General features: G+C 46.5%; 2 protein-coding genes across 9 annotated transcripts in view; one reads left to right on the top strand and one right to left on the bottom strand.

Moving 5' to 3' along the window:
- TMEM131 (transmembrane protein 131) overlaps positions 1 to 8,196 on the bottom strand; it is a 148,402-nt gene extending 140,206 nt beyond the window's left edge. Inside the window, exon 1 of one of the 2 annotated variants that reach the window (XM_084754429.1) lies at positions 7,490 to 8,196. In XM_084754429.1, the coding sequence (XP_084610555.1) occupies positions 7,490 to 7,685 (196 nt within the window). In that variant the 5' untranslated portion in view covers positions 7,686 to 8,196. The remainder of the gene's footprint in view (positions 1 to 7,489) is intronic. The other variant, XM_084754428.1, reaches the window with a different exon arrangement.
- Positions 8,197 to 85,284: 77,088 nt separating this feature from the next.
- Positions 85,285 to 270,791, top strand: VWA3B (von Willebrand factor A domain containing 3B). 7 transcript variants are annotated; one of them, XR_014773984.1, is made up of 31 exons: positions 85,289 to 85,932; positions 89,712 to 89,827; positions 90,157 to 90,266; positions 92,419 to 92,624; positions 111,311 to 111,405; positions 114,474 to 114,724; positions 116,639 to 116,801; positions 122,629 to 122,798; positions 125,517 to 125,632; positions 153,064 to 153,177; positions 171,791 to 171,981; positions 178,347 to 178,501; positions 182,859 to 182,997; positions 184,005 to 184,136; positions 192,008 to 192,106; positions 199,361 to 199,540; positions 205,664 to 205,797; positions 208,067 to 208,209; positions 216,773 to 216,883; positions 218,255 to 218,342; positions 218,431 to 218,587; positions 229,738 to 229,853; positions 235,793 to 235,843; positions 237,049 to 237,250; positions 251,830 to 251,941; positions 257,388 to 257,512; positions 258,733 to 258,870; positions 260,400 to 260,482; positions 269,582 to 269,752; positions 270,018 to 270,248; positions 270,737 to 270,790. XR_014773984.1 is itself a non-coding variant. In XM_084754603.1 (29 exons), the coding sequence occupies exons 3-29, from the start codon at positions 92,510 to 92,512 to the stop codon at positions 270,035 to 270,037; spliced, it is 3,576 nt and encodes a 1,191-aa protein (XP_084610729.1). In that variant the 5' UTR covers positions 85,288 to 85,932; positions 89,712 to 89,827; positions 92,419 to 92,509; the 3' UTR covers positions 270,038 to 270,791. The 7 variants fall into 7 exon arrangements, 2 of the variants coding, with proteins under 2 accessions (XP_084610729.1, XP_084610728.1); XR_014773982.1 differs by lacking the exon at positions 90,157 to 90,266 and having other exon boundaries at positions 85,285 to 85,932; positions 251,836 to 251,941; XR_014773985.1 differs by lacking the exon at positions 90,157 to 90,266 and having other exon boundaries at positions 85,290 to 85,932; positions 205,667 to 205,797.
- Positions 270,792 to 288,358: the final 17,567 nt, after the last annotated feature.

Below are 288,358 nucleotides of genomic sequence, written 5' to 3'. Positions count from 1 at the left end.
TATACACAAAGTTAAAAAAAAAAAAACAGGCTGGAGAGGGTAATTGTGAGGGTAGGAAGGGCAAAATACTGTACACTGTCTATCATACGTGGCATCTGACTGCACTTTTTGTGTGTGGCACAAAAGCAGAAGGGGAACTCTTAGCGGGGGAGGAGGGGCAGGAAGGACTGTGGAGGAGCAAATATTAATAAAGTACTAGCTGTGTGTGAAAATGTCACAATGAAACCTATTACTCTGTACACTAAAAGCTGATTAATAAAAAAGCAAGCTGGGTATGGCCACATACAAATATAATCCCTGCATTCATGAGGTTGAGGCAAGGAGATTGTTGGGTTCAAGTCTAGCCTGGGTTATAAAGAGCCTATCTTAAAAAAAAAAAAGCCACACATGATTGCACATGCTTAGAATTTTAGCTATTCTATTTGGGATGCTGAGACAGTAAGGTTCCCAGTTCAAGGCTTACCTAAGCTACCCAGCAAACTTAAGACCAACCTAGGCAACTTGGGAGACCTGCCATAGTCACAATAAAAGTTACAAAGAGCCAGGGGTATAGCTCAGTGACAGCATTTACCAAGCACACAATGTGTCCCTGGATTCAATCCCTAGTATTGAGGAAGGACAAGAGAAAATGTGACAGTGCAGGCCTGTGGCCCAGAACTGCAGAGCCTCAGAGAGGAGGTGCCTATGGCTGAGGCCAGCCTGGCCCACACAGGGAGAAAATGGAAATTCCAACACATGCTGCAACATAAGCTATACAGACATCATGCCAAGTAAAATAAAACAAGTCAAAAAAGACAATGCTGAGGAGTCCACTTATATAGTAAACAACTACCATCAAATTCAGACACCCTGGCTGGGGGGGGGGGTGGAGAGAAATGGGAGTTGTTTATAGGCACAGAGGTTGCAATTCTGCATGATGAAAGTTTTGGAGACCTACTGCACAGCATATGAATATGTTTAATGTAACTCAACTGTACACCTAAAATGATTAATATGGTAAGTCTTGTGGGGTTTATCACAACTTTAAAAAAACCATATAATTGGGGGTTTTATACACTTATCATGACAGAACATGCCAAGGGTCCTCTTAGACACTTTTTAGACCTTTGCCCTATGTGTTATTATTGTATGCAATAGAATGAAGCAAATCAGAGCTTTTTCAAATGTCTTTGTAAAAAAAACTAAAGCACTAGGACACTTCTTCTGAACCCCCTGGGTTCAAGCTAAGTCTAAAAGAGACTTCCCTCTCTGTCAAAAGCAAAATCTTTTGGGCACGGTGGCACTTGCCTGCAATCCCAGCACTTGGGAGGCTGACGCAGGAAAATAAAGAGTTAGAGGCCAGCCTGGGCAACATAATTAGGACTCCGTCTGTCTTAAATTAAACAATGAACAACAAAGCAAGTTCTACTCCCAGCCTTTGGATTTTCTTCAGTGCTTTTTTAGTCTAGGACAAGTTTCTAAGAATACTGCCCAGGTCTAGACCAACCTGTCACACCAACCAAGAGCCAAGCAGTATTTGCAGAATGTAGTATTGCTTAACCCAAGCAACAGAACCTAGCTAACTCAGCTGTAACAGGCAGTATCACCAATACAAATATTCAATATCCCAGACTATCCACTAATAGGAAAGTTTCCTTTTAGGAACTCTGATGATCCAGAATAGGCTATTTTAATGTTCACTACATTGACAGAATATGACTATTTAAAACCAAGAACTTAGCTGGGAGTGGTGGCACACACCTTTAATCCCTGCCCTCTGGAGGCAGAAGCAAGTGGCTCTACTGCAGTCCAAGGCCAGCCTGATCTGCATGGTTAGTTCCAGGACAGTCAGAGAGAGAGCCAGTCTTAGAAAATAAAACAATCAACCCAAGTAAGCGGTGCACTGACACGCTTGCTTTCTCCAATCCGTACTTGTGGCGACACCCTCGTGCATGAACGCGCACTGGGAACTGGGAACAGTGGCTTTCCTGGGCCCTGGCCTCCGCAGTGGGCTATCACCTGAGCACCACTACACCTGTCTCACTGGTTTGAGGATCTGAAAATCTTAAAAGTCCTAGAATCATGGCAGTGATAGTTTATTATTTATTTTTAAGATTTCTTTCCTTTTAATTATGCGCTTGCTATGCATCTGTCTGGGATAATGTGCATGTAAGTACAGGGGTGGGGGTGGGGGGTGGATCAGATCCCCCCAGAGGAGTCGGAGGCGGCTATAAGCCTCTCATGTGGGTGTTGGAAACCTAATATGGGTCCACAAGAGCAGCACACATCCTTAACCCTGAGCTCTCTCTCCAGCCCCGGCAGTGAGAGCTTTGATGGGTATACACACTCATTTTAGTTATAAACGGAAAACACTATGTAGGAAAAGAAAGATGGTGCCACCCAATATCCTACTGTAACATTTCCTAAGAACAACTACACCTAAGCTGAGGTTTGTCTGTTTATCTATATCTATGTATGTATGTATGTATGTATGTATCTATCTATCTATCTATTTACCTCTGTCTATCTATGTATCTATCTATCTACCTCCTATTTATCTAGTTTGTTTGTATTTTGGGAGGTTTGGTTTGGTTTTTCAGAGAAACAGGGATTCTTTGTGTAGCCTTGGCCTTGAACTCACATCAATCCTCCTGCCTCTGCCTCCTTGAGTGCTAGGATTAAAGGCCTGCGCCACCACGCCCGGCTCAGCCTACTCTTGACTCTAAACTCCAGTTCACCTAGGTCACAGGTTTAAAAAAAGTTGAGGGTGAGATCATTTCAGGCAAATCTTCCTTCAGAACTTCACTTATATTGTAGATGCCTCACAGAAACTCTATCTGGGTGAAAGAGACCACGGAATCGCGTAGTCACTGACTGAGGCAGCAGTGCACACCTGACTGTTGAAATGAAATGATGAATAAAGACTCCATGTGCTCAAAGTGAGCAGCAGGACTGCACAGCAATGGCAAGTGGGGAGGCAAGAGACTGTACTGGGGTGCCCTGAGCTGGATGATCAAAGCTGCAGGAAGAGCTGACCAAAGCTGGGGGTCACAGGCATTGGTACCACCTTGGAAAGCGTCAAAATGAGTCCAAAGTGCCCAGGAAATAGCATGGCACTAATAACAACTGGGAAGGGGGGGGGGTAGTATAAGCTAATCCTGCCCAGACTTCAGTGTATGCTGCTGGCCAGACACACAGATGAAGAAGACATCCAACTGGCACATGCAGAGCAGTGACAGCTGGCTAGGACACAATGGCAACCAGAAGTACAAAGTCCATTCGTCACATAAGGCCCAACCAAGCTGCTCTCAACAGACAAAAAGGAGATTTCAGACCCCTTGATTTGACAAAGCAAAAAGAGATCTCAAGCCACAAGGAGAGAGCATTTCTAAGACACTGAGCACCCAGTAGAGACATATTCACTGCGTCCCCAAAAGGACCGTTTTTTACCAAGACTCTAGAGAACAAATGAGATGCTTTTACAGCTGCTGCCGTCACCCGTCTCTTCAGGGGTGCCTATCCAGACTCACCAAAAGAAGTTAGAGAGAGCCAGGCGTGGTGGCGCACGCCTTTAATCCCAGCACTTGGGAGGCAGAGGCAGGCGGATCGCTGTGAGTTCAAGGCCAGCCTGGTCTACAAAGTGAGTCCAGGATGGCCAAGGCTACACAGAGAAACCCTGTCTTGTAAAACAAACAAACAAACAAAAAAACAAAAAGAAGTTAGAGAGGGGAGATACTGGAAAGAGGAGGAAACAAAGGGCACACTTTTTCACACTATAGGACTCCAATGTTTGTGACTACTAAACACTTTTAGAAAAAGCAAAACAAGCTCTTTAGTATGTAGCCATTCTACCCAAAGGATAAAATAACTCTCAAAAATCATTTAAAATATAACTTTACATTAGACAGAACCTGTATCTCTGATTCTATGGCTCTAAGACAAGTCACTAACAGGCTTTATTTATCTCCTCTTCTGCCTATAGTGCTAAGCACTTGGTTCTTATGCTTTGTCTAGGAAATACCAATTTCTGTATTCATGACACAAATACAGCTTAAAATAAAAATCCATGCATGAAACCATCATATATAGGCAGAAAAAAATTAAGTCTTAACACTACAAATTTGGCCTTGCCTTTAACTAGCAATTAATGAAACCACACATGGCTTTAGACTGAATTGTCACAGAATGAAGCAACATTCCAAAAATCGGCCAAGTTTTACTTACTAGATACATGAATGGTTCCCGCTCACTTACACACACCTTCCAAAACCCACTTCACAGTGAGATGAATACATAAGATGTCCTAAAAGCCTATTGCGGAGGTGAGGTGGAGATGGCTCGGCTGTTAAAGAGAACTTCCTACTCTTGCGGAGGACCCAGGTTCAGGTCTGAATACCCCATCAGACAGCTGTGACTCCAGCTCCAGGGACTCTGACCCCTTCTTTTGGTGGGTACCAGGCACTCATTCAGCACCCATACTTGCATGCAGGCGAAACATTCATACACAAAAATAAGTCTTTTTTTAAAAGGCTTCTTTACTTGCCATAATGGCTGAGTTAGGACTCAAGATTCCATCAAAAGTCTAAGTATAACATACTTATATGTATCTTCACTATGCATAGTTTTTTATTAGGACTTTATTTTTGTTTCATGTATACTAGTGTTTTGTCTGTATGCATGTCTATGTGAGGGTGTTGGACCCCCTGGAATTGGAGCTATACAGACAGTTGTGAGCTGCCATGTGGGTGCTGGGAATTGAACCAAGGTCCTTTGGAAGAGGAGCCAGTACTCTGAGCCACCTCCGCCAGCTCCCCACTACGCATATTTTAATAATTTACTCTATTACAGAGAGACAAGCTGAAATAAAGAAAAAGAGACTTTCTGTTTTCAGTATCTAAATCTTACTCTCACAAAAAAGCCTGACACTAACCAGAATAGGCTGGTTATCTGTAGTTATTATAATAACTTTACGTCTGGCAAGTTTCTTAAAGTTTTTACAAACATTCACATACAATCAAAATGGTGTCAAAGGTCTCTTTTCTCTGGACCAGAGATAACACACTTCACAGATCAGTTAAGATGTGTGTTAAGATATGAGTCCAGAGACATAATGATGTTAAGACAAGGAATGGCTCATGTTCTGTCAGGAAAATGATGGTCTAGTTCAAACATGAAGAGCTGCATTAAGCAATCCGCTTTGCCTGCAGCTTTTCTTTAGGAGACAGTGACTTTTACTGTCTCGATTTTCTAGTGAAAGTCTACTGCAATGCAGGAAAAAATACACAAGCACACAAAATACCCAAAGAACCACCACTAAATTTGCTGGCAAATCCCTTCTTGGACTGTTCACTCTATATTACTTGACACAGAAGATCAGCAGGAGTAAACAGATAGTAAACCTAGCTTTCTTTATAAGTCTGACCAAACTTGCTGGGGGGGAGGGAGCAAAACATCTCACCAGCACTCTTCTGGGGCAAATGTTATATTAGTGCCACATCAGACGCCAAAGACACTGTGTCACAATCCTGGGAGAAAATCAATTCCATTTCCCCTACTTATTCAAAATAAAAACACGGCTGGAATCTGATCTAGAAGCCTGTTTAGAGTAGAACATTTCCTGAGAGATCTTTTGGGACATTTAATTTAAACCAGACCTATAGATAAAGGACAAGGCCTATGCTTTACATTAATATAATTGCTCTTAATATCTTAAACAACTTTTTTTGTCCATACAACTTGTTCCCCGAGATACAGCACACCCACAAAGACGTCTGATTTAGCCAGGCCCAGTGGCCGATTCAATCACCTCTTTTCTGCAGGCTTTGCCTTTAAACAGATTTATGTATATTAGAGAGGTGCATGGTCGCTTGTAAATTATGCAAATGGAGAGTAAGCAAATAAATTTTAGACTAATGTCTTTCAACAAGAAATTTATTTCCTTAGCTGTACCCCCAAAATTAGTGCTTAAATGGCAACTGGAAAAATAAGCAGCTTTGAGGATAAGGCAAACTTAGACTCCATCCCTGCCCTACCAGCCGGTGAGAAGAGGCTCAGTGCCTACCATGTGGCTGCACCCTACAAGGCAATCAACAGGAAAGCAAAGCCAGTGTCCCCTAAGTCTCAATGAAGCACAAGAAGACAAGCCATTATAAAGGCACTCAACACATGTGTCCAAGTGCTGGCTACCATGGTCACCCAAAACAACACTAAACAAGCAAGGGGGGCATAAATAATATGAACTATGACAATCTCAGGCCTGACCATCTTAAAAGAGCTGTTTTATGCTTAAAATAATCTTGCCTCTGCCAAATCCTTGCTATTCTCTGATTAATGTTCCGACATTAACCAGACTGAGGCTATTTATGGAGTTAAATGAGGGAATGTAAAGTTTCTAAGGAAAATAAATAATAAACAGACACACAGTTGTACTTTAACACTATTGGTTTACCTTTGCAGCTGCCAGTCAATAACAGTAAAAACCAAGTGACTTCATAATCATATAGGAAAACAACTTCAAAGTTATAAGGCCAGAAATTATTTTCTTGTAGAGTTCCATTGGTGTGCAATGAAAAATAATCTAGTTTTCTTAGTTAAAAAACAAAAACAAAAACAAAGACCAGCATTTGCTGTTGAATGAATGAATTTTTTAAGGCCCCGTAAACTGCTCACAGTCCCTCGGGCTCACATTCAGAAACAGGTAGTCTTCAAGACTACAAAGTAATTTCTGACCCTGTCAAAGTACCCGTTTTACAGCATTACAATAATAGGGATGTTCTTCTTGTTTGTTTGTTTTAATAGGAGTGAGCCTTCAACTGTGAATTACAGGTGAAAGCTGGGAACTTGACATTTATTTCTAAAGGCTTACACATCAAAGAGAGAGACACCGAATTAAGGTGAGGATCTTAAACCATAAATGTAAACCGTCTTCCAGTAGCTTGCTAGAGGCAAATGAGAGTCTACTCAGGGCTAATAACGAAGCAATCCTCAGCACCGCAAAGGTACAGTGAAGAAGAAAGCTAAAGAAACAAGAGCCTCTTCAAAGAAATGTCCCAGCAAATACAAATTTTAGAAGCTGTGTATTGAATGAAGCCTTTCCACGGTCTCGCTTCCCGCCCCCCCCCCCCCGACTTTAAAGTGAGCTCCGTCTGCATGGCCAATTTAAAACCCGACAAAGGGGGGTAACAAGAAAAGTGTCCCGCAATTTACCTAGCAGGAGCCGCCAAAGAAGCCCAAAACGCGGGGTGCCTCCTCACATAGCGGCCCAACTGGCAAGAGCACACGAGAACTCGGGAAGTTTTGAAATGGCACTGACAGGAGACACAGGGGAAGACAAGGGGACGCGAGGGGAAGGAATCCCGGAGCAACAGAGCCACGGCGCGCGGCCGACGCGGGCGAGCTGGCTGCCGAACCGCGAGTCGCCGGCTCGGGACCAGGCTCGACCCAGCAATCTGGCGCCGGCGCCCGCCGCGGGCCTCCCCCTCCCGCCCGCCGCCCGCCGCCGGCCACCCACCTTCCTTCTCGGCCCGCGCCGCGGCCACCACGAGGGTCATCACCAGGTGCAGCGCTCCGAGGAGGCCGGCGGCCGCGCTCCGGGGACCCCCGCCTCGGCCGGCCGCGGGCTCCAGCCCGGCCCCGGAGGACGCGGAGGCGGTGGCGGCGGCGGCGGCGGCGGCGGCTGCTGCTCCTCCTCCTGCCCGCTTCCCCATCCTGGCCGGCCGGGGGCCGCCGAGCTCCAGGTCCGGCGCGACCCTTCTCCGCGAGGCGACGGCAGCGGCGCGGGAGCCGTGGTCCGGGCTGTGGTCGCGGTGCCGGCGGAGAGAGCGGTTGTGGGCCCAGGGCTCAGGCTCCCGGCGTGGGTCTGGGTCGGTGCGTGCGTGGGAGCGAGCGTGTCAGTCACAGCCTCGGCATCGCCTACGAAGAGCCGGAACGGAGAGGCCGCGGGTCAGGAACGGCGGGCGGCCATACTGGAAACGGGCAAGGGCCGCGGGCCCCGGGGCTGGCCTCTGAGGGGCGGGGCGGGGCGCAGGGTCCCGCCCCCTCCGTGCCAACACCTGGGCGGCCCGCTGGTTTGTGTGTCCGCCGCGAAGTCCGTGAGCTCCGACCCCTCGTCTTGCCCTCGGGATCCCACGGGCTTCACCAACCGGACGGGCCGGGGCGGCCAACCGCACCCTGTCGCCGCTGCCCGGCCCGGGAGGAGGAGGGAGACAGGCCCGGGCCGGCCAGGAGTTAAGATGGCGGCCCAAGCTTCACGGAGGCAGGGACGGCAGTCACGTGGGAGACGGGGGTGGCCACGCTGCGCAGTCGCGTTGGTGCGTGGGCGGGGCCCGGCCGCGCCTCCGACGCCCGGACAAACCCGCGTCTTCTGTACCGCAGTGTGGGAGCCTTCCAGCAGTCTGAGTGCGCACCCGGAGTCCAGCGCTGACAATCCCTGCCAGTGACTCCTCCGGGTCGCATCTCTACCCATCCATGGCTTTGACGTGGGGAGTGTTTCAGGTTCTGATTCAGTTCCTGCCAGTGCTTCCTTGAGAGTAGGAACCCGCTGCGTTTATGTTTGGGTCTTCCAAAGCTTCGTACCCTAGAGGGGCTTAATGGAACCCTCGTTTCTCTTGGCCACAGGAAGCCCCTTTTATGTGGTTGTTTGCTTGCTTGCTTGTTTTGGAAACTTACTGTGTGTGTAAAAAGCATCAGTTTGGTGGTGGGGGTGGGTGGATGGTGGGGCGTGACTGTTCGGCAGATTGGGCTTTCTCCCTCTTAGAATGATTTAAGATGTTTCTATGCACATAAGCCTCTCGAAGACCCAAGTCAAACGCTCTGTGTCTTAGTCTGTAAGAAGCCATCTCTTGTCTCCCAGGTTAAAAGTCGTGTGTGTGTGTGTGTGTGTGTGTGTGTGTGTGTGTGTGTGTGTGTGTTTCCCTTTTTGGGAGGGGAAAGGATGTTGTCACAGCTTGCTGCACTAGTCACTTCCCCCAGAGCCTAGCCCCAGAGTCTTTTTTGCTTTTCTTAGCTTTTGATTGAGTTAGTCGATCTATTTAAAAGGCCACATTTTCCTATTAGTGTCTTAGAGGAAACTAAAAAAGAAAATAGGACTTCAGAAAGTCTCTTAAAAAGGAACTCAAAAGTGCTCACCTCTGCAGGCGTCCTGTTTGTGAAGCAAGCATGTAAATTTTGAAGGTGACCTCACCTCTGATGGGCTTTGGTTCCCAGTCACCACCCCGCTCCCAAGACAGAGTCTCCTTCTGTAACTCAGGCTGGCCTGGAACCCACTACATTCCTTAAAATTCCGTAGAATACTGGTCTAGAAGCATGTGCCACCATCCCTGAGTGTGTTAGTGATTTTTTTTAAAACAAATCTATTTTTCTGAATACTAGCACTAAGTTTGAGTTAATTTTTTTCCCGATTCTGGGGCTCCAACCCAAGGCTTAAATTTTCTTCTTGATGTATTGAAATAGTAATAACTATTTCTAAGTTGGCTTTTGATATGTTCCTAAGGTAAGAGGTTTGTGGAAGGTTTTTGACACCGGAAGAAATTAAGCCCAAGGATACATAGATGCTTTCACTGGGCCTTAGTTTAGCCTGCAGGGTGCCGCAGTAGTAATTCCTCCACTGCCAGAGTCTAAGCAAGTCCCTCTAGCCTTGAAAACTCACGTTCTCTAAAGCAGGCATCAACCACATCCTTTAATAGCCCAAGGCTCAAAAGCCCCTTGGGAAACAACCTGCTTGTGTCTGTCATTGGAGCTTATACAGACACGTTCAGGGAAGGGTAAGGTTCTCAGGAGCCCACGGCCTCTATGGCGGGTCCGCTTTCTTACACAATTCATTCCAAAACCCTTTTACCCAATTGGGTATTTTTGAGCTGTGTTCTTATTTCTAAATGGGCTCTTACAATACTTAACAAGCTTTTACCTGACTCTTTAGAATCAGCATTTGGGTCCCCCTGTCCTCAATAACATCAATTAAAGAGACAAGTAAGTGAAAAGCAGAGAAAGTCGATGTATTCAGTGTGGCCACATTAGGAAGAGGAAAGTTAAAGTTCACCCCCCACCCCCATGTCTGTGTTAGCGGTGTAACACAGATTTGAGTTTAATTAGAGGACAAAAGGTATTCATACCTAAACGGTCCTGATCATGGCATGGCCCTCCCCATTACTGCCTGCAGTCTCCTTGCAGTGTGATCTGTGGAGCTGTCAGAATTGTGGCAAATCTCTTCCTGGGAGACAGGTTCCTCCTGAGGCTGGCACCAGGGCCTCAGCCTTTCACTTCCCCCTGCGGGAGCTTCCTGGAGAAGTTCCAATTCCCTGGGGTCCATTGTTTGAATAGTCTGATTGCCAGAGGGAGGGGCACAAGTGTCTCCTTAGATTACCTTTGCCTCTGGGGAGACAGTATATTAGGATTCACCCTACCCAAACCCTCCCCTGTGCCTGCCGGCCTTAGGCAACGTCATACCTAGAAGGAATGACTAAGAATGTTCTGCAGTAGTCAGCGCAAATGCCTTGCTGGAGGCTTGGTAACCTTTTGGCCTTTAGCAAGATCTGGACATTGCAGGTGGAGGTTAGTCGATGGTAAAAAATCGATGATAAAAATCGGAGAAAACCCTTGAACCATGGGTTCTCAACCCCAGCACCAGGCACAACTGGGAACTTGTTGCCGTTACAAATTATCTGGCACTTACTTATTTTGTCTACGTGTGTGTGTGTGTGTGTGTGTGTGTGTGTGTGTACGTGCTACAATACTGTGTGGAGGTGAGAAGACAACCTCGGACAGTTTGCTTTCTCTCATCACCTTATGGGGCCTGGGAATTGAACTCCGGTCATCAGTTTGGGTAGCAAGTGCCTTTACCTGCAGAGCCATCTCACCAGCCCCAAGGGTAATAGTTTTCAAATTTTTAATTGCATTTTCATTTTACCTACTTATTTTGGGGGTTTGTGCATACGATGATGCACACGTGGGAATCAGAACACACCTTTTGGTTCGTTTTCTCCTACCATGGCATGTCCCAGAGAGAAATGTGGTCGTCAGATAGCCAGCAGGTGCCTTTCCCTGCTGAGCTCTCTCTCTTTCTGGCCCAAATGATAGGTTTGTTTCTTATTTTAAATAAGAATTAAAATGTATATGCAAAACTTATAAAATAATATCTGGATCATGGGAGAATCACAAAAATAATTATTAATGTGTATCTAATTTTCAAAAACCAAATTAAATGTTTTTTTTTAAATCAGGGATCAATTTGCGTCCCAATATTATTACACAGAATATGTGAGGAGGCTACAGGGAGAATCCCGACCTCAAGGTCAAAGCCAAAGTACTCTACACGCTCCGGCTCACTGTGGTATTTGACGCTGTCCTTCTGCTCGTCTCTGGGCTGGGTGTCTCTCGGTCTCTGGCCACCGCCATGCTGGCAGCTCCAGGGCCTACTTCCCAGGCCCTCACTGTGCCTCAAGCACCTCCACTTCCTCAGTGCACGCCGCTGACTTCCCCTTGTGTGCGGTTGTCTAGAGTATATGGTCATACATATGTGGATATAGATATATGTATGGGGGTGTATATGTGCATTTATATATGATAGTGTTCTTGTACACACACACACACACACACACACACACACACACACACACGGACTAACATGGGAGAAGGAAGGAAGATGCCAATGGGATCCCTGGCGCTCTGTGTCCCTGGCTCCCCAGGTGATGCACATTGCTCCCTGCCACTCAACACTATCCACGTCCAGGTGCAGCCTGACATTTGTGTCACCTTAAACTGGGGTGCCCTCTAATGCGCCCCTCGCCAAGCCTGCCCCACCCACAACTATTTTTCTCTCTAGGGTAACTCCAGCCAACAAGTTGCTCAAAAAGCCCTAGGCATGGTTTTCTGTTCTTTCCCACGCTGCTCAAGGCGTCCTCTTCGGTTCTGTCGTCTCACTGGACTTCGGCTGGGGTAGACTAGATCCCCACTTGAACCTGGAAAAGGAAACTTTTCCACTTACAGCCTCAGCCTGTGCGACATCAAACTGGAATGTGGTGCTGTCATACCTGGTTCTGACTGGCTGGAGCTGATAAAGAGGTGAGAACTTGGGGTGACCCCACTCACATCCTCAGTTAACCTAACTACAGACCCGTTCCTGTCCTCGGAAGGCGGAAGGGATTTGTCTATGATATTCAGCCCTACCCAGAATGCAGTTTTTCAATCCTCAGTTAACATGACCACCAGGGACACCCCCCTACACACACCTTCCCCCTTTCTCACGCTAAAAGAAACCTTGACTTTTCCTAATTCACAAACTGCTTTCCCCAGCAAGTGTCTTAAACTCGGCTTTGATTTCTATGTCTATGTGTACACATCGTTTGGGTGGCCTTTTCTTTTATACTGACACTCCTGCAGAGGTACCATCTCAGGGTCAAAGCCGAACCACCTACAGCTCCACCCGTCCTGGCTCACCATGGTCTTTGATGACTGTTTCTGCTGCACTCCTCCGGGCTTTGTGTATCTCGGTATCTCTGGCCACTGTCGTGCTGGTGGCTCCAGGGCCTAACTTCCTAGGCTCTCCTGAAGCACCTTCACTTGCCACCACACCACTGATTCCCCGCTCCCACCCCATACACCCCACCCCACCCCACCCCCACCCTCAGTCCCACCCCATACACCCCACCCCACCCCCACCCTCAGTCCCACCCCACCCCACCCCCCACCCTACCTCTCACACCCACCCCACTCTCACCCCCACACCCATACCCACCCCACCCCACCCCTGCCCCATGTTTTCAGTTGTCTCCATGTTATTCTGTAGTATGATTAAGCCATAGCAAGTGAGTGGACGAGGGATGAGGAGCCGCGCAGCGTGTTCGCTCATCTCCATTCAGCCTACAGAGCCATCTGCTCAGAACAAGCTGCAGACTTTGTGACCTGATCCACATCTTCTAGAAACGGCAGCAGCCAGCACACCTTCCAAAGGATAAGGCACAAAGGGAGCAGATTTTCCCCCGTGGTAGGTTTTCATTGGCGCTACTCTTTTAAACAAGAGAAAAATACAATTCGTGAAGCCTAAGCCTTGTGCCTGGTTGACTATGTAAGTTACCCTAGACAAATATGCCAAGGCAGGCTGCTCCCCATGATAATGTGATCTGTCCTAAACAACAGTCATTGTTGCTGACCTGAGACAGAGTCTTGCTTAGAAACCCAGGCTAGCCCCAAACTTATGACAATTAAGTGTCAGCCTCCCAAATGCTGGGATTTGGGGCAGGAGTTCCTGTGCTGGGCTCCTATCTGAAGATCTTGTTATTTATATATTCCTCAATGAAGCTAAATTCCTTCCCAGTTTACAAATCCATATGAAGTAAGGTCTCATCAGTGACCACAATATTTCATTAATAAACACATAATTCAGAAATACTAGCAGAGAAATAAATAATACCATGACTACAAGTTAACAGAAGTTGGGAGCCAGCTGGTGTGGCAGGGCACTGGGGAAGCAAAGACAGGAGGATTGCTATAAGTTCAAGGCCATTCTAGTCTGCACAGTGAGTTTCACACCAAGGCTACATAGCAATACTCTTGTTTCAAAAATCCCAAAACAAACAAATATTCTCAACAGGAAAAATGTGAGCAAATGATCTGTGCATGTTCTTAAGAGGGATATTTTGTTTAAAAAAAATTTTTTTTTATAGTTTGGTTAAAAGGTGGCAAAAAGTCTCATAATTAATTTTAAATTAAAAAAACTCAGACCATAAGGCATACTTTCTCTCCCCCTCCTCCCGCCAAAAGTGGGGTGGAGGGAATTAGGGTATACCTTATGGTCCAATTGCTGTTTTTACTGCTTTTCTTGTTTTACTGCTCTAAAAACTGGGTGTGTCTTATGGTCAGGTGCATCTTATAGTCCAAAAAATATGGTAGCTTCCCATATTTAGTTGAGGCTGGCTTTAGTAGCATCTTGTTCACTTTGGCCATGCTATGACCAATATCCAGCCTTTCTCAATCTCAGCTCCACGCTTTCCCACTTTTAACAGTGATTCCAAGGAGATGGCTAGTGCGAACAGATGCTCATTAGTGTCAATGTTACAATCATGATTATTGCCAAAAAGGAAAATGAGGCCCAGAAATTCTAGGACTCATCCAAGATAATGGCAGAGCAGAGAGCTGCCTCCTGGGCCAGGGCATGGCTTTTGTTTCATCTTCAGGCCCATTTAACTGAAAGCTTTATGTCTCTACAGGGTTTTGTCTGGCAAAGCACTTTTATAATTATTAAAAGTGAAAGAATTAAAAATTCTCCTCCTCTACAGATATGACAGCAAAGACCAATTAAGGAATATCATCAGCCAGGTGTGGTGGTGCACACCTTTAATCCTAGCACTCGAGAGGCAGAGGCAGGCGGATCACTATGAGTTTGAGGCCAGCCTGGTCTACAAAGCGAGTCCAGGACAGCCAAGGCTAACACACAGAAACCCTGTCTTGAAAAACAAAAAACAAAAACCAACCAAACAAAAAAAGGAAAAAATAAAAACAAAAAGAAGTGAACGAGGGGCTGGAGAGTTGGCTCCAGAAGACCCAGTTCAATTTCCAGCAGCCACGTGGCGGCTTACAACTGTCTATGACTCCTGTTCCAGAGGATCTGACATCCTTACACAAACATACAAGCAAAACACCAATTCATGTTAAATAAATGAATCGTTAAAAAACAAAACAGATGGTGGCACACGCCTTTAATCCCAGCACTCAGGAGGCAGAGGCAGGTGGATCTCTGTGAGTTCCAGGCCAGCAGAGTGAGTCTAGGACAGCCAAGGCTACACAGAGAAACCCTGTCTCAGAAAAACAAAACAAAACAAAACAAAAAAACAGAAACAGAAACAAAAAGCAAGGCAAATGAAAGGGCTGCTCTATAGGATTTTCACTAAAATGCACATAGCTGTAACTTGGATGTTTCTGAAATCACCAAAGCCTAAGTATTTTATCTGAGTTGTAGTAGGTGGCACATTTTGCTTAATCGTTGTGTGTGTGTGTGTGTGTGTGTGTGTGTGTGTGTGTGTGTGAACTTAACATAAACTAAAGTTACCCAGGAAGAGGAAACATCAGTTGAAGAATTGCCCCATCAGATTGGCCAGTAGGAATGCCGCTAAGGCATTTTCTTGATTGATAGTTGATAGGGTAGACCTCACCCTACTGAAGGAGGTGCAACCCCTGCACAGGTGGCGCAAACCATGGGGAGCAAAGCATTCAGGATCATGCCTCTGTGGTCTCTGCTTCAGTTCCTGCCTCCACACCCTTGGCTTGGCTTCCCTCAGTGATGACTGTCTCCTGTAAGCCAAGTAAATCCTTCCTCCCCAAGTTGTTTTTGGTCAGTGTTTTATCATAACAACAGAAAGCAAAGTGGGCCATAAATTGGTACCAGGAGCGGGGTATTGCTGTGAGAAATTTCAGTGTCTCCTTCTCTTAATATACATTTCCCTGGGACCTTAGCTGATGGATCACCTAGGTACGACAGTGGAGAGAAGGGAGGCTTCTGGAGTATCTTCTGCCATCACTTGAGATTTCTGGCAAGAACTGACAGTTCATTACTTCCACTTTCACTCATTCTCCAGAACAAGCCATATGATCAGAGCTAACCTCAAGATGCTGGTAAAATGCGGTTCTCTCACACAGTTGGAAAAAGACGGTGAGACTATTTGTACATAGTCCTGATGACTATGGCAGCTGTTGATTTCTGTTCCTGGGAGGTGAGTGAGTTGTGTAGAATAACAAATGAAATTATGGCCTAAAGGAAGGGGGAGATTTTTAATTTCCAGGAGCCCTCAAGTAATAAATAACAGCCTTATGGTTTCATCACTTATTGCCTTGATATATTTTATTATGAATACTTTTAAAAAGGGTTGCTTCTTATTTTCAATGGTGTGTGTTGAGGGTGTGTATGGGTGCCCATGGAGACCAGAAGAAGGCATTGGATCCCTTGGAACTGGAGTTACAAGTGGTTGTGAACTGTCTGACATGGGTGCTAGGAGCCACACTTGGGTCCTCTGCAAGAAGAGTTCATGCTTTTAACCAGTAAGCAATGTCTCTAGCCCCGGGAATGCTTTCAAAAGCAGGTGGAGGAAAGTCAGTTTTTTGTTTGTTTTTGTTTTTGTTTTTTTGAGACAGGGATTCTGTGTATAGTCCTGTCTGTCATGGGATCCCTCTATAGACTGGGCTAGCCTTGAACTTACAGAGATCCACCTGCCTCTGCCTCTCAAGTGCTGGGATTAAAGGTGTGCGCCACCACCACCTGGCTAGGAGATCAATTTTTTAATTTTTGAGTTTACATCTTAATAAAAGCAATAAGAGAATATGTTAATGTTGGATCCATTTTTTTTTTTATTTAAATATGGGTTGCTATATAGCTCAGCTGAGCCTTGAACCCACGGTCCTCCTTCCCACCGTCATATAGCTCAGCTGAGCCTTGAACCCACGGTCCTCCTTCCCACCGTCTGAGTGCTACGATTACAAGCAAGTGCCTCCATACCAGCTTAGACTGACTGTACTTGTTCATTTGTTTTTTTGAGACAAGATCTAACTATGTAGGGTAAAGTAGTTTGGATACACTCTGTAACCCAGGCAGGCCTCAAACTCCTCCTGCCTCTGCCTCTGAAGTTCACAAGCAGGCACCACCTGCTATTATAGGTTTTTAAAAGGAGACTGTAAGCTGGGTGTGATGTTGCACGCCTTTAATCCCAACACTCAGGAGGCAGAGACACAGGTGGATGCTGTGAGTTCAAGGCCAACCTGGTTTACAAAGCGAGTCCAGAACAGCCAAGGCTACACAGAGAAACCCTGTCTTGAAAAAAACCAAACAAACCAGACCAAACCAAAGAAAACAAAAACCCCAAAACTAAAATAACTAAAATGTACCTTTCAGAAATACATACTGCAATAGTTATTAATGAAAGGACATAATAAGATTCATTTCAAAATAACCCATAAGGTAGAAGAAGTGAGTGGGGCTATGAATGAGCAACAGTTGGCTGCGAGTCAGGGGTCAAAGTTCAGTGAGCAGTGCTTAGAGCTTGGTTCCTTAGGCTAACGTCTCAGTATTTACATATTCTGGAGTTTCCACAATAAAAAGCGTGAAGCACACACACAGCTACCACAGTATACCCTCAGCTGCCTTACCCCCATTCTCCTCAGGTTTGCTCTCTGTCCCGATGGATGACAAGGGATCTTAGACCATTGCAGATAGCGGTGGGGCCAACCCAAAAGACCATCAAGCCTGGGAAATGCACAGCCAAGGAATTCCTGCACTTGCCAAGCATTTGAAAGCAGCAGCTTTTGCCCAACCTGGCAGCACCAACAAAGGCACTGGAGCCTTCCCAGGGCAAGATTGCTCATGTAGCTCCTGTGGCCCAGGTCCAGCTTGGCACCAGCTCTTCTCCCCCGCTTACCCTGTGACCCTGGCAGAAGCCCCAAGTCCCATTGCGCTGTAGCACGGACTGCAGAAAGACTTACGATGTCTACACAGTTTTCAGAAGTATGAGTGTGACCTGGGACGTAACATGATGCCTTAGCTTGAATGTCCTTCGTGCCTGAAAGGTCCTAAGTCTTCAGCACCGATCTCCTCTGAGCCTGACACCCTAGAGTCAAGCCACTGCATGCCTGTTCCTAATAGAAGTGCTTGCTGGGCCAGTCCCTGGGCACATCTGGCAGAGACGGTGCCCTCCTTCTGAGAGCACTGCTACCCTGCACCAACATGTATTCTTGATGACATTTACCCCTCCGCTCCCGCCTTAGTGGATTGACTATGGATTTCTATCCCAAGCTAGTTTCATCAGGCATTTGGAATTTCTTGGTAAGAGATATTGAAAACGAGTCTGAATGATACCAGTAGCAGAGCTTAAATCTGAAATCCCTACTGCAGATATTCCCAGTGCTCTGCAAGCCACCCTCCTGAGGACTCCTGCCCGGGGTCTTTATCTTCTGTTGCTATGACAGAACACTTGGGACAAAGTAACTTATGAGCAAACACATATTCTCATGGGTCTACAGGCTGGCAAATCCAACATGGCAGGCTGCTAATATCTTATGGGGCCCTTCCTGCTGTACAGTAACACGGAAGAGGGGCATCCATGGTGAAATAAAGGCAAATTCTTTCTCTGTTAGGAAAGCCGGTGAGCTCCCTGTGAGAGCCCTGACCTCATGGTCTCATCCAATCCTAACTATCTCAGAAGGTCTCAGCTAGGTGTGAATCTTGTGTAACCCAAGGTTACACTTCCAGATCATAGCACTTAGTGCAAGCAAGTATGTATACTGAACTTCCTTCCTTTGCTGTGTACCTTTATTTTTTTATGCTTATTTTAAATATAGGTGTTTTGCCTGAGGAGGTCAGAAGGGAGTGTTTGATCCTTTAGAACTGGAGTTACAGACAACTGCAGATGGTTCTCAGCTTCCATGTGTGTGCTGGGAATTGAACCCAGGTCATCTGCTGAGCCATGGCTCCAGTCCCTGTTGTGTGCCTTTAAAATTTTGGTAAGAATCCTCTAGTTCCTAATTGTCTTAGTTGTTGGTCTGTTGCTGTGAAGAGACACCATGACCAAGGCAGCCCTTATGAAAGAAAGCATTTAATTTGGGCTTGCCTAGTTTCAGAAGTGTAGTTTATTATCATCATGGCAGGGAGCATGGTAGCATGTAGACAGGAACTGGAGCAGTAGCTAGGAACTACATCCTGATAGGTGGGTGGAGGTGGGGGTATGGGGGGGGGGAGTGACTGACTCTGGGCTTGGCATGGGCTTTTGAAGCATCAACCCCCCCAACGACATACTTGATTCTACAAGGCCACACCTTCTCATCTTTTTTAATCCTTTCAAATAGTGCCACTCTGTAAAAGTAACTTTTATTCATCTGTTTTAAATGTTGTCTTGAAGGCTTACTGCCTCCATCTGCTAACGTAGGCCTAGTCCCAGAAGCTTCTAGCCTCCCTATAATATAGTCTAGGCCTAAAACAGTTTCGGCCTCTGAGAGTTGCTGCTGAATAAACTCACCTTTTCTAGCTCTTTTTGAACTCTGGCTGGCTGGTTCAACTCAGCTGTTCTAGCTCAAATTCCTCTCCAAATTGTCTGATTCGATATGGCTTCTCTCAGCTTCTCACTTTTTGCCCTGCTTAGCCTCATACTAACTCTAGCAAACTGCTCTAACCTTCTGGCTCCTTCTCATCCTCTGGCTCATCTGTCTTCACCTGTGTCTAGCTTGTTCTCTCTACAACCTGTCTCTGTAAAACTCTCGACTCCTCTCTCTCCCTCTGCACTGCTCTCTCAAGTAGCTTCTCTCTCCTCTCTCTTCTCATGAGAGTTGAGCATATCCTGTTCTGTCAAATCCTTCTCTGCTTTGTCACTTTCAAACATGGTACTTTACTTTCATTGTTTGGGACTACAGGTGTGTGCTAAGGGTGTTTCTGCACTGCAGCCAGAGTAGTCCCCTTGTTGCTGGATTAAAATCCCTCTACACCACTCCCTGGTGACTAAGAATTCAAATATTTGAGCCTGTGGAGGCTGTTCTTATTGAAACCACCATCCTAACGCACTTTTTATGTGACTCAGCCTCGGAAGGGCTGCGTTTATAGATGTGTGCCTTCCTGCCTGGCCCTGAGTGGGAGCTGAGCCTGACAGTGTTTTTACATACTGGAATATGGCTAACGGGGTGTTATTTTACTTCAACATTAGATTTCAAAATCTGTGTCACTACCCTCCTTCCTCCGCCCTTGACTTCCTTGCTCCGTCCCCCAATCTTCCTTCTCCGTCTAGAGAAGAGCCTCATCAGGACTACTGCCAGGGATCTCCAGACCACAGCCAGGGAAGCAAGAAGGCTGCCAGCCAGCAGCCAGGGTGAGCTTAGGAGCTGGATGGGGAACCTCCCTCAAAGTAACTTCACAGGGGACTGACGCTTCCTTGTCAGACTATGATTATAGCTTGCACAGATTGTCAAAATTGAATCAAAGTGAAAAATAAAAACAATAGAAGGCAGTCTCCTTCAGAGCCTAGTGCATAAGACTCCGTATAGAAATGAAGGTGGTGAAGCAAAGGGAAGTCATTTTCCCTGTGCATTTGGAACAAAGCTCTCAGAACTCCGTGCTGCATGTAACCTGCAAGCCTGGCATTCACAGGGCAGCCTGCGGTGGGCACCAAGGGGGAGAGCCATTGTCAAGCTTTTCTAGCTACCGAAGTGTGTATTTTAGGAATACAATGAATTTTTTTTTCTACAGCTGTTTTTCTTTTTAAATAAACTGGGGCTGATGCCAGTCATTCTGGCACTTGGGCGAGGCTGAGGCAGGAGGATTGCCAAGCGGTAGAGGCCTGCTTGGGCTACATAGTGAATTTCAGGCAAGCTTGAGCTATACAATGAGACCCTATTTTAAAAATCAAAATAAATAAAACCAAGCTGTTTTGTGAGGGGTACACAATGAGAAAATTGAGATTGAAGCAAATAACTGTAAAATGATTTTAAATTTGATATATCTCCCTGGTCGTTAATTAAGGAAGAAGCACAATATCACAGCATAATAGAAAATATCAACATTTGGTTAAGACCTTGACCCGCAAATCTGGCTACAGGGTTTTTACTATTATCTCTATTTAATTTTTATTTGAAATAACTATACATTTGCTTATAGCTTTAAGAAACTAAGAGAAGTCCTGGCTAATTTCACCCAATAAGGCCTCCCTACTCCAGCGATGGTCTTGCACAATTGTAATGTGCTATTAAAGCCAGGAAATCAATACCAGGTCCATCCATAGAGCTTTTTCATCATAAATCTTAATTCACTGTTTTTTTTGTTTGTTTGTTTTGTTTTTGTTTTTTTTAGATGGGGTTTCTCTTCACTGTGGTTCTCCTCCTCCTGGGGCCTGATGGCCACCAGTCCACTGAGGCCAGAGGAGCAGAAGACAAGACGCAGGACCTGGAAGGCCATAAGCAGGACAGAGATCAAACACTCCAGGAACCACTTGAGGAGATCGCTCAGCCTTACTCAGGGAGGCAAAGGCTCTATAGCCCTTGGGGGTGGGTAGGGGGCTTCCAGTATTGGTGTTCATAATTGATTGAAACCAAGCACTTTAAGGATGCTTGTTTTGCATTTGGCAGCATGCTCCTATATTATGAGCAGGAACACAGTATCTAATTACCCTAGAGGCACACGGATGGGAGAGCTAGCAGGGAGCTGCGTGGTTAAGGGCTTCTGTGTCTAACGACACTCTCCAGGTGCAGTCAGGCAGAGAGCGGGAGGCCCTGCTGGGGAGAGGGAGGCCTGCACCTAACATGAAGCTCAGAATGGCTATCTGGGAGGACTGCAACCTCAAACAGCAGGGTCCTTCCAACACTATACATCCTTGGCTGGCCTGGAACTCTCTATGTAGACCAGGTTGGCTGGCCTCAAACTCAGAGATCCACCTGCCTCCGCCTCCCCAGTACTGGTATTAAAGGTGTGAGCCACCATGCCCAATCTTAATTCATTCTTTTATGTGCATGTCTGTGTGCCTGCATGTGTGCTGGTGCACATTTGTGTACAGGTGTGTACATATATGTATAAGTTCAAGATTGAAACGGGACATCTTCCTTGCTTGTTCTTCACCTTGTTCATTGACATAGGACCTCTCATTTAAACCTGTACTTACTAGTGAGGCTAGTTTAGCTTGCTCTGGAGATCCCCTTTCTCCACCTGCTTAGTACTGGAATCACAGGAGGGCCACTGCACTCACCAAACATTTATGTAGGAGTCTGATCCCTAGTCCTCACACTTGCTAGCCATGCACTTTTACCTGCTGAGCCATCTCTCCAGTCATTAATTTATTCTTCTGTGTGTGTTTAGTCCTGTGTAATTTGTCACACACGGGTTCATGTAACCACTACCATAGTCAGCACATTAACCTGTTTCATCATCACAAAGACTACCCATGATGCTCTTCTGCAACTGTGGACATCTTTTTAACTCCTGTAACTTGAATTCCATTCTCTATCTTTAAGATTTTATTATTTCAGTACTTTTATAAATCCAACATTTAGGAGTCTGAGGCAAGGGGATGGCTACAGTGAAACAGTCTCAAAACCAACAAGAGGGTGTCACATACATGGAACAAGAAAATAGTCAGCCTTTGGAGAGTGGCTGTTTTCTCCCTTGGCATAATTTTCTTGAGTTCTGTCTTAGCTGTTGTCCTGGCCTCACTGAGCTGTGGGATCTGGGCAAGTAGCTTAACTTCTCCATCTCCGTTTCCATTCACGCCGGGGCCGGCCTGCTTCCCGGGTCTCACGGTCTCCACAGAGCCGTCTGTTTCCACATGCAGTCAGAGGGCGGTCTGCAAAGGCTACTGTCTGTTTCCTGCAGGACTTCAAAGCAGGGCTGGGAGCAAGAACTTCAGAACCTCAGCCGCTTCAGTCGATAAGGTACAAGGAGAGGTTAATCCCAGCCTTCCGGAGTCAGAAGCAGGCAGATCTTTGTGAGTTCAAGGCCAGCCTAGTCTACAGACTGAGTTCCAGGACAGCCAAGGCTACAAAGAGAAACCCTGTCTCGAAAAACAAAAAACAAACAAACAAAAATATCCACAGGGGATTGGTTCTAGGATTGGCCACAGATAATAAAATCCACAGATGTTTTAATTCTTACATAAAATAACACAGTATTTGCACCTATGCATGCCCTCCAATAACACTGAAGCATCTTTATGTAACATATGTAAATGATATGTAAATAATTGCTACAGTATCTTTTTCAGGGTCTAACAGCAAGGAAAAGAGTCTACGCGCTGAGTAAATTTCCCAGTTGTTCCCTTAGTAGTTCCAGTCCATGGAGTGTTGACCCCTAACACCTGGGACCTTAGATGCAGAAGGCTGATTGTCTTCTAGAACCATCAACTGGTTTTGATATCTAGGTTTTGTCATCGTTTTTCTTTTGCTAATTCTAATATCACATGTGTTACAGAACCACTGTTGTCAATAACAGTTCATTTCTACTGTGTGTGTGCGTGTGTGTGTGTGTGTGTGTGTGTGTGTGTGAGAGAGAGAGAGAGAGAGACAGACAGACAGACAGACAGACAGACAGACAGACAGAGACACAGAGAGATACAGAGACAGAGACACAGAGAGAGAGAGGAGTGTGTGTGTACACATGTGTATACAGACATGTAAGAGAGAGGAGTGTGTGTGCATGTGTGTATATAGACATGTGAGAGAAAGAGGAGTGTGTGTACACGTGTGTATACAGACATGTGAAAGCTAGAGGCCAACATCAGGTATCTCGGTTGCTTTCTATGTTTTGAGACCCCAGAACTCACCGTTTGGTGCTTCCCCAATGCTGCATTGCACCACATACACCAGGTTTTACATGGGTGCTGGGGATTTGAACTCAGGTCCTCATGCTTGCATGGCAAGCACTGTACCAGCTGAGCCATTTCCCCAGGCTTCTTTCTTTCTTTCCTTTTTTTTCCCTGACACCATTTTTTTTTTTTAACTTTCTCTTTCACTCATCGAGATGTATACTTCTTCGGTGCGTTTGTCTGCCTTTTGAGATCGCCTGGTTTAGCCTTACTTTGGGTCTCCTGCTGTGCCAGCTAGCAGAGCATCCGAGGCCATCATGTCTATAAAGTATTTTCAAAAGTTCATAGAGATGTCTGCTCAAAGTCAAGCTGGCACCAAAGCCTCCTTGACCACTCTAAAACAGTACCTTCCCCCTACATCTCTTCAGTACCTTCCCCAACTATTTTTATCTTCAAACTGCTTGCCATCCCTTGACACATTATATACTTACTGGTTTACTGCCCCCTGGCACCTTCAGAACACTGTCTTCAGGAGAGAAGGCGGGTGTCTGTTCCCCGCTATGTTTCTGCTACCTAAGGTGGTCTCTGATGTGTGGCGTTGATAGAACGAATGAATGACACAAAGGAGAAGGCATGAATGGGTGAGGAAGAGAGGAAGCTCAGTCTATAGTTGGAAATGTGGAAGGAGACGGCATCTCAAGCAGAAAGCTACCATATGCCAAAGATCTTCACTTGAGCCATATATAGGAAGTGCAAAGGCTTTCCAAAAGAAGGCGGCCATAACAGGTACAGATAATTAACAGCAACAACTCTGAGTAATCAGGCATCTTCCACCCCACGAAATGGGTATGTGCAGAAAACTGGCCTGCTTTCCATACCTCACTTTGATTCTGACCAAATAGGTGCATTGAACAACTTTAAGCACTTTGTCCCACCTTTACGCAGAGATGGAAGGGCAGAAGTTTATGTACGTACTCCTGTGATGGGGTAGGGTGTTTATCCATAGATGGCTGAGACAACCCTTTTCTGCTTTACGCAGGCTCGAGTCAGTGTTCCACCCGACCTCTGTCACCTCTTTCTCACACACCTATTGGGTTCAGTTATGAGGCAATCCCCCCTCGGCCATGTTCTGCTTTTTAGCCGTGCCTGTAATTTCTGTTCTCAATTCCATGGTATGTTTCAGTTCTTGATTCTCAGGCCTGATATAAGACCTTTCATCTAGTTCTTAGGACTAAAAGGTTGCTAATGGAATGGAGTAGTTTGGTTTACAGACGCCTACACTTGGCTTTCTCATCATGAATGCCATGGGGACGTTTTCTCAGTAAGATATCTCAATATACAGAGCAGTTGCTGCCCCCTGAACCAACTACCCAATTGGTGTAATAAATATACAATTCATTAAGTTAAATATAGTTCATTAACTATAATTCAACTTAAACAACGAGAATCATATGGATTGACACAATATTAGTACCCAGAAATCTTTTATTCTAAGCAAATAATTCATCTAAATTTGAATAGATAAATACTATAACCAAAGTACCAGAGTCTTGTGAAGGACAATTTCACAATATTACTTGGCAAGGTTTTCTAACAAACTTGAGGCATTAATATAATATTAAAATTAAAGGGGGAAAACCTGAACCAGTGACTATCAGTGTATGTCAGCATCATCTTCAGAACCTTCTTAAAGTTCTTAAGCATGGTCCCCACCTCCCAAAGACTCAGTCTGGAGAGTCCCCCTGTGAGGTCTGAGCATGTGTGTGCACTTGCCCACACTACAGTCCAGCTGTCACATCCTTTGTTCGTGAGGAAGCTGAAGTTCGGAAAAATAAAGCATGTCATCTGAACTTTCACCTAGGAGAAGTGGTTTCATCAAACACATTGCATCAAAAACCCTGTGTCTGAAACCAGAGGAAGGTTTCTCTCTATGAAGAAGCTCAAGACACATTACCGAGCTCAACGCTCATCACTCTGCGACTGAAAACCGTGACGAGAGTCTCAGTTCCTGCTGGAATCACCCCTGCAGTGTTCAGGTCAGTAGTTCTCAAAGGTCGTGCTTACACTTGAGCAGACTTAGTCGCTTACACAGGAGGTGTCTTCCCACCCTTTCCATGAAGAGGCTTGAGTCTGTGACGTGGGTGGAGGCCTGCAATGGGGGTGTCAGAGGTCAGAAGAAGACTGAGAGAGCAGAAAACCCCAACCCTGTCGTAAAGAGCTCAGACTAACAGGACCAGACCTGGGAGGCCCCTGATGCACAGTGAGAGCATGCTGGCTTTAGTTCACTCAGAGCATGGGGAAAGCATGTGACGCAGCGTACACCTTGGTCACTGATGTCACTTTCCAGACAGTTTAAACAGAAACTGTCCTCTCCTCTAGCCTGAGTGGTGGCACACACTTAGGCGTTACTGCTCAGGGGCCTAAACAGGAGAATCATTTGAGAAGTTCAAAGCATTCTGGGTAACAAACCAGACTCTACCTCAAAAACAAGAACAGAATAATCTTGTTTCCAAGCAGTTGCCTGTATATTCCCCAAAGTCATCAAGTTTCCCAAAAGTCCATGGCAAACTCCACCCGACCTTAACCTTACTGAACACCTGTTAGTTGTTCACTGCTGCCACGTCCTGTCACCTCCGGGAAACCTGATGTGGTCATCCATTCATACAGCTAATAGTCACCAAGTGCAGAGGGCATGTCAGGCGCTGCGCTAGACTCAGTGAGCACACACAATTGAGCCACTGTCTTGCAGAGCGCGCTGACTGGTGGGAGTACAAAGCCACGGACCCTGGTGGTTGCAGTGTAGAGGAAAGAGGTGTTGCCAAGGACTTGTGGTAGGGGCTCCATTTAGACTGTGTTGGAAGGTGGTGATCCAGAAAAGCCTCTTGGAACAGGTGGAATCTAATCTGGCATCTCAGTGGGTCGTTAAGAATTGGCCTTCAAAGGGCAAGGCAAAGTGTTCCGGGCAGAAAGGCACAGCGGGAGAAAAGGACTCAGGTGTAGGAAGCACTTGGGTACACCATCTCCAGACCCAGAGGAAGGTAGAACACAATGTTTAGAGTTGCTGAGTTTGTGGGTGAGCAGGGCTAAGTCCATGTGCATGTTTGTGCATGTGTGTGTGTATGCATACATGTGTGTGCACAAGTCCACATGTCCGTGTGAACCTGTGTATGTGCACGTATGTAGACATGTGTCTGTATGCATGCACGTGTGTGTGTACAAGTCCACGTGTCTGTAAACCAGTGTGCACATATGTGTACATGTGTCTGTATGCATGTGTGTGCGCATACAAGTGCAGAGAGACAGGAAGCCATGAGGTCATGCGAGGCCTTCCAAGCCTGGCTGAGATCTTTGGTCTTGATTCCAAAACCAAAGAGAAGCCACTGAAGGGATTTCAACAGAGAAAAAAATATAACCACATTTGTTTTTTAAGAGAATTTCTCTGTATTGGCCAGTGGCCATTAGAATAGAAACAGGAGGGACAGTCTGATGCCACTGCAGTGCTCAAGGAGAGGGATGGCAGTGATTAAGCAGGATGGTGACTTTGGAAAGAGGGGAAAAGTAGTTAGGCTCAAAATATATTTTGTGGGCCTAATGAGATGGCTTAGTAGTGAAAAGACGTGCTGTACAAGCCTGATCATCCAGAATCAATTCCTGTCACCCAAGGTGAGGGAAAGAACTATCTCCTAAAAGCTGTGTACAGATATATATGTGCACATACATGTGTATATACATGTGTATGCATTGTGCACTAAGGAAGGTATGTTTGTGTGCACACGTGTGCATGAGTCTGCACATGTGCATGAGTGCAAACGTGTGCATGCATGTGTGTATGCATATATACATGCATGTGTGCATGTCCAAGGGCATGTGTTTGCATGTGTCCAGTCACACTAGCAATAATAAAATCACATTTTTAAAAAGATACAATTTGCAAATTGATAGAATCAGATATATAGGCTGTCTGCGAGCTGTCAAGTAGCGTCTGTTTCAGCTTAAGCAATTGCATAAGCCAGCTGTCTCACTTTCCCTTGGACAATGCCTGGCTTCTTATCAGTTCCCGTCCCTGTCCCTGGCTGGAAGCTGAAGATGAGCAGGCCACCGACAAGGTAAAACACAACTTCTAAGTAACCTGCTCTGGTTCTTTTTCTTAAGAATAACTTACTATCTTGTCTCTGCTCTGGACAAGCCTCAGTTTCACGATAACACGCCTCCAGTTGCACTTATGTTCACGTATCTTAGGGATAATTCAGAGTGTCTGTTCAGTCTGAGCACTCGTCCTTCGACTCCGGTAAATTCTCCACCACGGTCTTTCAGTCCATCGCCTTTCCCCATGCTGCCCATGCTCTCCTGGGCAGGCTTGTGCCAGATCTTGGCATCCTTTTATTCCCATCACACTGATATAAATTTTGTAAATTCTATTCTATTCTTTCTCTCCCTCCCCCTCCCCCCCTGTCTCTCTCTGTCTCTGTCTCTCTTTGTCTCTCTGTCTCTGTCTTTCTCTCCCTCCCTCCCTCCCTCCCTCTCTCTCTCTCTCTCTCTCTCTCTCTCTCTCTGATTCCTTCAGATCCATCCTCTAAAGCAGAAATTCTCTTGATAGTCATTAGGCTTACCTTGTGTATTGAAATTTTGTTTTGAGACAGTGTTTCACTATGTAATCCTGGCTGGGCTGGAACTTACTATGTAGACCAGGCTGGCCTCAAACTCCCAGATAACTGCCTGCCTCTGCCTCCCAAGTGCTAGAATTAAAGGAGGGTGTGGGCCTGCCCAGCTTGAAAAAAAAATTTTTTTTTTTTGAGACAGAGCTTCTCTGTGTTAGCCTTGGCTGTCCTAGACTCACTTTGTAGACCAGGCTGGCCTCAAACTCACAGCAATCCACCTGCCTCTGCCTCGCGAGTGCTGGGATTAAAGGCGTGTGCCACCACACCTGGCTGAAATTTTTTTAATTTTAATGTTTATATATTTTATGTCCCAAACTTGTAATTACTTTCTCTCAAATTCCTCTTCCTACCTGAATTCTATTCACTCCTTTTCCCTCAGAACATCTCAGCCCTCGGGCTGTTTCACTATCGTCAGTTCTTAGATTGTACCCACCACCGGCTGTATCTCCTGGGCCTTTCTCCTCGCCATCTCCTGTGGACAGGCGCAGTGGCCTTTCCACTCCTGTAGAAGTACAGTGTAGATGTCACAAGGTTTCAGCCACAGTGCACACTGAATGTAGGGTTTAGAAAACATTGCCCTCAAGGACAGCCTCACACTTTGTAGGATCTAATTCACATGGTTTCAAAGCCCTGACCTGAAGAGATGTGTGTTTTCTATAGTAAAGATAAGAGTAAGGGAAAGGAAGAAGAAAGCACTTGCCCAAAACACTTGTCAACATGGTTTTATAGAAGCAGATTTGATAAAAAGCCTTTGTGTAAGATCTTCTAGTTCTGCACGGCCAAAGTTAGATGTTAAGGTTTTTCTAAACCTTTAGCGGTCTTTTCTGTGCTTTGTGTTGCAATTGATGGTCTTCAAGTCTTCCATCTTTTCACCCTCTGATGCTCTTCCCAGATGACAGAACAGTTTTTCCTTCCTTCCTGCGTATCCCAGAGCATAAGGAAAGAACACAGTATGGCTCACCATCTGAGAGGATGTGGGATGCTGCCCATGCCTTCCATTGCCATCCAACCTTTTAACACATTACACTGATGAGTTACAGTGTCCAGGCATCTTAAATGTTGGCAGTGTCTAACACAAACAACCATCCTGGCTGCTGGAGCTGACAACATGGCTATTGCTGTACAATCACCATTACCTTAGAAGGGGTGTTCTGATGTTCTGTGGCACCCAGATGTCTCCCAGTGGCTCTCCCCTGGGCCTTGAGTCTGAGAAGGAGTCACGGAAGGAAATGGAGCGTGTGTAGGGCTCTACTGAATCAGGCCATAGTCATTCTAAAGTTGCATATATATGGCAGTAGGGGATACAGCCGCATGGCACATCATGTGGAGCAGACAAACACTAGAAGGAAACAGTGAGGCTAAGAGTGCATCAAGACTCAGAACCAGCCTGGCCATGAGGGCTAAGCACAGGCTGGACCATGCTGGCATGCAGGGGTGGATAAGGTGTTATTAGGGAGTGAGAGTTGCCACGGGGGCTTGGTGGGGAAGGAAGATAAAGCGGAAATGTTGATAGCTGATGCTTCTATGGGAAGGTGGGGGCAGACAGATTACAAGCAGAAAGAGGTACCGGATACAGATGGCCACACTGCTCACCAATCACTTTGCATATGAAGGCTGTGTAACTAGGCTCCTCCAGTCGCCTCATTTAATCCTCACATATCCTAGGAAGTAAAGTGTGATGCTGCTGCCCTCACTCTCCAGATGAGGATTCTGAGGCTAAGGCTGGTTGGATGAATCACCCTCAGCTATAAAGACAGCAAGAGATAAAGTACAGATACATGTGAGGCCTGTCAGTCTGGTCCCAGTGCTTGGGTTCTTAATCACCACAACACACCAAACTTCTGAGGACTGTGGTGACTCACCTTCATGCCACTAAAAAGGTACCATGTATCGTCTTGTTGGCTGCTTTCCATTGGCCGTTGCCTTCTGGAGTAAGGTGTTGTTCACGCCACAGATGTTTTTGATGCCTCCAACCCTTGGCCTCATGCTGTGGCTGAGGAAATCTAGATGACTCAGACCATTCGGTGCCCTCAAGGAAGTGACAGCCCTGTAAGGAGGTCACAAGATGGAGAGCAATGTAAACATGCAATTATAGTTCAGCAGGCAACAGTGAGGCAGTGGGCACGTCTTCAGAGTTCTGGCCAATTCTAGGAGGATATGTTGGGGAAATCTTTTTTTTTAAAGGAATATTATTTTAATTATTTGTGTGTGTGTTGTGTTATATGTATGTGAAGTATATACTTGTTAATGGTGTATGTGTGTAGAGGTCAAAGGTCATGGTTGAGTGTCTTCAGATCGCTGCCTTATTTTTTGAGATGAAGTTGCTCCCTGAACCTGAATCTCATCAGTTGGGACAGGCTGGCTGTCTACTGAGCTTCAGGGATACCCCTGTCTGCCTTCTTCAGCATGCCTACCCTACCCTACCCTACCCATACTGGGCCACCTCACCCTGGCTTTCACAGGGATACTAGGTAGCCAGCTCAGGTTCTCCAGCTTGCCTAACGGCAGGCACATTCTAATCGAGCCATCTCCCCAGTCCCGACAGGGCCTATTAAGATAAGTTTTGGGAGATAAGTAAGTAATCAGCTAGATGAGAAAGTGTGAAGGGGTGCGTGCCAGAGCAGACGAACATGCTCCCGGGTGTGGAGGAAGGGAGTCCACAGAAGGTCAGGGAACGAGCAGAATTGGGGGAGATGGGAGGGGATGGGGGGTGGGGGTGGGGGACGGGGGTTGAAAATGCTAGCGTTAATCCTCAAATGTGTCCCGCAGACTAGGGTCTCTTGCGTGCTGAGTTCTCTGGCCAATGAGTGGACATGTTACGTATTACCATCCCTTCCGGAGACCCGCAGTACATTTAAACACATTAAGGTTCTAAGAGATAACACAGCAAACCAACCCGAATGCGCCTTTTAACACACGGTTTCCAATTCGATTGCCTACAGGATCCTTAAAGAAACAAGCACCTCTGAAGTAGGATGCTTTTTGCTTCAGGTATTTACATTTTACATAGTTTTCTCTATCGAGAGTCTCTACTTTTGTTGACTCACCAATGGCCACATTGTGCGTTGGCTCCTGGAGCCTATATCTAACACGTGTCTTCAAATTTGTTACTAAGTCTAGAGCCTGGTCCGTTTTCAGTGCGGCTCCAGTTGAGTGCTTTCTAGTGGGGCTTGTTACCTAGCTTCTTTGCATGTCTAGCCCTTCATCATCACCCTCCTCCTCCTCCACGGGATTTTATTAGCCTGCATTTTAGACAGCGTTTGTTATATTTTCCTGAATTATTGAGATACCATGACGATTAACTAGCAGCCAATCATTGTGAATTTATGGAGATTTACTTTTAAATTCATTAGTCCCAATACGCGGAAAGCTCAAGTTGCTTCCCCAAACCCTCACCATTCAGCAGATCTTAGCCCCAAGACACTTGACCCCGGATGGAGCCGGGCTTCGGGCTTCATGAAGGTGGGACTGGAGAGGGTGGGGAGAGAGCTGAGGTGGGAAAGTGCTTGATGCGCACCGACAGGAGCCTGAGCTTGATCCGCACACCCACATTAAAAAGCCAGCCGTGCTGGGTGCGGTGGCGCCCGCCTTTAACCTCAGCAACTGGGAGGCAGAGGCAGTCACATCTCTGCTGCGCCTCTGTCCTGTCCTCAACAACCGCTGTAATGCTGTCCTGTGCTCAACACCGCTGTAAACTGTTGTATATCAAGCTAGAGCGTTGTGTTCTGCTTTGACCCCACTTCTCCGCAGCTGGAAGACCTTTCCCAGATAGAGATGTGGGTAATTGTGATTCTCGCCGTATGGATTCCTTGTCTCAGTCGTGTGTCATGTGTTGGCTAGCACTCACAAAGATTCCATCTGTATTTCCCCCAGTGTTATGCTAGCTACAGAGGGAGAAATATTGTGAAATCACTTCCATCATCATCATCGTAATCATCATCATCATCATCATCATCATCATCAATACAAGCTCAATAGAATACTTTCAAAAGCACATGACACTAACAACATGCAAAATATACTTTGAGAGATATCCATGCAAAGTTTTGTTTTTGTATTTATTTTGTAGCCCAGGTTGGTTTTAAACTTGAGAGCCTGGGCTAGGGATCTAAGTCAGTGGTGAGACACTTGCCTGTAGGCTTCAAGTCCCGGGATGTAAAACAATAAAAACAAATAGGAAACCTCAGGATCCTCCTGCCTCGGCTTCCTGCATACTGGGATTGCAGCCATGCACAGTTCCACTTGTATCTCTCATAAGTCCTTCCCTCTCCCTCCCTCCCTCTCTCCCTCTCCTCTTCCCTCTCTCCCTTTCCCCCTCCCTCTCCCACCTTTCCTCTCTCTCAGTCTTTCAAGACAGGGTTTCTCTGTGATGCCTTGGCTGTCTTGGACTCCCTTTGTAGACCAGGCTGGCCTCGAACTCACAGCGATCCGCCTGCCTCTGCCTCCCGAGTGCTGGGATTACAGGTGTGCGCCACCACGCCCCACTTCTCATAGGTCTCTTCAACTCAGCAGTTCTTATTATTTTCCCCAAGGGCTTGTTTCAAGTCTGTGCTTTCCCCAGCCTTCCCACCTCAGCAGACGGCAGTGTTCCGGGGTTCCAGCCTCTGCAGCCTGTCTTGCTGTCCGCGCTTTGCTGGATATATAGTTCTCCTGTTCCCCACACCATCTATTGTCACATTGGCCCCCAAATATATGCAGAATCTGGTCACTTCCTTCCATTTCTACAACACCTGGGTTTCAGGCTTTCTAGGCTGGCCTCGAACTGACAGTGCTCTCAGCCTTCGAAGAGCTTGGCCTGAGCATCCCCAGCTTCTGTCTTTTTAATGTTCCCGCACTGTTCTAGATCTTTCTGTAAAACAATCAGTGTTCTTGTTTTTAGTCCGGATGGAACACCTGCACTCCTCCTATGTCCCCCCCCCCCACAACCACAAAGCACTGGACTCCCAATATGAAAGTACAGGGAGACTCCGAAGGGTGGTGCAAAGGCTCATGGCCCCAAGGCCGCCCTCCTGCAGTGAGCCCCACCTGGAAGGCCGCCCTCCTGCACTGAGCCCACCTGGAAGGCCGCCCTCCTGCACTGAGCCCCACCTGGAAGGCCGCCCTCCTGCACTGAGCCCCACCTGGAAGGCCGCCCTCCTGCACTGAGCCCCACCAGGAAGTCAGCCCTCCTGCAGTGAGCCCCACCAGGAAGTCTGCCCTCCTGCAGTGAGCCCCACCAGGAAGTCTACCCTCCTGCAGTGAGCCCCACCTGAATGTCTGCCCTCCTGCAGTGAGCCCCACCAGGAAGTCAGCCCTCCTGCAGTGAGTCTTCCTTTCTGGCCCAGGCCAACGTGACACTGAGCAGGTCCTGCCTCCACTTCCCAAGTACCAGGACCATAAACTACACTGTTTCCCAGTTTCCTTGCTTTGTACTGTCTGCGGAGCCCGGCGGTGCTTAGCTGAGCATCCCCCTTGACTTTGCCCTATGGCCCACAGGCAGGGTTGGTCGGTGACTGTGTCCTCTTGGTTATCAGGAATTAAAGTTTGTGCTGTTTGTAGACGATGAGGAAGCCTAAATTGGGACTATTCGGCTTGTTGGACTTCCACCCTGCTAATAGGCATTCATTCATAGGCAGTGTGAGTCACTATTCAATTGGTGTCCGGATGGTATCAGCAGGGCCAGCAGGGAGCTGTGTCCCCTCCCACACTCTTCTACCTGCACCTAAAACGAAGGAGTATATCGCCAAAGGCGGAGTGGGCGGGGTGGGGTGGGTGAGAGGTGGTGGATAGGATTTACAGTAAAACGTAATAATCCAAACAGTTTGGTATACAGCCGGAAAACACTCACCATGCCTCAAATCACAATGCACACATTCCAACACTGAGATGAGTCACAGGTGGGAATTACTCGGCAAAGGCTTTAAATCAGCCATCATAAAAATGCTTCAAGGGGCAGGGCCAGAGCTGGAGACACAGCGGATCTGACAAAGCCTATGTTGCTCTTGCAGAGCCTGGTTCCCAGCGCCCACGTTTTGTAGTTCACGGCTCTCGCATTAGGTGGCTCACAGCTACGGTTACCCCCAGCCCCAGGCTATCCGACACCCTCTTCAGGTTTCTGGGAACATCCCGCTCATGTGCACAAACCCATACACGTATACGCATAATTAAAAAGAAAAATTAAAAATAAAGAAGAGGTGTTGGGGCATGGTCTGATGCTTTGTATTTGTTAATTGCTTGCCTACCCCCCCCCAGCCACCCACCCCTGAGATCTTACTGTTTATGATCAGACTGTCACATATCCCAAGTATTGTATAAGCTTGCCTCCCTGTGTGACCCATAAAAGGCCTACACCTGGAGGCTGGGTGTGGCGGTGCTAGCCTTTTCCCCAGCACTGGGGAGGCAGAAGCAGGTGGAACTTCTTGAGTTGGAGGCCAGCCTGGTCTGAGAAATGAGTCCAGGACATCCAGGGCCACACAGAGAAACCCTGTCACTAAAAATTAAAAAAAAAAAAAAAAAAAAAAAGGCCTACACCTGGCAGAAGGAAAGAGCAGAGGGAAGGTTCTCAGGGTTTGGAGACAGGAGGATCTTGGGAAGGAGAAAGAGGTAGAGAAGGAAGAAGAAGAAAGAACAGAATCCTCATGGGATAGGAGAGAGCCACGTGGGCAGGAGGAGGGACCCTGAGGCTCCGCATGGAAAGCAGCGGCCCAGATGAGCAGCATAACAAGCGTTTGGGATTATGGGTGGGAAGTAGCCTAGATAGAAATGACTACAGCAGATGACACGGGGCGGGGACTGGGAGGCAATGGGAGGTGGCTTAGGGCGTTAATATCTGCCCAGCGCCAGGTAAAACGAGGCTTGTTCTAAAGTACTACAGGTGTCTGTGTCTTTTATTGATTATGATAGGTTAATACTGCCACGATAATGATCCGCTACAACAAAGAGGTTAGGCATGTTGGCCCACACCTTTAATCCCAGCCCTTCAATGACAGAGACAGGTGCTTTTCTACGTGTTGGAGGTTAGCTTAATCTACAAAGAGAGTTATAGACTAGACGGGGCTACAAAGTAAGACCTGGTTTCAGACAAAACAAAAACGCCTCAAGAAGGTCAGGAGAGATGGCTCAGTGGTTAAGGTTACTCAGAGCTCTTGCAGAGGACCTGGGTTCCATTCCTAGCAACCACATTGGGTGGCTTGAAACTGGGTGTGACTCTAGTTCCAGGGGATCCGACACCCTCTTCTGAATGCCAAGAGCACTGGTACTTCCCTGCGCATCCCTCCACACAGAACTAAAAGAAAATCTGGAAAAAAAAAAAAAGGTCCAGAAGCAACAAGGATTAATCAGAACAGAGACAGACAAAAACCCAATAATCTCAGAAAGGCAGATGATATTTATAGAATGAACCCACCAAACAAAGCATACCAGGGTCATTACATAGGCTCAAATGGTATTAGGAAACATGTAGTGGAAAAGCCAATCAATGAAGCCAAAGATAGACTAATAGTGATGCCCTAATGTGAGCCACACGGAGGAAGTAAACTGAAAAGGACGACAGAGGCCTGAGACTGCAGTGAGAGAGAAATGAACATTTCTGTCATGGGACGTTTAGAACCAGGAGAGGAGCATAACGGAACGAGAAACGTAACAGAAGCAATGATGATGGGACACACGTTCTGTTGGCAACTGAAGAGACACCAGGACCATTTAGCTGGGGCTGGCTTACAGTTTTGGAGGTTCAGTCCATGATCATCATGTGGGGGGCTGCTGGAGAAGCAGCTGAGAGCTCTACATCGGGATCCACAGGCAGCAGGGAGAGAGAGAGAGAGAGAGAGCCACTGGGCCTGGCTTGGGCTTTTGAAACCTCAAAGCCCCACCCTTTTCCAACCAGGCCACACCCACTAACCCCGCCCAAGCAGTGCCACTCCCTGCTGACTAAGCATTCAAATACATGAGCTTTTGGGGGGCCTATTCTTACTCAAAGTATCACAGAACATTTCCCAATGTTGACAAAACATTTATAAAACAGGATCCAAATGTAGGTGATGAGGACAGATTGAGGGAGGGGCAAAAATCACACATAGGACATGAAAGAAGAAACTGGGGTAGAGGGTTCAAAAGAGGAAGGTGGGAGGAAGGAGAATCTACTAAATATACTTTGTTTGGAAATGTTATAATGGGGCTGGAGAGATGGCTCAGAGGTTAAGAGCATTGGCTGTTCTTCCAAAGGTCCTGAGTTCAATTCCCAGCAACCACATGGAGGCTCATTACCACCTGTAATGAGATCTGGTGCCCTCTTCATGCAGGCAGAATACTATATAAATAATAAGTAAATCTTTAAAAAATGTTATAGTGCCGGGCGTGGTGTCACACGCCTTTAATCCCAGCACTCAGGAGGCAACGGCAGGCAGATTGCTCTGAGTTCAGAGGCCAGCCTGGTCTAGGACAGCCAATGCTACACAGACCAACTCTGTCTTGAAAAAACAAAAAACAAAAGAAAGAAAAAATAAAAATGTTATAATGATATATAGTACCTTATATTCTGATTTAAAAATAAAAATGCTTATTAAAATATAATTACATAATTTCCCACCATTCCCTTTCCTTCTTCCAATTCCTCTCATCATACGCCCTTCTCTTTAAGTTTCTGGATTTCTCTTCTTTAATTTCTATTGACATATATGTACATATACATATATGCATGTGTGTATGTATCATGTATAAATATATAAGCACAGCCTGCTTAGTCTGTTCAGTGCTGCTTGCATGTCCATGCTTGCAGGGCTGACCACGTGGTAGTGAATAACCAATTAGGAGCATCTTCCGCAGGGAAGCCTACATCTCTAGCTCTCAGAATCCCTTAGTTGCCTGTAGTTCCTTGTCTAGGGATGGGACTCCATGCAATTTCTCCTTCCACATCGGCATATCTGCTGGTGTTATCCTTGTTCAAGGCTTGCTTAGGCAGCCACATGGGAGCCAAAATGGTGGAACAAAGAATTGGTGCCCATTAATTATCCACCTGGAAAAATTATCTATCAGCAAGGAAAGGCAAATAAAGATGTTCTTATACAAAGAAAAACCAAGAGATTGTTATTGTAGAACACTAATTAGAAAGAATGGTTGAAGAACTGGGCGTGGTGGCGCACACCTTTAAGCCCTGCACTCGGGAGGCAGAGGCAGGTGGATCGCTGCGAATTCAAGGCCAATGTGGTCTACAAAGTGAGTCCAGGACAGCCAAGGCTACACAGAGAAACCCTGTCTCGAAAAACAAAAACAAAAAACAAAAATAAAAAGGTTGAAGAACATTTTTCATGGAAAAAAAATGAAATGTGAGAAAAGAATTATTACAATCGGGGAAAAATAAAAATAAAAAAGAGTGATGAGGTAAAAACAATAGACTGCCTCATTCTTTGTGAGTTTATTAAGTAATATTCAAATTATGGTAAGAAATCCAAACATTGGCCAGGCATGGTGGCGTACACCTTTAATCCCAGCCTTCAGGAGACAGAGGCAGGAAGATTTCTGTGAGTTCAAGGCCAGGCTGGTCTACAGAGTGAGTCCAGGCTGGCCAGGGTGGTTACACAGAGAAACACTGTCTCGAAAAACCAAAGAGAAAAGAAAATCCAAACATCATCTGCTATGGTGGTCAGTAAGAGGCAGAGACCGGCAGAGACAGACAGATCTCTATGAGTTAGTTCTAGGACACTCTGGTCTACAAATAGAGTTCTGGAGCAGCCAGGGCACTTATACAGAGAAACCCTGCCTTGAAAAACCAAAACAACAACAACAACAACAACTAAAGAAAAGTGGTAGACGGGCGGAAGTGTGGCATCCCCCAAGGTAAGCAGCATTGCTGACAACAGACTGTGACGTGTCTGTGTGGGTGCTGTAGCGGTTTGAGTAAGAATGCCCTCACCCCCAGGCTCACATGCTTGAGTGCTTGGTGGAACTATTTGGGAAGGATTAGGAGGTGTGGCCTTACTGGAGGAGGTGTGGCCTTACTAGAGGAGGTGTGGCCTTACTGGAGGAGGTGTGTATGGGGCTGGGCTTTGAGGTTTCAAAAGCCCCGCAACCTTTCCATTCATCTCTCTGTCTTGTGCTTGTTGATCAGATGTGAGCTCGCTCCAGTGCCATGTCTACCTGCTGCCATGTTCCCTGCCATGATGGTCACAGACTCTAACACTCTGGGACCGGGATCCCTTCCTAACACTTTCTTTATAAGTTGCCTTGGTCATGGTGTCCCATGACAATAGAAAAGAAACTAGGACAGGTGTGTAGATGTATTTGTATGTGTATTTGTGTATAGACTAATGCAGACAGGTACATAAGCAATAGAGATGTCCGTACTCCACTATTCATAGCTGATAAAAAGGGCTTAAATGAAGGTCCACAAAGACACAGCGGTTTTTCTTGTATATGAGCAAGTGTGGGTACGCATGTGAGCATGTAGACCAAAGGAGAGCATCTCCCTACTGTATTTCCTGTGACAGGGCCTCTCACTGTTATACCAAGATTGCTCAGTGTAGTACTAAGATCGTGAGACCCCCAAAAAGACCACCAGGACTCGATACTGATGCAACATGCACAGGGTCCTGTATTATGGGCTCGAGCCTCGGATCACAATCCTTCCTGACGCAGCAGGATAGGAGAGTGATCCCAGAGCTTCAAGTACAGTGGGTTCATAAAGGGAAGCGGGTGTTGTGGGTCACAGGAATGTCAACCTTTTGGCAGGTTGGGTGGAGACCAGGTCTGGAGGGGAAGGTTTTTTTGTTTTGTTTTGTTTTTTTTATCTCAGAGGAACATTGGGAGCTAATTGTATGTAATCTCTCTGGTGGAGTTTCTGGGGACTGCTGGCAGGTGTCATCCTCAGAACGTAGGGAGAAGGGTGATCTGGAGGACACGTTCTCATACAGATCATCATTAATTGTAGAATATACATTACATATAGAATAGAGCATTAATTTTGCCCTTACATCACAAGAGAGCTGGAACCTGGAGCTGTGCTGGTGGCCAACAAGGTCCAGTGATCCCTGTCCCCACTTCCCATAGCACTGGTGTTATAGTTGTATGCATGGTCATATTTGGATTTTTATGTGGATTGCTGGGGATTTGAACTTAGGTCTTCATGCTTGCATGGCAAGCACTACTGAGCCATCTCCCCAGCTCTTTCTGATACAGGGTCTCTGAAGAGCATCCAAGAAAATCTATTTAGAAAACACTGTCCAGCCAGGCGTGGTGGCGAACGCCTTTAATCCCAGCACTCGGGAGGCAGAGGCAGGTGGATTACTGTGAGTTCGATGCCAGTCTGGTCTACAAAGCGAGTCCAGTACGGCCAAGGCTAATGCAGAGACCCTGTCTCGAAAAGCCAAAAAAAAAAAAAAAAAAAAAAGAAGAAAAAGAAAGAAAGAAAGAAAAGAAAAGAAAAAGAAAACACCCCCTACAGCAAAATGATGCCACCGGTCCTCCTCCTCTCTTTCCCTTTCCTCCCCCTCCTCTTCTTCTCCTTTACTTCCTCCTCTTCTTGTTCTTTGACTTTGAGGCAGGTCTTGCCATGTAGCCCAGGTTGGCCTTCGACTTACGCCAATCCTCTTGTCTTAGCTTCTCGAGTTCTAAGATTTCAACATCACCATGCTCAGCTTGCAAATTCTTTTTGAATGCCTACGAGGCAGTCATGTTCATATCCGATCATATCCTGAAAAAAAAAAAAAAAGAAAGAAAGAAAATAGAAACCTTCAAGGCATTTTAAAGACACAAAAATCACTCAAAATAAGTTCCTGAAATGCTGCGATAGCGATGGAAAACAGAAAGCCACCAGGAGATGCTAAACACCGGGATTAAAAGGGACTTTGTAGTGATGTATGGGTTAAAGAGGGAGTCCCAGGGGCACCAATACAGGAGACGGAACGAAGTGAGACGGAGAGTGTCCACTTCTTTGGGCTGCCCCTGAGAACGGTGCTGATAGAACAAATAACACTTCCAAATCAATGAAAGTTATGCTATGTCGGTGAAAAAAGTCAAGTCTGAGACAGGAAGAGTTCTTTCAAAAAGCCACGAGACAGTGACAGACATTTCAGAATCAACTTTTTTTTTTTTAAAGAGCTCTAGAAATGAACCAAAGGCTGCCATCAATCCCAGAATATTTGCTTAATAAACAAGATGACTTTGAGCAAGCCAGTGAGTCTTCTGGAATTTCCGCCTGCCCTACATCTACCACCTGGGTTCTTTAGAGCCATTGAAAACCAGAGGCCCACAGTCAAAGACAAGACTAACCACCAGGAGGAGAAACAGGGGGACCAAAGCTCATGTTTCTTCAGAGAGATCTGGGGAGCCAGTTCCCAGGGGCATTATCTTTGTACCAGGGCATATAGGGAAATGTCATTTATCTCAGGACTGAGGAGTGAGCAGGGATGGGGAAGAGGAGAAACTGAGGGAGGACAGGAGGCGGGGTTCTACCCTCTGGTTCTATTCCACAAAACTCGTTGACCTACCAATAACATCATAGACCAAGGACCAAGCTCTTAATAATAACGTGGGCCTTTGGGCAGCATTCCAAATCTCAACTATGCAAATATACAATGCAATATTATTCAGCTATAAACAGGAATGAAGGGGCTGGAGACGTAGCTTAGAGGTAGGACGCTTGTCTAGCATGTGTGAGGCTCTGGGTTCAACCCCTGGCCCTGGGAAAAACAAAAAGGAACTAGGCATTGGTTTATGTTGGCAGGGCTGAAGAAAGCTGCCCTAATGTTCAAGAGTCTATAGGTCTGATTGACAAGAGTTGGGAGCCGGGCGGTGGTGGTGCATGCCTTTAATCCCAGCACTCGGGAGGCAGAGGCAGGCAGATGAATCGCTGTGAGTTCGAGGCCAGCCTGGTCTACAAAGTGAGTCCAGGACAGCCAAGGCTACACAGAGAAATCCTGTCTTGAAAAAAAAAAAAAAAGACAGGAGTTGGAATGTTGCTGATCCAGAACAAAAGAATCTTGAACTGTCTTTAGTCTCTTTACCACTGGCTTCCACCGATCAAAAGGCTAAGACGCCGTCAGCTAGCAAGTGAGGCCTGCAGCAGAGACCTGCCTTGTCCCACCCTGCCTGTGTGCCTCACAGTCCCATTGGTGTGTTTTGTAAATATCGTGATTTGGGACTTTTGTTCTGGGGCTGTAGAAAAGTTGATGTAATTGTTTTCATGACAGGACAGGTCCCCTGGGGGACAGTCTGAGTCTGTTCTGTTCTTGGACAGTGATTTGTCACATCGGGCCCAGAATAAACTCTTACCACCACCACCACCACCACCACCTTGAGATCCAACCTGTATTTTACACCAACAGTTTTATTATTGAAGAATGTGCAGTAATGAAAATGTGATGAGAAAAAAAACCCAATGCAGGAGTTGTTTTTCTTCTCCCACTCCCCTCTCCTCCTCCTTTTCTTCCCTTCCTTATCTCTAGTAGCCCAGGCTGGCCTCAGACTGGCAATTCTCCTGCCTCAGCCACTTGACTTTGGGCTTAGGGGCACACCTTGCTCATTCTGTTTGTGTGGTGTCTAGAACCAGCAAATCCAGAGAAACAAAGTTGATTAGTTGTGGTCAAGGACTGGGGGAAGGCTGGGTGGCAGGAGGCACGGTGAATCCCCTTTGTGGGGGGAGGGGAAGGTTGTGGGGTCAGCAGTGACCCCACTGCTCACTCTGTGAATGTACTAGAAACTACCGAATGGTGCACTCTATGGGGGTGAGTTTTATGGTGCGTGAATGATACAGCTCAGCAGGGAAACATCGGTGAAATTAGAAACAGTGAGACAAAGAAATGATCCTTCAAAACCACCAGTAACACCAAAGGCTTCTAACAAGGGATGGACAAAGAGGAAAAAATACACAGCTCAGGATGGTCAGGGTTGACATGGGGGTGGGGCACATCAGGATGGGTTGAGAAGCCCACACAAGCTCAGCCAGGGGCAGCTCCAGGCAGCTTTGTTCTCACAGATCCACAAGGCGGAAGGAAGGGACTTTCTCCTGAAAAGCAGGAGCCCCCAGAGCTTAAGGCAGACAAGCCAAATAGCTTGCAGAGCCCCAAGGCCATTAAGAAAACAAAGGTCATGAGTTTAGCCTGTTGGGGGATGTTTTGTGCTCTGTGTATTGAGATGCTGGTTTCTGTGCCCAGAGATCAGGTTGCAATCCAGAGGTGGGCATTGTCATGATTATTAAAGAGTCTCTCATCTAGTGTTGTGTAAAAATTGCTCTCAATCAGAGAGATGATTGGTTAATAAAGACCTGAACAGCCAATAGCTGGGCAGGAGAGTTGAGGAGGGACTTGACATCCCAGGAGGAGGCTTCCAGGTGAAGGAGAGAGAGGGGAAGGGAGGGGAGGGGAGAGGGAAGCGAGGGGAGGGGAGGGGAGGGGGAGGAGAGGAGAGGGGAGGGGAGGGGAGGGAGAGGGAGAGGAGAGAGGAAGTTAGGAAGAGAGTCAAGAAGAATGTTGATGAGGTGACCTGGGGAAGGCTCCATGAGGATGTGGATGGAGCAGGTGCATCCTGGAAGAGACTAGATAACAGATCATGGGACACATGGCTGGGAAGTAGGCCTCGTCGGCATAGTTGGGTTAGAATAGCTGAGAATCTGCCTAATTATCATGGTTAAAGCTTATTAAAAACCAAAAAAAAGCTTATTAATAAATTTAATAGGTCTCTGTGTCATTACCTGGGAGCTAGAGCAGATGTAGAAAAAAAAACATCCAATAATATCCAGATGTATGTGGCATCTCTAGAAGATTCTGTTAAACAATTAAGGAAGAGTCAGCATCAACTTCATACAATGTTCTCATTCTTTTTACACTGATGGATGGATTGACTGATTGCACACAAGTGCACTTGGAGGTCAGAGCACAGCTGTGGGAGTCATTTCTCTCCTTTGTAACTATATGTGTCCCAAGCCATCAAACTTGGCAGCAAGCTCCTTTACCTAATGAACCATCTCACCAGCCCTCTGTATGGTCTTTCAGGATCAGTTTTACACAATGAAAAAGAGGGAACATTTTCACTCACTTCAAAACCAGGAAAGGCTGTCCCCCTCCAGGTGTACAAAAAGAAAACCGCCCTCAGCTTCTCTCTAGAACGTTCAGGAATCCACTTACACATATATGCAAACCATGTTCAGCAGTAAGCAGACATAACAATATATCTCGGTAGGACGCGCCTTTTGTATGCAAGCCTCATTCAGATCAACCAGAGTTTGGTAACTGCAGCGCGGCATACTCAAGTATAAAAGCCTCATGGACACCCCATCCACAAAGGAGACGCTTTTGGGAAATGCATTATTCACTTTTGTTAAGAAACTTGACAGCCAGGAATTAAGAAAAGATTGTCAGCACGCTGTCTACATGAAGCCTGCTGTGAATGCTTTACATGATGGAAAACTCTGTGTGTGTGTGTGTGTGTGTGTGTGTGTGTGTGTGTGTGTGTGTGTGTAACATGAAAAGATTTCTCCAAGTTCTTTAGCAAAATAAGCTCAATTAGATTATGGTTAAATAGGCAGAAGCACCAGATGCAGAGGTGCACGCCTGTAATCCCAGCACTCAGGAGGCAGAGGCAGGTGGATCTTTGTGAGTTCAAGGCCAGCCTGGTCTACAAAGTGAATCCAAGGCTGCACAGAGAAACCCTGTCTGGAAAAACCAAAAAAGGAAAAAAAAATAAAAAGAAAAGAAAAAGAGGTGAGCCACTCAAAAACATGTTGAGTATTATTAGCTATTAAGGAAATGCAAATTAAAATCACAACAAGATACCCACCACCTACTTATCAGATTGCCTAAAGTTAAAATAGTGACATCGTATATTGGCAAAGACATGTAGAAAACAGGCTGGTTCCACCGTGTCGGTGGCCATATAAAACGGTGTAGCCCCCTTGGCATCAGTGTGGTAACCATCTAAGGAAGAGAACTAAACACGCAGTTGCCAGACATCTGCAGCTGTGCTCCTGGACATCTTCTCAATGGAATCAGTGCATAGCTGGTTTTTTCTTCTTCTTCTCATAATAGCTTAAAACTAGAGGCGACCCAGTTGTCCTTCAGTGAGTGACTATTGTAGTTTTTTTTTTTTTTTTTTTTTTTAGTATTTCAAGACAGGGTTTCTCTGTGTTATCTTGGCAGTCCTAGGCTCACTCTGTAGACCCGGCTGGCCTTGAATTCACAACGACCTGCCTGCCTCTATCTCCCGAGCGCTGGGATTAAAGGTGTGTGCCACCACTGTCAGGCTGACTGCTGAAGCACTTTAATGGTCTGGACACTTTCCAAGCCTCCCCCTCCCCCAGTGAGTGCCTGAAATCATAACAGTCTTCATACCAAGCCACATGTGCATGGTAATAGAAATCAACGACTCTGAGTAACTAAAGAGGTGCTGGGTATACACCTGGAGCTGCTGGACCACAGGTGACCCGTACCTTGAGTGGCGCTGGATGGCGTGGAATGGCGTGAGATTTCAACATGATACTCAGATTGAATATGGTTTAAAATCCATAAGTGGTTTTATTTCTGGCCTGTTGACTATGGCTGAAGTGTGGCTGAGCATAGATAACTGAAACAGTAGGAAGAGAAATTATGTCTCAGGGAAAGCCATCTTATATTCACGATGCGGACTAATACTCAACAGTAAAAGGGAACACTATTGATATGTGCAACAACTTGAATACATCAGAAAGGCTAAGTAGGAAAGACATAGCCTAAGAGAGTTACATACTATGTAAGTCTATCTATATAACATTTTTGAGATGAAATAGCTATGGTGATTGCTGGGGTCGGGAGATAGGGGTGCACACTAATGTTAAAAGTAGTGAGAGATTTCAGATTTGGTCTCGATTGTGACTCACATATTTTGGGGGATGGTCTGATGTATTTTGATGCTAATTAATAAAAAGCCATCCCACCTGGGCAGGGCAAGTGAGATAGGTGTGGCTAAGGTTCCCGGGCTTGGAGAGAGAGAGGAATCCTTGGAAGAAGAAGGAAGGGGAGAGACCCAAGAGTCCTGAGGGGAGAAAGGAGAAGAAGGCCACCATGGGTTAGATGGAAGAAGAAAAGCACGTGGCTGTAACGGATGGAGATTTGGCCCAGATGAAGAATAGGTATTCTCCGCCCCGAAACAGCCTGAAGAAACTTTAAGAGAAAGATGCCCCATAGGTGTTTGGTTGTTTTCTTGGGCTATAGATATATATTGTCGTTTAAAGGTATGGAGATTGGGGTTATAAAGAAAGAAAAGGGAGTAGAGAGATATGTAGGGATGACAAGATAAAAAGTAGATTATTGAATCTACTCCTCAACTTAAGGTCTTAATTGTTACTGACAAATAAGGTTAATTTTAATTTATTGAGATAGAATTTTGTATATTGATACAAAATAAGTTTAAATTTGATACACTGAAATAGAATTTAAATTTAGTGTTATTCTTCATACATTGTATTTCTGCTCTGCTCTGAGGTATTGTACACATATAACTCAATTAATATGTGGTTTACTTTTAATACTCTGATAGTGTTATTGTAGACTATTTAGGATAATTAAGTCAATTGTTGATCAATTCATGGTGATGTCAAGTATAGAAATATACATGCTAGGTTTAATAGATACGATTCTATAGTTAGATAAGGTCTTCAAAAACCCCAGGTACCTACAGAATATGGCATTTTAAAATGTTTTTATTAAGGATTCTTTGACAATAAGACAAGTTAACTCCTGCCTGTACCTAGCCTACCACATAGAAGATGATGAGCATCAGAGTTTTTGGTTTTTCGAGACAGAGTTTCTCTGTGAAGCCTTTGGCTGTCCTAGACATGCTTTGTAGACCAGGCTGGCCTTGAACTCACATCAATTTGCCTACTTCTGCTTCCTGAGTGCTGGAATTAAAGGCATGTGCCACCATGCCTAGCTGAAGAACCTCCTTGTAGAGATGGCTTTGAGTGTGGCAAAACAGCTACAGGACAAAAATGTCCTCTTTCTCCTACAGACAAAATTCTGCCTAAAATGGGCAAGTTTAAATGCAGGCAGAGTTGATGGCCAGACTCTGCCAAGACAGGGTAAGCAAGTCCTCAATGGTTTCTGCCCCACAAATATGTCTGTGAGACATACTGGACCAGAAGGCTGAAGATGATGCTCCAACGTTATAGGGAGCTTTGGGTGACCTGTCAGGCAGTAAACTGTCTCTGTCATTTTTTTTTTTTTCATTTTGAAAGCTGCCAACCGGAACTTCCTGTTTACTTAGGTAATTAAATTTATTCCTTCTCAAGTCTCTGATGAGGTTGAAGACCAGATAGTTAGTTTTATAATTAAATTTAATTGTTTACGAGAAGATGCTTTTAGGTCTAGACAGATACTTTTGGGTTGATGGATTTGAGCTCTGATAGATATTGATTTAGTTCAAACCTTTAGACTCACAAAGATAAAATAGATAGTATTTCTTCAAGGTTGCCAAATACCTTTTGATTAGACATTATCTATGTAAATCTTACCTATTGTTTTTTATAATTTTTCATAGTTTTTCTTAATGTATATATAAAAAGTGGCCTTTATTTAGACAGAAAAGGGGAATTGTTGGGGGATGGTTTGATGTATTTTGATGCTAATTACTGCTTGCTGTCTCTGTGACCCACTTTTTAATTAATAAAAAGCAATTCCACCTGGGCAGGGCAACTGAAATAGGTGTGGCTAAGGTCCCCTGGGCTTGGAGAGAGAGAGAGAGAGAGAGAGAGAGAGAGAGAGAGAGAGGGAGGGAGGGGGAGGGAGGGAGAGAGAGAGGGGGAGGGAGAGGGAGAAAGAGAGAGAGAGAGAGGAATTCTGGGAAGGAGAAGGCTGCCATGGGTTAGATGGAGGAGAAGCACGTGGCCGGCATGGATGGAGATTTGGCCCAGATGAAGAGCATTAGCAAGTATTTGGGATTCTGGGTGGGAGGTGGCTTGATAGAAGCTATTAGAAACAGATGGCACGGGATTGAGGCAGGGATCCCATGCCTGGGGCCTGAGGTAACAGAGTGCCACAACTCGCATCTATTCCCTCAAAGTCCTTGAGGCTGAGAGTCCAAATCAAGGCGCGGGTATGGAAATCAAGGCGCAGTAGAGAAGGCCGTGTTCTCCCTGGGCTCCACGGGGACGGACCTCTTAGCTTCGTGCTACCTGCCTTCTGAAGTGTGGTAAGAGTGGGATGTATTTTTCGATTTGTAAAAAGTGTCACTGCAATCCTCCATCTTCCCAGGGCCCCCACTTCCCTCTCTGTATATCTACTCCCCCTGTGTGCAATTTTCCTCTTGTTATAAGGCACCAGTCGTGTTCAGTCAGGGCCCAGCCAGGGAGCCTACTGTAAATGGACACTTATCTGCAGAGAGGGTGTGTCATGAAGGTCGCAGTCTGAGGCATGGGTGTGTGTGTGTGTGTTGGGGATACAACATATCTTCTGCGGGGGGTGGGGGTGGGGGGTGGAATAATTCACCTATAACTGGGTGCTGGGATTGGGGGGGTTGTTGTATGTTCTTCTGTGCTTACAGAACTGGAAGGGCCCAGCCGTGCGGCTTCCTCAACTGTCTCCATCTTTGGGCAATGGTTTGATAGGCTGGCAATCTGAAAAGTCCTAAGTCTCAAACCAGGACAAAGGGCTGAGGTGCCTATTTAACCTATCAAAGAAGACCTGGCTGCCGTGTTCTCCCATCATCCCTCAGTCCCTACCTGTTACTGGGTCCTCCTGGCTTGCATACCGGGTCCCAAAACCCTGAACTCTCCTGCCCAAGGAGCTGGGCTTCCCTTTCCTACATAATCCAGACATTTTGATTACCACAAAGGTGGAGGGACTTTATACTTTTGGCCTCCTAGCTGCTGTATTTGGTTCCTTTGCTCCCCTTTCCCCTCCCCCTTTCCCCACAAGGCTCTGGGTCCTGACCACTCTGGACTCTCCCATATGTCTGACTCTGGCTATACTTTTCCTGTGTGTGTTGTTGTTGTTGTTGTTGTTTTGAGACAGGGTCTCTCTGTGTTAGCCTTGGCTGTTCTAGAGTCGCTTTATAGACCAGGCTCGCCTCAAACTCACAACAATCCACCTGCCTCTGCCTCCCAAGCAATGGGATTAAAGATGTAGGCCACCACACCAGGCTACTTTTCCTTTTATTACACAACCTTACATCTACAATAGACTTTCTCCTCTTTTTATTAGCAGTCTTTTTATTTATTTATTTTTCACTGAAAAAGGTCTCCCAGCACCGGGCAGAGTGGCTTGCATCTGTGGTGCCATCACTCAGCAGGTTGAAGCAGGAGGAGTCTGAGTTCCAGCAGAGACTGGGCCATAGACTACAGAGTGTCCCAAACAGCAATGTCCATCCGACAAGCTTTGTCTGGTGCCCTGCTGCTGCGTCCCAGATGTCACAGGGGCGGGCTCTACCCTCTCAATAAATGAGCGTGAGGCTTAGAGAGGTCACAGATGTCCTGAGAGCTCTTTAGGTTCTCAACAGTCCTCCTTGGATCTTTCAGGAATAAAATGAAGTATAAGCCAAATTTAATAAATGCTAATTATCGGACGTAGTTTGCTGGCTTACACAGCAGCATGGGGGTAGGCTGTGAGCTCCAGAGCCCCAGTGTGGCAGTGACAGCTTCAGGATGTCGCTACTATGTGGCCCTCTTATTCCTCAACTTCCCTTAATGATGTCAGCTCACCTTATACTTCTGCCCTTCTGAGAAGCTGAGTCTGAGCCGTCACAGGATCCTTGGCTCTCCGGGTGGCCCCTCAGTTGCCTGCGGGTTCTGCCTAGGCTGAGGGCTCCTTGGCAGAAGGGACCAGGTCACCCTCATCATTACTCTCATTGGCATCGAATTTAGAACTTTGCCATAGGAATTATCCAATAGCATTTACGACGATGGCAGATAGGAGGAACAGCAAGCAGGCAGTTAGCATCTCAAAGGAAGGTTCCAGAACTGCCAGCACATGCTGCCTTTGAACGAACTGAAAGTGAACATTGAGTTTCTCCGTCCCATTCTCTACACTCAAGTACTGAACAGGGAGCTTCCAAGAGAACCCTAGTAATATGAACACAGGTATAGATCCGGACTGCCATTTCAGTCAGCACTTCTCCACAGCTCTGCTAGAAGAGCAGCCGCTGAGCCACACGCTTGGGAGGCTCAGCTTGGTTGCTACTAAGTTAGCATAGCCTGAAGTAGATTTAACCCTGTGAAACAGAGGGAAAGTCACTGGTGTATCTCTGTGTCTGCATTACGAGTGCCCTTCACCAATGAGAGGAACTTGTGTGAAATGGCACCCCCTCCCCCCACATGAAACCAGTGCTTTTGCGCGTAATCCCTCCACTTAGGTCATGCACACTAAGAGAAGTCCTGATGCCTTAGCCTGTTCTTTCTGGAAAAAGCTCAATTCGCCTTAACATGCATAAGTAAATGGTCCTCTCGTTCCCTCAGTGGTGTGGGGCTGCGCAGGACTGTCTCCTTGCTCTCATTACAACCTGTTATTACCCAGTGGAGTGAGGACTAGTAAGTGACTAATGCTTTGTTTTGTTTTCTTCCTCCTCTTCTTTTAAAATTATTTTTATTTTATATTTATGAGGTTTTTTGTTTTGTTTTGGTTTGGTTTGGTTTTGGTTTTTCAAGACAGGGTTTCTCTATGCAGCCTTGGCTGTCCTGGACTCACTTGGTAGACCAGGCTGGCCTTGAATTCACAGCAATCCATCTGTCTCTGCTTCCCAAACTCTGGGATTAAAGGCATGTGCTACCACATCCGGCTATTTATGGGTGTTTTGACCACAAACGTCTGTGCACTATATATGTGTGTGAACAATGCCCAAGGGCCCAAAGAGGGCCTAGGACCCTCTGAAACCAGAGGTAACAGGTGACTGTGACGTGGCAGACTTCACAGTCGGAGCAGTGTTGAACATGCTTATTCTTCTGTGTTTCCCAAACAGGCTCCTGGATTTTGCAACTCAGGGTGTGTCATCTGCTGTGAGGAATTTGCCTCTCTGTCTTTGCTGAGAACATCTCTGGCCTGGCCCACCCTCTTTTTACCCCCGGAGGCTGCCTTGCCAGTTACCCGCTGTGGAAGCCCTTCCTCCTCCGTTTTGATTCCGGGTTGCAGATAACTCTTCATTTCTTTGAAGAGAGTGTCTGAGTTCCTGTTCTCACTCTCCTTCTTGCTTTGGGGTGATTTCTCAGATAAAAGGGAAATTGTCCTCTTCAAATCACATTTTTAAAACCAGAAGTGCCCAGAAATGCTTTGCATACCCTCGGCTTCACTTTCAGGTCTGGTCTTTTGAGTGTCATTTTAAGTCCTAATTAGGGAACTGAATGCAGCTTTCGATTCAGTCGTTTCTGGTGTTACCAATGCAGACAATCTAATAAAAGTGAGAATTAGTCAGATGGCCGCGCTTGCATATGTGTTCGTAGGCAGTGACAGCACCACAGTGTGTTCCTCGGCCGGACATTTCATATATTTCCACAAAGCGAAGACATAGACATGTACAAAAGCAGTATAATGCCATTGTGGCTGGGCTCCAGCAGCCGGGTGTGGAACCACTGCCGAGTGGATAGTTTTAAATGTCACCTTGACACAGTCTGGAGTCTCCTGAGAGGGAGTCACAGCGAGGGACTATCTAGATTACGTTGGTTTGTGGGCAGTGAATATTCTTAATTGCGTTAACTGAGCTATGGAAGAGCCACCACGAGCCCTTTCCTAGGCTGCCCCTGCTTAGACTGAATAAAGAGGGAGCCAATTGGGAGCATGAACTCATAAATTCTCTCTCTCTCTCTCTCTCTCTCTCTCTCTCTCTCTCTCTCTCTCTCATCTGGCACTGTGAGTTGAACAAACCTTTCTCCCCTAAATTGCTTCTGTGAGAGCATCTTGTCACAGTCGCTAGGAAGGAAACCAAGACAAGAGTCAATTTTTTTCAAGGGCTGACATCTTAAGACAAACGGAGGAACCGGTCTTGACCTGTTTTCTGTTTTTATAACAAAGCTCCGAGCCTGGATATATTTTTATACAACAAAGACGTTTACTTGGCTCATAGCTTCAGAGGCTAAAGCTCCAATATTGGTTAGCCCATCTGATTGGCCTCTCATGCCAGAGGGTTGAGTGCCATGTGTAGATGAGGAAAATGCCGTTAAGAGAGGTCATGTGACAACAGCATGAGAGGAGGCAAGGAGAGCAAGGCAAACTCACTTGGTACCCAGCCATTCTCACTGTGACCAAATTGTCCCAAGAAATCAGTCCACTCTCCAGAGACCTAACTCATTCGTAAAAGCATTAGTCTGTTAAGTCACCTGCATCATGTCTGAGAAGTCATACCACAGCAGGAACTAAATAGCAAATAGCCCAGCTAGGGAGGAAGACAGTGCCTGGTGGCCTCTTACAGCCTCCTGCCCCAGCGTTATTTCATGGAGGACCCAGTTGTGACATGCTTGCTTTACATCTAAATTACTATTGTTGTTGCTGTTGTTGTTAATAGTTGGCCCACACAAAATGAACTCAACTGTGGTTTTGAAGACTCTTTGCTTCATTTTGCTTTGCTTTGGCGTTTTTGGTTTTTTTGGTTTTTTTGTTTGTTTGTTTGTTTTGTTTTTTTGCCTTATAGGTCTTTGGCTGGTTTGTTTTGATTTTCTTTTGTGTGTGTTGGGGTGTGTGTGTTGTTTTTTTTCTTTTTTTCTTTTTTCTTTTTTTCTTTCTTTTAGGAGAGAGAGAAAGCATGAAGTTGGTGGGTGTGGGAGGAGAGGATCTGGGGGTCAGAGGGAACGGGACCAAAGTATATTATATAATTTATTTTTCAATAAAATAACTTTATTATTATTATTTTATTGAAAAATAAAATCATTCATATTACATCTCATTTGCTATCTCATCCTATGCATCCTCCCATTCCTCCCTCCCTCCTGCTTTTACCCCGTTTCCCTTCCCCTTGACTGTGACTGAGGGGGACCTCCTCCCCCTGAATATGATGCTAGGGTATCAAATCTCTTGTTGGTTAAATGGAAAAAAAAAAAAGAAATAAAAGGAAGGACAGGACTGATCCTAGGTATGGTGGGGAAGGAAGTTTTGTAGATAAAAGAGAGAGCATAGCCAGAGGCAAGGACACCTGGGAGAGTCCAGAGTAGACATGACTGAACCATCTGGGGCAACAGGAGCAGCAGCCAATAGGAAAAAGGGTAAACAAACAAACAAACAAACAAAAACAAAACCAACCAACAACAACAACAGAGTATGAGTAACCAACGTGTCTGGATTATATAGGAAAGAGCCTCTAGGGGAAGGCAGCCATGCCCCTGGGCTGGAGAGTTTGGGGTTAGAGGGTGGGGTATACCAGCCATATCCTGTAACAGGTAGGGACTGAGGGCTGCTGGGAGAACCTGGCTCTGATACATTAAATAGACACCTTAGCCACTTGTTCTGGGTTTGAGACTTAGCAGTAATTGTTATTGCTGTTGTTATTGATGGAAGTGGTCAGGGAACAGCTCCTGATCCTGATGGATCTAATAATAGCTCGCAATAACTTGGCTCTGGACCTGCAACATTTCAGATCTCTATGACCAGGGAAGCTCTTGCCGGCTAGTCAGCACTGTGGGCTCTTTAACACAGGTGCGGACTTTTATTTTTCCTCTTCAGGAAGGCATCTCTTTCCAGGCAGTCCTCCTAGATAGAGGGCTGTTGACAGCAGGCTGAGGGTCTTCACCCTGTAGGCCTCTTCACAGATGGTTTCAGCCTCCTAATGACGAGGAAGCCTGTGCCCCAGGTCACCTTCTGATAAAGCTAGTGGCCATGCTGGACTAAGGGGACATACTTCTCCAGGATGAATTCTCATTCATGTCCAAATAAAGTCACATTCTACAGCAGGGGGAGTTATTAGCAGAAATCTACTAATCATTTTTGGAGGACACAGTTCGACTGGGCACTAAAGAAGGGCCCAGAGCAGGCTCTAGATTGAGTAAGGGTGCCTTGGGTCTAAAGTCCCTGCATAAACTCAGGTGGCTGTGGAGCGATGTCATCAGCTGTCAAGAAGAACTGGGCTGGCCGAGTGGATGACCCCAGACTGTTTGTGATAAGAGAACTCGATGACGCAGTGCTAAAGTGTTGTCTGTTCTCCAAGGGTTCACATGTCGCAAGCTTGGTCCCTAGTGTAGTGATGTTAAGAGGTTGGTGACATCTGTAGGAGGCCAGGCCTAGTGACCAGACCTAAATTCAACTGAGGACATCAGCTTAGAAGAGACTGTGGAGCAGAGGCCCCGTGGAGCCACATGTACTCGTTACAGCAATGGGAAAGAGACAAGCACCCAGTGAGCCGAAGCGATGAAACAGTGACAAGGAAGATGGCACATAGGGCATGCAAAGAGAAAGAAGAGTGTGTGCTTAGATCCCTAAATACTCTTAGTCGGGATCGGGAAATACTTGAAAAATTACCACTAGTTGAGATAGTCAGGCATTTTTATATGTGGTACTTAAAGGGACAGCTGTCTATAAGCATATTCTTAGAAACCTCCGTGGATGGAGAGCATGGAGAAACACTGGCCTCAGGAGGTGATCAGCCAAACCTTGTTGCTTCTGTGGTGAAGGCTAAGATGGCGGCTATGTGCCTAGCACAGAGGGGCTCTTCTGTAGTGTCTTGTTGCCTTGTCCTCCTTGAGGGCCTTCAAGCATTTGAGGTGTGCCGCCTAGCTTTAGTACCGTTCCTTTTCATAAGCCTTCTCTGTCGCCAGCACTCACATTTTGTTCCAGTCATTGATTTATTTTGAAAACATCGCTCCGCATCTTCAGGGTGACTGCTGCTGAATGACAGTCATCCGTGACTGAAGGCGGGTGCTGTCATGTGGTGACGTAGGCAGCCGTGGAGATGGCTGCTCCTGGGCTTTATAAACATCTTTCCTTGAAAACTTACATTGTTAGCCGGGCGTGGTGGTGCACGCCTTTAATCCCAGCACTCGGGAGGCAGAGGCAGGCGGATCGATGTGAGTTTGAGGCCAGCCTGGTCTACAAAGCGAGTCCAGGACAGCCAAGGCTACATAGAGAGACCCTGTCTCGAAAAACAAAAAAAAAGAAAAAAAAAAAAAAAGAAAACTTACATTGTTTATTGTTTTAGAACTCCACACCCGGTCTTTACATTGTTTCCATTCATTTCCTTATTCTAATTCCTCCCATGCCCCACTCCTTTTCAAATTTATGACCTTTCCCCCCTATAATTATATATATGCATATATGTATATATCTCACATCTACTGTGTATACATGTATACCATTCCTTGTATATATGTGTATTTAGAGATGACCACTAAAATTACTTGAGCTGAGAGAGAGAGAGAGAAGAGAGAATATATGTGTGAGTGTGTGTCTGAGAGTGAGAGAGAGAGAGAGAGAGAGAGAGAGTGTGTGTGTGTGTGTGAGAGAGAGAGTGTGTGTGTGTGTATGTGTGTGTGTGTGTGTGTGTGTGTGAGAGAGAGAGAGAGAGAGAGAGAGAGTGAGTGAGTGTGTGTATGTGTGTGTGTGTGTGTGTGTGTGTGAGAGAGAGAGAGAGAGAGAGAGTGTGTGTGTGTGTGTGTGTGTGTGTGTGAGAGAGAGAGAGAGAGAGAGAGAGAGAGAGAGAGAGAGAGAGAGAGAGAGAGAGAGAAATGTGTATGTGTATATGAGTGTGTGTCTGCAAGTGTGTGTTGGGGGCGAGGGGAGGGAGTGTTCTGGACATGTGAATGCGAACATGTGGAGGGCAGACATTGACGTTGGGGGCCTCTCACTTGAATCCGGAGCTTCTGGCTGGCCAGCTGGCTCCGTAGATGCTCCTGTGTGCCTCCTGAGTGCTGGGGACCGCAGGCAGGCTGCAACGTCCACCTGGTGTTCCCATGGGGGAAGAGAGTCTGAGCTCACCTTAGGCTCCTCTGGCACAGGCTTTCTCCACTGAGCAACTCCCAGCCTGTGTGCTGCCTTTCTTAAGGACTAACCTGCTTTGAAAACTGAACACATATCATCTTTCCACATTTTCTCTTGGTGTGTTTCTTTCCCTCCAACCTAAGCTCTCTTTCTTGTCCTTTCAATTAATGAGGGTACTAAATTCAAAGCGAAATTATTAATAATTTGTTAGTGTCAAGGCTAACTCATTCTGCACAACTTGTTTGGATTCTTTTCTAAACTTACTAAGAGAAGTTTCCAGCCAGGAGCCTCAGACTAACCAAGGAGAGGTGCCTCCTAATTTGGCAGATTTGTTCTTGAAATAGTGCTGGCTTCCTTGCTTGGGACGAACCGCCACTGAAACAGCTTTGTTTTGTTTTACTTGATTTTAAAGAGGATCATAGAAAGTATCTCAAAAAACCGAATGCAGAGAGCAAGAAGGCAGGTGCAAAAGGGTATATTTATATGCAATTTCAGTCAAGTCAAAACTAGTGTATAGTGACAGAAAGCAGATCAGTTGTGGTTTGGAGCCATGCTCGGGAAGACGGCTGTCGGCAAGGGGGGAGGGGACTTTTTAGGGTGATGGAAATGTCCTCTGCTGTGACTGTGACAGTGGTTACACAGCAGACTATATTTGTCAAATGCATCAGACTGTGCGCCTAATTATATGTAAAACTGATTTACAAGCAAGAATGTTAAGTCTGAATGGACTAGGATTCTCAACGAAGTAGTTTTTTTGTTTTTGTTTTTTTTAAATTTAATGATATTTTGCTAAGGTACTATAAACGCATCTTTTTGCTTTATGCCCAAGGGACACCTCCAGCCCTGTGTCCTTCTGCAGTCAACCCCGGGTGGGTTAAGCAAGAACTTCAAGTAGCCTGAGCTAACTCATTTGCCAGCCCTGGGCAAGAGGCTAGGTTCTGTAGCTTGGTTTTCTTTGGTGCAGCTTCATTCACAGCCCCCTCCCTCAGGCAGACTTTTCACTTGCGCTTTTTTAACTCCCTGTAGCCGCGGGCACTTTCTCTATATTCTTGCATGCGTGGAATCCGAGCTCCACGTGGACGGGCATTTGGGTGCCTTGGCTGCCTTCAGGTTACACCTGCTGCTCTCTCGGGCCCCAAGCTCAGCAGGTGGCAGGGTAGTAGGGGCCTGCTCCCCCTTCGCCCTGGCCTTGGCCCACCTACTTCCCTTCTACTCTCAGGTCACTGCTACACGGGTCTCAAGTCTGTGCAGTTTGCTCCTGCCAGTGGCCTGGATGTGGGCCCAGGAGGAGCCTGTCCTGCCTGTCCTGCCTGTCAGTCAGCTGTCGCTGGGAACCATGGCAAGAACAGAGCTGAGTCTCCCTGTAGCAGCACAAGAGAGCAGAGAGAACACGGATGGAGGCAGACATGGAGCAAACATCAGCCCTACTGTGTGTAGGAGACACATTTCATCCAAAGGGTAGACATGTGCCCCAAATAAGGGATAAGCTGATGCTCTATTCTTTTTTTTTTTTGTTTTTGTTTTTTTGTTTTTTTGTTTTTTGAGACACGGTCTCTCTGTGTAGTCTTGGCTGTCCTGGACTCACTTTGTAGACCAGGCTGGCCTCGAACTCACAGGGATCCACCTGCCTCTGCCTCCCGAGTGCTGGGATTAAAGGCGTGCGCCACCACGCCCAGCTTGATGCTCTATTCTTCAAGGCTCGAAGGTGGAGGGCTGACAGGGACAACCCGAGTTTGAACTGCCATTGCTTCTTTTCGTTTGCGATTGAACCGCTCTCCCTGTGTAGCCCCTGCTGGCCTTGGATTCTCAGTCGGTCTACTCCAGCCTCCCAGCGGCTGTGGTTACAGGTGTGCTGGCTCCTTCATGCTTTTTGTTGGAACACAAGCATAAGGCTAGAACTAACAAAGTGCCCTTAATGTCCTTTTTTGGGATTCTGCTGAAAAACCAAGAGCCATGGACTGCGTACAACAGCCTGAGCAGCTTGTGTGTGAGGAGCCTGCTCCATCGTAGTCAGCTCTTTGAGGAACTCTTTCAAGGGTTCTTAGCTGGCACGGCCCGTTCTGCTAGTCATGGGACTGAAGTGGCTTTGAGGCCGTGTGATGGGCTGGATGTCCCTTTGGTGTCCTTTCAATATTAAAGAGGAGGCTTTGATATTGAACAACGTTGAGGCTGTGTCTAATCAGCCAGCTTTCTTGTAGCCGCTGAGTCTCGTGAACATTCCTTTGGTGTATCTTAGATGTTGGGCGCAAGTGCAAAATGTGAGACTTTGTGGATGTAAAGGAAGGACAAGAGCCCTGGCAGGAGCAGAAGGCAGTAGTGGCTGCCGAAACAGGGGTGAGTGGGCACGGGGGGTACCCGAGGCAGTCAAGGGGAGGCGGCAGGAAATGGGCTACATGAGAGCCAAAGTGGCAAGCCCTGTGGCATGCTCTACTGGTCCGTCAGACTCTACTTACAGAGCACGGCTTTGAACAATTATATAGTTTAAGAAAATAAAAAATTACAAACTCTGAAATAAAACACGTATGACTTGAGTGAAGAAGCATGTACATTGCAAGGGAAGGAGCGCCGAGTCTAGGCGGCCCTCCCCCCCTGAGCCTAGGTGCTCCTCTCCCTGAGCTTGGGCACCCCTCTCCCTGAGCCTGGGCGTCCCTCCCCCCTGAGCTTGGGCACCCCTCTCCCTGAGCCTGGGCGTCCCTCCCCCCTGAGCCTGGGCGTCCCTCCCCCCTGAGCTTGGGCACCCCTCTCCCTGAGCCTGGGCTTCCCTCCCCCCTGAGCCTGGGCGCCCCTCCCCCCTGAGCCTGGGCGTCCCTCCCCCCTGAGCCTGGGCGCCCCTCCCCCCTGAGCCTGGGCGTCCCTCCCCCCTGAGCCTGGGCGCCCCTCCCCCCTGAGCCTGGGCGTCCCTCCCCCCTGAGCCTGGGCGCCCCTCCCCCCTGAGCTTGGGCACCCCTCTCCCTGAGCCTGGGCGTCCCTCCCCCCTGAGCCTGGGCGCCCCTCCCCCCTGAGCCTGGGCGTCCCTCCCCCCTGAGCCTGGGCGCCCCTCCCCCCTGAGCCTGGGCGTCCCTCCCCCCTGAGCCTGGGCGCCCCTCCCCCCTGAGCCTGGGCGTCCCTCCCCCCCAGCCTAGGCGCCCCCCCTCCCCCCCAGCAGATTGCCCTGTGTGCACGGATTTCCAGGGGTGGGACGAACAGGAGCTTCAAGGCTCTGGAAAAAAGCTGGCTTGGTGGTGGCTTCCTGACATGTCTGTGGAACTCACAGTGCTCCGAGTCTCATTGTCTCCGTTGATAGGCTGGGCACATAAGCCGCTGCTTTGTAGCTATGCCCTGTGAGGGTCAAACAGAAAGAAGCAAACCCCAGGGGCACCAAAACGTGGGTTGTTCAAGTTATATAAAACCACACAGTATTTGCATATGACCCACAAGAATCATCTGACAGACGGTACAGCTTGTCTAGGTGACAGAACGCGCCTACCACAACGCAAAAGGCTATGAAAAGAACTTGTGTTGGCTCTACCAAGCTCTTACTAGTTTAGTTCAGACATGAGGTTTTATTTCTGCTGCATAGTTTTTATTCACAGTTGAGTAAACCTGAGGACAGGGAACTCTGAGATACAGAGGACTGATTATGCATTTAAATTAATATTTTATTAATACTCCGAATTATTCATCAAACAAACAGAAGGTTCTGAAAAGTGGAAGAGGGGAAGGCAGACTGACTAGAGACTTTAGGATTTGAAGAGTGACACTGTAGTGAGCATAATATATATATATATATATATATATATATATATATATATATATATATATATATACACATATATATATTCTACTCATACATATGCATATGGAACATGGGTATACATACATATATGTCACACATACACACCTATTTGGCATTGTTCATATATTCCAGGGAAAAGCAGAAGCTGGAGATCTGGAAATGCCATGGTTCAGACAAAACCAAAGCCAAGATGGAGGGGAAGTAAAGTCCTGAGGCACTCCATGTACAGGGAGCTCTGGGCTCGCTTCCCAGCACTGCACACAACAGCGACTATGTACCTGTTCCGTCTTCCCAGAAGTCCCCTGTTGCACCTTCAGGACGTATGTTAGAAATTGTCTTTATTGGTGATCTTCCCCGAGTGGAAGCTTGCCGCTGAGGCCCCTCTCCTCAGCAGATGCAAGTGAAGGCTGAGTTTCCTTGTAATGCAGTTTAGGAAGGAGGTCACCTGTAGAGGCTCTGTGACAATAGCTCCTGTCCTTCATTGTCAGTGCGGCACAGCCTCCTGAGACCTGGAATGTCTGCCTCTACCTGGTAGTGACAAGAGCCCTTAGCCCTCGGTGACAAGGAGCCATGTGGGGAACCTGAGCCTCTCCCTTCACCTAGCAGTAATGAGGTAGCAATTCATATTTTTTTCTTACAGAACAATATTGAAAGAAGTAACTAAGATAAAATTTAAATAAGATCTTGTAGAGTGTTTCAAGGTGTATTAGAGTCAATTAAAAAAATCACCCATTCTAATAAACCTGGAAGCTCACAAACTGAGTTTTAAAACAAAGAAAAAATTCCAACCCTAAGGTGACGACAACAGTCACTAAGGTCATCTGAAGATTTTAATGCATCTACAATAAAAAAGGAAGCCTTACCGGACAGTCGTGGATAGCTTGAAACAAATGAAATCACCTTAGATTCTATTAAAGAAACGGCAACTCCAAAGACCTTTGTGGTGGGGGTGGGCAGGGGTGGGCGGGGGTGGGGGGAGGCTGGAGATGGCTGCAGGCTGCAGTGTTTGTGGACCTTACCGAGGACCTGAGAAAGAAGATTAGAAAAGATTTCATCTATGAGCAAAAACAACTTTATGAACAAGAGAGCTCTCATCAGAAAACACAGAGGCTGATGGGAAGAGGCACAAACCTTGTCAAGAGCTGAAAGAGCTCAGAATCTTTTTTTTTTTTTAAGCTCAGAATCTTTTATGCGGCATGAACAGTGTTTAAAATCAGAGGACCAAAGCATCCACAGGTAAAGGGGAAGAACTCATAACCAGCAGATGTATCCCAAACAATGACTAGAGGAAGCTCTCTACACAGAAAGGAAACAAGAGAAGGCAGGAAAAAGAAAGAACTAGGTGGTGGCGGCGGCGGTGGTGGCGCACGCCTTTAATCCCAGCACTTGAGAGGCAGAGGCAGGTGGATCTCTGTGAGTTCGAGGCCACCCTGGTCTACAAAGAGAGTCCAGGACAGCCAAGGCTACACAGAGAAACCCTGTCTTGGGAAGCCAAAAGCCAAAAGCCAAAAAAAAAAAAAAAACAAAAAAAAAAACCCAAATCAAAAAACCAAAAAAGGGTATCTAGTCGCTCCTCCCTCCTGATCTTAAGTCATTTTGAGGATAAACGCAAAAATGGCAATGCTTTCTGGTGTGATTTTAAAGGAACATCAAGAAAATAGTTGCTTGCCTCAAATGTTTAATATATTAATATGAGAGTATATATTAAAATAAAGCTATAGACAAGTCCAAATAGAAGACTGAAACACTCAAACGATACGATGGTAGACAGGAAGTCGGAAACAGAAAAGGCCTGGCAGCTCAGCTCAGGCACATAGGAAGCAGAGGCAGGAGGGTACTGAGGATGAGGCCAGGCTGGGTATGAAGGTGCCACACAGTGAATCCCAAGACTTTGCATGCTTGTCTGTAAAGTAAATAATAAAAGAAGCCTCAATAGATGCACACCTGCAAGCCTGTGGCTGTGGTTTCCTCTGTAGGAATATGCCTTAGGCATTGGACCTTAGCAACCTACTCCTATCTTAAGCACTTCCTGGTTCCCAGGGAACAGGAAGTGGAGATCTTGGAAAAGTCATCTTGGTTCTGATGATGGCATTTTGAAATGTACTGGATGTGGGTCCTCCCTCACCCTGTAGTCTTGGAGAGTAGCCCAGGTACTCCCCTAGCTTAGGATACTCCTGCCTCAACCTTCTGAGTATTGGGATTACAGCTCTGTGCCACCATGCCCGCCAGCAGAGTAGTTCCTGCCTTCTAGATTCTGATAGTCAAAACACACACACACACACACACACACATACACACACAGAGAGAGAGAGAGAGAGAGAGAGAGAGAGAGAGAGAGAGAGGGAGGGAAATGAACTTCTTAGAGAACAAAGAACATCCTGTCTTTGGAGGTGGTGTATCAAACCTACTATCAACCTGGAAGAGCATTCCTCAAACTGATACCCAGGCATACCCCTCCAAAGACCTTATTTTTTTTTTTCCCTAAGACAGGGTTTCTCCTTGTAGCCCTAGCTGTTCTGGAACTCATTCTGTAGACCAGGCTGGCCTTGAACTCAGAGCTCCACCTGCCTTTGCCTCGGTGCCTGAGTGCTGGGATGAAAGGCGTGCGCCACCACTGCCTGACACATAGAAGAAAATTTTAAGCTCATCAATGATCATCTAATAAAAGTATTAGTGGAAATACATCTGGGATCTGGAAGATGCCTGAATAGGCCCAGCCATCAGGTGCAGCATCATTTGATGCCACATAATTTTAGTAACTACAAGGCTGTGAACAAAGTACGAAGGCTGATACGCCCTAGACAAAGCACCTTTCCCAAGTGCAGGTGAGAGGAAGCCACGGTGTGAAGAAAATTTTCTAGCCTCTCAAAAGGAGGAAAGAGTGCAAGGGCGGAGCATCCCAGGGCGCAAGTGACAGAGGCCAATTCCTGCCAAATTATCATCTAGTGTGAGCAGCGGCTCAAGCCCAGCAAGCCAGTACTGTCTATCATACTGAATTAATAATGTTCATCATTAATGAATAAAAGTAATTAAACTATCATAAAACAGGGAGTGGAGAGAAAAGCCAGTGGTTAAAGTGTTTGCTGTGCAACTGGGAGGTCTGGAGTCTGGATCCTAGCATCCAGGCAACAGGGTAGGTGTCCTGTGCAAGCCTGTAAGCCTTGCTCTGCCAAAGGCAGAGGCAGGATGATCACTGGGGTTTGTTGGCTTCCAGCCAAGCTGAAAAAACAAAAAACAAACAAAACAAAAACAAAAAAATGGGAGCTCTAGGTTCAGGGAGAGACTCTGCCTCAAAGGAATAGGTGGAGAATGACAAAGGACATCCAGTGCCTTCCTTTTTTTTTTTTTTCTTTTTTCTTTCGAGACAGGGTTTCTCTGTGTAGCCTTGGCTGTCCTGGACTCACTTTGTAGATCAGGCTGGCCTCGAACTCACAGCGATCCACCTGCCTCTGCCTCCTGAGTGCTGGGATTAAAGGCGTGCACCACCACTGCCTGGCCTCTTACCCTTGTCTTGCACATATTTACATATTCTTACACGTACAGATACATACATATAAATAAACAAAACTCATGTCAGCTAAAATTTTATTATATTTTTTTAGTTTGCTTGTTTCAAAACTCTAAAATTATCTGCATAAGGGAATAAATTTAGGGTTACATATTCGAGCCATGTTTTGGTTAGAATCACTAAGAGCAATACTAGAGCAGGGCAGGAGGATCTCTTCAGTGGTTAAGAGCTCTGACTGTTCTCCCAGAGGACCTGGGTTCAATTCCCAGCACTCAAAGGGCAGCTCACAAATGTCTGTAACTACAGTTCCAGGGGCTTTAGCATCCCACACCTTTGCACATAAAACAAAGGTAAATACATTTAAGAAAATAGATCCAGGTGGACATGGTGGCACACGCCTTTAATCCCAGCACTTGGGAGGCAGAGGCAGGCAGATCGCTGTGAGTTCAAGGCCATCCTGGTCTACAAAGTGAGTCTAGGACAGTCAAGGCTAACACAGAGAAACCCTGTCTCGAAAAACCAAAACCAAACCAAAACCAAACCAAATCAAACCAAAACAACAACAACAACGACAACAACCCCACCACCACCACCACCACCACAAAAGAAAATAGATCCAACCCAGAGGCCATGGTGTGACACATGCCTGTAAACCTTAGGAGCTGGAGGCAGAAGGATGGATAGTGGGCTATAGTGAGACCCCTCTATTTCATTTCTTCTCTCTAAGGGAATAGTCCTCAAAGAAGGCTGATGAATTCTAAACTTTAGGCTCATGTTTTTGTAACTTCGAGCGGATAGTGAAATAACCACCGTAGCACTGTAATTATTGATTTGTTCAAGCTTGAAACAATACTTGTACATATAGATAAGATCCATCTGAAACATTCTCACACAACTTCTGTTTTACTCCCTCAGGGCATACAGGAAACATGGCAGGCATGCTCCCAGGGCAATAGCTGTGCAAGCCTAAGTCCTTGAGTTCTATCCTTGGGCCCATAAGGTAGGAGGAAAGCATGGACTCCCAAAAGATGTTCTTTGATCACCCATGGGTGTTTTGGCACACATGCACCAATGTTCACACAAACACACAACAATAACAACAACAACAACAACAAAACACATCAAAACATTCAAAAAAGAGTTTACTTTCTATCTTTTAGGGATGGAAATTTCTGCAAGACTTTCTAAGCATCTAAGGATAGAATCAAAAGGTCTATCAATTTAGATGAAAAAGTTATGTCATTTTTTTGGTAAACTTCAAGAATTTTGTAAATTTGCAATTGATTACTTTTGGCTTTCTTTAAGCTGAAAACCAGCATTTCCTTCCATTAGGAAATCGATCAGCCTACTGCAGGCAGGGGAGTGGCGGGGGTGGGGTGGGGTGGGGAGTGGGTGGGGGTGTGGTGGAGTGCGGGGGTGATGGCGCAGCCAATGCGGGGAGTTGCATATGCCTCCAGATGTTGTTTATATTCACTCACACTTTCAAATGGCTAGACTTTGTGTTTGATTTTATTATTTAAAGCAGTAATGAAGAAGTATACATATTGCTATAGTAAATTTGTTTTTAGCTATTTTAGGGGCCTAGAGAAATGGCTCAGCAGCTGAGAACACTCTGCTGTTCTTCCAAAGGACCTGAGTTCGGTTTCCAACATCTATGGTGGGTGGGTGGCTCATAACCATGTGTAACGTCATCTCCAGGAGATGGGATACTCTTACCTGGCCTCCATGAACACTTATATGCACATGAGCGCGTCATGCGCATGAGCATACACAGACACACAGACACACACACACACACACACACATTTTGATAATTCTATTTCAATATAATTGGTTTCCCTTGCATTTACATGTGCTTTATTTTATTAGTTTTAAAGCATAAGTTGTCAACACAAAACACAGCTCTTACCTCAGAGATAGTTTATTCTGAAGGAAAATTTGAGTTGACCATTGCCTGAGGACACAGATTCAGGTCTCCTCAAACTCCACATTCCAATGAGGCAGCAATTTCATGAGCTAACTATCATAGCAGAAGAAATAAAGCCACAAATCGTAACCCTGTTCAACTGCACTAACGGCCACATCAGGTAGGTGGGTTATAGCAAGATGGGGAGAATCTGCTACTGGCCTTGGATACTGTCTGACAGCACTCTCTGCCCTCTGATTGGTGGAAACCAGGGTTCCTACGTTCCAGAAGGATTTGATTTGTCACAAGCTGTTGGTTGGGTGCAGAGATGACCAAAGAATGGCTACTTAGTGGAGCTAATAATGGCCCAAGATAAACTGTAATTAGGCTCTGGACCTGCAACATTCCAACCTCCCTGCATGACCAGTGTTCTAATCAGCCAACCAGCCTCTGCAAACACAGCTTCTTTCCGGGAATTCCAGACCACTAAGAGTGCATGGTGCAGAGCTTAAGGAACCCTGCCCTAGACGGTTAATTGTTATAAGGAACATCCAAAAATATTTCTCACTGTTGTAATCAGAGGTGATCCAGCCAAGAGGCTTACCCTACTTAGTCCTAAATGGGATGTCTTCAGCAAACCTCTTCCCTTGGGGTCAGGGATCAGTGTGGAAGGGGATGCAGAAAGAGTGTAAGAGTCAGAAGCGGTGGGCGACTCCAAGGAAACAGCGTCTTCCAGATACAGCCGCGCTGACGCACGCATGAACTCACTGTGGCAGCGTGCAGAAGATCGACACAGGTTCAGACAGAGGGGGAGTCCCAACTCCGAGAGGGGAAGTGGACACGGGCTCCCACCTCTAACTAAGAAACTATCTGCAATGGGTACCTGTTTACAAGGGAGATTTTGTTTTCTACGGTGGAGCCTCACTGGGTAATATCAACCACACTTCAGGGCAGGCCCCATGCCCAGTGGTAGATGGCCAACACAAAATGAACTCAACGGTATTTTTGTAGACTTTCCAGCTCATTTAGCTTTGTTTAGGTATTTTTTTTTTGGTCTTATTGTTTTTTTCTTTTTTTTTTTGCCTGACTATTTTGTTTTCCATTTTTGTAGGTTTTGCTTTGCTTTGTTGTTTTTTTGGTACATTTGGTTTTTTGTTGTTTATTTTTGTTTCATTGTGTTTTAAAAGAGAAGAAAAGAACATAAAGTTTGATGGAGGGTGGTTGGGTTGCTCTGGGAAGAAAGGTTGGAGGTGAGTAAAAATATAATAAAAATATATTGTATAAAATTTTTTCAATTAAAACAGTAAAAGAAAAAGAGGAGACTAATTTGAAAAAGCAGGTTGTGAGGGTACACAAGAGAGTTTGGAGGGAGAAAAGAGAGGGGAGAAATAATGTAATTATATTATAATCTACCAAAAATGAAAATAAGAAAATTCAGGTGACCCACGGGTACAATGCTTTCCCAATCTAGGATTTGGGTCCCATGTGATTTTCACTGGCTTTTGAGTTGACTCCTCTAAAAAGACGCTGCAGTTTTAACTCCTGGGAGCTGAGACTGGTGTTTCTGGAAACCGGATCTTGAAGACATAACCAAGTTTACATGCTGTCATTCTAGAGTCGATGGATCCTACAAGCACGGTCTCAGAGGCGTAACCAAGAAAACCCAGTAGCTGGTGCCCTGTGAGAAGCCGAGACACAGATGGGAGACTTGCCCTGGCTAATGGAGGCAGAGGCTGAGGTGACACAGACACCAGCCAAGCGGTGTGGAGTGTTCCTGCTAGTGGATAAAAGTTAAAGAGCGGAAATGAAAGAGCCAGCTCAGTCACAGAAGGGAACCTGGTCCCACTGATGCTTCGATTTCAGACTTCCAGCCTCCAGATCCAGGAGAAGACACGACTGATTTTTGTTGTTGTTTGTTTGTTTGTTTGTTGTTTGTTTTTGAGACAGGGTTTCTCTATGTAGCCTTGACTAGCCTAGACTCGCTTGTTAGACTAGGCTGGCCTCGAACTCACAGCAATCCGCCTGCTTCTGCCTCCCGAGTGCTGGGATTAAAGGCGTGCGTAACCACGGCTGTCCTACGTCTGCTGCTTTGTTATTTTTTAAGATTTATTTATTTATTATGTATACAGTGTTCTGTCCATATGTATACCTGCACACCAGAAGAGGGCATTAGATCGCATTATAGATGGTTGTGAACCACCATGTAGTTGCTGGGAATTGAACTCAGGACCTTTGGAAGAACAGGCGGCAGTCTTAACCACTGAGCATCTCTCCCACGACTGGTGTTTTAAGCCATGAAAAATTTAGTACCTGCGTGGCCCTGGAGCTTCAGGGTAGAATACCCACCAAGCATGCATGCAGCCCCGGGCTTAATCTCAGAGTTCAACTAACCAAGAGGCCAGTGAGATGGCTCAGCAGGCAAAGGTGCTTGCGGCCAAGCCAGCCAGTCTTAGTTTGATCCCACTCGGTGGAAGGAGAGAACTGATTTCTGCAAGTTGTCCTCTGACCTCCACGAGTGTGCTGTGACATACACAGGGGTGGACACACACACGCACACACACACACACATACACACAGAGTGAGGGAGAGCTGGAGCAAGAGTGAGAGAATAAATGTAAAACATTTTTCTTAAAAAAATAAGTAACAGTTTGTAGTACTCTGTTTTTAGAGCTGCTAAGAATAAATCCAATGTACATATCAACTTTAGTAAACTTAAAGAGGATCAGAACCTAGCTGATGTCATAGACTTGGTCAAGTGACTTTGGGGGGGCCGCATTTTTAATAAGACTTGACCAGAATCTGGTCTGAGGTGAGGGTTGATTGTTACACGCCATCTGTTTATGAGGCTGAGGGAGTGGAAGGAAATATATAACTTCCACCCACGTTCAACTGCGAATCTCAGAGGCACCAAAAATAGCTGCCCAATTGTTGGGCCCTGAGATCAGCCCAGCTCAGGGAAAACAGGATGCCTCTCTCTCTTTCCACGTCACACTTGGTTAAGGCTGTTCCCATCCCTCAAAGACTGAGCTAGACTGTCCTTCCATTCCCTCTTATAGTCTCGTCTCTCCTGAGTCCCAGACATGACTATAGGAAAGGCCAGGTGGAGACCAAAGTCACCAGAGAAGCTGTGTGGGTGCCTGCCACTCCATGTCACTCTTTCCAAGGGTGAGCTCACTTCCAGGGGGACTTGGTATCCGTGCAGGGACACCCAGGAGTCTGCAGGACGTCCATCTTGCCTGCTTCCGGGAGTGACCAGAAAGCGATGCTTTCTCAGTAATGTAGCCTCACTACACAAGAAAGCAAGTCGTGTCTTCCTGTATTTGGATAACAAGTCAGATATGCTTAAAGACAAAACAAAATCCTTTGACCTGGCAGGCAGACGTATCCGTAGTGCTTTATATCCCCACCCACCTTGAGACAGGATCTCACCGTGTTCCTGGCTGTCTAGAGCACGCCATGTAGATCTGGCTAGCTGGGAAGTCACAGAGATCTGCCTGTCTCTGCCTCCCACCTGGTGGCATTAAAGGCAGGTGCTGGGACCCACGCTCTGACCTTCTGGTTTAGGAAGCGGTGGTGGAGGAACTGGAATCAGTGAAGACAAGGCTGTTCAGTTCCTTGGGTTTGCAGCCCAGCCCAGTCCCGCGATCCCCTTGCTCTGAAGTCCTCCTTTTGGGGAATCCTCCTGCCCCTCAGTGCCAAGCCTTCTGTTCTCACCTTAAATGTACCCTGAAGTTTACCCGGCTCTCAAGAGACTTTTATTCTTGTAACACACTAGCGCACTCTAAGAAACTACCCAATTGTCACTGGGGAGATGGCTCAGGGGACAAAATGCTTGCTGGACAAGCATGAAGACCAGCGTTTGGTTCGCCAGCACCTACATAACAATCCAGGCAGGTAGGTAGCCTGAGATCCCAGCAGCCAGGCGGTGGAGGCGGGGGAGGCCACATGAGCCATTGCTGGGTGCAACAGAGGTCAGGACCCCATAAATATACTGGGGAGCAATTGAAGAGGATAGCTGACATCAGCTTTGGTCTCCATAGACACGTAGGCACGTGCGCATGTGTACTCACATGCACACATGCACCCAAACATGTGAACATGCATAGACTTATGCAGCGCACACTACACACACATACAAAGTGAAACAACTCACAGCAACCAAAAAAACAACACTATCCAATCTTTTGGTGGTTCCTCGTTCTTAATAAATGTATTGTCATGTGATCTAATCTTTAAGTGTCAGAAAAAGATGCTTTTCAATTTTCTCCTCGATGCTAGAGATAAAGTCTTTGATGTCACATAAAATAAAAATGTTTAGTCCTTCCCTGAAATCGAGTTTCTAATGGAAGAAAAAGCCTTCTAATGGGGGGCTGGAGCGATGGCTCAGCAGTTAAGAGCACTTGCTGCTCTTGTAGAGGATATGAGTTCAGCTCCCTCATGGCAGCTCACAACCATGTGTAAGCCCAGGTTCAGGGGATCTGGTGGCTCTTCTTCCAAGGCTTCTGTAAAAATATACACACTTGGGGACACACAAATGCACATAAAACAGCATATTTAAAAAGTAAAAAACAATAATATGCAATTAAAAGTATCTACTACTGCCAGGCGGTGGTGGCGCACGCCTTTAATCCCAGCACTTGGGAGGCAGAGGCAAGCGGATCGCTGTGAGTTCGAGGCCAGCCTGGTCTACAGTGCAAGTCCAGGACAGCCAAGACTACACAGAGAAACCCTGTCTTGAAAAACAAAAAAACAAAAACAGAAACAAAAACCAAACCAAAGCAAAGCAAAACTCAGTTCCTCTGGGAGAGGAAAGTGTTCTCAAGCGCTGAGCTATCTCTCTTTTTAAAGATAGGTTCTGACCACAAATCTGAGGCCAGCCTGGAATGTATCCATCTTCTACCTGAGTGCCGGGGTTATAGTCATGCACCACCATGTGTGCTGGCTTAGACTGTTTACACAGTAGTTGTGATTTAAAAGAAGCGATTTTGTCTCAGATTGCTTGTTTGATTGTTTCTTGGTCAGTTAATTCAGTATCTTTAGTTGTATAGGTCTGTCCAGGTTTTCTCTTTCTTCTTGAGTCAATTTCAGTGGTGTGCTTTCAGGTGTGATCATCTCACTTATCTAATACCTTGTGTTGCACCTCTCATAATTTTGCTTTTGTCAGGTAGGTAATAATTTCTGTTCCTTGTCTCTTGATTTTCCTTTTTTCCTCCCTGGACAGTCACAGAGCCTCATCGATTTAAAAGACTGCACTGTTTTTCCCCCTCTGTTTCTATTGTCTGTCATTAATTTCTTTTCTAATTTGATTATTTGTTTTGTTGTTTGGTTTGTTATTTTTTTCCTCAGCGTTGAAAGAAGGAACGTCAGATTATTAATTTTAGGTGTATCTTTTAAAATATAGTAATTTGAGGCAAGAAAAACATTCCCTCTGGCCACTGTCTTGGCTGCTTCCATAAGCACGCCATCTTTGTCTCATTTTTAGTCATCTCAGAGTATTTTCTAACTTGTGAGTCCTTAGTGTTTAGTAACCATGTGTGCACATTCCCCAAATTTCTCTGGCTTGTTTATATCAGACTTCCATGCATCTACATTGACCTTATGCTTGTGTGTGTGTGTGTGTGTGTGTGTGTGTGTGTGTGTGTGTGTGTGTATAGGACTGCGCACACGGGAACACGATGCCCTAGAAGGCCAGGAGAGGACACTGTAACTCCCGGAGTAGAGTTATGGGTGGTTGTGAGGCCACCGGTGTGGGTTCTGGGAATCAAAGTCTGGTCCTCCGCAAGAGCAGCGAGAGCTTTAGCCTCTGAACCATTGCTCCAGCCTGCACATTGTCTTGTTTTTGTTTTTGTTTTTTCCAGACAGGGTTTCTCTGTATAACAGCTCTGGCTGTCCTGGAACTCCCTCTGCAGTCCATACTGGCCTCGAACTCACCTGCCTCTGCCTCCCAAGTGCTGGGATTAAAGGCATGTGCCACCACCACCTGGCCCCCTTTATTTATTTATTTATTTATTTTTTGAGACAGGCTTTCTCTGTGTAGCCCTGGATGTTCTGGAATTCACTTTGTAAACCAGGCTGGCCTTGAACTCACAGCAATCTTCCTGCCTCGGCCTCCCGGATTAAAGATGTGCACCACCACGCTGGGCAATAATCTTATGTGTGTGAGGAGGGTGGCTCTTACATATGACATCACCTAGTAGTGGAGGTCAGAGGACAATTTGTGTAGGGAGTCGCCTTCCTCCTTGATGTGGGTTCTGGAGATGGAGCTCAGGTGGCCATACTTGATGGCGAGTGTCTTCTCCTACTGAGCCACCTCACCAGCCTTTGGAATAGTTTCAGGGACACCTAGACGTAGCTTTAACGGTGCTAGGATTACAGACTGGGTTTCTCTGTGTAGTCCTGACTGTGCTGGAACTCCGCCTGCCCACTGCCTATAAACAGCATACAGTTCTCTTCACAGGGACTCACTGCTCCGCACTTCCACATGAGCTCACTTGTGTCCACTGAAGGAAATCTACCTTTCCTGCAGGGAGGAACAGCGATGAACTGTTTTATCTGAAAATGTCTTTATTTTGCCTTAGTTTTTAAAAACAAAACAAAACAAAACAACCCAGGATATTTTCTTGGATACAAGCGCCAGCATGTTGATCAATGTCTTTTCTTTCAGCACCTCCTCCCTCCTGGCCTCCCATCTCTCTGATGAAAAGTCAGCTGCTAGTCTTCCTGCGGATCTTCCCTGCCTAACAACTTAGTTGTCTCGGTTGACCTGAAGATTTTTCTTTGTCTTTGCCTTTCAGCATTTTTTTAAAAATTATGATGTATTTGACTGTGAGCTTTATTTGTGGTGCGTGTATGTGCATGTATGGGCATGTCCATATGTGTTCAGGAATGTGTCTGTGTCTGTCCTAGAGATGTGGTGCTCTAGCGATGAAAGGGAAATTTTATCAAGTCAGAAATGTCATTTTTGGCTTGCTGAATGAAGAGGAATTCCCCTGGTGGGGAATAGGAGGAACTTGAGGCAGAGAGTAAGGCCCCTGGGAAGACTGTGTGCGCATGCATAATTTCTCTTATAGGTCAAATATGAGTATTTTGTGGCTGGTTTAGTGGAGAGAACAATGAAGGTCATATTCCTTTTTTTTTCAGGAAGCTGAGACTCTATCTGGAAACACAAAATACAACCGCAGTGAAGCAGTAAGGCAGTAAAATACTCCAAGGCCCCACACTCAAGTCTGGGTGCTGCTGTAGGATGCTCAGCAGTCTAGAGACGGAGTGGTAGGGACCACCTCACCCACAGGGCAGGCAGATGGTGCCTCAGAGAGAACAGAAGCAAACCTCCAACTGTTTGCTGCTTCCCACACATTGGTCAAGGAGATGATGGGCTGGAAACCGAGACTCCTGGAGAAGCCCCACCCATCTGTTTTGGCCACTCCAGTAATAGACCAGTTACAGCCTATTTCATCTAGTCAGTTAATCACTGGGTTTCCTATACCCTCTTTTCGTTCTCTCTAGAGGAGAGAGCTGAGCATGCATGTAGTTTGTATAACAGGATTCAGTAACAGGCAGGCAGGCTGCTTTGTTAGCTGCGGCCCCCAGAGCCACCTGAGTCTGTGCTTTGGAAACGCCTGTGCTACTTGTTTGAGTGGGTTAGAAGGAAGCCTGCAGCAGGAATCAACTGAGATCCCAGGCAAAGAAAGCTTGGACTTAAATAAGAATGGCAAAGATAACTTTCAGCTAATACTGGGACATTATTAAACTTCAAGCTTTAGTCCCTTTGACTTTCACATGGGCCTCACATTCAGAGGGAAACAATGCTTGCTTAGAGGTTTTCTTCCCTTATGTATTCCTCCACACTCATTTCCTGTCTCTGGAGGTGTGAACGGCACTGCAGTCTCTCAAGTTTCCTTCTAGAGACAGCTTGTGTACAGACCGGAAATCACTAGTACACTCTGTTCCTTAAGTTTTACTTAAACTGTTTTATTGTTTGGGAATTTCATACATGCACATCACACGTTTTGATCCAGTCCCTCTCCTCCAATCCTCTAGTCTCCTATCCCAACTTCATGTGCTATTCTTAAATCCACTGAGTCCATTTTGAGATGCCTGTGTGCGCGTTGTGTTTAGGACCATCTACGGAAGCTGGCGTGGCCTCTCTGAGACCGTACCCCTGGGAAAACTGACCCTTGCTCTGCCCTCAGCCCTCAGTTGTTGACAGCTCCTCAGCCGGGGGTGGGGCTTCGTGAAGCCTTCCTCTGTCCATGCTGGGAGTTTGGCTGACTTGACCTCACATAGGTCTTGAGCTATAGTTATAGCTACTGTGAGTTCATGTGTGCACAGCACTGTCCCGTGCAGCAAGCACTGTTTTTGTGGCAAGGGACTTCGGATTTAACTCATGTACACACACACACACACACACACACACACACACACACACACACACACACAAAATAACACAGCGGGTCCTTTGAGCTAAGAGAGCAGCAGCCGCAGCAGCAGCAGCCGCGGCAGCGGTTCATTCTTCTTTTTTCCAGAGTTCCAAAGAGCCTTCTTATAGTCAGCAAAACAGGAATCCTCCTCCCAGGTGAAATCCCTCAAGAGGTGATTGCACACAGGAGGACAAGTCTCGAGGAAGGAAGGGGCACGTTCTCGGAGCAGTAAACATGACTAGCTAACCAAGATAAACACAGACATGGAAGCTGCTAGAAACAGGACATGAAACAGCAAGACAGGCAGGCAGCCCAGCCGGGCCTGGTTCCTGCGTGTTTTGTCATAGGTGTCTACTATTCCCGTCTCTCCAGCCTTCCTTCTGCATTGATGCCTCAGCTGTTTCACTGAGAGCGGAACACTCCGTGGTCTCTTATGCTCAGAACACCAACCAGTTGTGAATTTCTGTCCTGATCTCCATCTACTGTAAAAAGAAACTTCTCTGAAGAGTTGACAGATGCCCTGTCCTATGGGCACGAGAACCTATGGGACAGTTTGTTTCTATGTCCACTTAGGAGACTAATAGTATTAGATGCTCACTAACGATGTAGGCAGCTCTGCTGGCTAGTTTGTACATCACCTTGACGGAAGGAAAGAAGTTAACATAAGTCAACTGGGAAGTCAACGGAAGTCATCTGGGAAGAAGACATTTTAATGGAAAAAAAGACCACCATCAAATTAGTCTACAGATGAGGCTGTCAGGCATTTTTCTTAATTGGTAATCGATGTGGGATAGTCCAGTGCATTGTGGTTCTGTCATGCTCTAGGTGAACAGCCCCAGAGTGTATGAGCAAACAAACTGAGCAAGGCAGTCATCAGCATCCCTCCATGGCCTCTGCATCAGGCTTACCTCCAGGTTCCTGTCTTTTCTGACTTCCTTCAGTGATGGTCTGTAGTGTGGAAGTGTGAGAGAAAGAAACCGTTTCCTCCCAGGTTTTATTACAGCAATAGAAATCCTGACTAAGACAGCAGCCAGGGGTTTTGGGGCCCAGTTAACGGTCTTAGGTATGAGTCTCATTTTGTTGAAAAGACTATAAATCCAGTCAGGGCATGGCTCATTACCCCCCCCCCAATGTCCATTGTGTATGTATCTGATTGATAACTTTAGACACAGATCTTTGTTTTGTTTTATTTTTGAGACAGGGTTTCTTTCTGTTAGCTCTGCTGTCCTAGACCAGGCTGGCCTTGAACTTACGGAGCTTCAGCTGCCTCTGCCTCCTGAGTGCTGGAATTAAAGGCGTGCACTACTATCACCCAGCTAGATGCAGATCTTTATGATGGAGAATGTCTTGATTACATGCATTTCCAGAACACAATAGCCAGCTAAAAGAATTTAACTATTTTAGCTATATCTGCAATGAAAATGCACATTTTTTTTTCCAGCAAAATGAGCCACAGGTTGATTTCTGATGAGATGCTCTTTGGAAGAGAGGAGAGTCCTCTTTCATTGTAAGCTCAAGGCTCATTGGATATACTCCAAGATAGATTTGTTTTCATTTAAAGAAAAAATTGTGACTTAAAGTCCTGAAGAGAAGAGCAAAACCACTGAGAGGGCCTCAGTTTTGAGCAAACCCACTTTTTCTGCCAATCCCACTGTAATGGGACAAGAGTGCATTTTACACCACCGAGATAAACAGCTGTCAAGAACCCACCCCAGCTCAGATACACCAGATAGGAAGCTCTCTGCACGAGTGACAATAAGACATTTAGTACATCACTAAAAGTGCCTTTCTCAGAACGAGTCCCCACCCTCTAGAGAAAGTGCATTTTAAAGGATGATTGTCATTATTACTTGGTAGCCTGACGATTGTCATTATTACTTGGTAGCCTGTTTGGGCTACAGAGAAACCATTTCGCATCCCTAATGTGAGAGTCCCTGCATGGGAACAAAGAAAGGTGTTTCCAAGGCAAAGAACAAGTAAACCAGAAAGCAGCAGGTAGGGCTGGTTTAGGGGATGCTCAAGATGGCTGCTGACAGAGTCCCATGCCTGGCTGTGAAGATGCCTACCAGGATTAGGGTTTGAGTGTCCAGTTGTCGTGAGCACTTGGGCTCCTAGGGTGTGTGTGTGTGTGTGTGTGTGTGTGTGTGTGTGTGTGTGTGTGTGTGTGTGTTTGCCAGGGAAATGTGCACCACTGCCGGGGTAAGGCTGGGTTTGGCCTTGCATCTGTGGAAAGGTGTAGCCTCCCATTGTTGACTGGATACACTCACAGAGAAAGAATAGAAACCAGAATGGTCTTTCCATTCCTGGAAACTCAACTTTTGATCGTTATCTATAGAAGGAAGGCCTTGCTTGGCTCTTCCCGTCTCTAGAGGTATAATTGCACTTGTCAAATGTTTAGGATTCTTGAGACATTGTAGAGGAAGTTCATCTGTCCTTGGAGTGGAAGATACTCTTACTTCTAAGTGGCTCACGTTGTCCCTACAGCACAGCTGACCTTCAGTGGATTTAACATGGCAGTGATTACAGTCCTGCCTCATTGGGAGCAAGATACAATCAGAAAAAGCCCTAAAGTCAACTCTATAAATGCAAAGCAACTATGCTTCCACTGATCTTTAAAAAAATTTTTTTTAGCTTTTATTCATAAATAGTTACAAAGTTACAAAGGTTAGGGTGGTCTTGTACTTTCCCCTCTGTTCCCAGGGGTGACACTAAATATGACTGTGGTTCACTATGGAAACCAGGAAATCTGCATTGACGCTGGTCCTTCTCCTACTGCTTTCTTGTTATAGGAAAGTATGAACCCTACAAATTATAGGCCTGAACCCCAAGAAAAGGAGAGAGTCCATCTGCTAACACTGACAACTCCCAGCTACAAGTTCTCCGCACCTCACCCCTTGCAGCCTAGTTTGGTTTTAGAACTTCAGTTCTTTGGGTAGAAAAACGATGTCCCTGGAAGATGTACTGACACTAGCCTTCCATCCACAGAGAAGCCACCTTCCCTCCTCACCGTCGCATACAGATGACATTCCAGATGGTACTGGGCAAGGAAAAGGGATGGGGAGAAAGGTGGTGAAATGCTGCGTCTGAACATGGCATGGCTGTTGCACACATGAGCTCATATGGGTGTCTTATCTCTTGTGTTGTACTTTAATGTTTTTTTTCCCCCAAGACAGGGTCTCTCTGTGTAGCCTTGGCTGTCCTGGACTCACTTTGTAGACCAGGCTGGCCTCGAACTCACAAGGATCTGCCTGCCTCTGCCTCCTGGGATTAAAGGCATGTGCCACCATGCCCGGCTTTTAATTTTTTTTCCCTCAAAACTTAATTACATGTTCACAGGAAGTTGCAAAATTAGTACAGAGAAGCCACAAGAGTGTTCACCTCGTATCTCCCAACTATTAAATATTCAGTGCTCATTGTCCTGCATGTTATACTCAGAGCATATAATGGAGTCTTGCTTTGTTCTCACTTTATTATAAAATTTTCTCGGCTTGGATCAATGGCTCAGTGGGTAAAGTGCTTGCTATGTAAAGATGAGTGCCTGAGGTTGGAGTCACAATATCAGCATTAAAAGCCTGTGTGATGCTTACCCCTCTAATCCCAGCACTGCAAGGCTGAGACAAGGGATACTGGGAGTTCATTGACCGGTTAGCTACACCATCAGTGAGGCCAGGTCATTGAGACCCTGTCTCTGTGTTACGCAGCCAGGCTCACTGCTTCTGCCTTCCAAATGCTGGATTACAGACACCCACTACCTTGTCCAGTTTGTTCCTTAAACTGAAAAACCCCTGCCCTTCTCCTTTTCTATTTTTTACTTATTGTTTAATTTTTTTGGGGGGAGGGACGGGGGCAGGTTTCAAGACAGGGTTTCTCTGTTTAGCCTTGGTCGTGAAAAATGTGGCAATGAGAAAGTTTCTGAACTTGCATGTTCAGAAATATTTTGGCATGTAGCCAAAAATTAACATGAAAAATCAAACCTGAAATGAATCTGAGGTGTGTCCAGAAGGACTTTGCTGTTTCCCATCACATGACTTTGCTGTAGCCTTGGTTTTGAACACACATGTGCACTTGGCATTGCCACTGCAAGATTTGAGCCTGTAGTGTGTTAAGGATTTCATGTAATTTTTTAAAATTGTTTGTACAAAGTTTTCAGCTTCTATAGAGAAGTAATGGTTGAATTATGGAAAACAAAGACTTGCTAATATTTTTCTACTGGCATTCCTCAGCTTCTAAGTATCAAAGGCTTTTGGATGGCGTTGCATTAGGATGTTGAGATTCTCGCTTGAATTTTATTTTAAAAAATCATTAAATGTAGTTTGGCCTGGGACTAGGACAGAATTTCTGAAGTGATCCTAGACGTGTTTCTGCTATTTTATGCCACACACTGGTATGAAGTGGCATTCTCAGTACTGCTGGGTAGATAATCAAAGTATCAATGAATTCTGAAAACCGCTGACGATGGTTTTCTCTGAGCTAGGCATGGTAGGGCTTGCCTGCAATCCAACACTTGGGATGTGGAGGCAGGGGGACCAAGAAGTCCAAAGCCAGCCTTGATTATCTGAGACCTCCCCAGCCCCTATCTCAAAAATATCAAACCAAACTAAACCAACCAGCCAAACAAACAAAAAGATGTCCTGTCATATTAAATATTCAACCAAGATTCATGTGAAAGTAAGCATGCCCATCTCATTAGTATGCATGTTTGCCTTTGTCTTTGATAAATGCTGTAATTATATATGTATATATATATATAATGAGATAAAATGATCTTTATGATTTATTATTAGTAAATATTGGATATGTTTGCCTATTTTATATACTTATATTCCTCAGGGGTTACATAGAAATTGCTTGGTTGAAAAGGAGTCCTCAGTGGAAAATGTTTAAGAAGCCTTGTGCTAGAGATTGACTCACTTCTTCTTTGTGGAAATCCGGTCTGTGTCCATTTACACATTCAGACCATGTAGGGAGCAGAGAAAGTCCTGGGTGAGTGGAGTCCTGAGCTTGGTGCTGACACGAGCCAGCCATGCCAAAGACTCCAGAGCCTCAGACCACGGAGGAAGGGCAAAGCTTTCCTCCAGTCCAACTTCAGATATCAATAGTGCAGAAAATGCCCACCATCGCTCTCTAAACCCTGATACTCATGGCCAGAAGACGGCAGCTCCTACTGGAAGCTCCTTGTTCAGCTGTATATAACAATCCTGCCTCCATGTTTTATCTGTATGCAATAACCCGCCTCCTTGTCCAGCTCTATACAATAAACAGCTTCTGGAAGCTGAGGTATCTCTGGCAGGAAGCCCAGAGCACCCAGTTCCAGCATTCTGTCTGGGGATCTGGCTATGCATGGCTTTTCTTCCTTCCCCGGCTGCTCCAGGCAGGTTGGAGCCAGCGTGGCGGACTGGGCACATTTGAATTTCTCTGTGTTGTTTGTTGTGTTTTGACTTCTCTTTCAAAGGATTCCAACATTTGTGTGATGGATTTAATAAAATCTTCTGAGTGCCTTCACTTTTGTATCTGAAGGAGAATGATGCTTTTTCATTTTTCTAGAACTCACCTTTTGTTGGAGTCAGGAACTTTTTTTTGAGGGAGGGGTATTAGTTATTTACAGGGCTGGGGAGATGGGTCAGTAGTTGAAATCTCCTGCCACCTAGGCCTGACAGATGACCTGAGCAACACCATGGAGCCCATGGGGTGGGAGGTGGGGGGCGGAGGAAGGATGGGGGGGGAGGAACCAATTTTGATATGGTAGAGTGTTAATGTTATTTTTACAGAACAGTGTTTTGTTTTGTTTTCTCAGTTTCTCTCTTAATCTGACTACCCACAAATAATTGACATTGAGCAGTTATTAATCTATTATTTATCCTCTAAGCTAATTTGGCTTCCTCCAATTCCCCCAGCATGCACCCCAGAGGTACTTGCACTTTGTAGCTTTCTTTGCTAAGCTCTCTCTCTCTGGTCTTTCCTGGACACTTGCTCGAGGTTGAAATCCTCTACTTCTTCTTTTAACTCCTCCTCTCCTGGCTGGCAGGAAGTCTAGGCCTATTCTCTCCCCTGCTTAGTGACTGGCTGTAAGTTGCTTTACTGGCATATCAGGGGACAATTGGGGAGCAGTGTATACACAAATTGAGACAGGAGATTCTCAGAACAAGGATTACAACCAAATATGGTGGGTACAGAAATCAACATTTGAATCACACAATAACCTTATGCCCACAGTAGAGCATTTTCCCAATCTTAACACTCCAGTGGGAGGTGGGTACAGGAGAATAATCTGGAAGCTCCCTGCTTAGCTTGCCTGGAGGTCTTGGTGAAGTGGCAGAAAGACGTTGCCTTAAATAAGGTGAAGGCAAGAACCAATCCCCAGGAGTTTTCCTCAGACCCCTATACATGTGCTGTGGCAATGCCCCAAATAAATAAATAAATAATATACACATGCAAGTACTCAATGTTGAAGTTTTGTCTTAGCTTAAAAAACACCATAGTTGGAACAGGATTTGTAACTGCCGCCACCCCGACATGCACTAAGCTTAGGTCCCCAATGTAGCAAAGGGGAGCTGGGATCATGGGGTGGAATCCTCATAAATAGCTTAAAGCCATTATCCTGAGTTCTATGCCGACAGGGCGGAACTATCACGAGAGAAGTTATGAAGTGCACACGTCTTTTCTCAGCTTTCCCTTCTTTCTCATAACCTCTTTCCACCCTCATCCTGTCTTGTGATATACATGAGGCCACCTGATCTTGAGCCTTCCTGCCTCCAGACCTATGATCTAAATAAACCTCTTTCCTTTATAAATTGTTCAGTTTCAGGCATTCTGTTGTAGCAAGAGAAAATATTTGATAGTGGCCCACAACCATCTGATGTTTCCAACTCATCCAGACAAACTTTCACAGACAAGAACTTTTTCATTTTTAACATCCACACCTCCCTAATTTAAGTCACATAAATACATAAGGGGCTAGGCAGCCTGGATGGATTTGAAAGTGTTTGATATAGCGACATTCAGCCCCCTTGACTAGATCACTGTTTGTACGTTGCTGACTTGCTATTAATAGACTAGGCTGGTTGTGTTGAGGTCACTCAGTTTAAAATACTCAGTTAACCTGGGAGGATGCCAGGGGAGAAGAGGTGAGGGAGTGTGTGGAATTCTGTGCAGTCACGTTTCTTTCTTCTTCCCAGGCCCATAGCTAGACCTTACACCTCAGCCTCCGCTGCAGAGAGAGTGGCAGTGGGATTGAATGTAGCCAATGGTACATAAATGAAAGTGACAAACGAATGTCTCCTCCAAGTCTGCCGGGTGGACGCGAACCCCATCACCCTCCAGCTTCCTGTCTCCTTCTCTTTGATGGAGAGAAGAGCCTGAAAGTCACTGGTAGAGATGGGAGACCCAGAGATGAAGGCGCTCAGGTCATGTAGAGCAGTGGTTCTTGGCCTTCCTAATGCTGCGGCCCTGTAATACCTCTCCTGGCCTCACCATACCTCATGCTATGGTGACCCTCCAACCATAAAAATATTTAATTGCTACTTCATAACTGTAAGTTTGCTACCGCTGCGAATCATAATATGAATATCTGAAATGTGACACACACATACCCAGGGGTCACGACCCACAGGTTGAGAACCACTGACTCCGAGGACCAGGATTTTGAGGCTCTCTGTGAACCTGAAAGGACTTACAGCCACTGTGTTTCTGTAAGACTGTCTTCTTAGAGCCATGATTACAGTAGTTTCTGATGTAAAGGACCTTTGTATCGTCACAGCTGACCCCTGCCAGTCTTTCTACGGGCAGTGTCTCCCTAATGGCTTATCAAGAAGCAAAGGAGATGGCCACCTTCTAAAAACACCCTTTAAAAAGAAAGCAAATGGGGCTGGAGAGACAACTCTGTCGGCAAAGTGCTTGCCAAGAAAGTTTGAGGACCTGAATGTAGATTCTTAGCATCTTTATAAAACATCGGGCATGGCAGCCTTTACCTGTAGCTACAGTGCCGGCGAGGCAGAGACAGGAAGACCCAGGGGTGTGCTGGCCAGAGGAGGTGTAACTGACCTGGTGAGCTCCTGGTTCGAGACCTGTCTCAAGAAACAAAGTGCAGAGTGTGCTGTCGAGTTTTATGTTAACCTGACCCAAGCTAGAGACACTGGTGAGGAGTGGGGCCCAGTCTGTTGTGGGCGGGGCCATCCCTGAGCTGGTGGTCCTGGGTTCTGTAAGAAAGCAAGTCATGGAGAGCGTGCACTCCTCTCCAAGTTGCTTTGGTCACGGTGTTTCATGATAGCAGTGGTCACCCTCACTAAGACAGGGAGCCATTAAGGAGGACACCAGATATCAGTCAATGGCTTCCATATGAATGTGGAGACAAGCACATCTCACACATACTACATGCACAGACACAGACACACACACCGACACACACACAGACACACACAGACACACACATTGACACACAGACACACATTGACACACTGACACACACATACACACACACACACACTGACACACACACACTGCACACAGACACACTGACACACACACTGACACACACACAGACATACACAGACACACACAGACACTGACACACACAGACACACACACAGAGACACACAGACATACTGATATACACAGACACACACAGATACACACACAGAGATACACAGACATACTGATATACACAGACATACCCACATACACACACACACACACACACACACACACACACACACACACACACACAAGGCGGGGGAGAGAAAACAGCTGGATTTGGGCTCCTCTCATCATTATTCATTCCATCGTTCCAGGCCCTGCGATTGTACAGTGAGAAAAACAAAGGTCCCTGCTCACAGGAGCTCACACCCTAGAGTAGGTAACAAGCAACACCACCAAAGCCTCAGATGCTACTGATGTCACGAAGGAACGCGGAGCAGAGCCCGTGGACGAGACATTTCAGGACACACGCATGTGACTTTAGCCAAGGCCTCACAGTGCTAAGAGAACAAGTCACATGGCTAGCTGGGGCTGGGGGACATTCTAGAAGAACAGGTCAGTAAACAGGGCCTCTTTGCAACCAACTTAGACATTCTCCTCCTGGTCTTTATAATCTAACCTTTCCTCTCATCTCCCCTGTTCCCACGTGAGCAGCCCGCACAGTTCCAGCTCAGAAAGGGACATACAAGAGGACTTGAGCGTAGAAGTCATAGGGGTTCTAGCCTTTTGTCCATGTCCTGTGTCCTCATAAGGGTCACCGGGATGCCTTGCACTAGGGTTAGAGGTTCCTAAGGTAAGAAAGGGCCACGTTGTCCCTTGCTATCATCTGTAGTGTGTGTGTTTGTGTGTGTGTGTGTGTGTGTGTGTGTGTGTGCGCACGTGCTTCCCTCAGGGATATCATTCCCATGTAATCAAAAATCTCATCACAAGTGACAAGCTTTGCCAGGTGGTAGCATTGCAATGTAGTTGGAAGAATGATTTAAAATCTCAAACCTACCAAGAAGAGACTTGATACCCTATGAACATATACCAGAGGAGGAGGTCCCCCTCAGTCACAGTCATAGGGGAGGGGAGTAAGGGGAAAATGGGTGGGAGGAATGGGAGGATACAAGGGATGGGGTAACAACTGAGATGTAATATGAATAAATTAATAAAATATATTAAAAAGAATAAAATCTCAAACCTAGGGAACCTTTATGTTCATAGAAGACACCGTTGTCCAGTTCTTCCTCTGCTGTTGTGATGTGCTGTGGCTGTGCTGCTCCAGGCGGGTTTCCAGGCAGTGGGGCGGGCGTTCAGGTATTGCCGGTCAGTAAGTGACTAGAGTGGTGAAGAGGAACCAGAATTGCTTCAGGTTATTTAAGACTGAACCCAGCCTGGTCTACACAGAGAAATCCTGTCTCGAAAAGCAAGCAAGCAAACAAACAAACAAACAAAACCCAAACAAACAAAAGATTGAAGTGTAGCCAGCACTCTGGAACCCGAGGCAGGAGGATTTTGAATCTGTGGCTATTTAAATGTAGCTAGTGTAGCTAAGGCTAGCCCGAAATCCTGCCTCAAAAGAAAAACATCAACAAGGAAGAGCGCGCCGACTCTTACATCTTAGCTTATTCCTCTGTAAGATGAGCCTGTGGGGATTTTCTCAGTATTAAGTGAGGTAATGGATTTAAGGTACTTAAAAGAATAGCTACCATTCACTCATAATGCTAAGTCCTTCAAGTAGAAGCAAGCATGGTAACTGTCAAGGCTGGGTGGTGTGTGCCCATGAGTCTGAGAATAGAGCTGGCCAGGCGAGGAACCCATTCTTTCCCTTCACAATGTACATCGAACTCAACACCACAGCGCAGGTATTCCCAGACTCAGGGCGGCTTGACTTTGGAGTTTTCAACTTTCCTATGCAGCAAGTCAAGTGCATTTAGCAGGAACAGAGCTTCGCCTGGGGCTTTGGACCATTTCCTGGGTTTTCCGTTAGGTGCCAGAGTCAAGAGACAGTGAGAGCTGCAGTTCACCGCCAGCTCCCGCCATCCTAAAAGGAACCCAACAGTCAGCAGTGAGCTGTGTGGACTGTTTTCTGGTTTGCTTGGTAGATGAAATGTATTTCCAACTATGACGGTGGGTTTATTGGAAATGAACTCCCCTCCTAAGTCGAGAAGCAGGTGTACACACAAATGTCTGGACTGCACCCCTGCTGTCTCTCAAGGCCACCTCTGGTGACCAAAACACCTTCACCAAGAGTTCTAGCAAAGATTCAGCAAGCATTGTCCCTTGATGAAGTTGCTTAGTGTCCCCAACGCCCACTTCCTTTTCAGAGCTAGTGTTTCCATTTTAATTCTTTTCATATTCTTCCTCACATAATTTCCTCAAATTAATATTTTTTCCCTAGGTTTGGAAAATTGAATTTCCTCCCTTCATTTCATTTCCCAGTCTCCCTTCCCTACCAAGAATTCTAAGCAGCATCAGGGACAGACAGAAAAAAAACGAAAGCCGTTCAACTGAAAAGTAAACAGCTCAAAGGTCAAATAACAATGGAAGGGTTGTCACAGTCAGAAGGCAGTTGCCAAGAGTTTGGTACTGACGAGTCATGCTCTGAGACAGGACAGGTGGAGCTCAATTGCCAGGGCCTGGGCTTCCCAGAGAAGGCTTCTCTGCAGGACCCAATGGCCGGTTATTCCCAAGCTGGGCCAATCCATGTTAAGAGGGTGGCCCGAATGAAGGCAGAGACCTCTAAGGGTCAGTCTCTCTTGGAAGATGGGATTGGGGACAGCAGGTAAAAGGATGTGTTCAAAGTGTAATCCGGACTTTGGATGGTAAACTCCACGGGCTAGGCGTTTAATATTTTCAGGATAGAGATACTGTGACAGAGGTCAGTTGCTGGTTGAAGGCAGGCTACCAGTTATTTGCCAAAATGTGAGTTCAAAATAAATATGACAAAGTTCAGAGCAATGGTGTGACCCTGTGGTAGGAATATCCTGTCCCTAATTACTCAGTAAACAGAAGTGACACAACCCGTCTGGAGAGCCAGATTGCAGTCATCAAGGCAGTGAGTACTTCCAAATGACCTTGAACTCGACACCCTTGGCTGGCTACAGCTTAAGTGATATCTAACTTTGTTTTATTAGAAGGTGTGTTACCATCTAAGAGGCCTCCGTCAACTGCAGTGACTGTGGCAAGTGTCCCAGGAAGGGGAGCTGGCAGGGGTGGACATGAAGTGGGAGTGCTTGGTGAGACTGCTGCAAGAGTACACTGGGCTATCTGCTCTCTGCCACCTGCCTGACCCAGGACTATTGGTTTGGCGGGAGGACGGCAGGTTTGGGGTGGACGGCAGGACGGCTGTGGCTTTGGCTGCTGTGAGTTGGTTGGCTTTGACATTTTGGTTTTGGTGGTGTGAATAGAAGCTGGTATTTGGGCAGTCAGAGGCATGCACACAAATGACTCTACAGAATGATCCGTGACTGAGAATCAAACCTTTCAATACTTTTTAAATCACTGAGGCAATAGAAGAATGGAGAAAAGGAAAAAAAAAAAGAAAAAAAAGAAAAAAGAAAAAAGAATCCCTGAGGATGCAGCAGTAGACTTTTCTGTTGGAGACAGAATTCTTTCTTTTTGGTTTTCCAAGACAGGGTTTCTCTGTGTAGCCTTGGCTGTCCTGGACTCACTTTGTAGACCAGGCTGGCCTCGAACTCATAGAGATCTGCCGGCCTCTGCTTCCCTGAGTGATGGGATCACAGTGTGCATGCTCGGCAGAGACAGCATTATTTCTAGTGTTTGTTATCTTTTACTAGATCACTGACTCAAAAAACCAAGAACTGGTGTCACTGAGGGGCCAGGAGGGGAGGTGCTCGCTGTTAAACTTGACAATCTAAGTTCAACACCACCACCGCAGCCAGCGGAAGCCACCTGGGAGAGGAAGAGAGCCACTTCCTGTCCTCCGACTTCCGTACAGCCACCCCCCCACCACACAAGTGCTCACACGTGCATGCGCAAACACACACACACACACACACACACACACACACACACACACACACACGCCTTTATAGAAACCCAACAAGTGATCTCGGCAGCTCTTCAGCTTTAAAATCTAAAACATAATTTAGTATCCAAATACTAAGGCAATACTTGCTTGTGGAATCTTTTATTAACAGATTTTCATAAGCATGGTTTTTTTTTTGTTTTTTTTGTTTTTTTTTGTGCCAGTGTTTGAAGAATCAGGTGTGGTTTGGGATATGGGGCTGCTTTCAGATTGTCTGGGAGAGTTAAAACTAGCCCAAGACAAGGTAATAGCCTCTAGATCTGCAACATTCCAACCTTTCCGAAGAACTGAAATTCTAATCAGTCAATCAGTCTTTGCAAATACACTCCCACCCCTCCACCCCCACCCCACCCTCACCCCACTCCATCGCCCAGTAGTTTTCCTTCACAATCTTTTTTTGACCGTGGCAGCTCTTGACTCCGAAGCTGCTATCTGGCAAAACTATGACTACTCCTTTGACCTCTCCTAGCTGAGCACCACTTATGAGCTGCTCCAACTCCACGTTGCTTTCCCTCAATGAAGAAGAGAAAGAAAACAAAGGACGCAGGGTTGGGCAATCTGCCTGAAGTTAAGCGAGAGAACAGATTTCCTCCACCTGGCAGCGTCTCCTGCTGTCTGCCTTCTCTCCCTCAACTCCTACCTGCTCTTCTGCCCAAAAGTGTATTTGTTAATCTAATTCTTAATGTTCGCCACTGTCAGCTTTCTCAGGGTCAGGCTCAGAGGACGAGCCTTACGCCCTGTTTCTTTTCTGTGGCCCTTGACCTTCCTTGGTGGTTCACCAACACCACCATCCTATGCCTTTGCAACCCCTAGCTCCTCTTTACTTCCTCTACGCGGCGCAGAGGTAGGCGGGGCCGGAGCCCGAGCCACGCCATGATTGGCGGTTTCCTAGCAACCGCGGAGATGCAGTTGTCAACAGAGACTGGACTCTTGCCACCTTGCGCTAGGGGCGGGGACCCTTGGCCAGCTCCAGCCCCAGCCGGAGCCACAGCCTTGTCCAGCGGTGGGGGATGCTGGCCAAGCCCACCTGCTCTGGTCAGCTAGGCTCCGGAGGGTGGGAGGGTCGCTGCTGAACTCCAGCCGCTTGGCCTTGCAACTGAAGATTTCCTAGTAAGTGTGGGACACCGTGCTTCCAGGCTAGAACCTTCCAGGTTTCCACCCGCTTGTGTAGGGAAAACCAAGTTTGCAAGGTCGCTCTTCTTACAGAGAGGGCTTTCTTCACCCTCGCTCCCTGCAGAGGAAGCTTAGCTCCCTAATGCTTGTCTTTCCGCAGCCTAATGGGGATTAGAGGACGTAGCACACTCATCTGTATATTAGAAACAACGATCAAAACTAACAACCACAACCCAAAGCGATCATCTTGAGCGAAAGTGGTTTGCAGCTTTCAGTCTGGGGAAAGCCTCTGCTTGCCTCCGATTCAATTCTTCCTGAGCGTTCACCTTACTTTCTCTTTCTAATATGGACATTTAACTCCACACAGCCATTCCTTTCATCCTCTTGAGAACTAGCCAGTTCTTGTCAGCGATGACCTATCCCTCCAACTCCCCTACCCGCTAACGCTCAGACTCTTGGAGTTTCAGTTCTTGGTCCTCTTCTCTCAACAGTGGACAGTCTATCTCAGTCTCCTTAACTCTGCCCGTGTTTATCAGAGGTGACGATCTCAGTCTGGCTTTGTCTTTTAGGGCCTGAAAGATGGGGGGAGGGGAGCTGTTAAGAATTGTAACAGGATTCATCAGGGAACATCATCCCAGCTTCCTTTCTTCCCAGAAGAGAGTTAAAGACACCCACAACATAGCACCTGCATCCCACCCCACCCCCACAGATTTATTTTCTTTCCTTTTTTTTTTTTTTTTTTTAGAAACTAGCAAAGATAAAAGTTGTTGCTGATCACAAGTGTACCAAGGGGCTAACCTGAGGTAATGGAGTTTAAATTAGACTCTAATCAAGGCCACAGGCAGCCATGGGGTATCTTGTTGGTGTCTCACTATGGGCAGAAGACTAGCAGCTGGCACTGAGGGCACTTCCTTCTTTTGGTTGGAGCTTTTGGGTTTGTGGTAGCTCTGCCCCGCCCCTACCTGCAGGCTGGCTTCAAACTCACAGTCTTCCTGCCTCAGTCTCTTAAGAGTTGGGATTACAGGGCTTGGCCATCTTCATCTTTCTGTTTGCCCAGGAACGTTGCCTGTCCATGGCTTCAGCTCAGGTTTTCACTTCCTTCCTAGACTCAGGAAATCCTTTCTCTTTTCTAAGAACTCGATGGCTCATTGCACAATTCCAATTTTAAAACTGAGGACAACCAGAGGTGCTTGTAACTCCAGCACTGAGGAAGCCGCAGCAGGGCGACGCTACAAGCTCAAGGTTGGCCTGAGTTCCATAGTCAAACTGTGTCTCAAAATACCAAAATCCAAAACTAAACAAAAACCCTGCCATCACCAACCAGTCATCCCTTGCTGTAGCGCAGTGCCCACTAGTATGTATTCCCTCAGACTTCTAGGCTTCTCTGCCTCAGAAGAAACTCCCGAGTAATCACACTAAATAATTGCATAGTCACACCCAGAAAACAGGGTGTCTCTGTTGAAAAGGATAGCTGTTTCCGGATTGTAACTTTTCTAGGACCAGGTCTTTGCCTTGTTTGGAGACAGTCAGGATTTTCTCAGTTGCTGTGACTGATTTAATTCATCTCCATACTATATGGAGTGCCTGCTAATAATACAATAGTAATAATACAATAATGACTGTAATGTGCTGGTGACACTCATGTACTTTGTTCCTGTAGCTATCGAACTTTTGTTTAGTCTAGAGAGGGCAGGCTTGTGTCCGAGGCCACAGGGATGAAGCCTCAAAGCAGAACGTAGGCTTCAGGCCCTAGAGAGATGGCCCGGTGTTAACAAGAGTTGCTGTCCTTCCAGAGGACCCATTTTTGGTTCTCTGTCCATCATTCCAGCTCCAGGGTTTCCAAGGGCACCTGCACTCATATGGTGAAAAGACAGACATACAGACACACAAATACACATTTTTTAAAAAGGTAGGGTTGCTCAGGGCAGCCTTAGAGGGTTAGTGAAGGAAGGCACTCTTGACAGGGGTGCAGAAGGTTAAGACTCCACATGAGACAACAGCTGTTGGCACGGACAGGAAAGCAGGTGGGCTGTGTGTGGTGTGGGCAGTGGTTAAGTCATCCCCGCCCCGTCACCTAAAGTGGGCAGCGGTTAAGCCCCGCCCCGTGCGGTTGGCCGTGGTTAAGCCCCGCCCAGTGCGGTTGGCCGTGGCTAAGCCCCGCCCTCCGCAAGCTTCCTTGCTCTGACAGCTCTTCATGCCCTCTGCCTAGAGATATTTTTCTCTCCTTTCCTCTCCTCATAGTCTCTGGCTCAAGTTCATTTTCCAGCCCCTTTCATCCCAGGTATCCTCAGGCTATAAAAGCCCAGGACAAAGATTTGAGTCAGAATGACTCTTACAGCCTGTCTGATCTGATAAGGCCAGCCACATCTTTTTAAAATTTAACTTAAGGGGGAAAAAAAAAGTCACCCAAGCCCGAAATGGGGCTGGGGCATGCGTTGTAACAAAGTTAAAGAATTCAGTTGCTTTGTAAAGGATCCGAACACGTGTCCTTTAAAATTTAACGAAAATTCAAGCAAATTAAAGAATGTTGCTCTTCGGCTTAAAAACCAAAGGCATTGCTCTGGCTCTGCTTACCAGTCTTTAAGGCTGTAAACGGTTGTGAGAAAACCTTATTAGGGCAGTTTGTATAAAAGCACTCCCTTTAAAATCTAAGGCAGATAAGTCCCCCCACCCCCACCCCCACTGCTCCCAAGTGAGAAGAGAGGAGACGCTGGGCATGTTTCTGGGAGGAGAGAGATTATGTGGACTTAATAAAATTGCCAGGTCATTCTTCTTAGCTTCTCTTGTTTCTGTAAAAACAGCCGAGGCAAGATTTTCAGCTGCTGTCTCTGTGGACAGCTCTTTAAGAGCAGGCTCAGCCATGTTTGTCTGCCTTGGTTTCTATACTCTCGGATATAACCCGGTAGCATTGGCGAGTGGGGCTTAGAAAAATTCTTGGAGGGCTTGGGGAGGTGGCTCAGTGGAACACCTGCCGTTGTAGCATTAGCATCCAGGTTTGGCCCCCCAGCACCTATGTAAAAAGCTAGGTTCTGTGGTACCACTTGCAACCCCAGCCTTAGGAGCAGAAACAGGTAATTCCTGTAGTCCCAGGGCCAGTCAGTTTAGCCCACTGGTGAGCTCCAGGCCTAGTGAGAGACCCTGTCTCAGACAGGAAGGTGGAGAGTGATTTATGAAGACACCAACTTTGGCCTCTGGTCTCCATATACATTCACACACACACACACACACACACACACACACACGCACACACACACACACACACACTCATGCACACATGCACGCACGTCTACAGCAATACATCATGCACAAAAAAGTGCTTGGAGTAAAAGCATATCATAAAACAAAACAGTTACCGGGATAACAACTTTTAGATGCTTTATTTTTACGCTAGCTCTTTCCATACTATTAAGCGCACACAATACAGACTTGGACACGTTTGTTCTTGGCAGCAGCCTTCACTAGTGGTGTCATGTAGGTGTCCTGGTCTAGAAGGGTGGAGTCAGTTCCTATAGTAACAGGACAGCTTATGCTGAGGTTTGTGGGGACATTTTTTTATTTGTTTGACTTTTGTTTTTGAGACTTGGTCTCACTATGTATTCGTCTGGCCCCCCAATTCTTAATCCTCCTGTATCAGTCTCCTGAGCATTATAGGCACATGGCACTGCTCCTGGCCTGCACTGAACTTTGATTCTACTGTTTCCCCTGAGTCATGATGCTCTTCAAGTCACCTTGTCACAGACTCCTCAAAATGAGTCTTGTAACCTTGTTCTCACAAGGTCAGAGCTTCCCCAGCTGTATGGATGTGTAGACCTTTGCAAGTGACCCTTGATGGATAGTACAAAGTCACAGAAACATCGACTCCGGCAGCTGAGCCCCTGCTACGGGAATCAAGGTTAGTGCTCCCTGCCTGAGGACCAGCGAGCCCGGCTGGAATGCTCTGCACTCTAGTGGTAACAGAGTGGCGAAGAAATGGCTTAGAACTCTGCTCCTGTTGCTCATGGGCTATCACAGGACCTGTGGAAAAAAATCTCTTTAAAATCCCAATGGCTCAGAGGTTAAGAGCACTGACTGCTCTTCCAAAGGGCCCTAGTTCGATTCCCAGCAACCACATGGTGGCTCACAAGCATCCACAGTGTGATGTGATGTCCTCTTCTGGCCTGCAGGTATACATGCAGGCAGAACACTGTAGACATAAAAATTGTCTCGTCTTCCCGCCGGCAGGAACGACACAGACACCAGGATCCTTCTCAATCGCACTTTATTGGGAGCATCCTTTGAGGCTGAAGCGAAAGACCCTGAATGCCTGCGAGCACGCCGCTTAAATACTGTCTGTACGTGGCGTGTCAATGTCTCATTGGTTACATTTGGATACCTCATTAGCATGCCTCATTAGCATGCCCCATTAGCATACCCCTGTTCGGGAGGGGTGCATTGAGAGGGCTTATGTCTGCGTATGTGCGGGAGCTGTAACAGTTGCCGTCTCAGGTCGCCGCCATTATCGGGTGTGGCCGTGCCTTACCAAAAAAAAATCTTAAAAACAAACAAACAAACAAAAACCTCAAGGCCTCGACTCCTCAGCTACAAGCAGGGTGTTAACACTGTATAAGTGCCGTGTCTATGAGCGAACTAAGGGCTCAGCCAGAAGGCTGCTCAGCAAATGGAGGCTGCTGCCAGTATTTCCTATCATAATAGAAGTCACAGAAGACAGACTCGAGAGCTGAAGGGCCTGGGCCAGATCCTTAGTTGGCCCTCCTGGTGGCCTTAACATTGTGAGCCAGCCGTTAGCACCTCCTACCGGGTGTAAGATTGTGAGCCAGCCCATTAGCGCTCCCTGTCTCAATTTCCTCATCAGTACAATGAGAATAAGAGTGCAATGCTCTTCGAGGCCAGAAGAGGACGCCAGATTCCCCTACGGCTGAAGTTAAAGGCAGCTGTGAGCCCTCCAGTGTGGGTGCTGGGAACCGAACTCAGGTCCTCTGGAGGAACAGAACATTTTCTTAACCACTGAGCCATCACTCTATCTCATAAGGTTGTTGTGAGAATGCATACTGTACTGTGTATTTCATAGTTTGCTATTCATGCTTCTAACTTCTTTTCTCAAAACATCCCTGGCTTGGGGCCATCTGATTTTTGTGTTTGACATGTCATCACACTTTGAGGAAACAGAGCTATTTTTTATTTATATATTTTTAGAGGTTTATTTTCGTGTGTGTGTGTGTGTGTGTGTGTGTGTGTGTGTGTGTGAGAGAGAGAGAGAGAGAGAGAGAGAGAGAGAGAGAGAGAGAGAGAGAGAGAACGTGAGGATATGTGTGGGACACTCTTGGCTTGTCACAAGGGTGTTAGGATCTGAACTCTCAGCCTCATGATGTGTAACAATCACTCTTAACTGTCGAGTCCCTAAAAATCAAGTTTTAGAAATTGGAAAGGGGAGCCATTTTATAACTGAAGAGGCTTTGGGGTCCTAGGAAGTAATATTAAACAGTAATATTAAACACCAGATACACAGCAATTAGAACCTTCTCACTACCACCAGGTATTGATAGAATTGTGAACTTCGAGGTTGCATGTCCTCCCAGTCTCAGGCCCCGCCCAGCTGCAGTGAGCAGGTTAAGATTGTGTTACAGGGCCAGGTGGTGGTGGCGCACGCCTTTAATCCTAGCACTCGGGAGGCAGAGGCAGGCGGATCGCTGTGAGTTCGAGGCCAGTCTGGTCTACAAAGTGAGTCCAGGACAGCCAAGGCTACACAGAGAAACTCTGTCTCGAAGAATAAAAATAAAATAAAAGATTGTGTTACAGTTTGGGCAGTCTCTCCCTCTTGCGTACACTGGCTATATTTAGGCCAGTTGAGATGAGTTTAATATGCTGCATATTGCTTTGAGTCCAGTTGATCCCCGAACAGCTGGTTCCACCAGCCAGAAGGAAGTCCGATTTTAGAGTGAAGCCACAGAAAACAAAGCATTCAGAATACAGATTTACGAGTTCCAGTGCAGTGGAGCTGGGGTTGCTGTCACCCCCGGTTAGCTAGTCCACCTCAGGGGTTTTGCCTTCTCTGTCCTTGTTGAGTTCAAAATATTCCGTGGGAATAGAGTTCGCATGCAGATGTGCAGTGTGGCTTTCTCGGGATAGTGTTTGTTTTTCTAAAAAATGGATGAGTCCTGTATTTTTCTAATTATAAAATTAAATCCCATTTTAGAAATGTTTAAATAATGGAAAAAACCACTAGAGAAAAGGCAAAACCACACATACTTCTACTGTAGACCTGTTAGTGTTTTATATTCAGATATTTCACAGAATACACATATGTGGATACATAATTAATGGATACTGCTTGGTAGTGTGCATCTATACTGTAATTTTAATCGGTAAATAAAATTCCACTTCACCAGTATACTGTATTTTATGGTAAGTTCATCATGATGTTGATGTTCGAGCCCCACCTCACCATGTTTTCATGAGCCATGAACTTGACAATTTTCCTTGCAGGCGGTCCCTTGCGACTCAGGCCTTGACTTAGAGATGTCTTCCTGAGCATCTCGGAGCAAGACAGGAGAGACCAACCAAAACCAGGCCAGGCATGGCTGAGGAGAGCCTCATCTCATCTGAGAGATGGCTTCAGCTGCATGGCCTGAAGAGCAAGAAGCTGACCTTGAAGCAGATCCTATCGCAGATCGGATTCCCACAGTGCGAAGGTACAGTAAGTCGCGGGCAGCCTTCAGGGGGGCTGCTGCAGCCCCTCAGAAAGCCCAGGCCTCTGCGCTTGCTTGGGCTCCACATCTCTGCCAGGGGGAAATGCTTGCGCATGCTGCACCCCAATATGTACACATCATATAGAGGTACAACTGTTAACTACACAATAGTGCTTCACTTCATCTGTGTGTGTATGTGTGTGCATGAGCACATGTGTGTGCATGTGCACATGTGTATGTATGTGCACATGTGTGTGGAAGCAAGAGGAGGATGTCAGGTGTCCATGTCTATTTCAGTGTGCCTTATTTCCTCAAGACAAGGTCTCTCACTGAACCTGGTGCGCATAGCTTTCCTGGCCAGGCTGGCAACCATCAATGTCTAGCGAGCTTTTGGTCTCCTCTCTCCCACTCTCAGCACTGGGGTATAGGTGTGTGCAGACACGCCCGGCTTTTTCACCTGGATGATGGGGAGGGGTCAAAATTCAAGACCTCATCCTCGTGCAGCAAGCACTCGGACCGCTGGGCTGTCTTCCAACCCCATTAGATTCATTCTTTGTGTGTGTGTGTGTGTGTGTGTGTGTGTGTGTGTGAGAGAGAGAGAGAGAGTCGTGTGTATGTGTGCTACATGTATGTAATTTTGTGTATGTGTGTGTGTGTATGTGTGTAAGTACATATGAGGATAAGATTTCTACGTGGTGTCTTCCTAGATCACTCTCTTAGATCTAGGTGGCGAACGCCTTTAATCCCTGTAGTTGGGAGGCAGAGGCAGGTAGATCTCCCTGAGTTCAAGGCCAGCCAGCCTGGTCTACATAGAGAGCTCTAGGTCAGCATTGGTTAGATAGTGAGCCACTGTCTCAGACAAAACAAAAACAAAAAATACCCCAAAACCCCCCAAACCAAAACTATTTTTAATACATTTTATTTATTTAGCTGAGGGTAGGGTATGTGGCAGTCAGAAGAAACCTGTGGCCATCAGTTCTCTATTGTCATCATGTGTGTCCTGGGGATTGAACTCAGGTCCCCAAGCTTGGTGGTGAGGGTTTTTACCTCCAGCCCACTTTTTTCTTTTCTTTTCTTTTCTTTTCTTTTCTTTTCTTTTCTTTTCTTTTCTTTTCTTTTCTAGACTCTCCTGGAGTTCACGGATTGGGTAAGCTGGTGGTTAGTGAGCTTTGGAGAACAACCTCTTTCTTCCCAGTGATGGAATAACAAATGTTCACTGTCATTTATTTTTTCCTTTGAGACAAGGTCTCACTAGGTAGCTCTGGCTGGCCCGGAACTCTCTCTGTAGATCAGGCTAGCCTTGAACTCACAGAGGTCTGTAAAAGGAACTTTTATTTGCCTGTTTCAGCTGTTGTCTGGGAGGCTTACTGCCTCTGTCTGCTAACCTAGGCCTAGTTCTGGAAGCTTCTAGCCTCGGGACAATCTAACCTAGGCCTAGAATGTTTTCAGCCTCTGAGACTTACTGCTTAACTAGCTCACCCTTACTTGTTCTTTCTGAGCTCTGGGCGGGTGGTGCAACTCAGCTGTTTTGGCTCAAACTCCTCTCCCAGCTGACTTACTCAATCTGGCTTCTCTCTCAGCCCCTGAATTGCTCTGCTTGGCCTCAAACTAACTCCAGTAATATGCTAATCTCATTCTCCGGCTCTTTCAATCTTCATCTCAGTTCTCTCTGCAACCAGTCTCTCTATTACTGTCCTGGTAAAACTGCCTCCTCTCTCTGTCTCTCTGTCTCTGCTTCTCTCTGTGTCTCTGTGTCTCTGTCTCTGTCTCTCTCTCTCTCTCTGTCTCTGTCTCTCTCTCTCTCTCTCTCTCTCTCTCTCTCTCTCTCTGCCTCTCTCTCTCTCTCTCTCTGTCTCTCTCTCTGTCTCTCTCTCTGTCTCTCTCTCTCTCTCTCTCTCTCTCTCTCTCTCTCTCTCTCTCTCTCTCTCTCCTCTCCATTGCCCCTTAAGTAGCTCATGAGAGTTGGGCGTATCTTATGCTATCAAATCTTTCTCTGATTCGTCAGGTTTTCTGCCACTCAATTAGACATCACTTTCAAACATGGGTGCTTCCTTCTACAAACTAACTTTACCTTCGTTGTTTGGGATTAAAAGCGTATACCATCCCACCTGGACCTAAGCTTTTCTTTACTGGAAACTGGCTCTGTACCAGGCAGGCCTTGAATTCAGATCTGCTTGCCTCTGTCTCCTGGATTAAAGGCATGTTGTATTCCAGCCAGATCTCACACAGGTTTAGAACAGCTTTCCATGTGATTTGTTGCCAGAGCAGCCATGTTCTAAACTAAAATTCCTCTGTAGAGGTTTACTTGCCCCTGCTTCCCAAGTGCAGGGATTAAAGGTGTGCACCATAGTGCCCACGCCCGGCCTGGGGCTGAAGATCTTTACCAACAGAGTCGTTGTCTCAGCCCCAATATAATTCTCTGTAATGAAAAGATAGAAATTATTTTTATTTACTCACACCCCAGCAGAGGTCTTGATTGTCTTCTGGGATGAGCAACCCCTCTTTGGATTGACTGAAATAATTGCTTTATTGATTAAGACAGCAGCTGTATGCTTTAGGAAGAATGTACCTTTTCCCTTTAATGGCCCATTTATTTTTTTAGTTATAAAAGATTAATTTATGAGTTGGGCGTGGTGGTGCACGCCTTCAATCCCAGCACTAGGGAGGCAGACGCAGGCGGATCTTTGTGAGTTCAAGGCCAGCCTGGTCTACAAAGTGAGTCCAAGACAGCCAAGGCTACACAGAAAGACCTTGTCTTGAAAAACTAACCAACCAAAGAAATGAAAGTCGCCTCCCTCTCCTGTGTATGTGTACATCCATGTGAGTGTGTGAGTGTGCATGCATGGAGGTCAAAGGACAACCTGTGGGAGTTAGGTTCTTCCTTTCCCTTGTGGGTTCTGGGGATCCAACTCAGGTTGTCAGGAGTTGACAGCAAGCATGGTCACCCGCTGAGCCGTCTCACTGGCTAAATGCATGCGTTTCTAAAGGCACCGGCTACAGTGTTGGTTCTTCTCTGTCAGTAATACCCACTCACCACCCCAGGCAACATGAACATGTGTGAGAGTGTTTTTACTTTTATTTTTGGGTGCTGCAGTGACTTGAGGCATTACTGGAAGGTGGAGCTGGTGTCAGTGTGAGAGATAGGAGGTATATTCGCCAACGTGTCTGTAACATGGTATGAAACAGTGTGCCCTTAGGACAGTTCCCACTATTGGGTAGTTCTGAATCTGTCTATAAAACAAATATTTATTCAGCAGCCAGCAATTCTGAATTTTGAATCTGAAGTCATCACCGGCTCACTAGGCAGCTAGTCTTGTGGTAGTCATTTGAAGCCTAGATAGTGCAGTTGCCACAGGAGCTCCCTGAATTGCTTGCCAAGGCTGTGCCTCGCTGTGTGCTATTTACATATGCATGGACCAGGAGTGTGCCTATGATTTTCTAGTATATTAGGAAAACATCGTTGATGATACCCTATAATGGCCTTTTATTGCTTGTAGAATCTACACTGGTATCACCTTTTATTTCTGATATTTATAATTTCCATTTCTCTTTATAACGCTTCTTTGTTTTGTTTTCATTTCTTGAGAAGGTCTTGATATATAGCCCAGGCTAAGCTGGAATCTGCTCTGTGGCTCAAGCCTTGAACTCATCATCCTTAGTACTGCTCTCACCATTTTTTATTGGATTAAAAAATCTCTTTGTGCCGGGCGGTGGTGGCCCACTCCTTTAATCCCAGCACTCGGGAGGCAGAGGCAGGCAGATCACTGTGAGTCCGAGGCCAGCCTGGTCTACAAAGTGAGTCCAGGACAGCCAAGGCTATACACACACACACATACATATATATATTTGTGTGTGATCCTTTTTTTAGATACATTATTTTTCAGGATTGTGTTATTTACTTCCCACATATCTTGGGATTTTTAAATATATCTTGTTTGGGTTGATTTTCCAGTTTAACACTATTGAGGCCAGCCCACCTGTGGGCTTTAGGCTTTGGGAATGTGCTGCCTCTTGCCTTGAGCCTCACCATGTATCTTGGTGGACATTCCCCGCCCCCCCCCCATACAAAAAGCATGAGTGTTTCACAGTTGTTCAAGAATATTTGTATTATTTAGGCCAAGCGCGCTGGTAGTGTTGTCCATCTATTTAGCATTTTGTTACAATTTAGCAAATTGTTAATGGATTTGCCCCTTAGTTTTGTTCCCATATCAAACCCAGGGGCTGGTGCACACTATGTCAGTGTCCTGCCATTGAGCTGACCCTGGTTGTCCACCATGTAAAAGATGTTACTGTTGTGTCTCTCTGGTTTTTATTTCCCAAGCTGGAGGTCCAGCTGAAGGCCCTGCCCTGTCCATGTTTGTCAGACTATTCTTATATCTTTTGTTTCGGCTGAAAACTTTTTATCATTCTGTCATCAAGTTCATTCGCTCTGTTTTGCTCCTGAGCCCATACACCGAGTTTTTAATTTTGCTTATTCTATTTTTTAAATTAATTAATTTATTCACTTTACATCCTGATCATTGCCCCCTCCATCCTCTGGTCTTTCTTTCTTATTTTTTAGATGTGTTATTTATTATTATGTATACAGTGCTCTGTCTGCATGTACATCTTCAGGCCAGAGGAGGGCATCAGATCTCATTATAGAGGGTTGTGAGCCACCATGTGGTTGCTGGGAATTGAACTCATGACCTCTGGAAGAACAGTCAGTGCTCTTAACCACTGAGCCATCTCTTCAGCCCCTCTTTCTTTTTTAAAAGAACATTTAGATCCAGCAAGGGAATCTGGCTCATTTCTTCTTTTTATTTTGAAAAAACCTTCATTATTGGCATATATTAATTACACAAAATCATGGGTTTTGTGACACTTCCACACCTACGTTTAGTGCTCCCTGATCATATTCCCATGCACACCACAGCCCTGTCACACTCCCTGATCATATTCCCATGCACACCACAGCCCTCTCACACTCCCTGATCATATTCCCATGCACACAGCCCTGTCACACTCCCTGATCATATTCCCATGCACACCACAGCCCTCTCACACTCCCTGATCATATTCCCATGCACACAGCCCTCTCACACTCCCTGATCATATTCCCATGCACACCACAGCCCTCTCACACTCCCTGATCATATTCCCATGCACACCACAGCCCTCTCACACTCCCTGATCATATTCCCATGCACACAGCCCTCTCACACTCCCTGATCATATTCCCATGCACACAGCCCTCTCACACTCCCTGATCATATTCCCATGCACACCACAGCCCTCTCACACTCCCTGATCATATTCCCATGTACACAGCCCTGTCACACTCCCTGATCATATTCCCATGCACACAGCCCTCTCACACTCCCTGATCATATTCCCATGCACACCACAGCCCTCTCACACTCCCTGATCATATTCCCATGTACACAGCCCTCTCACACTCCCTGATCATATTCCCATGCACACCACAGCCCTCTCACACTCCCTGACCATATTCCCATGCACACCACAGCCCTCTCACACTCCCTGATCATATTCCCATGCACACAGCCCTCTCACACTCCCTGATCATATTCCCATGCACACAGCGCTCTCACACTCCCTGATCATATTCCCATGCACACCACAGCCCTCTCACACTCCCTGATCATATTCCCATGCACACAGCCCTCTCACACTCCCTGATCATATTCCCATGTACACAGCGCTCTCACACTCCCTGATCATATTCCCATGCACACCACAGCCCTCTCACACTCCCTGATCATATTCCCATGCACACCACAGCCCTCTCACACTCCCTGATCATATTCCCATGCACACCACAGCCCTCTCACACTCCCTGATCATATTCCCATGCACACAGCCCTCTCACACTCCCTGATCATATTCCCATGTACACAGCGCTCTCACACTCCCTGATCATATTCCCATGCACACCACAGCCCTCTCACACTCCCTGATCATATTCCCATGCACACCACAGCCCTCTCACACTCCCTGATCATATTCCCATGCACACCACAGCCCTCTCACACTCCCTGATCATATTCCCATGCACACCACAGCCCTCTCACACTCCCTGATCATATTCCCATGCACACCACAGCCCTCTCACACTCCCTGATCATATTCCCATGCACACAGCCCTCTCACACTCCCTGATCATATTCCCATGCACACAGCCCTCTCACACTCCCTGATCATATTCCCATGCACACCACAGCCCTCTCACACTCCCTGATCATATTCCCATGCACACCACAGCCCTCTCACACTCCCTGATCATATTCCCATGCACACCACAGCCCTGTCACACTCCCTGATCATATTCCCATGCACACCACAGCCCTGTCACACTCCCTGATCATATTCCCATGCACACCACAGCCCTCTCACACTCCCTGATCATATTCCCATGCACACCACAGCCCTCTCACACTCCCTGATCATATTCCCATGCACACCACAGCCCTCTCACACTCCCTGATCATATTCCCATGCACACAGCCCTCTCACACTCCCTGATCATATTCCCATGCACACAGCCCTCTCACACTCCCTGATCATATTCCCATGCACACCACAGCCCTCTCACACTCCCTGATCATATTCCCATGCACACCACAGCCCTCTCACACTCCCTGATCATATTCCCATGCACACCACAGCCCTGTCACACTCCCTGATCATATTCCCATGCACACCACAGCCCTGTCACACTCCCTGATCATATTCCCATGCACACCACAGCCCTCTCACACTCCCTGATCATATTCCCATGCACACCACAGCCCTCTCACACTCCCTGATCATATTCCCATGCACACAGCCCTCTCACACTCACTAATCATATTCCCATGTACACAGCCCTCTCACACTCCCTGATCATATTCCCATGCACACCACAGCCCTCTCACACTCCCTGATCATATTCCCATGCACACCACAGCCCTCTCACACTCCCTGATCATATTCCCATGCACACAGCCCTCTCACACTCCCTGATCATATTCCCATGCACACAGCCCTCTCACACTCCCTGATCATATTCCCATGCACACCACAGCCCTCTCACACTCCCTGATCATATTCCCATGCACACCACAGCCCTCTCACACTCCCTGATCATATTCCCATGCACACCACAGCCCTCTCACACTCCCTGATCATATTCCCATGCACACCACAGCCCTCTCACACTCCCTGATCATATTCCCATGCACACCACAGCCCTGTCACACTCCCTGATCATATTCCCATGCACACCACAGCCCTGTCACACTCCCTGATCATATTCCCATGCACACCACAGCCCTCTCACACTCCCTGATCATATTCCCATGCACACCACAGCCCTCTCACACTCCCTGATCATATTCCCATGCACACCACAGCCCTCTCACACTCCCTGATCATATTCCCATGCACACAGCCCTCTCACACTCCCTGATCATATTCCCATGTACACAGCCCTCTCACACTCCCTGATCATATTCCCATGCACACCACAGCCCTCTCACACTCCCTGATCATATTCCCATGCACACCACAGCCCTCTCACACTCCCTGATCATATTCCCATGCACACAGCCCTCTCACACTCCCTGATCATATTCCCATGCACACCACAGCCCTCTCACACTCCCTGATCATATTCCCATGCACACAGCCCTCTCACACTCCCTGATCATATTCCCATGCACACAGCCCTCTCACACTCCCTGATCATATTCCCATGTACACAGCCCTCTCACACTCCCTGATCATATTCCCATGCACACAGCCCTCTCACACTCCCTGATCATATTCCCATGCACACAGCGCTCTCACACTCCCTGATCATATTCCCATGCACACCACAGCCCTCTCACACTCCCTGATCATATTCCCATGCACACCACAGCCCTCTCACACTCCCTGATCATATTCCCATGCACACCACAGCCCTCTCACACTCCCTGATCATATTCCCATGCACACAGCGCTCTCACACTCCCTGATCATATTCCCATGCACACCACAGCCCTCTCACACTCCCTGATCATATTCCCATGCACACCACAGCCCTCTCACACTCCCTGATCATATTCCCATGCACACCACAGCCCTCTCACACTCCCTGATCATATTCCCATGCACACCACAGCCCTGTCACACTCCCTGATCATATTCCCATGCACACCACAGCCCTCTCACACTCCCTGATCATATTCCCATGCACACCACAGCCCTCTCACACTCCCTGATCATATTCCCATGCACACCACAGCCCTCTCACACTCCCTGATCATATTCCCATGCACACCACAGCCCTCTCACACTCCCTGATCATATTCCCATGCACACAGCCCTCTCACACTCCCTGATCATATTCCCATGCACACCACAGCCCTGTCACACTCCCTGATCATATTCCCATGCACACCACAGCCCTGTCACACTCCCTGATCATATTCCCATGCACACAGCCCTGTCACACTCCCTGATCATATTCCCATGCACACCACAGCCCTCTCATACTCCCTGATCATATTCCCATGCACACCACAGCCCTCTCACACTCCCTGATCATATTCCCATGCACACAGCCCTGTCACACTCCCTGATCATATTCCCATGCACACCACAGCCCTCTCACACTCCCTGATCATATTCCCATGCACACAGCCCTGTCACACTCCCTGATCATATTCCCATGCACACCACAGCCCTCTCATACTCCCTGATCATATTCCCATGCACACCACAGCCCTCTCACACTCCCTGATCATATTCCCATGCACACAGCCCTGTCACACTCCCTGATCATATTCCCATGCACACCACAGCCCTCTCACACTCCCTGATCATATTCCCATGCACACAGCCCTGTCACACTCCTGATCATATTCCCATGCACACCACAGCCCTCTCACACTCCCTGATCATATTCCCATGCACACCACAGCCCTCTCACACTCCCTGATCATATTCCCATGCACACAGCCCTCTCACACTCCCTGATCATATTCCCATGCACACCACAGCCCTCTCACACTCCCTGATCATATTCCCATGCACACAGCCCTGTCACACTCCCTGATCATATTCCCATGCACACCACAGCCCTCTCATACTCCCTGATCATATTCCCATGCACACCACAGCCCTCTCACACTCCCTGATCATATTCCCATGCACACAGCCCTGTCACACTCCCTGATCATATTCCCATGCACACCACAGCCCTCTCACACTCCCTGATCATATTCCCATGTACACAGCCCTCACACACTCCCTGATCATATTCCCATGCACACAGCCCTGTCACACTCCCTGATCATATTCCCATGCACACCACAGCCCTCTCACACTCCCTGATCATATTCCCATGTACACAGCGCTCTCACACTCCCTGATCATATTCCCATGCACACCACAGCCCTCTCACACTCCCTGATCATATTCCCATGCACACCACAGCGCTCTCACACTCCCTGATCATATTCCCATGCACACAGCCCTCTCACACTCCCTGATCATATTCCCATGCACACAGCGCTCTCACACTCCCTGATCATATTCCCATGCACACCACAGCCCTCTCACACTCCCTGATCATATTCCCATGCACACAGCCCTCTCACACTCCCTGATCATATTCCCATGCACACCACAGCCCTCTCACACTCCCTGATCATATTCCCATGCACACAGCCCTCTCACACTCCCTGATCATATTCCCATGCACACAGCCCTCTCACACTCCCTGATCATATTCCCATGCACACCACAGCCCTCTCACACTCCCTGATCATATTCCCATGCACACCACAGCCCTCTCACACTCCCTGATCATATTCCCATGCACACAGCCCTCTCACACTCCCTGATCATATTCCCATGCACACAGCGCTCTCACACTCCCTGATCATATTCCCATGCACACCACAGCCCTCTCACACTCCCTGATCATATTCCCATGCACACAGCGCTCTCACACTCACTGATCATATTCCCATGCACACAGCCCTCTCACACTCCCTGATCATATTCCCATGTACACAGCCCTCTCACACTCCCTGATCATATTCCCATGCACACAGCCCTCTCACACTCCCTGATCATATTCCCATGTACACAGCCCTCTCACACTCCCTGATCATATTCCCATGCACACCACAGCCCTCTCACACTCCCTGATCATATTCCCATGCACACAGCCCTCTCACACTCCCTGATCATATTCCCATGCACACCACAGCCCTCTCACACTCCCTGATCATATTCCCATGCACACCACAGCCCTCTCACACTCCCTGATCATATTCCCATGCACACCACAGCCCTCTCACACTCCCTGATCATATTCCCATGCACACAGCCCTCTCACACTCCCTGATCATATTCCCATGCACACAGCCCTCTCACACTCCCTGATCATATTCCCATGCACACCACAGCCCTCTCACACTCCCTGATCATATTCCCATGCACACCACAGCCCTCTCACACTCCCTGATCATATTCCCATGCACACAGCCCTCTCACACTCCCTGATCATATTCCCATGCACACAGCGCTCTCACACTCCCTGATCATATTCCCATGCACACCACAGCCCTCTCACACTCCCTGATCATATTCCCATGCACACCACAGCGCTCTCACACTCACTGATCATATTCCCATGCACACAGCGCTCTCACACTCCCTGATCATATTCCCATGCACACAGCCCTCTCACACTCCCTGATCATATTCCCATGCACACAGCCCTCTCACACTCCCTGATCATATTCCCATGCACACCACAGCCCTCTCACACTCCCTGATCATATTCCCATGCACACAGCGCTCTCACACTCCCTGATCATATTCCCATGCACACCACAGCCCTCTCACACTCCCTGATCATATTCCCATGTACACAGCCCTCTCACACTCCCTGATCATATTCCCATGCACACAGCCCTCTCACACTCCCTGATCATATTCCCATGCACACCACAGCCCTCTCACACTCCCTGATCATATTCCCATGCACACCACAGCCCTCTCACACTCCCTGATCATATTCCCATGCACACAGCCCTCTCACACTCCCTGATCATATTCCCATGCACACCACAGCCCTCTCACACTCCCTGATCATATTCCCATGCACACCACAGCCCTCTCACACTCCCTGATCATATTCCCATGCACACCACAGCCCTCTCACACTCCCTGATCATATTCCCATGCACACAGCCCTCTCACACTCCCTGATCATATTCCCATGCACACCACAGCCCTGTCACACTCCCTGATCATATTCCCATGCACACCACAGCCCTGTCACACTCCCTGATCATATTCCCATGCACACAGCCCTGTCACACTCCCTGATCATATTCCCATGCACACCACAGCCCTCTCATACTCCCTGATCATATTCCCATGCACACCACAGCCCTCTCACACTCCCTGATCATATTCCCATGCACACAGCCCTGTCACACTCCCTGATCATATTCCCATGCACACCACAGCCCTCTCACACTCCCTGATCATATTCCCATGCACACAGCCCTGTCACACTCCCTGATCATATTCCCATGCACACCACAGCCCTCTCATACTCCCTGATCATATTCCCATGCACACCACAGCCCTCTCACACTCCCTGATCATATTCCCATGCACACAGCCCTGTCACACTCCCTGATCATATTCCCATGCACACCACAGCCCTCTCACACTCCCTGATCATATTCCCATGCACACAGCCCTGTCACACTCCCTGATCATATTCCCATGCACACCACAGCCCTCTCACACTCCCTGATCATATTCCCATGCACACCACAGCCCTCTCACACTCCCTGATCATATTCCCATGCACACAGCCCTCTCACACTCCCTGATCATATTCCCATGCACACCACAGCCCTCTCACACTCCCTGATCATATTCCCATGCACACAGCCCTGTCACACTCCCTGATCATATTCCCATGCACACCACAGCCCTCTCATACTCCCTGATCATATTCCCATGCACACCACAGCCCTCTCACACTCCCTGATCATATTCCCATGCACACAGCCCTGTTACACTCCCTGATCATATTCCCATGCACACCACAGCCCTCTCACACTCCCTGATCATATTCCCATGTACACAGCCCTCTCACACTCCCTGATCATATTCCCATGCACACAGCCCTGTCACACTCCCTGATCATATTCCCATGCACACCACAGCCCTCTCACACTCCCTGATCATATTCCCATGTACACAGCGCTCTCACACTCCCTGATCATATTCCCATGCACACCACAGCCCTCTCACACTCCCTGATCATATTCCCATGCACACCACAGCGCTCTCACACTCCCTGATCATATTCCCATGCACACAGCCCTCTCACACTCCCTGATCATATTCCCATGCACACAGCGCTCTCACACTCCCTGATCATATTCCCATGCACACCACAGCCCTCTCACACTCCCTGATCATATTCCCATGCACACAGCCCTCTCACACTCCCTGATCATATTCCCATGCACACCACAGCCCTCTCACACTCCCTGATCATATTCCCATGCACACAGCCCTCTCACACTCCCTGATCATATTCCCATGCACACAGCCCTCTCACACTCCCTGATCATATTCCCATGCACACCACAGCCCTCTCACACTCCCTGATCATATTCCCATGCACACAGCGCTCTCACACTCACTGATCATATTCCCATGCACACAGCCCTCTCACACTCCCTGATCATATTCCCATGTACACAGCCCTCTCACACTCCCTGATCATATTCCCATGCACACAGCCCTCTCACACTCCCTGATCATATTCCCATGTACACAGCCCTCTCACACTCCCTGATCATATTCCCATGCACACCACAGCCCTCTCACACTCCCTGATCATATTCCCATGCACACAGCCCTCTCACACTCCCTGATCATATTCCCATGCACACCACAGCCCTCTCACACTCCCTGATCATATTCCCATGCACACCACAGCCCTCTCACACTCCCTGATCATATTCCCATGCACACCACAGCCCTCTCACACTCCCTGATCATATTCCCATGCACACAGCCCTCTCACACTCCCTGATCATATTCCCATGCACACAGCCCTCTCACACTCCCTGATCATATTCCCATGCACACCACAGCCCTCTCACACTCCCTGATCATATTCCCATGCACACCACAGCCCTCTCACACTCCCTGATCATATTCCCATGCACACAGCCCTCTCACACTCCCTGATCATATTCCCATGCACACAGCGCTCTCACACTCCCTGATCATATTCCCATGCACACCACAGCCCTCTCACACTCCCTGATCATATTCCCATGCACACCACAGCGCTCTCACACTCACTGATCATATTCCCATGCACACAGCGCTCTCACACTCCCTGATCATATTCCCATGCACACAGCCCTCTCACACTCCCTGATCATATTCCCATGCACACAGCCCTCTCACACTCCCTGATCATATTCCCATGCACACCACAGCCCTCTCACACTCCCTGATCATATTCCCATGCACACAGCGCTCTCACACTCCCTGATCATATTCCCATGCACACCACAGCCCTCTCACACTCCCTGATCATATTCCCATGTACACAGCCCTCTCACACTCCCTGATCATATTCCCATGCACACAGCCCTCTCACACTCCCTGATCATATTCCCATGCACACCACAGCCCTCTCACACTCCCTGATCATATTCCCATGCACACCACAGCCCTCTCACACTCCCTGATCATATTCCCATGCACACAGCCCTCTCACACTCCCTGATCATATTCCCATGCACACCACAGCCCTCTCACACTCCCTGATCATATTCCCATGTACACAGCCCTCTCACACTCCCTGATCATATTCCCATGCACACAGCCCTCTCACACTCCCTGATCATATTCCCATGCACACCACAGCCCTGTCACACTCCCTGATCATATTCCCATGCACACAGCCCTCCCACACTCCCTGATCATATTCCCATGCACACCACAGCCCTGTCACACTCCCTGATCATATTCCCATGCACACCACAGCCCTGTCACACTCCCTGATCATATTCCCATGCACACAGCGCTCTCACACTCCCTGATCATATTCCCATGCACACCACAGCCCTGTCACACTCCCTGATCATATTCCCATGCACACCACAGCTCTCTCACACTTCCTGATCATATTCCCATGCACACAGCCCTCTCACACTCCCTGATCATATTCCCATGCACACAGCCCTCTCACACTCCCTGATCATATTCCCATGCACACAGCTCTCTCACACTCCCTGATCATATTCCCATGCACACAGCCCTCTCACACTCCCTGATCATATTCCCATGCACACAGCCCTCTCACACTCCCTGATCATATTCCCATGCACACAGCCCTCCCACACTCCCTCTTTCTCTCCCCAATCGTCTCCATTCTTCTTGATTACTCTGCATTTGAGAGAAAATGTGATGCTCATTTTTCTGAGCCTGGCTTATGTCACTTAAAATGATGTCCTCTAATTCCACCACCAACACAATTGCCACCCTCTTTATGCTTACACCGTACGTCGCTGGGTACACACACCACATGTCCCCTGTGCACTGGTGGGCACGGCTGGCTTTGCGGCTTAGCTATTGAGAACACTATTATGGAGAATGAGCGCATGTTGGCACCTGCATGGCCGGCTGACTCTAATTCCTTCAGGCGGGTACCTAGCGGCTGAATTACATAGTAACTCTGTTCCTAGGGTTTTGATTAACCTCACTGTGATTTCTATAGTGGCTGGACTGACTTCCTCACCAGCAAGGTTCCCTTGTCCTGGAATGATTGGTTGATGTTTTCTTTCTTTCTTTCTTTCTTTCTTTCTTTCTTTCTTTCTTTCTTTCTAAAAAAAAGATTTATTTATTATGCATACAGTGCTATGCCTGCATATACACCTGTAGGCCAGAAGAAGGCATCAGATCACATTAGAGATGGTTGTGAGCCACCATGTGGGTTGCTGAGAATCGAACTCAGGACCTTTGGAAGAGCAGTCAGTGCTCTTAACCTCTGAGCCATCTCTCCAGCCCAGATCGGTGTTTTCTTAATAGTAGCTATTTAGATTGAGGTGAGACGGAATTTCAGTTTAGTTTTCATTTGCATTTCTCTGATGACTAAAGAGGCTAAACATTTTTCATACAGTTATTGACTAATTGTATTTCTTTTGAAGCATCTATTTAGCATATTTAACCATTTAGTGAATAGGTTATTTGTTCTTTGGGTATTTTTTTTAAAAACTTTGTTTATTTAGTGTATGTGTATTTGTGCATGTGTGTATGTGTGCATGCATGTGCATGGGTGCCACAGCGTATATGCAGAGACCAGAGGGCAGCTTGCAAGAGTCTGTCCTCCCCTTCTACCCTGTGGGTCCCCGGGATAGTCAGGCCTGGCAGCCCCTTTCCTGCATGAGCCATCGTGCCTTCCCATTGTTTTTCTTTTGTGTGTGTGTGTGTGTGTCTGTGTTATCTGTACAATATCTTGTATCTTACCAGAACATAATGACAAAACAAGAAATCAATAGCAGGAGAACTACAGAAATTATATAAGTACATGGAACTTGAATAATACAATTTTAAACAATTAGTGGGTCACCAAGAAATCAAGGAGGAAACCTTAAAAGCTCCCTAGAGTCAAAATGGAGACAGCAGCGCAGCCTAGCAGAACCCGCAGGACGCAGTGAAGGGGGAAATTTATAGCTGTAGGTGCTTATATTACAAGCAGAGCGGAGCTGAGGGAGCGGCTCAGCAGTTAAGAGCACTTGTCCTGGTTAAGAGCACGGCCTGCTCTTCCAAAGGACCTGGGTTCAATTCCCAGCACCCACATGGCAGCTCACAACTGTCTGTAACTCCAAGATCTGACACTTTCATACTGATGCACATAGATGAAAATTAAATAAAATATTTTTTTTAAAAAAGAGCCCTTCTTCCTCTTGCAGAGGATAGCAGTTTGATTCCCAGCCCACGTGCTGGCTCACAACCATCTGTGACTCCACTCCCAGGGAAGCTAGCTCCCTCTTCTTGCCTTTTTGGGTACCAGGCCTGCACGTAGTACACAGACACACATGCAAGTAGAACACACATGCAGGTAAAACACATGTATGAAAAGAAGAAAGAGGAGGAAAACGAGGAGGAGGAGGAGGAGCAGCAGCATTAGGAGGGACAGCGCAAATAAATAGCCAGTGCTACCCTCAAGTTCTTCAGTGGGAAAGAAAGCCATACAGAACTCATTGTGTCTAATTATTTGATTATCAATTGACAGATGGAAAGCTGTTTTTTATTCTATCTGGAAGTTAACTCAACAGATCCCAAACTCCAAATTCTCCCCCAATAAACACAAATAAGTCTCTCTAGTCAGTGCCTTCCTTTTGAGGACGGAGAGAAGGCCAGGTCCCACCTGACTGTGATTGCTCTTTAACACCCTCAGCCACCTTCTGTATTTGGTTTGGGGTTTATAATTGTGTGTGGGCTAGCCTATAAGAACTCACAAGGCATTTCCATCACCAGCCTTCCACAGCAGCCCCAGCCAGCAGGCCCTCTCTGGACCTCAGGTAGGTGTTTCTGGGAAAGCTGAGGTTGCTGACTTAAGTGCCTGAATCAGTGTGAGGTAAGAAGCTAAAATCTCAGAACTGGAGATTTCCGAGCTTCTAGGTCTGTTGGTGGGGTGATTGTTGATAGAACCCAAATTCTTTATTTTTACTGATGAGAAAGTTGGATTTAATACTTTACATCGTACCACAACCCTAATGATTTGAGACCAACCTGGCTAAGGAAGCTGTAAAATTCACCCTTGAAGCCGGGTATGGTGGTGCACCCCTTTAATCCCAGCACTCGGGAGGCAGATAAACTTTTTTTCCCTTTTCCATAAGTTGTCTTGGCCGTGGTGTTTTGCCACTGTAATAAAAAAGTAACTAATATAGGAGCCAAAGTTGGCATCCAAACTGGGCAGGAACCTGGAGGCAGGAACTGAATTGGAGACCATGGAGAGACCTGCGTACTGGTCTGCTCCTCATAGCTCGCTCAGCCTGCTTTCTTACACGTCCTAGAGCCCCCTGCTCAGGGATGGCAGCCCCCTCCACACACACAGTGGGCTGGGCCCTCCCACATCAAATCTCAGTCAAGAAAAATACCCCACAGGCTTGCCTACAGGCCAATCTGAGGGGCGCATTTTCTCTCAGATGATTCAAGCTTGTGTCAAGCTGACAAAACAAACAAACAAACAACCTAACCAAGACACCCCCTTTCTTCCTTTCTGAAGCAAACCAGACACTTTAGACTTAGATCCCCAGCACCCACGTTTAAAGCAAGGTGTAGCGGCACACACATACAACTCCAGTGGTGAGGGAAGAGCTTGCTTAGAGTCAGGAAAGGATCCTAGAATCAAGAACACCATGTCTGGGATGACGACGACAACTCTTGTGAAATCATCAGCCGACAACTCTCGTGGAAGCATCATCATTATTAAAATGTCTCTGAGAAGCCTTACCTCGTCGTCTCCCACCATGGTAGTTCACCTTGAGAGGCTCGGTACTTGCCTGGCAGTTCCATGAAGAACGAGGCATTTTAGGCAATGCTGTGCTCCCAGCCAGTGTGCGTCGTGCCTGATGCGCAGAGGATGCTAGGTGGAGTATGTGCCTAGGTGTGTGCACAGCTGAGCAGCAAATAACCCAGGAGTCCTTTGGCGCAGAACTCTGTGAATCTCACCCAGCTGCCGAGCCTTCCATAGACCTAGCCTCTCAAACCCCAGCCACATCTTGTGGTTCGGGTATCGGGTTTGGTTCTTCTGGGTCGACTATTTTGCTCACTTCATTTCACTCAGCCGAGCCAAACCTTGAGCAAGCAGTAGTACCTAACTTGAAAATTTACATACATACACACATTTATTTATTTATTATTTTTTTGGCTAATTAAAGAAACAACATTCCATTTAAAAATTTTGTTTTTTTCGAGACAGGGTTTCTCTGAGCTCTCACTGTCCTGGAACTCGCTCTGTAGTACAGGCTGGCCTCGGACTCATGCAGATCCACCTGCCTCTGCCTCCTATAAAGTCCTTATTGGTGTGTGTGTGTGTGTGTGTGTGTGTGTGTGTGTGTGTGTGTGTGTGTATATATGTGTGTGTGCCTGCGCAGTGTACATGTTTTTTGTGTGTTCAGGTGTTCTTAGATGTGTGAATGTATATGCCCTTATTTCTGGTTGAGATGGTCGTATGTGTATTTAGCCCAGGCTGACTTTGAACTCCTCACCTTCCTACTTCACCTTCTAAGAGTTAGAATTACAAGAATGAGTAACCATGCCTTGTAGTTTGTTGTTTTTTTGCAAGTTTCATAAATAAGTCCAAACCTTCAGTAAAATTTCAAGCATTAAGCACAAAATTCATGTTGTGATTTTGAACTTTGCCTTAATTGCTCTAGATAAAATAACCAGGAAATGAACACCATTCTTTCCCCCCACTCCCTCACAATTTTGAAGATTCTGCATGTCACAAGCACTTATATTTGTCATAGTTCCTGCGAAGACTTTATGACTTGGGATAGAATATAAAATACTACAAATTACTGAGAAAAAAATTGAGAATAAACGTGAGAAGCTCTGATGAGATTCTTGATTGTTTTATAAAAATATAGATTATGTAACTTCCTTGAGGAGACTCGTGGCTTCTCGGTACGCGGATGGCCTGTTCCCACAGCTCTGCACAGCAGAAGATGGCAGGCTATACAACGTAAGTGAGTTCCTTCAGTGGCCTGGTCTCATGGAAAGAGTCTGTAGCCATATTAAGGTCCTAGCGGGTAAGCGGCAGTGGTACACGCTTTTAATCCCTGCACTTGGGAGGCAGAGGCAGGTGAGTCTCTTGAGTTTGAGGGCAGTCTGGTCTACAGAGTAAGTTCTAGAACAGCCAGGGCCACACAGAGAAATCCTGCCTTGAAAAACACAAACACAACCAACCAACCAAAAAAAAAAAAAAATCCAGGGGCTATGGGGATTCTAGCGTCAGGAACTGTTTGGGCTGTGGTCGAATGGTGACGTCATGGTCGAGCAGCCAGGAGAGAAGCCCATGACCTGAAAGAGATGAGCGCAGACAGCTCTTGTTCAGAAGAAAAGCATTTACATACCAACACTTTATCTTATTTTGAAAATGAGGGTGAAAAATAGGCAACAGGACAGTAATCTCTGAAGATACCCAAAAGACAAATGGATGGTGCTCTTACCTGTGGGAGCCATGGTGGACTAGGGGTAGCATTAGCTGGTGAAGCCCTACACTCCAAGAGTTCACACACGTCAGACTAGAACCCACACCTGGAGCTCAGGGTCTTGATGGAGACACATCAAGTAGATGCTCACTTTTGTCAAGGTTCATCCAAGCACCACCAGGACTCGTTTCCTAAAGCAGTCATCCCCGGGAATCCACAGGGGGCCCTTCCAGGATCCCTGTGTTAGTCAAGGGTGCGGAGTAGAAAGTGTCTAGGACTAGTAGAAAGAATGTATCTATTAAAGGGGATTTACTACCGTGGCTCACAGCCTGTGCTCCAGCTAGTCCAACAATGACTGCCTCTGGGCGGAAAGGCCAAGAATTTCTAGTTGCTCAGTCCAGGAGATGGGATGTCTCAGCCAGAGTCCCAGAGGATGCCTAGGAGCCGCCGGTCTTCAGTTCAGTGGACTCCTGAAGAAGTAGGCTCCGATACCAGCAAAGGAACGCCTCAGCAACAGGGTAGATGAACTTGCCAGTGAGAGTAAGGACAAACAGGCAAAGAAGCTTCTTTCTTCCCTGTCCTTTGATGTGGGCTGCTGCCAGAAGATGTGGCCCGAATTTAGGGTGGGTCTTTTCATCTCCAAGGACCCAATCAAGAAAATCCCTCACAGGAGGGCCAAGTTGCTTGGGTTTCAGCAGATTCCAGATGTAGTGAAGTCGGCAACTATCATCCATCACAATCCTTGGCAGATACCCCAAATCCAGCATGCTCAATTCCGTTCTGGCATAACATGGCATTTGCATACAACCTATTCAATTCTCCTCTATACTTTAAGTTATCACTAGATGATTTATAATACCCAATACAATATAAATGCTGTGTGACTACATCTTACATCATGTTGTTTAGGGAATAATAACAATAAAAGAGCCTGTTCATAGTCAGCACCCATGCAGTTCATTTTTAAATATTTTGTATGCTAGTTTGATTGAATCTGAGAATGTTGGCTCTGTGGATAGGGAAGGCTGACTGTATTTAATAATTTAAAATTGCACATCTGAGTGTGGTGCACTAGAACCATTTTGTTGTTGTTGTTTTCTTTTTGTTTTTTGTTTTGTTTTTTTCAAGGCAGGGTTTCTCTGTGTAACAGCTCTGACTGTCCTGGAACTTGCTCTCTAGTCCACGCTGGCCTCGAATTCACGAAGATCCACCTGCCTCTGCCTCCCAAGTGCTGCAATTAAAGATGTGTACCACTACTGCCCGGCTTACTAGAGCTGTTTTTAACTGATCCATATTAAAATCACCACAGAGCCGTGGAAAAGATGTCTTTGCCCACATAAACCCACTGCCACATCCCCTGAGATCTTTCTGTGCTCTGCTTTTTCCTAGGGCGGTAGGAACAAACATTTGTTTAACCCCAGATAGAGCACCGAGATGGACCAAAGAGAGGGTCCCGTCCAAGTCTAGCTTAGTGAACCAGGAAGTTTAAGGGGTTACTCAAAGAGGCACGAGGGACTCACTGGCAACTGCATCATGGGAAAAAAGCCCACCAAGCGCAGGTGATAAAGCTGCATCCCTGCAGCTCTGTTATTAAAACCCCTCCCTCGTCCACCTTGGAGGAAGTAGCTGCACAACACAGTTCCATACTAGGGTCCCGGATGCTGGTTAGGTCTTAAGAGACGCCATGAGGTACAGCAAGGACGGGGGGGGGGGGCGGGGGGGGCGGTGGCTTGTTGAGCATGCGCCAAGTCCCGGGTTCAATCCCCAGCACCATGATGATGCAGAGACGTGGTGCTGTGCCTTGAGGAGTAAGCTCGAGAGATAGGTAGACAGGGATGCAGATGGAGCGAGTTTACCAGATCCTTTAAGCCTTGGTTTCTCATAGTACAGGCCACAACTCTTCATTCTCTCTCCGTTGTCTACCCCTTTGTATCCCCAAAGGCCTTGCAGATTGTGCCGGGTGTGCTCAAAGGCTATATAAGTAACAAGAAGTCACCCGCAAGTCTCTCTTACCATTGAGGGCATTCTTCTTAATTAAAAAAAATTAATTAATTTTTGAGGGCATTCTTGAAGGTATCAGTGGCAGCTAAGAGTAACTGGGTGACCCAGGTACAGGGGAGGAAGGTGTAGGAGAGAGAAGGCAGAGCGACAAAGGTTCCGGTCACAAGGGGTAACACTAAGCTGCTTGTCCTTGCAAGGAATTGGAGACGTTTGCAGAAATACTTTGCAGTGTCCTCTTAGAGAGGAAAACTTTTCAACGAGACTTAAAAAAAAAAAAAAAAGAAAAGAAAAGAAAAAAAAAAAAAAAGAAATCTAGCTTGGCTGCTTTTCTCTCTTTTACTCAACTTCTTAAAAGTGCCCCTGGCTGTTTTCTGATGTTCTATATATTATAAAATAAGAGACAGCCTGGAAGCTTTTTTTTTTTTTTTGAGTGTTACAGTTTGGAGAGATCACAATCTCTCTGAGAGGCTGGACTCTCCTTCCTGTGGGGTTTGAAGGCTGCCCACAGAATCCTACAGCTAAAGCTCTGTCTCTATGACTGTGGTTCCAACGGCCCAGTCTGCTACTGTTTCATTTTTTCATTCTTATTTTCATTCAGCTGACAGCGAAGTCGGAGCTGATCTACCAGTTTGTGGGTTGTTTAACACGAGCCGTGGAGAGCTATAAGCAGCGCATGGGCTGGCTCACCAGCAGGAGCCGGCAGATCTTTGGTGTCATCTTGGAGCAGAACATCACCATAGTACTGGATCTCAGTGACATTCTGACAGAGGAGCTCAATCTGTGCCGGGATGCTCTGACCATGGTCCTCCAGGAGCAGGTGGCCCTCGTCACCAAGTTCAACATCATATGGTGAGTTCCCAGTGGAAACATTTGCCTGTGACACTTCACCCCCGACTCAACACATTCAGAGTTGAGGCGCAGGCCTAAGGCACCCAGACTGATGACAAAGGAGGAGGATTATCCTAATTCCATAGAATATACAATTTCAGCAGAAAGCCCACGATGAATTTATTATTCATCTTAGGGAACCTTTATTTGCTTTTCTCAGGGTACCTTAGATTTCATGTTAAGAGTGATTTAGAAGCTTACTTTTCTGCAATCCGCTCACAGGTCAAAATATGAGATTATGAATTACATATTCATATTGTGTGTTTGTATTGAAGGTGCACATCTCGTTTCAGAGTGGAAAACAAGATTAAAGGCCACAACTTTTGCTGGTTTTTTCCCAGACTGAATTTGTGACACACATTGGCCTCTCCTATGAGTTTAAACCCCTTTAATCAGAACAACAGGTGGTTGCCTTTCTAGAATTTCACATAGTTTAGAGTTTTATGATGGATTATTTATGGATTCTTAGAGCCCCGGGAATGTGAGTTCCAAGGCTAACTTCTCAGCCCCGCCAGTGGTTGTACCTCCTTGACAAGAAACATCTGGAGAAGTGGGTGGGAGTGTGTGTGGGGGGAACATGCCTAACTGAGATTTTCTCAGTTGAACAATGCACTTTTATCTAACTAGGGGGACACCTTTGTGGGTGGTGTCCCATCCAGTCTAGAGCTTGACTTTTGCCACAAGTGTGTTACTGAAGGAATTCAGTTATGATGTGCACAAGGCCTTTACTTTCTTGGACAGTTTACTGCAGCATGTGTGCCACTCAGTCAGATCTCTCTACCCAGAGAAGCCCCACCAAGGGCACACAGTGTGGGCCAGCACTCCCTGAGGCGATGGAGCGTTAGCAACTGTCAAGCCAATTAGTTGATATTTAAACAAACTAAATTCAAATGGTTCCTCTTTTCTGAGGTGAGGGTGCCCTTCAGTCATTTCTAAAATACGTGGTTTAAACAAATGTTCTCAGGATTTTTTGCTGAACTAAAAGCAGTATTAAATTTGAGGCAGAAAGAATAGCTGGAAGGACTCTACAAGGACAATGAAGACAGTGTCACTTGGAATAAATTTTTTATTTTTTATTTTTTATTTTTCCGAGACAGAGTTTCTCTGTGTAGCCTTGGCTGTTCTGGACTCACTTTGTAGACCAGGCAGGGGAATAAATTTTAAAACAATAAGCTGCTACCAACTTGGAAACCATAATACTATAAGTTACCATAAATTTGACCTTGATAGAAGATAGTTTCATACACCCTGCCTGCTTATGAAAATCCTTTCTCCTAGCATTTGTGTGCGGGTGTAAACGATCCTGTGCATATGAGTGAATATGAAGACGTGTGGAGGCTAGAGGGGTCGTCCTCATCACACTCTGCTATATCCCTTGCCCCCTTAAGACAGTCCTTCATGGAACCTGGAGCCCTCTGATTGGCTAGACTGGATGGCTGGCAGGCCCCAGGGTTCCTCCTGTCTCTGTCTCCCCACTATTGGGATTGCAGTGTATGCTGACATATCTGCCTTTTTATGGAGGTGCTAAAGACCCCAACTTGGGTCCTCACTCTTGCACAGCAGACGTTTTACTAACTGACCATCTCCTCAACATTTTCAAAGCATCAGTTAGCACTTGTACTGTTTGCTTGGCCCCATGTAGCCCCAGTTGTGTCTCCTGGTCACTAAGTCTGTGGAGGTCATAGTGCTTTGAAACCATGCATTATGCCCAGCGTACTTTCCTGAACAAGACAATGTGTCTGGATTGGCTCACAAGTTTTCATAGTAACTCTCGGAGGACTGGCAGTTTGGTGACTTTTGGTAGACACTAAAGGCTGACACTCCCATGGTAGCATCAGTTGCTGTCTGGTGACTGCTACATATGATTCCTTTCAGGGTTTCCGAAGAGCCAGTGAAATGGCAGGAGTGTGCCACCGCAGTGACTGAGCACTCCATAGCGGCTGCCGTCAGTTGGGTTGAGAAAATGATGTTTAGGCCAATGGCTGTGAGAGAGGTTAGCTGCCTGGATGCCCTGCTGGAGGCTGGGAAAGACGGAACTGTAAGTGTGCATTCATGGCTGGCCCAGGTCACCGAGGTGGCTTCAAGCTTAGCTGTGTACATGTTGTGTCCTCGCGCTGCTGATCTGGGCCTCCTCCTGCTCGCTTCTCAGAGATGCTAGCGCTGTCGCAGAGGGTACCTGTCTTAGCGTCTGGTCTGATTGCTGTGATAACATACCCCAGTAAAAAGCAACGTGGGGGGAGTTAGGTTTATTTCTGCTCATGGTTCCAAGTTCTGGTTGTCATATGGGGGATGTCACAGCAGTAGGAGCTTGAGGGAGCCTGTCACCTTGCACCTGAAGTCAAGGGCAGAGAGGGGGGGGGGACCTACACTGGCTCTCAGCTCACCTCTTTTATACAGTCCAGGACCCAACCCCAGGAAATGATGCTGCTCACTTTTACCTGGGACTTCCCATGCCCATCAGTGCAACCAGAACAACCTTCCACAGATATGCCCCAGGCCAGCCTCATCTGGACAATTCTTCATTGAGCTGCTCTTCCCAGGGGATCCTGGATGGTGACAATTGACAAAACTAACCAGCACAATCCCCAAAGCATAATCCTGTTCATTCCTGAGCCCACTAGTCTAGAAGGTTCCAGGCTTCAGTGAGGGCTTTGGCAATGGCAGAGTTAGAGCAACCAAAATGGGACCCCCATACCCGCCCTGTGAGCCCTATCTAAGCTCCTCTGCGGGGTTACGAGGATAGAACCTTATGTGCGGGCAGACTGTACATCTCCAACACATTACTTCTATTCTCTCCTTTCTGCTGATTAGAGACGTGAATCCCCATCTCTAGGGAACAGAGAGAAGTTGGGAGACTCCTCAAAGAGTCCCGGGAACAAGGAACTAGGGTTTCCTCATCACCCATGCTCTGTATCCTAGCAGTGATGTCAGCTTTAATTGTCCACTTGACACAACATGCAACCGCCTAAGAAGAGTCTCAGTGAGCCCAACTGGATTGGGCTTGTGGATGTGTCGTGGGCGTGTCTTAGTTGATATGGGACCAGCCCACTGTGGGCAGCACCATTACCTAGGCAGGGCACCATGAATACAAGTAAGCGAGCATGTGCTTACTCATTTGTCTCTGCTCTTACTGTGGATGTCACATGACTAGCTACTTCACGGTCTGTCGCCTTCATTTCCTGGTCCGTTCCTGGACTATAACCAGGAACTGTGAGCCGAAAGAATGACTTTCTCATCTAAGTTGACCTTTTGTCAAGATATTTTATCACAGCAACAGACATGGAAGCAGAATAGCACCCAATCGGATGTACTGACATAGGGTTTTGATAGGGACCTTTGATAAAAAAAGCTTCTCCTGAGAGAAGTACATAAGCTGGTGCCTCGTGACTCCTTCAGCCACCAGATATGTTTCTCTGAATGACACTAGTGATGAATCTCCTCAAGACAGTGATTCAGTGGCAAGGGATTTCTCTGCATGGGAGGGATTCCATAGCCAACATCAACTCCTCCAGAGGGGGAGGTCTGCTTGCCTTTGAGATATAGATGCTGAACACTTGCTTCCTCTATTCTGGAAGATGGGGGACTGTAGGCTTCAATCTTTATGTAGCTGCACCCAGGAGTCCTCTCTTTACTTACTTACTAAACAAACAAACAAACAAATGCTGGCACACTCCTATTGGCCACCAGCCCATGTTTACCAGTGCTAAGGTGATGGTTTGAAATTGGGACCACATTTATTTTTCCTTGCAAAGCCAGCTGAACATGTGTTTTCCATTAAGGAAGAACCAAATACAAACCGTTTTGTTCTTTGGCTCTTCAAGTCTGCTTTGATGTCTGCAAAATTCCAAGTGTCTAGATCTTAATAGGCATTCAAAATGGAATGTTTCCCAGGCCTGGGATTTGTGTGTGTGTGTGTATGTGTGTGTGTGTGTGTGTGTGTGTGTGTGTGTGTGTGTGTGTGTATGTGTGTATGTGTGTGTGTGCAAATGTACCCACACAGAAGCATGCTCTTTCTTTGTGGACTTGGGTGTACTGATGACTGCTGACTCTGGCCATCTGATAAGCCTCCTTCTCCAGATGACCTTATTTTCCTCCTTTCTTCCCCTGGGTTCCTTCCCACCTTAGGAGATATGAACAAACCAGTGAGTGCCAGGGGGCCCTTTAGAAGAAGGACCAAAAAAGGTGCCTGCAGGAACTGGCCACCACATTCTATCTGTGGCCCAGAGCAAATTCAAAACCTACACAGACCACAGAAGTCCTTCACCGATATAGCCTCTTCCTGGGTGAACTCAAGGAAATTTCTAGTAAACACATTTTTCCTGTGCATGAGGAAATGGCAGACTCCTATGTCTTGTAAGAGTGAAAATCGGTATGCATGTGTGTGGTGGGTAGACCGGTTCCCCCGAGGGCACGCTCTTCTGCTCCATGCCCCTCATGACCACTGCAGAGAGTCTCGGTTCATTCATGTAGTCCGTTGGGAGGAGAAGAGACTGAGATGCCAGGTCACTTTTGGAATAGTGACTGTAACCATCTATCCTTTTCCTACTGATGACAACCTGTTTTGTGTTGTCTTCCTCCATCCTTGGGTCCCGAGACCCATAGGCACCAATATTCAAAACTTAACACGGAAGCCAGTGCTGTAGGAAGCCCATATGTGGGGGAAAGCATCGGCCTTATCCAGCACTGGGCTTAGTAGCCTGGAAGAATGAACAAGACTGGAGCTCTGAGCATGGACCTTGGGGTCTAAGAGGAGCCCAGGTCGGATGCGGCAGTCTGTTTAAGTCATGTCTCCAATACCAGCAATAGCAGGGCACAGTAGAAGCCTGAGCCATCACTGTATCCTGTGCCAAAGGCCGGGGTTCATGGGAAAGGCAGCCCGTGAGCTATTGGGGCAGTGCTTGGAGGTGAGGCCCGGGTTCCTCAGAGCCCAGCTGTGCTGACAGGCACAGGGTTCCCATAGCAGGCTGTGGAAACTTGGGGCCACACAGGGCAAAGGAAAGGAAGAGCTGCTGAGCCAAGTCCAGGGTCCTGGTTGTCTGTGACTGCTATCAGAGATCCACTCATGCTTTCTGAAGGCCGTTTGCCCCGCAGGCTGCCTGGCTTTCTGTTTTTGTGTACCTCAGCCTTTTTCCTCACATACCTGGTAGGCATACATTTAGATTTGGGGTTTTTAAAAATCCTATTCACAGGGAGACTAAGCGAGTGAATTAAAGATAGAATTTTCTTGTCCTTTGAGGGGCTTTGCCCTTCTGATTGCCAGACTGTCCATCTGTAAAATTGACATCTCATTTGTTGCAGTCTGGACAGATGTAAAAAAATTTTTCATTGTGACTAACCAGGGCACTGCAATTGTGTGTTGGACAGTGAAGGAACGAAAAGAAAAACTGTCCATATGATTGAGTTTGGGGGCCTAGGTATTGGCCTTGAAAGGCATAGAATGGAAGTTTGAGAAGTGGGTGGCGCTGGGTCAGGCAGGTGAGTTTGCTAAGCTTATAATGAGTCTGGTGGGAACAGTGGGTAGAACACAGACCTCAGAGCCTGGAAGGCCAGAGAGTCAGGCGTGGTCCAGGGTGTTAGGAGGGGTCCAAGAAGCCAACTAGAATTGATCCCAAAACTGACCAAAAGGAGGAGGTCATCACCTTGAAGGGAATCAGAAAGTCAAGACGGTCCAGGGCTGGTTTAAAATGCTTTCGCTATCTGAAGAGAGAGGCAGTGTCTTTGCTGGGCTTCCTCACCATGTTTTTAGGGTGCCCTCCATTTTGTTTCTTGGAGAAGGAAGATTTTATGCGTGAGGCTTTGGGATGAGAGCCGGCCTGGACAGGTGGTGGAGCGGGTAGCTGGAGTAGAAGCCGCTGCTCCTTGTCTGTCTGTCTGTCTGTCTGTCTGTCTGTCTGTCTGTTTCTTCCTTCCTTCCTGATGCCTGGAAGGGGCCAAGGTCTCTTCATCTGGGCAGAATGCAGGTTGCAATGAAACAGGACATAAAGACGCCCTGTCTGTGTGTACCTGGAGTCCGATGATTGACTGGACTATCTGTCAGCCCCAGGGGTCCCCCATTTTTTTTTTTATCTCCAGCACTGGCATTATAGGTGCTCATCACTGAGCTACTACAAGGACTGGTAAGGAAGAAGCATGGGAGGGGGCGGGGCTTCTCTGTGCCCCTTGGAGGACATAGTGGCTGCAGTAGTCTCGTTCAGGTTCTCTGCTGCAGATGTAGGCTCCTGACCAATGGGGCAACGAATCCAGAGTCAACCCCCTCTCTACCAGGGTTAAAGATAAGGGGGGACATTTATTGGCCAGCTTCAGCTCACAGGGAGTTGAAATTAAAGCATAAATAAGTCATGGGCTCGGTGCTCTGTGTTGACAAGTCCTATGTCAACTTGACACAAGCTAGAGTTATCCGAAAGGAGGAATTGAGAAAATGCCTCCATGAGACCCGGCTGTAAGACATTATCTTAATTAGTGATTGATGGGGGAGGACGCAGCCCATGGTGGGTGGTGTCATCCCTGGGCTGGTGGTCCTGGGTTCTATAAGAAAGCAGGGTGAGCAAGCCAGTAAGCAGCACCCCTCCATGGCCTCTGCATCAGCGCTTGCTTCCAGATCCCTGCCCTGCTTGAGTTCCTGTCCTGACCTCCTTCCATGATGGCCTACGATGTGGAAGTGTAAGCAGAAGAAACCCTTTCCTCCCCAACTTGCTTTTTGGTCATGGTGTTTCGTCCCAGCAATAGAAACCCTAACTGAGACAGGCCTTAAGGAAATGGTGAAGCCTGTTTCTCACCACACAGTGTAGTATGGTGCGTGTGTATAATGTATGGGGTGGCATGTGTCTATGGAGTATGGTGTGTGTTTATGGTATGGTGTGTGGATGGGGGTAGAGTGTGTGGGTATGGGTAATGCATGTCATATGGTGGCTGTGGTGTTTGTATCGGGGATGGTATGTAGTGTGTGTGTTATGTTTGGCATATGTGAGTGTGACCTGTGATATGTGGCCTGTGTGTTTGTTAGGTGTATGTGTGTGTTGTGGTGTATCTTACGTGGACCATATGCAGTGTGTGTGTGATAGTGTGGTGTGCAGTATGTGGGTGTACGAGTGTATATTGCTTTTGACATGGATTGCCCATTCCCCATTATACTCTAGCATGGCAAATGTGTGGAACACATCTTCCTGAAGTCAGGACAGCTTCACATGCTTGGTATGTGTGAGTGTGATGTGCAGTTTGTGGGCGTGCTTGTGTGTGTATTGCTTTTGATATGGACTGCCCCATTACCCATTCTACTCTGGCATGGCAGATATGTGCAACACATCTTCCTGAAGTCAGGACAGCCTCACCTCCCCAGGCCTGTGTCCCTTAGTGCAGTGACAGCAGAGGGCCAGCCAACTGGGAACACACCCTCTTTTCTGCATCCTCATTCAGATTGACACCGGATGAGTCTATGCTCTAGAATTTGGGCACCACCTCAGGAAGTGGATAATCGTATGCTTCTCGCCTGCAGTGGCTGCCTGGGCCAAGACTTCCCTTATTTCTTGACTTGAACACAGCCTTCCTCTCCTGTCTATGTACCTGTGGGCCTAGAGGCAGCTACTCTCGAAATCTGCCAACTGTATTCTTCTTTGTACAGTACCTGAGAACTGTGGCCACTGTCGAGAGACTTTCCTGAATGACTTACTTGCTGGCTTTGCCTCCCGTTGTCACCATAGAACTCTGAGCACACGTTCTCTTCTTTCTGTCTACACCCGCCCCCGCCCCCGCCCCCTCCACTCCACTCTTGTAGCGATTAGGAAAGGTGTTGCTGGTGAGTCTGGTTCGAGGCTGTAGTGTCTGCGGCGGGGCCGGAAGCCATTGCCTTTGGTGCCTCTGTCTTGCAGATCGAAGCCGTTTACTACTTTGTGGTGGGGAAAGTTCCTGAGGAGTCCCAGGAGCTTCTTCTCCAGAGGGCTTTGGAGATCCCATATCCAATCTGCACAGTGTCCTTCAACGCCAGAGGAGAAAAGACTGTAGCTTTCCTGAAAGATCTGAGTGCCAAGACCCACAGCAGGTAGGCAGAAGAGGGACAAGGGCCTGAGAGTGGGTGGCCCACTTACAGGTGAAGGTTCTTGCCCAGTATGCCACTGCGTACAGTCTCCATTGTCAGTGTACCCTTTTTGTTGTCAATCTGGCTCTTCTCTTTTGCTGTCTTGGAGTCTTGTAGCCTGGAGATGCTGCCTTTTCAGTCAGCTAATGCCTAGAGACAAGGACTAGGCTCTCACACCCAGAGCCATCATCACCACAGGGCCAGACACTGGACAACTGGAGATCTCTTTGCATCCCAGAGCTTACTGAAGTTGTACACAATAGCCAGATTTTTTTAAAAAAAATATATAGGGTTTTTTTGGAGAGGGAATTGTTAGTGATATTGAGGCCTGGACTTAGCCCTTATTGAAACTGTAAGCAAGCTGGGAATACACATTTTTACCCACCATTTTGTCTAATAGAGTTGGGGAAATGCAGTTCCTCGCCCACAGCCCCAGGAACCCTGATTTTCCACATCTGAAGAGGGTTAGGGCTCTTTGTGTGTAACGTGACCTGTGAGAGTCTGCACTCACCGCCCTAGAAGCTCTTCAAGAGAGAAAGACAGCTGGCAAGATTCTCCCTCTGGCTTGTCCTTGCCTCCCCTCTCCTAGAGAACATTTTCTAGAAGGTTCAGTGCCCAGGGAACAGCATACCGTAGGCAGCACTGATCCCGATACTGACTTTTAGCTCCTCCATGGCAGAGTGGTGGGTTTGCATAAAAAGGTCAGCTGGAGGCCGGCCTGCGCGCTCTGGGCCCTCACAGGTGAGCCCAATACACAACCCTCGGTGCTTCTGTGCGCTGCAGTGTGGGCTCAGGCACACGATGCCTTCTTCTGTTATGCTCTGGGCTGCTGGGCCCAGCTAGAGGGCAGCGAAATGCCAACTAGAAACATCACATTTTTCTGGTCTTAGCTCACAGGCTGCCTGGGCCTTGGGCTCTCCGACTGGACTGGCTGCCCCACTGTAGCGTCCAAGGCTGCTTTTGCGTGGAAGTCAGTGTGGGTGTGGGCGCTGTTGTAGAGCGGCATGCTCCAAAAAGCTTTTCTTAATGGCATTTCATCCCCTTTGAGGGAACTTCTCCCGTGTTCTCTTTTCTAATCTGGAGAACAGATATAAGAGGCTGGAAGGTTCCAGACACTCAAGGCCTTCGCACTTGGGGTTCTGGGCCTGTCAGGACAGACCTCGCCTGTCCCCTGTGCCCAAAACACTTATACCTTGCCCGGTCAGGCAGTCACTAAAGGGAGGGAGCTGGTCATTTCTGTTTTAGAAAGTGCCTACAGGAGGCAGGCACAGCAAGGTCTCAGAACAGGCCTCAGGAATGGTCTTGTCTTGTTCACTGTGCCAAGTCTCACCTGAAACTCTTTAGGGAAATGACAGGCTTTCCAGAACCCAGGAGGCCCCAGGCCGCTCCCACTATTTACTCACTTATCTGCCCACTCCAAGCGGCAAGGCAGGGTTCCCTGAGCTGAATTAGCTGACAAGGCAGAGGCGGATCTCTAAGCAGCCCTTAAGACTTCCTATGCCAATCGGAAGCTAATGTCCCATCATTAGCTTGACTTCCTGGGTTACAGTTAGGGGGTTTCGGGAGTGCAATTTCAGGGCTGGGGGTGTAGCTCAGGGTGCCTGGTCAGTGTGTGAGAGGACTCTAGCATTGCACAGAAAAGGGGAAAAGAAAGAGAAAGCAGAGAGTAGCCCATCACCTTGCCAGACGCCAGCAGCTGCAAGCGCTACCGTGCAATGAATCCTCGGGGGATCTTGTTAAAGTCCCATTCTGACTCAGCAGGTCCAGGCGGGAGCCTGGGATCACGGATCTCTCAGCAGTGCCCAGGTGACACTGCTAATGTTCTTTGGACCACACTTCAAGCTGGCAGGCCCCCAAAACGTGTCCACACAGGAATTCTTTTCATTAAACTCCAAACCCGGGGACTGTTTGCTGAGCTGCAGTTGACCAAGGCCACTCAGCAGGAAGCACATTAGTCAAGGCTGTCTGTACCACCCCCAGCTTTCAAAGCTGAGCCAGTCAATGCTAATGGCAGCTAGTGGGGTCCCTCCTTTGATGCCCGGGCCATCACAACTGTGTTGATGTGATAGAGACTTAGAGACAAAGAGACAAAATAACACAGGCTGTCACTTTCCTAAGGTCAAGAACTACCATTTGGTTGAGCCAGTTACTGTAACGAGAAACCTCATCACTGAAACTCTCAAGCCGTTCTTGTGTGTGTGCACATGCGCACGCAGTGTATGTGGAGAGGCCAGAGTCCATGCTGGGCCTTCTGTCCAGTCACCTGCCACCTTGTTTTCCGAGACAGGGCCTCTCAGTAACTTGAAGCTCACTGACTCGGTTCGGCTGGCCGGCCAGCAAGCTCCAGGGGTCTGTGTGTGTCCATTTCATCAGTGCTGGGGTCACAGATGTACGCTGCCACCCCTGGCTGTAATATAGGCACCCGAGCTCAGGTCCCCATGCTTCCCCAATAAACACGCTTCCACGCTTGGCGTTGGGTGTAGAGCCATACACCCGTCGTCCCGCTACTTGGGACATGGAGGCAGGGGGATCGCTTGAGGCCAGAACTTCCAGACTAACGGAGCAACATAGTGAGGCCCGGTTCTGAGAAAACAAAACAAATCAAGATGTGGAACACCGAAGACAGCAAATTGAGAGACTTGGTAGGCACGTGCCTAATCCAGCCCGCTTTTCGTGTTTCAGATCCCACGTCTTTGCTGAGAGAACAGACTGTCTAGAGTTCTCTGCGTTTTCCATAGAGGAGGTTGACAGCTCAATGACGTGGAATTCAAGGAAACTGAAAGGGAGAGTCCCGCCAGGTACCCGGAATCCTGAAGGAGCAATGTCGTTTATAGCCTTAGTCGTTTCAAGCAGCCTGTCATACAGTTCAGAAATAAAGGACAAAGTCGGGACCATCCATACCTTTTTCTTATTTCTGTGGCACAGGAGCACACCCACTGGAGTTTCATAGTTAATTGCTCTGCCTAAAGACCGCTTTAAACGTGTCACTCACAGAAACAGCCTAAGTGATGTGTGCTTACTGACATGGGAACCTTCTAGAGACTTGGCCCTAGCCATGCTATTCCTAGGGTTTAGTCTAAGCTAGGCAGAGCCACCCTGCAGCCTGGGTTATCTGGGAGGCTGCATGGCAGGGGGTGGGGGTACGGGGGGGGGCACGGTCCTTGTAGTTCTCAGGATAGTGGCTCTGTGCTTCTTGTGATGGAAGCAGTACTTTTGGGGTGAGCCTGCCCTTGTGAGGATCAATAGAGACTTGGATGGAGGCTGAAGGAGCCGTATTTTTCATTCAGGAATGTGGTCCAGTGAATGAGGTCACAGAATCAGAGAGGAAGGGAGCTGTGATTCAGAAAGCCAGTGATGGAAGGGTACTCAGAGCGCCAAGTGGGACTGATGAAACGGTAGAATGCTAGGCAGGGAAAATAAAACCACTGAGTAACTACAGGGAAGGGCAGACCTGTCTGATTGTTGCATGACACGGCACAGCATGACATGCAGAAACTGTGGTGGCTTGAATGTGATGTCCCCCCTATAGGCTGGGGTAACTGGATGCTTGGCCCCCAGCTGGTGACACTGGAGAGGCTTAGTAGGTGTGGCCTTGCTGTGAAGTGTGTCACTTGGTGTGAGCTTTGAAGCTTGAAAGCCTCTGTCCATCCCTCTGCTTCCTGCTTCCGGTTTAAGATATGGGCTCTCATTTTGCTGCTGCAGTCACCATGCCTACCTGCTGCCAGCAACAGGTGCCTCCGTGATGGTGATGCACTCTTTTCGCTCGGAAACCTGAAGCCCAAATAAACCCTTTCTTTAGAAGTCGCCTTGGTTATGGTGTTTTACAACAAGTGGAAGATAACCGAGAGGTTTAAGAGAGGCAGTTCCTGCCTCCACCCTTCTGCTCAGGTGCAGCTGTTAAATAGGCTTCTAGTTTTAGTGCAAGGCGAGGGCGACTCCTTCCTTAGAGGGAAGGAGTCCTTGTTTCGCTTAACAGCATTGCAGAAGCTCGTAGGAGAAGGGCGTTTGCATCATCAGCTAGGAGTATCAGGTCAGAAAGCTTGTACCCGACACGCACCTTACATATTCAAAATCTCCGTGTCCCAGAGACCGCAGACCAGGAGAGATTTCTGTAGAGTACCTCTCTAGTAACTGGCATCTTTCTCTGATCGTGAAGTGGACATGTCCAGAGAGTTTGAGGACACGATTGGTGCTCATTGTGCTGGCTAGCGTTTTTTGTCAACTTGACACAGTGAGTCATCTGGGAGGGCAGAACACCAATGGAGGAATTGCCTTCATCATACTGTCCTGTAGGCAAGTCTGTGGATATATATATATATATATATATATTTTTTTTTTTTTTAAATTAATGATTGATGTGGAAGGGTCCAGCTCACCCCTGGGCGTATGGAAGAACAGTGGCACCCCTGGGCGTGTGTGTGGTCCTGGGTTGTGTAGGAAAACAGGCTGCACAAGCCATAAGGAGCAAGCCAGTGAGCGGTGTTCCTCCATGGCCCCTGGTTCAGTTCCTGCCTGAAGTTCCTGCCCTGACTCCTCTTTATTTTTTTATTTTTATTTTTTAAAAGATTTCTTTATTTATTATGTATACAGTGTTTTGCCTGCAGGCCAGAAGAGGGCCCCAAATCTCATTATAGATGGTTATGAGGCACCATGTGGTTGCTGGGAATTGAACTCAGGACCTCTGGAAGAGCAGCAACCAGTGCTCTTAACCTCTGAGCCATCTCTCCAGCCCCCTGACTTCTCCTTATGATGAACTTTAGGCTCCAAAGATGCAATAAACCCTTCCTGCCCCAAGCTGCTTTTGGTCACGGTGTTTTTCACAGCATCAGAACTCGAACTAGTGCATGACTCTGTCAGGGTGGAGAACAGGAGCTGTCACCGGCTCCCCAAGGCTTGTCAACTGTTACAAATAGGGCTTGATTTTGACCTGTGCATTCCCGGGACTCCTAGTCTGTTTGCTGCTGTTCCACCTGGATACCTGAATAATTTACAGCCGATGGGGATGTAGCTGCCTCATGGCTCCCAAAGCTGGGAGGGAGGGTCTAAGAGCATGTGGCTGGCAGAGGAGGGGGCTTTGATGCTGCATCCTCCCAAGGAAGAAGTTGAAAGGCAAGTTGGGGAGAAGTTTGCTTTCCTATCAAACCCAAACTAACCCATTCCTATAGTAATGCCATTGACTCATTCATGACAGCAGAGTCCTCAGCAAGTCCCACATCCACTTCTGTTGCGCCAGGGAGTCACACACAAACTATAGCACCTGGCATCCGGGTGACAGGAAACATCTGCCCACAAAGCTGGTATTCCCACAGCTACTGTCTTCTCAGGCCTGGAAACAGACAACTTAAAAGTACAGACAGAAATGTTTTCTAAGAATGAGGTGTTTGGCATTTAGTAATCGTGTGTTCCAAGTTTGGGAGGGAGGTATCAGGCCCTAAAGATGTCATCTTGTTTATCCATCACAGTGCCCCAGAAATGCCATCGTTTCAAAGTCGACTTCTTCCACTCAAAAACTGGCCAGGAATCATTCGCAGATGATTCTGGCTTAGGAAATGTGTGGCTCTCAATGTTCCCCTGGCTCCAGGGGCGCAGTTCTAGGACCTCTGCTGTGCCGGCTCCCCCTCACCCCCTCCCCCAGCTGCTACAAGAACTTTATCAGGTCTCCCAAACCTCCAACAGGGTGGGTGGGGTCTGACTCCTTAGGAGATAATTTTATCTTCACTGGGTGGAAAACTGGCGCTACTTAGAGAACTCACTTGCCAGCCAGAGAAAGTTCCAGGTGTTACTGACTTTGGATTCTACGTAATGGGTTTTTAAAGTCTGGCCCTTCTCCTTTCTCTATTCCAGTACAGAAACAAAACAAAAACAAGACAAAACAACAACAACAGCCAAAACCAAAACTCTACTCTGCAGCCAAGATAAAGAATAGTTTTAAATTTGTAATATGTGTGTGTGTGTCTGTGTGTGTGTGTGTGTGTGTGTATAATGATATAACACAGAGCTAATACAGCCAGTGTATATAGTTCAGCTTTATTAAGAATATTCACTCTGTGCAGCTGTCACTGCCACTCAGCTCCTGAAATCTGTCTTTTCAAACAGAAACTGCACCTGCGAGACAATGACATCCTTGTGTCTTATTCTGTTCATGCTGCTATAACAAAACATCAGTTCTGGGAGCTGAGCAATCTAAGATCAAGGTGTCAGTAGATCCAGTGTCTTGTGAACCTCCTTGCTTCCAGGATGGTACCCTGCTGCTACATCCTCCAGAGGGAATGTGTGTTGTGTCCTGACTCGGCTAAAGAGACAGAATGGCATGAAACAGCAAGCAGAGGCCCCTTCAACCCCTTTAAAAAATATTTTATTGTATTTGTGTGTGTGTGTGTGTGTGTGTGTGTGTGTGTGTGTGTGTGTGTGTACCTGTGCCACAGGGTGCATTTGGAGGTCAAAGGACAACTTGCAGGAGTGGGTTTTCTCTTTGCACCAGGTGTGTCCTGAGTATCAAATTCAGGTCATTAGGCTTGGTGGCAAGTGTCTTTTCTTGTCACGCCAGCTCCTTTGCCCTTGTAAGAGTGCTACTCCATTTATAGGGAAAGAGCCCCTGTGACATAATTATTTCCCCAAGCTCTTACCTCCAACGCTGTCACATTTGAGTGTTAGGCCTCACCATATGAGTTTTGGACATACAGTTAAGCCACAGCATGGTATCCTTCCTGCAGCCCCTGGCAACTACCGTTCTCTATTTTTTCTTCTTGAATCTGCCTGTTATACAGACAGTGTGTATTCTATGAGTGACTTTTTTTTCACTTAGCATGATGTGTGATTTTTCTCCTTTAAAAGAACATTCTTTTTTTTTTTTTAATGACTTTTTAAAAATTGTGGGAATTTTTTTTTGACACAGAAATATCTTAGTTGGTAAAGTGCTTGCTGCATATGCCTGAAGACTCTACTCCAGCTCCCAACACCTGTGTAAAAAAGTTGAGCGGTGCTGTCCACCTGTAGTTGCTGTGCTGGGGAGTTGGGGAGTTAGGAGGGTCTCTGGTGCTTTGCTGGCTTGCCACTCTAGCCAATCAACAAGCCCCAGATCTCAAAAAATATGATGAAGAGCAACTGAGGAAAACACCCAACACTGACCTCTGGCTTACTCATGCGTACATACAGTGGTGACAGGGGTGGGGACTCGGGGAGAGAAATTAATTCCTGTGTGTGTTTGTATGTGTGGTGTTTACTCACCTCTGTGTCTGGATACAACTTATCCTATGCCAGAGTGTCTTGCTCTGACACTGTTTGCCTTATTCCCTTGAGACAGGGTCTTCCGCTGAACATGGAGCTTGCTAGTTTTTGGTAGGCTGGTAGACCAGTAAGCCCCTGAAATCCCTCCTGGCTCTAACTTCTCAATGATTGGGTTACAGGCATTCCTGTCTCCACCAGACTTTTCTGTGGGTGTTGGGGATTTGTATTCTCTTCAGTCTCCTCAGTTCTAAAGTAATGCTTGTCATTAAAAAATATGTTTTTTTTTTGTTTTTCAAGACAGGGTTTCTCTGTGTAGCCCTGGCTGTCCCGGACACACTTTGTAGACCAGGCTGGCCTCGAACTCACAGAGATCTTCCTACCTCTGCCTCCCCGAGTGCTGGGATTACAGGCGTACACCAACCACCATGCCCAGCTCATTAAAAATAATCATTTCTGCTGATCCTACGTTCCCATGACTATCCTCTATCCCCATCTCCTTTTCTGGCTAGTTCTCTTTTCTCATGACTCCTATATACACACACACACACACATATATAGTCCCTAAAAATCCAGGATCTTCAGATAAAAGAAAACATGAGTATGAGAGCTTTCACTTAATACAGTAACTCCCAGCTCTACTGGTTCATCCATTTTCCTGCAAAGGTCATGATTTCATTGGTCTCTGTGGCTGAATAAAATGTCATCATGTATATGTGTCACATCTTTATACAGTCATCTGTCTGTGGGCATTTCTTAGCTATTGTGAACACAGCAGCAATGTACATAGATGTGCAAGTATTTCTGTGGTATGTTGAGTTAGAGTCTTTGAGGTATATATACAGGTGTGATATCGCTGGGTCATATGTTAGTCCTGTTTTTAGTCTTTTGAGGAAACTCCACACAGGCTTCCATAGTGGCTACATGAGCTTATGCTTTTACCAATAGTGAATAAGTTTTCTCTTTCTCCACAGTCTTGACAGCATTTGCAAGCCTTTGTTTTCTTGGTGACAAATCATTCTGCTCAGAGGGTTTTAGTGTTACCATTGCTGTGATGAAACACCAGGATGAAAAGCAATTTGGGGAGGAAAGGGTTTATTTTACTCAAGTTCCATGTGACAGTTCATCACCAAAAAACAATAAGGGCAGAAGCCTGGAGGCAGCAGCTGATGCAGAAGCCATGGAGGGGTGCTGCTTACTGGCTTGCTCCTCCTGGCTTGCTCAGCCTGCTTTCTTTTTCTTTTTTCATTTTTGTTTTGTTTTTGAGACAGGGTTTCCCTGTGTAGCCTTGGCTATCCTGGACTCGTTTTGTAGACCAGGCTGGTCTCGAACTCACATCAATCAACCGCCTCCGCCTCCCAGAGTGCTGGGATTACAGGCATGCACCACCACACCCCGGCTGGAGGCATTTTCTTAATTGAGGCTCCCTAGCATGTTGGGGTGAGATGGAATTTCAAAGTAGTTTTAATTTTAATTAAAGGAATAGATGTAGTGGACTGTGTGTGTGTGTGTGTGTGTGTGTGTGTGTGATAGTTTGCTTATCCATCCATCAGCAATGGACACGTGGGTTGCTTTTATCTTTTGGCTATTGTAAATTACGCTGCCATGAGTTTGGGGTTTCAAATGCATTTTTGACTTCCTACTTTTCATTCTTGAATCATACGGTAATTTTACTTGTATTTCTTGAGGAACCTCCACACTATTTTAGATAGCATGGCATTGTTATACACGCCTGCCAACAGTGTGCAATTATCCCATGTCCTTGTGAGCAGTTCTTTCTGTATTTTCTCTAATAGCCATGCTAATGGGTATGAGATGGTATCTCAGTATGGTTTTGACATTCATTTCCTTGATCCTCAGTGATATTTAATATCTTCCATGTGCTTTTTTGAAAGAAATGTTATAATGCGGTATTTAAAATTCAAAATGGATACAAAGTATCCATGGTGATCGAAGTAAAGATCTGGCTCTCTTCTAGCCTGATGGAAGCTACTTCCGGGCATTGTGGGAGGATCTCTTTTTGAGCCTTAGTCACTACTCAAAGTTTCCCCTCTTGCCCCAATGCTTAGTGTCAAATTGCCATTTCAAGATATGGTTCCCCAATGAGTAAACGAGGGGATTCTGTGGACAGAGTGAGAGGCTCCTCCTCACCCACAGGCTGCAAGCCTGAGGTGGTCAGATGAGAGCACTAGGATGCAAAGGAGCGAGGAACTGCCGTGCTGTGGGGCCTCTGGGCTCAGCACCAGTTTCACAAGATGCAACAGAGGATGGTTCACCATCAGCTGACCACCTTGTCCGCCAACTGCACAGGCTCCAAAATTAGGGTATGTAGAGAGAAGCTGACCCAGTGTTGGGTTTCTTTTTTCATAAAACTTGTTTTGTTTCTTATTTTTTCCCCTTTTTTGCTTATGTTTTCTACTAGGCCCTGACATTTTTTTAAATTGAAAAATAAAATCATTCATATTACATCTCATTTGCTATCCCATCCCATGCATCCTCCCATTCCTCCCTCCCTCCAGCTTTCACCCCATTCCCCTTCCCTATGACTGTGACTGAGGGGGACCTCCTCCCCTTGAATATGATGCTAGGGTATCAAGTCTCTTCTTGGTAGTCTGTTATCCTTCCTCTGAGTGCCATCGGGCCTCCCCACCAAGGGGACATGGCCAAATATGGGGCACCAGAGTTCGTGTGAAATCTGACATTATTTTTAAAATCAGCTTAGGGATTTTTATTCCTCTTGTTTGTATGATTTTGGTTGCATTTCTTAATTGTGCACTGTTTTCTTAGCTTGGTGTGGCGTACATGCCTTCACCCCTCGGTCACCTCTTCTTGCTTCCTTCCTTTTATCCCTTTCAATGATTATTTCTATTTTTACATCCCCAAGTTTCTTTTGTTTAAAGTTGGCACACAAAGTAATGGGTTTCATGATGTCATTTTCACACGTATGTGGCGTTGTACTTTGTCCTTATCTGTCTGCCCTGACCCCTCACCTCCACCCCCTTGCTGGTCTTCTTTCCTCCAGATGGTCCCCACTCTTGCTTTCATGTCACATGGATTCCATTGCTCTCTCTTTTTACCCTCCCCCTCTTCTTCCTTTCATGGGTCCCTTTTCTGTTTTCATGTCCTACACACACACACACACACACACACACACACACACACACACATTCACACACACCACTGTGCATTTTAATACCTGTAGCAATTATCACTCTGAATCCAGCTTATTTTATTTACAATGACCTCCAGTTGTAGCTGTTGTTCTAAAAGTCATGACTGCTTTTCTTCCTCTTGAGCAGAATAAGCCAGCCCAAGGTGTACAAATGAGGGGATTCTCTGGAGAGATCAAGAATTTTCTCAGCCGCAGGCTGCAAGCCTGAGGTGGTTAGAAATGGGTGTTGAGAGGGATGGGTGGAAAGTCCCTATGGCACACACAACTCCACTGTTGTATATGTGCCGCATTGGCGTTGTCTCATATGGGTTGGATGCGTTTTCCAGCTATTGTGACTAATACAGCAGTGAACATGTGTTTTCAGGTGTCTCTGAGCGGGGCTGACCTGGAGTGCTTCAGGGATGTACTCTCAGGAGTGGCAGAGTTGGGTTGTATCCTAGTTCTTTGAGGAGCCCCCACCCTGACTTGCACAGGAGCTGCACACTTTGTGTTCCCACCAGCAGTGGGAGGCCTCCTCTTTCCCCGCTTCCTCACCAGAGTTGGAATCTCAGGTCAGGTTGACCTTACACTTTTCTTGTCTCAAAGGATGTCGGATGTGTGGAAGAATGTTTATTTGTCACGTGTGTGTCTTCCTTCGAGAACTGTCTGTTCCGTTCATCCATATGTTCACTGATTGAATTGTTTGGTTTTGTTTTTGGTATTTGAACTTTAGTATTCTTTTTGTACTTTAGTTTTTAGTCTCCTTTGAATTTGGTTGGGGATTACACTGGCTCTCTAACTGGCTATTGGTGTTATAGCCTTTTCACAATATTAATATTGCCAGTTCATGAGCACAAGAGATCTTTCTGTTGTCCATGTCTGAAAGTTTATATGGTATACATCTGTGCTGAATATTTTTATGTCAACTTGACAAAAGTTAAAGTCATCTGAGAGGAGGGGACCTCAGTTAAGAAAATGCCTCTGGCTGGGTGGTGGTGGTGCACGCCTTTAAACTCAGCACTCAGGAGGCAGAAGCAGGTGGATCCCTGTGAGTTCGAGGCCAGCCTGGTCTACAAAGTGAGTCCAGGACAGCCAAGGCTACACAGAGAAACCCTGTCTCGAAAAACCATAAATAAATAAATAAATAAATAAATAAATAAATAAATAAATAGTGTTGCTTACATGTGCACTTGTTTAGGGCTGCCCACTTGGCATGGCTAATGTATCAGGAAGCTCGTCTCTGGAGAAGACTGGTTTTCCTTCTCTTAGCAGCCATTAATTGCCTGTGTCTTAGTTAGGATTTCTATTTTTCTAAAGAGACACCATGACCACAACGACTCTTATGCAGGACATTTAATTGGGGCTGGTTTACAGTTTCAGAGGTTTAGTCCACTATTGTCATGGTGTGAAACACGGCAGCACACAGATAGACACGGTGCTGGAGAAAGAGCTGAGAGTCCTACATCTTGGTCTGCAGGCAGCAGACAGAGACTGTGAGCCACACTAGCCCTAGCTTGAGCATAAGAGACCCCAAAGCCCACCCCCCACAGTGACACACTTCCTCCAGCAAGGCCACACCTCCTAGTAGTGCCACTCCCTATGGACCAAGCATTCAAACACAAGAGTCTATGGGGGCCATTCCTATGTAAACCACCACAGCCTGTGTCCCTATAGGTTCAACACAATGCCAACCAAATTTCAAATTCCATATTTTCAAAGCTAAGGAGGAAATTCTGAACATTCATGTACAAGCATAAAAGATCCCAGGCAGACAAACTAGTCCTGAGGAAAAAAAAATAACTATGTTGGCAGTCCCATGTCTGATTCCAAGCTATGCTAAAGTGTCACAGAAGCAAAAATAGCATGGCACAGGTGCCAAACAGACACACAGACCAATGGAGGAGAATATAAACCTACAGCTACAGCTACAAGTGTTGACAAAGATGCTAGAAGTACCCAGAGGGGAGGAAGATGGGCTCTTCACCAAGAGGTCCTGGGGAAACTGGATGTGTGGGAGAGTCGCTTCAGATCCCTACCCCTCACCCTGCACAGTCATCAGTTCCCAGTAGATCAAAGGCCTTCGTGTAAGGCCCAAAATGCTGGAATCATTAGAGGAAAAAGCAAGGAAAACACTTCACGATACAGAATAGGCTAGGGACTTTCTCCAACAGATCAGGAACTAAGGTCAACCAGTGACAAACGGGGCCTCTGGAAATTGAAATGCTCCTGTACAGCAGAGAATGAAGCATTTAATCCAGTAGGAGCCAGTCCAAGAATGTAAGAGTCTCTCAGCGTTCATGGGGATTTCATCCCACCTCTGAATTATTGAGCACAATGACATACTGACCCTGTGACTGCTTAAAGCCTGGTCTCTCTTTCTCTTTTCTTCCCTCCTCCTCCCCCTCTCCTCCTCCTCCTCCTCCTGTCCTCCTCCTCTTCTCCCCTCCCCCTCCTCCCCTTTCCCCCCTCCCCCCTCCCCCTCCTCCCCCTCCCCCTCTCCTCCTTGTCTTCCTCCTCCTCCCTCCCGTCTCTCTGTCTCTCTCCCTCTGTATGTGTATATGCGTCTCCCACTATATTTATGCCCCTTTAGTCTACCCTTAGGTATTCCCAAGCATATTTCCTAAGTATCTCCTTTAAAAGTCATACCAGTCAGGTGTGGGAAGCGACAGAATGACGTCAGCGTTTTTCCCTCAGGAGTGAAACAGCCTGGACGTAATTTGTTGAGTGTGTGTGGCTGGTGTGGGTCAGAGCTGGGGGTCTGAGCCCAGGCTGTCCTCGGTGCGTCCCAGTCAGTGGAGACACTTTGAGGACTCAGGGAAGACAGGAAGTGTTCTTGCTACGGAAGGACTTTCGCTGTTAAACATCTCAGAGTCTTTCCCTTTAGTCTTCCTTAAACATTAACCAAAACATAAGCATCATATTGTTCTGTAATTTGAACATTTCATTTTCTAGTTGATGTTACGGCAAGTATTTTCTCAACCTAGTAACTTAGTATGTGTTTTATACTATAGACATTCAGATATCTAGGACTTTTTAAAGTCATGTGGTACAGTTTTGTCAACCATTGCCCGTTAGACATCTCAGGAACTTTGTAATGTTTTCAACTATTGTTTTTATATTTTATATGTTTCCTCTTACATTCTTAGAATTTAAAGGACCAGATTTCCAGCAGTGAAAACCCTGATCAACTGTAAAACTGGACCAAAGGATAACCTCTCATTTGAGTTTTTCCAAAAATGGTTTTGAGAAAATGTAATTCACACCAATAATATATGATGAATACCTATCTCAATTAGCATCAGAATGGTATTTTACTGTTTGCTCCAATTAGAATTTATTTAATGAAGATATTAATGTCAGTTGGTAGTGAACATCACTCATTTTGTACTTACCAACTTCTTCCAACTTTTTGTTGGGTGTATGACTCATGGGTAATTTACAGTAGCCACTATGTCATCTTTCATGTGGCTGTTTTTCATATGAAAAATTTAAATTTTCATAGCAATGCAGTCTATAAATCTTGTGTCTCTTAGCTCCTTTTTGATTTTCTCTTCTGGAGTGTGTGTGTGTGTGTGTGTGTGTGTGTGTGAGAGAGAGAGAGAGAGAGAGAGAGAGAGAGAGAGAGAGAGAGAGAGAGAGAGAAGAGAGAGAGAAACAGACAGACAGACAGACAGAGGGAGAGAAAGATTAAGCAAAAACAAAAATAATTTCTGACTAGCAAGCTTCATTTGGAAGTATGATGGGGTGGGGTGGTGGGAAGGGTGGACTCTCCTAGATACACACTATTCGGCTTCACACCACTCACTCTCTCTTTTTCACTCCGAAAGTGTGCATCCTCCTTTGCAGTAAATAGAGTGTCATCTGCGAGGGGCCTGCTCCTGAGCCAGCTAGCCTGCCTCATGTTCCCTTTCTGTTCCAAGACTACCCATGCATGACTTTTGACATTAATTTTCTTCCCCGCCTTGTATATTTATCTTCGATGTGGGGACAGGTTTGGTGTTCTTTAGTTTACTGTGTTTCCAGGCTGAATCTTCTAGGAGGACACAGGTAAGCCTGGCTTCTGGGCCGCTTCATTCGACCTAAGCTTATTTTCTCAGTTTCCATTGACATCCTATGCTTTTGGTAATGGACACATTTTCCTTCTCTTCTCTTGCCTCCAGTTTATCAGTATAGATGTAGTGAGTTCTTGAGCTGCAGTTTCAAAAGGTAGACAAAGGAGCGAGCATCAACGGCAGTCTCTTACTGAAGATTTGCTTGTTGTGATGGTGCAGAAGGCATCCAAATACTCGTAACAATAACATGGCACTTATAACCACTGGCAGTTACAAATATAAGACTGTGACAACATTCTCTAGATTTTTCAGAGGACTTCAGATGGCTGCACTCCACTAATAGCATCCACTTACTAGAGTGTGGATATGTTATAGATGACTATGTTGTCATTAACTTTGATTTCGTCTAATCTTTATGTTGATACTTAGGATGGTTTGAATGAGAATGTCCCCCATGGGCTCTGATGTTTAGGCAGTTAGTCCCAGTTGGTGGCGCTGTTTGTGTAGATTAGGAGGTTCAGTCTTAATGGAGGAAGTAAGCCACTGGGGGGTGGGCTTTCAGCCTTCAGCATCCTTTGCCAGTCTTAGTTGGCTCTCTCCACTTCCTGTTTGTGGTATGAGATGTGAACTCTCAGCTGTGCCTGTTACCTGGGACCATGAATCCTAGCAAGAGGGTCTCTTATCGCTCTGCAGCTGTAAGCCTCAATAACTCTTTGTCCTTTGAGTTGCCTTGGTCTTGGTGTTTTACCACAGCAACAGAAAACTAATTATATATATTTAAAGCAGATATCTAAGGAATTCATATTTCATGCAACAGGTTTTTACAGGCTATAATAATGTCACATCCAAGTGAAAATTTTTTGTGAATGATTACCACATTTCAGGTCTGGTACTTGGGGATGATTCCTTGTATCAGGCTGAGAGGAGTTGTGCCTTGTTTCCTGCCTCATGGCAAGGGCACGCAGACATATGGATCTCATGTAAAACCATGTTCTTCTTTGTTTATTTGGCTTCTTATAGATGTGTGTTAGGTCCTTGGGGGAGTTCCCCCCACCCCACCCCTCCAATTTGATTTTTCTTCCTGTTTGTTCTCCTTGGGCTGTGCTTTTCAAGTGATGAAACTTTCTCAGGCGTGTTGGCATGGGTACTGTGTGCAGCTCAGGATGGCTAACTGCTAGGTTTTAGATGTCAAATGTCCCTTCACAAAGCTCACATGTTAAAGTCTTGACCTCAGTGCACACACAAACTGATTAGATCCTGATTCTCTGACTTCATGAAAGTCTAAATCCCCAGAGGGACTCTGGCTTGATGGAATTAATAGGAGGGGATGGAAACACAGCGAGGCAAGACCTGGTTGAAGGAAGTAGCTCACCAAAGCCAGACCTTCGAAGGGAGCCTTTGTTTCCCATCCTGTCCTCTTGGTCACTCTGCGCATAGCCATGAGGTCAGTTGATTTGCCCATCATCACTGTGATGTCATCCTTCTCCCAGGTCCAGTGGCACCAAACTGACCATGGGCTGAAACCTTTAAAACCAAAAGACAAGAAACCGCTGCTTCCTGGGTTGTTTATATTGGGTACTTTATCACAGGGACAGAAAGTCTGACCAACACGTTTACTTAATGGTTCACTGCATTTTCTGTTTTTCTTTCATTATTTTCTGAGATTCTATGACCCATACTTTCGGCTAGAAAGAACTTGAAGACTGAGAACAAGAAAGGGACTGAGCTCAGAGTTACCTCCTGAGTCAGGAATTGTTCTGAGGTATGCTGCAGATACAACTCAGACATGATAGTGGTACCCAGCCCCATGGGTCTTCAAGGGAAATTTTGTATTATCCTTTACTCTGTCGCCCAGTACTGTCCAATGCCCTCTCCCCAGGACTCCCATGACCTTCTGTTTCCTGGCACTCTGTCTGGACCAAGATCCTGTTCCTCCCAGCACCATCCCGCTTTCTTTCCACAACGCAGATTTTAATTGCTGCTGCAACTGGGGGTGGAGGAAATCCTCCCTGGTTTTTGTTTGTTTGTTTTGTTTTTTTCTGTCTTTACTTTCCGGAGCCTCTCTCCATTCTTTTTAAGAGCTGAGTCCTCCCTCTACCCCTAATGATAGATTCCTTGTACTTGGGGTCACTTGAGATTCTCAGTTTATTTACCTCATTGAATCTGGAAAATTCCAGCCATTAGTATTAGTAGCAATAGTATTAGTGGCGGTGGCAGAGGTAGGGGCAGTAGTACTTTGACTCTGGAGCCTCACACATTCTAGGCTGGTGCCCTTCTACTGAGCTGTATCCCCAGGCCTCTTTCTACTTAAAAAAAAAAAAAAAGATTTTAAAATAAGATCTCTCTAAGTTGCCAGGCTGACCTTAAACCCACTCTATGACTTAGCTACTCCTCAACCTCCCAGGTACCTGGAATTACCAGTCTGTATGCCTGGTGGGCTCAGTAATTATTTATCATCATTATTGTTTTAAAAGGTCTGATAAATTTAAAAGTCTTATTTTCATTTAACCAATGCTACTCAAGGCATATTTTTATTGTGGTGAATTGCATAAAAGCCAAGGCCATTCATTCAGACACACTTAAGGCCCCTGTTCTGCCTGCTAACATCTTATTGGCCAGAGCTAATCACATGACCGTGTCCAGCACTAATGAGGTAATGAGGACTATTACCCCAGCAGTGAATACTGGATAAACAACAACGCAAGCTGCCACAGGCTTTCATGCTTGTGTGATTCTGTGTTTGATGCCAGGACACGGTGCTTTTTTTGGAAAATAAATCAACTTTGGTATCAGATCTGGATTCAAATCCTGGTTTTGCCATGAATTATGTAATGTTAACATGTTCCCAAGGCTTTATGCCTTTTCATTCATAGAACGGACATAATAATGTCTGCTTTTTGAGTGTTGGAGGTCTTTAAAGCACACGACACACACATAGAAATACACAGCACAAACAAGCTTTCAGTTAATGGCAATGGCCTGTTTCTTTCTTAGAATCCCAAATGGGCATTTCCTGTAGACACTGGCTCTAGATCGCAAAGTAATCCAGAAGAACACGACCACCTCTATCATAATGAACAAGTTAGACTCTCTACACTAACAGGCTTATTTACATTTATTTGTCCAGATTAAAGCCAAGTCCCTTTGTCAGGAGGATCCTGGGGTAAGCGCCTGTGGAGGGAGGGAAGGCCTACTGTGGAGCCCACAGCCCTCGTCTCCTGGAGGAATTTTGCTCAGTAGCCAGTAGGGCGATGGGCTGAGCTGGGCCCTTTCTGTGAGTGAGTTCATCCACTCCTTTGTAACAGTGAGCTCAGTGAGAGGTCAGAATGTGGCTCAAGAATTTGTAAAATCAGACAGTGCTAGAGTTCACATCTCAGAAGGCCCCCCACAGAGCTGACTGCTCAGCGTGTGGACAGGGTCTTCATGTTGTAGAAGGAACTTCGACTGCCGGTGAGGCTCGGGAGTGCATAGTTAGGGCCAGATGCCTGATCTTCTGCATTGTCCCTTAGGTTCTCAAAGCTGGTGCGTGGACCCAAAGTAGGGGTTTGGGGTCTCCTCAGGAAGAAGACTGTTGATATTAGGATCTGGAGCAGGCTCCATTTATGTTTTTGCTTCTGCTCTTGTTTTATCATAAAAAATAAACTGAAATTATGAATACAGATTTATAAAGTTAGATAAGAGTAAAAGTTGTCACCGGGCATCTGTCACCATTTATCATTAAAATGGAATAAGTTTGACATTGATGAAGCTAGCTTAGGCACGGGACCGGTCATCGAAGCTGATGGTGCACTTGTTTCAGATGGCCTGAGTGAGATGCCAGGCTCTTTAGGTTGGCAAATTCGAGAAGTCTACGGGTGGCATGGTCCTGTGGGCTGCAAGCCATACCCAGAGCTGTGTGATCCTGCTTCAAGCCAGAATGTCACACTGGCGTGAGCCACTGAACAACCACAGTGTGGGCTTTTAACTTTAATCTGCCACCCAAGGTCCCAACAGCTTAGAGCATCGCCATGTTCCAGGAGAGCAGCGGGAAGGGGCAGCAAGGTCCACCTTTCAGGTCTCCTTAGGCAGCTGTCAGCATCAACCCTGATTAGCTCCTCCTGCTGAGGCTGTACTGCCCTCTGGCTCTCTCAGCACGGCTGAGAGAAGAGATCTTAGTTACCAGCCCAGGTCATTGATGAGACGTCAAGTGACAGACAGGCTATGTTGTGGTCATCACCAGATCTTGGTTGCCAGATAGGAGAAGGTTATGCAGTGAACAAATAAAAAGAGACGTGCCATTGCACAAGGCAGTGATGCTTTGCTGGGTATATTTTGTTTGTATCTGGTACTTTGGACAAAATGGTACTTTAAAAAAAAAACCCTCTGGTGCCAGTAAGATGGCTCATCAGGTGGAGGTGCTTGCTGCCAAGTCTGAGGGCCCAAGTTCAAGCCCTAGGGCCCACATGGTGGGAGGAGAGAATCAATTATTGAAAGTTGACCTCTGACCTTCATGCACACGTGTGTGCTCACATGCACATATAATAAAATGCAATAAACTTTAAAGAAAAAAATAAAAGCTGTAAAAAATCGGTCGACTATGTTTGAAAACCTTTGTGTGTATGCGTCTGTGTGTATGTGTGTGTGTATGTGTGTGTGTGTGTGTGTGTGTGTGTGTGTGTGTGTATTGGCAGGGGTGGGGGAAGAATGAGTTGAAGCTATGTGTTTTAAAATTACATTTTATTTACTTGAGCATACATCAGGTTGCTATGTTTAAAGAGAGAGAGAGAGAGAGAGAAAAGAAGCAGTCCTACTCTTGGCAGACACATGTGATCTTTAATTAGACTCTGAGTCTAGTGGCCTATCACTCAGGCCTGGCATCACGCCTCTTTGTTTCCGGCCTCCAATTTAATTTAGAAGCGCTGGTTGGTGCCTGTTTGTAGCGGTTTCTATTGGCAGCAGGAGGTTCTCTCGGAATTCTCCTTCCTCTGCCTAGAATTGAGCTTAATTGAGTGGGCGTGGCCCCTCCAAAGCCGTTGCCACATTACAGTTTATCAGGCTGAGGAGGGCTGTAGGACCTTCAGGCTCCTGGGCCTCCTGCCTGTGTGGTGCCTTGAATTTCTTATCATTGCTTAAGGTTAGTCAGCAAGGATTTAATAAGCTTAAAGTCTCACTAGGGTAAAGATGAGGAAATTCAAAGAAATAGATGACGAGGCTCTGACCCAAGGGACCCCAGCCTCTCAGAGCATCCATTAGTGTTTCTGCTCGATGACTCAAATTGCTCCATCCCGCAGTACTCCAAAAGCCAGGGACACATAAGAACTACCCGCCCTCTGCCTTTGAAGATCCGAGCAGGATGGCTCTGACTCTAGCGAGGGCCCCTTAGCTGCATCTATTCGTGGCATCAGGGTGGGAGTACATCTGTCCCATGTGTCTTTGTCCTCTCTCTGCTCGGGTCTCCCCTAGCAGCTCACGGGTACCATCCGAGAGCCTGGGCACGCGCTTCTTCGTGAGGGGTGTTCCTCCGGAGAGCAGGAACCAGTTGCTTTCAGGCTTACTAAGTGAACCTAGGACAGTAAGATGGCATTGGCTTTGCAGTTTACAGTGTACTGCTTAGAAGAGGATACACAGGGGGACCAGCAGACAGGCACGCATTCACTGTCCCTCAGAGCTCAGATTGCCTGTCCTTTGTAGTTGGAACTGATTCTGAGAGAACAGAGTGGCCCGTTATAAGACATGCACATTCCCTAGCTCAAGAAAGCAAGGTTCTCTCCCAAATGGTGGGGTGTTACTCTATCTGTTCTAAATTAACTAAAGGGCGATTTCCGGGGAGTAAGATGGAGAGCAGCCATTAGGGCTGGGAGTCCACATCCAGCCAGCAGGTGTTTAACCGCTCACCAACAGCATCACGTCTTAACATGTGCCACACCACTAAGAATGTTTTCATTAAAATAAAACTACTGATTTTTACCTAAACTCTCTACTCTCTACGGATGTAGTGTGGTCCCTTTTATCAGACTTACACAGCAATTTTATGTCTCTGAATTTTTCTTTTATTTTTAAAGATTTATTTATTTGTGTACCTGTGTATATACACACTGTATTTGCATGTATGACCACATGACAGAAGACAGCATCAGACAGAAGAGAGCACCAGACAGAAGAGGGCATCAGATCTCATTATAGATGGTTGTGAGCCACCATGTGGTTGCTGGGAATTGAACTCAGGACCTCTGGAAGAGCAGCGGTGCTCTTAACTGTTGAGCCATCTCTCCAGCCTGAAATTTTCTTTTCTGTGTGTGAAATACCTCAAAACTTTACCAGGCCTAGTTAGTTCTGCCTGTATACTTGTGTGTGGAGCTGTCTCCAGCCCCCAGCAGCCTACATAGCACCCTCTGGTACTATGAGAGCTAGCCAGCTTGTAATTTTATCAAAGTATATTACTTTCTGAAAATAAAAACATTCGCTGCTTTTTTTTTCCAGTGCACACAGCCATTTCATGGTTATAATGAGGTCTTTTATTATTATTGTTGTTGTTGTTGTTGTTGTTATTGTTGTTGTTGTTGTTGTTGTTTAGATCTTCATGGCCAAATAGGGTTCAGGCCACAGCCGACTTGCCATCAGCTGGGCCAGTCTTCCACTGAGGAGTCCTAAGGGATGGGCAAAGGCCACCCAGGGACTGGGCAGGGGTTTGAGAGTTACCTGGAGTGCTTTGTGCACCACCATCTCCCAGGGCTGCGTTAAGTGTCCCTTCGACTGTGCTAGACCCACTTTCTTTCTGTTTGTTTTTCTCCTCCTGACCTGACTCGTAGCATTTCAGGTCCAGCAATCCAAGGAGGGGATGTGGGGCCCACGACAATGTAGAGCAGGTACACACTCACACACACTTGGTGGATGATGCAGGCTCCACTAAGCCCCAACCATTTACATATATGAATATATATTATGTAAGTATATACACATTCACACATTTTTCTTCCCACTGCTTACATATCGCAGCAAAATCTTTCAAGCAGTACAAAAACTGCAATGGGGTCACATTCTATTTTTCTTTAAGTGAACAATCACAATGAGTATATGTAGAAAACCACGTTCCCCATTATCCTTACACGGTCAAGTGTTTCACATATTGTGGGTAGAAAACAAATTCTTTCCAAGAACCCACATACACTCATCACTAAGCAACTTGGTATACCAGATGATTTTCTCAGCTGGTCTCTCCTACTGGCAGGCTGCAATTTGCAGTTAAAAAGAAACGATCAATTATTTTATTATTTTTCCTAATAAGTAATCTTATGAAACTCTCAAGGAGGATCATAAATCTAAACTCTTATGTTAAAAACAATTAGTCATTTCTACTTGAAATCCTCAGGATGCACATCTACTCATTAACATTTTTTTTTATTAAATCATATCAGGAAGCTGAGGGCAAAAATAGGTACAAGAAATTAATCATCACCTTGATCGCCAGCCCAGCTTTAGCAAGAGAGGCACGTCAGCCAGGGCCAGTCAGGGACCTTGTTCCCTGACCTCAGAAATCCCCACCTCAACTATTAAGAGTGTGCCTTTCTGAGCTTCGCATTGTTCCCTACGATCTTCTACATCAGAGCCACCCGCAACAACATCTTAACCCAACTTTACTAACCACCTACATCTCTTTGTCCTTCCTGCGGGTGGTGGATGAATCATTAATCTGCTCCAGCCGCAATGATTGAAAAGATCAGTCACTATCATTGTAAGTGCTGATAACACTGGCCCGCAAGAGGCTGCAAGCCTCCTCAGAGTTTTCATGCTACTCATAGATTAGGGGGGAAAGTCATGACTGCGAGGGCGACAAGCAGAGCGAAACTCCCCGACAACACAAAGTCCTCAGGACACGTAGTCCTCGGGCCTCTGCTCCCGCTATGGCAGTGCTAACCCGTGGGCAGCAATCCATGAGTACTAAAGCTGTTTTGTTGTTTCCCTTGCATGGCCCCCAACACAAGTCCAGGAGAGAGAACGCGGCAGACGGTGTCCTTGTAGCTGGCCGAATAAAAAGAAAGGAAGCATTAGACTTAGTAATGACCTGGGCTCCTGCGCTGAGCCATGCTGAGGGCACAAGGCAAGCAGATACATTGTTTTTATGCTCTGGACATTCCCAAACCCTCTTGCCAGAGGGAGCAGGGCTGGAGGCCAGGCTGGAGAGATGAGCTGCCGTGCTAGCAGCTGCCTCCTAAATATAAGCTTCTTGTTTGTGAGGGGTTGCCTTAAATTAGACTGGAGTTGAGACGATGTGTACAATAACGGCACTGGCTCACGCTTCCTTGTGTTCCTTGGAACCGAGGTTGGAGTGACAGCCAGGAATAGGCTCCGACAGTCAGTGGTGGAGCAGGTGCAGATCTGAGTCTGCAGAACAGAAACCAGGGTTTCCAGGTTCCTGTACCTCTTTGTAGCACATTGCACAAAGACACATGGGTAGTTACAGAGAAGGTGACAGCTTATTAAGGAGAGAGAGACAGAGGAGCCTGGAGGTGTGCCGTGCCTCCCTGTGGCCAGGCTCCCAGAAGTCAAGAAGAGGGATAGGGTGAGGTCTGCAGTTCCGACTCCCCAAAATTGGCATAGCCCCGGGGCCTTCCCAAGCAAGCCCCTGCCTGAAGGAAGCTCAGATAGACTAAGTTCAGCCTGGCTTCCCACTGTTGTCACCTTTCATCTAGTCATTTCCGGGATTTTTTTTTTCCTCCACTAATTTTTTATTCTCCTTCCTCAGCGGAGCAGTGAATGTGTCCTGGCAACAGACAGTTGGAGAAGTATTAGTTACTTTTCTTTGTGTTGTGACCAAATAGCTGCCAAACGTAACTTAAAGGAGAAAGGGTTTATTTTGGTTCCTGTTCGAGGGTACAGTCTGTTGTGGTGGGGGTAAGGCATGGCAGAGGGTCACATTGCATCTGTAGCTGGGGCAGAGGGTGATGGGGGCTGGTGCTCATCTCCGTTTCTTTTTATGCAATCTGGGGCCCCAATCCATGAATTGGTACTGTCCACACTTAGGGCAGGTCTCCCCAACTAATCCAGAGCTCCCTAGCATGCGGGCCCAGAGGGTTGTCCTATAGGTGATTCTAGGTCCTGTTGGCGCTCAGTGGTACCCATCGCAGCAGTGGTCGTGGCTTGTGTGTTTCATGGACACGAGGGTGGGAATGATGCAGGAAGCTCAGTTTTCTGGGTATCTGGTCAACACTTGATGGTGGTGGGGTGAGGGGTATGCCTTGGAAGCAGGGTTGGCTAACCAATTGTGGGCAAGGGGGGCCTTGGTGCCCTGATAGGGAGCATATGGGCCCCCGAGGGCTGGCAGGGTGGTGTTGTGAGTAGGGTCATAAAGGCAGGGTGTTGAAGCAGTGTTCATGGGGAACCTTGAGTTCTGGACACAGGGAGGCTCACTTGTTCGTTACTATGTTCTATCTATCATCTACCTATCTATCATCTATCTGTCTGTCTGTCCGTCTATCTATCTATCATCTATCTACCTATTATCTATCTATCATCATCTATCTATCATCTATCTATCTATCTATCTATCTATCTATCATCTATCTATTATCTATCTATCATCATCTATCTATCATCTATCTGTCTGTCTGACCATCTATCTATTATCTATCTATCTATCTATCTATCTATCTATCTATCTATCTATCATCCTTGTCTGTCCTGGAACTCACTCTGTAGACCAGGCTGGCTCCAACTCACAGAGATCCACCTGTCTCTGCCTCCCAAGTGCTGGCTTTAAAGGCATGCGCCATTATGCCTGATTTATCACTTAACCTTAGCACCCACATAGCGCAATCAACACATAGTAGACTGTCACTTCTTTGCTAAAGGCATGTATCAACTAGACTAATCCTGCAGGTGAGATGTAGAAGATTTGAAAGAGAGGTGACGCTGGGCAGCACTATCCCACTGCCACATCGGGCCTTAGTGTCCTGGGTCTCACTTTACTAGTCGAACTAGCTAGTAGGAGAAGTCAATACCAGGTGCTCGTTAACCACAGCGGCTTCATGTGATACCATTCCTGAATGAGGCTAGTGTTTCAGCATGGGCTTCCGGATTGCAGCCCAGAGGTCAGAGGTCGGAGTGAGCATGGGGCGGATTTGGTTGGAGGCTTCTTGGTCCATGAGATTTCTCCCCTTGCTTTTGTCTGAGACCGGTCTTGGATGGTTGAGTCCTCAGAGGTCAGGACACACAAGATTTCTTCATGCAGATTCATGTCCCCCGTCACAGCCTGAAGATTTCCCATATCACAGAACCCACGGAGGTTTCCCATGCCTCGTCCTCTGTCCTCTTGTGCTCCTAGTGGGCTTCTCGCTCCCTAGCCTGCAGCTCTCAGATGTCCAGAGAAGCCCCACAGAAGGAAAGAGTCCCTGATTGAATGGCAGTCCTCCTCAGTGCCTGTGTAGTAGCCTGCAATTAAATGTATACATCCCGAATCACGCCTTTATACACTCTAGGTTTTTCACCAGCTGGTTTCTGTTCCCCATTTCTTTTCCTTGTCTGCAAAGCTATTTGCAGTGTAATTGCCAGTGAGTGTGGGTGTTGATAGTATCTACAGTACAGTCACCAAGTCAGTGCAGTGACAATCCCAGTTCCTGACAGAGGGTGAGCATCTGGTCACTGCCACCCCTGAGGCATTTCCTGCCACTGGATGACAGGAGGCCACCACATCTCCTTGGAGGCATTTCCTTTGACATGGCGTTTGGTATACTATACTAAGATGCTACCATCAAGAGAGAAGCTTTGTCTCACTGGAAACTTTTAAAGAGTGGGTCCTACTACTTAGCCCCTCCCTGCTGAGGCAGGCAGCCGGACCACCTTGGTTTCGCAGAGGTCAGGAGTTCTGTGGATGTCAGGTTTGTGTTTGGACTCTTCTAGAGTCCCAGCATGGAGCTCGGCACACGTCGAGTTTCTCTCCTTGAGCTAGGAATGACGTTGAAGCTGTGCTGATCATTCAACATTGTCAGAGCTTGTCATTGGTGTCATCAGGGTGAGAGCCACCAATGCCACCTCACTCGCTCTGGTTACCTCTGGGAAAGCCAGGACCCTGGTGTCCCTTTGCTCCTTCTCTGCCCTTCTTGGCTACATTTCACAAGTCCCTCTTGATGGCTTAGTGCTAATCCTTTGGTCTGGGCAGGCAAGTCACATAGGAGCTCATAGACTGAATGATGGCCAGTCTCCATCTCTGGTTATAGAGTCCTCAGTTTCTGTCAACTATATTGTAGACAGGAATGGTCAGTGGACACGTGGGGGAGGGCTCCTGGGCCCAATCTCTAGGGAAAGCCAAGGAGCCAGCTGAGTTGCTGAGATCTATGCTGTGTCACTGGCCTCCATTTATTCAGCTGTAAACAGTGAATAGAATCTGCCTGCAGGGTTGTGGTGAGATAAAGTGGGAAAAATACTTAGAGAGTCCCAAACACAAAGACATATAAAACAGCAGCTTCACATGACGTTGCTCCCAGGTGATGCGAGCCTTTTAACATGAGTTTCAAAGTGCTACTCTGAGGTCAGAGGTTAGTGCAATGGGGGCGCTTTGGGCCAGAGGCTTCTTGAGCCCTCTGGGCCATTTCTGTGAACTTGATATACTGTTTCTGTGTGCTGCTGGCCTCTGCTGGGTTGGTCCTCAGAGGTCAAGAGCAGGGCTTACGGCTTCATTCTTTCTGATTTTGACTGGAGGATCTCCAACCCACAGAGGTTCTCTGTGCCTCATCCTGGGTCCCCTTGCCTTTCCAGTGGGCTTATCTCCTGCTCAGCTTCAGCTTCCTGATGTTTAACTAAGACCCTAAGAAGAATTCTTGATAGAAAGAGCCCATAGCAGGCACCCAGCAAAGGTGTTTATCACCCACGAGTTTGACCCCTCTGTGGCCTTTCATGCTAATATCACCAGTGGCCCCCTGAGCCAACTCTGTACATTCTTCACAACAGAAGGTGGTTTGGGGGTTCTTCTTGTGGGCTCAGTGTGAATCTCTTGTGCCTAGCAGGCTGTGGCTGAGAAGCACAGGAGCTTGCCTAGGTGGGGGCCGGGATGACAGTAGGTGACACCACCTGTCACCACCCTTCAAGAGGTCTCCAGCAATTGTTTTTCCTTTTATTCTTTTTAAACATCCCCCCCTTTTTTGGGGTGTGTGTGTGTGTGTGTGTGTGTGTGTGTGTGTGTGTACATGTTCACCTGTGTAAGCAAGCATACACATGTGTGTATCGGAGAACAACCTGAGTGTCAGTCCTTGCCCTCCAAGAGTCTCTGTTTTTTGCTACACTGTGTTCCTGGCTATCTGGTCTCCTGGCTTCTGGAGCATCCTCCTGTCTCTGTCCGTTATTTTGCCTTAGCAGCATCTGGACTACAGATGTGCACCACCACAGCTTTATATGCACTGTAGGGATTTGAAGCCTAGTTCCTGCTTGCACAGCAAGCCCTTTAGCCACCGAGGCATCTCTTTAGTGCCCCTTCCCCTTTAGTCCTTGAAGGAAATGTTATTGAGGTTTCTGACTGAAATGGGATAATAGGACTCCATCCCGCCCTCTTGAGAGCAGAGGAGAGCAGTCAGGCTGTGCGCAGGACCTGTACCTTGAAAACCATGACTTGACAGCAGAACTGGTGAGCTGTCAGCTGTTAAAGTTATTTTTGTAAAACTGTGTGTTTCTCTCTTAACCCAGCTATCACACACATAATTGAGGCTCTTTTATATTTGTCTAATAATCAGCTTCATAACACACTAAATGAGCAGTTATTACTCTATCCTTAGCCCTCTAAGCTAATCTGACTTCCAGTGTAAATCCCAGAGATACTTGTACTTTGTGGTTTTCCTGATCCAGCTCCTTCTCCTGATGTCCTCTTGGACCTCTGCCCATGGCTGAATTCCCCCACTTCCTCCTCCCTTCTCCTCCGCTGGCTGGCAGGAAGTCCAGCCCTATTCTCTTCCCTGCTCAGTGACTGGCTGTAAGTTGCTTTATTGGCATATCAGGGGACAACTGGGGAGAGTCTCAGAACAAGGGCTGCAACCAGATATGGGGGCGAGGGGTACAGAAACCAGCATTTGAATTACACAATACCCTACATCTGCAGTAGGCAGCAGAGAATGGGCAGAGAAGGGAATGCTACCACAACTTGTCAGAGTACATGTGTGTCTCAGTAGATATGACAGGAACTGTCCGTAGCCACCCAGCTCTATTTTTTTCTTCCGCAGAACAGAACTCGAGCTTTTCTTAGGGCCACAGTGAACCTTGTTTTCCACTGGGGCCAGACAATGCCCTGATTTGAGGCTCTAGCCACAGGCAGGCAGTGAGGCTCTTGTGTAGAACTTCAGGGAAAGGTGCCCGTGAGTGACTCTGTATGGGGACATTTGTCCTCCTCCGGGCTCTAATCAGGATGTGCAACTTGTCACTCTAGACGCCCCTTGCATCTAGTGTGACTCTCAGGACAGGGGACGCGCTGTGGTGGTAATGACAATTAGATAAAGTATAGATCCTGACTTCTTTTTTTGTAATTTATAAAATCTTTGTGAGAGAATTGTAGATTTACATAGTTATAAGAACCAGTACAGGTATGCGAAGTACCGTTTAGAGGGTTTCATCTCACGAGATGACAGGAGTCGCCACAGCCAGGATTTTCACTCTGATATACTTAAGATCTCGCATGTTGGGCTGGAGAGATGGCTCGGCGGTTAGGAGTACTGACTGCAGTTCTGGAGGGCCTGGGTTCCGTTCTTGCACCACACGGTGATAACAACCATCTGTAGCTCTACTCCCAGGGGACCTGGTGTCCTGTTGTGGCCTCCAAGGGCACTGTAGGCAGGAGGTGCACTAACACACAGCCAAAACCACTCAAACATAATGTTTTTAATTTTTAAAAAAATCAGCTTATGTTGTGTTTTCATTCCCACGCCCATTTCCCTCCTGCCCCTCCAGCCTCCTTGACCCCTGGGAAGCCCTCCTAGGGCCCGAGTTTTGATGACAGTGGCACGTCATCCCAGACCTGGACCACTTAACCATGGAAACACAAACATCTATATTAATCAAATCATATCACTTAAAAGATGCCACGCAGCCAAACCCCGCCCTGCACCAGGACAGCAGACGGTCAGAGAAGAAGGCCGGAAGACGGTTTCTACCGTGGTGCACAGGGAAGACTTATGAAAGTGCCTTCAGAGAGGCCGGTACCTCAGCCAAGCCAGGAAGGGTGGGGGCGCTGCTTCCACAGACACTCAATGCCACTGGCTCCTAACAGCAGCTGCGGCTTTCTTGAGGTGTTTCTGCTGTTGTTCCTTATGTCACAGGAGGATCATGTATAACATGTTAAGCTATTCTGGCTGCCACAAGTGTTTACAGGCACTGGGTACACCCCAGCATCTGCATGTGTGGTTCATGGAAGTTACACACCTCTTTGGGTGACATTTTTGCTTGGTTTAAATTATATATATATATTATTTTAAAGTATATATGCATATATATATATAAAGAAAAATATAAAGTATGTATATATAATATTTTACTAGTTCCTTAAGGATTTCATACACACATACCATATATTTTAAGCATGTTCACACTTGTTCACACTTGTCCACCAACTCCTCCTAGATCCATATTACCATCCCAGTCTCCTAACTCCTCCTTTTTTATCACCTCCCCTCTTATAACCCATGAAGTCTAATCTATGTTGCTCCTATGCTCATGTGTGTGGTGACATCTGCTGGAGTGTGCTTTACCAGGCAGAGGCTATACCCTGAAAACAAACTGACTTCCCATCCCTGAAGCCCTCAAATGCTATTAACTTCCCAGTTAGAGGTGGGGGGGGGTTCACGTGGGGGCTCAGGAGCCCCCTCCCCACTTTGAACTGGAAGGTTGGCTGGCTTCCTCTTGTGCAGATCTTGTGGAACCAACCACAGCTGCCGTGAGCTTATGAGTGCAGCAGTCCTGTCTTGTTCTGAAGACACTGCTTCGCCAGGCCATCCTTTGCTTCTGGCTCTTAACCATCTTCCCACGCCCTCTTCCTCAGTGGCTCCTGAGTCTTAAGGGAGGGTGTGATGTAGATGTTCCATTTGTGGCTGGTGACTCCATAAAAATTCATGCTCTACGCTTTGACCAGTTGTGAGTGTCCTTGCTAACTGCCAAGCAATGAACAAGAAAACTTCTCCGATGAGGTCTGGGAGCTGCACTAATCTATGGTATAAAGATGTCAACTTAGGGGGAGTTTGATACTAGGTCCACTCAGCTGTATAATGTAGTAGATTTACTCCTGGACCTGAGAGCTCCTCAGCCATGAATTCTTGGCCAGATTTACAGTAACAAGCATGTGTTTCCTTTTGTAGAGCAGACCTTAAATCCAAATAGAAAGAGATTAGTTGCTCCCATAACGTTTGTACCACTGTTGCAGCCATGGGCAGATCTTGCCATGGCTTACAGGATTCACAGTTAGATAAGTATGTTGGTGACCTGTGGCTTAAGCTGCCTTTGAACTTGAGTCAGTCCTCCTGCCTTGGCCTCCTGAGCACTGGGATTACAGATGTATGCTACCATGCCTGGCTCCCTTGGGGATTTTAGTTCTGACTCTTAGAAAGAGACTAGTGGGGGCAATACAACGGGATATTCAGAGATGTTCTCAGATGGAAGAAATGTGCCATGCCTGCTAGGACACTGCAAAGGTTCTGTGTGTGTGTATGTGTGTGTATGTGTGTGTGTGTGTGTGTGTGTGTGTGTGTGTGTGAGAGAGAGAGAGAGAGAGAGAGAGAGAGAGAGAGAGAGAGAGAGAGACGGGCAGGGTGTGTGTGTCTGTTTCAGCTGCCTGCTCATACTGTGCTTCCCTTTCCAGGCGCTGGTGTCAGAGAGGATGTGTTTCTCATTTGGAGAGAAATGGAAGAAGCCTGCAGCACCCTGGCTCAGATCCAGAGGCTGGTGGACAAGTCTACGCCTCAGGCAGATTGCAGTAGGTGCTGTTTATACATTAAAGCCTGTAGTGCCACATGGTCAGTGATATTGGTGGCTGGGGATAGAGGTGGGTGGGTTGGAGTTCTATGCTTCTAAATAGGAGAGCTCCTTAGCTCAGCTCTGAGGTGTTCTAGGGAGAGTCACTGGATCTGTGGGGTGTGTGTGTGTGTGTGTGTGTGTGTGTGTGTGTGTGTGTGTGTGTGTGCGTGCATGCGCGCGTGCACGCAGGTATGTGTACACATATATGCATGTGCTCATTCTAAAGAAGAACCAGAGCTGGACAATAATTAAAGCTCTAAAGGCAGATTTTCCAGCAACTGCATATAGCAAGAGGAGGAAACAAGGCTTGGTATAGAGCTGGCTTCAGTGCAGAACACATCACAGACATGCACACTGTTACGTAGAGCGCTGTCTGTGAATGGAAAATTACTAGGAGGAGGAGATGCGATGAATAAGGAGGCTTCTGTCTGGATGGATTCAACAGTGTTCCTGCTGAAGGCTGGGTCAGCTGTGCCAGGGGTGATGAACATGAGGAATTCCACTGAAACGTTGAATTTGATCATTTATCAATTGGGGGGTATTCTGGTTGTAGCATTTTATTAATATTTGTGCTAGCTATGCAGAGTTGACCATGAAAGCCCAAAGTTTGAGGATGTTTGACATGAAGATGAAGAGGAGCCTACCTATTAGTGTGTGTCAGGCTTGGTCAAGGGAGAAATCTTCCAAGAGGCAGGTGGGATTTTTTGTTGTTTTGTTTTCGAGACAGAGCTCACTCCATAGCTCTGGCTACCCTGAAACTCACTACGTAGACCAGGCTGGCTCCGAACTCGCAGAGATCTGCTCGCCTCTGCCTCCCAAGTGGTAGGATTAAAGGCATGCGCCACCATGACCCTAGAGAACCATGTGTTGTTTTTACAGGGACAGTGAGAGTGAAGGGATTCAGGGCTGGGTCAGCTAGACTTAGCCTTGCTTACAGACGGAATCCCACCCAAACCGCCTGTGGCCGGCCGCCAGCCGCTCACCCTCACAGAACTGCAAAGAAGGCGGCACTCACTGCTGCTGTTCTTCCTCGCTGAATACAGACACAGGCCAGGCAAGAAACCTAGAAGATGTGTTTGTGAGGGTTTGTGCTATCAGCATTAAGAAAAATTGCTAAAATGTACTTGTGTTTCTGTCTTTAGATGTTTTTTTATGCTCTAAGCAGCAATGGCAGGCATTCCATGGGTTTATAGGAGCAGGGATAACTCAAAGGCAGCTGCTTTGTTGAAGGCCCACACCAACAGTGGCTGACAGTTCATGAAAACGGGAACCCCAAGCTCTCTACTCAACTTGCAGGCAGCTCTACAGATCTGAGAAACTCCTCTAGGCGTCTTGGTTGGGATGAGGTTCTTCTCAGCAGGCCTTGCTGCATCTGTGTTTTTATAACCTTGGAGACTAAGAGGTTTTGTATATCTTGTAAGTTTTAGGGCCTTCCTAAACTTATGAATTATTTACTTTCCCAGTCTTAAAGCCCCACCCCCACCCCTACCCCTAGAGCTCCTCAAATCTTAAGGATCTCCCTCCAACACAGAATGTTCCAATCTGGAGGAAACTGCCATACATCAACAGTGACAGCAAATATGTAGTGAGCACCCATGATGTGCCAGGTGCTGCCCCAAGGGACTCAGCTTGTGCTTGGGTTATTTCATCTTAAAACAAAACAAAAACAACCCCAAAACCAAAAACCAGACATCTCTAATCTGGGCGTGGTGGTACACGCCTGTAATCCCAGCACTTGGGAGGTAGAGGCAGGCAGATCTCTGTTGAGTTCAAGGTTAGCCTGGTCTACAAAGTTAGTCCAGGACAGCCAGGGCTACACACAGAAACCCTGTCTCAACAAAACAAAACAAAACCAAAAAACCCTATAGACGAAATTACTGTTGTCACCTTCATTTGGTAGGTGATGAAACTAAGGCACAGAAGGATTATGTAAACGGCCAGTGACCACACAGCCAGCAGAGCAGGGTCTTTCCAGCCCCGTTGTCCTCTATTAAGTTAGTGGTGATGCTGTGTCCAGTGGAGCATCACTGCCCAGTTACCACCACACCTACCCTAGTCTGAAATGATGAGAGGCTGGCCTGGTGCCTAACACTTCTTTTCCACCACAGAGAAGCAAGCTCAGGGAATCTTTCCCAGTGAAGAAACAAGAAATATTTTTTCTTTCTTTTTTTTATAACCAAACCATTTTCTGTAACAAAGGGCTTAAGTTCGGTAGCAAGAAAGACCTATTTACAAATCCTTACAAGGTTAGCCTGGGCCGTGCTCCTTCAGCCCTCGTTTGTTCTTCTGTAAGATGAATACAATGTCAGTCCAGGAGGTTACTGCAGACGTTAAGTAAAAGAGCGCTTGGTCAGCACCAAGCAGGTCCTCACTGTCTCCTTTGACTTTGAGAGAACTGGTGCATCGATCCTCTGAATTCTTAAGTTAGCAGAGGATCTGGCCAGCCTTACGTGTCAGGCACCCTAGTGGGTGCCTCACGAGGATCTCCCTCTCCGGCTGTTCCTGCAGCTTCCGAGAGGCTCTGCAACCCTGCTCTGGGCTAAGTAACTTGGCCAAGGTGATGTTGCTGGTCAGTGACCAAGCCTGGATTGGAAAGCTGTCCATCCTGGAAACCACTGATGTCTCCATCCTCCTGCCCCGCATGCTGATTTGGTCCACATGCGATGGCGCTTGGGTATTTTGAGAGAGAGCCCCAGCTAAGAGCTCCTAAGGAGCAGGCTCTGAAATCCCTGAAGGCTACAGTGTACCCCCTTGTACTGTCCATGTCATAGAGGCATCATGAACATATTAAAAATATGCTGCACGCACACACACACACACACACACACACACACACACACACACACACTAAAACACAAAGAAAATGAATGAGCTGTGGGTCTGAAATTCGATAATGGTCTATAGTATCCTTTATTTCAACCTAATATATACATGTCCTGCAAAGAAAATAACTCCAAGCTGCCATTTTTAAAAAATACTCAGGACGTACCATTTATGTTTTAAAGGGGAAATTTGATCAAGACCGTTCCTCCATTGGATAGTCACCTAAGCCTTTACTTTAATTTGACCCCATCACCTACACGGAGAATGTCTGACTACCCCTTTCCCACTCAAGCCAAGGTCAGTGAGGAAGAGACCCCGAGTCTTCTCTGTAGGAAGGCAGCAGCTGGGGCCTAACAGCTGAGGGAGATGGCGGGGAGGGTGCAATAGGCTCAGCTTGTCACTCGTGTAGACTGAAGATGAGATGACAGAGGGTCTCTGGAACTAGCTGTCCTCATGTCCCTGTTGCTGACTCACCCCACACCCACCTCCCCTGGCTGTCCCTGGGGGGGGGTGTCAGTCAGCACATGTAATAATGGGGGGGCGGTGACAATGTCTGTCAGAGGTGACTCATTAGTCTGGGACAAGGCAGTAAAACTCACATTGGGGATTAACTGTTTTAATTGCAAGAGCAGGTCATAAAATTTCCTTAAGGAAAAAAAAAATAACCGACCCCCCCCTCCAAAATATACAAAACAATGAAAAGACAGTGGGCACCATCCGACAAAGGCACAGGACAGAGAAGAGGCACGCTGTTGCTCTTAGTAGTTGATGGCTCTGTGAGGCCACGGCCACGGGGCAAAGAGGAAGAAGCCACGGGAAGCTTGTCACAACTTGCTAAGTTTGGGGAGACAGAGTTGAGAGTCTGGAAAGAACAGGGCAGCTGCTGCTCACAGCTTAGCAAGCCAGAACGGGAAGAAACAGGAGCCCCAAATGACACGCAGAGGCTCCTCCTTGGCAGTTCATCTGAGCAGCTCACACGTGTAAGAAAGTTGTCTGGCAGGTGGGGGTGGGGTGGGAAGCTGCTGGAAGGAATTAAAAGAAAAAAAAAATAATGCTCGCACAGCCTCAGGAACAAGAGTCAGAGAACTGTGTAGCTTATGGGGGGGAGGGGGTGAAGACTGCCTAGGAAGGTCTTCACCTCAGCGGTGAGCAGTGGTGAGGCCTGAGTGGAACACTGCTCCCGACACTCCTCAGACGCCATCAGAGTAAGACATGGAAAGAAAAAAGCACCGAAGTGTTTGCAGGTAACACAGCTGCATCTCACAACAGAGCTCAGAGAGGTTTAGGTAGCGCAGAACCGTCCGGCGTGCACCAAGTAAGAGCCACGATGCATTCAGTCAGAGATTATAATGCAGGAAAAGAAGCAAGAAAAGGTGACCTTAAACGAGAAAAAAAAAAATCAGCCAAAATGGATGGGGGAGAGGCAGAATGACGTGGCAGCCCAGAGAGCTGGACCCCTGTGCTGGTTAGTTTTCTGTCAACTTGATACAACTTAGATATCCGTCTCCATCAGATTGGCCTGTGTGCACGCTGTGGGGCATTTCCTCGTTAATTGATATTGGAGGGTCCAGTGTACTGTGGGCAGTACTTTCCCTACGCAGGTGGACCTGGGTTGAATAAGAAGGCTAGCCAAGCATGCTAAGGAAAGTGACCCGGGAGACATCACTCCTCTGTGGCCTCTGCTTCAACTCCTGCCTCCAGGCTCCAGCCCTGAGCTCCTGCCCTGCCCTCCATTGAAAACAGACTATGGTGTAGAAATAGAAGCCAAATAAGCGCCTTCCTCCCCCAAATTGCTTTGGCCAACATTTTATCATAGCAATGGCCAAGAAAACTAGGACAGCTGGCCTTAATCCCTGTGCCTTCAATTCTAAGCAGCCCAAAGTGAGATGCCTCCCTGGTTGGTGCAGGGAGAAAGAATTAAGGCCAGGCCTTAGACTTGAAACCCAGTACAGATCTGCCACAGTGAAGCAGTGTTGGGCAGAGCTATATAATACAGCCCAGCCACCATCTGTAAAGGGGCAGCTGGAGCTGTGTTGGGCCAGGCGGCTGATCGCTTCCATCACGCCTACTTCCATCCCAGCTGCAGAGCAAGGAATAAGACTCAGCTCACCATGGGGAAGGGCCAGGTGTCGTGAGAATTATGGAATTTTGGTTTCCATAAAAAACTCAGAACTATTATAAGAATGTGGCTTTGTTTTAATCACAGGTATGGGATATGGGGCTGCTTTGCGGCTGCTGTCTATGATTGTCTCGTGCTCTAGCAGTGGCATGGCTTTGCCAGATGCAGATAAGTTTCTCCGATTCTGTGATGCTTGGAATTCTGGGAACTTTTCAGATGGTACATAAATCCTAGCACCCTGATAGGTAGGTGGTCAGTGGTTGTTGGTTGTTTATGGGGGCCGGTGGCAGTTGGTTAGTAGATATGCTCAAAGAAAAAAATGAGAAAGAAATTAGATTCAGAGATCTTTTTCTATCTCTCGCCCTTCTTTCTCTCCTATCTAATGATAGGGGGTGAAACCTGGGAAGGGGGATAACAGTTGGGAAAAAGAAAAACCCACAAAGTAGAAAAGACCAGCTACAAGCAAAAAAAGAAACAAGAAGAAAGAAATTAGATTTAGGGATCTCTCCCTCTGTCTCTCTATCCTTCTTTCTCTCCTATGTAATGATAGGGGTGAAATGGGGGTGGGAAAAAGAACCCACAAAGTAGCAAAGTCAAGCCACAGTGAGGCACAATTATTATGGGGTCAATGCTTAGAGATGGGGGTGAGAATAAAGTGTTATACCACCTGGTAGAGACTTGGGCCCAAATGGGACACACTTGAGTTTTGTATCTCTGCCAGCTGTGTGATGGGCCTCAAACACCCAAGATTGTGTGAATATTTGAATCTGTGAGACTGAGAGGTGGCTTAACTTAGCACATGCCAGGACTGCACTCACCAGCATTACCCCAACCTTGGACCTCGTAGCATGACCCAAGATCCCATGTGGGTAAGACAATTGGAATCACAAGATCTTGTCCTGGAATTGAGTGCTCAGCTGGTCAAACATAATCCTGGGCTTATCCCAATGGCCTCCATCCTAGGCCTGCCAGTGGATGAGGCCTCTGAAACAGTTGTAGTGCTAGGAGAAGGCATGCCACAGAGGGACACTAGACCTCTGTCCCACCTGGCACCACCCATGGTGGTTGCAATGCTTGTGAATCAGGGATTTAACTCATCAGCTGGCAACCCATAGCTATGTGGGCCTTGGTTGTAGCCTAGCTGTTGGGCTGGTCTTGGCAGGTTGGCTTAGGGTGTAACATAGGTTTGTGGCAAGGGTAGCCATAGTTGTGACTAGCGAGTCATAGCCTGAGGCCGGTCACTCACTGTGGTGATGTCCAGAACCAGTTAGAATCCTTCAATGTTTGACCTCAGGCCGGTGACTATGAATTGAGACACATGGGCCGTTCTAGGTCACAGGGAGAGGCTTGTGAGGGCAGCCGGTTCAGCTGATGGGCTGTCTTGGTTATTTCTGAACAACGCACCATCAGCATATTCAAGAAATCTGGGCCTGGGTTGCCCTTTGTTCTTGAAACAGTGACTGCATGCTGACAGCAGACTCATGGCTTATTTCTATCTGGGTGCCACCCAATGCTGGAAAAAAAAAGAAGTGACCACATGACTCCGTGTGTCAACATGCATCTAGCAGGTGTGTCCAACCTTTTGGCATTGACACATGATGCCGTCATCTACAAGATTCATGCTCAAGAGCTACATGATCCAGTGACAAGGTCACACACAAAAACTTCAAAGTATTTTAAAACTATGTTTATTTACACATTTATGGATGTTTTGCCTGCGTATGTGTGTGCACCCCATGCATACCCGGTGCCCAAGAAGGCCAGAGGAGAGCATTAGGTTCCCTGGCACTGGAGTTACAGATGTCTATGAACTACTGGGCCTAGGTCCTCTAGAAAAGCAGCCAGCGCTCCTAACCATTGAGCCACCTCTTCAGTCACTCACAATGTTTTAACCAAGTTTCCAGGCTTGTGCTGGATTGCATCATAGCTTTCCTAGATGGCACACCCAAAGCTTTTAGGAAGCCATGACATGATACATGGGAAATAAACAATTTACTTTTGAATAAGCAATGGATCGAGGATAAAAATCAAGACGAAAGTTAAATTTTTCCCTGGAAACAAAAGGGAGACACAGCACATCAAAGTCTACAGCATAGATAGTATAAAGATGAGAGTAGGCTGTCCCTCAGTTGAAGAATGAATAAAGAAACTGTGGTACATTTACACTATGGAATACTACTCAGCTATTAAAAACAAGAAATTCCCAAAATTTGTGGACAAATGGATTGAACTAGAAATGATCATAATGAGTGAGTTAACCCAGAAGCAGAAAGACTCAAATGGTATATACTCACTTATATCTGCACACTAGCCCAAGGGGCATGTCCCATGAAAGTCTTCACTTACCAGGAAAGTGGGACAGAGGGGAGGATATCCTATTGGGACTCTAGGTGAGAGAAGCATGGAAGAATGGGGAAATAGAAGGATCCAGAGGGTCCTAGAAACCTACAAGAAGAACATTATGATGGGCAGATCTGGGCCCAGGGATCCTGCTCAAATTATGGCACCAGCCAAGGACGATACATTCAGTAAACATTGAACCCCTACCCAAATCTAGCCAATGGACAGGACACTCTCCACAGTTGAGTGGAGAGTGGGATCTGACTTTCACACAAACTCTGGTGCCCCATATTTGACCACGTCCCCTGGATGGGGAGGCCTAATGGCAGTCAAAGGAAGGATAGCAGGCTACCAAGAAGAGACTTGATACCTTATGAGCATATATACGGCAGGGAGGTCCCCCTCAGTCACAGTCATAGGGGAAAAGCAGGAGGGAGGGAGGAATGGGAAGATACAAGGGATGGGATAACTATTGAGATGTAATATGAATAAATTAATAAGATATATTTTTTAAAAAGAAAAAAAAAGATGAGAGTGTGTAGCAACCTATGTCCCATGAGAAAAGTGCAAAGATCACTGCCCGTCACTGTCCTCCAGGAGCTAGCGATGGAAGGACCAGCCAAGCCCCATGTGAATATAAAGAACCGAGAAGAAAGCAAGTGGAGAGAACAAAGCCCATCAAAGATCTGCAATCAGGCCTGATGCTTCTAAGAGGCCTGACTTATACTAAGAAAAGGACAGGAGACACCAATAAACAAGGCCAGAGAGTGGAAGGGGGCGTTACAACAGGCAGTTCAAAAGGTCAGAGGTGACTGAGGTCACAGTGAACAACTGTACATAAACAAATGTGATAACCTGCAAGAAATGGACAGATTCCTAGACAGCAATGTACCAAGACTGAATCATGAAAAAAAAACCAGAAAATCTAAATAAGTCAATGACAAGAACATAATAATGTTGTAATATACCAACAACCAACAACACTGGCTTCTGGTCTCCACACACATGTGCATGCACACACACATACACGCAGGCAAAATACATGTTTAGAGATATGAATTTTGAGTTTATCATTAGCACGTGCTATTGATGACGTGATACTAAACCTAGCCACATGCTGTTCAACATGTACTGGTTTCCACAAGTTAAGCATGCAATTGATTGCTGTCAATTATGGCTTCATTCAGGGCTATCGATAACATTAAGGAGAGGGTATTGGCTGCCCAGAGGCTCTGGCATAGTCACCTGTGCATCCCCACTGTGAGGGGTCCAGGCAGGATTCTGAAACAGAAATCTGGCCTCCTTTGTCATAATTTTTCTAAACTCGAGTAAGCAGAACTTTTTTTTATTATTATGTTACACCTCAAACATTCTAAGATTCCTCGTTTGGGGTCCTCTCCACAACCATTTGAGACCCACTAGAGATATGCAGCCTCCATGTTCTGGGTAGCTATACTTAAATCACGAACAGCAAGAGCCCCAGAGTTTACCAACTGAGCCCACGAGCTGACTGTGAACACTGACGTGTTCTAGAATATCCATTTGATGTCACGAGGCTCGGGGCTCTTTCAAGCCCTCCAGGCAAGATGTGAGAGTGTTTATTGCACTGAATGAGAGGCAAGAGGGTTGTTTTGTTGGCACTGTGTTGAGTAACCAGCAAGATTGTGCTGTGGTTCTGAGTGGCGGTGAGATACTGAGGAACGTGGTTAGAAACTCACCAGAGCTGGCTTTGCCCATTGCTGTCTCCTGTCTCTTGGTAAGATGCTATCTGTGCGCAGCTTCTAAACAAGCAAAGTGTGCGCAGTCAAGAAAGTCAAATTTAACAAAGCAGTCGGGAAGAGGGCACGAGCTTGAGAGTGAGCACTGCTCTGGCGGAACACCTAAGTTTAGTTCCTGACATCTGTGTCGTCAGGCAGCTTTTACAACCACCTGTAGCCTCAGTTTCAGGGGATGAGATGCCTTCCTCTGGACCTCTCAGACACTCACACTTAAGTGTATGAGTGTGCATGTGTACACACACGCAAACACACACACACAATTTAAAAATATTAATTTAATCTTTAAAACAATAATTGATGCCACTTCTGGAAACTTCTCAAAAACGTACAAGAGGAAGACATATTACTTTCTAGTTCAATCCATAAGACCAATGTTACCTTCAAACCAAAGCCAAGGACTCCACAAGAAAGTAAATTTCAACATTTACTATGAAGAAAGATATAAAAATTCTGCAAAATAATGGCAAACTACATCCACCAGAAAAAAAAATTTACAACTTGATGAAATGAGAGACATTAAAGAAGTTAAGGTTGGTTCAACATCTAAAAGCCAACCAATATTATATACAATATTAACAGGATATTAGGGGGCAAACACACAGTCATCTCAACACAGACAAGATAGTCATTCGACAAAATCTAATGACCCTTCATGAAAACAAAAAACAAAAATAAAAACCCCAAGAAAATGAAATCTAAGATCACCTTTTAAAATTATTTATTTTCTTGATTTTTTTTTTACATTAAAAAATTATATATACTGGAGTTACAGATATCTAAGAGCTGCCGTGTGGGTGCTGGGAACCGACCCCAAGTCTTTGGCAAGAGCAACAAGTACCCTTCATCACCAAGCCATCGCAGGGCTCCTATTTTATTTTAAGTCATGTCTATATGTGTGTGTGCCTTTGTGTGTATATGACACATGTGTAAGGGTGTGTATAAGGCCAGATGCACTGGATTCTCTCGAGTTGGACTTATAGGTGGCTGCCAGCCAATCAGTGCCGATGCTGGGAAGCGGACTCAGGTTCTCTGCAAGAGCAGCTAGCACCCTTAGCTGCTGAGCCTTCTCTCTGGCCCCTAAAGTTTCTTTCTTAACCTCAGAAAGAGCATCTGTGAAAGATGCACAGTTGGCGTCACCAATGCAAGCCTGATAGTGTTCTTCCTGATGTCAGGGGAAGGCCAGGGTGTGTCCTCTCACTTCTGCTAAATAGAAACCAGAGTTTAGCCAGTACAGTTGGTGCCACCTCCCCCTCTCCTGAAAGGAAAGAAGGAAGGAAGGAGGGAAGGGAGAGAGGGAAGGAGGGATGAGGAAGAGGAAGAGGAAGAAGGAGAAGAAAGAGAAAGAAGAAAGAAAGAAAGAAAGAAAGAAAGAAAGAAAGAAAGAAAGAAAGAAAGAAAAAGAAAAGGTGATGACAAGGCTCTCATTTGATACTTCAGAAAGTAAAACAATATTTACAGATAAGGGTCATCCATATAGAAACTCCAATGAATCCACAAAGAAGCTGTCAGAGCTACTGAAGGGTTCGTCATGGTTGCAGCAACGGGCGTCAGTGCTGCTGGCTGTATTTCTACAGATAAGCAAGGGCATGCCAGGAGTGAGGTTTAAAAAATAATTCCATGTATCAATCCACCAAAAGTTAAAGGCCTCGGGTGAGAGCTCAGTCAGTAAAGGGCTTGACTCCCAAACAAGAGGACCTGAGTTTGATCCCTCAAACCCATATAAAATGCCAGACATGGTGGCACATGCTTATTATTGCAGTGGTGGGGAGGTGCAGAGGGGGGTTCCCTGGGACTCACTGGCCTGGCACTCTGGTCGAGGACTACAAGAGACCTTGTCTCAAAGGAAGAGATGGCATTCCTGGGAAGAGTACTTGAGATTGTTGTCTGGTACACATACACACACACACACACACACACACACACATACACACGTGTTTGCACAACCACACACATGCACCCACCCACACATGAACACACACACATACACATGCACGAACATTTAAATACTAGTAAAATTTAGTGAAGGAGGCATAGGGATTGTATCCTGAGAAAAAGATACAGATCATTGAAATTAATAAAGTTGTATGCTAAGCTTGTTAAGTTGGCCACTTCCAAACTGACTTGAGAGTCTAAGGCATTCTCCACAGACATCCCAGCTGGCTTTTGGGCAGAAAGTGACAAGCTGTTCTTAAACTCATATAGAAATGCAAAGGACGCATAGCAGCCAGAAATGCTCTTGAAAAAGAACAAAGTTAGAAGACAAGTTGCGTCTCGCCTTTAAAACTTACAACAGAACTGTAATAACGAAGGCTGTGTGAGACTGGCAAAAAAAAAAAAAAAAGGCTTCATAAAATCTGGGCGTGGTCGACCTGAGGTTACAGCCCTTTGGGAAGAAGCTGAAGCAGAAAGACAGCAACTGAGGCTCCAAAGTGAGTGTCCATTGAGCCAGGACTATACAGAACCCCCCCCCCCGAAAACACAATGCAGAGATTCATGGGATGACCCCAGAGCAAATCTATACATTTATTCTTTGTTTAACTTTGACAAGGGTGTCAAGAGATTTCAGTGTGGGAAAAATAACCTCCCAACAAATGGCATGGGAGCCACTGGATGCGCACACACACAGAGCTCCTGGACTTGTATCTTACCCGTAAACTACCATCACCTCAAATGCATTAAACGCCTCAGTGTAAAAGCTTAATTATACTACTTTGGAACAAACCTACACACAAATGCATATTGCCTTAGGCTCAGCAGTGGGTGGCTGTTGGCAAGAGCAAGAGCAGCAGAGATTAGATAAGTGGGACTGTGGTGGTTTGAATGAGAATGGCCTTCCTAGGCTCAAGTGTTTGAATGCTTGATCCCTAGCTTTTGGAACTGTTTGGGAAGGATTAGGAGGTGTGGCCTTGCTGGAGGAGGTGTGGCCTTGCTGGAGGAGGTGTGGCCTTGCTGGAGGAGGTGTGGCCTTGTTGGAGGAGGTGTGGCCTTGCTGGAGGAGGTGTGGCCTTGCTGGAGGAGGTGTGGCCTTGCTGGAGGAGGTGTGGCCTTGCTGGAGGAGGTGTGGCCTTGCTGGAGGAGGTGTGGCCTTGTTGGAGGAGGTGTGTCACTGGGGGTCTTGCTCTCCTTCTCTGCCTGTAACTTGCAGATCAAATGTGAACTCTCCTTCTCCAGCACCGTGCCTGCCTGCCTGCTGCCACATTCCTCACCATGCTATTCTAAGCAACCCTTTGAAACTGTGAGCAAGCCTCCAGTTAAATACTTTCTTTTATAAGTTGCTTTGGTCATGGTTGTCTCCTCATAGCAATAGAACAGTAGCTAAGTCAGGGACCTCAGAAACGTGTGCTGTTTCATGCTTCAGTGAACAATGTGGAGAAAAAGGAAAGACACTGAAGAATAGAAGTATTTAGAAAAAAAGATGTTCGCTGAAACTCTAGTGGTTCTAAACCTTCCAATGCTATGACCCGTTAATACAGTTCTTTATGTTGTGGTGCCCCCCCAAGCATGAAATCATTTCATTGCTACTTTATTATTGTAATTTTGGTACCGTTATGAATCATAACGTAAACATCTGATTTGCAAGATATCTGATATGCAATCTCCAAAGGGGCCGAAGACCCACAGGTTGAGACCCACTGCTCTGGATGAAGGAAATCTGAAGGATGGTTACAATTTACAAACAAACGCCTGCAACTCCACTTTCATGACATAGTGAACTCAGATCTCACACTTCCCCAAGTCTGTTAGACTTCATCTGTCCCCTTTATATCCAAATCCTGAATTGGTCTACAGATCTTGGCCACAACCTGGCTATTTAACAGGTTGGGTTTGTTGTTGTTGTTGTTATTGTTTGGATTTGTTTTTGGCTTTGACTTTGGTTTTTTGAGAGAGGGTTTCTCTGTGTAGCCTTGGCTGTCCTGGAACTCACTCTGTAGGTCAGGCTGGTCTCCACCTCACTGAGATTCACCTGCCTCTGCCTCCTTAGTGCTGGGATTAAAGATGCCACCCCCTCCTGCTATTTTTTTTTTTAACAGTTTTTAAGGAACATTTGTTTTTTAATTGTGGGCATATAGGTATCTTGTGTCTGTGCCCTATGCATATATAGTACCTCCGGAGGCCAGAAGAATGTCAGATAGTCATATATTTGCCACCACATAGGTGCTGGGAATTGAACCCAGGTCCTTTTAACTGCTGACCCATCTCTCTAGTGCTCAGTCTAGCTGTTTTCAAAGTTGCTGCTTGGCATACAGGCTGAGGTACGGCTGCCTCAGTGGTCCCCAGCTGTTTCCAGTTGCATTGGCTGTTGAGTTGCAGGCGCATCAATGCATGCTGTCTATGATTCTCCTCCTGCAGGCTGGGCTCCTGGCGATGCTTCCGGTGACCCTGCACAGGGCTGTCGCTGAACTCACTGTTGCTTCCCACTGCTGAGTTGTCTGTGGCAGGTGTCATGGATTAGAGTCACCTGAAGCTGCCCAAGCCCCGCCCCGTTAGAGCTGAGATGCTGCCCGCAACGAAAGCCATTTCCCGCTCATCCTTCAGATGATGAGACTGAGGAGAAAGTGTGGACCGGAGGGTGCGTGTTCCTCTTCCGTGCCTCTTCATTATTAGTGCTTTACTTTCTTTTTAAACCTGGCTTCTTTCCTGCCTCATTTCCTTTCTTCCACCTTCTCCACCCTCAAAGGATTATAGTAATTAGTGACCCAGGGTTTGGAATAAACAAATTGGGTTGAGCAACAGAGAGAGCCTTTTGTTGCAATGGAAACCATGATTTGATTTTTTACAGAATTAAACAAGAAGGAAGTAACAATTTTTTTAAAAATCACTTTACAGTATTCCAGGGGAGAACAGGCCTAGAACTCCCTGGGATCCCTCTCCATTCTCCCTTGAAGCTAAGGGTTACAAATTCCAACAGGCTTTACCTGACATTCCACTCAAGCCAGAGTCTAGCGCTACCTGCTTGGACTCGGGCACACATTTGACGTTAGATTTTAGGCCCCTCGGTGCTCCCATCAGGCCTCAGCACCCATATGTGGGGCCCAGGACACCACATCTTTGCAGAAAAGCAGCTCTGGAGTATTGGGGGGTTTCTGTCTTCCATCTCCATCCTCCTGGCTGGCACCCATAAGGTGTAGGGCGCATGCGCTCAACACTCGGTGCTGCAGCACGTGTGTGTTAACAGAACTTACTAGACGGGCACAGAAATGCCTGAAATTGCTCGAAGGTGGACTTCTGTCTCCTGCCAAACTGGCCTCTGCCCGGAAGTCTTCATTTTCACCTTCAGAGGAGCCACAGGTCTGCAGCTGTCCTCTGCTGAGGGGCCACCCACCCTCTGTTCCCAGCTGTCCTGCCAGTGTGTACTAGTTTCTACTCTGCAGAGCCCACCATAATGCCCTGGAGAGAAAGACTCTAGAACTAAATAGTTTCAGATTCCCAAGTGATCCTGTTTGTGGTAAGATTCCTTGCCCATGCTCTGAAAAACGTCTTAAAAAAAAGTCATCAATCAACCCCCAAGCTCTTAGGATCCCTAGCTTTTTGCCTAGGGAGCCCTCTTTCCTTCCTTCCTTCCTTCCTTCCTTCCTTCCTTTTTTCAAGACAAGGTTTCTCTGTGTAGCCTTGGCTATCCTGGACTCACTTTGTAGACCAGGCTGGCCTCGAACTCACGAAGATCCAGCTGCTGAGTAGTAGCCATTGGTGCTCAGTGTGGGCAGAGCATGTGGAGTTCACTGTAAGGATCATCCAATTGATGCTATTTCTAGAAACCGACTGCAGTCATTGATTGACAGTTCCCTTAAAAGGCACGTGAACCTAGCAGAGGAGGGATGAGGTGGCAGTTGAGTAGCTTTCAGCAGAGGACAGAGGGTGCAGTTGGGGGTTGGGCACTGAATCCTTGGTGGTGCCCCTTAAAGCTGTAACTCTGAGGGTAAGGGAGTGGGTAGTGGTAGATAAGCCACACCCAATATCATTTTGATTGTGCCCGCGGCTAAACCATGCAGGTCTTCAGAAGCATTGGTAGGTATGGCTTCATGTCTGAGAAATGTTTTGACCGGCAGGGTGGAGGGGAACAGGCAGGGGAACTCTGCAGCGTGGATGTGCTCCACCGTCCACTCCCCTTGCTCGGAACTCTGAGACTGTTTTCAGCAGCCTGTCGTGCAGATGTGGAGGGCCCTGTGATCAGCATCACCGCGAGCTCACGCTGCTGCAGTCAGTGGTGGCTCTGATGTGAGGATTCCTACAACACTCCTAATTAAAATAACTGCAGGAGAATTGGGAGAGGAGCCCTCAGTAAGGGACGCTAATGAACAGATGTCCTGCTCTGACACCTCCTCAGGCTAACGAGCCTCAGCCTCTAATTGGTGTAATTAGCAATGAATGAATATGAAAAACAAAAACCAAAACCAAAAAACCCTCACTTTCCCTTGTTCCTCCAGCTTTGGTGCGCCTGAGCTCTCTGCTCTGGTCGCTTGGCTGCCACTGGTTTCCTTCATCAAGCTCTGCCTGGAAGGGGTCTTCACCTCCTCCTGGTAGTGGGGATCCTGACTCCTGCCCATAAGTGGCTGCACCCTTGGTCCTGCATGAAACTGAAGGGTCAAGGTTCGTCTCAGGCTCTTTAAAAACCCTTACTGGCAGCTGGGCATTGGCACTCAGGAGGCAGAGGCAGGCGGATCACTGTGAGTTCAAGGCCAGCCTGGTTTACAGAGTGAGTTCCAGGGCAGCCAAGGATACACAGAGAAACCCTCTCTTGAAAAAACAAACAAACAACAACAACAACAAAACCCAAAAACCCCTTGCTGGGGTTGGCCTGTATGGCTTCCAGAAATTTCTTTTTATCATAAATTTGTACTCATACTTGATGAAGGACCTTCATCTTTTCCTAAGAAAATAAACCCCCCCAAACAAAGTGAAAGAATATGTGTTGCTATGGAAATCACTGAATGAAAAACTTATTTCCTACTCTACTGGTTGAACAGGGAAAAGGAAGAAAAGGGACCAGCTATGTAGGAGGGAATTGAGGTAACTAATCATGACTGAAGAAGGAAGGTCCTCTCAGGAGGCTGGTCTCCCACAACCCACAGCCACATCGTCCTTTAGCTGCACTCAGTGGTGCCCGGGCTCTCACGGAAGCTCAAGGGGCTGGGTGCTCTGGGAGGGGTCTGGTTCAAACTCCCAGAGATGAGTGGGAAGACACTGGTTTCTGTGAAGCCGCCCGCCGGCATCCGGGATGGTACCCACGGGGGCTTTTGAAAGCGGAAGCCAGCTTCTCTGAGCAGTTCTGGCTCTGGTAGGTTTCACAGTGAGTTCTCTCAAGATATTCTGTTAAAATTCGAGGGCATGGCTCATCTGGCACACCCATGGACAGCTTCTTAACATGTTATGGAGAGCTAGTTGGCTGCAGCCTGTTTTATTTCCCCAGGTCCTATTCTAATTATAGAACCCCTTAAATGTAATAAGCCTGCTAGTAATTTAGTCTTTTATTTAAAGATTGATTTTTTTTAAATGGTGTGTGTGTGTGTGTGTGTGTGTGTGTGTGTGTGTGTGTGTGTGTGTGTAGGTGCCCTCAGAGGCCAGAAGAGGGCGTTAGATTCTTTGGAGCTGAAGTTATAGGCAGATGTGACCTGCCTGGCATAGGTTCTGGGAACCAATTTTGTGTCCTTTGCAGGAGCAGCGCATGCTATTAATCATTGAGCCATCCCTCTAACCTTGCACTGGCTAGTTTTTGTCAACTGGATGCAAACTATAGCCATCTGGGAAAGGGGGACCTCAAATAAGGACTTGCCCCCATCAGATGGGCCTGTGGGCAAGTCTGTGGGGGCATCTTCTTGATTAATGATTGATGTGGGAGGGCCCAGCCCACTGTGGGCGCTGCCAACTCTGAGCAGATGGCCCTGGGTTGTCTAAGAAAGCAAGGCGAGTGAGCCGTGAACACAATGGTCCTCCGTGGCTTCTGCCTCAGTTCCTGCCTCGAGTCCCTGCTTTGGCATCTCTGGACGATGGGCTGTACATGGTAAGCTGAAATAAACCCTTTCAGTCAGTTCGGTGTTTCCTTACAGCAACAGAAAGCAAAGTGGGACAAGGCCTGCGAGCTACGTTTAATGACAGTCAGTGCCTTGTAGTCTCAGATTCTGAGGCTCGAATCAACTATGACTCAGAAATATTTAAGGAAAGAAAAAGCCAACTGTACCAGAACCATGCAGAATTGTTCCTTAAACAGTACAATATAGCAACTGTTTGCAAGCATTGCCCGGTGTTGGGTGTTTCAAGTGATCTAGAGATGATTTGAAGTGTACAGGAACATGTATGTGGGTTTTGTGCAAACACTACATCATGATGAGGAGTTTGAGCAGCCTCTGATTGAGCGACTCACAGTGGGGCCCTTGAGCCAATCCGTCCTGGATACTGCACACAGCGGTGCTGATGACCTTTGGAAAGCACCAGGGGAGAACATACCTAACGCTGGAGGGCAGCTGGCCTTCTGGACTAGCCTGTAACCTGGAGAGCAGAGGAGAGGAGGGGGAGGGGAGGGGGCGGGGAGGGGGAGGGGAGGGGAGGGAAGTTGTTCGAGATAAAGCTTCAGATGAGGTTTTTGAGCTCACGGAGCTGAGAGTCACACTCTGAACTGGGATTAAACTCACCAAGGGAGCAAGAGGGCTTTGTGGGCAGCAGCCTACCAACCTTCGTATGTTGACTGACCTTGCATGCCTACAGGCTGCATGGATCTACTTCTTTTAACCCCTTTCATAAATCACACTCACGAAGCTAGATTCACTGAATCACTCTGTTTGCCACAGAAACACAAAACAGAATAAAATACAACCTTTGTCTCCGTCTCAAACCTTCTGACTTTGATGCTTGTTGCTGGAGGGTTTAGAGACTGCTGATAACGAGAAGCCATATTCATTTGAGCGCCATTGCCACACTGGGGACCAAACATCTACCCCATATACTTTTGGGTCTACTTACAAACCTTTCTAAATCATATCACTAGTTTTCTGTGAATTATACCTAAGTCATGAACTGGGTTTATAGAAATTCAGACATTAGGAGTTCCACAGTGTGTCAGACAGGAAGCCCACTGTTCTCGAATACTAAATAGAATGACACATTATTTCAGTCACCTGGCAGTATATAATAAATATTCTCTAAGAAGGTCAAGCAGATACCATCTTCCATCTGCAGGTAAAGATATTTGCCTGAGCTCAGAATGGCAAAATGGGCGAATCACATTTGAGCCGCTTGCCAGGACTTGAACCCAGAGCTTCTGACCCCGTATTCCATGCTTTCTTGTCACATGGCCTTGGTCTCTCAGCCAGAGCCACCCAGGCATGAGGTTGGTCTGCACAGACAGAGGTGGAAAAGAGGTGAAAAGAAAGACTCCCACTGTAGCACATTTCCCGAAGGGAACCGCATGGGCTCTGTTGTCTGGCAGCAGCAGCGTTTCAGATGGGCACATCTGGGGGTTGGGAGTGTTGGAGGGACCGCTCACGCAATGTGACTGGCTGACAAACTATCATTTTCAGGAGCAACGCCTGCTGAGAGTGAGGACAATGTAGAAGACACCTGGAACTCTCAGGAGTGGCTCCAGAAATACGGCTTGCAGGCTCAGAAGCTGACCTTCTATGACGTCCTGGCTGACTGCTCCTTCCGCCATGCTGATGGCCTTGTTGATATAAAAGCCAAACCAGAAAATGAATCTGTACAGACTAGTGCGGTAGGTGAGAGGTGGTGGACGGTGGGCCTTCCCCTGATGTCTAAGGCAGGGAGTGAGACCTCCCTTGGATCAGAAGCCAAGGACAGGACCACAATGAAAGGTGGGCAGGAGAGGAAAGCATCTGGGGCTTTTGTGAAAGTGTCCTTTGCACCCACCTTCTCTAAATGGTACCCAGGAGAGTAGTGACAGCCTGGGCACGGTTTCTATGTGCATTAGTCTGTTCTGATTGGCTATGACAGAATCCCTGATCTCAGGTGCTTTAAGACAGAAAGCTTATACTTAGCTCACACTTTCCGAGGTCAGATATCAGGTAAGTATCGCCTGTTTGGCCCTTGATGCAGTCCCCTGGCTCCTAGGCACATCACAAAGAAGCAGAAAGAGAAACAGGCATGGGCAGAAGGGGACCAAATGCGTTGACAACTTCATCACACAGCAACCTGTTCTAACGAGCTCTCTTGCTGTAGGGCCAGCATTGCTTCCTGTCACTGGCAGTCCCCACGATCTTCCCCTAGACCCTACGTCTTAGAGCGTCTCCAGCTCTCAGCACTGCCCCACGGGGGACCTAACACAGACACTTTTGGAGACTCACTCAGAAGTTCAAGCTATCACCATAGATAGAAGGAAATCATACCCAGCCGGGCTGTGGTGGCGCACGCCTTTAATCCCAGCACTTGGGAGGCAGAGACAGGCGGATCACTGTGAGTTCGAGGCCAGCCTGGTCTACAAAGCGAGTCCAGGACAGCCAAGGCTACACAGAGAAACCCTGTCTCGAAAATCAGAAACAAAAAACAAACATACTCAAGCTACCAGCTGGCCCAGGAGAAATTCAAGTCTTATAAGCACCTGGATTGTTCAGTGTTGTCAGAGGAGAGGCTCTTTGTTCACCTGCGTTGAGTAGAAGGGAGAGACTGCCCGTGAGAATGAGAAGAAACAGGCATCTCTGCGGTCACGGAAAAGAGGGAGAGGAGGCACTGCTAGGAGGGCACACGGATGAGGGAGGCAGGGGTGGGAAAACAGAGAGGGCAGGGAGCGTGGCAGCCACAGTGTCAGGGTCTAAACTCACCTGGGAGAAAGGCCTATGAGAGAGTCTCTAGGCTGGGTTAAGCGGGCGTGGGAAAACCTACCGTAAACGCGAACAAAGCCATTGTAAACGTGCACAGCAAAGGTCCATGGACTGCGATTCTAGGCGGAGGAGAAAGCCAGCTGGGCGCCAGCTCCGGCTCCCTAACTCTGCAGATGCAGTGGGAGCAGCCGTCTGAGGCCCCTGCTTCTACCCCCGTCCCCAGATGGACTGTACCCTCAAACCGTGGGCCAACACACACCCTTCCTTCCTTCACTTGGGTTTGCTGAGTATCTTGTGACATCAAGAAGGAAAATGGCTGAGGCAGGAGGCTGACCTACTTTGTCACCGTCCATTCTTAGGGTAACGATCCCTAGTTCCGAGCCACCTCACTCACTCCCACAAACATACTTGAGTGTCTGTGAATGACCTGATTACCTTCTAAAGGCGCCGCCTGCTGGCACTGCCATGTTGGGGACTAAAGCTTCACATGGTTGGGACAAAACCACATGCAAACACCCAGGAGGGGGTGAAGGTGGTGGGCCAATGGCTGCACATTGTGAAATAGCCATGTGTATGTGCAGAGTAGGGACCACAATACTCAGTATAAGGTGTTGATGAGCACAGAGAGACTAACAATGTCACAGTGTGAAGTAGAAAATCAGTGCATGTGTGTGTGTGTGAGTGTACATGTGAGTGTGTGTATGTATGTGAGTGTACATGTGTGAGTGTGTGTGTGAGTGTATGTATATGTGAGTGTGTGTGGATGTGTGTGAGTATCCGTGTGTGTGAGTGTGTGTATGTGTGCAAGTGTACGTGTGTGTGAGTGTGTGTGTTTGTATGTGTGTGTTGTGCACCCTCATGACATGGGAGGATCAAGGTCCTGCTCAAACACTTGGTCACTTGCTATATCCGTCAAGGCCATTATTGAGTGGCTTGTAGATCCAGCGGACGGAACCCCCCACTCTCCCAGGTGCCACCACGCTGGCTGACCGCCTGCTTCTCGCCCTCCCTCCCTCCCCAGCGGGATGTTTTCTCCTAGCCAGTCAGCTGTTGAGCTTTTACCTCCTCACCCCCTGCGTGTTTACAATGGGCTGCAGGAGGAAAATATATAAATTGAGTTACAAAAATGCAGCATTGACGCAAAGCTTGCTTCCTGGCGTTTCCTAGGAGGCAGAGTAATTGCCGCCGCGCAGGGCAAATCTCATTTGTGGCTTTCCTTCCCAGCAGTTTCCTAGCTGCATAGACTTCATTCAGTCATGGTCAGGAAGTCATACATAACTACATTTTCATTTAGGAAATATTCAGTCCTGTATTAATCCTTGCCAATTTTGACAAAGCTCACTGTGAGCCTCTGGCAATATGGCCGGCCCGGGGCCAGCTCTAATGCTGAACTTTCTTTTCCTTCTTGGCAGTCTCAGTGAAAATTTGAGGGCCAGTTTGAAGAATGTGGCTTATGAACAGGGGCCTTAGCTCACATTTTTTTTTGTGCTAATAAAATAATATGGTGAAGGTTGAGAATTATGTTGTCTTACTATTTTATTTCATAGCTAGTAGAGAAAAAAAACAACAACAACACTGTTCTGTCATATTTTCAGACCATAGGTCCCAAACTGAGTTACTCCTAGGGTTATGATAAATGTATAATAGAGACATCTTGGTGGTAAAATAGGTGGATTCCTCATATGATTATCTATAAAAACACTGGTTCAGGTGTGGTACAGTTCTGCACACCTGAGATATTAAAAGCTAAAAAGATCTTGGTGTGTAGGGTTTCCAGGATGGACAAAGAGGTAGAGTTGTTCTGCCATTCGGAGCATCCTTCTTCATATCTTTGAGCTGGGCATTGTCAGGTACAAGTTGGGAAATGCCTGCCTGAGCGTAGAGCCTAACAGTTAGGAGATGCCCAGTCGATGTGGTCTTTTCTATGTCGCAGATATTGACGTCACAGGTAGAGACACAACACTGGCAGTGCTTTGTGCTCTGTGTCACCAAGGTACCTTAGCCACTTGTGCTCTATGTTTTACCCTGGAGGGAATGAAGTGGCTGGGTAGGGAATTCTCTTGTGGCCATTGTGAAAGGGATGCTCTGGGCCACCATGTTGCTATGTTCTGTCATGCTGCTGCCTGGCAGCCTGCCTCCACACAGTTTTATGGCTTGATATTGCTTCACTTGGCTGTACCTCAGACTCCTAGGGAGATGACATCATGGGGACTGAGAGTCAGGCAGGGAGGAAGCTTTTGTGTGACAGCCCCAGGGATGTGGCTGAGAAGGAGAGAAAAGGCACCATGGTAGAGAATGGTTCCCTTCATCCGTCCCTTTGGCAGCATGGCACTGGCCAACCCTGTCCTCACAGCTGACCCATGCCTGTCGACTGGCTCTGGTCCCCATGTGACCCTAGAATCCTTATCCTCTGTAGCAGGGGCTGGTCTCTCTTGGGCCTATTAGCCCGATGTGGGTGGTGGCCTTTAGTCCTCTTGCTGCTTCCTGACTATTGTCACTGTGTCATCAGACTGTCACTCACCTCCTCGGGCTGTGCTGAGCCCACCCCCTGGCCTTGAAGATGAGTTTCTTCCTTGCCACTGCTGACTCTAACCCATGTTTTCATTCTTCAGGATGTCAGCCCCATGAGGATGACCCTTACGGCACACTCTGACCTTTCACTTCTTTACCCCCTCTTCTGATGACTTCCTCCCCCCTCCCCTCCCTGCCGTAGGTGTGACCTTGTTGTTATGAAGCACCGCAAACATACTAACCATGCCACCTAGGTTACTTTCCTAGAGCATTTCCTCTGTGGCTCCGTGGCTTCACTGTCACCACACTCAGCTCACTGGGGTCTGCGGGCTATAATTCCTTTCCTCTGTCTCCGTGTGTGTGTCCCTTCCCACACATCCTCAACATTTTCCCATCTTAGATTACTGCATGTATCCAGCACAATCCCACAGCTATTTAAATCCAACTTTTGTGCTTTTTTTTTTTTTTTTTTTTTTGTGAATGGCAGTTGACTGTGCTGGAGAAGTCGGGAGGCAAACACTCAGCCATGATGCCCGGTTTCACTTTGGATTAACATTCTTGTCCCCAGGAAGAACTGACCCTGCTTCTCTCTAAAACCCTCCCTGGATGGACTTGCCTTTCACTCATTCATTCAACCCCCCCACTTTTACATTATACGCTCGATGCTGCCCTCCCTTCTAGAGCTTTCCATCAGCTTATAAGCATGCTTTTTTATGACGGGGTGTGTGTGATGTAGGCCTGTGTTGTGAGTATATGTGCATGCACGTGCGTGCATGTGCATGTGCGTGTGCGTGTGCGTGTGTGTGTGTGTGTGTGTGTGTGTGTTGTAGGTCAGAGGTCAGTGTCATGTGCTGCTCTTAATTGCTCTCCGTCTTATTTCTCTTTTTGAGAAAGAGTCTCTTACTGGACCAGAAGCTCGCGGATTTGGCCAGGCTGGCCGGCCACTGTGCCGCCGGGATCTGCCTGTCTCTGCCACCCCTCCCCCAGCCAGCACTGTGGTTGAGTGTGTGCTGAGGATCCGAACTCAGGTCCTCCCGCTTGTGTGGCAGGCACTTCACCAGCCGAGCCTGCTGTGATGGGGTGGGGGAGGGGGCGTCCTTATGGGGTTATGTGTCTTCGAGGCTCTGCTGTTCTTGGAATCCAGAGTATTTGCAGGTTTACTGGATACCTTCAGGTGCTTTTTGGGACAGTATTGGGGGATCTGGAAAGGGACATTGCATGGGTCCCTGGGGTGCTGTATGATATTTGATTACACATATGTATTTGATGGGTTTTCCCTCCTGTGCACAGATTCCCATCCCATCGGGGTGACTGCTGCTCTGCCTTGTGCCTCTTTTGCTTCATCTGTTTTTTCTTAAAAGTCCTCCAAAGAATGTGATCCGTTTTCTCTCTCCTGCTCTTCAGTTCTCTTCCTGTGTGCTCTAAAATCCCAATCGCGCAAAACCCTCACTTCTGCATGAGAGTTGGGATATATGCATTTTTAAGTTCAGGGATCAATTCTTACTCTCTAATTCCTTTCTCCCCTCCCTCCGTCTCCCCTTCCCCTCCCTTCTTTCTCTCTTCCCTCACCTATGTCCCTCCCCTCCCTTCCCTCTTCCTTCCTTCCTTCCCTCCCCTCCCCTCCCCTCCCCTCCCCTCCCCTCCCCTCCCCTTCCCTTCCCTTCCCTTCCCTTCCCTTCCCTTCCCTTTACTTCCCTTCCCTTTACTTCTCTTCTCTTCTCCTCTCTTCTCTTGCTCTTGCAGGAATCACCGGCTTCTCCTAGACAAGACAGGAGCCCTGTGTGCGCTTCTGGCCTGTTCATGACCTCTAGCACAGGGCTGTCTCTGGAGCAGGCGCCGCAGCATGTCTGTTGATAGAAGCGATTGGTCTTGCCCTGGAGATATGCGCTTAGGGCTGTATAAATAGAGCAGAGACTGGGGAGCCACCTGGCTGCTTCTCTCGCTTAGATGGTTTCTGGCTGGCCTTGTTGTTAGAGTTTTAACCCCAAAGCCCAGGCCCTAGGATCCTCACAGAGTAGGCTCGTTCATACCCCAATACCCCAGTTAGAGAGGCAACAGTGAATGACTGAGAAAGACTTCATCAGCATGGCTGCTGGTCACAATCCAAAGTACGGACAAAGGGGTTTGTTGGCCCCATTGTCTTTGGGGTACGGACTTGAGCTGTAGGCTTCAACAGAGGAAGTGTTGGACAGAAGGGAAAGGAAATGCACACTTCAGCTGTTGGGCAGGCTTGACCTGGCTCATCTCATCTCAGTTCTGGTTCTGTGAAGTTTGAAGCTGTTAACTAACATTATTGAGAGGAGTGGTTTGCCGCCCGCCCCCCCCCCCCAGCTCCCCAACCCCTCTGTGAGAAGATGGGATGGTGCATCTCATTATGGGGTTATGTGTCTTTGAGGCTCTGCTGCTCCTGGAATCCAGAGTAATTACAGGTTTACTGGACACCTTTGGGTGCCTTTTGGGGGCAGTATTGGGGGGACCTGACTGGGATATTGTACAGTAAAATGTTTCCGTTGCTCTTATCTTTATCCTCAAAGGGAGAGGCAATGGTAGGCACCATTAGGTTATACTCAGGTATTCCTCTGGAGGTCAGCATGCCAATGTGCAGCTTTTCCAGGTGATGACCTCAGAGGAGACAGACACAAAATTGAGGCAGAGATGTCTAGATTTTATTCTGTTTTTAGATATTTAGTGGGCCCCAGTGAGGAGCCATTTTTGTTTGTTTGTTTGTTTGTTTTTAGCAAAAGGAGTTTCTAAGATCCTGATGTGAGTCCTGATTTTGTCCTTTCCTTAGGACACCAATAAAAAGACAGTCCATGCCAAATACTGCAGCAGATTCATCCATGTGCCCTGGAAGGATGGGAGTTTAGTCCACGTCAACATTACCAAGGAGAAATGCAGGTGGTACAGTGAGAGAATTCACACAGCCCTGGCCAGGATCCAAGGGAGGTGGGTACATTTATGTGTGGTCACTAGTGGTCTAGTTTCTTGTGAAATGTGGGTCTGTGTGACTTCTTAGAGAAAGGTCAGCTGAGTGAAGAGGCCAAAAGACACGGTTAAGTCTAAGTTTCCACGTATAATTATTGACAATAAGGAGAGAAGCTAGCATTCAGACCTCACCGGAAACAGAGCACGGAGGTGTTACTGTGTGTACGTGCTGGGGGCATGCTTGAACATGTATGCATGCAGAAGGGGGTCAGAGGCTGATGTCCAGGTTCTTCCTCAGTTGCTCTCCATCTTAATTTTTTATTAATTTTTTAAAAACTTTTTACATATACATTTATATTATTACACATATATACGATAAACTACCTGCAGCAAGAAGAACCATGACACACCCAGGAATTATATAAATTTTACATTCTTAGTGTTTTGGCTATTTGTATTTGGCAGCCTTGAAGAAAATATCTTTCCTATCTTGGTGCATCTAAAATTCTGAATGTAAATCGATATCTATCATATCTCATCATTATCAACTTGAAACATCTATCTAGACCTAAAAACATCTTAACCCCTAAACAACTGAGCTTTATTGTAAACCGAAACCACCTTAATGGGGCTACAGTGCTCCAGAGAGCTGCCTGTCCCTGTGTCCTCAGGCCTGGAGTTACAGACCTGTACGGCTATACCTGGATTTTCTGTGCATGCTCAGGGCCCCATGCTTTTGTGACAGGCACTTTATCCATGGGGCCAGCTACTCAGCCTCTGGAGGAGCTATTTTGAAATGGTGGTTATTGGGAGACAGAGGACTGCTTCTCTCGGTGCTTTGGGGGCTCCGTGGTCCATGGGCATATTGCAGACTACTGCATCTGTACTCTCTCTTAGAGAACCATCTCATCTCAAGGCCACTCTTACGTAGATATGACTTATTGGAAAACAATCAGATGCTGTACATATTTCAGAAGACAATTAAAATACACGACTTTCGATCTCTCTCTATCCTGTTGTTTCCTTGCAATCTGCGGGTGCCCATGAGTCTGCTAGGCTGATATTGCGACCTCAGGGTTGACTTTATGTGGAAGATTTAAATTAACACCCTGAGGTTCCAGATGCCAGGCACAGTTTTAGACTATGGAGATCAAATTCATTTAGGCATATTGTCTCCGAGCTCACAGAGAACTGGGAAAATACGAAATTAAAAAAAAATATATATGAAAACCCCAGCTCTGCCACTTACTGTTTGGCCCGGGGCAAGTTACTTAATGTCTTTCTGTATCTGTTTCCTTGATTATAAAGTGGGAATGGTGATGACATTTGCACATTTTCTCTGTGGATTATGCCAGATGCTAAATCTAATGGGTTTCCATGGCAGCCTGCCACAGCCATTGAAAATGAGCATTCTCTCCGTCCGCGTGCTGTGTTTATTACAAACCATGCACAGCCTATGCCCATCTGCCCAGTCTATATGCCCGGAGCTCCAGCATCTCAAAAGCGGCGAGGTGGAGGATTGCTCACAGCAAGCTGTCCCCGTGTCTGGAGTCCCCTCCCCTCTCATTTCAGAGAGGACTGCCTATGGGACTTTGCGTTTTCAGCCTTGTGAGGACACGATGTTTACAGTGCACTCCAGCCTTTGTCCCCTGCCCTTCCAGCGTCAGGAACAAGCAGGAGTCCTTTTCCTGTTCTATTTTCTGCAGAATGGTGTGAGAGTTGGCACTGTCCTCGCTGCCTTATATATTTGGCAGAATTCACCATCGACACCATCGAAGCCTGAAGTTTTCTTTACTGTGGAAAGATTCTGTGGCCTAGAGCTTGGACAGCATTAACTTTTATGCCAAATGTCACTTCCCTTGGCTTGTTGGTAGTATTATGCTAATCATTCATATTGTTCCTGATTTTTCTCTTCAATCGTCTCATACGTTATTGAGAACACTGTTGAGATCACCGAGTCCTTTCTGCGTGATTCCCCAATGTCTATCAGCTTTTCCTTACTACTCTGAAGCTCTGTCAGTTGGTGTATATTATGTTCTGACAGTTATGATCCCTTAGTGATCAGCTCCTTTATAATAGGAAATGCTCAGCTCCACTAATGATACTGATTAGGAAATGAACTCAGTCTGATATCAGAGTATTCACTTTACCTTAGCCGGGTAGAGTCCACGGTTGATCTTTTCCTGTCCATTTCTCTTTGGCTGTCTCTGGTTGTAACTAGAGAAACAGAATGTGCACCACTGATGGCAGACAGACTGTGTACTAGTGACAGCAGACAGACTGTGTACCAGTGACAGCAGACAAAATTTGTACCAGTGACAGCAGACAGAATATGAACCAGTGTCAGCAGTCAGAATGTGTACTAGTGACAGCAGACAGACTGTGTACTAGTGACAGCAGAAAGACTGTGTACCAGTGACAGCAGAAAGACTGTGTACCAGTAATGGCAGACAGACTGTGTACCAGTGACAGCAGAAAAACTGTGTACCAGTAATGGCAGACAGACTGTGTACCAGTGACAGCAGACAGACTGTGTACTAGTGTCGGCAGACAGAACGTGCACCAGTGACGGCAGTGCTATGATGGTTTACATTTATCAGCTTGGTTAGATTTAAATCTGGGATCTTTTCATCTTTTTTCTGTTGCCCTGTCTGCTTTTTCTCTCAAATTTTAAGTTCTGTGCTTGCTTCTGATTCCTTTATGTGACTTCCTTTTGTTTGCATTGCTGTCATATTAACCCTGTTATGTTTTATCTTGATGTGTGTGTTTATTTGAAATTTACACTCTATGTAATAACCTCTCGGTCTACCTTCAAAGATCATACCAGTGTGTATAAGAACATTACACTGCCCCCCGTCTTTCCACAGCTATGCCGTACCTCATATGTGCAGCTCCCAGTTCAAAAAGTCTAATGACTTAATACAATGACCAAGAAGTAGAATAAATACATGTTGCCTTTCTTTACATTATTTCTATTATTCTCTACTCCTTTATATAAATCTGAATTTCTACTGGACGTTCTCTCATACTACCTGAAAAGCTTGCCTAGTATCGGTTGTGGTTCAAGTCTATTAACAATGAATTGTATTAGCGTGGTTAGAGTGAAACTCCTTTAATTTACCTCCAAAATCTTTTTTAAAAAGTATAGACTGTATGATGTATGATTTTTTTTTTAAAAAAAGCCTTAATTCTTAGTCTTGTTCCTCTGAGTGCGCTATGAATTTTTCTACTTTTGGCTGCTTTTAATTTCTGGGTTCCATCAAATTCATGATTTTCTGCTTTGCTGTCCTCCCCTCCCCTCCCTTGCCCTCCCCTCTCTTTTCCTCCTCCCCTCTCCTTACTTGACACTTTGCTCTGACTGCCGGGGAAATGAACTACTCCCAGGTGCATAAGCTCCAGCGAGCTCTCCTTTTCCTCCCTGGCATCTGCACTTTCCTCACACACATGCCATGGTCATCTTAGTCCGAATCCCTAGAGTCCACTGCAGACAACTGGGGTGAGACACCCCTCCCCCACCCTTCTCCACGTCCTCCGTGCTCTCTACCTTTCTGTGCAGTAAGTGACACTTGGAATTTTGCCCTAAGACTTGCTGAACTCCATTCATTACGACATTTTCTCTATCCTCCCCCGCACACCCTCACTGCAAGGCTTTAATGTCCTGGCCCTGGGGTGAGCTCCTGAGCACTGGCCGCAGCAGCCTGTGCGCACAGCCACCTAGTGCTTAGTTGTGTCAGGGTCCTGGGGTTGCTCAGCCCTGTCCACACAACCCAAGGGCTTCAGAATGAGCCACCTTCACGAGTGGCACCACACTCAGCACGGCTGAAGTCACGGCTGAGAGCCGCTGAATGGTAGTGCACTGGAAGTAATTTGTGGCTTTCTTCACATCTCTTTTTCCATTGTATTGATTTTCTTGGTTTGTTCTGCTTGAATTGATTACAGGAAGTGAAGAGACCTAAGAAGAGAGCTAGTGTATATAAAATTTTCTTTAAAAAAAAAAGATTTATTATCGTGTGTGTGTGTGTGTGTGTGTGTGTGTGTGTGTGTGTGTGTGTGCCCTCATGCACACATGTGCACATGTGAATACTATCAGAAACCAGTGTTGGGTCCCCCTTACGTGAGTTACGGGTGGTTGTGAGCTGCCTGAGTGAGTATTCTGTGGTTTGAGTCCTCTGCTAGAGCTGCAGGACAACTTAACTGCTGAGCCGCTTCTCCAGCCTCAAATGGAGGGTTTTCTACAGAAAGAAAACTCTGCAAGTAAGTAAGTAATCCATCAAAGGTCAGGTCTAAGCGGCTCAGCGGGGCCCTGGGCTCTGTGTCCCGATGAGGATGGTCTTCCTGCCCACCAACTGTATTTATGTCGACGCCTTTTCCTGTCTAGGATTAAGTGGCTACAAGATGGCAGTAAAGTCCTCTTCGGGAAAGTGCGTGGCGACTGCGTCTATGTCCTCATTGACACATCTCACTCGATGAAGAGCAAACTGGACCTGGTGAAGGACAAGATCATTCAGTTTATCCAGGTGAGGTGCGTCTGTCAGGTTCTCACGCTTGGCCTGCTGTGCCATGGATGCTTATGCGGTCGTCACTGCCTGCAGTGGCTCTGAGCAGCGGACAGGCCACACTGCGCTGAAGGGTCCCTGAGACAGCCAGTCCCTTTGCTATTCTAGAACTCTCAACACTCCCTGGCAAGCAGACCTGTCCTCTGTTGGGTCCTTTACGTCACTGTCACTCCTGGATCCCTTAAATGTGTGCCTCTACTTGCTGCTTGGAGTTGTCTCTAACATGTGGTAAACAACAGAAACCACTATTGTTTCCCAGATATTTATTAACTTGATTCTAACTCTCCTATGTCTGTTAGGGAGACTGTGTGAACTGGCCCCAAAGTTCAGATGGGAAGGCCTGGTAGGCTCATGCCGGAAGCCCCAGTTTCTGTCTCACTCACCTGGGCTGCCCCTGAATCACACTCTTGGAAGCATCTGGCTTCCTGAGTCCAGTCTGCATCCTGTATCTCACAGTATTGTCATGAGTCCATGTGCCGAGAGTAGAGAAATGTTTAAGAAATACAAAATGTAGCTCTTCGCTAGCTTCCCCAGGAGAAATGTAGGCTGACGAAAGGCAAATTAACAGGCTTGTACCCAAATAATGGCCTTTCCCAAGATATAGAGACCAAATAATGACATTTTTACTTTCTTTAAGCATTTAATATGCTTAGTCAGCATGGCATTAACATCAGTATTAAAGTTAGCATTTAATGCCAGAATACAATATTGCTTACACATACATATGTGGCGTATAATACTCTATATGTTCATAGATAACATCTGTATAGGCCAAACATCCAAATTGTACAATTTTTGACTTGAATGCCTTTTGTAGCAGAAACATTTTTTTTCAACCAAAAAATTATTTTTAGCTAGTTTCTAGAACTAAAAATGGATGTCCTGGAGATTGCCTCAAACTGAAAGTTCTCTTTGGTTTTGCTTACATTTGAGTGGTTTTATGGTTAAATAATAATTGTCTCTTACAGGAACAGCTGAGATACAAGAGCAAATTCAATTTTGTGACGTTTGATGGTCAGGCAATTGCTTGGCGGGAAAAACTTGCTGAAATCAATGAAGATAATTTGGAGAAGGCTCAGTCGTGGGTTAGAGACATTAAGGTAAATTGTCTGGTAGACTAGAGTGAGAGAAGTCTGAAAACATCCCATGTGCACTGAGCTTACTCACGGGATAGATACTGTTCAGAAATGGATTGCACTCCAAGAAGGGCAGTGTCTAAACATGGGCAGTCCTTGGCTACAAAGGTCTCATTCACCCAGTCTCATTGCTTAGTGTCTTAAAGTTTAGATGAGCATCTATTTTTAGTCACCGTCCCCCAGGATCCATGGGAGGTTGACTCCAGGACGTCCCCCTAGATCTTATAAGAGCCACAGATGCTCAAATTCCTAGTATAAAATGCTGTAAGATTTGCAGAGAGCCCCCCCCCAACCTCCCTTGTGCCCAAAATCATCTCTGCACAAGTCATAACACCCAGTGCATGTAACAGGTGTTATACTGCATTATGGGGAAGGAGCCTGTGTAGTTTCAAACAGGCACAATGTGTGTGTGTGTTTATGTATAGTGTGTATGCATATGGTGTGTGTGTTTATGTATGGTGTGTATGCATATGGTGTGTGTGTGTTTATGTATGGTGTGTATGCATATGGTGTGTGTGTGTTTATGTATGGTGTGTATGCATATGGTGTGTGTGTGTGTTTATGTATGGTATATATGCATATGGTGTGTGTGTGTTTATGTATAGTGTGTATGCATATGGTGTGTGTGTGTTTATGTATAGTGTGTATGCATATGGTGTGTGTGTTTATGTATGGTGTGTATGCATATGGTGTGTGTGTTTATGTATGGTGTGTATGCATATGGTATGTGTGTGTTTATGTATAGTGTGGATGTATATGGTGTGTGTGTGTGTGCAGATTTGTGTGTGTGAGTGCAGGCACACATGTGCCATGGAGCTCATCCGGAGACCAGAAAACAACCTTGTACGTTGGTCTCCATCTTCCATCTGGTTTTGGACAAGGTTTCTGTTCCTTTGCTGCTTCCATCCACCAGGGCAGCTGTTCTGGGAGCTTCTGAGACTTTTGGTCTCTGGCTTTCATCTCGTCATAGGGGTGCTGGGATGATAGGTGCACATGGTTGCACCCAGCTGTCACGTGAGTTCTGAGCAGTCCAGCTCAGTGTTCATCATTTGCATAGCAAGGGCCACCTCCTCAACCCCAGGCACCGTGTGTGTGTGTGTGTGTGTGTGTGTGTGTGTGTGTGTGTGTGTGTTCATTCCACAGTTGGTTGGATTTGTGAGTGTTTAACCTTGGACAAGGAGAGGTGGCTCTCTTTCCAAATCTGTCCTGGGCGCCAGTTGCAGCTTCGTGATGAAAACATTTCAGTGGATAACGTGCAGCTGTTCCTGACACTGAACTTAGCTCAGAAGCAGCAAATTCACGGAGGCAGGCAGTACAGTGTGAGCGTGTAAGGCTGAGATGGAGAGGGGAGGGGGCAGAAGGACGCAGCGGAGTCTCAACTCCTCCCTCAGGTCTGTGCTTTCTTGGCGACCTGGAAAGCTGTTGTTTCTTGTTGCACAGGCTGTTGGAAAAGATTTTCTTTTCTTAAATTTTCTCTCGCCTTGAGCCGCTCTGACTTTTGAATATACTCCAGAGCCATATGGCATTCTAGATATTTGAGAGACACTGAAAACTGAGGCAGGCCTATTAAAAAGTTGCTTAAAATAGCTATCACTGCCCGAGTCCAGCAGTGATTTGCTCAGCAACCACACCAGACACTGACTGATTAAACGGGCCTCCAGCAGACCCTGGCACGCCCCCAGGACCTTTCAGGGGTGCCTTTAAAGTGGGAAAAGAAGGAAGTGTGTTGTTTAGGAAGATAATATCTTTAAGTGACTGGCCGCCTTAGCCTGGCATGGAGGGTCAAGGTCGTACTCAATTTGCAAGCTTCTAGTCTTACCCATGCTCTCTCCTTTTTACAAAGAACCAGTGAGAAATAGGAGCTTTGCTGTCGCCCTGCAGCTCGCTGTAGATTCAGTCTTACGGGGTGAAAACGTCAGTGGGTTCCACGTGGTTCACATTGGTACTATTAACTGAACTTCCTTCCGAGCCTACCAGCTTTTCCATCAACACATTTCCAGCTGCAGTATCGCCCCAGTCTCCCCCAGCGGAGGAAGCGCCTTGCTCTTTCTTAGATACCTATGAACCTTCTTGCTTTTTTTTTTTTTTTTTTTTTTTTTTTGGATACACATGAACCTCACGCATTTGGAGAACACTGATTGGTATTTTCTAGATGTTCTTCAGATTTTGGGGTTTTTTTGTTTTTTGTTTTTGTTTTTTGGTGACGCTGAGAACTGAATCAGGGCCTTGCCCGTGGTAGGCAAGTCTCCTCCTTGAGCTCTATCCCTAGCCCTGAACTTTTTCAGGTTAGGTTAGTGTTGCTAAGTTGCCAAGCTGGTGTCGAGCTTGAAGTCTTCATGTCTCTCTTAAGTAGCTGGCATTACAGGTGTGTGCCACCAATGCTGGTTTTTTTCTAGGACAGTCTCTTGCTGCGTTGCCCAGGCTGGCCTCAAATCCAGCCTCTTATTAGCCTCCTGGAATCGCCAAACCCAGCTTGCCCTGACTTGTTTGTAAGAGCCCCCCGTTCTCAGTATTGATGTCCTGTCGGATTTTCCTGATGATGCCCTTGTTTCTCTCCCCCCTCTCACACCCCCTTCCCCCCCCCCCTGTGCACCCCCCCCCTCTCTCTCTCTCTCTCTCTTTCTTTCTTCCCACTTGCTTGGACTGGGCGTTGCTCTTCTTTTTGAAGGTTCTTCAGTTAGTAGCACAGACTGCTTTGGGAGGTGTTTCTATGGTTCCAGGGTAAGCTGCTAATGGGACAGCTTTCCCCACCAGCACTGTGAAAGCCACAGTCTATAGATTTATGGATTTTACTTAATTCCCGTAATTTCTATCAAGGTTGTTTTTTCTAGTAACTTTTAAATTTTTTACATTTTCTTTTTGTTGTTGTTGTTGAGCCATGAATTATTTAAAAACCATTATTTGATTTTTTCAAGTGTTGGGAGATTTTCAAGTTGCTGTTCTGTTATTAATTTTAACTCCCTGATGGCTGAAGGAATACTTGGCAAGATTTAAATGATTTTTAATTTTGTAAAATGTTTTTCATAACAAAATGTAAAACTTAGTAGGAATTATGGAGAATTTGGTAAAAAACACTTAAAATTATAGAATATGGCTACCACTGTGCTGGATAGTAAAGAAAATAACCATAATTGGCCATTTCTCTATTTTTATCACATTTTGCTCTGTGTGTTTTACAACCTATTGTTTGGTGAACATGTATTTAGAGTTTCTGTCTATGCACACTGAGCCTGATATCATTACCTAATGTTTCTTTTTGTCCTTAGTAATTTTCACTGCTGTGAAGTGTGTGATGAGCAAGGCCTTGTAACACATGCACATCCTAGCACTGGGGAGGCTGAGGCAGGGGGATGATGAGTTGGGAGCTTTCTTAGCTATCTAGTAAGACCTTGTCTCAAAACCAAAAAAAATTGCAAATGAACCAGCGGGGTATGTGTGTGTTTTGTTGGGATGTGTTACATTGTCTATGGATGGTTCAGAAAAGATTTAGTTGGTAAAATCTTGATTATTTGTTTTTGTTAATTTATCTCAATAGAAGCCCACTGGAACTCCAAAAAAAAAAAAATGCAAATGAGAACTAACAACCCCATCCCAAATCCTGAAGTGTACATACGAAGTGTGCTGTTAACACGGCTATTCCTGCTTGAACAAAATAAACCCGTGTTGTATCCCTTTCATCCTGTCGTCCCCAGCTTATCCAGTTGTTATATTTGAAGTGACTTTTTGTAGACATTAAGGGAGCTGGCCATGATTTTGGAAGCTCTCCGATCCCCGCGGAGTGATGGGTACTAGAAGCAGGTTTCCGCGTTACTGATACAGAAGGTCACGTCTACACTTTGGTCACCTGCTTATGGTGCGCCCTCAGTTTCCTCCTCCCGCGCTTTCTCGTGGCTCCTCCGGTCACTTTTAGTGTTCCGTTCATTTTGCTTTTTACTGCAGCGCTTTGTACGGTTTTCTGGATGCTCGTTCTAATGGCTCTCCTTATGCAAAGTGGTCGCTTTCTACAGCCCCTCATCCGATGTCTTCCGGTGTCAAGTGAACAAGGCTGATTTCAGTTTACGCCCTTTAGGTCCCATCCGCTTTAGGGGTGTTACTGAAACGGCTCTTGTATGTACGATCACTAGACGCTCCGAAACCTGCTTAAGCTGTGACACACGACGGGAGGCATTCAGGGAGCTAAGGATGGCCTTCTGTAACGGCTTCCGCATTCAGGGTTTGAGTTTCCAGCGTCGCTCCTTTTGCGCTGTAAATTTCCATTAGCCAGCCTCTAAAGGCGAGACTCCCAGCAATAGAAGCTCATAGCTCCCCGTCAGCCGCGAAGTAGGTATTTCCACCAGATGTGAGTTAACGGCTGGAGATTCATTTCTTTCAACACTTGAAACAACTTGGGCCACTTCCGTAGGTCTCTGTGGTTTCAGATGAGCAGTGGCTGCCACCCAAACTGGAATTCCTTAGTGGGTGCTGTAATGTGTTATTTCTCTTTGGCTGCTCTTAGGGATTTTTTTTTTCTCCTTAGTTTTCAGAAAAATTGCATCCAGTATATCTAGCTATGATTATCATAGATTTTTAACCTATTGGGATTGTCTCAGCTTCGTGAGTTGTAGTTTTTGTACTTTTTAGCAAACTTGAGGATTTGGAAAAACAAGATTTATTTTCATTATTTTCAATTATGTATATGTGTGTGTGTCTAAGGTAGGAATGTAAACATAAGTGCAGGTGCCCACAGATGTTGGAGGCATCACATCCCCTGGAGTTACACATGAGTGTGAGCCCCCCAGCATGTGTGCTGGGATGTAAATTTGGGTCCTCTGTAAGGACAGTAGACACTTGTAACCCCAGGGCATCTCTCTAGCCCTTGGGGATTTTAAAGAATCCATTCTTCTTGAATATTTTTTCAATTCTTTCCTCTCCTCTCTCTCTCTCTTTCTGGACTTCTTACAGCATTAATATTCTATCTCCTTTATTGCCCTAGAGATCTTGGGGGCATCAGCTGACCGCTTTTCTCAGACAAAAGAGCTATTTCTAGCTCTTTGTGTGATGGGTGATTTTTCTTTATTGTATTCTGGGCAATTTAGTTATTATGTCAGGAGATGCCCATGCCACTGAAGTCTTCTCGTTTTGCGGGAAGACACTGTATTTAGGTTTAGCCCCTTTGATCTGGCTTACCCTAGTGGGCTTTCACTCCAGCGGCAGTTTAGTTTGCAGAGCCTTCTCACACTGCTAGGTCTCCCATTCAGTTCCGGCTTGGTGCTACCACAGAGGTGGAAGGCGTATCCCTGGCCTGCCTGTTGCTGGTGGGTGACCTTCTGGGGACACAGAAACTGCTAAGTCTGAGTCTCCTTATACCACAGAGTAAAAATGCAGGAACTACATATGCTTTGCATATATGAACTATATGTACTCAGTAGATGTTTTTATTATCTCGGCACTGCCGCCACTTTTTCAACGGTTCCCTTCATGTGGGCAGCAATAAGCACTTCCCTTGTTCTCTCGCCCTTTTCCTTCACGCTGCAGCAATAAAACCACGCATCCAATTCCAAATAGAATAGGAAGCAGGGCCTCCCTCATATCCTCTGTTTGCCTGCTTATCCGTTCGTCTTTAGCAGTCCTCTGTGCCAGCCCCACGTTGAGGTGTCTTTGCCTATCTGCTCAGCTAGAGGGACCGCAGCCTATGCCAGGCACCACTGTGGCGGTGTCACCAGGCATCACTGTGGCGGGGTCACCAGGTGCCACTGTGGCAGGGTCACCATGGGGCTTGATAGCAGTCCCAGGCTTCCAGTGCTGCCACGGGAACCCTTCTCAAGACAGTTCAGTCCAGTTTGGTAAACTGTGGTCTAGTCCCAGCACAGCGCACAAAAAAGTGGGTCTTGGGTGCTTACCGAGTATCCATGGAGACTGAGTGGAGGCTGAGGAGAGAGGCCCGGGTGGGAGGAACCGCACAGGAGGAGTCACAGCTTCCCGATCTGTGACTGGGTTTGAGCCGCTTTTAATAGAAAGGGCGTTTAAGGCGCACGGTGAGGCTTGACAAGATTCGGCTGTAAACCGGATACTTGGCGTTCCTTTGGCCATCAGTCTCCATCTCCTTATCCGATTCTTATAAGGGAGCAGAGGCTGTTCACCATATGGCAGCTGGCGCTCTGGTCTCCCTTCTGCTCAGGGGTGTGAGGCCCAGGCACACAACCTCAGGATAACCTCCCTAGATCTGAACTGAGAGACAAGAGACTCCAGATGGAGCCCGCCAGTGCGAACCACAACAGTGGCATATGCAGACTGGTGACACTTCTTGGGTGGCAAAGGCAGTGGGCTGCTGGTCCATTTCATGGCTGACAGTCCCTGGTTTGCTGTGGCTAACCACAGCATCTGGTGTCCTGGTGCTGTTGAGGCGGGGCCCGGCCAGGCAGGCTTGCAAAGCAGTACTGGGGCCTTTGCTCCATGGTGTGAGGTCCCAAGCTAGGGTTTCCTGCCAGATGGCATTCCTGTGAACCATCCAGATGCCCTCGGCATAAATTTCCTCTGGCTTGGATCAGTCATGGTTGTTTTTCTTGCGGCTGAATTGATACCCCGGATCTGAGATGAGCGGGAAGGCTTCAGTAGGCTTCAAAAATCTTACAGTCCTATGTGTCTTACAGACAGAGATTACAGCTTGGCAGGGCTCAGTTTTTCATATGCTAAATAAAGTGCATTCTATCGAATATACACTTATCTGATTTCACCGCATTCTGTACTGACTCGTGAGATGTTCCTGTTATTGTTTTATGTGTTTGGTGACGTTGTTAAAAACCTATCATTATTTCACCTTGACACGCAATGTGTATATTCTTTATTTTTTATACAAAGAATTGTGGGTGATGTTATTAATGTTATATGTAAGAGAGAGAAATAAGCCATAATTTGTTTTCTTTGGCTGATTATGATTTTAATTTACGCAGTTAGCCTTTAATAGCCATGGGGAACTGGTCCTAGGATCATTCTCCTCCCCATGGCTACCAAAATTGACAGATGTTGCTTACATCAAATGGAGCAGGTTTGCGTGTGAACTATGCACATCCTTTTGTATGCTTTCGATCTCCTTCAAGTTACTTATATCTAACATGATCTAATCACTACTATGCCTATTATAGTTTAATGAATACTTACTGTGATTCCCCAAATAATAATTTGGGGAATACTAAGGTTTTTTTGATATTCAGTATCTGCGTTTTCTTCCTAAATATTTTCAACTTGGTTGACTGGATGCCAAGGATATGGAACCCACAGACAGAGGCTGCCAGCTGCGTTAGTTTGTCTATTCCCATCACACACAAAGCAGGCCGTCAGGACCCATGCAGTCACACGAGACTCAGTAATACACCCGTGCGTTCTCTACCCTCGCCTTTGTAGATTGGATTTATGCTAGAAACATTCACGTGCGCATCCTCAGACCATCAGTGAGACCACACTCACGTTTGCCAAATGCTAGGTGGCATGAATAAATCCCAAGCTAAAACAAAGTGCCGACAGCAAAGCCATCTTATCCAAGTTAGCATCTCACACAAAAACACACGGATGAACTTGCCGCAAGACTCTGTTGTCAAGACAGGGTTCCCACAGGCTTGGCCTCTAGTGGGCTTGGACCACTGGGCTATCGACTCTGATGACACTCCTGGGCTTTGGTGTCTTAGGATCACTGGTATTAAAGAATTGCCCAAAGAAATTTCAAAAACTCTCTCTCTCTCTCTCTCTCTCTCTCTCTCTCTCTCTCTCTCTCTCTCTCTCTCTCTCCCCCTCCCTCCCTCCCTCCCTCTCTCTGAGAACACATTTCACTTGCTTGTGTGATCTCTCTTTTCCCCTTGTAGGTTGGAAGTTCCACAAATACCCTGAATGCCCTGAAGATTGCGTTCGCTGATAAAGAAACAGAAGCAATCTACCTTTTGACAGATGGGAGGCCTGACCAGGTAAGCACTAGACTGGCTGTGAGGGCAGCTGAAGGATGTCCTGAGTGGTGAGGGGGGGGGGGCACGGGCGGTGAGGGGGGGCGTGGCAGGGGTGGTGGTGGTGGTGGTGGTGGTGGTGGTGGTGGTGGTGGGGAGGAGTGGGGCAGAGAAGCAGATCTTGGCTGGCTCAAAACTGTCATCCCACCTACACAGGAGGCTGAGGCAGGAGGATGGCAAGTCCACCATCTGCTTTGTTTAGAACGAATGCCAGGCCAACATAAGCGACTTAGCAAGACCCGGTCTCAAAGTTTTGTTTTGAAAAGCTTAAGAAGAGGGTTAGGGCTGAGAACCTGCCTAAGCATTCAAGGGGCTCTAGGCTCACTATTCAGAGTCCCTCTGTACCCCAAATCGGGGGTATTGAGAGCTATACTCCTGGTATAGGGACCTAGAACTGAGGCAAGAAAAGACACCAGGGGCTGGGTGTTGGTGGCGCATGCCTTTAATCCCAGCACTTGGGAGGCAGAGGCCAGCCTGGTCTACAGAGTGAGTTCCAGGACAGCCAAAGATACACAGAGAAAGCCTCTCTCAAAAAACAAAAAACAAAAACAAAAGAAGACACCAAGGAACCCCCTGTCACCTATAAGTCTGAGATACATTTATAGGCATCGTGATGGCAATGAGAAGTTTAGGCTTAGGGTGACCCATATTCCCAAACCTGGAGACCGTGCCCAGAGAAGGAGATGCCTGCCTCCCATTGCATGCTGGTTTATGTTGTATTACAAACCAGGACCGTGGAGATCGCTTGCAATTTCTTTCTTTTGAGGACTTAGTCTAAACATGTCACTGGGCAACGTCTTGGGTTCCCTCCCCAATTTTAGCTTCGCCCTCACCTAAACAAAGGCATGCCTTTCAGCTGAAATGCTCTTGGCTTTGTTTAGCCTGCCTAGAAAATATTTGAGAAGTTTTAGAAGAGCCTGTTCTGTTTCTTTCAAGCTTTGTGAATGAAAGACGAGCACTCCGGGCATTAAGTAAATAGGAGCATTTTCCAGGCCAGCACAATGTAAATTGACTGCTAAAGTGAGTTAGTATCAACATGTACCCTGCCTTGGGAGATGTTTATATGTACAGACTGCCTATTCTAAAATACCCTGTGTCAAATGGCCCGAGGATTAAATACTAAAGCCGCCGGCTTTTACCACTGCATTAGATTTATGGCAGAGACGTGGAACTTTAGCGAAATTGAATTCGGAATGCTTTTTCTGTCAACTTCTCTGTGCTTTCTATTCAGAAGCAGTGCGTGACTCTCTTGTGTATCCTGGGTGGTGTCAAGGTTTGAGGCTGCAAAAGTGATCCTCGCCTTAGGGAAATGTACCTGTAGGGAATGCGTAAGATATGTATACAGTTCATTTTGATATGATCCAGGGGCTGGGGTTGTCTGCTCTATGTCTGGCAGCACGGAGGGATGGATTCAGCTACGTGAGATGGACAGAAAGCTGGGGACGATTTTCTAGTGGAGGGAGGCCTTTCTACTGTGCCTGGAAAGGAGGAGAGAAAGCACCTTTTGAACAGAGGAGACCAAATCATCCTATGTGGTGGGTACAGAAGAGTGGGCACATGGGAGGTGGGTCATGCCCCGAAAAGGGCATGGTGGAGGTTTGTAGTGTAAGGCGAGGAGGTCCAAGTCAGGACTGTTGTTCAGGTTAAGAGGGTGAGTGTCAGAACAATGGGACTTTTCATAGGCACAGAACTTATCACCCCTCCTTAGTTTGGAAACATATCCCAATAATGTCAGGGACAAGCTGGCTGTGACAAGGCTTCTGCTGGGACCTTGACAAGGGCCCGTAAGCAGTGCCAGCTGGCAGCAGAGGGACTTGGGAGGGGACTCTCTTTAGAGCCCCTGGGCCTTAGTGCCCAGTTTGAGAGCAGGCGGTGGGGGAGAGGAGAAGGCAGGAAGGGGAGGGCAGAAAGGAGTTCGCTGCTTTCTGGCTCACCATGATCTTAGTAACTCAACTACAAGCACAATTAAGCGCAAACAGGTTTGAGGTGCTGGAGCAGGTAGCTGTCCTGAAGCCGCAAGAAATATGAGGATAACTCAGTAACTCAGGGATTCCAACATCATAGCTTTCCAAAGACCTACACACATGCATTAATATATCCAAAATACACTCATGTCATTTTCTGAAGATCAGTAGCTTTCCTGAGAGAGACTGTGGCTCATTTAAACAGGAAGCACCAAGGAGGCAGGTAACAGCTAAAGTCCAAAGAATGACAATTACCCAAAATGTAACTTATGAATGCTTAGAAGAGTTTGTTGTTTATATCTGCCTTTTCATACTTTTGCATTAGATCAGTGGACATCCATGTACTGCATGCTTCTGTGGTCAGGCCAGCATTAGATCCATGGACATCCACAGACTGCTTGGTTATGTGGTCAGGCCTGTGTTGATGACCAAATGCTAGCTGCATGCCTTGATGCTTTTAGGGACTCTTATAAACTTCCTCTTTGGGACTGAAAAGAGCTGGCACCCTCTGTGAGGAGCACAGGGAAGAGTCCCTGGGCCAAGAAACGCTTCCTCACTGTTTCACACAAGTGTGAGAGGCTCTGGCTCCTCCGCTTGCTCCACAGCCCAGAGGAACCTGTCAGATAAATATTTGTGGAGAGCCAGCGCAACCCAGGCTGCTGCAGAGAGAGGTTGATGTTGATCTGAGCCTTCCTTCTCAGTGCTCCGGGGGTGTAAACCCGCTGCAGCAACCTTCAGGAGGCAGAAGATAGGAATGGCTGTTTCACTGTGTTCCAGTCCAGGGCGCACCATTCCACTCTCCAGCTCTCTAATGCCACAGGGGGCACTGGAACACCATGTTGGTTTATCACTGTAGGGCCTGGGGCCGGGTGCAGGTGGTGGGCTTACAATGTTGCCCCGAGTGTGCCCTCCCCTCTAGCTGGATAGGGCAATAGGGATAGCTTAGAGGTGGGGACATGGTTAGAAGCTCACCCAACACCATCCATCAGAGCATCCTTGCGCAAGTGTTCTTTAACCAGAACTTCCTCATCTGTGCTTCAAGGCGAGTCCTCCTTCCTCACAGGGCTGCTCTGAGGAAATAAATGATGTGATATCTCCATAAGGGAGCTCCCTAAGTAGTGACTGAGTACCAGGGCTTCTCTTCTCAGCCTGAAGTTACAAAATAGTGAAGAAGATGGACAAAGTGCTGGCCTCCAGTGAAGCTTTTAGTGGGACGAGAGTCAGCGAGCAAGTAAATGCGTGATGTCACATAGCTAATGAAGGGGAGACACCAGCTAGGTTCCCAGCACGCTGTTGGAATGAGAGCACTGTTGTCTCCTTCGTCTCTCAGGTATCTCAGCTGTAAGTCTATACCAGAGCAGGGCCTTGCTGCCCTGGCAGCGTCTATTTGGTTAGCAGAATGTAGGTTTGCCTCTTGTCTGCTTTGTAGGGTTGAGGAGCAAAAGCTGAATGCTCCTAGTAAGAAACGAGACCCCAATATCCACCTCTCTAAGGCCTTGTAGCTGACACGAGAAGGAGGGTCAGCTCATCACGACATCCAATTGGTGTTTGCCTAGTAAACCAGCGGATGGTCAGAGGAGAGTCGAGGCTAGAGTTAAATGCAGACTGAGGATGTGTTTTGGTGATGGCTTACGCAGGCTCAGTCTCTGGGGACCATTTAGACAGCAGCCTCCCCAGGGAAGGCAGCTAGCTGAGAGTAGACTTCCCTCTCACTCGTTGCCTTTCCCCTGCGGCTTCATGAAATAGTAGACAAAGCAAGGTTAAAGGGCAAAGGGCAGGCACCACAGGTAGAAGATGGAACTGTTTGAAGGAAGCAGCCAGCTGAATGATCAGAGAGGAACTCCTAACAGTGAGGACACAGCGGAGGGCCTTGGGACAACTGGAGACAGTTTCTGAAGGCACTAGTTGTGCTGTGATGGGGAAAATGATGGCAGAGGATTCTTTCCTGGGAAGTAAGAAATAGTACCATGACTTGGTCCTCACCAAGAGGCAATGTTCATCATACACCAGGGACCAAGCCGTCTGTCTGTCTGTCTGTCTGTCTGTCTGTCTGTCTGTCTGTCTGTGTCTGTCTGTCTGTGTCTTTGTCTGTCTGTCTGTCTGTCTGTCTGTCTGTGTCTTTGTCTGTCTGTGTCTGTCTGTCTGTGTCTGTCTGTCTGTGTCTGTGTCTGTCTGTCTGTGTCTGCGTCTGTCTGTCTCTCTGTGTGTGTGTGTGTGTGTGTGTGTGTGTGTGTGTGTGTGTGTTTGTGTGTGTGTGAACTTGGTGATGTTGGGAGACCTAATCATACAGAGCCCCTAGCTCTGTGTAACTCGGAGGGAATAACTGGGGAAGGCAGAATAGCAAGCAAGTGACAGATGATTAAGAGCTATATCAGTAGGGGCGAGAAACCCAGCTGTGGCTGTCCTAGATATATAACCAGCACACATGTGTCCCAGAAGGCAGGCTTCCTCTTGGCTTCACGGTCCATCGTCTTTAAATATGTTTTCCATCCTTGTGGTCCCAGCCTGGCTGCTGCTGCTCCAGGAGAAAGATCATTTTCCAGGAATGGAGAAACACATTAGCCTCTTATGTTTGTCTTTTTTATTGAGAAAAGAAATATCTCCCTGAGAATGTCTAGGTCTCTTCAGACAGAATTCCTAACTGAGAAAGGTAACTTGTACTGCATTGTCATTGATGATTTTTCTGCTTTTTTTTTAAAGCTGAGAAGGTTATTGTCACGAAAAGAAAAGCAGTGTCTTTATAGTTGAGGGACAAGAGGAATGGATCAGCAGCCAGTCCCTCCAAAACCACCTCACTCGATGCCTGGAAGGCATCCGATGGTTGTAAGGAATAACCAGGAATTTAGGCTGTCCTAGCCAGTGTGCTGTTGCTGTAAACAGACACCATGATCACAGAAATTCTTATAAAAGAAGGCGTCTAATTGGGACTTGCTTACAGACGTCTAATCCATTATCATCATGGCAGAGAGCATGGCAGCACACAGGGCTCAGAGCACTATATCCGTATCCTAAGGCTACAGGAAGAGCAGGTGACATTGGGCCTGGCATGAGCTTCTGAACCCCCAAGCACCCCGCCCCCACCCGTGACACACCTCCACCAGCCAGGCTACTCCAAAAGTCCACACATCCTAATCCTTTCAAATAGTGCCACTCCCTATGAGCCTGTAAAGGCCATTTTCATTCAAAACACCACATAGGCCCTAACCTAAATGCCCAGTGCTTGGAAGAACTTTGAACAAATGGTTCTTTTCTTTTTCTCTCCCTCTATCTCTCAGAAACAAATTGCCTACAACATGGCAAAAAACTGAAATTATTCTTTTGTTGTTTTTGTTTTTGTTTTTGTTTTTTGAGACAGGGTTTTTCTGTTTAACCTTGGCTGTCCTGGACTCACAGTGTAGACCAGGCCAGCCTCGAACTCACAGCAGTCTGCCTGCCTCTGCCTCCTGAGTGCTGAGATTAAAGGAGTGTGCCTCCATGCCCAGCTGAAATGATTCTTTTGGTAGAGATGTTTGGAAGCTAAATTGGGAAGCCAGGGATCCACTCTGTGGGAACTCAGTGGCTAGGGGCCCAGTCTGTGGGAGCCCAGTGGCCAGGAACCCACTCTGTGGGAACTCAGTGGCCAGGAGCCCACTCTGTGGGAGCCCAGTGGCCAGGAGCCCACTCTGTGGGAGCCCAGTGGCCAGGAGCCCACTCTGTGGGAACTCAGTGGCCAGGGGCCCACACTGTGGGAACTCAGTGGCCAGGAGTCCACTCTGTGGGAACTCAGTGGCCAGGAGCCCACTCTGTGGGAACTCAGTGGCCAGGGGCCCACTCTGTGGGAACTCAGTGGCCAGGAGCCCACTCTGTGGGAGCCCAGTGGCCAGGAGCCCACTCTGTGGGAGCCCAGTGGCCAGGAGCCCACTCTGTGGGAACTCAGTGGCCAGGAGCCCACTCTGTGGGAGCCCAGTGGCCAGGAGCCCACTCTGTGGGAACTCAGTGGCCAGGAGCCCACTCTGTGGGAGCCCAGTGGCCAGGAGCCCACTCTGTGGGAGCCCAGTGGCCAGGAGCCCACTCTGTGGGAACTCAGTGGCCAGAGCCCACTCTGTGGGAGCCCAGTGGCCAGGAGCCCACTCTGTGGGAGCCCAGTGGCCAGGAGCCCACTCTGTGGGAACTCAGTGGCCAGGAGCCCACTCTGTGGGAGCCCAGTGGCCAGGAGCCCACTCTGTGGGAGCCCAGTGGCCAGGAGCCCACTCTGTGGGAGCCCAGTGGCCAGGAGCCCACTCTGTGGGAGCCCAGTGGCCAGGAGCCCACTCTGTGGGAGCCCAGTGGCCAGGAGCCCACTCTGTGGGAGCCCAGTGGCCAGGAGCCCACTCTGTGGGAGCCCAGTGGCCAGGGGCCCACTCTGTGGGAACCCAGTGGCCAGGAGCTCACTCTGTGGGAACTCAGTGGCCAGGGGCCCACTCTGTGGGAACCCAGTGGCCAGGAGCCCACTCTGTGGGAGCCCAGTGGCCAGGAGCCCACTCTGTGGGAACTCAGTGGCCAGGAGCCCACTCTGTGGGAACTCAGTGGCCAGGGGCCCACTCTGTGGGAGCCCAGTGGCCAGGGGCCCACTCTGTGGGAACTCAGTGGCCAGGAGTCCACTCTGTGGGAACTCAGTGGCCAGGGGCCCACTCTGTGGGAACTCAGTGGCCAGGGGCCCACTCTGTGGGAGCCCAGTGGCCAGGAGCCCACTCTGTGGGAGCCCAGTGGCCAGGAGCCCACTCTGTGGGAACTCAGTGGCCAGGAGCCCACTCTGTGGGAGCCCAGTGGCCAGGAGCCCACTCTGTGGGAACTCAGTGGCTAGGGGCCCAGTCTGTGGGAGCCCAGTGGCCAGGGACCCACTCTGTGGGAGCCCAGTGGCCAGGGGCCCACTCTGTGGGAGCCCAGTGGCCTGGATGCTCTTTCCTGTGTCTTCAGTACTTTACACAGTCCAGACTACAGCCCACCTAGCATGGCCTCTACACTTAGGTGTGCTTAAAGTTGAGGTGATTCTATTAGACAAAGCTTTTTTTCTACCACAACATGAGAGGGACAAGACCATGGCCTTTGGGTCTCCATGCTCTTTGGTAGGCAGTTTGCTTATTGACTTGAATTTATACACAGTCAAAAAGTCACTCAGAGTACAAGCAAGTCCTATCTCAGAACTTGACTGCCTATGGAAAAAACTGAGAAGTTTTCACACGGCACCGTTTTCTTTCTCTTTCACCCTTCCCCATTTCCCTGATTATCATTTCAGCCGCCAGAAATGGTGATGGACCACGTCAAGCTCTTTCAGAATATTCCTATCTGTGCCATCTCCTTCAATTACAATGATGAAGTGGCGAATGAGTTCTTGAAGGAGCTTGCCGCTTTGACCGGAGGGGAGTTCCGCGCATATGACTTTGGTTGCAAGGATCCCATCCTGCAGGATATTCAGGTGGGGACTCCATGTGCTGCACGAGATGGCTCATTCATTCATTCATTCGTTCATTCATTTAAGTGTTACAAGGTCCGGGAGATCAGGGACAGCACCCGAGCTGGGAGAGGTGCAGCCAGATGTAAGCCTAAGCCAATGCACTGCTGATGCTCCAGGGTTTCTCCAAACGTGGCCTGAGGATCTGAGGACTTGTGACAGTGTGGACCTTGATTGAGGTCGCAGGTACAAGCCAGGAATTCCAATAGCTAGAATGGCCCTAATATCTTAGTACATTTTGTTTTCTTCTATATTTTATAATAGGAAGTTTCAAATATACTCAAAATCCAGAAGTACATGGATCCAATTTAACCAGCACCCAACTCAACAATCAGCTCAGGGGTCTGTTTTAAAAACAAGGATCCCCAGGGATCCATATGTTAAGGGTGGGTTCTTTAAAAAAAAATACATTGTTTTACTTTAAAAAAAAAAAGATTTTATTTATTTATTTTACATACGAATGCTCTATCTGCACATGCGCCTGCAGGCCAGACGAGGGCTTCAGATTCCAGCATAGACGGTTGTGAGCCACCATGTGGTTGCTGGGAATTGAACTCAGGACCTCCAGAAGAGCAGACAGTGCTCTTAACCACTGAGCCATCTCTCCAGCTCCACTGTTTTTGTGTATATGTATTTGCCTGCATCTATGGCAGTATGCCGCAAGCATGCCTGATTCCTATGGAGGCCCCCAGAGGGCTTCAAATGCCCTGCAGTTACAGATGGTTGTGAGTCACCATGTGGCTGCTAAGAATAAAACCTGGGTCCTTTGCAGGAGCAGTCAGTGCTCTGGGACACTGAGCCGCTTCTCCAGACCACACATGTAAGGCTTTTAACTACTGCTGTGTAAACATGTGTGTGGGAAACTTTCAAAACGGTGCAGATGCCACGTAGCTACCTCCTAACTTCTCAGGGAATGTAACCGTGTGACAAAGCGATTCACTCTGATGGTTGAAGTGGGGAGTCAAGTGTCCCCTGGCCCTCTGGTCCTGGCCTGAGGGTCTGAACTCAAGGAGAGCCTCTGTAGAAATGCCGGGTTGTTGCTTTTTTCCCTTCTTGTATACCCAAGTAGAGACTTGAAACTGTATTGGGAATTATCAGGACAAATCAGAGACCACACAACACTTAGACAGAGGAGCCTACCTGAGTCTGAGAACTGAGCCAGGCGAAGGATCAGAGGGAGCTGTGCTCCGGGATCACCCAAGGCTGGGAATAGTGCTGACTGGGTCCATTTCCTGGGAATGAAACACCTTGCCCTTCTTTGGGTCCTTTGCAAGGGCATCCAGTGCTCTTTGGGTATTGTGTAGAAGACACAGAGGATGATACTTCCTTATAGACATCTTTAGGACAAGGCTTGAAAGGACGCAACTATTTCCAAGTAATTTAACTGCATGGATCATAGAACAAATCCCCCAAATAATGAGAGGGAAACAAAAATAGCTACGTGATGCCCAATCAAATATTACCAGGCCTGCAGAACAGCAGGAAAATGCCTACCTATAATGAAAAAAAAAAAGCATTGTACCTGATGTTAAGGTGTATGTGTGTGTGTGTGTGTGTAAGTGTGTGTGAGTGTGTGTGTGAGTGTATGTGCATATGTATGGGAGCTTGAGTGTGTGTGAATCTGTATATTTGTGTGAGTGTAAGTATGAGAGTGAGTGTGTATATGTGTTTGAGTGTGTGAGTAGGTGTGAGTACATGTGTGTGAGTATATATGAGTGTATATGTGTGAGTGTGAGTGTGTGTGAGTGTGCATGTAAGTGTATGTGAGTGTATGTGCATATGTGTGGGAGCCTGAGTGTGTGAATCTGTATATTTGTGTGAGTGTAAGTATGAGAGTGAGTGGTGTGTATATGTGTGTGAGTGTGAGAGTGTGTGAGTAGGTGTGTGTGTGTGTGTGTGTGTGTGTGTGTAGCTGTGCTAATGAAGACAACATGGTTTAGGGAAGAGAAGAGCTACCATGGAGCAATTGCAGGAATACCCAGGCACAACACACCTGAGCACTTTTAAACATAGGGTCAAAAACAATTCAAAGGGGGGAAGCTCTCCTTTTAAACAAATAAGTGGAACAACTAACCACTCACAAGCAAAATGATGAGCCTCCGCCTAAGTGCTGATCTTCCACACATAGACCATGCACATCAAAGTACATAGATCATGGGCATGAATACAAAACTCGAACTTACAGCAGTTCTAGAGAGAAGCTTGGCCTTGTAGCTACTCAGAAAGCTGAACCAAGGGGATCAGAAGTTCCAGACTTGCTTGGGTTGGGTTTAGTCTAAGACCGGTGTACTGGCTTTTTTAAAATGCCACCTAGACACATTCTAGAGCCATCTGGGAAGAAGAACCCATAATTGAGGGGTCGCCTCCATCAGATTGGCAGGTGAGTCTGTGAGCATCTTCCTGACGGATGGTTAGTGTGGGAGGGCCCAGCTCAGCATGGGCAGTGCCACCCCCGGCCAGGTGGTCTCGGGAGCAAGCCAATAAGGAATGTCCCTCCATGGCCTCTTCTTCAGTTCCTGCCTCCTGGTCCCTGCTCCAGTCCTTTCTCTGACTCCTCTCAATGGAGAACAGTGATGAAGATTAAATAAACAGAAAGCAAACTGGAATAGCCAGCCTGGGAGAGTTCATGAGACCCTGTCCTAAACGTAAAGAGCGACTAAGATATACAGGTTGGTGGTAGCGCGCTTGCCTAGCATGTACAATTCCTAGGGACCTAAAGACAAAAAACCAAAAGTCCCCATTTAGGAAGCCTGCAGAACACACATATGTTCTACCGAAGAGGCCCTACAGATGTGCTAAAGAGGCACAGGAAAGGAGGCGGGGTCCCACCAGCCTTAGAGGAACTCCAGGCACTGTCACTCCACGTCCTTCAGAACAGGGGGGAAACTAAGTGCTGGGGGGTTGAGGTGAACCCGGGTCACTCTTGGTTGGAGTATAAAATACAGTCAGGCTGCAAAGCAATCTGGCAATTTCCATAAAAGCAAAATATTTAATTACTGTATGATCCGGTCCTTGGTCTAGCGGGCATGCATTTCGGAGAGTGAAAGCTTATATTCATATAAAGTATAAGTCACCCTGCATCTATCAAAGAAATTGAGTCCATAGCTAAGTGGTTTCCTTGAAGGTGACTCCAGCCCCAGATGACCTCACTGCTGAATTGTACCAAATATTTAAGAAGAGAGTAATGCCAATTCACATGCAAGGATCTGGATGTGACCCTCTGTAATGGAAGAAAGATGAGTTTTGCAGATAGATTTTTCCTAAGACTTTGTGAGGAGGGAGTGCTTCCCCACACTCCTACAAGCCTGTAAGACAGCTGCTATTCTTCAGGTACAAATATACCAAAGCTGTAAACAAAATTAACAAATAAAAGTCAATACATAGAACACCTGACACCCCATAACCATTCTGGACTTGGTGCAGAAATGCGATGCTAGCTCAACATCTCAAGATCAACATGCAACTCACTGTATTGACACACTTACTTTTGCTTTTGCTGTTTTATTTTTTGTTTGTTTTTTGTTTCATTTTATGTGTATGAACATTTGGCTGGCATGTATGTCCATGGGCCACAGGCATGCCTGGTACCCATGTAGGACAGAAGAGGGTCCTCTGGAACTGGATCATGGATGTCTGTTCCTTTGGGAACGCAGCCAGTGCTCTTAACTGCTGAGCCATCTCTCCAGTCCAATACTGTTATTTTTATTTATTCTTTCAAATGTTCACACATATACGCATCCTCTATTATTCTCTCTGAACTCGCCCAGGGCCCACCAATCCATCTCCCTGATGACTTCATGTCCTTTTAAAAATTTGGCATTAATGGCTTCCTGAGTCCAGTTAGTGCTGGCTCGTGTGACTGGGTATGGGGCCATCTACTGGTCGTGGGCAGCTGTCAACTGCCAATAGTTCCTCAAGACAAAACAAAACCTCAGGCTGGAGAGATGGCTTAGTGATTAGGAGTACTTGGCTCCTCTTCCAGAGGACCCAGGTTCGGTTCTCAGCACTCCACGTGGCAACGCGACAACCACCAACTGCAGTTTCAAGGGACCACACACCCTCTTCTGGTGCCCCAGTTAGTGCTCAGAAGCATAAGGAATGAAGGGCCCCAGCAGGGAAGGAAGCCCATCGCTCTGTCCACACAGCAGCCGCAGCGCGGTGGGAAAGCTGATGGAACACACGAAGGAGTTACTGGACCTAATCGTTTACTTTAGCCAGATTATAAGTCATAAGAGTAAATGCACCCAAGCCAACTTTGTTTCTCCCTGTCACTCTGGCATTATGGGGCAGAGACGGTGGGCCCTGAGAGTTTGCTGGCCCTCAGCGTAACTGAAAGCTGAAGTCTCTGGTTCCCTGACAGCCTTGCGTTTGAGGCAGAACGTGGAAAGGGATAGGGGAAGCCACCTGATATCAATGTCCTATCCTGAGCTCTGTGTGCCTGCATCCGTGCATTCACATACACCCCTCCCCCTCCCTCCCCCTTCCTTCCCTCCCCCTCCCTCCCCCTTCCCTTCCCTCCCCCTCCCTCCCCCTCCCTCCCCTTCCCCTCCCTCCCCCTCCCTCCCCCTTCCCTTCCCTCCCCCTCCCTCCCCTTCCATTCCCTCCCCCTCCCCCTCCCTCCCCCTCCCTCCCCTTCCCTTCCCTCCCTTCTTCCCCACCCATCCTCCCCCTTCTCCCCCCCCCCTCACACACACCAGCAAACTGATCCTATGTAAAAGGCAAAGGATTTATCATTACCAAAATAACTTTTCTAAAGAATGAAGTTAAAAGAACAAAGGGCCTCCCTACGTAGCCCAGGCTGGCCCCAAACTCTTGCCTCTCTTACCTCAGGGCTGAGGTTGAAGGCGCATGCCACAAAGCCTAGATGGAAAAAAAAAATGTTCTTAGATAGGATATAAAAATTATAAACCATAGACAAATAAATTGGTCATTTGGAATAAATCAAAGTTCGAAGCTTCTCCTTGGAAAAGACTGCTACAATATTGAAAAGAAATCCTGCAAAGTAGGAGAGGAAATGTTTTCAAATTCGATGTCTACATAATGACTTATACTCAGAATATTAAAAAAAAAAAAAAAAACCAACTCAAAACCTAACAGTGAGGAAACTCAAACTATGGGCCAAAATTTTAAGCAGACACTTTATTAGAAAGAATTTAGCTGCGACCAGGTTGGGGAGTTACAGGGAGGAACACACTGAAGACGCAAAGCCGGGAGGTCCGTGAGTTCAAGGCTGACCTGGGATCTGCAACAATACTCTGTTTTAGGGAAAAACAAGATAGCAGTAAAAGGATACATGTGTGATAAATAACACAAAAGGTTGCTCATCGAGATTAGCAACAAGAAATCCACATTAAAAACTACAAGTAGACGCCATTATGCAAGTGTTAGAACGACAGAGAGTCAACTCCTATCTATGTGACGTATTTGCAGCAATAGGGAAGGCCTGGGACTCAAACCTTACTGGCAGGCTTCTAGGCTGGACAGCCGTTTTGGAGAACGGTTTTGTAGTTCCTCCCAAACAGTGACATCACCATGCACATGATCCTAGGCTCCTGTTTACCAAAACAATTAGAAGCATATGTCCACACAAATGACTCACACTTACCTGTAACAGCCCAAGCCTGGAAACAGCTCAGATGGCCTTAATCGAGTGAATGAATAGATTTTCATATGTGTTACTTAACAGTAAAATGAATGAATGGTGGATTCACACCATAATGTGAGTGAATTTCAAAACAGTTATGGGTGAAGGGAGCTCCGGAGGATTCAGGCATTTATTGTATGATTCCATTTGTAGAAAATGCAAACTAATACATAATGACAGCATACGTTGAGTGATTGCTTGGTAACCAGGGAGAGGGGTTGTAGGGAGGAGGCCAGATTTACAAATGGGGAGCGTGTGGATATGTTTACTACTTTGTTATCATGACATCACAGGTGGGAATATAAATTCCTTTTATCGTATGTGAGTAATAAACCATAAAGCTGGTTGGTGAAAGAATCCGTGAGGTTCTCTCGGTTCTCCTCAGCCTGATGCAGCGAGACATCTGTCCGGGGAGTTTGTGATCCATCCGTTTGTCATTTCAGCAGGACGAAGATCTGACCCTCTTGCTTCAGGAGATGCAGCGGGGCTACAGCGACCTGGAGAAGATGCAGGGGCTCTACTCCGAGTCCTTAGCCTTGGACTGGTGGTACAACGGGGGAAAGGAAGGGGACAGCAAGTGAGCTGCCAAAGCGCCTGTCCCCCTGTGGCTGGGCCCTCTCCCTGACTCTCCCCCCCTGCCCCCCCTCCACCCCACCCCACCCCCACTCCCACCCCCTCCCCCATCTCCACCCCCCCCCCACTCCCTCAGCTCCTCCCTCCTGCTCTCCTCTTTCTGAAGGGCCTCAGGGGATCTAGTGAGAGAGCATGTAATCTGGTCATGTTAGGGTTGGTTTGTTTGTTTGTTTGTTTTCTGGAAAGAGGGTGTCTAATAACAGTGGGCTTGAGGAGGCCCGTATGCCCTTTTTGTTCCCCGTGCAGTATAGAGAGCCCTACTTGGTAGGAGCGGTGCGGAGGTGGAGACTGGGCGGAGGGATCATGGCAAGCCTGAGGCTTGAGCTGCCTCTGTGTAACTCTGACAGACATCTTAGCTTCCTCTCTCGCCTTTCCATGGCCTGTGGCGACAGGTTGGGGAAGAAACTTCTTCTAACCCTCTCCAGCCTGAATCAAGCTTCTTATTCGTGGGTCCAGCAGCATCGCAGCTGATCCCAACCCTCGGGAAATGTATCAGGTCTTATGAAAGTGCAGACATTTGTGCCTATGCCGCCATGAAAATATCTAGACGGTAGACAGCAAGTGGAAAGACTGAAAATACATATTAACCAGGATTTTTTTTTTATTCATCTAAACAAAGTCTTCCTGTTAACAAATTGAGCATTAACACAGGTGCCAAATTAGGAAAAAGAGCTCTGTCCCATAGTGAGTTGTCTTAGAAGGAGATTTTGCAGTGTTTTCCTTTGGGAATTTGGGAACACACAAATGTGCTTTCTTCTAAATTTTGCAAATAAACTGAAAACTAAATAAGTAAACATCTCTTGAGTATAAGCTAGCTTCTCTGTTCTTTCACTCAGCACCTTAGCTATCTTCCCTGTTTAAACAAAGAAAATCTAAGCAGAATGGCAGGTTGTTTGTTACTTAGAACTTGGGTTTTATCTGTCGTCTGTAGTTATCTGACCAAGTAGCAGGTTCGATGTTGTTTTGTTTTCTCTTTTGAGGTGCTGGAGTCAGAGACACTTTACTATTGCAGGCGGCACACTTCAGGCAAGTTAATCTCCAGGAGGCTGTTTTCCCATCTGTAAGGTGGCTGAGTGTAGGAATCCACAGCAGAACTCAGACTTAACAGAGAAAAGAGCAGAAGGCAGTGCCTTGGGCTCCTGACCCCACACGTCTCAGCTTCCTTTTTAGTTAATGACATTAGCAAAATTATTTCTTCCACTTAGATATTAACAACAGACTACCAATTTGAAGTTTTCCATTACGTGTGTAAGAAAAAATAGACATAAAAAAATAAATGTAACAGTCTCCAAATCTTTTTTCTTTTAAATGAGGCAAACCCACAGGGTACACGCTATGGGTATAGTCATACAAAGGATGGAACGTGGGACGGGACCCACACACACACACACAGGTGTCCTGTGCCTGCTGTTTTCAGAGCTCATAGACAGAAATGTCTGGGAAGGGCTTTGACAATTTCTGGATCCTTCCTGGCCTTAGGGACTCTTCAGAATTGTTTGCTGCCGCCATCTTTGCAAGTGTAAGAAGTCTAAGCTTTTACAAGAGCCTGCTGGATGACACTTGGCTTAGAGAATCAGATTTCCATGTTTGTGTCACGAGGGCTCCAGGTAGTCAGTGTGTGATGAGGTTCCCTGGGCCATAGATGACAAAACTGAAGAAGCATATCCTGCGGATGGAGTGACGTCAGTGAGGTCACACGTTTTGGAAGGAACAGAGCTGTGACGGGTGCCACACAGAGCCTGACTCAGGGGTGGACATGACCACTCTTCTAGGCCTCTACACCTAGGCATCTTAATGCTTGATTGGCTAGTAGGAAGACTGCATTTTGATGAACAGGAAAATTGGATTAATACGTGTATTTTCAGCCTTCCCTTTTTGCTGTCACTCTTAGTTAAAAGGGCTTCCTCCTGAGAGGCTAGCTTGCAGATGTTCACTCATTTTAAGTCTGCAGTCGTGGGCTAGAGCACTGGCTGCTCTTCTAAAAGTCCTGAGTTCAATTCCCAGTAACTACATAGTGGCTCACAACTATCTATAATGAGATCTAGTGCCCTCTTCTGGCCTGCAAGCACACATGCAGGCAGAACACTATGCATAGTAAATAAAATCTGCAGTCTTCAATGTGAATGTATTAATATGCTTCTCTTGTTTCTTAATGGACATTTTCTTTTGCCCTCCTTTTTATTGGTCTACTTTTAAAAATATGAATCAAACAGACATCAAAAGGAAATCTCCTCGATGGTCTCAATTCCAGAGAGGTACGAAAGCTCTCAGCCTGATGATGCTGACTCAACGGCTGCTTCGCCCCCGTGGAAGCTTTTGGATGAAAAGACCCAGAGAAAGAAACCCCTCCATGCAGGTAGCTGTGCACAAGATGGCGTGACTCTTGCTGCCTTTCTTCCAGTGAGAAGGCCTAAAACCAACCCCACATGGGATTTCTTTTAAAACCCTAATTTAAGTATTATGCTTGTTTATTTTGGTACCTTGCTCATTCTTGGCAGGCCCACCACCTCCGACCTACCCTCTACCTTTTGTGCATGTTTTCTCAATGAAAGTTTTATTAAGACAATTAGGATGGTATCAGTGGCATTACTCTGTAGTTTCCTCTTACAGAGTAGTATGATGCAGAACCAGGGTACCAACACTGGTATAAACCAAAGGTTTTATTCAGATTGTCTCAGCTCTTCTGGGTTAGCTGTTGGGGTTTTTATCACGTGTGTAGGTTCCTGTAGCTTCCACTATACTCACGGTGCAGGGCATGGGGTGCGGGGCATGGGGTGCGGGGCATTCCGTGACCGCGGGGCTCCTGTAGGTCGCCCTTTTAGAGTCAGGCCATCCACCTCACATGCCTTCCCATGCCTATGTCCTCTTTCCAAAATGTTACATGTCAAAAATATTTTATGAATAGAGACACAGTGCATACCATTTCAGAATTGGCTGTTTTCTCACCCAGCATACTTTTCTGTGAATCTACACAAGATTTTACATGTGTCAACAGTCCACTCCTTTTTATTGACAAGTGATATTCTAGGTGATCTATGTACCACATGTATTTTATACACACACATACATACACACACATATATTAACTACTTATCCATTGATTATTCCAAATTATTTCTAGGCTATTATAAATAAAGCAGATTTTGAGCATTCATGTACAAATTCGATGTAGCCGTAAACTTTCATTTGTTTAGGATAAATAGCCAAGAGTGTGATTGTCAAGTCCTGTGGCACTTCCATATTTTCACTGTGAAGAAAACTACCAATTTTTCCGAAGTGACCGTGCCATTCTGCCTGAGCTAGTGACCAGTCGATGGCGTAGTGTCTTACCACTGTTTTTACCATCTTCATTTCCCTATTGGTTATGCGATAACTCACAGGGATTGTAATTTGAATCTCCATAGTTGCCAATGGCATTGACCGACTTGATGCGTTTTGTTGTTAGCGTAGCGTCCGTGTTGCCATCATCTCTAGTGAAACTTCTGTGCATGTGCCTGGTGAGTTTTCCAACGAACACTGTACGTTTCATCGGTGAGTTTTAGAGTTGCCTCATATGTTCCGGACACAATGCCTCAGTGAGAATCAGTCATTTGAACCCTTTTCTCTCAGCTCGTGACTTGTCATCCCATCCATGTATGTGTCCTTCGTCAAGCAGAGGACTTCAATGCGTCAGGTCTTCCTTTCCTCGATCTTTATTTTGGCATCAAATGTAAACACTAGCTTTAAGTCATGAAGGATTTTTTTTCTAGAAGTTTTGCGGTTTTCTTTTCTAGGCTTTATTTTGTGTAAAGTTTGAGATTCAGATCAAATATCTTTCTTCCCACCCCTCTCTTTCTCCTTCCTTCCTTCCTTCCTTCCTTCCTTCCTTCCTTCCCTTTGGGGCTATAGTTATTGCTATAGTACGATTGTTTTTATTATTATTATTATTATATTTTTTATTATTTAAAACATATTTCCCCCCAAGTCTTTTCAGATCTTCTCCCTCTTCCTACTCACACAAACTTTAAGTTCTTTCTCAATAAACAAACAAAAACCTAATTCAACAAGGCCCCCCACACTAAGCAAACAAACTAAAACCTCACCCAAAAGGAAAAACAAAACAAAACCCCACCAAACTGTAACCAAATAGAAGTGCACACACAAAAATTGTGGAGTCCAGTATACTTTGGCCAACAACTCAATTAGATGGAACCCAGTCCTGGCACTGGAAGCTTCATTTGGTGACAAGAGATGGTCATTTGGGACTCTGTCTTCCCCACTGTTTGGCAGTTTCACCTAGATTGCCTTCATATGGGTATATATTTTAAGAAGTTTCTACTGTATTAGGTTTCCATATTACTCCTCAAATGCTCCTTAATTCCTTCACTCACACACACACACACACACACACACACACACACACAGGCATGCACGCAAGCACACACACACGTAAACCAATACTTTGGGGATGGACGGACAGTTGAGTGTTGAAGAGCACTTGTTCCTGCAGAGGACCTACCTTCAGTTCCCAGCACCCACCTGGCACACAATGGTCTAACTCCAGTTCAGGGGGTCTGACATTATCTTCTGGCCTCTGACTTGGTACGCATACATACCTACAGAAAAAAAAATACTAATATGCATACAATAAAACAAATCTTTTTTAAAAAAACAAATACTCCACTTTGTTAATTTTTACACATTTGTAAGGATCAGTAAAGCACATTTATGTGCATTGAGTCTAGTTTCTGTCTCATTGATCTCTTTCTCTTCCCTTTGCCAATGGCATGCTATCTTGATTGATGGAATATCAACATCCCAGATCATGCTTTCTCTGTTTTTATTCTAAAGACTATTTTAGTTATTCTAGGATTTGATGCTTTTGTGTGAGCCTTAGAATACATTTGTCCATTTCTGTTATAAAATGCTGTGGGATTTTAGTAGTAATTTCACTGAAAGTATGATTCTGCTTGGCAGGTCACCCAACTCATGAGTTTGGAATTTCTCTCTACTCACTTGAGTCTTCTTGGTGTCTAACAGTAGCATTTGTAATTTTTAGTATAGCCCATAAAAATCCAGTAGCAGGCTTTGGTTGAATCTGTAACTGGGTACTTTGCTGAAATTAGTAGTGTGAAAGGTTTTACTTCGGGTGGATTTTTTTTGTCATTTTGTGTATGGGCACATACATGGGACATTTACATTTCTTATTTCAGGCTTTATTTCTCCTTCTTGCCTCATTCCAGTGGCTAGAATCTCTACTACTATTTGGAATAAAGATAACAGTGGCCATAACTTCCTTTTCTCCAATACTAGGGGGAAAGCGCTTACCCCAATTAAATATGATTTCAGTTGTGCAGATTTGCATATACATTTTTTTATCAAGCTTAGAATGTGCTTCACTTAGCTTTTTGGAGTGTTTTTATTTCTCATCATAAATGGGCACTGGATTTTGTTAGGTGTTTTTTCCTGTCAGTTGATATCTGCTTTTCTTCTTTGGTCTGATGATGGAGTAGATTGAAATTTCCCCCAAATACTGAAGTACCCTTGTATAATTTTCTAGTTTGCTTTCTGTTGCTGTGATTAAACAATCTAACCGGAGGAAACTTAGGATCATTTCATTTTATAGTCTATCACTAAGAGAATTCAGGATAGGAATTCTAGCAGGCACTTGAAGTAAATCCATGGAGGAACACTGCTGCTTTACCAGGCCCGTGATTAACTAGTCTTCCCATATAGCCCAGGCCCACCTGCGTAAGGCATGGCACCACCCACAGTGGGCTGGGCCCTCTTGCACCAATTAACAATCAAGACAGACCCCCCAAAAGCCAATCTGATCTGAGCAATCCTTCAGTTGAGATTCCGTCTTCAGGTGACTCTAGGCTATGTCAAGTGGTGAGTTAAAGCTAACTGAGACAACACCTTAAATAGTTCTTAAATGGCCTCAGTGCACAGTGAATATAATCCATCACTCCAGTTGCTTTGGAGGACTTCTGTGTCAAAGTTCATAAAAGTTAACAGACTGCAACTTCTTTCCTCTTAAGCACTGCTTTCAGGTTAAGCTAGCATCATCCTCATCAAATGGGTTGGGTTTTTCTCCTCTTCTATTCCTGGAAGAAAGCGATGCAATTTCTATGTGTTGGGTAAAAATTGTCATGGAACCAATTGGAGCCAAAGCCTCTGACAGGAGAGTCGCCATTCTCTCACAGTTTGATTTCTCTCATGGATTTAAGATCTCCCACTTTGTCTGGTTTTTTGGAAATTTGTGAGAGGTTTTTGAGAATTTGGCCATTTTCTTTCTATATTCTCACATATGAGACCGAGTTGATCCTCTATTCCTTCACTGACTTTCAGATGTGCAAGATCTACAGTCAAGTCCCCCATGTCTAGTCTTGACATCACAATATGTGTCTATATTCTCCTCTTGTTTTTATCTAGCCTTGTTAGGTGATTTATTGGTTTCATTTTCTCTTTGTTCATGGCCCCTAAGAGAATTATATCTATTCATCAAAGTGTTTTTATAGGTAGTCTCTTTGAAATTCTCATCAAGTAATCTTAATTTTTTATTTTCTTCATTTTTCTTTTTCTTTAATCTTCTCTCACACAATACATCCTGACGGCAACTTCCCCTCCCTCTCCTCTTCCCAGTCCCTACCACCAACACCACCCTTCCCCCAGATCCATCTTTGTTTCCCTTTAGACCAGAGCAGGCCTCCAAGGGACACCAGCCAAACCCAACATAACAAGATGCAATAATACTAGGCATAAACCCTCACATCAAGGCTGGACAAGGAAACCCTGTAGGAGGAAAAGGGTCCCATGAGCAGGTAAAAGCATCAGACACACCCCCACTACCACTGTTAGGAGTTCAACAAAAATCCCAAGCTAAAACAAACACATCAACAACAACAACAAAACAGCACATATGCAGAGGGCCTGGTACAGACCCATGCAGACTCCGTGGTTGACACTTTTCTCTCTGTGAGCCCCTATGTGCCCTGCTTAGTTGATTCTGTGGGGCGTGTTCTGTTGTCCTTACTCCCTCTGGCTCCTGCAATCCCTCCTCCCCTTCTTCTGCTGGGTTCCCCAACTCCAACTGTGGCTATGGGTCTCTGATCTGCTCCCATCAGCTTTTGGAGGAAGAAGCCTCTCTGATGATAATTGGGCACTGACCTATGAGTATAGCAGAATATCATTAGAAATCATTTCTTTGACTTTTTCTGTCAGTCAGTCATGTTTGGTTCTAACCTAGATCTCTGAGCCAGTCAGCTTGCAGTTCCTGGCCATCCAGGCAGTGTCAGGCATGGTCTCCCTCTTGTGGGATGGGCCTCAAATTAGACCAGCCATTGGTTGGCCACTCCCACAGGTTCTGTGCCACCACTCTCCCAGTGCATCTTGCAGGCAGGACAGGTTGTGAGTCAAAGGTATTGTGGCTGGGTTGGTGTTCCAGTCCCACCACTGGGAGCCTTGCCTGGTTACAGATGGCTGGTTCAGGCTCTATATCCTCCATTATTAAAAGTCACCCTGGAGGTGACACTACAGTTACTTTCATAGGTTCCAGGAGGTTTCCACTACATTAGGTTTCCACACTGTCCACTAACTGCCCCCTATTCCAGCTGCCTCTCCCCATACTCTCGCCCTCTGTCTCCCCACTACCTAATTCCTCCTGTTCCCCTCCTCACCTATGCCCAATCCACCCACAAAATCTATTCTGTTTCCCTGCTAGACCTCTCCTCTAATTTCTCTGGGTCTGTGGATTTTACTATAATTATCTTTTCCTTAACATCTGCTATCCACTTATAAGTGAGTACATATCATGTTTGTCTTTCTAGGTCTAGGTTGCCTCACTCAGGATTATTTTTTCTAGTTACATCTATTTGCCTGTAAATTTTATGATGTCATCATTTTTAATAGCTGAGTAATACTCCATTGTATAGATGTACTACATTTTCTTTTTTCTTTTTCCTTTCTTTTAAACTGCATTTTCTTTATCCATTCTTTGGTTGAGTGATATCTAGGCTGTTTCCAGTTTCTAAATAAAGCCACTATGAAAATACCTGAGCAAGTGTCCTTGTGGTATAACTGGATCTTGAGGTAGATTGAATCCCAGTTTTCTGAGGAGCTGCCATACTGATTTCCATAGTGGCCACACAAGTTTGCACTTCGACCAGCAGGGGAGGATTGATGACATTTTTTGCCTTTTGTTGTTTAAGTTGTGTTTTTCTTCTTGACAGAAAAGTGAATTTTTGAAAATATTTATTTTTAACTGTGTGTGTGCATATATGTGTGTTGTGTGTATATGTGTGGTCTATGATGTGTGTTTAGGGTGTGTGTGTGTGTTTGTATGTGTTGTGTATGTATGTGGCTGTGGTGTGTGTGTGTATGTGTGTGTGTGTGTTAGGTGTACTTTCATGAGTGCAGGGAACCACAGAGGACAGCTGAAGGTGTCAGATCCCATGGAGCTGGAGTTACAAGCTCTTGTGAGGCATCTGACATGGGTGCTGGGAACTGAACTTCTGCTCTGCAGGAGCATCATGGGCTTTGTAAACTACTGAGCCACCTCTGCCGCTCCAAGTGATGGTTTTAGGTAGCACCCTGTGTGTTCTGCTATACTGGAGACACTGGATCTATTGAAATCTTTTACCTTGGCAAATTGCCACTGTGTTTATTAGCCATGTTGCCATTGGCCTGCTTTTGTGGGCTGTGGTTTCAGTGATAGAGTCATTTTTGTGTCTCTGCTGGCACTGCCTGAGGTGGCAGCAGCAAGCTCCTCAGACCAGAATGCTAGGTGCCTCTTAGGAACAGAGTGACTTCTCCCACTGCTGTCCTTTGGGGTCTAGGCAAGAAAAGGCAGACATATCCCTTGATTCTCCTGTGTGTCTGCCTACTTGATCTTGGTGACACTGTCCAGAGGAGAAACAGGTTAGGCTCATGGGGACAAAACAGGCTTTTCCCCATCCTTGGCTACATCCTCGTGCTGTCTCCAGGGAGCCTGACTTTTGCTAGAACTGTGTTTATACTTCTGAGTGTCTTAATGACCTTGTCTCTTCCATCACACCACTTAGATTCTGGATCCCGGATATTGATAGGCAGCCTTGTACTAAATTTAATTTTGCCTTAATGTTTAATGTAGAGGGATAATGAAACGTAGTGGGTGAGTGGACAGTTTGGGGAGCAGTTACACCATGGCCAACTATGCATTTTCACTTAGCTCTCTTATGTTGTTCATCGATCTTTTCTCCTCGGGCATCCTTCCCAAGGAAATGTGCCATCTTTCTTGGCTCCTGGTTTAAGAAGCAGCCAAGGCAGGCTCCACCCTCTGGTCCATTAGAAAAGCAATGGGTGCCACATATCAAGCTCCCTCCTCCAGTCACGGGACCCACTGGGGCTATTGTTGTTATTCTGTGGAAGGAAGGAAAGAAAGAAAGGGAGAGGGAGAGGGAGAGGGAGCGAGCAAGCCACCATTTAAAGAGTTGTCTCTGGCAGTCGCGCCTACTGTCTATTGTCCTGCAAGGAAGAGCGAGTCTGTTGTTGAGACCAGAGCGCGACCATTCCCCAGTTCCTCCTTGACACTGTGGTGCTTGAGCCTTTTGACTTGTAAAGAACCCAGGACACATCGACCACCAGTATGTGTGTGTTATTGCATGTGGGAAGTGATCAAAATGTCATAGACTCTTTATTCTTTAATGCATATGAGTAAATGTCAAAATTTAATCAATGTCCTCTTCCAGTTGCAAGGACCAACAAAGGGTGTGAGATAATGCAATGTAAGCTGCCTGGCGGCAACTGTGGTAGGCAGAACATGCAAAGTGACCTAACAGAGATGGCCTGCACTCACTACACAACTCTTACGATTACGTTGTGTTAACCCAGTGGTCCCCAGCCTACCTAGCACTGTGACCCTTTAATACAGTTCTTCATGTTGTCCTGACCCCAAGCATAAAATTATTTTGTTGCTTACTTCACATCTGCAATGTTGCTACTGCCGTGGATTGTAGTGTCAATGGCTGACACTCAGGGTATCACATGTGACCCCTGCTGGGGTCAGGACCCACGGGTGGAGAACCACTGTGCTAACCTAAACACAGAGTTATCCAGGTGGGTTTAGTGTGGCCACACAAAATCCCTTAAAAACGGCAGTTTCCTCCAGCTGGTGGCAGAAGAGAAAGGCAGGGAGACCTGAGCCACCACGGTTGACCTGGAGATGGGGACACGTGGTAGGCTCCGTGTGTAGCATCTCAAGGAGCTGAGAGAGACCCCTGGCCGATAAGGAAGCACAGTCCTCTGCCATACAACTGCAGAAAGCAGCACCCCCTTCCCGCTCTTCCTCCTCCTCCTCCCTTCCTCCTCCTCCTCCTCCAACCTGAATGAGCTTGGAAGCAAATTTCTCTTCAGCAGGGGCTCAGCTTGAGTTTAATTGAAGAATGCAATTCATTATAGCAGGCCATCATCTGAGAAATGGGGGATATAACTAATGTTATATTATTTTTTAAAATGTGCGTCTGAGTTCATGCCTCTGTGTGTGTGTGTGTGTGTGTGTGTGTGTGTGTGTGTATGTGTGTGTATGTGTGTACATTCTGCATGTACTTATGGAGGAAATAGAGTATTTTTCCTTGGTTTTGTGAGACAGGGTCTTTCATTGGCTTGGATCTCTGCCACTTAGCTAGAATCAGTGAGCCCTAGGGAACTGTCCCACCCCCAGTGATAGGACTACAAGTGTGCTCTACCACTCCTGGCTATTTTTCCCCCAGGTGGTTTCTGAGGCTCAAACCCAGGTCTTCATAATTGCATAGCAAGCACCTTCCCGACTCTGCCATTAGTCTGTAGCCTAAAATTACATTAATTTAACAAAGTAGTTCCAACTGATTGAATGCATCTTTCTGTCCCCAATCCCTATTCCCACCCCCCCACCCCCACCCCCACCCCCACCCCCGTATCCATAGAATCGACCAAAACAAGCCTGCTCAGAAGCCACTTGTCCGCCTTCAGGACCTGCAGTACCAGGAAGCAGAACTCCAACCCCAGCGGCTGTTTTCCTGCTCTGAGTGACAGAGGCAAGCGCGAGAGGGTCCCACCCCAGGGGACTGCAGTCACCTCCTTTTTCCCCACTGTTCTATGCCTGAAAGACCTGGGTGGGATGCGTTCAGGAGAGAAAAAGAATGTTGCTTAAAGTGTTGCAGACCCCTTCCTCAGAGGCTCCCTTGTAAATCGGGCAAGCCTACTCTGGGGCACTGGGTTTTCTTGGGGCTAGATTTGTGCTACTTGTGTCTGAGTGTTCAACAGGCACACTCAATGGCTCACTCGGCCATGGTGTCAGTCGTAGTGCTTGCTACTGCTCTGTGCTCTGAGGCAGAAACTGTCCTAGCTTGTAATAGGTTAATTTTTAATCCTTTCATGGATGGCTGACGTCACCAGTCAGCCTCTTTCTGGCTCCAGCTGTCAGACTTTTAAGGCTAAGTGTGAGGGAGGTGCAGCTTGTCCACTCTGTGACTAATCATGAGATGATTCTTCCTAAAATAGTAAAGCGAATAAGTTGAGTCGTATAGTGTCTCCCTAGGTTTCAAATAGTTCATTACTAAGCCCCGAGCACAGTGCACAGGCCCTCTGTGAAGCAGACAGCACCTGTGTTACCTTGTCACATGTGGGTCAGACTCTGTCCTCCTCAGCGCCACGGTGTGGGAAATCTTCGCAACTTGCTTGCGTGTCCTCAGCCAGCTGCGTGCATGTTAGCTTGCAGGATCTTAATCAGCTACACGCCTTCTGCTAGTGTCCACACTCCCAGCCAGCCACGTCAGCCCACTCTTTATGGGACTTAGCACCTGCCTTAGGAGCCTGGCACGGTTTCCTAAGCACGTAAGCCACACACACCTGACTGTTTCCCTTCCAGCCGCTGCTAATTCAACGAAGGGATATTCCTTTCCATTCAGAAATTCAAGTTTATATAAGGATATACATTTAAATTTTCAAGTACTAATTTCAAAATTTTGAACTTAATTTGAACAACACTTCAACAGAATCTAACAGATTGGTTTCCCATTCTAAGCTGAGGAACCATGAAACAGTGTCTGAACTGAAAATGTTGGCCAAGTTGCTCCACTAATAGTTGAGAGGGGCCTTAATGCCGAGCCACTGCTGGTAAATCGTAGTCTTGTTAAATGTTTTTAAATGTGGGTTTTTGGAGAAGGGGACTATGTGTGCTTTCTTGGACGGGAGAGAGCCCTCCCTGCGTGGTGGGTAGGGCCTGACTGCATCACCTGTGCCTGCTACTCCAGTCAAAGCTGCTAATGTGTTATGCCTGAGAGAAAGCCTACTCTGATAGGTTAAGCTATGGCCTCTGAAGTGTGAGCCACCATTAGCCCTCGACCAGAGCAAGGGTGACCAGTCAGTGAAGCCCCTATATCCACAGCTGCCATTTCATCCCACAGAAATGAGCATCCTGCTGATTAACAAGCACCTAGCTGACAAGATGTCAGAAAGGCTCACTGGGAGCAGAAGCCAAGCCAGCGACCACAGGTGAGTACTGTAATCTAATCATTTCTGCTTTTGTTTGTGAACGACCAAGCTGCAAGAGTTTTAAACTCTACAGCCTTTGTGTTCTCAGCTCTTTGGACAAGTCCTCTGAGAACTGGCTGCAAAGCCACAGCTTGGTGGCCAAGAAACTCACCATCATGGACGCCTTGGCTGGAACCACAGTGCCGCACAGCTCCACCTATGTTCCCATCCTGAACAAGCATGTTGTCTCCAAGGTCTTTGATGAGGTAAAATGAGATTTTCTGGGTCCTCATGGTTGAGGAGTTTTGGGGTTGTTTTCTGCTTAAATAAATAAAAAAAAGCCTGCATTGATGTCTTGGGCAGTTGTAACTGAGATATATTGACAGAAATGATGTGGGAATGGGAGAGGGAGCTGTGAGGATTCTGAAGACTTCTCCTTCAAGGGCAGGGAGGCTCTGCCACAGAGGTGGGGTCTTTTCTTTTTCCTAAGCTGAATGACAGCCACCACAGGCAAGAAGGGAGGTGGGGCGGGGGAGGATTAACTTGAGGTAGTCATGTTCCCAGAGAAGAAAAGGGTCCCTCAGTATGAGAGTGTGGTCAGGTATACGTGGCCAAGGCCATGTGATCTTCGTCTACGGCCTCAACCAATCTTGGATCAAAAGTTGCATCCATACAAGCACGGTCGTTTCCTCATGACTACCTAACCGACACCATATGACAGATACTATGGAGCATTGCACTGTAGTCAGGAATAATTGGTAATTTAAGGTACATGCAGGACATGAGGGGTTAGTACAGAAAACCCCTCCGTTTTGCATGAGGGTCTCAGGCATCTGGGAACTTTGGGATTGTTAGTGGTGGTAGTACATTATAGAACAGGTACTCCCACAGTGAGGAGCGACTCTACGGAGAAGTAGCCACAGAGTTTGGGGAGCAGGGGGAGGGGGGAGAGGGGTGGGGAGGTAGGGGATGGGGGAGACTCCTTGTCTTTAGGGAGAACAGTTTCTGAGGCAGCCAAATTGTGGTGGGACGTGAAATCCAGGAGCGCTGTGAAGACAGGCTCGTGGTCGCCTGCAGAACGCAGAGCCTGGATGGTTAAGTAGCAGCGCTGGGGCTCCCAGCACTAACCTGAGTGACACCCCTAGAGGACCATGCTCATCCTCAAGTGTTTACAGAGGAGATGCTTGATGTTTGCTTTGGGGGTCTCTGGGTGGGTCAGCGGTGGGAGGGGGTAGGAAGGGATAGGAGGGGCCCGAGAAAGTCTTAAGTTTGGGAAAGACCAGCACGGAGGGCAAGGCTTGCCGTGCAACTCTTTCAGCTTTTTGCATATTTGAAATTTCCCATGAGAACATTTGGAAAATAAAAATTAAAGGCAAAGAAAGTCTTTAGAAAAATGAGTGAAAGGGGCTCTACCCAACTTTCTGTGAGCTCGCTGGGGTTGGCATACTTACAGCAGCAGATAGACCGACGGGATTCGCTTCTGTTCGTCGTTTGTCACATTTAGAACTGTAACCAGGGGAGGTCAGCGTCCCCCTGTCTGTCAGCAGGACTGTCCACCGTGGAGGTTGTGGGTGGCACTGGTTACCTTGCTCTCCTACTTTGCCTCAAGGCTCCAGAGGCAAATGAAAGAGAGCGAACCCTGACTTATCTCTTCCAGGAAGTTTGTGGTGGCATTTTCTTCATGTTCTGTGTATTTTCTTAGTAGACTTGGGGTTTGTTTGGAAGAAAAACCCGCTTGATGGCTTCTCCCTGGAAGTAGAGTTTTCTCGGGCTCACATCACCCCTCTTTGTAACTCTCCCAGAAGCTTGCGGTACATTGGAAGGGAAGTTTCTCAAAGGCAAATGGGACAGGCTAGGGAAACACAAGCATATGCTCAAAAGAAGAAACCATGAATATTTATCCCCTAACTACATCAAAACGGATCACTGCAGAAGAGGGAGTCAGAGGCGGTGGGTGACTCCCCGGAAACCGGGTTTTCTGGACAGAGCAGGGCTGTTGCACATATGAACGAACAGTGTTTGTGACAGCATGTATAAGACCTATGCAAGCTCAAGTCAGGCCACACTGGCGTGGGCGGGGGAGGGGCACAGAGTCCCACCACCATTAAAAGCTTCGGAGCGCCAGTGTTAGCTTTCTTTCACGGTAGGTAGAACATGCTCCAGCGAGTGGCCCCACATCCAAGAGTATATGGGCAACATAATTAGAGTCAGTGGGTTTACGAAAGAGTTAGGGTACAAAGATGGGCAGGTAGGAAAAGGAGGGGCCGATCTGGGAGGAATTAGAGGGCGGGCTTGCATATGATCAAAGTAAACTCTACAACATCCCCAAATAAAGATGGGGTTCCGCATAAAAGCATCTGAAGTAAAAGCAGTTATAAGAAAACGTTTGTAGCACATACAATGCAGAGAGGTCATAAGAATTACATTATTAATATGCATGTGGTTCAGCGTATGTTCAGCCTGTACACACACATGCATGCATCCTTACCAGGAAGGGATATGAGCGTAATGAATACGCCACTTGAAAATCTGAGAGAAAAGGAGGGGGGGCAAAATGACACACAAAATAATTAATTTTAGGGGTAACCAGATACATGAGGTAGGAAAAACACGATTTGGAAACTAACTAGATACCCCTCCCCCCATCAAATTGAAAAGGTTAAAAACTTACATGGGCCAGTGAGATGGCTGGGTGGATAAAAGCCTCTGACGCCAAGTCTGACTTGGCTGGGAAGGAGAAAAGCTGCTCCTGCCAGCTGTCCTCTACATATGTGTTAAGAAAAGCTTAGCCAGGCATGGTGGCACACCTGAGTGCTGAGTCCCAGCACTCAGGAGGCAGACTGGCAGGTGGATCGCTATGAATTCGAGGCCAGCCTGGGCTACATAGTGAGTCCAGGACAGCCAAAGCTACATAGAGAAGCCCTGTCTCAGAAGGAGAGAGAGAGAGAGAGAGAGAGAGAGAGAGAGAGAGAGAGAGAGAGAGAGAGGGAGGGAGGGAGGGAGGGAGGGAGGGAGGGGGAGAAGTTTTACTTTACTATTAAAGACTTTCAACTTTGTTTTGAAGAAAATGGGAGAGGATTTTTTTCCATGGGATAAAGTTAACCCCGGCATTTTGCTGCCAGGTAAAGGACAGTGCAGAGATGTGATGCTGAGAAGATGGGAAAATCAGAAGACAACTCTGGACAGCAAGGACCCCATGGCCACACAGGGTGTAGGTGGAGGCTGGAATGATGTCACGTTGATGAGACTGAATGGTTGGCAGGGTGGGGGTGGGGGCGGGGGGAGAAAGCAAGGGTCCAACGTAATTCTTAGGACTTCACCCCCACAGAGACATCAAAAGCATACAGTGAAAGAAAGATTGCTTGCTCAACAAATGGTCCTGGCAAAACTGGATATGCCTCACGGAAGAATGAAATCAGATCAACAGCTGACACCCTGGAGAAGTGGATCAATGTCTTTGTTTTAAAATGCGAAACACCAGCGGGGCGGTGGTGGCACACCCCTTTAATCCCAGCACTCAGGAGGCAGAGGCAGGTGGATGGCTGTAAATTCGAGTCTAGCCTGGTCTACAGAGTTAGTCCAGGACAGCCAAGGCTACACAGAGAAACCTTGTCTCGAAAAACCAAAAAATAAAAAATAAAAAATAAAAAATAAAAAAATGCAAAACACCAAAACTGCTAGAGGAAAACAGAGAATATGGTTTAAGTCATAGGTGCAGTCAGGGGTGTTCTGGACAAAACTCCAGCCGCACAGGAAATGGGCCCAAGAATCAACGAACGGGATGACATGAGATTAAAATGTTTCTCACAGGCAAAGAACACGATCATTGGAGCAAACACAACCCACAGGATGGGAGAAAATCGTTTTCCACTGTACTGCAGAAGGGAGGTTGACATCTACAATACATAAAGAGCTGAAAGAATTGAACACTAAAAAAATGAAACTGTCCACTGAGAATTGGGATAATGAAATGGACAGACAGCTCTCCAAGCAGGAAACAGAAATGAGCAAGAAATATTTTTAAAAGCCTTCGACATCTTTAGCAAGCAGCAAAGTGATGTTTTCATCTCGCCCCAGTCAGAATGGCTCACATCAAGGAAACAAACGACAACAAATGCCGGCCAGGAGGTGAGGAAGGAGGTCCCCTAATCCCTGCCGGAAGGAGTGGACTAGCACAGCCATTATGGAAGCGTTTCTCAAAAAAGTAAAAATAGAACTGAGATATGACCTGACTATACTACCCAGATGACTTTATATTCCACAGAGGAAAAAAAAATCTGCAGAGATGTCTGTAGGTCCGTGCTCGCTGATGTTATATTCACAATATTCAGGCAGTGGAATCAGCCTAGCTGCCATTCAGTAGATAAGTGGGTAATGAGAATGTGGCATACATAATAATGGGACATTACATAGCTGTTAAAGAAAAATGAAGTTGGGGGCTGGAGAGATGGCTCAGAGGTTAAGAGCACTGTCTGCTCTTCCAGAGGTCCTGAGTTCAATTCCTGCAACCACATGGTGGATCACAACCATATTCTGACCTGCAGGTATACATGCAGGCAGAGCACTGTATACATAATAAATAAATAAATAAATCTTTAAAAAAATAGAGAAATGAAGTCATGAAAATTTTGTGGAGATGTATGGATCTTGAAAGTATTCTATTAAGTAAAGTAACCCAGACACAGAAAGACAGAAATTATGTGCTCTCATAAGCGGGTCCTCTGTCGGTTAATCGCTCTGTTGCTGATAAAGGTCATGACCAAGGCAACTTAGGAAGAGAGAAGTTTGCCTGTGGCTCCAGAAGGATACGTGTCTCCCGTGGTGGAGAGGCACGGCAACAAGCCGCAGCCAGCCAGCCCAGCCAGAGCAGGAAGCCGAGCGCTCACATCCTTCACCACAAGCACAAAGGAGAGAACCGATCTGCAGGTGGAGCTGGGCTTTTCATCTCAGGCCCGGTTCCAATGACATAGCAAGGCCACGTCACCCAAGCATCTCCCAGCAACTAGGAACCAAGGATTTTAAAGACTATAGGGGCCGTCTCAACCAAACCACCACAGATCCTCACTTTTAATGTTTATAGTATGTGCCTGATGTGAGACCAGATACAAACGGAGCCCAAGAGGGGGGCAAGAGCTTTCAGGGAAAGGCAGGAGGGCAGGGGACACGGGAGACACCTAAAGGAGGCTATGGCGGATGGGAGAGGGTGAGAGGGTGTCGGGGAGAAGAGGGGAGGAGAAACAACAAAAACGAAATAAATTTCTTTTGAAACCCACCACAATGAAACTTTGTATGCTAATTAAAAACTAGATGCCTGCCTGGATTGTTATGAAGGAAAAATTCGGGAGGAGCAGAAGTTGGGGTCCCGATCTTTAGGAGAACATTCTGGCATGTCACCTCCAGAAAGCAAGGCCAAAGAAAAGGGAATGGACATCATCCATGGGAATTTGTGTTTGGTACCCTTGGTGGCTCCATCCAAGCTCGTCACAGACAGGATAGTGCTCTGGCCAGCAAACTCAGCTTTCCTTAATAAAGGTCAAGAATCCGATGATGATAGAGGTAGACCGTACTGAATTTCAGTCTCATCTCCAAAGCATAATTTGTCTTTAAATTTTTGACTTTTTTTTTTTTTACAAACCATAAGTCTATATATTTATAGGGAACAGTGTTATGGTTTGGTGTGTTTACAATATGACATGATGAATTCAAGCCAATTAGCATATCCATGCCTTACCTGTGATTTTTTTTTTTTAAGATTTCTTTTTTAACTGTGAGTATGCATATGTGTCTGTATGTGTGTGTGCGTGTAAGTAGAGTGCCCACAAAGGCCAGAGGAGGGCATTAGGTCCCCGGGAGATGGCGTCATAGGTGGTTGTGAGCAACCAGACGTGGCTGCTGGGAACTGAACCAGGGTCCCCTGTAGCAATAACAATTGCTCTTAACTGCTGAGCCATCTTTCTAGCCCCCAGTGTTTTTGAAATGAGAGTTCGTGACCTCGCCTATATCTACAGTCTAACAAAGCGGAACTCCTAGAATACGGTGGAGTGCCAGTTCCGGGGGCTGCAGTGGAGGGAGCAGGGAGGAAGGCAACGGGGGAGTTGTTGATAAAAGGGCACAAAGCTTTAGGCAGACTGGAAGAAAAAGGTTTTGAGACCTATTGCTCAGGAGTGACGTCAGTAGTAAATAATGTAGTATGCAAAATGACTGCAAGAGTAAAATTTAAATATCTTCATTTATTCCCTAATATTTCCTTAGACTGGAAGGGATCCTCAGATATAAATGGGAAGAGTAGAAACACAATGTGCTAGAGAGGTTTTATTTTTTATTTGGATCATTTTGTGAAGAAAAAATAGGAGGAACTGGCAAGCAGGTGGGCCTGCGTCTTATCTCCATACACTGAGGATTTTTACTGACTCGCCTCTGTTCAACGCCTGGCACCATCTGTCTGGACCATGATGCAATGTCTGGCTTTGGAAGGACTCTTTGTTTCATTCATGGTTTATTTGGGGGGGTTCTTTCTTCTTCTGAAGCACAATGCTGTTTTTGCTTTCTGCTTCCCTGGGCCAGTATCAAATCTGTCACCTTGGAAATGAAATGCTGAGCAGAAAGGTTGCCCTAGCAACGATTCATTACAAGGTATAAAATAGGCCAGATAATTTTGTCTTAGCTCTTTCAAAGAGATAAATCCATCACCAGAGCATATACAGAATAAAATTGCTTTAGCCATTTGATGAGCCTAGAATTCAGTGCTCCTTATTGATAGTTGCTTTTTTAAAAGGATATTGAGATAATTTGGGAAGATTGGCCTGCATTATTTCAGAGCTGACAGCAAACATCATCACCATCTTCTTCATCATCATCATTATTATAGTTGTCCATCATCATCATCATAACCATTATCATCACACCACCACCACCACCACCACCATCATCATCATCATCACCATCACCATCATCACCACCACCACCACCATCATCATCATCGTCATCACCATCATCACCACCGTCGTCATCATCACCACCATCATCTTCATCATCACCACCATCATCATCATCATCATGATGTCAATTATAACATCCCTTCTGCCTTGTCCTCTGGGTTCTATAAGCGGTTTGTGCCTTTGTATTTCGTCTCCATCACTTACTCCTGGAGGACTATAACAGGATCCTAGATCTATTCTATGATGACTACTTGTCATGTACCAGGCTCTGAGGAAAGCATCTTATGCCAATAAAGTATTTGCCCTAAATCCTAGAACAGCCTGTGAGGAGTCTATTCATCTCATCAATTAGCTGATAGGAACGACAGCTGCAAAGAGATCAAGAATGTTGTTTAAATCATGTATTCGTGCTTTTAAATAGAGGAGGATTTTTATATCCCCAGCATTCAGGAGGCTGAGAGAACGGCTGCAAATTTGAAGCAATCCTGGGCTACATAGTGAAGTCTAGGCCAGAAAGAGCTACATAGTGAAGTCTAGGCCAGCCTGGACTACAGTGTAAAACTCTGTCAAAAAACCAAATAAGCAAAACCGAAAATAACCCAGCAAACAAATATAGGAGATTAAACATAAGACTACTGATTAGAAAATTTAAAAATTTTTAAATGACAGTTATTACTATATATAGTCATCACCAAGAAAGATGAAACAATATAGGTAGGTGAAAAGGAAGCCGCGACGGGCCAGGCCTTTGTGATGCATGTGTGTCCTTTGTGTCCTTTGTTTTCCCTTTTAGTTTTAACCTCAGTGAAGTCAAACTGAGCATAACAGCGTTTTGTTCCTCTGTTTTCACTCAGGTGTCGGCCAACATCACTCATGGCCAGCCCAATGCTCACTTACTTTTTAAAGTTTAGATCTAAAAATGTGAACAGCAATCAATACCACAGTAAGACACTTTCAAGGGGTCTTGAGCCGTCTTCCCGACATGCCACTTTGCCAGTGAACTCTATGCCTTATCTTCTCTTGCTCTGTGAAGCTGACAGAAGCTTCCGTTTGAAGAGCACACCTGTGAGATTCAGCCTGTCCACATGGGCTCACAGGCCTCTGCGTTTGCATTAGGCACGTCCAATCAGAGCCTTTCCTTGCCTGGTTTGGCAGGGAGCGCTCAGATAATGTATTAGAAATGTCTGGAATCCATGAATGTGGTCTAGCTCAGATGATGCCATTATCATTATCAATTTCACACCGTCTACTCCGGTTCACATTGTGGGATCATGTCTAATGTCATCAGGTAAATTCTTTCTGGTTTATGTTAAAAATTAATGGCTGTACACATAATTATACGTGTTAGTTTCTCCATTTAGTGTTTGCTCTGGTCATGGTTCCACGTAATGATTTTGGATCAATTTTTACTAATTTACTAATTTACTATGGAGCTGGAGATGGGGCTCCCAGAGCTTTTCCTGGTCTTCCCAGAGCACCTGAGTTGGGTCCCAGACATTTCTGCCTCTGTAGCCTAGTATCTGTCTCTCTAATCTCTATCTCTGTCTCATCTTCCCTCCCCACACCCCCACACCCCCACCAACCACACAATTCTGTTCTTGTCTAAAGAGTGCTTATTAATACGAATTTGATGAGGTCTCTAGTTTTGCCTCAGAGAATTAAAGTTTACCAAATACTGTCCGGAAGGATTTCCCAACCTGAGTTAGAAAAACACCAAGGACGGACGCTGTGGTCACATGCCTTTATTCCCTCTCAGACTGGGTCCTCAGCTTCTTCACGAGCCCCACTTCCGTCCCCCACTTGTTCCTCTGAGACGCTGGGTGGCCATGACTGTGAGCCCCTAAGCCCTGGAATGTCCCTTGTGACACTAAACTTGACATCATAAAGAGGGTGTGGATCACCTGGCCCCTTAAGTAACCACCACCTTGTAGAAACTAAAAGACGGATATGCCTTTGTGTTCCCCTAAGCCTGCGCGCAGACAGGAAGGAGAGTGTGTATACACAGGTCAGATCTGAACAGCTGGGCTCCAGTCCAAGATGGCCACGCAAGGCGTGAGATCTAGAGGGGCCAAGGAGGGAAGTAAAATGTGCCTTTGTTTTCGGTTAAGTAGGTCAAATCAGGTTTTCTCTTTCTTTCTTTCTTCCTTCCTTTCTTTCTTTCTTTCTTTCTTTCTTTCTTTCTTTCTTTCTTTTTCCCAGACAGGGTCTCTCTGGTAAGCCTTGGCTGTCCTGGACTTGCTTTGTAGACCAGGCTGGCCTGGAACTCACAGAAATCCTCCTGTCTCAGCCTCCCGAGGGCTGGGATTAAAGGTGTGCCCCACCACGCCCGGCCAAGTCAGGATTCTGACTAAGCATTTTTTCAGTGCTGATTTAGCTTTGCGCCCTACACTGGTAAAGTAGAAGAGACATATTACAGACCTTGTACTTTCCTGAGAGGCCACAGAAAATGTAAATGGCTTTCACTTTGTTGGGGTTGATGTTTTTCCTCTCAAGTTTTTGTGACATTGCTCTATTTTGAAGGATGTTCTTTTTTTTTTTTTTTTAAACCAAACTTATGCAATCTTCCATTTCAAAGCCCAAGCATTTCACCTTTGACCCCTGTTCTGTTTCTTTCCCTTTGAAAGGAGTGCTCAGGAGCCTGTGGTTTTGTAAGTAGCTAGTTAAACTCTGAAGCTCTGAACTTCACACCTTTCTCTTCTGTTTTCTGAACCTCTGCCTATTTTGTTTGTGTAGGCCCTGATTTAAGAGTGAATATATGTAGTTTAAAAGAATTAAAAGTGTTAAAGTCTTAGCTACCTCCTGTAACTCCCAAGTTTTAGAAGCAACTATTTTTAATAGTTTCAAGCTCAATGTTATACATATTTGTTTTTGTTTCTGTTTTTTGGGGGTTTTTTTGTTTGTTTGTTTGTTTGTTTTTTGTTTTTTGGTATATTTTTAAAGATGAGATTTCTCTGTGTAACCCTGGCTATTCTGGAACTCACTCTAAACCAGGTTGGCCTGGCCTCATGTCACATTTTTTATTTTTTAACTATTTCCCTCCTGCTTTCCTCAGAGGTCATCCTATTTTTGTTTTGTTTTGTTTTGTTTTGTTTTTCAAGACAGGGTTTCTCTATATTATCTTGGCCATCCTGGACTCGTTCTGTAGACCAGGCTGGCCTCGAACTCACAGCGATCACCTGCCTCTGCCTTCTGAGTGCTGGGATTAAAGGTGTATGCCACCACACTCAACTCAGAGGTAATCCTTACCTGAAGTTTTTTGTTGTTGTTTTTGTTTTAAATATGTCTCAATACAAAAATACTAAGCCATGTTTCTAACCTAACACTATACTGTTAAAGAAAATATTCAGAATGGTGCCACCTTAATTCTGGGGAGTGAAAATGGGATTTGGGAAGCTACTGTTACATCTCACGATAGCTTAGGAGCTGCAGACTACCCCTCCCCTGTTGTGGAAGCTGACCCAGTGAGGAACATGTTGAATAGCCACGCCCTCTGCACAAGGATCCAGACCCTCCCAAGCACAGACTGACCATGCCCCACCCTTTTCTTAACAAATAGCTTAACTTCGGTCAGCACCCATCACAAGTGTTAACAAGTAGTGTCTTTCCATCCTTTTTACAGCTAAAACAAAACAAAACAAAACTAAACTAAACTATAGCTACAGCAACCCTTTGTGACGCATCTGCACAAACAGCATTGTTCTTAGTTGAACGTAAAATGATTTCCTTATTAAAAGTGATTTCTTGGGGCTGGAGAGATGACTCAGTCATTAAAAGTACTTGTTACTCTTGCAAAGGACCCAGGTTTGATTCCCAGACCCATGTGGTGATTTCTAATGACCTGTAACTTCAGTTCCAGAGCATCTGATGCCCTCTTCTGAGTGCCACAGGCGCCAGACAGGAAAGTGGTGAACATAGACACACACCAGCAAAACACTCACACATAAAGTAAAGTGAATAATGCATCTACAATAATTCCTCTCATCCACAGAATGCTTACCTCTTCCTGTAGTTGGAATAATGTACAGGTTTGAAATACCAATAGGTATAGTTTAGTATATTATTTTCCCACCAGACCTTTTCCTCTTCATTTAATATTATGTATGGAATATAAACATTTAAAGTTTTATATATTATATATGGTATGTGATATAGTATATTATATATGGGGTTCTATTTTTTATTGTCTACTCTTGCCGACTTGATAAAAGCACCTACAGCTAACACTCAGTTATGACAAAAGTGAGTTTCTTGAAACAATTTTTTTTCCTCTTGGTTTTGTTTTGTGGCGGTGATTTTTAAAATTGAAAAAAAAAAGGTTAGTAATTATGTTTCTTTTACCTTTAAGATTTACCACATTCAATGTTTCTACACTTGTAGTGTGGTTTTTTTTTATATAGTCAGAAAAGCATGTACCCCCATAAGCACACACTTGAAGGCTCCCATGAACCTATCAAATGATGCTCTCCTTTGCTCTGTAGGTATTTCCTCTAGCACATGTGTGCAATGACACCAATAAGATATTGGTCAACCCCCAGGGAATCAACCTCAATATCTACAAGCAAAACGTGGAACAGGCCATTAAATCCTATGAAAAGTGAGTATAGAGATTTTGTTTGGCTTCTTTTCTTGTGTTGTAGCTTATACTACATCTAAAATAGCAGTATTAAAATGATCCCCATATCAACTCTAGCCGCGTCATGACAGCTCGAATTTGGTTTTCTTTGGTGCTGGACATGATGCCGGGGTCCTGAAATAAGTCGCCTTCCCATCCTAAACTCTAGAAATCTTGTGTTTCCAGGAAACTGTCCATGTTTTCCCCCTGAGTGTTGGCCCTTTGAAAAGTAGCTAGCAAACCCCACAGTAGTGGCACCCACAAGGATGTGGCTGGTTCCTCAGTTCAACCACCACAGAGCGGAAATAATGGGTAAAACAAACGGTGCCCGAGCTAGAGTTAGGCAGTTTGCTCCCCTGTCACGTTTCTCCACGTACAAGACAAATGTGCACAGAGAACTTCCAGTCTTGACTATTAGGTGTGCTGACGGTGGCTGACAGTACCGGGTTTGGGGATGTCTTGATTCTATGCAAACGCAATGGTAGCTGCGGCAGGCAAGAACTGAGTGTCCACGACCCTGATGGGTCTGTAGCCAGTGAATGGGGAGTCTTGGTACCAGCCCCCCATGAGCACTATGGAGTAACTCTGTAACTATGGATTATTTGTGTGCTTTCCCATCAAGATAGTGACTAAGCTGACAGCAGTCCCTGTGCCCATGCTGGGATGGATCCTTTCCTTAGGACTGGTGACCCACTGTCACCCTTGCCCATGCCTAGTTACCTGCACAGCCGTCTAGAGTCACTCCTGAGTGTGCACACTTATGTGAACTTTGAAGGTGCCCAGCTTCTTTGGTAAGCTTATTCTAGGTCCTGGAAGCTCCACAGTTGGGTTTTAGTTATCATTGCGTGAGAAGAAGAAATGATAGATCATATAGAGGTTAGTGATGTGGCCAGGCTGCCACTGATCCATCCGGTGGAGTGGGTCCAGTGGCCAGGCTGCCACTGATCCACCTGGTGGAGTAAGCCCAGTGGCCAGGCTGCCACCAATCCATCCAGTGGAATGGGTCCAGTGGCCAGGCTGCCACTGAAACACCTGGTGGAGTGGGTCCAGTGGCCAGGCTGCCACTGATCCATCCAGTGGAGTGGGTCCAGTGGCCAGGCTGTCACTGATCCATCTGGTGGAGTGGGTCCACTGTGCATTCAGAGCCCCAACTCCTGCTCAGGGGGAGCCAAAGCCAACCCCCCAGGAAGGCCATTTTCCACCCTTGCATGGCTCTCTGGTCTCCTTCACTGCCCTCTCTTGGGAGGCCCTTCAGTGTCTTTATAGTCTTCAGCACAGGGTTGGAGTCCCTCATCCAAAGTGAACGGATGAATTTCAGGTTTCCTTCCACATCTTTGAATATTTGCAGATGCATGAAGTGAGGTGTTTAATGCATTAGAATTAAGCTCATGCCCAAGTACATTTATTTATTTTTTCACTATTTGAAACAATTTCACGCCAGAAACAAAATTTTTTGGCATGGATGGGATTTCCCACTTGTCACACTGGCACTCAAAAGGGTTAGGATTTTGTTGTTATTGTTGCTGCTGCTGATGTGGTGACTGGGGCTCTCCACCTGTTTCTCTGCATCTTTCTGCCCTCCATCTGTATGTTGGTAGCAAGATAAGGAGTTATCCTAAGCTCTCTCTTCTCCTTGGATCTAGTGCTTGCTTAAAGTCTTATGTTATTCTGCCATTCCTCAACTGGTCTTTCCTAATGACCTCTGCAGGGAGGCCTCTCCGTACCCCTCTCTACCCACTCCTACCCTGGGTACTACCCCGTTGTAGCCATTTGTCACACTCTCAGCTACTGCATGGCCTGTAGTTCGCTGACGTTCTGGTCCACTAGTTTATAGCTGGACCAGCCTTGTTTTCCCTTTCATCTGTTTGTATTAGAGGTCTGTGCATTTGACTATTTGAAATTCATTCAAATTTGTTATAATTCCAGCTTAGTTATTAAAATGTTCAAATTTGATTTGTGGATTCAAATGCAATAAAATCCCATTCAAATTCCAATGTAGTTTTGCTTGAATAATTCATCTATTTGAGTTCTGTAATCACTTGGTTATAAACATCTGGTTCCGAGCCACAGGCTAGAGCTTGGCGGTCAGACAGTGCTTGCATGGTTCATCCTTAGCCCTGATGCCGAGACATCCCTGACAGCAGGTAACTTATTCACAGAACCCGCCACAGGGGTGTTGGGAGGATGGTACAAATCACTCAGAAGAAGCACTACGTGTGGATCTCCCACACTGAATCCTTTGACCCTAAAATAACCATAACTGTGTGCAGCACAGGAGGCCGTTGGCTCTTTCTACCATGCTGACCTTTTCCTGAGGGTTTCAGACAGGAAGGAGACCCCTATTTCCAGGCCAGACAGCGTTCTCTTGAGGGAAAAGCCAAAACAGAGTCAGTGGTTTGTCCTCACAAGTATCTCTCAAGCAATCTTTGGCTAACCTGAGAAGAGTAATGTTGCCACAAATTGAACAAAAACTAAAACTTCCAACTCACATGCCCCCAAGTTTTTGGGTGCCCATAATAATGCCATACATGGTAAATTCCGTTCCAAATCTCACGTGAAAGAGCACAGTTAAAATATTGGGGCATGAACCACTAATTGTATATAAATTTACTTCTGGGCTGTGTGTATAAAGTAGATAAAATGTTAACTAAATCTTGTGTTTGGACTTGAGGTCTCATCTTTAAGATGTTTCATTATGTATGTGCAGATATATTTCAAAATCTAAGATCCCAAACATTCATGGCCCCAAAATTGTTGAATAAGAGATATTCAACTTGTACTCTCAGTAATAATAATGCTTGCACTGATGACATTAGCTTTAGTTTGATCATTGTTTAATATTTAAGTTTATTTATTTAATTGATGTTGGGTTTATTGCCTTGGTGTTTATGTTGCTTAATATTAGTTTAATAGAATTAATAAGAACAATATTATACAGAACAAAACTTCCTGAGCCTTTGAATTCAATAGTACTGAAGAATTTTGTTTATGTAAATGCCAGTTACCTTTTATTTTTTTTATTTTGTCCTTGTGCAACTTCCTCATCGTGTACAAATGATGAGTAATTGACACATACACTGTCCCACATTCACTATCATGTCTCTATGATGTTTCCCCCCAAGTAAGCCAATGTCACTTTGAAAATAAAAGGTGTTATACATCCATAGGTCCATTCAGGCTAGGATGACCGAGCAAATGGAAGTTCACAGGATATAAATGAGCTATTTTGGACAGTGTCCATGGATGGGCATCCTTCTGTTCCAGTATTTCAAGAGTCTGGGTTTTATATATCTAAATATAAGCTTGAACGTTTCTAGGGCTCTCTGAATTCAGAGGCAGTATTTTTCTTGCAGCTTATTTTGATTGCCAGAGTCAAGATCACAGCCCTCAAATCCACAGGAGATCTCAGCTCTAGTCTGGCTCTGGGGCCGTGCTTAGACGACTCTGTTTAAGGTAGTCTCTTTGCTGCTGGTCAGATTTATGATGTGCCAATAGTTACACATGGCTTTATAGACAAGTCATTTCTTGCTACAGTTAGAGCCACTGCAAGCCAGTGAATGGAAACCAGCAGCCAGAATTAAGGGGCTGGACCAGCTAGAAAAAGGCCCTTCTCATCCAGTGCCCTCCCTGTGCCCCTGAAGAGCGCTCACCACATACTCTTGGTGGCTTTGCCATGATCATTCCACCAACTCAATAAAGCACTGCAATTTTAGCAACACACGTAGACAAGAAGGGGACACAGATGTTAGGAATTTGTGTCCCTGGGAAATATTTTCTAACAGGTTGAGTTAAAATTCAATCCATGCTATCGAATTGGACCTGCATCACCAATGGTCTCTCTGTGTTTCTGGGCTCGCCCGTCTCCTGATCCACCCAGAGGAGAGGAACATCGAGGTCTTCCTGGTAACTTTATACCAATACTTTCCTCTTCAGGTGCTGTTAGCCTTGTTTCATGCCCGAGAAAGCCAAGCTGCAGAGGAGTCTGTCAAACAGGAGCACGTAGCGGCAGGGCGTGGGGTGGGGGCAGGGCTGGGTGCTGAGCTTGACCTCAGCTCTGTGTTGCCCTAAAGCTCTTTTCTACCCGCCCGGCTTCCATGCCACACTGAGTCCGCTTTCCAGTTTCAATAGAAGACAATGTTGAATGTGTTTTAAGACAAGCACAGACAACCAAACACTGTTAGAAGTAACAACTGATCATTGTTGTATGAACCAAGTGTCTAAAGAAACCCAATTTCCTAGCAGAGCCCAAAGAGCTAAACCTTCAAGCATAGACCAAACCACTAGCTGGCCCAGTTCCTCCTCCTGACTCTTTTTGTGTTTGAAATCCGTTGATTTTATTTTATAGTTATGAGTGGTATGCCTGAATATATATGCATGCCCGATGCCCTTGGAGGTAAAAAAAAAATGCATGAGAATCGATGGAAATAAGTTATGGATGTCTGTGAGCCACCACATGGATACTTGGAACTGTAGGAGCAACAAATACTCTTAACAGCCAACCCAGCTCTCCAGCCCTCAATCTTCCTGACTTTTTGCCATCACTTAAGAGACTTTGCCAGTGTCAGATATGACACATATGCAATTCACGGGCCAGCTCAGAGTCCTCATAACTACACCAGGAAGGGACACGCTCGTCATCCTGAGTTGACCCTAGCCCAAAGTCTCAGAGGAGCAAGAGAAGCTGAGGTGTCATCCTAGTCCTGTGGCTCCTCTCCCATCCGAGCCATCCTTGTCTTGCCTCCCCGGCTCCTCCAGGGGATGACGGACAAGCAGGACAGACCTGCACCTCTACTCAAACTGTGTTCTCTGGGTGCTGTCGGCTCTCTGATGCCAACTGGCCTCAGTGGCCAGAAGAGAGTGCTTTCTGTGGAAAACAATGTTCCCTACTCCGCAAGCCCAGGAGCCAGTGTTCCGCCGCCTGCTTGCTGTTCACAAAGCCCTGGGCAGTGGCGTGGCGTCACACACTGGGCTGACCCATTGAAAGAACCATCATTGGTTGGTAACAAGGAAAGGAGCCACTAATGCAATTCCCTGTCCTCTTGGGCAGATGGCTTCTCTCTGAGACTGTGGTCAGGGAGAGACTTCAAGCTCCCAGGGTGACAGCTAGCCAGATGGATGCGTGAGGGGCTTCTCCTGGCTGCCCATCTTTGTGGTGCCATTTAGAAAACAAGGTGGCTTGACTGGATGATTCATAGCATGGATCCTGAATATATGGCCTAGAGCCCCCATGAACTCCCTTTGCTCTCACAATCCAGGCAGAAGGGTGTCTGTAGAAGGCAAGATAAGAGTGGTTCAATCTGTATGAACTGAAACTTATTTTTAAAATATTTTTGAATTACAGTGTGTGTGTGTGTGTGTGTGTGTGTGTGTGTGTGTGTGTGTGTACGTGCATGCTATAATCCACAGTGCATATGTAGAAGACCACTTGAGAGAGTCAATTTTCATTTTCTATTATGTGGGTCCTGGGAAATCAAACTCATAGTCAAGCATCTTTACCAGCTGCACCATCTTGACAGCCAATGAGAAGCTTCCTTAGTGTTTGATACAACTCCTACCCAGCCACAGCTTCCTCAGAGATGCTTAGGATGGATATGTGTCAGTGACTCTTAACCTGTGGGCTGCGACCCCCTTGGGGGTCCCATATCAGATAACTACATTGCTCTTTATAACAGTAGCAAAATTACAGTTATGAAGTAGCAACCAAATAATTTTAGGTTTGGGGTCACCACAGCATGAGGAACTGTATCAAAGGGTCACACAGCATGAGGAAGGCTGAGAGCCGCGGCAAGTGGCATGGTCCAATATAGGTTGGCAGGTGGCTCGGGCTTCCCTGGCAACCCCCCTCAGAGCCTGAAGTCAACGTTTTGCTTAAAACAAATTATTGCTCCTAAATTGTTGTTACCGCTTTTTGTTTTCAACAGACGTTTAAATAAAATTGTCTGGCAAGCTCTGTCTGAAGAGGAAAAAGAGAAGTAAGTTACCCCATTCCTACCTCAGTTTTTGAAGTGCCAATGAAATTTTCATAACCAAAACCAACTCTTCCAAAGCCTCGGTCCAGTGGTATTCAGTGTGTAACACCGCCGAATAAGCATCACCCCAGAAAAGGACGACTACTCCGCCCATAAAGCAGTCATTCCCCATTGCTCTTTTCTCTAGCTTCCCCTCCCCCCTCCCAGCTCCAGGCTACACTGTTTCCATGACTCTGTTTGTCCTTGGTGCATAGCGTGAAAGAAAGCACAGGACAAGCAGCACTTCCGTTTCCCTCTTCTGTTACTTACTAGTAAAATGTAATGCTTTCACTGCTCATGCATGTCGTAGCATGATTGCACATGTGTACATGTGTGCACTCACTAAGGAAGTTCCGTCACACGCACCCCTGACTGTCTACTCCCACTGGTGGACTTTTCCATTGTTTCTGCTTTCTGCTCACTTGTGGGGGACTTTTTTGTTAAGAACATGCTTTTATTTTTTCAAGCATGTGTAGTGAGGAGTGGGTTTAGCACATAGCACTTCTATGCTTAAGCTTTTGAGAAGGCTCCAGGCTTGCTGCCAACAGCCACGCCACTTCACGTTTCCACCAGCACTGTGCGTGCATTCCTATCTCTGTGCCCTCACAAACATTGCTGATGTCCTACTTTAAAAAACAAAACAAAACAAAACAAAAAAACAAAGTCAGATGGGCATGGCATTTGCCCATAATCTTAGTGCTGGGGAGACTCATGCATTTGAGTCCAGCCTGGGCTGCATAGGGAGACTTTGTCCCAAAGCAACAGAAACACCAAGTATGATAATATGTCACTTGCCTCCAGGTAAGCATGCTGGTCAATGTGTCCTTAGGCAGCTGGTCCCCGCATGAATGTAATCCAAGATGGCTGCCTCACTCCCTGATGGAATCAAGGGACCTCCATCACACAGCAACGTGATCATGACCAAAATGGCTCTGTGCGGTGCCCAGGCTTGCTTTCCAGCCATCAAGAGCAGTTTCTAATTATAACTAGTCTTGGGAAGTGAGAGTGTTGGTGGTTGGAGAGGTGGACGTGAGAGCACAGCCAGCACTCTGTCATCTAATGTCTCTGTCAAGGTGAATCTCAGGGACTTTACTGAGAAACTGGATGAATCAGTTTCTTCTTATGTTTATTTTCTTTTCATTTTGTTGACTTCTTTCTTTGCCTCTCAGGTTGGATGCAGTCAAGCCCATACAGTACCTGGAAAACAAAGCAGTTTTAAACAAAGCCCTGGAACGGCTCAATTGGCCCATTTCGTTGAAAGAGCTGTCGCTGCTGGAAAATGAAATCTTGGTTGGGAAAATGTACATCCAGCAAGCCATGGAACTGCAGGAGGCTGCCAGGAAGAACAGCACCAGCAAGGCGCTGGAGGAGGTGGGTCCCGCAGCAGCGTTGCCCTGTCCTCAGCAGCTCTGCCTGCACCTTCCTTCTCTCTCTCCCACCTACCACGTCAAGGAAATGCTATTTGATTTTAAAATCTTATTTTTAGGATAAGGTATTTTTCAATGGAAACACAAAACCAAATAGTGGCATTTTTATCTCGGTGAGATGCCTGAACTTTAATTCAAGCATCAGATTTTATTACTTATCTTTATGTTGTCTTGGCTAGGTTTTCACATTTCTTTCAACATTTGTGTGTGTGTGTGTGTGTGTGTGTGTGTGTGTGTGTGTGTGTGTGTGTGTGTACACAACATATATACTTCTTGTATATAAAATATATAGCAAATATATCTTATATATAAATTATATATATATGTATATAATAGTATTAAAGTATGCTAAGTTGTTGTTAAATAAAAAGGGCACTTAGGTTTTTAGTATTGAAAGCCCACAAAAATGTCACTTTTAAAATTTCATTTATTCACTTTACATCCTGATCGTAGCCCCCTCCCTCATCTCCTCCTGCCCCACCCTTCCTCCCACTTCCCTCCATCCCAGTCCCCTAGTCCTCAGAAAGGGGGAGCCCTCCTCCCTCACCAACTGATCCAACTCTTCCCCTCGCTGCCTAGTCAGCACCTTTAGAGTGTTTCCTATTGGTCTTTTCTCCTCATTAAATAAATTGGGGTTTTTTCCATAGTTAGAATGTCTGTAATTATTTTATATTCTTCCTTGAATTTAGCATATTTCATAGAATTTCTGTGGGTTTTGCTGAGTCTTCTGACCAACATCATTGGTGGATACGTATATACATACATACATACACACACACATACACACACATACATACATACATACATACACACATACACATGATGTACTTAACTCTTCACTGAACTGTCTCCTTTTGCATTGCTTTCATTTGTTTTGTTTTTGTTTTCAGTTTTAGCCTCTTCCTCGTGCTTTTTTCTTTTTCTTTTTCTTTCTCTCTCTTTTTTTTTTTAATTCTTTTTTTAGTTTTTCGAGACAGGGTTTCTCTGTATCATATTGGCTGTCCTGGACTCACTTTGTAGACCAGGCTGGCCTCGAACTCACAGAGATCCTCCTGCCTCTGCCTCCCGAGTGCGGGGATTAAAGGCGTGCGCCACCATACCCAGCACTTCCTCATGCTTTTATGAGTCCCCTGGTATGTACAGTTGAGTCATTTTGCTAGCATGCCATCTCGGGAGTGGCATTCGAGGACCACGGGCATGGACCCCAGGGCTGTTAAGTAGCTGTTCCTGGATACAGCACTCCTTCCTGGCTGCACGTAGGTGCTTGTAGATGTGGGATAGTCCAGCGAGAGCCATACTAAGGCCCAAATAGTTTCCAGATAGCACCAAACAAAGGTCTGAAAACCTTTCTGAGACCACTGACCTTCAGGGCTCCTTTCTGTCAGTTTCAGCATCTGTCAGGTGAGACAGTTTCCCTGGTTTTAGCTCCACAGCCACTACCTTAGAGTCTTGTTTTTGTTTTTGATTACTCATATCCATGCGTATCTGCTGGTAGGTTTTTGCATGTGTGCGTCATGTCCGATATGTGTGCTGGGCACCGAACTCAGGTCCTCTGCAAAGCAATACACATTCTTAATTGCTGAGCCATCTCGCCAGCCCCTTGGCTTTTATTGTTTTTCCTCCACAGATTACACTTTCCTTCTCTCTTGGTGGAAGAAGCTATACTTCTTGTGCAGAATACAAAAATCTTATTACAAAGCATCAGATAGCTTTTAATGTTCAAAAAGACTTCCTGAGAATTATCCACCACTTCCTTTAAGGATTCCTCTGGGTGCCGACATTTCTCTGTTGACTGGCAGGTGCCAAAGGGAAGCTAAGAATCCAGAGGACAAAACGTGAACCACCACCTTTCCCTGAAAATATGTTCCTTCCCCGCCTCCTCCTGCCTTCTCATCCTTGTGCTTACTAATGCAAATATTTGCGAGTGCCCCTAAGGTTCCACATGGATGGTATGTACCCGCAGTACCTGGACCACAGACTAAGCCCTGCCCTTGTTTGGATGGAGAGAGAATTATTGGGCCCTGATGGATTTTCTCATTCCGACTGAGGTGCACCACTTAGGGTGTACCACTGCCTAACAGGGAAATTTGATAGCATTTTATTTATGCTTTGTATCAAGTTTTCAGTAGGAAATGTTATGAATAGAGTACAAAGAAACCTCTTATGAATTGAGGGCAAAGATAGTGTATGCTAATGAGCTTGTTTGGAAAACTGACAGCCAGAGGCTCATTGTTTATAGGCCATGAATTAATTGGACTAATTGTTCTACTTCTCCATTCCCTTTCCATAAAGTGAAGATAAAATGAATTTCAATAATTTCATAGTTCGGAGCTGCTTGTCCCTCACTGTGAGCGGGAGTGTGCTCGGCACAGGTGGTCACAGGCCTGCTTCATCCTCAGCCTTCTTGGGGGTCTCCTAAAGTGATACCATGTAACGGCAAAAATGAGGTTTAGGAAAAGATAATTCTCTCCCAGTTTGCTTAACTCTGAAGTGCTCCCAGGACACCCAGCAGAGGCAAGACAGTAACAAAATGTTGGAGGCTCAGGAGAAAGACTGGGTTGCAGACAAGTTTGGAAACATTTGTGGTACCAGGATGCAGGTAGGGGAGAGAATGAAAGAGACCAAGACAGAAAACATAGAGAAACAGGAGGCTCAAACAAAGAGCTACAGTGTGAGAGCACATGGGAGGTGGCTCAGAGGCCTGGCTGTCAGACAGACTCCACTAAGATGTTACTGTCGCCAAGCCTCTCTGAGCTTTAGAGTTTCCTTGAATTCAAAACTGAAAGATCAAAGTACCAACCTACAAAGCAACATCTAGTCCTCCAGACAGTAGGTGGCACTGTAAATATATCCAGCATGCACTAACTTTGTGCTCCTTCCATGACTAGAATTATTACCAATAGCCAGGCATGGTGGTTCATGCCATGAATCCCAGCACCCAAGGAGGCAGAGGCAGGCAGATCACTGTGAGTTCAAAGCAGCCTGGTCTACTTCATGTGTCCTAGGCAAGCCTAGGCTTGCATAGTGACACTATGGTAGTTTAAATAAGAATGCCTCCCCCCCTCCGACACACACAGTCTCATACATCTGAATGCTTAGTCACCAGGGAGTGAAACTGTTTGAGAAGATTAGAAGGATGAGTTGCTGTGGTCTTGTCTGTATAGGTGTGGCCTTGTTGGGAGGAGTGTGTCACCAGGCCCAGTGTTTCTCTCTCTTCCTTTAGCCCTGCAGATAAGGATAAAGCCCTCAGCCATGCCCCCTGCCCCATGATGATATTTGACTAAGCCTCTAATCAAAAGCCCCCAATTGAACACTTTCTTTTATAATAGTTGCATTGGTCATGGTGTCTCTTTACAGCAGTAGAACCAATAACAGAAGCCTTGTCTAAAACATGTGTTTATGTGTCTGCATGTATATCTTTATGTGTTCCCATTTAGTGAGTTTTAAAACATTGTACAGGATGGCATTTGAAGGCTGTTCAAGTTAGCAGGAAGCAGCTCATTAGTGACATCATCTAGGACAGCCATGGAAAAGCAGGAGCAAAAGTCTGGCGAAGAGACATCAAGGGAGCCAGTACAGGACATAGGAAGAGGCGTTAGTTCCCCGGTCTTTGTCAGGAAGGCAAGGGGAAATGATGGCCAGAGCTTGAGGCATAGGCAAGCGTAGGGGAAGATATTTAGTCTGCATAACATGCCATGGATTTGTGGATTCCCTGCTACTCTCTCGCAGCATTCATAACTAAGCCTTCCCCGTCATTGATTTGTCTCCACACAGGGTTACAAGGCTCGTCCTCTCTGATGGAGGCAGCCCTACATGCCCAGCACGGAACTGAATACAGGGGAGCATTTGACGTCTTCTCTCCACCTTTTTTCCTCTCATTTTTTATCATCACCTTCTGCAATGGAAAATTCTGAACATTGCTTCTTTTTTAAAAAAGATTTACTTATTTATTATATATGTATACAGTATTCTGACTGCATGTATGCCTGCCCCCCAGGAGAGGGCACCAGATCTCATTATAGATGGCTGTGAGCCACCATGTGGTTGCTGGGAATTGAACTCAGGACCTCTGGAAGTGGAAGTGCAGCCAGTGCTCTTAACTGCTGAACCATCTCTCCAGCCCCATTAAAACAATACTTATTACTACATATAATATTTATGAGGTGATTTTAATTCTATATTTTCATGTCAACTAATTCGATTTCATAGCCCACTACTAGGCCACAAGATCCAGAGTGAAAAACTTTGGTGGGAGCAAAGCTGAAGATAGCAAAGGCCAGGTTACAGGCCCATTTAAGATCCTGCAGTGAAAAAAAAAAAATCCACCACCCACACAAATCACTTTGACCTCTTCGTACATATGCATAGTCTCGCTTTAAATCTGTCAGCAAAGGGCAATGACTGGGAACAATGACTATAAGTTAGAGAAGAAGAAACCTTCAGCTCCTAAGATTCCCCAGAGTTTACTGATAATGTGTAGCCATAACAATCAAAGTTCCTTCCAATGGGATCTATGAGAAATACCCACGTGTGTTCCGAAGGCTGTGGCCACTCTGCTCGGCCCAGTCTGGTATTCGTGATCACACTTGGACACCTAAGGCTTTCCCACACCCTCTGCTGCAGCAGATTGCCCCTCACCATAGCTATCCCTTTGGCTTTTGCACTTGGGATAGCAGCTTGGCTTTTCTGATGACAAGGTAAGATGCTGTAAACACTGCATACAGGGATCCTTGGCTTGCCTTTCACCCTCGGGCTTCCAATGACGGTGTCTGGCCGGCTGCGGAAGAGAAGCATCGTTCTTAGTGCTCTGTCAGACATCCTGCACACTCTGTGCTTGAGTGCTTGAGGGTTTCCCCTGAGGCCCAGAACCCACCAGTTTTATGCTGTCTCCAGGGGTAGATGCTTGGCTCGCTGACCTTGTAAAGAAACCTCTAGTCTGAAGTTTTTGAAAACTCCCCTCATCAGCACTACCTTGTTGCCATGGCCACAGGGTTTACCCTCCCTTGCTAAGCCTGCACCCCCCCCCCTCAAAGCTGAGCTGTGAGGGGCATCAGTAAATTAGATAGTTGGTGATAATTTCTGTAGGCTCCATGGGAGCCCAGTCTATGGGGCTCAGGTGTTCACAGTTCTGAGCGTTTTCCTAAGAAGTGCAGACTGTTCCCATAGCAAAGTCTCCAGAATCCACAACTACAAAGATCCAAAGCCCTCTTTATCCCCACAGCCTTGACCGCCTTGGGTGATTTAGAGGCATGAAATCTTTTTAAAGCTGTGACAGTCTGTCATCAACAACCCTGACAGAGCCTTGGGGATCTACCCACACAGCTGGCCACATGTGTTTGCTTCTCAAAGGCATGACAAATGAGGCATCTGGAGTCCATGGATTTTACGAATGGTGAATTCGGTGTGCTACTTTATGAAAAACTTTCCAGAGTAAAGCGTTAGGAAAATTTACATGGTCGGGGTGTGTGTGGCATGAGTGAGGTTGGGTGCAACTGCAAGAGACCATTTGAATATGAGGACCTTACACTAGGCTGTGACTGGACACTGTGTGTGAAGGAATGCTGGCTAGGGAGACCTAGAAGTTAATTGTTTGAAATATATATATAATGTGTGTGTGTGTGTGTGTGTGTGTGTGTGTACACATGTATACATATATGTGCATGGTGTGTGTGGGTGTGTGTGTATAATATATACAGATCCAGATGTCACCAGAACAGACTGATATTTTCATTGTGGAGTGAGAATTGTGTCTTTGTTCCTTCACTCGAAGATAGTAATGGGATCAGTTGTTATTAATGCATTAGAGTCCATTTTGTCTACAGTTTTCAGATTCCCTTTTTGAGGATAAGAGACATCACCCTTAGCCCGGTTGGTGAGCATTTCTCATGCCACCATGAAAACATCAGTGTGCTCTGATGACATCAGGATCTGCTAGGAAGCTAGTTCCCTAGCACTATGTACATCCTTTGGTAGGGTAAGACCGCCTCGTGTGAAGATCGGAAGGTCACAAGTCTGAGCTATGCAGTGATGGCATTGTCATCTAAGAAAGAATGACACATGAAAACCAGCCACATTGTCCCCAGAGAGCACTGCAATGTGAGCTACTTTCTGGAACATGTGTAACACACACACACACACACCCCAAATACCACTGGCCAAAAGAAATACTCTGGCTGGTATCTTGTTCTGATGATCCCTAAGGAGGCAAAAGCCACAGCCACACTGTCACTTTATACTACAGCTAAAGGCTTCCTGCTTGCTGGAGAGTCTTGCTGGATTCAAACCCTCTTCCACCTCTAAGGTGCCCTGTGTGCCTAGGCAAAGATGCTGCCCAAGCACTGTAAGCAGGCTTGGGGATGGCTGTTACCCAATTGTCTGGAGGAAAAGAACTGAGTATGGAAAACACATCAGCAGAGCCCAGGCAGACAGAAATCCCACTCAGCTGGTCCAAGCAGAGGAGCATCAATGAAGGATTTATATCTGGGTGAGGGTATCCAAGTCGGTCAACAGGAAACACGGGAACACCAGAGAGCAACAACAGCAAGGATGGTGGAGGCTATAGAAACCAAGGGGAGGGGAAGGGCTTAGAACCAATGCTTGCTGTTTCAGAATTAGTGAGGGAAACGGGCCTACTCACTGCCGGGGAGATGTGTCTGACTACACAGAGCAGGGCCCTCAGGGGAGACAGCAGAGAAAATATTTAGGGGGTGAGTGGGTAGAGACAGTACCCTTGAGAACTTTGCCTAAAGACTCAGAGTTTATTTGTGCACAATAATGTTATGTGAGAAATATATAAAAAACAGGACACTAGTATTGGGCCACATGCCCGGCAGTGACACAAAAGAGACACCAGTAATACCCACGTGGCAGGTCTCTGAGCCTCAGTAACTTTCAGCATTGAGTATTTAAGATATTTTGGGTTTTTTTTTCTTTCTTTGATTTTTTTTCCCTTTAAGAAGCAAACAGGAACAGTCCTCTTTTCATGACAGCCTTTGAAGTTGCTAAAAGCACTGGGTTGGAGGTCCTGCCTTTAGCGGTTGTATCCTCCGGAGCCCAGAGCTGCCCCTGGTGTCAGGGAGGGGACAAAGGGTAACATTTCCCTGAGTGTCATAGTAGCCAAGTCACTCATCAGGGTGCACAGGAGATTCACCTTGGTTGGGAAGACAGTGAACCTACAGAGAGGCATAGGGGACCTTCATTTCTCACAGTTTCCTAAAGGTACCCCATTTCCTGAGGAGGGGCAGAGATTCCTATATCCGGAAAGACCCCCCCCCACCTCCCTCTGGTTTTCAAAGCCAGGCTAAGCACCCACAACAACTGAAAGGCAAAGGACAAAAACTCCTCCTAAGCACAAGGGCAAATTTGCTATTTAGAGAAAACTTTTGTGAGAAGACTTGGTTTTCTCTCTCCAGGACTAAGAAAATTCTGCTCAGAGCTGCTTTTTTTTTTTGGGGGGGGGGCACAATATTTACCTTCTGCTAAAACTGCAAATGCCCTGAAAGAGAATTCACACTGAAACTATCTAACACCCCACGGACAGTCAGTGGACTCCCAGAGCCTGCCAGGAGTCCACTCCTCCTCACATTTTCCTCTACATTTTTTAAATTCTCCAGAGCACATTAAAAGAGTGAAGACCTTGGATGTCTTTAGGGTTGAAGGAAGACCCTGGAAATCTGATGAGGGGAGCAGCGGGGACGCACCACACTGGCTCTGTCCTAGTCACCAAGTTGAATTATTCACAAAGACAGTTTGCAAATTTTCAGTTCTCATAATTGGGAACCCTAGAGAGAAAGATCAAAGTGCACTGGCGATCGATGCATTACCTTAATTACAGCAGTCACAGACTTCCTTGACCGAAGGGCAAAGCAGGGGCTGGTAAGCAAACGAGGCTGCTGCTGGGGCCGGGTTTAGCATTCTGTGTGGTAGAAATCAGTGATTCCAAAGAGCAAAAATGGATAGTGATCATTCGTTTTTGTTTTTTTTTTAGAAGATTTTATTTCATTATTATGTATAGTGTTCTGCCTGCATGTGCACCTGCAGGCCAGAAGAGGGCGTCAGATCACATTATAGGTGGTTGTGAGCCACCATGTGGTTGCTGGGAATTGAACTCAGGACCTCTGGAAGAGCAGCCAGTGCTCTTAACCTCTGAGCCATCTCTCCAGCATTCTTAATCCAAGTTCTGAAATGGAGACTAGAGGGATTAGGGTGCACCTTATGGTCCAATTGCTGTTTTTACTGTTTCTTTTGTTTCACTGCTTTAAAAACTGGGTGCGTCTTATGGTCAGGTGCGTCTTATAGTCCGAAAAATATGGTATATTTAGAGACGTGTCAGCCAGTGTTTCCTGGTCTCTCTGTTTCTCGATGCTCTCATCCTGTGGCTTTCTTTGTAAAAACCAGGGTTTGGTTTGTGTTCTGCCCATGCGCCTGGCTGAGGTAAAGACAAGGATGAGATTGGCTGGGGGTTCTTTGGCCTGGACCACAGAGCATCTCTAAAGGCAGTGGCTAGGGTCACAGCTGAAAGAACAGCTTGTCCAGGAGCCCTGAGGTCTGCGCTTCCATCCCTGGAGGCTCAGGCTCTGCTTGTGTGACGCAAACCATCAGTGGCACAAGCCCTTGCCACGCGCTTCGCCGCGGCTACTCAGCCATGCTGAGGTGGGACGGTACTGCCAAGGAAGCCCTGCGAGTGCCCTTCCCACAGAGTCGCGTGCTGTGGCGTAGACTAGAGGAGCTCCTCCCAGTGGGGAGAGCAGCGGTTGGAAACCTAAGCAGCAAGTGGGAGTTGCTGGTATTCCAGTGTCAGTCAGGTCCCAGAATGGTTAGAAGCGGGTGATACGTTTAGCCATTAGAGAGGCCAGCTTGGCGTTTAAAATGGAAGCCAGCAGCCTTTCTACCATTGCCTGCCCATTGTTGCCGCCCATGTGGGGGAAGGAGTGAAGAGTCAAAGGCCGGTGTACAATAGATGAGCTGGCAAGTAGTGAGGAACTACAGTGGAAAAACCTGCCTCTGCCTCCTGAGTGCTGGGATTACAGGAGTGCACCACCGCACCTGGCTTTGTGTGATCTTTGGAATAGCAGATTGCTGTCTGTCTGGAGACAGGCACACTCCCTGGAAGCCAGCTGGTCTTCAATGTGGACATGAATGTCAGGAAGCACAGAGGTTGTAAACCTTACATCAAGGCAGGGTTTTCAAGCCACCCTTTACTTAACTTGATGTGCTCTAGTCTGTCAGGGACTAGAATATTCTATGAAGATACTTAGCGTGACTTCTGCCTACAAGATGCTTTTGGTGAGAAATCTGTGGAACCCGTGTCCTCAGCTCTGGTACTGGCCATCTGAGTAACACATACGCCCCGGCACACAGGAGGCTTAACTGTCTCATGGTGTGCAGAGGCACAGCTTTCTAGACTGAAGCATGAAGCTAAAGGGTAGTAGGGAGGTCAAGAGATGTTCCCTTCACGTGGCTGGGTTGGCAGCACTTGGGGACCGCTTGCCTTTGTCCTGGTGCAGACTCATCCTCCCGAGGCTGTTCTCAACCTGCAGAAGGTCGTTCTGAATTTCCCATAAGGGCATAATTTGTTTACCCAGGTGTAAGGAAGTAGCATCCAGTGATGCCGGGCTATTCTCCCTGATAAACTGATCGGGCCAGTGAACATACAGCTTCCAAAGAAGGCATGGACATGAAAATCTGACTAGATGGGAATATCATAACAAACGAGAGGTGCTCATTGTACATTTCAGACCACGCCTTTGAAGACTACAGGAAACACAAAAGCTGAGGAAGAGATTATATCCTGCAAGCCCCTGAAGAGACCTAAACCCTTATGTCACTGGTTGCCCACTTCTGAAGATCCATCTCTGAATTTTTTTCTCACTGAAGAAGTAAACCGCATGTGTACTCCTTTTAATGAACCCCCAAAGCATCGGCAAACAGATCACAGTGATAGATGACTATCGAAGACCCACTCATATCACATTGGTCACTGTGGAGATCAGCCCACTTAACAAGCAAAACTCAAATGTACTGAATGCAAGTCATGACCCAGGAGCTGGCTGAAGCTATCTATATGCTTATGGTCAACTCCATCATAAATCACAGATCTCCCAAAGTGAGAGCTGCAGATGGACTTATAAAGAATCATGATGTGCACTTTATTTACAAAAAAAAAAATTATAGCGCAGGAAATTCATGGCTATAGTTTTATGGCTCTTACACTGCAAAACAAAACAAAAACCCACCAGCTTCAAAACGACAGTGAATAACACTTCCGATTGGTAGCCTGTGTCATGAAGAAGGGAATATTTGAAGGTCCATGAAGAGGAAAACCTGAAAAATTATTTTGATGGGCACTCTAATAATTACTATGATAATGACAAAGAAAAAGTAAAGAATATCCTAGGATAGAAGGCTCCAACCTCTATTTTTACTCCCCACCCCCCATCCCCAAAAAAGCAGATTTGTGAAAGTATAATTCACATGTCATAAAATTTCACCTATTTCATATCAGTTGTTTTCAGTAAAACTGACACAGTTTTTCTAGCTTCGTTTCCCTTGCTGTGATAAAAAATACCCCCCAACAAAAAGCAATTTCGGGTAGAAATGCTTTATTTCAGTTCACAGCTCCAGCTTACAGTCCACTGTTGAAGGAAAATCACAGTGGCAGGAACCCAAAGAGAACTAGACTCACGTCACAGCCACAGTCAGGAGCAGAGAGAAATTCATGCGTGCTCAGTTGCTCGCTCACCTGTGGCTCAGCTCCATTCTCCCAGTTTTACGCAGGTTAGAATCCAATGCCTAGGGAATGGTGCTGCCCACAGTGGGCTGGATTTTCCAAAATGAGTGAACTCGATCAGGCATGACAGCCCTCCCCTCCTCATACGTACCCACAAGCCAACTCAATGGACAGGGCCCCTCACTGAGACTCTCTTCCCAGGTTTCAGGCTGCGCCACATCAACTCAGCCAACCATTACAGTTGCCAGCGATCATCGTGAAATCTGCTCACGTCTCCAGAGTACTAATCAACTTCTATGTCTGTAAATTTGCTTTTGTGGTGTTGTTCATGTGTAAGTGGCTGTGTAAAATCTTATTGTATACAACATTATGTTTATCCCTTCCTAGTTAATGGACATTTGAATATCTTTTATCCTCATGAATAATGATGTTATAAATTCTTGCTTGTAAGTCTTCACATGGTTATATGATTCCTTTTATCTTAGTGAAACATGACTATTTATCTGTCATATAGTAAGTTTACTTTTTAAGAAAATATCAAATTATTTCCCCCAAATCAAAAATTAATTAGCCACAATTATTAACTTACTAATGATCTTTTAGTAGTGTCCCATTGATCCACATGACTCTCATTTTTAATGCAATGGTTTCTTCATTGCTGTAGTTAATAGTAGGTTTTGAAATAAGAAAAGAGGAAAACATTCAAATTATTCTTTTTCAAAACTGGTTTAGTGAGCTATCTCGGTGGTTAAGAGCACGTATTATTACTCTTGAAAAGGTCTGAATTTAATTTCTAGCACCCACACCAGGTGGCTCACAACTGCCTGTAACTTCAGCTCCAGGGGATTTGGCACCCCCTTTTGGCCTCTCTGGGTACTTACACCCACGTGCACATATACTCTTCTACACACACAGAGTCATAACTAGATGGAAAAGCTTCTTTTGATGTTTGTAACATAATGTCACTAGCATCTTCATGTAGTAGACACAGTCAAGACAGTTGTTCCAACTTTAACTCACGTGACACCATTTGGAAGTAAGAAAATGACCTTTTCCTATGTTCTTTCAGAAACTTCCCAAATGTGACTTCTGCCCAGTAAGGTTGTCACTGAGTTGGGCCAGAAAGGAGTTATCTGGTTGTTTTCTCTCTGCCCTTTGTTGGTTTGTCTTCAAGTATACTGGTCTTTCCTCTAATAGGACAGTTTTGTTATTCAGTAGACATAATGTTTGTCTGCATGTTCTACTTCTAAAATTTCTATATATAACCTGTACAATAACATTATATGTCCCTGTTTTTTTTTTAAAGTTCTTCGTTATTTAGAAGTGTTTATACTTGCCTCCAGCGCTTGGTTACATTGCTGATTTAAAGTCTGTCAATCACTGTAACATCTGGGTCATCTCAGTATTAAGACCTACTGGTAACCTTTTACCTAAAGAATTGTTCATAGTTTATCGTTTACCCATGTTTCATTTTTATTGTATAATGGACATCTTAAATATTGCATTTCAACATTTTCGCTTTAAATTCTTTGTTGAAGAATGAACATTTTTGTTTTGCTTTGGTTTTTTTTTGATTGTTTGTTTTTGTTTTTCAAGACAGGGTTTCTCTGTGTAGCCTTGACTGTCGTGGACTCACTTTGTAGACCAGGCTGGCCTCAAACTCATGGAGATCCACCTGCCTCTGCCTCCCAAGTGCTGGGATTAAAGGCGTGCCACATCATACCTGGCTGGAGACTGCACATTTTTAATAAAGCTTGCACCATTTAACTTCTGTAGGCACTCCCTTTCCTCCTCTGGACTTTTAGCAGGGCAGTGGTCCTCACATCAGTTCAGTTTCAGAAGGCTGAAGTTCCCTGCCAGCTGCCCTCACAGCACTCGAGGCGTAGACTGGTGGTCTGAGTCATGGGCAATGGTGTAATTTTTAGTTTAACTCTCAGAGCATTTGCTGTGTTTTTCTTTTCTGCATGTGTATACTTCACTTCTCTGAAACTGACTACTTAACATATAATCCTATCATATTGCTTCATTTGGCAGCAGCTGACATAGCGTAGAGACGATGCTGATGATAGTGGTCCCCCGCCTCTAAGCAGTACCCATGAAGGGTTGGATTTTAGCTCTTTGGCTCAAATCTGACTGTTCCCCTATGTCATGATTCTCCCTATTTAAGCAATGCCTTTCCTTCACTCTGTGGTAATGTTTCTGTCATCAGTCCCTTCTCCTACTTGCATTTTGCCATATTTTATTTACTCTGCTGAAGCCTGTATTCTGGATGCATCAGATTTCTCCTTTACTTCTGGCTCCACATGGTGGTCACCTGACTCCACTTGGTGGTCACCTGACTCCACTTGGTGGTCACCTGACTCCACTTGGTGGTCACCTGACTCCATATGGTGGTCACCCGACTCCACTTGGTGGTCACCCGACTCCACGTGGTGGTCACCGCTGTGCCAGAGCTTTGTCTTTCACGTCCACCATCTTAAAGCTGCCTTTTCTAAACCATGTTGGTGGGGTGCACTTCCAAAGAGTCATTATAAATTTTTTAAAATCCTTAATAGCATCTGCATTGTTATAATTATATGTCCAACACCAAGATAAGCTATAGGTTAGGAGCATGTGACTCCTTTGAAGGTCTTATAGTCAGACAATTAAAGATTGCCAAGAGTATCAAGAGAAAACAAGTTCTTTAACTTTTGTCCTTTGCTATGTAAAATTCTACAATTTAGTCTGTATTTAAATTATTATTTATATGCATTAAATTGTGTGTGTGATTTTACATATATCTGTGTGCATATATGTGTGTGTGTATGCATGTACGTGTGTATATTTAGGATTCCTATGTCCTTACCCTCCACTCCCAAAGACTTCCTACACAGCTGTGCCCTGGAGATCTCTCCTCCTGCTCCCTCAAAATCATCCCATCCCAGATGTCCTGCATTGCTTTCTTGCTTTGCTCCCTCATTTTGCTGGAAGATATTTCCCGGTAGCTTCCTATGACAGGATGAGTCGGAGGGACGCATTTGTTCTTAGAAAGATGATTTTAGGCTTATCCTGACCATTGATTTGATTAATAGTTTGCTGGGATTTAGAATCTTAGCTTGGAATTTTCTTCCAGAGCTTTGAAAGTCCTGCCCATTGCTTTCTGGTAGGCTGATTCCCAGCCAGGGGGAGTGAGGGCTGAGGAATCCTGTCACTAGCCCGTGTGATTCTTTTCTGTGATGGGGAGGGTAGAGTTTCTAAGGGTTTATCTTTGTCATAGAGGCTGGGCTAGGCCACCGTGTTCCTATAAACACCTGTGTTTTCACACTGGCCTCAGAGATGCTCACTGTGGGTTGAAGGTACAATTTCCTCTCGGTTCTAGGAAGGCAGCAGCTTGGGCCATGGTTGTGAAGTGGTGTGCTGACTGTGAGGCCACCTAGAATCTTAGCAATTCTAGTTGTAGGTATAATTTATTAAAAAGCTTCCCTTTTTTTCAATTAATTATCCAATTTTTCTTTCACTCTAACCCAATATGTGTATATATAAATACACACACACACACACACACACACACACACACACAGAGAGAGAGAGAGAGAGAGAGAGAGAGAGAGAGAGAGAGAGAGAGAGAGAGAGAGAGAGAGAGCGCTGAAGTTAACCTTATGAAAAGCATGATCTTTAATTAACACAGACAGAGGTGCCCAAACGCGCTGTGGCACACATGCGATGAGCAGAGGTGATCACAAGGCTCCCTCTGTTAGGATTTTACTCTTTGTATTACCCTTTGCTCATCACTTCTTACCGCTGGTCTTTTTCAGCAACAGAAATTACAAGCATATCCAACAAAGCAAATGAAATCAAGAAAAATAGATTACCTGAAAGGCCAGAAGGTCATTGCCAGATGTGAGGAGAACGGCTTCTATTTCCCAGGTACAACCATCAGACTCATTTGCTAAACGGCCTGACCCTGAGGAGCGAGGGCTCAGCCCTGAGCTTTCCGCAGAACACTGACGTTTCAAGGGCCACACTAAGCTACCCTGCTTCTTCAAGAGACACATTTCAGGAAAAGCAGACTAGCACAGTTGACTTGAAAGGTGTACCCCAAGGCATCCTGGGAGATGTGGTTCCTGAAGGAACCAGCCAGGTGAATTCAGAATGGAGGTGCGAAAGGGGCTTTGTGAGTAGTGAAAACAATACCTGGTGAGGGCTTGGGGTGAGAAACAACACTGTCTCAAGATGGAAAAGCAACTCTGCCTGGGACCTGGAACACAAAAGAACACGGAGAAACAATAAAGCTGTCTTAGTCAGGGTCACTATTGCTGTGATGAAACACCATGACCAAAAGCAAGTTGGGGAGGAGAGGGTTTATACAGGTTACATTTCTACATCAGTGTTCATCATTTCGGGAAGTCGGGACAGGAACTCACACAGGACAGGAACTTGGAGGCAGGAGCTGATGCAGAGGCCATGGAGGAATGCTGCTTATTGGCTTGCTCCTCATGGTTTGCTCAGCCTGCTTTCTTAAAGAGAACCCAGAACCACCAGCCCAGAGGTGGCTCCACCCACAATGGCTGGACCCTCCTACATTAATCACTATTTAAGAAAATGCCCACAAGGCTTGCCTATAGCTTTATCTTTTTTTTTGAATTTTTAAAATTAATTTATTCATATTACATCTCAATGGTTATCCCATCCCTTGTATCCTCTCATTCCTCCCTCCCTCCCATTTTCCCCTTACTCCCCTCCCCTATGACTGTGTCTGAGGGGGACCTCCTCTCCCTGTATATGCTCATAGGGTATCAAGTCTCTTCTTGGTAACCTGCTATCCTTCCTCTGAGTGCCACCAGGTCTCCCCATCCAGGGGACATGGTCAAATGTGAGGCACCAGAGTACGTGTGAAAGTCAGACCCCACTCTCAACTGTGAAGACAATTCAACAACAGAAATAACAAAAAGCCTTCACATACTATAGCTTTATCTTATGGAGGTATTTTCCCAAGTAAGGTTCCCTCCTCTCAGATGACTCTAGCTGGCACAAAAGGTTTTTTTTTTTTTCAATTTTAATTTATGTGCATTGGTGTGGGGTTGTCAGATCTTGGAGTTATAGACAGTTGTGAGCTGCCATGTGGGTGCTGGGAAATGAACCCGGGTCCTTTGGGAGAGCAGGCAGTGCTCCTAACCACTGAGCCATCTCTCCAGCCCCACAAAAGCTTTTCACGGAGGTAAGTATGGGGTCACTCACCATAGGTACTTTTAAGGAGTCTGAACTTTGTTCTCCGGGCATCGGAACGCTACATTTAAAGCTGAGAGAGGGGCTGGAGAAATGCTGCTTGTGGTATGAATAGAAAGACACGGATATGTGTGCAGGATACGAACTGTCAGGGCCTGTGAGGTGCCCAGCGGAAAGTGTTAGAGAAAACACTGGAGTCTGGAAAGCGACTCTGTGTGGAGACAGAGATTCTGGAAACACCAACACAAGGCTCGTCATCGGAACCTGGGGCCATCAGGCAAAAGATAATCCCAGGGGGGAAACCTAGAGAGGCCTGTAAGGGAGGAAAAATTGAAGTGCAGAAGCCTTGCCATTTATCAAATTGAATTAGATTATCTCTCTAGACAGTGAGAAATCACATCAGCAAAATATTTGGCTTCTAGCCAGCGTGCGTCTAGAACTATTGACTAAGATGTCTTCTTTGAAATTTGGAAAACAGGCTTGGAGTTGCTTGGATGCGAGGAAACAGGGGGCCAGGCACTTGAAATAGGTGAAGCAGGAAAGTGCTGTGCTGGGCGGTGGGCGCATAGACATGCGGACTTTCCCTTCTTGGAGCTGAGACGGGATCACGAGAGGCCACTTCTGGCGAGGCAGCTTGATTTTCTGAGTTTAAGCCATGGAGAGGATCCTATGTGAATCTGCCTTTAAGTGGGATGCGCAGAGGACTGCACTGAAGATGGATGGCTTGTGGGCTGGGGTCTGTTGCTGGCCAGATCTCCAGGGGAAAGATGGATGGCTCAGCCTTTCCCCGCATCACTGCTGTGTGTGCCCCTACTGGGGAACAGAGAGACAGGGCTAACGCCACGGGCCACCTAAAGCACCCAAGACCACGTGGTGATTTGTTCTTAAATGTGTATTCGGAGCCACTGAGTATGTTATTCCCAATAACTGCATGGGACCTGCCTAACCGAAACATTTAAATTTGCAGCTGTGATCGACTTGACTTCAAATAAGTCTACGAGGAGGAAGTAAACGTTTGAGTTTAGTTACAGAACCAGTACTTTTGACCGGCAGCTGGTCAGTAAACACTGACTCCACCAAATTAGGTGGCAGTCTGTGGCGTGGCCGGTGGGGGAACCCCTGCCACACAAGCATGAGGACCTGAGTTAGGTCCCCAGAACTGGAATTAAGCCAGACACAGTGGAGCATGTGGGTGATGCCAGCGCTCCTACAGGGAGATAGAGACAGAGAGAGGAATCCCAGAACCACTTGCAGCAGCTAGCCCGGCTCCCACAGCATCGCAGACAAGCGAGACAAGACGGTAAAGACCAACAGCTGAGGCTGGCCTCTGACTGCCACATGTGCACCAAGACATGCGCACTGCACTCACACATACAGTCACAAAGGTAAAAATTAATAAACAAACGTAGTGCACAGGAGGGCAGGATACACTTAGATTCTGTGCCTTTTCCCTCCCTTCAAAGTCAAAGAATCTTTTTTTAAATTGGAGACTGCAGTTTCCCCTGCAGAACCAGTTTTTCTTTAAAAAAAAAAAATCAAATTTGTAAAATAGTTAAAAGAAAAATAGAGAATTCTTAAATTCTCTTTACCCAGATTTACTACTTTTCAACATTTTGTCACACTTTATTATCTGTGAGTCTTTTATTTTTTTACATTTTCATTTTCCCTCCCTATACACAGACACACAGAGACACACAAATACACAGACACACATACAGACATACACACATAGACACACACACACAGACACACATAGACACAGACACACATGTAGACATACACACATAGACACACACACAGACACACATAGACACAGACACACATGTAGACATACACACATAGACACACACACAGACACACATAGACACAGACACACATACAGATAGACACACACACACATACAGACATACACACATAGACACACACACACAGACACACATAGACACAGACACACATACAGACATACACACATAGACACACACACACAGACCCATATCCACAGACACACATACAGACACACACACAGAGACACACATACAGACATACACACACACAGAGAGACATATACCCACAGTAACACACATACAAACGCCCTTTCTGAACTGTTAGAGGGGCTAGGTAGCACAACTGTATTTCTCAAAGCCCAGGTGCTCTCCTAACACAGCACAATAAAGACAGCCTTCAGGGAGTCTGACGTCACCGCCGCAGGTTTCCGGGCATCCACTTTTGTTGCTTGCCTGGCAGTGGCCCTGCACTTTTCTGTAATACAGATTCTAATCCAGAGTCACGTGCCACATTTGGTCAACACACGCCTGTAGTGCTTTTTGCTGTTTTGCTTTTATTTTTTATTTAAGCTACCGTCTCACTATGTAGCTCTGGCTGGCCTAGAACTTGCTATGTGGACTAGGCTGGCCTCAAACTCACAGAGACCCACCAGCCTCTGCCTCCCGAGTGCCAGGATGTAGGGTGTGTGCCGCTGCACAAAGCTCCTCATTATTTAATCTTTGCTGTACATGCTCATGGTGTTAGCATTAAAAACAACGGCAGTTGCTGGAATGGTCTTCCTCACTTTGGTTTAGCTTAGAGTGAGTCTGTATTCCTGCCCAGAAGACAACCTGGGTGACGTCACTCAGGTGCCATCTGTCCAGAGGCCATGGTGTCCATCTGTCCTCTGTAGGGATAGTAACTTGGGCCATGTGGCTGGTGTGAGTTTGCAATTTATCCTCTTTCTTAAAAGGTGTCAAACAGGTTTTAATAGACAATCTTACTGGTGGCTCTTCCTGGTAACTGCTGTTGAAAGCCTCCCAGTCCTTCCTCCTGAAGATGGCAGGTTTGAATACCATCCGCAGAAGGCAGCATCACAGACTGAGATGGGTCTACGCTGTGTAACCTCAGCCCGGCTGGCTGCTGCTGATACCCTGGGGTGTCACAGCTGGGACTCCCATGTAGCCACATCTATTCTAGGCATCCGTGTGGGTTGTCTAGGGAGGAAATGGCTGCTTCCTGCAAGGTGGAAGTGGCTAGCTGATAGACCGCCTTCCCTGTCCAGATGCTGGCAGGCAAGGAGATCGTTACTGTGGAAACTGGGCAGATCCATGACAAGAAGTATTTCAGACCACAAAATTCATGGTGATTTCCTCCCTGCATCATAGGTATAAGTTACAGTGGGGAGAAAAATCAGGGGCCAGGGGATGCTCCTTTAAACAGATTTCTGGCCAGTTAACCCCAAGCTTTCCTTTATCCGAATTCCCTCTTTCCTGTATTAGCTGCTTGACCGCAGCCACTCAGGATTTAAGATGACTAGACTGCTGTGCCAATGGCATTGGACCACCCCTATGCTTTATTAATTATATGTGCTTACCTTAAATGTGCTAGTCTCTGTGTTCAGTCCTCAGCACAATATACATACATGAAAAATGTTATAAAATTGGCCAGACATGGTGGCCTAGGCCTTTAATCCCAATGCTTAGGGGGAAGTGGCAGACAGATATTTAAGTTAGAGGCTAGCATGGTCTACATAAAGAGTTCTAAGCCAGCCAGAGCTACAAAATGAGACCCCCATTTCTAAATAAATAAAATTATAAAAATTTAAAAATATACATAATCTCTTTGAGTATAAATAAACAAGTTATTTGTTGTTCTTCTTTTTTCTTTTTTTTTTTTTTTCTTTCTTTTTTTAGAAAAGCCATGGGTTATGTCCAGCCTGGTGACCTTTTCATTTATCTAATATAGAATGAAAAGCTGATTTAGGTGGGCATTTATATTTCCTCTTTACTTACAGTATAACAATACCTCCACTCAGTCTCTACAGGACATAGAACCTAGGACTTGAACAAACAATAGATAAAGAGGTTTGGTTATGGGCGGTACCCAGTAGGAAGGTGTTCCCGCGACAGTCGGCCGGACACGGATATCACTGAGGCTGAATGAGCGAGTGTCCCTACTCCTCTGAAGCCAGAACATTCTATTTCTCTACTTTGTGAACAGCCGCGGAAGGTATCAAACTGTGTCCGACTCCCCCTACCTCCTGCAGGGGTCAAAAGGGTGTGCTGACTTAAGCAGGCCTGCGCTGTGGCTCGGCACAGACCCCCCAGGGTGGAGCAAACCTGCCGCTGTCACCATGTTCTCTCCCTTCTGATTCCCCCAGGGGTTGTGAAGAAGTGTGTGAGTGCCACTCACGCACTGATAGACTTCAGGTACGGAGATACCAAGGTCGTGCCCATCTCCTTCATCACACCTGTTGGGGGCGCCCTGCCCTGCCCACGACTTCAGGTACATCATGACAGTAGCAAAATTAAAATTACAGTTCTGAGGTAGCAAAGAAATAATATTATGGTGGCGGTGGTCAGCACAACGTGAAGAACTGTATTAAAGGGTTGCTGCATTAGGAAGGTTGAGAACCACTGCTTTAGACTGTTCCACGGGCTTTTGGATTACAAAGGATGGTAAAGGTGACCTATGTGGCCCTCCTGGACTCTGATAGGGAGCCACTGTTCTGGCAGGAAGAGTCCCCATCACCTGGCAATTTCTCTGCTTGTGACTGATGCCCCCCTTACAAAGCTGGCCACTGCATATAGTGGCTCATCTAATAATCTCGTGACACCTGTCACGGGGCGTGGGGGGTTGTGTGACTCCCAGTGCTCCTGAAGCTTCCACTGCAGGCAACGAGCACAATTGCATTGTGTGCATCAGTGATAGGACCAGTGACGTGTGTGACCTTGTAGTCAGCCTCTGCCGACCTGTGATGACGGAATGCGGTTAGCCCGAGCCTCGTTCCATAAGCGAGACAGACATAAATGTTCTCATCTGATTACAAATGCATAAGCAGCACACTGTGTCTGGTTCATCCACCTGCCACTGTCTTGACACCGAGACGGGATGGCAAGGTACAGAAGGAAAGCTTTTCCAATACTTGTGCTGCTGTTTCTGCATGGCGCAAGCCAGGGAGGCATCCAAGGGGTCTGCTCCTACTTCCTGAGCCAGACCCACAGCACACCGCCTGCACTTTAACTGACAGGTCCCCAGCAGCTTCTCTGTGCCCTTTTGCAAAAACCATCTATATCTGTGTGTGACCTTCACCATGGATACCATGGCTGTACTTGGGGCTGACATTCACCAAGCTCACTCTTTTCCTTTGTCTGGGGGATAGCCCTTCTGACACCAACAACATGGACCCCATCTCTTTATACCAAACACCCCAGACAGGCCAGTCTTTGTTTCTAGCAATCTCTGAGTTCCAGAACCCTTACCGTCTTCCTGACTGTCCCCGAACCCTTGCCAGATACCAATTTCCTACCCAAACTGGGTTTTCCAAAGTGCTCATAAAGTTGCAGGTATGGCCCAATAAGCTCAGAGAACTCTGGAATCCTTATCTGACTTTTTAAAAAGGCTCTATATGAATGTATCACCTGCCGCTCATCTGAGGTCATTTTGAAAGAAGCTTATGTTAAATTATGTATGAGCTCTGTAAACAGATGTGCTTTCTTCTTCAGATTGGGGACTATGTGTTTGCCAAAATCATGACAAACAAAGGATTTGACTTCTATGTCCCTGCCATCGTCATAGCCCTTCCAAATCAGGGTATGCCTTCAGAAAAGTTCTACACGGTTTTGAAGTGTAACAACCGCAGAGTAAGTGCCCACCCAGAAAATGGCTTGCCCACAAGGCAAAGACCCGAGGGAGCACAGCTGTCTCCTCCCCTCCCCCTCCTCACGCATCCCTTGTGGTTTGGAATCAGTTCGTGTTGAGAGCACTGTGGTCTCCTTGCTTCTGTATGGGAGAGCCTTGTCTATATGGGCTTTCCTTGTCAAAGTGCAGTTGACAGCTGGACAGACTCACTCTAGTCTCCCTCTCTCTCTGTCTCTCTGTCTCTCTGTCTCTCTCTCTCTCTCTCTCTCTCTCTCTCTCTCTCTCTCTCTCAGTCTCTGTCTCTCTGTCTCTCTCTGTCTCTCTCTGTCTCTCTCTCTCTCTCTCTCTCTCTCTCTCTCTCTCTCTCTCTCTCTCTGTGTGTCTGTATATGTGTGTGTGTGTGTGGTGTGTCTGTATATGTGTGTGTGGTGTGTGTGTGTCTGTGTATATGTGTGTATGGTGTGTGTGTGTGTGTGGTGTCTGTATGCATGTTCAGATGTGTGTAGAAGCCAGAGACTGCCATCGACATCCTCCATCATCCTCCAGAGAAGAATAAAGCGTCTCTTACTGAATCTGGAGCTCACTGGTTCAGCTAGTCTAGTTAGGCAGGGACCCTGGCACTAGGATCACAGATGGGCTGCCGTGCCTACGCAGCCTTTACACAGGTTCTAGGGATCCAAACTCCACTCGAGCTTGCACAGCGCCCTCTTTATGCCCTGAGTCGCCTCCCTAGCCTCCTCACCACTTTCTCAATGTGTCTTCTTGTGTTCCTTTGCAAGCCCTAAGGATACGGGCACCTCCTGGGTCCTTCTCAGCCCTGTCCTCCTCTGCCACCTCATGGTCTGTCTGTTGGATGACTATCTCCAGTGTGTGGTGCTGTTTGAGGATGAAACATGGGAGAATCAAGCCAGGGATGTGTGAAATGATGTCCCAGGGCGCGCCTCAGGGAACAGGGAGAGATGGCCAGAGGTCCCTAAAGAAAGATCTCAGATTCCAGGGAGTGACTTTGTTGTTGACCTTGGGGCGAGAAGGCCCTGGGGGCCAGAATGCTACAGTCAGGGGAAAGGACATGGGAGAGTATGTCCATAAGGATTCTGGGAAATATCACAAGGGAAAGCATGACTTTCAGCGACAGGGTCATGATTACAGCTGTCCAGGAAAGAGATGGCTGGGGCTGGCAGAAAGATAGAAAGGGGTTTGTGTGTGTGTGTGTGTGTGTGTGTGTGTGTGTGTGTGTGTGTGTGTTATGTGTATGCATGTGTGTGTGTGTACATGTGCAAACTAACCTGGGTAGACTTGGCAATTGACCTAGAATTTAGAGGACTGATAAAGAGGAAGAAATGACTTTTATTCAGTAGAAAATTATGCTGCACACTCTGAACTGAACCTGCTCCCTTACTGGCACCCTGAGTAGGGTAATTACTAGTAGCTATGATAACGGCTTGAGCTGGAACAAAACTGTTCACAAACTGGGATGGGGGGAGGGGCTTCTCGGGTTCCATGACATGACTTCTTTTTGGTGTGATTACAGGAATTTTGCCCTCGGAGCGCACTCATTAAGATCAGCCAGAACAAGTACACTCTCTCTTGCTCTCAGATAAAGTCAGCCCCAGTGTGAGTACACCCACCTCCTACCCCCGGTGTGAATACACCCACCTCCTACCCCCGGTGTGAGCACACCGACCTCCTACCGCCGGTGTGAGTACACCCACCTCCTACCCCCGGTGTGAGTACACCCACCACCTACCCCCGGTGTGAGCACACCCACCACCTACCCCCGGTGTGAGTACACCCACCTCCTACCCCCGGTGTGAGTACACCCACCACCTACCCCCGGTGTGAGCACACCCACCTCCTACCCCCGGTGTGAGTACACTCACCTCCTACCTCTTCTACACCCTCTTGGTACCAGGGGGAGGAGTAGAGCGGAAGGCTGTTCTCTAACCGTTATCTGTCAAGGTCCCGTCACTGAGCTGCTGTTGTCACTCCATCTGGTTCTAATCTCAGAGCCCACAGTATTTTCACTGGCCCTTTGTAAAAACATCCAATCCTGCCACAAAGAAGAGAAAATTGTTCCCTTTCTGTGTGTAAGAATTCAAGGCCTTCTAATGAAACCTCATTCGGGAACTGTCCCCTAACTGTGCCTTCCATACAGGAAGGTGGGAGTGACGTACTGAGGCTGCTTCACACATGAGTGTGTTGTCGGGTGATTCGGGGTCCCTGGGGTCTACACTGGGATAAAGAAAATTCCACCTGAGGCAGTGGAGTCACAGAGAGATGTGCAGGGGGACTGGCCCAGTGTCAACAGGAAAGATTCCAGGCCTAAAGGGCAGACACACACACAAAAAAAGCCCAAGGCCATGAGGCCAGCAAAAACAAAGTTGAGGTCACAGAGCCATGGCCTTGGATGGCAAGGCTCATAAAGGAAAGACAACTGTGAGGTTCGCACAATGGTTGTGGTGAGGGGATTTGGGAAACATGTTCCGGTTTCACAGAGCATGTGTGTTGTTTGGAGGAGTAGGCTCTTTTATTCTTGGGTAGCCTTTAACCTTTGTTCACCTTCAATACAAAAACAATACACTCTGGATCCCCCAGTTTTGGGCATGTGAGGCTGTTAACCTTTCTCTATGATGTCAAAAAAAAAATTAGTGTCACTCCTTCTATTGAAAACCGATCTGCCCACCAGTTCTGAAGGTTCAACCCTGCATGTCCTGAGTCCTTACTCAGTGGGTGACCACTGCCTACTAATCCTGCATGTCCTGGGTCCTTACTCAGTGGGTGACCACTGCCTACTAATCCTGCATGTCCTGGGTCCTTACTCAGTGGGTGACCACTGCCTACTAATCCTGCATGTCCTGGGTCCTTACTCAGTGGGTGACCACTGCCTACTAATCCTGCATGTCCTGGGTCCTTACTCAGTGGTGACCACTGCCTTCTACTGTCCTCTCTCCTTAGTTTCCCCCATGAAACCTTCACCTCAGGAGAAAAACAAGTTTGCCCCTGAATTTATGCACAGAGTGTGCATGTATGTGCCCATGCATATATTCCCGCCCCTCTTGTGTGTGTGTGTCTGTGTGTGTGTGTGTGTGTGTGTGTGTGTGTGTGTGTGTTGCAATCTAGCTCACACGTCCCTGCCAGTCTCTTCTGTACAGTGGACTAACCTTGTCTCCATTTAATTCTCTCCCTGGCCTTCCTTAAACCACAGCCAACAGTTTTCCCTGTACCCCTTAGCACAAAGGGGTTCCGCAGAGCACAGCTGAGACCTCTTAGGCATTGGGCTTGCACTTGGCTTGTGAAGCTGCCGGCTCAAGCCTGCCATTGCTCTCCGGAGTTCCTCGCTGCCTGCTTTTACCCACGGCTTTGCATCCATGATGCTACCTGCACCAAGGACCACCCCCAGCCCCATGCCTTTCTCCAGCCCAGTCTGTGGCTCTGCATCAGAATTGCAACCCCTGAGCAGGGCCCTACTTGAGTCCTTCTGGGAGCTGCACGAGTGCATAATGGACAGCTGTGGTGGATAAGCACAGTGGAAAGGGCGCTTTGGAAACTGTCTATTAGATTCGTGTTCTGTTCCAGCTGGGGGCTATAGGGCTAAGATGGGCGTTCACAGCTATGCCTGGCCCAGTGTAGGTGTTCTGCACATGATGGCATCACTCAAAACTGCTCACTGGAGTGTGTGTATGTGTGTGTGTGTGTGTGTGTGTGTGTGTGTGTGTGTGTGGTGTAGGTACCCGTGCATGTACATTTACAGTCCACAGGAGGATGTTGAGTATCTTTCTCTATCACTATATTATTTTTAAAGACAGAATCTCTCACTGGCTGACCAGTGAGCTCTCAGGATCCATCCCCCTGTCTCCACTCCACAACACTAGGGTTAGGGGCACATGCAGCTACGTCCAATGTGTATGTAGTTGCCAGGAGTTTGACCACAAGTCTTCTTGTGTTTCAACAGGCCACCTCCCCAGCCTCTTACCTGACATTGCAGGAGCTTCAATTCAATGCACACAGACAGAACTCAGTCCCTGCACCGGCTCCTGGTCTCAGCTCATCCTCCTACCCTCCAGTCATAGAATTGTCCAAGCAGAAATCTGTTAGTCAGTCACCACACCCCATCTGCCTCCGGGTTATTGTGATCCAGACTTGGAGATGTTTTTTTTTCAGCTCTGTTGTAGCTCAGTGCTTTAGGTAGAAGCCTTGACTTGCTCCAGCCTAGCCCTGCCCCAAATGCAGGCCATGTTCCCTTAGGGCTCAGCTGACTAATCTTCTTTGAATTCAAATTGTCCTCGTACCGTCTCCCTCACCTGAAAGTTCTCAGGTCCCCACCCCATCTGTGTCCCTCTTATCTCTCTTAGGAGTGTGGTGTAGCTTGTCTCTCTGGTCTCACTTGCTCCTCGTCACTTCAAGCTGACCCTCTAGGTCTGCGCTCTACATAATCTATGTGCTACTTTGCCAGAACACTATTCCTCAGCCACCCGGGAAATCCCAAGGCTTGGACTCAAGCATCCCCACCACTGTGAACGCCCTGGTCCAGGCCACCCTCTCCCATGTACTTGCATTTGATTGCAGCTCTTTTAGGTTTTCATTATGGAAATTTTCCCTTATGCTAGAATATGCCTCAGTCTACTTTTTGGTGCTATCACAAAATGCCTAAGGCTAAGAACTTTTCCAAGAAAAGTCCTCAATGACCAAATTGTCTCCTACTGGGTCTCACCTTTTAAGGGACCCATCACCTCTCCACCCGGATGCATCAAAGACCCACCCTACAGCAGATGAACCTTTGGAGAAAAAAAATTTTTTTTAAAAAATTCTAGTCTATGATAAAGGAATATGAATACAAGTTTAGGTGTTGACTCTTTTCACTGAACTCAAAATTATCATCCATCATTCATTTCTTTAATTAAAATTCATTCCTTTCGGTATGAAGACAAACCTTTGTTTTCTACATTCCCTGGGCCTTATTTAAATTTCTTAGCAGCTAATGATCCACTCTTGCCTCTAGCATGTCCCACGGGAGATATGTTCACTGACTCTCTAATTTTCCCCCTGCTCACTGTTTTCCTCGGAGCAGCAAGCAGTGTTTAATTGTCCTGTTCAGGGGCCATCTTCAACTTGCTAATTCCAGGACCTCACTCATCTCTGCCTCTATAACCAGGGCTGAATACAAGGCTGAAGTGGAGCTATTTTCTAGCCTCTGCTTCCTTTCAGGTCTTCCACTGGCACCCAACTCTCACTTCCTTAATGCATGTGACGTCTCCTTTTGGATGTCTGTGGCGAGTCTGAGGGCCATTATATCTAGTAGGTCATTACTGAAAGCCTTGATTCTTGTATTCATGTATCATTAAGGAAATGTGTCGCAGGCTTTGACCCCAACAGGACAATAGGTTCAGGTATTGACTCATCTATGTCTATCAGTTCAGGACTGATCAGACAGGACCCCTCACCTCCAGGCACCTGGGTGGACCTGCATGCACAATGTCTTGCCTCTTCCTTCCCGGGGCTTCAGCTGTGGCTACCAGTACTTACTGCAGATAGAGCCTCCCCTGGTCCTCCGTGGAGGGTTTTACACAGTGAAAGGTGGGAAGGAAGCTATCCAGAAGACTGCTAAGACCAAAGCCAACCAACTAGAGTTCATGCAATTTTCTGTTTTCATCCCATGCTTGACAGCTAAGTGACTCTTAGAGACTTCAGCAAGATTGGCTTACAAAATATGCCATCGTAGCCTGTAACCCCAGCACTCGGGAGACAGAGGCAGGTGGATCTCTGTGAGTTTGAGGCCAGCCTGGTCTACAAAGCAAGTCCAGGACAGCCAGGGCTATACAGAGAAACCCCATCTCAAAAAAACAAAACAAAACAAAACGGCAGCCTGCTAGAAAAAGTCTAGCTCTCAGAGGGCAGCACTGTCATCAGTTTGTTTGCCACCGGAAACATGTGGTACAGGTACCAGCTGCTTGTTTTCCCTCGTGTCACCCCCTGAGCGGGTCTGCTGAGGGAGCAGGAGGACTTCTCTTCCTTCCTCCTCTGTGTCCTATGGCGCTCTACATACCTTTTCTGAGTGAAAATGGCCTCTGTCCAGTGTAGAACATTCATTTCAAGAAGACAGAGGTAATTTCTCTCGTGATCTCAGAAACTCTAAGAAGCAAACAGAACAGGAGAAACTCCCCTTCCATCCCCCACCCGCGCAGTTCAGCACCCTGTGTCCTCACCCAGGCAGAGACATCCCTGGCCACCTTTCTTGGGGTCCTGTTCTTTCCTGTCAGCTCTCCGGGGCTTCTCATTGCTGCAGGGAAAGGCACCTGGTGGGTTTGATGCTCTGGTTTCTGGTTTTCTCTCCTGTGGGAAATCACCTTAACCAGGTGTCTGGGGCGTCTGGCAGGCCTGAGCAGAATTCACGCACCTGGTGCCCTGGAGCTCGCTGCAAATCCCTCCAGTAGAGCTGGGGTGTAACCTGCACACCTGTCAGCAAGGCCCGGGCAAGTCAGCCCTCTAGAAAAATGTTCTCTTGAGAGGGTTTGTGATTTTGTAATTATAACAACTGTAGTAGTGACAATGTTCCAGATGTGATTTCAGGAAAGCCAGGACTGACCATTTTCTTTGGGCTCCAGAAAACCCCATTTGATGGGAAAAGACATCTTGCTCTGGCTTCTTGCTTGGCACTGCATGGGCTTTGGGGACACTGTTGTGTGTGAGACTGTTAAGAGGAAGACTTTCTCGGGACTTGGCGGTGTCTTGTTTGAGTCTGTGGTCAGCTCGCTATTCCCTGTTGCACAAACATTAGCCTCCCATTGTGTCTCTTCTGAGCAGCTTTATGACTTCCAGGCATTGGGGCATGTGTTTCTGTGGGAGTGGGGATCCCCGAGTGATTTAGTGCAGATAGTGCAGAACAGCCCGCCACTACTTTCTCATCAGCAGTGGAATTAGCTTGTTGACTGAAACCTGGAGGCTCCGGCAGCTTCTGGCATAGCACGAACACATCACTTTTCTCTCTAGCATGGTCTCTCCTGCAGCAGTCCCCTGGCAGGGAGCTGGGCCCTTCAAGTCAGCAAGTCTGTCCATTTTATTAGCACTCTTCAGCCCTGCAGTCAGATGAGAGCCCATTTTCTCTCCTGGAGCCAAGCCTTGAAAACCAAGGAACTCAGCAATAACCTCTGCCAATGCATATCCTTCGAGGCCCATGAGGACAAAGCCCTTACCTGTTTTCAAGATGAATGCTATGGTGTCCTCAAAGTCTCAGAGACTCTCAGACCAACGCTATCAGTCTCCTGCTCTTCTGCCCCTCAATTGTCAATTTGGCGGTCTTCTCATCTTTTTCCTGCTCCAAAGCAAAAGAGACACATGATACAGTGTAGAAAAAAAAAGGATGCTGGGAGCCAGCAAGAGAACCAGTATATTGAAAAAGTTTTGATCAACTGGATTTTGACCCAGAAAAAAAAAGTAGCATGGTTTCTCAGCATTTTCTCCCTAGAAGTGAGACCAGAACCTTCTAATGAGCCAGGTAAGACTGGGTACCTGGCTCCTCGTTCTAGTCCACTGTGCCCACATTTTGATTCTGTTTATCATATTGCTGGTTGGGCATCCCCAATCCCAGACCCCAAAATCCGACAGGCTCAGAAACGGGAAGCTTTTGTTTAGAACAAACGTGGTGCCATGAGCAGAAAGTGTCACGCCTGACCCAGGAGTTAGGCTGTAGTCACAATGCAGAGACACCAAAGATAGAGTGCACATCAGCGTACGCAAGGCACATAAAGAAAGGTGTGTGGGAAACACAGCTGAGCCTCCTGTTTAGACTCAAGTGCCATCTCCAAGGTATCTCATTATATATATGCAAGAAGTCCAAAAACTGGAACATTTCTTCTGGTCCAAAATATTTCAGATAAGGGGAACTTAGCTCTGTACTCAATCAAATTATAACCTAAAACAACTAATACACCATCTAATTTAATCCTGCTTTAGTGTGAGATTGAACAAAATAAAGCCTTTGAGTGGGTCATGTCCAGTCACAGTTATGGCTTAGTCTATGGGGGCATGGCAGCCCTTCCTGTGTCCATAGTGGTTGTGTCCAAGAAGCAGAGTGAGGAGGAGGAGGAGGGGGGAGGAGGAGGAGAGGGAGGGGCAGGCAGAGGGGGAGGGGAGGAGGAAGAAGAGGGGGGAAAGAGGAAGAAAAAGACAAGGAGGAGGGGAGGAGGAGGTGAAGATATGGGGGGAAGAGGAGAGGGAGGGGCAGGCAGAGGGGGAGGGGAGGAGAAGGAAGAAGAGGGGGAGGAGGAGGAAGAGGACAAGGAAGAGGAGGGAGAGGAGGAAGAGGAGGAGGCAGAGGAGAACAGAGATAAAAGCTTGTAATCAGCCCTATGTGGAGAGAGCATCCTTGTAGCCCAAGGCAAGCCAGTCTCCAGCTGGATCTTCTGGCCTCCTTGGCAGCTCACACATGTGCTGCACTTATGTTCGTGCAGGCAACATACTCATAAGATAAAAACAAATACATCTTTAAAAGAAAACAGCTTTCTCCTGATCAAACCTTCTTTTTGTTCTAACCATGACAACTTGTCTTGCTCCAAAATGAATGCACAGTTAATATTACTCATAAATTAAAAGCAACTGAAAACCCTTTTAAATCACAGTCTAACATGTCAACAGTAATTATTGTATTTCGTTGTGTATTCTTTTTTGGTTTTTGGTTTTGTTTTGGTTTAGGTTTGGTTTTTCGAGACAAGGTTTCTCTGTGTAGCCTTGGCTGTCCTGGACTCACTTTGTAGACCAGGCTGGCCTTGAACTCACAGCGATCTGCCTGCCTCTGCCTCCTGAGTGCTGGGATTAAAGGCGTGCACCACCACACCCTGCTTGTTGTATATTCTTATAGCGTTTCCTCATCTGCTGTGTTGATTCATATTGTCCTTCAAAGCCAAAAGCGTTATTGTTTTTCTTTACCATGTATAACAGTTGCAAAACATATTTTAAATGTGAGAAACATGAATATGGAGGGAGGGCTCAGTGGGTAAGAGCACTAGCTATTCCTTCAGAGGACCCAGGCTCCATTCTTAACACCCACATGGTGGCTCAAGCTGTCCATATCTCTAGGCCCAGAATATCCTGTCCCCTCCTGTAGCCTCCACAGTCACCAGGCACACAGGTGGTGTGCAGACATATATGCAGGCAAAACACCCATACACATGATACATAGATACATTCATTTTAGTGTAAAAAGTGGGAAACATATCAATTCTACTGAAACCCATTTCCCAGAGGCAACTGTTTCTAATTTACTTCAAGATGTCTACCCTTCCTTGCTTATTCAAGGCCTTGCTTATTCAAGCAAAAATGAAAATATACGTATTCTCTTTTGTAACATTTTCCCAGTTACTAATGTGTTAGTTGTGTTTTACCGTAACAGTGACACCTGTTGTTTCATTGTTGCCTGTCTAAAATTGCATTAATAGGTGGCCTGTAACTCATTCATGTAAAAGTTATGCACATATTGTTTCTTGCCCCCTGCCCTACCCTAGCCGGGAGATGGGTCCCTCTGCTTACTCCCTGAGTGCTTTCAGAACCTCTGGGAAACTCTTTGCTACCCTTTAGTTTTGCTCACATCCCTAAGAAGCTGTATGCTATAAAACCTGAAATCATCGCTAATGGATGGCCAGTGGAGAAAAACAAAACAGAGCGGACTTAGCTTTGAGGGAGGCAGCAGAGTAGGGACCATTGGGAGCGATGTGGGAACGAGTTTATAAAGCAGGTGGCCTCAGTATTACCTTGGGTGTGGCCTCCATATGTCTCTAGGCAACTGTCTTCCCAAAGACGTGACATCTATACAAGCTCAGACCTCACATATGGTAGTTTGTGGGGGTGCGGGTGAGTGGGGACAGGAAAGATTTTTTTTTTTTTTATTATTCCACTACTCCTTAGGCTGATTTTTTTTACCCTCTCTTGGGATTTCCCTTCCTGAGTCTTGTGCCAGTCTTTGAAAATAATCACACATGATAAAATCTTAATCCGTCACAGAGCATTTTGAACGGTGGAATTTTCTATCTGAAAATAACCAAAAGCCTTTTTTCCATCTGACATCATCCAGAAGAATTAGCAGCAGTAATGATCTGAAGTTAATTAGGGTAAAAACAAAATAAAAAAGGATTCTAGTGGAGGCCGGGGTTGTCAAGATGACTGGTGCTGAAATGTGAAACAAGATGGACATTTAAACTCAGGTATTTAGTGCTCTTAACACAGCCTGAAGTCCCTGAAAAAGAGAAATTTGCCAAATCAGGGGCCATGGTAAGTGGGATAGGATGAAGTCATAACATTCTCAAGATGCCTTCTCTGAAGAAAAGCCAACACGCCTTGATAAATAAACTCTGTCTGGTGCACTTTCTGAATAAGTCGCAATTTATGACAATCTTAGGCATAGGATTTTTTTTATGAAATGTAATTAAAGGTCACATTGCTGTTGGCATTTGGGAAAGGGTTTCTGATGATGCAAAACCTGGGGGTATGGAAGCTATTGTCTGTATTTTAAACCTCCGATTCGGGGACAGGTGGAGCAGTGCCGGAGCCAACCTGATGCAATGGGTTGGTGAGCATGGAAGCATGTTCTTGGGGTACCTGAGCTGGTATGAAGTATACAGACCCATGCAAGAGATGACTTGGAGGTCTCTGCAGACACCTTGCAATTGTCAAATTCAGGCTGTGCCTGAAATCAATCTCAATCTGTCCCCTGTTCCTCTCCAGGAAGGAAGTAGAGGCAAGTCATTCTTCCCCGGTCTGGACGGTAATTGAAGAAGACGCTAGGGATTTGAAACAGCGACAAGAGAGCCTTAAAAAAAAGAAAAAGAAGCCCACCAAGAGGTCGCCTCTCCGGGAGATGTGCTCAGAATCCGACGGCTCTTCCCGTGGCACCAGGTCCCCAGAGTGTACCCCCAGCACCTTCCCTGAGTCCGACGGCTCTTCCCATGGCACCAGGTCCCCAGAGTGTACCCCCAGCACCTTCCCTGAGTCCGGGGTGGGGGATTGGGAGGCACCCTGAACCTAGAGGACACTTTGAAACCGCTTTCAAGAGTAGTGTATGTAAGATGTTCCCCAGTTTCCAAGCCAGTGTAGGTCCCAGCACAACGAAAGCACCACCCCACCCCCCCCAGTCATGCTGACATCCACTTTCCCAGAGAAGGCTCTCAGATCGTGGTCTAGGACGCCGCCAACCTCGCCTCCGCTGGGACACCAGCACCAGGAGCAGCCCTGTCCTGACAGATTCCAGCCACCCACAGCACAAGGGGCTGAGGACCCGGCGCTGAGGACCCCTAAGGCACCCCTGTGGCAGCTAATTCTAAGCAAGCCACCATCCTTCAGGGCTGCTTAGATCCTAGCCTCTGGACGCTGTGGAGCAAGCCTCTCTGCTGAGGTAAGGCTTGACTTCATTCCATCCACTGCCTTCCTGGTGGGTGAGAGCCAGCTCCTCTTCTTCCCCCAACCCAGCTCTTACCGGTTGAACTTAGCGATTTTTCTGGCCAGTCTTTGTCTGCCATTGCCAGCCACAAAATTGTTTTCTCTCTCTCTGTCTCTCTCTCTCTCTCTCTCTGTCTCTCTCTCTCTCTCTCTCTCTCTCTCTCTCTCTCTCTCTCTCATTCGCTTTCGCTTTGCATACACTAGCCTGATAGGCCACTGTTGGAATGTTCAAGGTGCTTTGAGGGGTCCATGTAATCAGGTTCCACACCCATGATCTCATTTAAAATTGGTTCTTTCTTGTGAATTAAGGATTTTGTCACACATGTGAAGTCTGAAATTAAGACCTGGTTGGTAGCTTGTCTGAGACCTGCAAGACTAAGCATCTTCTATGTTACTGTTTTCTGATCATTTTATCGAGCCCTTCCTAATTGATTTTGTCTGTAGTCTGTTGTAGGTACCTCTGAGTGCAGAGCCCGAATAAACCCTTACACTGCAAAAAAAAAAAAACATTGTTCTGGGTGCTCATTTGCTGTCTCCTTCTCCTCTTTGTCCCTCCCTCCTCCTCCTCACTTATTTATTTATTTATTTATTTACTTATTTATTTATTTATTTATTTATTTATTTATTTATTATACAGGGTTTCTCCGCATATCCTTGGCTTTCCTAGAACCAAGATGGCATTAAACTCAGAGCTCTCCCTGCCTCTGCCTCCCAAGCTCTGGGCTTAAAGGCATGTGCCACCACTGCCCAACTTGCTACTCTTCTTCAACCACAGTTTAGTACCATCATATCAAAGTATTCCGTTCTCACTAATTTCAAAGCTAAACTAGCTCTCTCAGGGTCTCCCTTTTCTAGCTAGTAAGAGTCCTTGTGCTATTTTTTAAAAAGCACAAGTTATTAATAAGAAACCTTGGAGACCTTTGGAAAATGGAAAGGATAGGAAGAGTTCTGATACTCAAAAAGTGCACAGGCTAATTAAACATGGTGTTCACATTTCTGAACATTAGCACTGAAGAAATGAAGAGGAGGAATCCACTCCTAAAATCACGGGAGTATGAGAACCGCCAGCTTAGCCTAAGGCTGGAAAACAACAGCCTTGTGAGGAAAGAGCTAAAGAGTGAAAGTGGCAGGCAAAACAGAGGAGCATGTGGGTGGCAGGAGGCCTTGCTGCACCTGCCCGCCCAGGACCTGAAGCAACTTTCCTCTCCAGTCCTGAGAGGAAAGTTTGAATGGTGTGGTGGTGGGGGTCGGGGGAGCGAGGTCCTTCAGTGCCTGAAAGCATGGGTGCCCTCCTGCGTTCATCCATCGCTCAACCGGCCGGGCTTTTGGGCAGTCCACAGTCGTGGAGGATGGCCGCCACCTCTCTCTTCCTTCTCTCAATCTCAATGTTCTCGGGTTTTTTATTCCTTTTTTTTTTTTTTTTCCTTCTTAGAAAACTTTGTTTTAATGGGCCACAAAGAACCTCTAGAGATGCTGTTGACCTGGTGTCAGGGAAGTCAGCCAGCCTCTGGTGATTACTTAAGTCAGGGGGGGCCTCAGCTCCTCTGAAGGTCAAATATCCAATATTTCTTGTAAATCTTCCCTTTGACCTCCCTTCCGCAATGTATAACCTGTCAGTCCCTACCACGGTTCTCAATCTAGACCGGAAGTGAGCGTGATAAACAAAGGTGGGTGGAGCCAGCAGAGCCTCATGGTGGCTTGTAGACTGCAGATGTATTACACTGAGAGTTAACCACATGTTAACGATCACAACATCCTAAAGGCCAGAACTAAGTTTATCTAAAACTATTTCTCTGTGTGTCGGTCTCCTAAGGCACCTCAGCACTAAACTGCAGGAGTATTTTGTTTCATTCTTTCTTTATTATGTGTGTTTGCCTCCATGAGTGTGTATGTACCACATGTGCACATGCAGAGGCCAAAAGAGGGCACTAGATCCCCTGGAACAGGAGGTATAGGAAGCTGCGAACCTCCATGGGAGCGCTGGGAATTGAACCTGTGTCCTCTGCGAGAACAGCAAGTGTTCTTACCATCTAAGCCATCTCTCCAGCCCCAACTTTAGGCATATTTCGATCAATGAAGTCATCTTAATAATAAGCACAGAGATGCAAAAAGACATCTACCACTAAATATACCACAGCAAGATGTTTTAGAAGAATGAAAAGAAGTCAGTCTGGTGAGTTAGATTCTTCACATACACCTGTCTCAAAAGTGCCCGGAATCACAGAGTTTAACAAATAGACACACCCATTAATAGGCAATTCATGATAATGCTGGGAGGCTTTCCTCAGGATAAGCCTAATGTACAAAACCAGGATTGAAAGATACACATGTGGATGTGAGCACCTTTGCTCTCGGGGGGCATGGTTCAGCACCGTGTCACACCTTGACTTCTGGAATGGTTCCTAGCTACACACTCTCTCTCTCTCAGAGCCTGGGACTTTGTTAGGAGCTGGGTGGTCAGGAGGGGCGGGGTGGGGGGGGGGTGCATGGTATAAGTAAATAGGGCTATCCTTCCACCTTCTTTTCTACCTCTAACTATATTTATCCTAAACCTGCGTCTGTTAGAGAAATAGTTAATCTGTTTTTCTTTGGCATAGATCCAATAAAAATAAAATAATAATATACCATCAATTCCTACCAACACTTCCCAAGGCACAGTGTGTCTCCTCCCTGGGCACTATCCTGCTTGCAGACTCATGCCTCTGTGTGTGTGTGTGTGTGTGTGTGTGTTTCTAGACACTTCTGGGAAAGTCTCCATGTTTTCTGCTCGCTCCTATCTTAACTTGGAAGCCCCAGCAAGCTGGGATTTTATCAGTCCTCGTGTTACCAGGGCCATCCCCTGAATCTGGCTCAAGTGCAGAACTAGAAACCTTTGCTTTTGCTGCAGGGGCCCGGGGCCTCGGGCCCCTTGCGTGGGTTTTTCATTCTATACTAAAGGCCTATTTATCACTCATTGTCAATAGCCTAGCACCACCTGGGGGAAAAACTGTCAACTGAGAAGTTGTCTTTATCGGTTGATCTGTGGACATGCTTGTCGATTTATGTGCCAGACTCCAGGCCACTGTGGGAGGCACCATTCCCCAGGCTCGTGGCCATAGCAGATGTAAGGAAGCAAAGCAGGAGCCTGTGGGTGAGCAAGCAGCAGGCAGTGGTCCTCCATGGCTCACGCCTCCAGGTCAAGGATGGAGTGAAACCCTGGTGTGTAAGCCAAACACCACGCCACGCCTCCAGTGACTTTATCACAGCAACAAATAGGGAAGAAAAGTAACTACAGTAACGATAAATAACAATTCACCACCTTGTTACCATTTTTGGTCATTCTGGTCCATATTAAAATGGATCCTCACTGTAAGTTCAAACTCTGGGTCACGCAGTTGCAGGAAGTTAGGGTATGTCACTGTAGGCAAAAGTTAATGGTCCTGTTTGTGAGCGTTCCAGAATATACCAGGAAAGGAGTGATACCACACGTGGACCGGAACTTAAGCTTGGTTTACTGCTGTTTTAACTCTCTTCGTTGAAAATACTTCTGAGGGCCTGGAGAGATGGCTCAGAGGTTAAGGGCACTGACTGCTCTTCCAGAGGTCCTGAGTTCAATTCCCAGCAACCACATGGTGGCTCACAACCATCTATAAAGAGATCTGGTGCCCTCTTCTGGCCTGTAGGTGTACATGCAGGCAGAGCACTGTATGAATAATAATAAATAAATAACTTAAAAATGTATTTCTGAATTAAACAATTGTCTATTGGCAACCTTCATTGAAAATGTTGATAATTATACTAGACGCTTTTTAAAGATTTATTTTATATGTGTACGTGCGTTTTGTTTGTGTGTGTGTGTGTCTGTGTACCGTGTGCATGTCTGATACCCATGGAGGCTAGTAAAGGGTGCTAGATCCCCCGGACTCGGAGTTCCATGTCGTGAGCCACCATATAGGGGCTCGGAACTGAACCTGGGTTCTCTACAAAAGCAGCATGCACTCTCAAACACTGAACCATCTCTTCGGGCACTAGAATTTTTGATTCTCACAGCCAGTGAGAGGCCTCAGCCAGTCTCCAAAGTGAGAGGCTCTTTTTTTTTTCTTTCACTGTCACCATAATTGCCCTTGTCTTTCTATCTCCTGCTTCAGCTTTGTTTCAAAAGTGGCTTCGCCACAGGGGGGACTTGCACACGGTCTTTGTAGGAATGCTGCAGCGAGGCTCTAAGCCTCTCTGCCTGGGAGCTTTGTAAGGTCTAGCAAACTTATTCAGTCTCCAAAGCCTTTGCACATGCTTCTGTCCTTCCAGACTACATGCAAGGGATTCCCCACTGCTGGAAATCTATGTATGTCTAACTCCCTTCCTGTGGAGGGATCTAGAAGCCATTGGAGGCAATGATTACAGTTAGCTCCCGCATGCACAGACAGGTTCGACGTCTGTGGATCGAACCAGCCTCAGTTGGAAAAAAATGCAGGAAAAATGCATCTGTGCTAGTATGTACAGAGTGTGTTCTTGTCGTTTCCCCCTAAAGAATACAGTATAACACCTGTTTGCATAGTATTCGCATTACAGTAAGAATTGTGCCACCTAGAAACTTTAAATCTTCCTACAGGAGGATGGACACAGAGGCCTGTGAAAATGTCATGTCTTATAAGGGATTTAAGCATCTGCAAAGTTTTGTGTCCACAAGGGTCCTGGAACTACCATGCCAAGGGACCACCCACAGTGGAGGTTTGAAGGGACCACCCACAGTGGAGGTTTGAAGGGACCACCCACAGTGGAGGTTTGAAGCTTTACTGTGTCTATTGACAATACATACTTGCAAGTCCCATTCCCAAAGACACGGGATCGATGATTCTGAGGTCCGACCTGCCTTTCACATTATCTACCATTTCCTCTGCCCTATGTGAGTTCTCATTTACAGGTTACTGGGGAAACCGAGGTTCCCTTTTGGAGTTCTTGGTGTGTTTTGGTTGTTAAAGAGTGCTGGAGGGACCAGGAGAGCTCCTTAAGGTCTTAGCAAGTCCTGCTTGGACAACCAGGACTGGAGCAGGTGATGGGAGAAGAGCTCCACTCCCCTGCCTCAAGCCTGAGCCCCTGGCCCTCTCTACCAAGTGCCAAGAGAGTTCAAAGGCCTCCAAGACTGGGCCTATTTGGTTTCTCAGCTCGCTACAGGTGGTCTAGTTCTGTGCCTGCTTTTTAACACACAGAAGGCGTAATGCAGACCCACTGGCTCATCATCTTGTGACATCACTTTCAGAGAACTCAGGCTACCAATAGGGCACATGTGCCTGGAAAGAGTGAGATTTCATCTCAAAAAGTGAATACTAACTAAACCTGTCACTTCACCTTGAGCTAGTCAGCCCGCCTCCTGGGATCCCCTTTATTTATCTTTTCAATGGACAGGTGTGAGGGGTGGACTGACCTGTGGGAAGAAATCTGATGCAGTCAGCAATCTCTAGAGAACTTTCTAGATCCACCTCCCGTGCTCCCCGCCCCCACCCCCACCCCCCGCCACACACAACTAAAGCACGTGGCACTAGTAATCCAGGGTCCAGATAACACACAGGTAGTGAGAACACAGGGGAAAGAAAGGGATGGAAATACCTTTGACCCCATGGGTAAATGGAAGCAGCCATGGTGCTGGGGTTAGGAGAACAAGGAGAGATTAAAAAAAAAAAAAAGAGGAGTCGAGGAATGATAAAGACTGTGGAGGCGTGAGAGGGATAGAGAGAGCCAGAAGCCATAAATTCTCATCTGTTAGTGGGAAATCAGAGCTCAAATAGAGATGAAAATTTCCAAAGCAGCACTTGACAGAGCGCTCAGTGGGACTGTAAACCACCCAGTGAAGAAATGTACTTTTCATTACCTCACATCAGGTCAAATGTGTGCTCTGTGGCCACTGGCAGGTAGGTGGGATGCAGTTGCATGATTTAAATGTCGCCTAGATCTTGTGAATAATACACTGCACGAGGCATTCCAGAGGACCTTAATGGTGTCCCATAGAAACCTCCTCTTCCTTTGCGCAGCCCTGTCACCGCTCTAGAGGCGGTGGGACGTGGGAGAATGGAGCAGATAGATAAGGCGGAGGAAAGTCTCACGCGGCAGCCAGCTTTATTCAGAGCATCAGACAATTTATACTCTGTGTGTTAAGAAGAGTCGCATGAGCGACGTGCACAATCACAAAGGCAAGCCACACGTGGGGCAGACAAGCTGCATGGGGCAAAACCAAATTTTTCCACAGCGGCACATAAATAAACCACTGCCAGCTGTAATGAATAATCTGGAGTAAATCACTCCTATTTCATACACCTGGGTGGGGGCACGAAAGCACAAGCCAAGAGCAGTTCTGTGGTTTAGAAGAAACTGGAGGTCACTGGGCATCTGACTTGTGCGTCTGACCGCCTTCAAGGCTGGCGGACCCAGAGACTGGGTCGCTGATGTTCAAGGCACTTTGGCGTGTGTTACCTCCGTTATCCTCAGGATGGGAAAGGACTCCTGGCTCCATTTGCATCCACGAGCTGGGTAACCGAGCAGGGATGCAGTGAGCGCCTCCTGTCTTTGTGAAGCTTAGGGACTCCTTAGGGCAACAGAAGGGACAGGAACTCCATTACAGAGGCAGATGGAGAACAAGTGCTGCAGAGAAAAGTGAAGCACGGCGTGGGGTGGGCGTGGGAAGGGGAGGGTGGAATATCCCGGTGGGACAGGAAGTGGTTTGAGAGGCAACGGGACGAGTAGTAAATGCCTCCCTGAGAAAGGGATCTGTGAATAGAGGCCGAGGAAAAGAGGGAAGGACCAGGTTGCACCTGGCTGCTGGATGAGTCATAATGATGCTTATAAGAGGGCAGGGGTTAAAGCGAGAGCAGATGCCGGGCTGGGAAGCCATTGTAATGGTCGGGGCCAGATAGCAGGATGATGGAGCGAACAGCGTAAGTGGAGGAGCTGAGAAGTCCAGACTTAGTATGAAGATTGATGGGTGAGGTATGTTCCAGAAATAGCTGTGGTTTATGAAAGAAATGGGGGAGTCTTAGATTTTAAGGCTGAGCTCCTTGAAGGACGGCGTTGTTACAACATGAAGGTCTTTAGAAATGAGATTTAAATCAGAGGAAGAAGCCGTGACTCTTAGAGCGTGCCAGTGCTCCTAGGGACTGAGTGGTGGAGGGAAGGCTGAGGCCAGCCTCGGGAGGGATTCGCGGGCACTGAAGATAGCCTGTCTTCACCCCACCGCCCTCACAATCAATGATTTAAAAACACAAATAATGCAGGGGCTAGCGAGATGGCTTGGTGGGTAAGAGCCCTGGCCGCTCTTCCAGAGGAATAGGGTTCAGTCCCCAGCACTCACATGAGGGCTTTTACAACCATCTCTAACTCAGTTCCCGGAGACCCAGCGCCTTCTCCCGCAGGTACCAGGCACGAGTGCAGTGCACTCACTTTAAATCTAAAAAGACTTCTGATATGATTTTAGCAAAGCGTAACTTGTAGCCAATTAAATGTGTCCCTTGGCCGTGCACCGTGTACTGTCACAGCACGCTATACCAGATATGGAATGTTGCCGTCTCTCTAGACAGTCTCTTCCTGCCCCATCGCTAAAGACCGCCTTACTGACTACCCAGGTGCCATGGTTTGTGCTGTCAACTTGACACGACTTCGGATCACCTGGAAAGAAAGTTTCAATGAAGGAGTGTCTAAGTTGGTCTGTGAGCATGTCTGGGAGGAACTTTGGTTGTGTTAACTGAGGTGGGGAGGCCCAGCCTAACTATGGGCGGCGCCGCTTCCTGAGCTGGGATCTTAAATTGTGTGAGCAAGTGTTTCTCACTGTAGACACGTGTGTGTTCATTTCTCTGCTCTTGGCTGTAAGCAGCGTGACCCGCTGCTTCAAGCTCCAGCCGTGACTTCCCTGAGATAACACACTTGTAGGCTGCAGTGCTGTAGCTCCGCATTGCTTCTGAGACCTGGAGCTGTCAATTCTGTTGGCACTAGTCATTCTAGGGGGCGTGTGTACTAGTTCTAAGGGGTGTGTGTTAGTTCTACGGGTGTGTTCTAGTTCAAGGGGTGTGAACTAGTAGCTCACTATAATGTAAGTTTGTATTTCAACCTTCTTATTAGAATCTTGACTACTAATGACATTGAGTGTTTTTCATAGGTAGATTTCCCGTCCCCTTGCATCCTCCTTGACAGGATGTCTGTTCAAGTGTTATCTCTGTTTGTTGACGGAGTTGCCTTTTTGTTATTGACATGTGGAATCTTTATGCACATAAAAAAATGAATCCTTTGTCAAACGTGTGTGACTATCTTATCTGTGACTGGAGCTTATCTATGCATTCCTTTTTGCAAAGTCCTTTTAGATGACTTAAGACTTTCAGAAAATTTGCAAAATCAGTCCAAAGAATTTCCATATTGCTTTTCCTCATAACCTGTGGATGTTAATATTTCGCCATATCCACCTCTGTTTTTCCACATTGTCTCTCTGTTTCTGTCTCTCATGTATACTCTATGTAATTTTGCTTGCTTTTTGATGTAGGTTCTTGCTATGTGGCCTGCTCTGGTTTTGAACTTGTGGCAATCTGCCTTCCTCAGCCTTCCACACTCTAAGATTACAAATGTATAACACCACTCACAGCTCACTATTTTTTTCCAAACCCTTTGACACTAAATGATGAAGATTATATTCTTTTAGATGTACTAATTCAATGAGAATTTTTAAAAAGCAAAGACATTCTTACTTAGCCATAGTACATGATCAAAAATAGTGCTGACACTAACAGGGTTTTATAATCAGTAGGGCCTGGTTCTAACCTCACCAGTTGCCTGGCAATGACCTTTATAGCAAAAGAAGAAAACTGCAACACTTGGGGGTCTGCACCAAGATCAGTCTCCTTTGATCTGGAGGATTTCTTCATCTTTGATATAACGATATAGCATCCATGCTACATATTTCATAGACTGTCCTCTGCATTACCAGCTGGTATCCTTTGGCAGGGAGAGATTTTTTTTAATTTGATAAAGTATAGTTCATTGTTCTGGTGCATTAAACCTTTCGTGTCCTATAGAAATTTTACTCTAAAGCCAGGGAATTATTCTGAGATTGTTTGTTTGCTTATGCATTCAAATATTTTTTGGTTTCATTTGGTTGGTTGGTTTGGTTGTTGGTTGGTTTGGTTTGGTTTCATTTGGCTTTGTTTTTCAAGACAAGATTTCTCTGTGCATAGCTTTGGCTGTCTTGGAGCTCACTCTGTAGACCAGGCTGGCCTCCAACTCATAGAAATCCACCTGCCTCTGCCTCCCGAGTGCTGGGTAAAATGCATGCACCACTACCACCCAGCTAAAGTCTTGTTTTTATAATGGAGAACGATACCATTGTAGCTCTTGCTCCAAAATATATCTAGTCCATCATGATGGAAAAGCCACTGCAGCTGGGCGTGGAGCAGCGGGCACATGGGCTCAACATGTCTGCAGTCAAAAGAGGAAAGCAATGAACACACACACTTCAGGGCCCAGCTCCTTCCCCACTCTTCCAAAACCACTGCATTTTTTTTTTTCATTTCAATTTATCTTTATTACTTTTTCAATGTAGGAGCTAGAGAGATGGCTCAGTAGTTAAGAGTACTGGCTGCTCTTTCAGAGGTCCCAGGTTCAATTTCCAGCAACCACATGGCAGCTCACTACTGTGACTCCAGCTACAGGGGGGTCTGACACCCTCATGCTTACATAATGCTGGCAAAACACCAATGCACATAAAAAGTAATAATAATTTTTTTTTTAAAAAGAATTTCAGCCGGGCAGTGGTGGTGCACGCCTTTAGTCCCAGCACTTGGAAGGCAGAGGCAGGTGGATCACTGTGAGTTCAAGGCCAACCTGGTCTACAAAGTGAGTCCAGAACAGCCAAGGATACATAGAGGAACCCTGTCTCAAAAAAAAAAAAAAAAAATTTCAATGTATTTTGGTTATATTAACCCTTCTCCCCAACTCCCTCCAGATCCACGCTTCCTTCCCTACCTCCCCAACTTCGTGTGTTCTGTGTTTTTTAGCCCGTCGGGTCCAGTTTGTGCTGTGCTCTGGGTTGATGGATACCCACTGGAGAGTGGGGGGACCTACCTGGGGACTTACCCTTCAAGAGAACTGATTCTGCCTTTCTCAGGAGCCTCCAAGTGACAATTGCTCCTCAGCTAGGGGTGGGACTTCCTGCCAACCTGCCCTCTCCATCCTGGGATTTTGTCTGGATTGAACGTCCACAGGTCACTATCACACCAATCAGCTCACATGCAGCTGCCCTGACGTGTCCAGAAAGCACTGTTTACTCATAGCCTTCCCCCACCTCTTTCTGCCTTGTCCTCCTCAGTGATCCCTGAGCCTTGGGGATAGAATACTGTAGACATCCCATTTAGGGCCGAGAATTCTACAGTCGCTGTGTTCATTGCCATCTGTTGGCTCTGTTTATTAACAATTAAACTTTATTAAACAACCCAACTAACACACACAAGAAGGAAAAAAAGGTTAAAGGGACAGAAGAGTGAACCTCCGGTATCCGTTCCACTGGACGGGTCCTTAGGTGTTTCTCCGTCCAGAGTGCTGGTCCGGCCGCTCCTCCTCTCCGCGCGCTCTCCTTCTCTCCTTCTACCTCTTCTTTTTTCCTCACCACCTTCCCAGTCACATGCAAAGGGCGGTCCCTTCTCCCTTCGAGGGTCAATTAGGAAAACAATAGCCACGGTGGGGTTCCCAGGTCTGCTTCCTGAATTCCAAGCCCAGGAAGGCTCCAAACAGTCTCTCACAAGGTATTCATGGTGTGCCCCAAGGGTAAAGCCCGCCAAGACTGCTTCCACCTGTGACAAAGCTTAATCTTTCCCACAGCCATCAGCTACAAAAAGATGTTTTTCTGATTGGAGTTGAGCAATGCACTAATCTTTTGGGAATCAGTTTACGAGCGTGCCCGTTTAGCAGATTGGTAGTGGCAAGTGCCCCCATTTGGCCTCCCACCTGCGTAGCCACAGGTTCCTGGATCTGATAATGGTGACAGGCAGGGGTTTCATCTCGTGGAACAGACCTTAAATTTAATAACAGAGTAGTTTGGTTACTCCTGTGATGTTCTCGCCATCATCGCACCCTGGGCATGTCTCTCCAGGCGGGGCATCTGTGTGGTTTGTCGGGCTTATCGGTGGGTACCGTCAATGAGCATTTTTCTCCTCTAGTACCTGGATACATGGAAAGCTACTGGCTCCTTTTCTAAAATTTAATTTTATGGATGTGCTTTGTGTGTGCCTGCTTGTCTGTATATGTACCATGTGCGTGCAGAAGAGGGTGCTGGATCCCTTGTAATTGGAGTTATAGGCAGTTATTAGTAGCATGACCGTGAGTGCTGGGAACAGGACCCAGGTCCTCTGCAAGGACAGGTTCACTTAACCAGTGATCTATCTCTCCAGCCCCCTGGCTCTCACACTTAGGTCTGTTCACAGTCTCTCACAGATTAAACAGGGACTGGCATTGGCTTTTATCTATACCTATCCAGGCATTCTGGAACCTTCTCTTAAAGATGAATCCCCTTGCTTTCTGCGTCTGTGATGAGAGCCGTTACCAAAAGCATCTTGTGGAGGAATAAGTTACAGTCTGTCACCAGGGGGGCCAAGGCGGGAACCGAAGCAGCTCACCTACCTTTCTTGAACCTGTACCCACCTGCCTAGAGATGGTACCGCCCACAGTGGGCGGGACCAGGGCGGGGCCCGGACCCTCCCACATCAATCAGCAACTGAGAAAAAACGCGCACGCACACACAGACATGCCCACAGGCCACGCTGAGGGAGACAGGTCCCACCCGGGTTGAGACTCCCTCTTCTCAGGCATGTCTAGGTTTGTGTTATGTTTACAAAATGACAACTTGTCCCGGGACCTTTATCGAAATCAGTTGAACATACATATAAAAGGAGGCTTTTCTAGAATTTCTATTTTGCTTGGCTAACCTGTTAAGACAATACCACTCAATTTGGATTATCGTAACTTCATTCAGCATCTTGAAATCAAACAGTGGAAGTCCTCCATCTGTGTGTCCCTTTTTACAAGGGGGTTTTGTGTACCTGTCTCCTTTGATCCTGTGTGAAGTTTCGGAATGCAATTTCTTCAGAAACACCTACCGGGCTTTTGGCAGGGATTTACATGAAATCAACCAATCAGTGTGGGAGAAAGACACCTGCAAGTTTCTGAGACTTTACAATACCCTCCGTGACACACAGCTGTGGTTCCATCCGGAGTAAGAGCCGGTTACTCTTAGGGGACGCTGTGCTTGGTCCTGTGACAATATAAACTTCACTTTCTGTCGTCTGTTGTTAGACTGTAGCACAGCTGGGGCTGATGGGTTAGTCGTATTGTGAGACTCACTTACTGGTTCCATAGACTTTCCACACGCATGAATGTGCTGTCTGCCAATAACCAGTTATCTCCTCACATGGCTTTTTCTCCACGTTTGGCTTGCTAAAAATGTCAGAGTTAAGCAGAAGTATTGAAAGTGAGCGTCCTTGCCTTGCTCCAAATCTGCTTCCAAATCAGCGTGATACCAGCATCCTGAACGACTTTTTATCAAGTTGAAGATGTTTCCTTCTGCTCTTTCTGAGTTAAACATGCCGTGCAAATGTGCATACACGCAGGCGTTGAACTTTGTGAAATAAGCCATATAACCCGAAAGCCGGCTAAGAAAAGGCACCTGGGCTGGAGAGATGGCGCATCAGTCAAAAGCATTTGCTGCTCTTGGGGAAGGTTCGGGTTCCGTACCCAGCACCCATGCAACAGTTCACAACCATCTGTAACTCCAGTTCCGTGGGATCCAACACATTCCTCAGGCCTCCGAGGAGACTGCATGCACTGATGTACATGCAGAGCCCATACACGCAGGCAAAATACAAGCATAATATAAATCTTTTAAAATGGTTCCTTACTCTTCTTTGCATATATATATATATATATACACACACACACATATACATATATATACACACATATATAGACATATACATATATACCTGTCTTTGTACATATACATATATGTGATATATATGTATATGTGAGGTATGTGTGTGTGTATATATATATATATACATATATATACATACCATATATATATAAACATATTCTGAGCTGTGGGGTGTATATCACAGAAACAACACCATGATTTATATTAGTATAAAATTAACCATAATTTTTAAAGTGGCAATAAGATAGGTCTTCATAGCACCCTAGAGCTGGAAGTAGCCAGACAGACTTGGAATGGGATCTTTCCTCATGGCTAGCATAAACGTCAATGAAATGTGCATCATCGCAGCCTGATGGGCCAAAAGTAAGACAGCTGCTTGCACAGACCAGAGCTGGCCTGCAGTCTCTGAGCCAGCAGGAAACACTTAACCTGAGCCGGTGGCTTTTATGTTGGAAGGGTTGCAGTTCTAGCTGGTCAGGAGCCGAACGTGGGGAGGGGCCCCATGAAAGCAGAGGGGTGTGAGAGCCTGGTGCAGGTGGGGGTGAGCTACGGCATTCCGCAGTGTCTTCACTATAACTGCTGCAGACTGAGGTGACTAAGACCAACCTGCGGCTGAACAACATCAAGGCACTATGCCTTCCAGCCGTTAGCAGAGCATCACCTGACATCCTCTGCTTTCTCACCAATGACCACCCCAGAAACAGCAAGGGAGCCCCTTTTGCTCCTTGTCACCCCAGCATCATCTACTGAGAAACTTGAACACACACACATGAAGAAAGTGTTTAGAAATTTTGCCCACTGCTATGGGGTAAATACTGAAGAATGAATCCGAAGCCAAAAAACAATGAATTGGTACCCAAGACAGGGCAGTTAGGGAACAGGGTGTCCTAAGCCATTACATAGTTGGCCTTCCCAGAATTCTCTTACAAGATTCTGAGATAGAAATCAATTCATTTCCTTCCTTTCTTTCCCTTCTTCCTTTTTTTTTTATGTATAGGGAACCTGAGTCTCACATTAAATTTAACTTAGCGCAAATTTAAAGGAATTTCAAGTTAAGTTGTGTAGGTCTTATATCAGAATAAGTCCAATTACATTAAACAATTTTAAATTGTATTAGGGATAAAACATAGAAGAGCAGCAGAGAAAAATAGACATCATTTAGTTAGTAGAATTACACATTTCTAGGCTTTCAATGAGTGAAATAAAGAAAAATGTAAAATGTACTCAAATCTCAAGGCCAGTTATCAGGACTCAAGCAGATGGGAGCAGAGTGATGGTTTCATAAAAAAAAAAAACAAACAATAATATGAAAGTCTGTTAGTATTACACTAAGATCTCATAAAAATTGGAAGGAAAAACATCAAAGCTTGAATATCAGTGGGAAAGGGACAGAAAGAGAAGATTCTCAATGTTTTAATCTGTGTAAGAAGCAGATAAGATAATGTTCAACTTACTTTCTCTTATTTAAATGCAAATTACAACTGAAATGGGGTCTACTTATGCATTAAATTGGAAAATAAAATAGGTGTTGGTTTAATATATGTATTGAAACTGGGAAGTGACTGATGCCCATAGAAATTGCTAGAATGCCGAGTGTGGTGGCGCACGCCTTTAATCCCAGCACTTGGGAGGCAGAGGCAAGTGGATCTCTGTGAGTTCGAGGCCAGCCTGGTCTACAAAGCAAGTCCAGGACAGCCAAGGCTACACCGAGAAACCCTGTCTTGAAAAACCAAAAGAAACAAAAGAGCTAGAACACCTAATTTTTGATGTTTATGCTCTTGGAGTGACTCTACTTCTGAGAGGTAAACAGAAGATTCTGTTCATGTGTTTAAGATAGTGGTGAAGAGGAACAGAAATAGGGAATAATGTAAACAAATGTTTAAAACAATCAGTAGGTGGGTTGGAGAAATGGCTCAGCAGTTTAAAGGGCTTTTTCTCTTACAAGGACCAAAAGCTCAAGTTGCCAACACCCACATCAGGCAGCTCATACACCCCTAGAACACCAGCTCTAGGAGATCTGGCAGTCTCTGTTAGTCTCTGCAGACAGACAGACAGACAGACACATACACACACACACACACACACACACACACACACACACAATTAAAATATATATTTAAAAATCAGCAATGTGGGACTGGTTCAGAGATTAAGAGCACTCTCTGCACTCCCAGAGGACCTGAGTTCAATTCCCAGTAAGCGACATGGTAGCTCACAACCACCTATAATGTGCTCTCTTCTGTGTGCAAGCATACATGTGACAGAACACTTATCTGTAGTAAATAGATAAACAGTTGTTAATTTTCTCTTATTATGTAATTCATTTGAACATATCTGTGGTTGGTGATAATTTATTTGGCCATAGCCAAATCTCATGGGAAGCTAGTGCCACAAAATAGGCTATTTATCAAGGTGGAGTAGAGAATTAAAATTGAGCAGCAAATTTATATCATTGTTGCTGTCATCATGGATGAGCATATGAAGACTCATTAGAAGGTAGTATAGAGCACATATATTTGATTTGTTAGGTCAGTGGTTCCTTTGCAAGACAGGATTTCATCAGACCTGTCTGGGACTCCTCCGGAGCCATCTTAGCCTCAGACTCAAAACCATGGTCCACTGGGATATGGCTCAAAGTTGATTTTTGTTGTTTTGTTTTGGTTTTTTGGTTTTTTGGTTTTTCAAGACAGGGTTTCTCTGTATAGCCTTGGCTGTCCTGGACTCACACTGTAGACCAGGCTGGCCTCAAACTCACAGGGATCCACCTGCCTCTGCCTCCCAAGTGCTGGGATTAAAGGTGTGTGCCACCGCAACTGGCTGAAAGTTGATTTTTAAAGTTCTATGATTACTAGCCTTATGACTGCTTATTAGCAATCATTATATTTAATGTTGTTGTGTATGTGTTATGTGTGAGCATATATATATATAGTCACCTGTGTTTGTGTGTATATGTGCATGCATGTGTGTGTATGTGTCCTGCTTTTTTGAGACAGGGACTCACTACATAGTCCTGGCTGTCCTGAAACTCCCTAAGTAAATGACAAATTCATAGTGATCCCCCTGCCTCTGCCTCCTGAGTGCTGAGGGTCCATGCCCAGCTATGAAACCCATTCTTTTAAATGTAGCAATTGACAGGAAAAGAATTCAAGTATGTTGACAAGAAAGTGGCTGAGCCAGGATTAGGTCATTCCTGCTTGAGATATTTGCCATAAGCCAGCCTTCTTTCTCACTACCCTTTGTCAGCTGTTGGAAGAGATGTCATTGTAAGCAATCCTTAGACACTCTCAGGCTGGTCATCCTGCAAACAGTGACAAACAGCAAGGAGACCATGCCTCAAACAAGGTAGGAGGTGAGGATGGACAACTAAGATTTCCCTGTGGGCTGTATACATGTGCTGTGACATGTACGCATGCATGCACACACACATGCACACACACATGTACACACACACACTCACACACACACATGTACACGCACACACACACATGATATATACACAAAATGTGCGACAGACTCTTCGTGTTTACTCGTGCCTATGAGGACAGTATAGACCTGAGCACATCACACATGTAGTGAAAACACTGCTCACATTCACAGGAAAAGTCACCAACACAAAATTTGCATCCATTACGTACTTGCCAGCTTCAATACTTAGCAAAAGTGGCTAGCCTTTAATGGAAGGATTTGGGCTCAGAGAAAAGTTCCTGAGACATCGATGGAGTTGGTTGTGTTGGGGAAAACGCTTGCTCAGCGTTCAGTGTCCTTCATCTGGACCTTTGCACACTCTGATTCCACTCTGATTCTACTTGCCCCCGGAGATGAGGTAGGTTAGTTCCCATGACCCCACAGTCCTCCTCATGCACTCATGACATTGATGGAATGTTAACCCTTTCAACCTCATTAATTGGATTGTCTTCTGTCTTTTAAACAGTTAGTAAAATATGAGACATAGACACTACCATTGTTTGCTGCCTAGAAAGGAGTGGGCAAAATGGGCTACACACACACACACACACACACACACACACACACACACTGGCTGGGAATTCTCACAGCAGAAACTGACATCATGTTGTTTCTCATAAAACACTTGATTTCACAAGCTGCCTTATCACCAGCCAAGGATCCAGACCAGAGCTCTACCCAGACCAGCCCACTGCCCCGCCCCTTGCCGACAGCTGAGCTTATCTGCTTATGGAGCTGCTTACCTTCCGTTAATCTGGTTATCCCCTTATCAGAGTGTGTGCTTTTCAACACAGCCGGAAGAGCCATAAGGCTCCAGCAGGAATACCTGTGCTTTTGCCTACCCAGGGCACAATGTAGGTGATTTCAAAGCAGCCTTTACCCACAAATACCAGGTCTTGAGCACATCTAAGTCTGTTTGAATTAGAAAGATTCCACACAGAGTGGGAAACGCATTAATTCTCCTTCTGCTGTTTATTTAAAAGCAATATATATATTGCTTTTGAATATAGATGGCACCCAGAATAAATAATGAATTATAGAGACTGGGAAGATGGCCAGAGGGCTTGCGGCACCAGCATGAGCACCAAGTTTGAACCTCTAGCATCTGAGAGAAAGTTAGGTGCAGCAGCTCCCCCTGCAGGCCCAGCAGTGGCGAGGCAGAGACGGGAGGAGTCACTGCTGGCCAGCCAGAAAGTGAGCTCCAGGTCCAAAGAGAGACTTTGCCTCAAAAATAAGGTGGGCAGTGATAGAGAAAGACACCTGACATTAACCTTGGCCTCCACATATGCACAGGCAGGCATGGGCACCTGTGCATACAAATGTGTACACATAAGCAACAAGACACACACACACACACACACACACACACACACACACGCGCGCGCGCGCGCGCGCACACGCACACGCACACACGCGCGCGCGCATGCACTTTTGTTTACACAACGGAACTAAATGATAGCTACATGAAATCTCTCTGAAGCCTACTAACCTAATATCTGCTATTGATAACAGCAAATATCAGAAGACAACACAGACCATCGATCGTACTTATCCTAAATTTCAAAAGCTAAGAACCCACAGGGCACGCCCTCAATCACACATGTGTGTACCTGTGATCAGATCCAAGGCGTCTGGGCATGGCTAGCACTTATCCTTTCACATCTACAGTG

The sequence above is a fragment of the Acomys minous genome, assembly GCF_964271855.1.
Source record: "Acomys minous genome assembly, chromosome: 13".
In the NCBI taxonomy this organism is placed as follows: Eukaryota; Metazoa; Chordata; class Mammalia; order Rodentia; family Muridae; genus Acomys; species Acomys minous.
The sequence above is the reverse complement of the archived record's forward strand: the minus strand, read 5'-3'. Positions and strand labels throughout refer to the sequence as shown.

Bases quoted from the DNA above. Each gene is read 5' to 3' on its own strand.
- VWA3B (XM_084754602.1), top strand. From the start codon at position 92,510: ATGGCTGAGGAGAGCCTCATCTCATCTGAGAGATGGCTTCAGCTGCAT. The intron at 258,871-260,399 runs GTAAGTGCCCAC...GTGTGATTACAG, and splicing joins TGAAGTGTAACAACCGCAGA to GAATTTTGCCCTCGGAGCGC. The intron at 260,483-269,581 runs GTGAGTACACCC...GTTCCTCTCCAG, and splicing joins CAGATAAAGTCAGCCCCAGT to GAAGGAAGTAGAGGCAAGTC.